A 230,730-nucleotide genomic window follows, 5' to 3' on the forward strand; every position below is an offset into this window, starting at 1 on the left:
CAGAGCTATTACGTCCTTCCTGTAATGTGGTGACCAGAACTGCACACAATATTTTGGCTCCAAAATGCTGTCCGTGGTGCATGCGCAGGATGTCATTTTGGTGAGGGTGTTAGTGTGTGTGTAGGGACCATCCATTGGAGGTGTGCAGAGTAAGCAGATCATGACATCAAATTTGATATCAGCGCTGCCATTTTGGAGCTCAATGCCCCAGGTAATGCCAACTCTTAAATACACACAGCTGCATATGTGTTCAACAGAATGAAAGACCCCCCCTGTGATAGTTTAAGGGATCATCAAGTACTTTCAGGTTAATGCTGACAGATTTCCACTGGCTGTTGCTATGATTGTAGAAGTATTTGGTGGTTTCTGGAGTTCATTAAAGTTTCTGAAGCCTATAAAGAGTGCTGTGGCAGGTATTGAAGGGCTTTGTCCTGGTTTCAAGGATTCCGCACAAACCACTCGCTCCCGGGCATTTTTTTCATTCTTTCACAGGATATGACCATCGCTGGCTAGGCCAGCATTTATTGCCTATCTCTAATTGCCTTTGAAAGCTAGTACTGAGCTGTATTTTTGAACTGTTGCAGTCCATGTGATGTAGGTACAGCAACAGTGTTGTTAGGAAGGGAGTTCCAGGATGTTGACCCAGTGACAGTGAAGGAATGGTGACATAGTTGCAAGTCAGGATGGCTTGAAGGGGAACTTGTAGGGAATTTGCAGGTGGTGGTGTTCCCATACATCTGCTGCCCTTATCCTTCCTGGTAGTAGAGGTGGTGAGTTTGGAAGGTGCTGCTGAAGGAGCCTTGGTGAGTTGCTGCATTGCATCTTGTAGATTGTACACACTGCTGCCTCTGTGCATCGGTGGCGGAGAGATTGAATGTTTAAGGTGGTAGATGGGATGGAAATCAAGCAGGCTGCTTTGTGCTGGATAGTGTCGAGCTTCTTGAGTGTTTTTGGAGCTGCACTCACCCAGGAAAGTGGAGTGTGTTCCATCACACTCCTGATTTGTGCCTTGTGCATGGTGGACAGGCTTTGGGGAGTCAGGAGGTGAGTTCCTCGTCACAGAATTCCCAGCCTATTACATGCTCTTGTAGCCACAGAATTTTTATGGCTGGCTCAGTTCAGTTTCTGGTCAATGGTCACCCCCAGGACGTTGATAGTGGGGGATTCAGCAATGTTAATGCCATTGAATGTAGAGGAGAGATGGTGGATTCTCTCTTATTGGAGATGGTCATTGCCTGGCACTTGTGTGGCGCAAAGGTAATTTGCCATTTATTAGTCCAAGTCTGAATGCCTTGCTGCATATGGATGTGGACTGTTTCATTATCTGAGGAGTTGTGAATGGTGCTGAACATTGTGCAATCATCAGCGAACATCCCCACTTCTGACCTTATGATGGATGGAAGGGTATTGATGAAGCAGCTGAAGATGGTTGGGCTGAGGATACTCCACTAATGAACTCCTGCAGTGATGTCCTGGGACTAAGATGGTTGACCTCTAACAACCACAACCATCTACCTTTGTGCTTGATATGACTCTTCAACCAATGGAGAGTTTTCCCCTGATTCCCATTGACTTCAGTTTTGCTGGGGCTCCTTGATGCCACACTTGGTGAAATGCTGCCTTAATATCAAGGGCAGTCACTCTCACCTCACCTCTGGAATTCAGCTCTTTTGTCCATGTTTGGACCAAGGCTTTCAAGGTCAGGAGTTGAGTGGCCCTGGTGAAACACAAACTGAGTGTCAGTGAGCAGGTTATTTCTGAGCTTGATAGTATTCTCGATGACCCCTTCCATCACTCTGCTGATGATCAAGAGTGGACTGATGGGGCAGTAATTGACTGGGTTGGATTTGTCCTGCTCTTTGTGTACAGGACATACCTGGACAATTTTCCATATTTTGGGGTATTTTCCAGTGTCGTAGCTGTACTAGAACAGCTTGACTAGGGGCACGGCTAGTTCTGGTGGCACAACACGATGGAGGGTGTCCTCAATGTGAAGATGGGACTTTGTCTCCAGAATGACTGTGCAGTGGTCAGTCCTATCGATACTGTCATGGACAGATACATCTGTGACAGATAGATTGGTGAGGACAAGGCAAAGTAGGTTTTTCCCTCTTGTTGGCTCCCTCACCATCTGCCATAGACTCAGTCTAGCAGCTATGCCCTTTAGGGCTTGGTCAGCTCAGCCAGTAGTGGTGCTACCGAGCCACTCTTGGTGATGGACATTAAAATCTCCCATCCAGACTACATTCTGTGCTCTTGCCACCCTCAGTACTTCTTCCAAGTGTTGTTCAACATGGAGGAGTACTAATTCATCAGCTGAGGGATGAGCAGTAGGTGGTAATCAGCAGGAGGTTTCCTTGCCCATGTTTGGCGTCTTGCCATGGGCAGTAATATGCAGTCCTCTTGGACAAAGGATGGCAGGGAAAATGAATAGAGTTGATACAGCAGGGCAAGCTGCTGGAAGAGGAACGAGGAGGTAGTGGAGAAGGGCCCTCAGCAAGAGGCCATGTCAACCGAAGTTGCTCAGGGAGCAATTTTCTTACCTGAACCTCAATGAGGAACATTTTGTAAGATGTCCACACTTCAGTAAGGATATTCTTAGTGATATCTGCCACCTGCTGCAACAGCAGCCTTAGAGCAGAGCAAGGAACAAAATTGACAGTAGCTGTGAAGTTCACACATTTTTATGAGCCGGGTTTCCTCTTGACTGGCACAAGCGATATTTGTAACAACTCCCAGTTTTCCATCCGCTGTTGCATATGGGAGGTCACTGAGGCTCTTGCATTCCAAGAGAGATGAATAAATTTCATTCTCTCTTGCCAGAGAGAAGCAAGCAAAACGCACACACTGTTTTTTGAGAATTGCAGGCTTCCCCATGGTGCAGTGCGCCATCAACTGAACGCATGTTGCTTTGCGAGCACTGCAGTCAACTCAGATGTTAAAAAGAATTCTACACCCTCAGTGTTTAGCTGGTATGCAACCGTATGCAGTATCATGTAGGTCAATGCTCAGTATCCTGGAAGTAGTCATTCTGCCTTCATTCTGCAGCAGTTTGCTGTGCCATTTGCATTTGAGCCATACGGCAAACCAGGGGGTGGTTACTGAGTGACAAGGGGTAACCTTTGAGGACATGGTTCACACCTTTTAATCTGATTACACAATCTATCTTATCCAACTTGCTCTCATACTTAGGTGTTTGGCTTTATTTAAGTTTAAGACTCTTGGTTCGAACTTAAGTATGTTAGCATCAAACTCAATGTGAAATTGTTGCATATTATGATCACTCTTCCCCACGGGGGTCCCTTAGTATGAAATTAACAACTAATCCTGTCTCCTTACAGAAGGCAAGAACAAAAATAGCCTGTTTTCTAGTTGATTCCAAGATGTATTGTTCTAGGAAACTGTCTCAAATGCATTCCATGCACTCTTCTTCCAAACTACTCTTGCCAATTTAATTTTTTCGGTCTGTACAAAGATTAAAGCTCCCCGATGATTATTGCATTACTTTTGTTACAAGCTCCTCTTATTTCTTTATTAATACTTTATCCAACAGTACAGTTACTGTTAGGACACCTACTAAATTACTCCTACCGGTGTTTTCTATCCTTTGATATTTCTTATCTCCATCCATACTGATTCTACTTTGTGATCTTCTGATCCAAGATCCTTCCTCACTATTGCCCTTCTGTCATCCTTTGTCATCAGTGCTACCCTTTACCACTCTTTTCCATTTTGTCTGTCTTTTCAAAATGTCAAGTACCATGGAATATTTGGTTCCCAACCTTGAACATTATGCAAGCATCTCTTTGTAATGGGAATTAAATCAAAAGCATTTGCCTCTATATGTGCTACCTTTTAATTCAGTTACCTTGTTATAAATGCTTTGTGCGTTCAGATAAAGCTCCTTTATTTTTAATTTTTTTACTATTTTTTCTTCTTTTGAACTTAGTCACTGATTACCATTAAATTCTGTCCCTTCCTGTCACATCCTGCTTAGCTTTACCCAAATCTCAAAAGTGCTCTTTTTCCTTGGTGATTCTCTTTTTTATATAAAAAGAAAAACTTAACACTTTACAGACAAAGAAATACTCTTGAATTGTAATCACTGTTGTAATGTAGGAAACACAGTAGCCAATTTGTGCACAGCAAGCTCTCACAAACAGCAATGTGATAATGACTAGATAATGTGTTTTTGTGATTTAGATTGAAGGATAAATAATGGCCAAGACACAAGGGATAACACCCCTTCTCTTTTGCAAAATAGCGTCATGGGATCTTTTACGTCCACCAGACAGGGTAAACAATGTAGCACTCCCTTAGTATTACATAGGTATGTCAGCTTTGATTTTTGTGCTCAAGTCGTGGAGTGGAACTTGAACCCAGAACCTTATGGAACCCAGCTCAAAGGAACCACTCCCTCTTTCCCCAGTACTGGTGCCAGTGTCCAAAAATTGAAACCTCTGTCTCCCACTCTATTTTCTGAGCTGTGCATCAAATCTTGGATCTGTGTGAGCCCAAGCCAATTTGCAAGTGGCTCAGGTAGTATTCCAGAAATTATTGACTTTGAGATTCTGCTGCTTAATTTGAACCCTAGCTCATCGAATTCCCTCAGCAGAACCTCATTCCTAGTTCTTCCCATGCCGTTGGTCACTATGTGCCATGACAACTGGATTCTCCCCCTCATGCTCCATGTTCATTTCCAGTTGTGAGTGGATATCCTTGACTCGAGCACTGGGCAGGCAAAACAGCCTTCAGGACTCCTGGGCGTGGTAGCATAGAACAGTATCAATTCTGCTGACTATACTGTCCTCTACCACTAAAACATTCCTTTTCTTATTCTGACTTGAATGATCTACTGTACCACAGTGCCATGGTCAAATTGCCCATCCTACTACAGTCGTTGCTTTCATCTGTTTAGGTAGCAAATACAATGTACCTGTTGGACAAGGTTAAAGACCGAGACTCCTTGATCACTGCATCCCGGGTCCCCATACTTGCCTGATCCATAGTCACATCCTCCCATCCCTGATCACTGACTAAATCCTAAGGAGTGAAACTGCCTCCTGGATCAAAGTGTCCAAATAACTCTTCCTCCCCTAACCTACCTCAATGTCTGCAGTTCAGACTCCAGCGCAACATCTCTGGACCGAAGATCCTCAAGCTGCAGACACTCACTGTAGATCTGGTTGCTCGGGATCTCACTAGTCTCCAACAACCCCCATATAGCACAGTTACGACACACCACTTGCCCTGCTATCTAACCTGCTTTTATATATTTAATTATGATTAATTAAGGTTTTTATTCACTCAATATTTTTAGTTTTATTAACTAATTACTGGTTTGTATTATTGATTTAATAAAGTATTAACTATAGTTCCCCAGCTCTCAGTTTAAACTGCTGCCCTAGCTTAAAGAGCAAAAAGACAGTATTACTCACCAACCATTCACCTACTTGCTGTCTTCTCCTGACACTCCTGATTATTTTTTTCTCTCTCCTGCTCTTTTCATCCAGTGTCACTCCTGCTGACATGGCTGACATCCTGCTGGATGTGCTACATGGGAGTTGTTGGAGACCAGTGAGATCCCGAGCAACCACATCTGCAGTGAGTGTCTGCAGCTCGAGGATCTTCGGTTCAGAGATGTTGAGCCGGAGTCTGAGCTGCAGACATTGAGGTAGATTAGGGGAAGAAGACCTGATGACAGGCCTTCCCCTTTATGTTTTCCTGTCCCCCTCCCCCTTTTCCCTGGTTCTTTACTTGCTTAAGAACCATTAATCTCTGGCATCTTCCAGTTCTGTTGAAAAGTCATTGGCCTGAAATGTTAACCGTCTTTCTCTCCACAGATGCTGTCTGACCTGCCGAGTGTTCTTCAGCATATTCTGTTTTATTTCAGATTTCTAGCTCCTGCAGTATTTCCCTTTCATTTTGGGAAAATGTATTCCTGTTCAACTGACACATATGGCAGCATTATGAACTGGTTAGAATATCTTCATTAAGTCTATATAGTTTAGTTAAGAATTTCACTTCATTATACTAGGATGTTTCTTACAGAGTTCTAAGAACAATCTTAGTTGTAAAACCTTAAAACCTATCACTCAATTTCCATAGTACAAAATTCACTTCATCGCACAACTCCAGTTGTCTGTTAAAATGTTCCTTTAACTTTACATTATGAATATTTTGAGATGAATCAGGCATTAGCATATTCTAGTGCCTCCAGCAGTACTGCCTTATTTTAGGTGAAGTGGCAATATTCTTTCCAGTGACTCAGATTACCTCTGAAAAAATTGGATGCAGAAATTTGTTTATACTTCAGTTTTTGCAAGTATGAACAAGTACAAGAACACATTACCATCCATATACTTCACTTGCCTCATACCTAGGGCTAGGAACTCTAGCTGACTGTGTTCCTTGAGATTTCATTACCTGAGCACTTGCTTCCAACTGCCCTGCCTGGCCAAAGAACATGTTTTACCATTGCCAATATTTTATAACCAATAAACAAAGGTTTTAAAGAAAATTTTAAAAAGCACACATTTTTAATGCCTCTATGATATTTCTCCTGAGTTGCTCACAGTATTATCCAGGAGATTATTCTATTTGCTGGAGATTCCAGGACAACCCTGTATAGTTGGCAACCCTGGTCATAACGGTAAGCAGATGACAACCTAGATAATCTGCACAAGACAGAACAGTTCCTATTGAGCCCAGGATTTTAAACAAGATGTTATGTTTCTTTAGAGAAACAAATTTTCTACATTATAGATATAGTAACTAAAAGGAGACTGTTCCCACTGGCAGGTAGGTCAGTAACCAGAGCACACAGGTTTAAGATAATAGGGGAAAGAGCCAGAGGAGATGATTAGAATTTCTTGTACACAGCAATTATTATGATCTGGGAAATGCTGTCTCATCATCATTGACATCAGTCCCTCGAAATGAGGATGGTGTCTTCCAGGCTTCATGATTTGTGTGTCCTCAGGTGACTCAGCAGGCCAATCCTGGAGCCACAGGTCTTTGGGCAGAGGGGACAAGAGTTGCTCTGAGGAAGGGGGCTTCTCGAGCTAGGGTTCTGCTCTCTCTGCTTCCACTTTCGTCGTTTCTCTACAAGAGAAGTTATGTGGTCAGTTTCCAACTGTGTTGCAGCTTATTGGATGAGGTGCTACCACGTGCCATGGTTTGTGGCAAGTTCCTCCCACACACCAATGTCAATTTGTCCCATGTTCGATGAGGCTGTCAAAGTGTCCTTGAAATATTTTTACTGTCCTCCTTTGAGATTGGATGCCATTCTTGTGGAAAGAGGATCTGCTTTGAAAGCTGATTATTTGGCATGTGGATGCAGTTCCAGAATAGCAGAGCTGATTTTGCATAATCGTGGTTGTGATGCTGGAGGAATTGACTTTGGTGAAGATGCTGGAGTTTATTCACCTGTCTTCCCACATGACTTTGAGTATTTTGCAGAGACACTACTGGTGGAAATTCTCCAGTGTCCAGAGGTGCTTTTAGTCGGTGACCCAAGTCTCATTGCCGTATAGAACAGTGGTGACAACAGCAGCGTTGTAGAATAAAGCCTTTGTCATGTTATGGAGATCTCTGTTATCGAAGGCCTGGTTGCACAATTTTGGATGGCTGTGCTTATACAGATGACTCTGTGTTGGGTCTCCCCTTCGATTGTGAACTTTTGAGAAAAGTAGTTGCTGAGATATGGGAAGTGTTTAATGGCTTCTAAAGTCTCCCATCAATAACAATAGCTGAAGGTGTAGGGGCTTGTTTGCCTGATGGCTGCTGCATGATTTTGGTCTTACTGATATTGAGTGAGAAACAAAACCTTTTGCAAGTGGAGTTAAAGAGGTTGAGGGTGGTCTGAATGTCACTTGCAGTGTGGGTCATAACTGCACAGTTGTCGACATAATTTAAGTCATGGATATGCTAGAAGGTCACCTTAGCCTTGGCTCCCAACTTGTTGAGGTCAAAAAGCTTCCTGTCAAGTCAAAACTCAATCATGACCCCTTGTTGAAGTTGGTCACGAGTGAGTTCCGCGACCAGGCTGAGGTAGATGGTGAAGAGAGTTGGCACAATCACACAGCCTTGCTTGACACCTGTCCAGATGCAAAATGGCTCAGCCTCCAATCCATTGCAAAGGACTGTTGCTGTCATACTGTCATGCAGGTGTCACAGGATAGTAACAAATTTTGCTAGACATCTAAGTTTCTGGAGCACTTTCTAAAGGGCTTCCTGGTTGATGGAATCATTGACAGATCAATAAAGGCTATGCAGAGCTCAGAGAATGATACACATTATCAAGAATTTTTGGTAGGTAAAGAAGGCCAATGACATCCAACGCTGGGCAGACCATGTGCAGCTTCTTCCAGGCTACCAAGATCATCTATGTACCAAAAACAAATAATCCCAACCCCCTCTGAGCTTAAGATGCAATACCCTTCTCAAAAACGATTCAGCCATTCAAGACCATTGGAAGGAGCATTACCGAAAGATTCTCACTGGGGAGTCAACACTATCGAACACAACCATCAAAATAATCCCTCAACAGCTTGAAAGATCAAATTCAGGTATGCCGCCAACACTTGCAGAGATAAAAAGAAGCTATCCAACAGATGAAGAGCAACAAGGTGTCTGGTCTGGACAACATTCCTGCAGAGATCTATAAAGCTGGTGGTCATGAACTCTTGCTCAAACTCTCAGACCTTTTTACAAAAATCTGGAAACAAGAGGTTCTACCTCCCAACCTCCACACTCCTCAAGAAGGGTGATAAATCAATTTGTGGGAACTAGAGAGGTATATCCCTTCTGTCCACTGTGAGGACATTTCTCACAAAATCTCCTGAACTGCCTCCTACTTGTCAGCAAAGACATCCTTCCAAAGGCCCAATGTGGTTTCTGGCAATCCACCAGAACCACAGACATGATCTTTGTTGCTCAACAAATCCAAGAAAAGTGTCTGAAACAATGCAAATACACTATCTATAAGGGTGATGGAAGCTGATTCATAAGTAACTTTCAAAAGGCAATTGTATATTTACTTGAAAAGGGAGAAGAATTGTAGGATTATGGGGAAAGATCAGGGGAGTGGAAATACTAAGTTCTCAAAAAGCTGGTAAAAATACAATAGATAAATGGCCTATCTATGTTCCTATAGCAAAATAGGTGATATTAAAATTTCCTTTTCAATTTGACTATAATTTTGAGATGCTAATCCAATTGTGTCTTCTGTACATTTTGCAGTACCTACCTAAATAAAAATTAACATATAATAAGGATAGCAGGGCAGATGATATGTTATGGCTTCAGTATGTGGGAGCTCGTGGACGCCAGTATGATCCATGGCAAGCACATCTGCAGTAAGTGTCTGCAACTTGAGGAACATCGGCTCAGAATTAATGAGCTGGACTCTGAGCTACGGACACTGCCATGCATCAGGGAGAGGGATACCTGGACATTTTGTTTCAGGAGGCACACTCCTTAGGATACAGTCATCTGATTGGTCAGTAGTAAGGCACAGGAGGGTGTGGCTGTGAGTGAGGCTGTGATGGGGATTGAGAAGGTAGAAGTAGAGGAGCCTCACCCCTTGCAATTGCCCAATAGGTTCAAGATTCTTACAGCTTGTATGGGTGACAGCGGGGCTGCCAGGTGGATGTGCAATCTTGCCATGGCACTATGGTACAGGAAGCCATTCAAGTGGGGGGAGTAAATAGGAATGTTGTGGTTGTAGGGGACAGTATAGTCAGGGGGATAGACACAAAAGCAAGAGTCCAGAAGGCTGTGTTGCCCAGTGCCAGGGTTTGGGATGTATGCTCGGAGCTGGAGAGGAATATGCATGGGATGGGGAGGATCCAGTTGCCATCGTTCACATAGGTACTAGCAACATAGATAGGGCTAGGAAAGAGGTCCTGCTCAGGGAATATAAGCTGCTATGGGCTAAATTAAAAAGCAGAACCTAAGAGGTAATAATAATCTCTGGATTATTACCTGCACCACAAGGGAATTGTCATAAAGTAAATAAGATTAGAGAGATGAATGTGTGGCTCAAAGGCTGGTGTGGGATAAATGAGTTTTAATTCATGGGGCACATGAATCCCACTGGGGAAAGTGGAAGCTGTAACATTAGGACGATCGTTACCTGTACTGTGCTGTGAGCAGTGGGCGGAATCGTCCCAGATTTGCATTGTGTAGTAGCGGGCAGGGAAAACAATGCTTTGCGCTTCTCACGCCATATCGTCCCAAACCCACCATACTAATTATGCATTCCCAGGAAACACGCCGTTTCAATGGTGGGCGGGCTCTCATTCGCCCACCACGCCATCACCTCATCACTTCATCATACCGGGCATCACATTTAAAGTCCAGCCGCGCGCACACCTCTCAGTGCTCCCGGCCCAGGGCTGCTGCATAGAAGATGGACCCGAAAGGCAAAAAGACTGCAGCCCCCCCCTGTTTAGTGATGCATTCCTCGTGCGTCTTTTGGATACCGTGGAGGCCCACCGTAATATTCTCGACTCCCACTCTGGCCACAGGAGGGGCAGTGGCATCACCAATCCAGCATGGGAGGTGGTGGCAGCGGTGGTCAGCACCAATGCACCTGCAAACGAGGACAGACACCCAGTGCCGCAAAGGATGAATGGTGTCATCCGTACCGCCAGGGTAAGTCACTCTTCTTATCACACTCAACTCACACACTCACAAACCCACTACACATCCACAGGGATCTTGCATCTCAAGGGGCAACACCACTAACTCTCACACACACCCTCACATCTCCATCAGACTCATATCCTCTGGAGCTCGTGTCCTCATTCTGTCCATGGCTCCGCTCACCACACAAACATTCCATTCCATGCAGTGCCATGTGTCCTGCTCACACTATCTGTTTTCATGCAGGAGAAGCCTGCTCACGTCAACAGGGAGAGGTCCCAGACCAGGGGCTGGAGTGGCCCACATTGGGCCCCTCACTTACTTTGAGGAGTGTGCCATTGCGCTTACTGGTGAGGACATGGACCGTGCCTGCGATGATGGTGAGGTCGGTGGCGAACACCCTCGTGAGGGTCCTGCACCACATCATCCCTCTCTCAACGCATATGTGAGTGCTCCCTCTCCTGCTTTTGACTGCTGCCATGCACTAATTATCTCTATTTTGGTTCATAGGAAACTCTGCCAAGCAACTGACACCCTTAGCCAGCCAGTCCCTCAACTTCATCCAGGTCCTCATCTTCAGCTAAGAGAACACCTCCTCCATTGAAGAGCTGGAAACAAGCAGCCTGGAAGACCCCTCAAAGTGCTTACCCACACCCTCCAACAGCGCAGAGACACACACCTCGGTGGGACCTAGATCTAGAGCAGGCTCGAGTTCACAATCTGGCGGTCACCGCACAGACATGTGTCTGCAGCAGGAGGAGGCAGGTTCAGCTGAGCTCTCTGGATGACAGCTGGGGAAGAGGCATCTGTGAGGTCGGAGTCAGTTGACGAACCTCTGGATTTGGCCCTCCAACTCATCCTTCAGAGTCAGCAGAAGACACGGGAACATCACGCAGAGCTGTTGGAAGCCCTTAAGTGTTGTTTGTGAGTTGGAGGAGTACATCTGCCTGCTCTCTCATGAAGTGGTGCCCAGATGTGCGCATATGGTGGTCTCCAAGCGGAGAATGGCGGATGCCATGGAGACCCTGGTCCAGCAGAACGAGGAGATGCACGCAGGTTTGCACTCCATCGCAGGAGCCATGGGTGAGTTCCCATTGGCAACGTGAGAGGGAAACAGGGCACCTTGACGTCCCTCCACATGCTCCTTCCCTTCAAGGATTCAGGCCGGAGCCTCCGGGCACGTGAAGGGAGGAGGTGCGACAGCTGGACATCCCTGGGTCATCCACTCAGGAATCTCAGAGGCTGTCCACTCCCTCCGAGTCCCATTTGCCTGTGAGCCCCTCAATCTCGTCCTCTGTCACCACAGAGGGAACAGCTGGCCAACGAGTGATTCTGGAGGGAAAAGTGTGTGTCTGGCAGGGCCTTTTGGAGTCTCGTGCAAGCGTTCTCCCATGCACGTGGATCCTTCCTATATCACATTCATCTCAATTTCTTGAGTATTTTGAATGCTGCCTACTGGGGTTTGCTTTCAGTTGCCCATCTGAACTGACTTGCATCTCTGCCCACCCACAGATCACACTCGCATGCAGCACCTGATCTTGCCCACCATGACTACGTTTCACTTTCGACTTAGACAGCATGGTGGTGATTGAGTTCTTCATTCACTCCGCCGTCCTTACCTCTCCCCCAGTCATCCGTTTCCTTTTCCCCATCACAGTTGACCCCCCAGCATCACCTTCCACCTCTCCTCCATGACCTACCAGGTGCAACCCTTTTCCTTTGGGATGTCCAGGTGAATGTGCACGTTCCCTTCATTTCTGAAAATCCCACCCCCATCCACATTAACCTCACCGACCTCCTCCTTCTCACCCCCAGAGTCCGTGTTTGCCTCCGAGCCCCCACCAACCACCCTCGCTATCCCTTCTACCGCTACTGTCGATCCCTCACCCTCCCACTCTACTGCCTCACTCTGCCCTTGTCATTCACACTATTCCCTTGTACCACGCCCACCCTCAGTTCGATTCCCAGGGGGCAGTCATGGACACATCAGAGCCCACCCTTGCACATTCACCTGGACACACCCCACCACCGCTCTGGACCCCTCCTCTTCCCTTCCTCCCTTAGTACCCCTTCCCATCCCCCATCCCCAGACTCCCTCTCCCTGCTTAGTCCTCACTCCCCCCTGGACTCCCGCCCCCTTAGTCCTCCTCTGCCCCTCGGACTCCACCCCTCCGCCTAGTCCTTCTCTCTTCCTGACTCCTTCAGGCACCCTTGGTCCATTCCCCCTCCCAACTCTTTCCTCCAGCCTTAATTCTTCCTCGACCTTTACTCCCACCCCTCTCCGCATTCCTTCCACCCCCCCAGACTCCCTCCCCTCTCTGCACTCCTTCTCCCTGGACTTCCTCCCCCTGGATTCCCTCCCCTCTCCACACTCATGCCCTTTCCAAGCTCCTTCCCTTACACCTTCCACCCCTCTTACACCTACCTCCCCAGTTGCCGTCTTCTACCCAATTACCCCTCCTCCCATACTCCCTCCTCACTCCTCCTTCCAACCTCCTGCGACACCTTTGTTCCCCCCTAGCCTTGCCCCCGTCACCTTTGTTCCCCCCACCCAACCTCACCCTCTCAATACCTTTGTTACCCACCTCCCAAACTCACCCCCCGACACCCTTCCCCACCTTCCAACCTCACCTGCCCTGACATCTCTTCCTCGCCCAGTTGATCCCAGATCTTCCTCTCCCAACCCCAGTACATCTTCCTCTCCCATACACAGCTGGACCTTCCTCTCCATCCCCCACCCGACCATCATCCATTGTGAGCAGACCCTCAATGGTGACTTTCCAACTTCCATGAGCTGCTTCGCGGCAGAGCCATGTCCATGAGAATGCACCCAGCATGCCATGGCTGTTCCTCCAGTGTGTTATTGCTGTAGGGCTCCAGCATGCTCCTTGGGTGTCTGCGATGTGAGCAAGCCCTGGCTGTAAGTCCCGACTTCTGCATGTTATATTTGTCAAGGCGTGTTCTGCACCAGCATGCAATCACGCCAACGTGGGCAGACGATCCAGCATGGGGTATGATTCTGGTGAGCTGGCCTTATGATGATATGCAGATGAAGGTTCCCAACGTCTGATGGCGGGAAACGCGGCTTGCCATCGATGGGCTGAGCGGACAATCGCAAACTGGTTTCACAACATTGTGAAACCGATTTCTGGCCTTCTTGCCATATTGCCCATTCATGCTGCCGAGCATGCCCGACGACAGTGGGCATGGAAAATTCCACCCAGTATAACTAGAGAGGTAGAGAGGGCTTTAAACTAAATAGTGGGAGAAGGGATCATGTGAGGGGAGATATGATAAATTAAAAGGAATCAATAAAGTAATAGAGTAGGGTAGCAATTTGGGGAAAGATTACCAGAGTGTGACTGGAAGTGTTAGAGCATAAAAACTTAAGAGTGCATCAGCAGATTAGGCCAGAGATTGCAAAAATGGTAAAAGACAGAGTTAAGGGCTCCGTATCTGAACGCAAGGAGTATTCATAACAAAATGAATTAATTTTTAGCACAGATAGAAATAAATATGTATGATCTGATCGCCATTGCAGAGACATGGCTGAAAGGTGGCCGTGGCTGGGACATGAATATTGAATGGTTTTTGACATGTTGGAATGACTGGAGGCTAGGAATAGGTGGTGAGGTAGCTTTGTTAATTAAGGGTGACATTAACACAGTAGTGAGAGATGACCTTGGCTCAAAAGAGCACAATGTAGAATCAACTTGGGTAGAGATACGAAATAAGAAAGGTAAAAAATCACTTGTGGGGATAATTTATAGGCACCCTAACAGTGGTCACATTGTAGGAGAGAGTATACAGGAAGAAATAAATGGGTCATGTAAGAAAGGTACTCCAGTAATCATGGGTGACTTTAATTTGCATGTAGATTGGGTAAGTCAGATTGTCAAAAATAGCCTGGAAAATGATTTGTAGAGTGTATTCGGGACAATGTCTTAGAGCACTATGATCTAGTGCCAGCCAGGGAGCAGGCTATACTGGACTTGGTAATGTGCAGTGAGACAGCATTAATCAATAACCTCACAGTAAAGGAGGCTCTAGGCGACAGCAATCATAACATGATGGAATTTCACATTCAGTTTGAAAGTGAGAAGTATGGGTCAAAGACTAGTGTTTTAAATCTGAAGAAATGTAATTATAAGGATATGAAGACAGAGTTGGCTAAAGTGAACTGGAAAACTAGATAAAATGTAGGACAGTAGACTTTTAAAGATATGGAATAACTCTCAGTAAAGATACCCCAGTGAGAAATAAAGGCTCTTTGGGACAGATGCATCATCCATGGCAAAATAAGGAAGTTAAGGATAGTATCAAATTGAAAGAAACATTGTAAAATTCTGTGAAGGTTTGTGGTAGGTCAGAAAATTGGACAGTTTTTAAGAACCAGCAAAGAAAGACTAAATAAATAATGGAAGGAAATTAGAGTATGAGAGAAAGCTAGCTAGAAATATAAAAACAGATAGTAAGAGTTTCTACAAGTATTTAAAAAGGAAAAGAGTAACTCTTTTGAGTGAGTGTTGGTCCTCTAAAGATTGAGTCTGGTGAATTGATTTTGGAAAACAAGAAAAGGTGGAAGCGTTGAACAAGTATTTTGTGTTTGTCTTCAATATAAAAGACTTCGAAAACTTCCCAAAAATACTTGAAAATCAAGAGGTGAAAGGGAGGAAGGAACTTAAAACAGTTACCATCACCAGGGAAAAGCTACTGGGAAAATTATTAGACCTAAAAGCTGACAAGTTCCCAGGACCTGATGGCCTGCATACTGGACTTGGTCTTAAAAGAAGCAGCTGCAAAGGTTGTAGAGGCATCTTCCAAAATTCCTTAGACTCTGGAAGGTTCCCAGCAAGATTGGAAAATAGCTTCTGTAACACATTTATTCAAAAAGGGAGGAATACAGGAAGCAGGATTTTGTGAAAGGGAAATCATGTTTAACTAATGTATTTGAGTTATTTGAGGAAGTAACAAGCAATGTGGATAAAGGGGAACCTGTAGATGTGATGCACTTGGATTTTCAAAAGGAATTTGATAAGGTGCCATATCAAAGGTGTAGGGGGTAACACCTTAACATGGATAGGAACTTGCTTAGCTAATAGGAAGCAGAGGGTAGGGATAAATGGGTCATTTTCGGGTTGGCAAGCTGTAATTAATGGAGTGCTACAGGGATCAGTGTTGGGGCCTGAACTATTTACAATTTATATCAATGACTTGGATGAGGAGACAAAATGTATGGTAGCTAAATTTGTTGATGAGACCAAAATAGGTAGGAAAGTATGTTGTTGAGAGAAGCAAAAGAGTCTACAAAGGAATATAGATAAGTTAAATAAGTGGACAAAAATTTGGCAGATGGAGTATAATGTGGGAAAATGTGAACTTGTCCACTTTGGCAGGAAGAACAGAAAAGCAGTATACTATTTAAATGGAGAGAGAATGCAGAACTTGGTGCTTCAGGGTGCCCTGGTACATGAATCACAAAAAGCTGGTATGCAGGTACAGCAAGTGATTAGGAAGGCAAATGCAAGGGGGATGGGATATAAAAGTAGGGAAGCTTTACTGCAGCTGTATAGGGCCTTGATGAGACCACATCTGGAGTACTGTGTACAGTTTTGGTCTCCTTATTTGAAAAAGGATATAATTACATTTGAAGTAGTTCAAAAAAGGTTCACTCAACTTATTCCTGGGATGAAGGGCTTATTTTATGAAAAAAGGTTGAATGGGTTGGGCCTATACAACATTGGAGCTTAGAAAAGTGAAAGGTGATCTTATTGAAATATTTAAGATACTGAAGAGACTTGATAGGGTGGATACCGGGAGGATGTTTTCTGTTGTGGGGGTGACTAGAATTAGGGACCACTGATTAAAAATAAGAGGTCTCCCTTTTAAGATGTAGTTGAGGAGAAATTTTTTCTCTGAGGGTCGTTAGTCTGTTGAATTCTCTTCCCCAGAAAGCAATGGAGGCTGGGTCATTAAATTTATTTAAGGCTGAGTTGGATGGATTTTTGATAGGCAAGAGAGTGAAGGGTTATGGGGTGCAGATAGGAGTGTGGAGTTGACACCACTAACAGAACAGCTATGATCTTATTGAATGGCAGAGTAGGCTCGAAGGGATGAATGGCTTACTACTGCTCCTAATTCCTATGTTCCATCCAGTAATATGATCTTTATCATTAAACAAATCAATAGTTTATGGTCACATTGTATAATGGCCCACATAATCATATCAATTGGTGTTTAGCTAGTTTAATATTAGACTGACATTTGTTCAGGTATAGCCATACCTCTTGTGATCATTGACCTGAACGACTAATTACGATACATTGATTTGGTATAAACTTTGCCTAATAATTCAATAATGCGAGGCACTATTTTAATATTTGACACATTCTTTTAGGCGCAGCAGCTTGCACATTCTTTCATATTTCAGCTCCTCAAAGGTAGCTTTGATAGTGACCCAATTAATCCACTTTATTCTGTTTTCTGCAATCTCACAATATGTTTTTGTAAGGGTCACATCACCCTTTCCAACACTTCCAGTTCTGATAACATCATCAAGGTTATAACTTGTCCTATCTTTAATCCCGTAGGAGTTCATCAATTTCCTTTTGGTAGATAATGGGGAGTCAATGGTAAGAGTAAATTCCTTTCCGTCTGTTAATAGTTAGATATTGTTTGGCACTGTCATCTAAAATAATCCGTTGATAAGCCTGTTAAAGAACACGCTCTGGGCTTTATTTGCTTCTTTTTCCTAATTTCCTTGCAATTTTGTTGCAAGCGAATTCATGCAATATGATCTGTTAATAAAAATGAAAGAAAAGCTGCCAATCACAGCACACCAATAATAATATTCCTTTCACACTTTTCAAACAGCTAAATTGCTACAACCTGCGCAAATAAAATATTTTATTCATTCAGCTGTGGAGCTTGCAAAGCTATTCAAAAATGGTACAACAAAACCTGAGGAAAGTATAGGTTTCATTGAAAAGGACAATGAAGGCCTAATAGCAATGTTTTAGAAGAACACATTTAAGGCATTGGACCAATGGGAGGCCCACAACTTGCACTGGAGTATCACTGACCTGCTCGACTCAGGGTGTGCCACAATAATGTTATTGAAAAACAGCACCAAGGTAAAGCTAGAAATTCACCTCGATTTTAATTTGAGGCATGAATTGGGCAGGCAGGCTGGAGGCCTGGAGGCCAGGAAAAGAGCCATGCCATCATGAGTGTTATGCCCAGGCTTTGTTACTTCCCAGAATACATTTTGATATGATTGACAGATTCTCAACCCAATCGCATTGACAATCAGGCAGCCCACTACAGTGGGCCTCCAGAAGCCTATTTAGAGCTGGGTTAAGCCCCATAAAACGAGGGCTGCATTTTCTGGAAACGAATTTTGTTCTCATACTGCTGCAAAGAAGGGAATTTCAGAAATAAGTCAGATGTTAACCCCAGGTTTTCTGGTACCCTCCTGGAGATTGTAGTGGGGGAAATGAAAGTGAGGAGGATGGGGTCACTGTTTCCCAACAGCAGCAGCAGCATCCCCAAGGCAATTATGAAGCAGGCTTGGATAGAGATCATTAACAGAGTCAGTGTAATCAGCTTCACTTCCAAGGCCTGCACTCAATGTAGAAAGAGGTCCAGTAACCTTACAAGAGTATAAAGAATGAGTACAGCTCTTTACCTCTCCAGCTCTCTCAACAGTACCTGTAACACTCTTTTCACCCTCTCCCTCACCACTCTTAACTCCCTCCCTCCATCTCATAAGGGCACATTCAGCATGTCTTTTGCATTCCAAGCACAATCACATCTTCCTTTGGTTTCCTTGCGTCAGCTGTGGCTCATTCGATAGTACACTGGCCTCTGAAGCATAAGATTCCTGGTTCAAGTCCCACTCCAAGGCTTGAGCACAAAAATCATAACAGACATTCCAGTGTAATACTGAGGGATAATTGCACTGTTGGAAGTGCTGTCTTTTGGATGAGATCTTCAACCAAGCTGCTTGAGTGGATGTAAAAGATCCTGTTGTACTATTTTGAAGAAGAACAAGGAAGTTATTCCTGGTGTGCTGAGCAATATTTATCCCTCAATCAACATCACAAAAAACAGATTGTCACATTGCTGTTTGTGGAGGTTTGCTGAGCACAAATTGGCTGCCTTGTTTCCTACTCTATAACAGTGACTATACTTCAAGGAGTACTTTAATGGCTGTAAAGTACTTTGAGACATCTCGTGGTCATGAAAAGTGCTATATAAATGCAAGTCATTCTTTAACACCAACTCATCTAGCATTTGTTCTTCACCACATTCCATACATTTGATGCTACTCATTGTCTTCCCATCCTTATTCCATATTGCTTCTTTCCCACCTCTCAGCTCTACTTTTAAATAGCTGTTCTTTCTGCAGAAAAATACAGTGCAAAATGTCAGGAAAAAGACTAAAATCAGAGGAGGAATACCCAATAACCCTTAACCAAGCAGAGACAGATGACCTGCAGATCCATTGTCCAGACAGAGCCATGAGCATCAGGGAAGGTGAAGCTGGCAGCTTAAGTGAGCAGAATGTCTGATGCTTCATTTCTCTCTGCAAATATTAAGCAAGTTTCACAAACTTCAAGCTGCACTTTCAAGACTGGTCACCTGCTACTGTCCAGCTTCCAAGTATCATCCTAACTCTCATCTCTTTTCTCTTTCCTTTAGGTCCTTTCAGCAGCAAGAGATTCCAGAAAAAGACACCTTGGAGGAGGACAATCTCCTGATTGCAAAACAAAAACAGAATTACCTGGAAAAACTCAGCAGGTCTGGCAGCATCGGTGGAGAAGAAAAGAGTCGACGTTTTGAGTCCTCATGACCCTTCAACAGAGGTGTAATGCCATGGAGTGCCACAGAGGGCAATCCTCCATGCAAGTGTCACATGTAGCACCACCATCGCTTTAGCAGTAGTCAGTGTCAGCTGCAGGGCTGTTCCATTATTTGCCTGTACACCTGCAGCTGCACCTGAGTTCTATTCACCTTCATTTTTGCTAGTCACCACTTGGTTCCATCACCACGTCAACCATTGCAAAATGTTGAGAGGTTCAGAATCTGCGTTCTCCTTCTCTGACTTAATTATCTTTTTCCTTTGAATTTCACGTGCATGCAATTTTCCATTCCTTGCTTAGTTTCCTTCCTGCACCAGAAACTATGCAAATGAGCTATCCCCAGATTTTGGGTACAACGTGCACACACCTACATTTGAGTCTGTTTAGAAACCATTCAGGCATAAGCTACAACGATGTTGGAAATTCTAAGGTTTGTATGTATGAAAGAAGGAAGAATTAACAATGACCTTACCTCATTACAAGTACACGTCCTTTCACCAATATGCAACAACAATGCTGCTTGCAGATAAACCTGTGCCCAGACTATCCTGCCTTCCATTTAAAAGTGAAAATAAATGGTTGCAACCGTAAAATAAAGTGAAAATAGTGTTAAAACACACACACACACACACACACATAAAATTAAAAAGGGGGAACTAACTGGCACATTATAGAGATAGCACATGGTCCTTCCATTTCTGAACCTTGATTTAAATCCAACTCAGATTAATGAGATTAAAATTAAAATTGACTTAAATATAAGTTTTCTTTCTTTGAATTCTGATGAAAAGTCATCAGCTCAAATGTTAACATTGTTTTTCTCTACACATGCTGCCTGACCTGCCAAGTGTTTCCAGCACTTTCTGTTTTTCTTTCTTTTAAGTACAGTTGGGGTTGCTATGTTAGACATGGAGTTCAGGCACATTCTAAGGACAGAGTGGGAGGGAGCTTTACTCTGCAGCTCATTTTGCTCACTGAACTAAAAGTGCTTGGTGCTAACATGTACCCAAAATGCAAACAGTGCCCATTTCCTTCATCATGAACAAACATTTCATCTACTCAAATTATAACATTACCTCAAACTAAAATTGAAAAAAATATTCTAAGTACAGTATGCTTCAGCTACAAGTAAAGCTTGCACTTAAACATAATTCTTGAAGGCTTTTTATAACCATCTGACTATGGTGCAAACTCAGCCCCATTCTTCCATGTTTTTACTGTCAAGATCTTTTATGTTGTGGTTTGTTCAGTTTGACATGTTACCATTTATGTCTTCATTACTATAAGATATTGATCCAGTAATGCATCTTGAAAATGGGAAATCTTCTCCCACCTGGACTTGCTATTCAAGGAAGCCCATTATGTTCTGCTTCCCTTCCCTTGAGGTATTTTCCCCTGGCAATATTCCAGTTATCATTGTAAATTGTATGAAATGCCAGCAGATCATACACACAAACTACTTATCCTCCTCATCAATAACCCTTAGTCTTACAGGATATAAATCACTTCTTTGTATTTGGTAGCTTGCATTTATCCATTATTGTAGCAGGTATTTGTTTGTGACTGAAAGCCATTAAGAAATCCACCTCAGCAAAGCAATCGCTTGATCCTATTATACAATATCTTCATAGGTTTCAAAGGCTTCAGGCCTTTATACTGATCATGCTTTCATGTTCCGAACATACGAAACAGGAGCAGAAGTAGGCCATTCGGCCCCTCGAGCCTGCTCTGCCATTGATAAGATCATGGCTGATCTGTTTGTGTTTCGAATTCCATATTCCCATCTACCCCCGATAACCTTTGATTCCCTTGCCTAACAGGAATCTATCTCCGCCTTAAAAATATTCAATGACTCCGCCGCTACCACCTTCTCTTTGGCAGAGAATTCCAAAGCTGCACAATCCTCTGAGAGAAAAAAATTCTCCTCATCTCTGTCCTAAAAAGGCAACACCTAATTTTAAAACAGTGTCCCCTAGTTCTGGACTCACCCATAAGAGAAAACATCCTTTCCATGTCCACCTTGTCAATACCTTTCAGGATCTTATTTATTTTAATCAAGTCACCCCTCACTCTTCTAAACTCCACTGGAAACAAGCCCAATCTGTCTCACCTTTTCTCATAAGACAACCCACTCATTCCAGGTATCAATCTAGTAAACCTCATCTGAATTGCCTCCAATGCATTTACATCCTTCCTTATATAAGGAGACCAAAACTGCACACAATATTCGATATGTGGTCTCACCAATGCCCTGTACAACTGAAGCATAACATTCTTACTTTTATGTTCAATTCCTCCCTTAATAAAGGATAGCATTCCATTAGCCTTCTTAATTACTTGCTGTACCTGCGTACTAACTTTTTGTGACTCATGCGCTAGAACACCTAGATCCGTCTGCAGCTCAGAATTCTGCAGCCATTGTTCGTTTAAGTAATACTCTGCTTTTTTATTCTTCCTGCCAAAATGAACAACTTCACATTTTCCCGCATTATACTCCATCTGCCATATTTTTGCCCACTCACTCAGCCTATCTGTAACCATCTGCAGCCTTCTTATGTCCTCTTCACAACATACTTTCCTACCTATCTTTGTCACCTGAAAATTTAGCTACCATTCTTTCATTCCCCTCATCTAAGTCATTCATATAAATTGTAAAAAGTTGAGGCCCCAGCACAGACCCCTATACGACACTACTCATCACATCTGCCAATCAGAAAAAGACCCATTTATGCATACACTGTTTTCTGCCAGCCAGCCAGCCAATCTTCTATCCATGCTAATACGTTATCCCTTACACAGTGAGCTTTTATTTTCCACAATAAGGTGGCACCTTTTGAGGTGGCACCTTATCGAATACCTTTTGGAAATCCAAGTACAGCACGTCTACAGGCTCCCCTTTATCCTCAGCGCATGTTATTCCTTCAAAGAACTCTAATAAATTGGTTAAACATGATTTCCCTTTCACAAAACCATGTCGACTGTTCCCAATTACCTTGAGTTTCTCTAAGTTCCCAACTATAAACTCCTTAATGGTTGATTCTAACACCTTCCCAACAACAGACATAAAGTTAGATGGCCTTTGGTTTCCTGTTTTCCTCCTCCCTCCCTTCTTGAATAGAGGGGTTATATTTGCTACTTTCCAGTCTGATGAAACCATTCCAGAATCTAGGGAATTTTGGGAAATTAACACCAACACATCTTATTAGCCACCTCTTTTAAGACCCAAGGATGAAGTCCAACAGGACCCAGAGACTTTTCAGCCCCTCTATCAGTTTGCTCAGTACTGCTTCGCTAGTGATTGTAATTTCACCAAGTTCCCCTCTCCCTTCCACCTCCTGATTTACAGCTATTACTGGAATGTTTTTTGTATTCTCTATTGTGAAGACAGAAGCAAAATAAAATATCGTTGCTCCCAATGCGGTCTCCTCTACATTGGAGAGACCAAACGCAAACTGGGCGACCGTTTTGCGGAACACCTGCGGTCTGTCCGCAAGAAAGACCCAAACCTCCCTGTCGCTTGCCATTTTAACACTCCACCCTGTTCTCTTGCCCACATGTCTGTCCTTGGCTTGCTGCATTGTTCCAGTGAAGCCCAACGCAAACTGGAGGAACAGCACCTCATCTTCCGACTAGGCACTTTACAGCCTTCCGGGCTGAATATTGAATTCAACAACTTTAGATCTTAAACTCCCCCTCCCCCCATCCCCACCCCGTCTCTCCGCCCCCACCCCCCCCTGGCTTTTTTTTTTCCAATAATTTATATAGATTCTTCTTTCCCCACCTATTTCCATTATTTTTAAATCTAAAACTAAAACCTTGTTAGTCTTTCCACCCCACCCCCACTAGAGCTGTACTTTGAATATCCTGTCTTCCATTCTTAATTAGCACTTTTCTTAGACAAATATCACTACCTTCAATACCTCTTTGACCCTTTTGTCTGTGACATCTTTTGATTATCTGCTCATCTCCACAATCACCACACCCTCAATGTCTCTCTCTCCCCCCCCCCTCCCCCCCCACCCCACCCACCTTAAACCAGTTTATATTTCTCCCTTCTTCTAACTATGCTTCAGTTGTGCCGAAGGGCCATGAAGGCTTGAAACGTTAACTGATTTCTTCTCCGCCGATGCTGCCAGACCTGCTGAGTTTTTCCAGATAATTCTGCTTTTGTGAAGCAAAATATTTGTTCATTTCATCCACCATTTCCTTATTATCTACTATTAACTCCACATTATCATTCCCTAGAGGACCAGCACTCACTTTACTTACTCTTTTCTTTTTTAAATACCTATAGAAACTCTTGCTGCTTGTTCTTACATTTCTAGCTAGCTTCCTCTCATACTCTAACTTCTTACTCCAGATTAAACTTTTGGTCATTTTCTGCCTTTTATATTCTGACCAATCATCTGACCTGCCACTCATCTTTGCACAGTTGCCCTTATTTAAGTTTAAAATATGAGGGCAGGGTTTTACATCCCACGGGCGGGCGCGTGCCCGACCCAATCAGGCGTAAAATAACGATTACATCGGGTGAGCGTCCTGATGTCCTCGCGCACTTGCATGATATTTCGGTTGGTGGGCATGTGCGAGAGTCGGCAGCGCTCCCGCCGACAATTAAGAGGCCGATTAAGGCCCTTAATCAAGTAATTAAACGCAATTGTTCACTGCCTGTCCCACGCTATGGTTGACGGGCGGGCGAATCAGACAGGCGGCCTTTTGATCTTTTTAGCAAACCTCATCCACGGGCAGGATGAGGTTTCCACAATTAAATTTAAAAAAATAAATTAATGGGCAGAATTGTTATTCTGTTAATGTTATTGTGAGTGAGTCCATGTCAGGACATTTTTTCAGCCCTTAATACTCTTTATTTTTGAATCTCAGGGAGCTTTCAATGCACGCTCCCCCACGCATGTGCAGACTTCTGCGATTGCATTCCTTTTGCCCCCACCCCAGCAGTGTTAAGGTTCTCAGCGCACGTTTCACGTTGGCTGGTTGTTAATTGGCCAGCCAATGTGAAATCGCGGTCGGGGCCAATCGCAGGCAGTGGACCGTTTCCCAGCCGCTCCCAGGCCCGCCCACCCGCTGCTCCCACCCAACTGCCGGAAAATCCTGCCCCTAATCTTACAACCTTTCTTCTCCCTTTCAAACTGGATGTAAAATTAAATCATATTGTACTCGCTGCTACCTAGGGGTGCCTTCACTCTGAGGTCATCAATTAATCCTGTCACATTACACAGTACCAAGTCTAATATAGCCTGCTCTCTGGTTGATTCCAGAATGTGCTGCTCTAAGAAACTCTCTCGAAAGCAGTCTATGAAATCCTCATCGAGACTACTATTGCCAATCTGACTTTTCCAGTTTATATGTAGATTAAAATCACCCATCATTATTGCCGTCCCTTTATCACAAACACTCAATATTTCTTCTTGTATACTTTGTCCTAAATTATGGTTATTGTTAGGGGGCCTGTAGACCACTTCCACTAGTGACTACTTTCCCCTACTATTCCTCATCTTCACCCAAACCAATTCTACATCCTGATCTCCGGAACCAAGGTCATCTCTAACAATTGCACCAATGCCATCCTTAATCAACAGTGCTACCCCTCCACCTTTACCTAGCTTCCTAATCTTCTTGGATGTCATTTCCCCCTCAATATTCAGGACCCAATCCATGTCATCCTGCAGCCATGTCTCTGTAATAGCCAGCAGGTCATATTTATTTACTTCAATGTGCACTATCAATTCATTTACTTTGTTATGAATGCTGTGTGCATTCAGATACAGAGCCTTTAGTTTTGTCTTTTTGTTATCTTTGTATCATTTAGTCTTGACTATTTGTGTATTGTTAGGTTTTATTTCTCTGCCCCTTTCTGCTGGCCTATGACTCTCATTTCCCATATTACAATTATGGTCTCCTGCCTTGAATCTACCCCTTGATTTGCCACATCTACCCAAGCTTGATCCTTCGCTCCCCCATCCCCCCTCCCACCCCCTGTTTAGTTTAAAATCCTCTCTACTTCCCTAGTTATGCGATTCGCAAGAACACCCATACCAGCACGGTTCAGGTGTAAATCGTCCCAACAACTGGATCCTTCCCCTCCCACTGCAAGTTCCTCTCCAGCCCTGAGCAGATGTGTCAAACCTTGGCACCGGACAGACAACACAGCCTTCTGGACTCTCGCTCTTTGCTGTAGAGAACAGTGTCAATCCCCCTCACTATACTGTCCCCTACAACCACTACTTTCCTGTATGCTCCCCTCACTTGAATAGCTTCCTGTACCATGGTGCCATGGCCAGCCTGCTCATCCACCTTGCAGACCTCGCTTTCGTCCACACAAGTTATGAGCATCTCAAACCGGTTTGACAATTGCAAAGTCTGAGGCTCCACCACTTCTGCCTGCTCGGTCCCACTACTTGCCTCACTCACAGTCACATCTTCCTGTCCTTCATTGCTGACCAAAACAGACGACCCTATTCTAAGAGGCGAGACCGTCTTCTCGAACAAAGCGTCCAGGTATTTCAACCCCTCTCTTCTGTTGTGCAATGTCTGCAGTTCAGCTTCCAGATCAATAATTCCGATCTGGAATTCCTCTAACTGCTTACACTTTCTGCAGATATGTTTGTCCTGGATCGCCTTGGCGTCCAAAAGTTTCCACCTTCACAGCTGCAACATAAACCCGTCCTGCCATTGTTACTTATGTTATTTTGTTAACTTAATTTAATTTCTCACTTAATTAACTTAGACTAATTCCTATGTACACCATGCCTCTTGACCCACGCACCATATTCCAACGTGAACCTAATTCGCTACTCACTCAGTCTCCATCTCACTTCGGCATAGTCACCTGTCTCCTCGCGTGCCCCTCATTGATCATGCAATTTGAAAAGTCTTTCTCTTTTATAGACCCTCTGTTGAGTCATCAGATAGTTTAGCTTCCTGCTACAGTAATTAACACCACTTGAGCCAACTGCTTTCAGGTGATTGACAGATAACTGCCACTCCAGACAGTTCTCTACTTAACAAGCTAACCTGACTTACTTGAAGATTAGCACCTGTGTCAGATCTTGATTCTTAATCTGTAGTTAAAACCTGAAAAGGCCTTACCAGAATTTACCACCTGAACCTAATTCACTACTCACTCAGTCTCCATCTCACTCCGGCATAGCCGCCTGTCTCTTCGTGCGTCCCTTACTGATCCAATGATGTGGGTCATCACTGGATTTCTTCCTGATGTAGCAAACCAACAGAGTGAAGTAACAGTTGAAATGCAGCCTGTCTCCTTTCTCCAGAGCTTCAGGTGCTCTACCACATAGTAATTGAAGTTTGGATTATGGTGTGTCATTGATCAATTGGATGTACATTAGTTAGAATTTTGAAATAGATATGTGCTTGACTAAATGGATGAGGTTTTCCTCTTCTGCACTCACCAGCCCACAATTTCAAAAATTTCCACTGCAGCAATCCTTTCCCGCAGCTTCCCTTTAAGAGGCAGCCAGCCTTTTAGAAAAAGCAGGCTGCTTCTACCACGTGGTCCGTAGCAACACTGTCATGGCCTCCTGCCATATGCAGAGTTCACCAGCAGCATTGAAAAGGAGAAAGCAGTGCTGGAAGCACAGGAACTAGCACTTAAATCATTTAGAAAAGTCGAGTAGATGAATTTTGTATCTTACCCACTTCAGTCTGAATGGTCACAGACAAGGCACGAATCATGTCTCCTACACACAGAAATTGGGACACATGAATTTCACGCACCAGATGCTTTGGGGATAAAAGCTACAGAGTGTATTAAAAGTTCCAAAAAGGAAAAATCATACTCTCAGAACATAAAGTATGGAGGATAAAAGGTAATTTGCTATGTCCAGCTATTCCTTCAACAGGTCACACATAATCCACTTAACCATTGTTTCTATTACACCAATTCAATTTCTTGAGACAAAATTTCTCCCTGCTCTCAAATAAATCAAGCACAATTTCAGAATATCTTTTCTGACACTTTCCTTTCTTGCTCTGCCATTTCAGTTCTCTCCTGATCAGTTCCATAAAAAGTCTCTTCCTTGCAGTCAAATACAGTTGGGGGAACTCTACTAAAGAAAAGGTCTTAAACTGCACAACTGAAGTCAGGGGCAGGACATTGCAGGCATTGAGCTGTCACTTGGAAAGATTGCCTCCTGTTTTCCTGTTACTTGTTATAACGCCCACTGACTCTAGCGGGCTAATCATTTTAACGCTAATGTATGTGCTAGAAATAATTTGGGGCTGTGATGACAAAAATAACTGCCAAACACAACATACCTGCAATTATGGGTGAATCTGTGTTATGTCCTGATTCACTGACTGAGACGTAACCATGTAGTCCATCCAGTTTTATTCCTGTTTTTCTTGACGAGTAAGGTGACACAACTGTGTGGTTTGCTGTGCTACTTCAGAGAGCAGTTAATTATCTACCACCTGTCTCAGGTGTGAGACTGGAGTCACTTATAGACGAGACCAGGCAAGGACGGCAGAGTTCCTTCTGTAAAGGAAGTGGATAGACTGTTTGGTTTTCACTACAATCTGACAACTTCATGGTCACTTTTACTGGTACCAGCTTTTTATTTCTAGATTCTTAAAACTGAGGTAAAATTCTCAAACTACCATGATGGGATTTGTGCCCGTGTTTGCTAGTTTATTAATCCCGACCTCTGGGTTACTAATCCAGTAACAACCAGTTCATTGCCATACCCAATGGTGATGTCAGAATACTGGAGTCTCAGTCTCATGGAGGCCCAAATGTTAAAGTGCTAAAGGCTTTAGAGGTTGCACTAGCCACTTCAGATTGCAAGATCTGAGAAAGGGATGTCAGTGAGCTCCCCGCACTGCCAAATTGTTACGTGCTTCCTTTTTTCAAGGCTATTGAGGAGGACCATTAGGGCTAGAGTTCTTCTGGCATTTTATGAATAGCAGCCAGAAGACCCTGAAGTTGGCACCCATTACCACTGCTGTGGTCTACTTTCTTTCCTTGATTTTTGATGCATGCCCGTTCTAAAGGCGTTATGCAATGGGGACATGTGAGGGCCATGCTAGTGACCTAAACTTAGAAATACAGATGAGTTCAGTACCTTTTGGGTGAAGCACGCTTGGGTGCGTCCTGCCCAATTTGTGCTGAGGTGGAGGGAACAAAGGGATGCTTTCCCTTTTTCTTTTTGACTGAAAAATGTTATTTTACCTGCATTATCACCAGAACTTTGTTTGCTAGTGTATATTCGATCCATCTACTGAAGATAAGGAGAAGTATATGGAGCACAGGATGCATTCAGGTAAGTCAATAAGACTTTGTTCCTGGATGTCATTCTCATTAAAAGTCTTTTTTCAATTTTCCAGAATATGATAATGCGTAAAAAGCCAATTTTTTATTGTCCCATCCCTAATTGACCTGAAAAGATGGCAGTGAACCTTCTCCTTGGCCTGCTACAGTCTTTGGGCAGAATTTTAATGCCCCGCAGGTTGGCACATGCCCGACCTAACTGGGCGTAAAATAGCATGCGATGACGTCAGGTGAGGGTCCTGACATCATCCCACACTTGCGCGATATTTCGGTTGGCGGGCACGCGCGAGAGTCGGCAGCGCACCCGCCGACAATTAAGAAGCCTATTAAGGCCATTAAAGTGGCAAATGACGGCGATTTTTCGCTGTCCGTTCAATGGTTGGTGGGCGGGCGAATTGGTCAGGCGGCCTTTGCATTTTTGCGGAAACCTCATCCAAAGGCGGGATGAGGTTTCGAAGATTAATTTAAAAGAAGATTAAAATGTTTGGACATAATTTTCAGCATCCATATGTCTCATTCTGAGAGGTGGACATTTTTTCAGGATTTTAAATTCTGCTTTTATTGATTTTAAATGCATCAGCTCCCTGAGGCAGCTATATACCTTCAGGGAGCTTTCCTTCCACGTTCCTTCACGCCCGCACTGACTTCAGCGCTCGCCATCCTCCCACCTCCACCCCAGCAGCGCTGAGCCTTTCAGCGTGCCTTTCACACTGGCTGGTTGTTAATGGGCCAGCCAACGTGAAATCGCGGTCGGGGGCTGATTGCGGTCAGTGGTCCGTTCCCTGGCTGCTCCCAAGCCTGCCAATCGTGTCTGCCCACCGACCCAAAAATTCTGCCCTTTGCATTGATAATATTGGGCAGGATCATAGGGGCTGTGAGCCCACTTACAGGATTGATGCTGAGCCTGAGTAGTATACCTAACATAAAAGACTAAACAACAGCAGCTATGAGGGAAAGTTCTGGGTAGTCTGTTGCCTCTTAGGTGCCATGGTAAGGATTAGTTTGCATGAAGACAAGACACATCGATATATAGCTTTACAGGGAATTGGAATGAGTTCTGAAGTGGAGACAAGCCCTGCAGATGGGATGGGCTTCATATTACCAAAGCAGTACAATGTCCTCACACAGAAGGGAAATAGATATTCATACACACAAGATTCAAAATAGACGCAGACCATTTGGCCAATGACTCCTTTTCAGTAATAAAAACAGAAAATGCTGGAAACGCTGAGCAAACCAAGCAGCTTCTGTGGAGAGAGAAATATAGGGAGGATGGATGGCCAGCCCGCCCACGGAAATCATGTGTCAGCTCCACGCCGACCACCCCTGTAGCCTTAAAGCACTCTGGGGATCATTAACGAGGGCTGAGTGGGACATACGCTTCCTGCCCTCTGCCCATGCCATCAGTCCCAGCAGCACCAGGAAGGCGTCAGTGGTAGCTGCCAGGACTGTTGGTAAAGACAGGACCCCAAGGCCTTGGATCCCCAGAGCAGGTAAGTCCGGAGTCTTGGATCGGGAGGATTTGGGTGGGTTAGGGAGAGGGGGAATGGTGGGGGGAGGGGATGAGTTTAAGGGAGGGAGCAGGTAGGAAGGAAGGAGGGTGGGGTTCAGTCTAAAGGGCCACCCTGCTATTGGTGAAGGGCAGCCCCCGAAGAGCAACCCTCCCCTCTTCCTTCTCGCCCTTTAAACATTTCAGTTGAAAAATTAGGCTTCTCACTACCGCCCTGTTCCCCATGCGAAACATTTTATGGCATGGGCGGCGTGCATTAAGGGTCAATAGGCTTGATAACCAACCTAATTGACCCTTAATTGTTGATTTAAATACAGTGGCAGGCTGCCGATTTTGGCGCCCACCCGCCTCCCCGTATTATGGGGTGAGCTTGGGGGTGGGCAGGAAGGTGGTGGGATGGGCGCCCAGTCCATTTTATGTCCCCTCAACTACCACCATGGGGGACACGTAAAATTCAGCCCAGAGTTAATGTTTCAGGTCAAGGACTTTTCTTCAGAACTATGAAGAAAGGTCCTTGACTTGAAACGTTAACTGTTTCTCTCTCCACAGATGATGCCAGACCTGCTGAGCATTTCCAGCACTCTGTTTTTATTTCAGATTTCCAGCATTTGCAGTATTTTGCTTTTGTGACTCCCAATCAGTATTTACTTTCTACGTGAACAAATAGTTCCAATCATATTTACTTACTCTTTTTCTTATCCCTTCAACCCTTTTCCTTTATCACCTATCTAATCCATTCTTGAATGTTGTCATAAGTTCTGCCTCAGCCACTAAGTCTTGAAGTGAATTCCACAGCCTCACAACTCTCTCTGTAAAGACATGTCTCCTGCCTTCTGTTCCAAATCTCTTCCATTTAAACTTGTATAAAGTAAAGCATTGCAGAAATATTTTAGTAAATTTAAAGCATGTGAGAGAGAGGCTAACAATAAGTGTGGTAAATAGTCTTAAATAGTAGATATGAAGAGCCACAAGTTAGGGGAGATAGGAAGGTTTGTGAAGAAAAGAATAAGGATATACCAAAGGAAACAAAATAAATAGGAGTATGAATGACTCATAGTATTCTTATGAAAATGTGTGAAGCATTAGAAATAAATTCAGGGAACTGGAACAATTAATTAGAATGGGGACATACAATGTAAGTTTTACAGAGGCTTTAATGGTATTAGATAAGCATTGTCCATCTTTTACAAATCTATGCTACCTGTTCCTGATAAACTCAGCTCTTTATAAGTGTTCAATATTTCAACATTAGTTATGGACATTAGTTGGCCAAGAATCCATGGCCCTTCCAACATTCTCATATCATAGATTCAAAGGAAATTTGGTGGGAGGGCCACAACTTAGATGGATATGGTAGGTCCCTACATTCCCGTCGGTTTCATTGGGGTTTTGTTTGAGGTAGAGTCTCTGCCTGCCCCAAACATGGCCCTTCATGTCAGATGGGGCATGTCCGGGAGAGGAGGCTGGCCCAACTCAGCAGCAGTGGGTTATAGGAGACCACTACTGGAGAAGTGGTTGTAGGCAGCTATGTCAAGTAGAAACCACATTTACCAGTCCACTATCTGCTGCACGAAGAGCCTATCTGAGGAGGCGTGCCTCATCCATGGCCTAGACTCAGAAGATTCAGGGAATTATAGGTGGCCAAGTACAACAATGATGTTTTCTTCGGGAACAAGCAATACCACACATATTATGGTAGGATGTGTGCCAGAGATCATAGGCACCTAATCCCCAATTAAGCATGATGGACATCTCATGCATTTTTGGTTCCTAAAAGCTTGCCTATAGCAATGGAATGGTAATTTATATTGATTGTGATGATCATACAGAATGGCCTTTATTCTTCTCCCATTGGCAGTATTCTGGTAGGGTGGGATCACATGCTTCTCTGATACCACAGCATCCCTGTCCCAATTTCCCAAATTCCCTCAATCATGCTTATGGCAGAATTCCTCCTGTCAAGAGAGGGCTCACCAGTGACTGACTCAAAAATCCAGATGGTGCTGCAGCAGAACTCCTGTGATGGCATTACAGGAAGTGGCCAGGCATAAAAAAAGGTAGAACAGCCTATTAGGAATCAGCATACCACTTGCTTGTTCATCCTTCAGGGCAAAAATGACCATGTTCATCATCTGGGGTGTTTAGTAGGGTTCTGGTGGGTATGTAGATGACTGCTAAAGTCGATCTGCGCCCAGAAGGTTCTACTGTAAATAGGACAGGATTTCACAGACAACTGAGTTTTGGATGAGTTGCTGGCTTGGGATTTCCTCTCCTTGCACTTTCTCTCTGGTTCTGATATGCGCTTGCTTTCGAAGGAGGCCACACTGTTTTTATTTGGTTGTGCCAGGTGCAGTAATTCTGGGTGAGTTTTTCCCAGGACTCAAAGTTGATATCGAAACTCCTTCGAAGTGTCCTGGTGGCGCTTCCTATGACCGCCATGAGAGCGTACTGCTCAAGCTCCCCATAGAAGATTTGTTTCGGTAAGAAAGCATCAGGCATTCTGGCTACATGACCACCTAATTCAGTTGTGACTGTCTTAATATGGCGTGGATGCTTGGCCCACCAGCTTAGGTGAGCACTTCAGTGTCAAAAAATGTGTCGTCCTGCCATCTGATCTTCAGAAGCTTCTGAAGGCAGCTCAAGTGAAAGCACTTGAGCGTTTTGGCATGACTCTGGTACACATTCCAAGTCTCACATGCATAGAGCAGAGTGGGCAGGACTATTGCTCTGTAGACTTTGTTTGGTAGGCAGACTTCTCTTCATTCCCAGACTGATGTTCGAAGTCTGCTGAAGGCTACACTTGCCTTGGCAATTCTTGCATGGGTCTTGTGGTCAATATAGACAGCTCGAGAGTGCGCTGTCGATAAAGATGAACTTATCCACTGCTGATAGGTTCAGGTCAGGGACTGAAACCTTGGGCTCAAGATAGGGCTTTCCTGGAACAGGCTGGTACATGACTTTTCCTTTGTGCTGATCGTAAGGCCAAAGTTGTTGCATGCATTGGAGAACAAGTCCATGCTACATTGCATGTCCAGCTCTGAACAGGCAGCTAGTCGTTGGCAAACAGGAAATTGCAAAGTATGTCCTTGGAGACCTTGATCTTTGCCTGGGGTTGCCTCAGATTGAGCAGCTTCCTGTCCAAGTGATATCTGATTTTGATGGCAATGTTATCGCACATCGGCTGGTAAATGCTGAGCTATTCAAATTCCAGAGGGAAACTTGAAAGAACTGCCACAACTATTTTACAATTTGTATTTATTTCGAGATGTGTGCCTTGAAATCAGTAATAATAAGACTACTGAGTTTTATAGGTTTCTTACAAATTAAATTAAAGCTTTATTAATAAAAAAAAATGATTTTAAGCACATATATAGGTTTACAAATTACTACTATGATAACCCCTAGCTCCCCTAGTTAATCTAACTCCCAGTTACACCTCTGTAAGGCAACAGTAAGGCACATTGATTTTAAAAGACCCAGGCAAAGTAACACGATACCCTGAACAGTCGAATTCAAAGTGAGTTTGCTTAACCTCTGTTCTTGTAGACAGCAGTTTGGGTACAGAGCTGGAGGCTTTTCACACTTGTTAGATCTTAGAATTCCTGTCCTTGCACACAGCCTTCTCTTCTTTATACATATTTTCCCCTTTGAATGCACTATGTCTTTGGACTTTACCTCTCTAATAATAAAAATCTATCATAGTACTAATTTTACCAGTAATCTTTGGGAAAAATAAATACACTGTTTCTTAACTACTTCTGGCTAGGTGTAACAGTTCACCCCCTCTTTTGAATTCAAGCTACTCTGGTTTATTTACAAATGTAAATGCCCCTTTTACACCTCACATTCTAAAACTTCACCCATGTTACCTATTTAACATTTCAAACCTAGTTTTTCTTCTTACATCAAAGCCTTCAGACCAGCTGTCTCTAATTCAATTAAGCCACACAAACACACACACACACACAAACTCACACACAGACCCCACTATTACTCTACTTTACAATAAATGCCAATAACATTATAAAATGTTGGCAAGACCACCATCACGGAAGGCATCGGAGACCATGGCATAGAAAAACACTGAAGAGGGTTGACGCTAGTGCACAGGCCTGTCTATCTCCACTAAAGACTGGGAATGTGTCAGAAGACTCACCATCATCCAGGACATGCGCGAGCATATCATCATGAAACTGACGAACCATTGTGATGAATTTGTGAGGGCAGCCAAATTTCTCCCTTACCTTCTGAAGGCCCTCATGGCTGACTGTGTCAAAGGCCTTGGACAAATCAACAAATGTGGTGTTCTGTTCTTGGCATTTCTCCTGGAGCTGTCTAACTGCAGTGGTTCCTTGACATTTTCTGAAACCGTACTGACTCTCTGGCAGCACGTAGGAACATAGGACTTAGAAGCAGGAATAGGCCATTCGGCCGTTTGAGCCTGCACCTCCTTTAGAGTTTCTCCCTTTATTTTAAACTGTCGTGCCACATTCTTCCTGCCAAAATGAATCACCTCACACTTTTCTGCATTGAACTTCATCTGCCATTTCTCTGCCCAATCCACCAATATGTCTATGTCCTTTTGAAGTTCAAGACTATCCTCATCACAGTTGACAACGCTTCCAACCTTCGTACAATCCGCAAATTTTGAAATCATGCCCTGCACACCACAGTCTCGGTCATTAATATATATCAAGAAGAGCAAGGGTCCTAACACTGACCCCTGGGGAACTCCACTACAGACCTTCCTCCAAACTGAAAAACAACCATTTATCACTAGGTTTCCTGTCACTTGGCCAAGTTCTTATCCGAGTGCCTACTTTCCCTTTTATCCCATGATCTAGAATTTTGCTCACAAGTCTATTGTGTGGCACTGTATCAAATACCTTTTGAAAATCCATATACACCACATCAACAGCATTGTCCTTATCAACCTTCTCTGTTACCGCCTCAAAAAACTCCAGCAAGTTAGTTAAACATAATTTTCCCTTAATGAATCCATGCTGGCATTCATTAATTATCCCGCACTTGTCTAAGTGACTATTGATTTTGTCCCAAACTATAGTTTCCAGAAGTTTCCCTACCACTGAATTCAAACTGACTGGTCTGTAGTTGCCAGCATTATCCTTGTACCCCTTTTTGAATGAGAGTGTAATATTTGCAATTCTCCAGTCCTCTAGCACCACCCTATGTCTAAGGAAGACTGGAAGATTACTACCAGTGCCTCTGAAATTTCCACTCTCACTTCCCTCAATATCCTCAGATGCATCCCATCTGGTTCTGGTACCTTATCAATTTTAAGTAAGGATAGCCTTTCCAATACCTCCTCTTTCTCAATTGTAAATTCCTCGAGTGTACTAGTTACCTCCTCTCTCACCTTGGCCCGGGTAACATCCTCTTCCTTTGTAAAAACAGATGCAAATAACTCATTTATTAACTCTGCTACTTCTCCTGCCTCCACATGCAAGTCTCCTCTTTTGTCCCTAATTGGACCTAACCTTTCCTTTACCACCCTTTTATTATCTATATGCTTATAGAAGACCTTGGGATTCCCTTTTATGTTAGCTGCACATCTCTTTTTATGCTCCCTCCTTGCTTTTCTAATTAGTTTTTTCACATCCCCTCTGGTCCTTCTATATTCAGCCTGATTCTCCATTGCATTTTCTACTTGACATCTGTCATATGCATACTTCTTCCTTTTCATCTTCACCTCTATTTCTCTCGTCATCTAGGGTGTTCTAGATTTATTTGTCCTACCTTTCCCCTTCAAAGGAATATACCTTGTCATTCTTAGTAATATATCTTTGATGGTAGCCCATTGTTCAGCCACCATCTTTTCCGCCATCATTTGATTCTAACTCATTCGACTCAGATGCATTCTCATCCCATTGGAGTATGGTCAATGGTCACTGTCTCCTAAATGCTCTCCCACTGTCATTTGATCCACTTGGGCCAACTCATTCCCCAGAACCAGGTCCAACAGTGCCTGCCCTCTTGGGCCAGAAACATACTACTGCAGAAAATTATCTTGAACATATTCCAGGAACTCTCACCCTTCTTGTCCCTTTATAGTCTATGTTTGGATAATTGAAGTCCCCCATTATAATTGTTCTATAATTCTTGCACCTCTCTGTAATTCCTTTGCAAATTTATTTCTCTATATCCCTTCCGTTAGTTTTGTGGTCTATATACTACACCAATCAATGTTATTGCACCTTTATCATTCCTTACCTCTAACCAGAGAGATTCCGTTCTAGACCCCTCTAAAGCATCCTCTCTCTCCAGAACTGTAATACCATCCTTAATCAATAATACCACTCCCCCCGTTTCTTCCTTTCCTGTCTCACCTAGGGAGGCAGCAAACCATCCTGGAGTCACGTCCAGGGCTGCAGAAATGCCTGTCTGCTCCTCTAGCTATGGAATCCCCTACCACTATAGCACTTCCACTCTTCCACCTCCTCTCCTGTGCAGCTGAGCCACTCGTGGTGCCACGAACTTGGCTCTTGCTAAAGTCCTCTGATGAACCATCTTGCTCACCAGAATGCAAAATGGAAAAGCAGTTACAGAGCAAGATCAACTCTCATTTGTCTAAACTCCAATGGGTATAGGCCATAAGATAAGCCCTTCATCTGAGGACTGAGTTGAGTGAACCTTCTCTGAACTGCTTCTAATGCAATTATATCTTTCTTCAAATAAGGAGACTAAAACTGTACACAATACTTCAGATGTGGTCTCACCAAGGCCCTGTACAACTGCAGTAAAACTTCCCCACTTTCCCTTGCCCTTCCATTCCCTTGCACTTTCCATTTCCCTTGCAATAAATGCCAACACTCCATTTGCCTTCCTAATCACTTGCTGTACCTGCATGCTAACTTTATATGATTCGTGGACCAGGACACCCAGATCCCTCTGTACCACCAAGTTCTACAATCTCTCCAACCACTAAATTTTTGCCCACTCACTTAAGCTGTCTATATCTCTTTACAGGCTCTCTGCCTCCTCTCTACAGCTTACTTTCCTACCTATCTTGATATCATCAGCAAATTTAGCTACTATACATTTGGTCCCTTCATCCAGTCATTGATATAGATTGTAAATAGTTGAGGACACAGCACTTATTCCTGTGACATTCCATTAGTTATAGTTTGCTAATCTGAAAAAATACCCATTTATCTGGACTCTCTACTTCCTAGTAGGTAAACAATCCTTTATCCATGCTAATATGTTATCCCCTACACCATGTGTTCTTATCTTTAATGTGGCACCTTATCAAATGTCTTTTGGAAATCCAAGTACACCACATCTACCGGTTTCCCTTTATCCACCCTGAATGTTACTTCGTCAAAAAACTCTAATAGATTAGTTAAAATTATTTCCCTTCACAAAGTCATGTTGGCTCTGCCTGATCACATTGTGATTTCCTAAGTATCCTGCTGTAACCTCCTTAATAATGGATTCCAGCACTTTCCCCATGATAGATGTTAGGCTAACTGGCCTATAGTTTCTTGCTTTTTTCCTTCCTCCTTTTTGAGTAAAGATGTTACATTAGCTATTTTCCAATCCACTGGGACCCTTCCAGAATCTAAGGAATTTTGGAAGATTATAACCAATGCATTTACTATCTGTGCCGCCACTTCTTTTAAGACCCTAGGATGCAGGCTATCTGCTCCTTGGGACTTGTCAGCCTTTAAGTCTAATGGTTTTCCTAGTGATGGCAATTGTTTTACGTTCCCTATCACCTCCTGATTTTCAATTATCTTTGGGCGGTTTTCTAAGTCTTCTGCCGTGAAGACTAACGCAAAATACCTGTTCAACGTCTCTGCCATTTCTTTGCTTTCCATTATCAATTCCCCAGACTCACTCTTTAAAGCTTTAGTTACTCTTTTCCTAATCAAATGCTTATAGAAACTCTTACTATCTGGTTTTATATTACTAGCTGGCTTTCTCTCATATGCTGCTTTCTGCCTCTATATCATCTTTTTAGTCAACATTTTGGTCAAGGTGTTGCACGAGACGGTTCAGGAGGATTCTGGCAAAGATTTTGCTGGTGATGGAGAGGAATGAGATTCCTCTATGATTATTGCAAGGTTGATGAGTCCCTTTCCACTTGTACAACGGTGGACAATGGAGGCATCTTTGTATTCTTGCGGAATCATTCCTTGCTCCCAGAAAGACTGAAAGAGTTCAGTGAGCTTTTTGACCAGACACTGACCTCCAGCTTTGTAGACCTCAGCTGGGATAGCACCAGATCCTGGAACTTTGTTGCTAGACAGGAGTTTGACTGTGGTCATCGTTTGTAACAGAATGAGAGCATGATCAAGAGAGCAGTTGATGGCAACCTGATTGCTTCTTCATTGATGGATGAAGGACAATTAAGGATGTGATTAAAATGCTTTGCAACCTTCTAGAATTTGGGAACGGTGTTGACCCGCCGGCACTGAGGATTGGTCTGTAGACTGAGGTCTGTAGACAGATTTCACAGCATCATAAAATCCCTTCCAGTCTTTATGGTCTGCATATGTCTGAAGTTCATCTGCTTTCTGATTCAGCCAAGTGTCTTGCATCTCTCTGAGCTTGCATTGGGCAGTCCTGCAGATATTTCAGTAGGCACCATGCTTGGATAGTGATGACTTGTCATTGAGGTAAACTCTGTGGAGTTGATGTTTCTCCTCAAGTAGTTTCTGGATTACTTCATTGTTTTCATTGAACTAATTTTGATGCTTACAAGAGGTAGGGCAAAGGGCTTCAAAAGCAGTGGAGTACATTATATCCCCGAAGGTCACCCAGTTATACTCAATGCAGTGTGTCTATTTTTGCTGTACATAGGCGGCTCTTGGGTCTCTCTGAGAGAGATTCCTTCATGACTGCCAGTTTGAGCCTTGAGACATTGAGACCCTTGTGGACCTTTATGCCCTAGTGGCATCTGGGGGTTTAGATCTTGATTCTTTGTTTTGAAATGACAAGATGGTGGTCAGTCCAGCAGTGACTGCCATGTATGGTTTTTGTTACATGCACAACCTGCCTGTCCCTCTGCCTGTTGATGACAGTGTCGATTAAATGCTAATGCATAAAATGGGGATGCATCCAAGACATCTTGTTGCAATTAGGGAGGTGGAAAATGGTTGGTGATTAAGGGCTCAAGCACAGCACAGATCTTCAACAAGAGGAGACCATTGCCGTTACAACCGCCAATCTTGTTTTTTCTGATGATCGCTTTCCATGCCTGGTGATCTGCACTAACTCTTGTGTTGAAGTTCAAAGTCACCAAGCTTGTCTGACTTTGGCACAGTGCAATCAAGGAATGGAGGTCATCATTTATCCTTGACTTCACCAGGGTTGGTGATGGTACGGGTGTACACACTGATGAGAGTTGCTTGACTGTTGCCATGCAGGGGACTTTAAGCACCATCATTAACACCCTAGGGAAGACAAGTCAACCTACTGCGAAATGGTTCATGACAGTAAAGCCCACGCCAGCTTCACACCATTCTTCTTTTCTTCGGCCACTCCAAAAGAATGTGTAACTTGCACTGATTTCCTTGAGCTGATCCTCCTCAAGTAGCTGAATCTCACTGAGTGCAGTGATCTGGATGTTGTAGCTCGCCAACTCTCTACCGACAAGAACAGTTCTTCTCTCAAGTTGGCTGTGGTGTTATCCATGGGGGTATGCACATTCCATGTGCCAATGGTGACCGATGTCACCTTTACAGTACTTTCTTTTTCGAGACTGACTTACAACTGCTTTGATGGATCCTCCCAGCTGCAGCCTTTTTTCTATTCGTTCATGGGATGTGGGTCACTGGCTAGACCAACATTTATTGCCCATCCCTAACTGCCCTTGAGAAGGTGGTGGTGAGCTGCCTTCTTGAACTGCTGCAGTCCATGTGGTGTAGGTACACCCACAGTGCTGTTAGCGAGGGAGTTCCAGGATTTTGACCCAGTGGCAGTGAAGGAACAGTGATATATTTGGGTGAGTGGCTTGCAGGGGAACTTCCAGGTCGTGGTGTTCCCATGTGTCTGCTGCCCTTGTCCTTTTAGATGGTAGTGGTCGTGGGTTTGGAAGGTGCTGTCTAAGGAGGGCAGGGAAGTGAAGCAGACAATGTTTAGGGCACCTTTTCTAGCCGCTTCCTTTACTAGGGAGGTGAGTAGTGTGGTCCTGAAAAGGGCTGCTTTGTTGCTCGGGGAGCTGCCGAGTTCTACTTCTTCCTTCCAGTGAAAAACAACCCTATAGCCTCAGCCACTTGTGTGCAGGTTTGCAGCTACAGCTCCCAATGAATCCACACCTGCTGACATGTCGCTCACCCATCGCCACAATACTTGTGAGAGATATATGGTGGATGACAGACGATAGAAAGATGATGAAAATGACTTGCGTGTGAACTGGATTATAGTGAGGGAGAGTTGCTTATCATCAGCCTCACTCTCCAGTCCTGACCTATCTTGATCCAGTGGCAAGAGGAGTCAAGAAGGCTGGAGATAGATCCAGATGCATTGGGTTACGAGGATATCTTCTGTGTCTTGTTGAGCTCTATGTGTACCAGGACACAGTTCTGACCCACCTTCAGGACTGTTGCACCTTAGATTGGTTTTATCTGCCCAGTCCGCTGTAATCAGCCTTCGCATTCCAGGGTAGACAAATCCCTAAGTTGCTGAGGGTAGGAGGCCTGACCGCTACCCCCCCCTGGTTTGACCTGGCCCGTCAAAGCGGTTTACCGGGGTGTGGCCGCTGTCACATACTAACAAATATTTGGAGCCGCAGGTGAGAGCTGGGTGAAGGTGGGGACCAATTCAGGATGAGCCACTTCAAAGAGTGCGGTGAGCTCAGCTGCGATTCTCCAGAAGAGACTGAGAATACATAGCTATATTAATAGAGGCCAGATTGGAGTTGTATCACAGTGAATGTCAGGAAAATCTACTGAGGCATGAGCTTCATGCCACAGCTGCCATTTACATATTGGGAGGAGGGCGGTGGAGGAGGGGCAACCAGTAGCAATCCCCACAGGGCAGGGGAGGGTAATTGGGGTTGGAATGGTGAGATGGGAGTAAGACCTCACCTCTGATTTTCCCTCCTTTTCCATCACTATCCTGTCTGATTTCCTGTGGGATAGCCGATTGAAATCCAGCTCAGTCAGTCTGAGTGCAGTTAATAAATGATAAGGGATCTGTAATTGCATTGGGAATACCTTATAAACGATTAGATGGTGAGAAAGAAATTGAGGATAGGACTGATGGGTAATTTAGAGAGATTTGCAATGGTAAAAGTTTTAATTATGGGGGAGCGTATCCTAAATGGATAGGATAAGATGAGTGTTTGTGGTCAAACTATGAAAGGGTTCTTAGAATAAATGCAGGACTATTCCCTTAATAAGAATGTTGCCCGTCCAATAATGAATGATACAGTGCTGCATCTAGTTCTGCTTAATGAAGCAGGGCAAATATGTGACCTGAAGATAGGAGAACTCATGGGAAACAGTCTAATTAGGTTCACATTGAAAATAGAAAAGAGGAGACCAAGATAAAGGTGTTCGAATGGAAATTAACTAATTTCAGTAACATGAAAGGGGAGCTATCCCAGATTAATTGGTTTGAAAAAAAAAATCGGCATATCAAACAGCAGACCACCAGGAAGTGTGAAATGGATGAGGTACAAGTTAAATACTCTCAGGTTAAAGGGAGTACATCAAAGATCGAGGCTCCATGGATAAATAGACGAGTTGGACTAAAATTAGATTTTGTAAAATAGGCATATGAGAAATGCAGGGAAACTAAGGCAGATGGCAACTGAAAATTATGAGAAGTGTAGAAAAGCAACAAAAATAGTGATTAACTGTGCTAAGAATCAGAACAGACAGTAACTACTTTACTCTAAGCCTTGGAAAATAGGAGTTATGCAAAAGGATCAAGAATAACAAATATTAACCTCATTCAAAAAAGAAAGAAACAAAAAACAAGGCAGGAAATTAGAAACCAGTCTTGTTTCACTGTGAATTAAACTTCTGAGAGTAAATGGGTGGAATCGTCCTAGATTGGCACTAAGTGCGGTAGCGGGTGTGGAAAAAGTTATTTTACCCACCAGCCGCAATGGCGGGTTTTCTCACTGTATTGTCCCATTCCCAGCGCATCCCGTCTCATTAAAATGCATTCGCAGGAAACAATCTGGATCACTGGCGGGCGACCTTGGATTTGTCTGCCACACCATGACCTCACCACTTCATCGCTCCGGGCGCCATATTTAAAGAACAGTAGAGCGCATATACTTCATATCTTCAGACCAGGACTGCTCCAGGCAACGGATGGCCCCCAAATTTAGTGATGCCTCTCTGGGGCGCCTGTTAGACGCAGTGGAAGGCCGCCATGATGTCCTCTACCCACTCGGGCCGCAGGAAGTCCACCAGAGTCACCAATCCGGCCTGGGAAGCAGTGGCAGTGGTAGTCAGTGCTACCGGAGCACAGAGGAGGTCAGCCATCCAGTGCGAGAAGAGAATGAATGCTCTCATCTGTTCTACCAGGTTAAGTCAACCACCTCATCACTCAACTCACACACTCACAAACCCATCACACAATCACAGGGATCTCACACCTCAAGGGCAGCACCACTAACTCACACACACCCTCACATCTCCATCAGGCTCATATCCTCTGGAACACGTGTCCTCGTCTCGTCCATGGCTCCACCCATTACACAAACATTCCACGCAGTGCCATGCATCCTGCTCACACTCTCTCCATCTGTTTTCATGAAGGAGGAGCTGGTTCACAACAGCAGGGAGAGGACCCAAACCAAGGGTGGAGTGGCCCACAGTAGGCCCCTCACTCATTTTCAGGAGCATGCCATCGCACTAACTGGTGAGGATTTGGACTGTGCCTGTGACGACGATGAGGTCGGCGGCGAACACCCACCTGAGGATCCTGCACCACATCATCCCTCTCTCAATGCAACTGTGAGTGCCCTTTCTCCAGCTTTTGACTCTGCTGCCATGCATTAATTATCTCTACTTTGGTTCACAGGGAGCTCTGCCAAGCAACTGACACCCTCAGCCAGTCGGTCCCTAAGCTCCATCCACATCCTCACCTCCAGTGAAGAGGACACCTCCTCCATGGAAAAGCTGGAAATAAGCAGCCTGAAAGACCCATCACAGCGCTTACCCACACTCTCCACCAGCACAGAGACACACCTCGGTGAGACCTAGATCTAGAGCAGGCTTGGGTTCACAATCTGGTGGTCACTGCACAGACATATGTCTGCAGCAGGAGGAGGCAGGTTCAGCTGAGCTCCCCAGCACTCGGAGATCAGCCACCTGTGAGGTCCGAGTCAGATGATAAGCCTCTGGATTCAGAGTCGAGAGTCAGCAGAAGGCGGAGGAATATCACACACAGCTGTTGGAAGCCCTTAATGGAGTGGCATGCGAGGGAGAGTGTGTCCACCTGCTCTCTGATGAAGGGGTGCCCATGGAAAGAATGGTAGACACCATGGAGCCCCTGGTCCAGCAAAATGTGGAGATGTGCAGAGACCTACACTCCATCACATTAGCCATGGGTGAGTTCCTGCAATGCCAATGTGAGAGGGAAATGGGCCACCTCAGGTGATCCTTCCCCTCAAGGAGCCAGGCCGGGCCCACAGGCACCCGAAGGGAGGAGCAGTGGCAGCTGGACATCCCTGGGTCACCCACTCAGGAATCTCAGAGGCTGTCTGCTCCCTCCAAGTCCCCTTTCCCCGTGACCCTCACAGCCTCATCCTCTGTCATCAAAGAGGGAGCAGCTGGCTCAGAGGAGGACAGCCAAAGCAAGCTGGAGCCCTCAAGGCCTCGGCTCTCCAGAAAACGCACACCGAATTTATCAGAGGCAACAGGGCCAACCACTGCACAGGCTGTCTCCACCCCTGCTGCAGATGTCAGGGCAGCACCTTGGAGAAGTGAAGCACCTAGAAAAGATAAGAAATTCTGATCACAAGTGGTTGCACAGGTGAAAACATTTTGTCACTTTATAATCTGAAAATATGTTCACTTTCACTGAATAATGTGTAATGTTGTCTTTCTGCTTCATTGACAGGCTTCACGAGCCCTCCCACTGCATCCCCCCACTACTAGCAGTTCAGCTGCATGCAGCTGGACCACACGTGATTCTGGAGGGACAAGTTTGTGCGTGGCATGGCACTCTCCCATGCACTTCATCCACCACACACATCTCAATGTCCTGAGCATTTTCAATGCTGCCTGCTGGGGTTCTGTTTCAATTGTCCATCTGAGCTGACCTGTATCTCTGCCCACCAACTGATTGCACTCCCATGCAGCACCTGTACCCGTCCAACATGAGGCTCCGCTCACTTTGGATTTTGACCAACCATGGTAGTAGTGAAGTATACTATTATCTCCCCTGTCCATTCCCCTCCCATAGTCACCTATGTCCTTTCCCTATCACTGTCGATCCCTCCCAGCATCACCTTCCACCTCCCCACCGTCACCTATTAACCCAAACCCTTGTCATTCCAGGATGTCCAGGTGAACCTGCATGTTCCCTACCTTCCCTACATTCCTGAGAATCCCACCCCATCCACATTGACCTCCCCGACCTCCTCCTTCCCAACCCAAGGGTCCGTGTCAGCCTCCAAGACTGCACCAAGCACCTTGGCCATCTCTTCTACCACTACCAGTGCACCCTCACCCTCCCACCCTACCGGCTCCCTCTGTCCCCTCTCGTATTCACTATTCACTCTTACCACGCCCACCCTCAGTTCGCTCCCCAGGAGGCAATCATTGACTCCACAGACCCCTCCCTTGCACGTTCATCTGGACATCCCCCCCACTTACTCCCTCCACCACCCTTACTCCTTCCTCACGCCAGACACCTTCTCCCTGAGCTTCCTCCTCCTCCTAGACTCCTTCCTCTGCCTGGACACCTTCCCCCTTCTGAACTCCTTACCCACTCTGAACTCCCTCCCTTACACCTTCCTCCCCCCTTATACCCACCTCCTCACTTGTTGCATTCCCCCCGTTACACCCTCCTCCCTCTGTACTCCCAGCACCCCCAACCTCAAACCCCCCACCCCCCCGACACCTTTGTCCCCCCATCAACCTCACCTCCCCTTGATACCGTCGTCTCCCCCTCCCAACCTCACCCCTGGTACACCTTCCTCTTCCAGTCAAACCTAGACCTTCCTCTTCCAATCCCCTGGTACACCTTACTCTCCCACGCTCAGCCATATCTTCCTCTCACCGCCCCCCGCCCCCCGACTCCGCCACTCACCAAGCATCCGTAGCAGCCAAGACCAGAATGTTCCAAAGCAGACCAAAGCATCAATGGAGACCTCCTGCCTTTATGGCGAAGCCATGCCCATGAGAATCCACCCAGCATGCGATGCACGTGTTCCTCCAGGGTCCGGTAGCTGTAGGGCTCCTGTATCATCTTCTCCTCAGATTTCCGCAACCTGAGCAAGGCTCTAACGCTAAGTCCCGACATCTGCACATCACACATGTCCACGTGTTCTGGGCCGGTGTGTTTTCCCGCCGTCATAATGGTAAATTGGGTGTGGGGGACAATTATGGTCGAGCCTTACTTTGCATCCCATCACCGGGATGCAAATTGGGTTCACACTGGCCTCCAGTGGGATTTGCATCAGTGGGACACCATCGGATGATCCTGCTGGGTGCTTTCACGCTGGCGGGAAACTGATTTCTGCCCCTCACGCCGAATTGTTCCCCCCTCACCCGCCATGACGCCCGACACCAAGCGACCAGAGGATTCCGCCCAAAGTTCCTCTTTTCAACTCTGAAGCTTTTCCAGAGTTAAGACTTTGAAGACTGAATAGAAAATGGCAATTTTGTTAGCGGAATGAAGGCTATGGGAACTTTTTAAAAATTCGTTCATGGGATGTGGACATTGCTGCCCAGGCCATCCCTAATTGCACTTGTTCAGAGGCCAGTTAAGAGTCAACCACATTGCTGTGGGTCTGCAGTCACATGCAAGCCAGACCAAGTAAGGACGGCCAATTTCCTTCCCTAAAGGACATTAGTGAACCAGATGGGTTTTTTACGACAATTGGCAATAATTTCATGGTCATCAACAGATGTTTAAGTACAGATTTTTACTGAATTCAAATGGTGGGATTCGAACCTGGGATCCCTGAGCATTACCCTGGTTCTCTAGAACTAGTCCAGTGACAATACTACCATGCTACAGCCTCCCCTAGCTCTAACAGCTTTTTAAAATTATGAACGGTTTTTAGAGTAAAGTGAAAGGTTTGCCCAGATTTTCCCATCTCTGAATGGTCGAGATATGCTGGAGATACCTCAGAAAGTTCACTTGATGGGGGTCCTCTTGAAAGTCCCAATACAACAACTCTGCGGGAATTGCCCAGGAAGTTTCAACTTTCATTGTACAATTTCCCCTACATCCGGAACCCTCTGAAAAGCCTCCAGCTCAGGGAGTTAGAGTTGGAGACTTCAGAGGGTTCCGACTCACTTACCCGGATAGTTATCCAGGAAATGTTACATGGGAAAAATCCGTATCTAACTCCTGGATAATGATACAACTGACCCCTCTGACTCCCCACTGGCCCCCTGTCTCCTCATCCTGATCCTCTGACACCTCTGACCCTCCAACTCCCCCCAGGCCTCCGACTCGCCCCCCCCCACCCCCCCGACCCTCTGACCCCACATGCCCCCTTGACTTTTTGACTACCTACAACCTTATGAAACCCCAACCCTCCAACCCTCTGACCCCCCTCCTGACCCTCCAACTTTCCCCAGCTTCTGACTCTGCCACCCCCCCCAGCCCTGACCCTCCAACATCCCCAGCCTCCTGAACGTCAGACTCACCCCCGGCCCTCAGACACCTCCCGACCCTCCGACCTCGCCAACTCCCCCCAGCTCTGATCCCATCAACCTTCCAACTCTCCGTGTCCCTCAAAATTCTGTCCTTCCCACCCCCCTTCCAATCCTCCAATTCTCCCCAACCCTCCAACTTCCCTGACCTCTGACTCCTTCCTCACCTGACCTCAATACCCTACCCGGCTGAACCTACCCACCCTGCCACTTACCCCCATGCCACCTACTCACTCTGCCACGTTATCCTGCTGGCATCCTATCCACCTGGCATGCTACCACCCTGTCACCCACCATACTGCCACCCTACCCACTTACCTCACACACTCATTCACTAACACAGTAAAAAGCTATTTAAATGTCCCAAAGCTTTTCACTGTGTCAGTGAATGAAGATTTAGCAAAATACGGCAGCTAGTGCCATAAAAAGGAGTGATTGCCACTCCTCGGAAGATTCAGCCCATTGTTTTGCTATTTGGTGAATTGGTAACATGTGGCCATAGGCACAACAGAAACCAAGGAACCTTCCCTGTAATGTCTATTTCACATAGGCACCGAGCCGATGGAGTGTTGCTCATGCTTTCCACTCACCTTAATGTAACAGCTTCTTATTCACACTGAAATGTTTCAAGCTCTGTTATTGAAAGATGTGTGTATCACCTGTTCTGTGATCCTTTGTGCTCCATAGTGCACATCAGCATTACGGGCAGCAAAGATTGCATTATCAATTCCCTATCGCGCTTCTCATATAATAACAGACAGGACTCAGAGGAAGAAAGAGAAAGAGAAATTAACACAAACCCTGCAGCAATATTCATTCAGTTTGCTAGGAACATTGATCTTAAGAATTCATTTTTAGCTTTCACTAATTCTGCAACAAGAACAGGATTGGGAACATTAGTAATGCATTTTTATGCAACATAAGTAGAACAATTTAAAAAATAACAATATTGTAGATATGACCGGATGTGAATTGTGCAACTGAACCAAGTGGTGAATGAACAGGCAAATTTATTCCTAGTTTCTTGAAGCCACTTTGCGGAACTTGCAATGTCTATGCCTTTTGGCTGACAAATGTCATGCTCTAGGATGTTGCCATACCACCATCTACCAACAGTGACAATGTGACACTGGAGGTTGTTGATAGCTTCACATATCTAAACTCCACAATCACCAGCAATCTGTCACTTGATGCAGAAATCAACACGCACATCACAAAAGCTTCAGCTGTTATGTCCAAAACAGAGACCAGCAAATCTTGCACCTCCTCAGAAAGTGGGGTCCTGAGCTACACCTATTATAATTCACTGCTCATTCACTGAGTAAAGGAAGAATCTGGAGCCAGTCTTTCCTTAATTTCAGAATTTAAGGTTGGGAGTCAGGCTTCTGTTTAATCACAAAACTCAGAACACAGGCACAGACTCCCTTTTCCTCTCTCCTACACAGGTGGAAACCGGTTCTTACATACTTAAGAATAATGCCCTAACCTTTCCCCAATTAGTAAAAGCTGCCCCCACTTACAACTAGAGAATGCACTTCATTGTAACAAGATTCCAACATTAACAGATTCCCTTCTTTCTTGGAGGTGTCAGCTGTGGCTCAGTTCATGGCACCCTCGCCTTTGAATCAGAGGGTTGTGGGTTCATGTCCCACTCCCGGAAACCAAGAACTGTGATTGTACTCGAAAGAGTTGCAATCTGTGACTGCTGATAACTCGAAAGAGTTTCCCTTCTTTCTTAAAAAAAAAAGTGCATTTTTACAGACAATTTTTTTTTAAACTGAAGAAAGAAATAAATCAGACATTTTTAAGACTCACATCATGAGTCGTCCTTCTTCTAATACTCCCTATAGCTTCTCACTGGAAGTGTTAGTTTTGGTAAAACAATCACACAATTGATGGCTTGTATCTACCCATTTTAGTCTGGAGATTTCATCTTTCTTCACCATTTATTTCAAACTTGCAATATCAGTTCTTAATCTCTTCTCATTCACACACTTTGTGGGGTGCACATTATCCCAAAGGGAACGATTGTCTATATAACATTTTATTGGTACGGTTTCTTTGGCATCTCCCTGATATAGAATTTATCCTAATATTTTTGATAAAAAGAATGCCATGTCAACTGCTTCGACAAGTGCAAGAATTTCAGCAGGGTACTCTTTACTATTCTCTTTATTTTCTTGGCTTCCCAAGCCAAGTGGCAACATTTCCCGCTTTCTCCCATAAGAAATATTATAAAACCGGCTGTGCTCGAAAAGCCATCACAAGGTTTGCATGAGAGACTAAAAACAATCAATTTTATATCCTTAGGGTCAACCAAAGATGGAAATTTCAACACACATTTCTCCATCTTTAATTTTTAAAATGTTTTGTATGCACATATAATGTCCTCGACCTTCGGATGTTTCATCACAGTACTCAATTCTAAAACATCAAAATTTGCATCCAGCCTTGTCTGTGTGCACAGCCAATTCAATTGTCCAATTAGACTTTGCAGTTGCTCCATTTTAGGTTTGGATGCAACTGCATCTTTTTGTGAGGAGCTGGTACAATTGACTGTGATAGAGTTACCATTTTTTAATTAAGATTGTTGATGTAAAGTAATATCAGACCCATATTGTCTTATTTCCAACCCTATATATTTAAAAGCCCCAGAAGCCTGACTCCCAACCTTAAATTCTGTTCTAATCCTGTCAATAACATTGTTTTGGAACTCGCTAGTACCGCCCCACAGAAATCATCAACATGCATCATAAAGATGCTCGACAGTTTCCTGCCATGGTACCAATAAAATACGGCAGGATCTGCCTTAGTTGGAGACAACCCAGCTTTAACGAAACTGATCTAACTGAAAAGAACCACACTCTGGAAGCGTCATTCAAATCATATACACACTTATTTAACTTTCAAAGTCTTCTTTCCACATCCTTAGGAGGAAATGCTTCCCTCTGGAGGTGCAGAAATGCAGCTAAGGGCCAAAAAAATTTTCTGAATTACCTTTCCCGCTATGGACGAGTCCACTCTGACCTCCTTATCTCCTAAGCATTTTTCAAAACCCTGGACCACTAGCTTAGCTTTGGCCTTATAAGTTCCATCTGATAGGACCTTTTCTGTGTAGATCCACCTATGCGATAATGGCACCTATCTGGGACCTCTGAATACACGCCAAACTCTCTCCAACTGTCTAACTCTTTTGTTTAGCTTCCCATATGGCCTTATCCCCTAATTTGTTGGAAGCTACAAAACCTCTTGGTCATGGGGACTTCTACTTCTACTATTTTGTCGGGATGGTTCTGCATTCTCCATTCTATTGTGTCGTCTAGTCAGACTGCACCCACTACGTGCCTGTTGAAGTCTTTCTGGGCTAATACTGCTAGATCCCCTCTATACCCTATCTGAGGCCATTTCCACTGTACATGAATGTTTCCTCAACTGGGATTCATCACCCCACTCATTACTGTAACTTGAGCTACACTCCCTTATTTTCCATTCCCGTATTCCATTCTCCCTGTCTTTGGTCTTCACTGCTTGTCCACCATCCTGGCCATTTAGCCAATTCTTATATTTTCCAATAGATTTCCCTGCCCATTCCACGATTGTTGCATCCCTCCAGTTATTTGATTCTTCTGGATGGTATGATACCCAGGAACCCACTTTGGGCAGTTGGCCTCTAGATGAAATAGCCCTTTCCTGCTCATCACAATAGGTTTCTCTACCGGCATCTAACCCCTGATCTATCATATCTTGTCCCTCTGGCTCTACCCCGCAAAATATATGAGTATGCAATGCACATGGTGCTTCATCATCCTCACTCATATTGTCAGTATCCAAACATTTATAATTCATTCCGAGGACCTGTGAGGAATTAGCTTTTATTGTTTGATTCCCATGTTAGATAATCACTGTTTTTCCCTCATGTTCTATAACTTTTCCTGGGCCTTTCCATTCTCTATGTCCCTCTCTCTCCTGTATTAAACCAGATCACTGGAAATAAAGTCTACCTCAGATGGTCTTATGCAATGGCGCAACACTCTCCAAATTCTTTCTGAAACTTCAGCCTTGATAAAAGCTTGTATTTAATGCATTCAAGTGGGCAGAGAAAATAGAACTAATGGTAATTCCTTCTAGGGCAGGGAGGGCATCAGACACTGCCGAAGGCAACTTACCAATTGGTACGGATTATATTCCCCAGCCACTTAAAAAGAATTTTTAACATGCACCACTCATGCCAGTGCAGTTTGCAACTTGCGAGTTGGTTGGTCGGCCAGTACCTTATACAACATATCATTAATTACTGCATGATTCTTCTCATATAAACCATTGCTGAACAGGCTCTCAGCAGCAGTAATCATGACGAGAATATTCAAATTCCCGCTCATGTCCCAAAATTCGTCATTTGCGAATTCTCCTCCATTATCTGTCAAAAATTTGGTTAGTGTTCCTAGTCCAGAACCAATCCATTTTTCCAATACCTTTACTATGTTGGTTTGTTTGTCCTTACCATTTATCACCATTGATAGACTGAACCTTATCGCATATCTGCAAAGTGTAACGAAAAAAACCTCAATCTTTGTCCCATATCTTTATGTCCATTGTCACTACATCATTAAATTCTCTGGCAAGTAGACAACTTAAGTGTTGGTGTCTTCGAGTATTTGAATGTCACATTGAGACATAACTCGCTCAATAAGAGTTTCATACTCCCTATGGACTACTCCAGTACCCCTTAGCAGAGCTTTTAATTTCTGTAATGAAGGATGTGCGAGTTGTCAATGCAATTTCCAAATAATTCTTTTTCTGTCAGCTAAATGCCAACTCCTGAAGTCAACAATACTGCCTGAACTTCTTGCCGAGAAATATCTGGTTTCCTCAATGGTATGCAGCAATGCCCCGATCAAGTGAAATGTAGATCCACAGCTTTCCCGAATACAAATGCCTTGTCATTTTCTATATCTGGTTTCATTTGTGCTTTATTCATTGAAGATTTTGTCAACAATGAAGGCATCTCATTGGAGACCACATCAGAACTATTGAAGAAACTTATCCCAACTATCTTGCATGGGATGACCACGCTTTTGAAAGACTTTAGCATATTATCGTCCCCAAAGAACTTTCATACTCTTTAACGTTATACTGAGCTTCCTTGTCAAGAGATTCTAAATAGCAATTGAGCCAGTCCGCCCCACACACTGTAGAGGTACAACCGCTATCCAACACCACACAGTTGAATGCTCACCACAGACTCAAGCTTCCAGTAACCAATACAATTGCTTCAGGCCAGTCATCCTTATCATTCTCAGCGTTGGGATTATCGGTTTCACGCGTTATCTCAAAGACTCGATTTTTGCGCTTCAGGCAATTCACTACATGATGTGTTATGACACAGCAGTTGGTAAAGGTTGAGTTGTTTAAATCCTAGTGGGAAACTTGAACAACTGTCATAACCTATATTTTCAATTGGTATGTTTGAGATGAATCAGGCCTCCAGAGCCTCCAGAGGATTTTTATATAAAATTAAATTAAACATTTTTTAGTTTAACAAGTTAAATACTTACACGTCTACAAATTACTACCATAATAACTTTTAACAAATCCCCAAATTAATCACTCCCAGGTAAATCTTCACAAAGGCAACAGTAACCCATAGACCTTAAACAGACACCAAGCAAAGCACAAATGACCTTATGAATTCAAAATGAGGTTCCTTTCAATTAGATAAAAGCAAAATACTGCGGATGCTGGAAATCTAGAACAAAAACAAAAATACCTGGAAAAACTTGGCAGGTCTGACAGCATCTGCGGAGAGGGACACAGTTGACGCATGAAGGGTCATACAGACTCGAAACGTCAACTGTATCCCTTTCCGCAGATGCTGTCAGACCTGCTGAGTTTTTCCAGGTACTTCTGTTTTTGTTCCTTTCAATTAGGTTCCTTTGCAGGCACAATTGTAGGCTTACAGGCTGGTTAGATCTTAAATGCCTCTGACCTATACATTCAGGAGCAGAAATATGGGAGTGAGTGCGGGCGGGTGGCCTTCTGGTCGGGGTGGGGGGGGGTCGCCGCCATTTTACGTGGGTGGGCCAATGAAGGCCCGCCCAGCATGACGTCCGCCAGGAAGAGCTATGCACTCCCTGTGCGGGTGGAGGGTGGGAATTCCCTCAGCCGGGAGTGTGCTCTTTCGCGCATATGCGCAAAAGAGCACACAGATCTCCCTGAGGCAAAGAGCTGTCTCAGGGAGATCGGCTCCAATTTAAAACTTTCAATAAAGGTTATCAAAAAATTTCCCTGCCATGTCCCCTCATATGACACTGTCACATGAGTTGGGACATGTCCATAACTTTGATTTAAACCTTTCATAAAAATTTAAATACAGTCATGAAACCTCATCTTAAGGTTGGGCGGGCAGGTCCATCAATCATGTTAATTTGTTTTTTAATGGCCTTAATAGGCTGTTGACAGTTCAGTGGGCGTGCTGCCAATTTGGCTGCGTGTCCGCTGAACTGAAAATCTAAATGACACGGGGTGACGTCGGGACGCACGCCCGACGTATCCCCGCGCCATTTTACGCGCCACCCCGCCCGCACTCGCCGACCGGAAGATGCTGCTCACAAACTCTGTTCTGTCTATACCTAACTTTTCCTTTAAATGTAAATTTTCCATTGTATTACTAGGTTTTTAATTTTACCTGTCCTAACAATAAACCCTTTCATTCCACCAGTTTTATTAGTAATGTAAACACATTGCTTGGTGTCTCCCAGCTCGGTACAATATTTTACCCATTCTTTTGAATGGTTTATTCAACAAATGCAAATTTACACTTTACCTTATCCTCCTTATGTTTATCTAATTAACATCTCAAAACTATTATACATCAAAGCACCCAGACTAGCTGGCTTTAATCCAATTAAGACACTACATAGACACACACATAGACACATTCATGGACACAGATCCTACTACAATTCCAATTTAACAATAATTTCCAATAACATTATAGACATTAATATCTCTTCACGACAGATGATATTTGGAATCACAACTAAAACGCCTGTTTAGTATTCCCCGTGTATTTCTAGAGTTCAAGCGCCTATGGTCACCATCCCAGATCCACTTTTTGTCTTGTTTCTCAAATTGGCCAAAAGCATAACCCTCTTCAGACCGCCGATCAGCAACTCCGTCTTTGTACTGACACCTGCATCTACTATTCAGGCGATTTTAAAACTCAGCATCACTGCACAGTTGCCTGTATTTGATCTGAAAGTTGCTGGAAATGACTGCTTTCTCAAAAACTTCTTTAGGGCAGCAGCCATTTGGTCTAAAAGAGAGTCTTTTCCATAAATGTGAACCCCCGTCAGTAGCAGTTGTCTATCTACATGCGAAATCTGCACAATCCAGTAACTTGAAAACAAGCACAGATTCAGGGATCTCTAAGTCAAACTTTGTCAATCTCTTCTATAACCTATCAGAGTCCATAATATACTCTTCCGTGAACTGATCGTCTGTTTTCTTAAATTTGTCAAAAGTTGACCACACATCTTAGGCTTTCAACAGAACATCTTTCTTGCAAATGCTATCCATAAACTGTAATAGATTAGTTAATCCCTCTTCGGTATTCAAGTCACCCACATTCAGCTCCAAAAATAATTTACTTCTAATCTTACTTTTTCCTGCTAATGACAAAGACATACCTTGCTTCCTCTTGGATAACGAGGTAGCCCAAGTCCACATTTCCACCTCATTTTTCCACTGCTCATATGGTTCAGACTCCCAAAAAACAATGGATAATCAAAGAATTTGCACCAATCCTCAGTCATTTTGCACCAGAGGTTGCCAGGAGTAGTACTTTTTTCAGAATATGGAGACAAAAGTTCCTTATTCTGCTTCCAACCACCAGAGCTCAATGTTCATTCTCTACTACCATGTTATAATTTGCTGTTCATTCACTGAATAAAGGGGGAATCTGGAGCTAATCTTTCCTTAACATCGGTGTAGTCACATAGCTCAGAGAACAAGGGCACAGACTCCCTTTTCCTCTCTCCTACATAGGTGGAAACCACTTCTTATATAAAGAGTAATGCCCTAACCTTTCCCCACTTAGTAACAGCTAGACCATGCAGTTCATTATAACAGGATTTCAACATTAACAATATCAGCAATGCTTAACACTGAGTTGACCACCACAGCACAAATTATGGTCTCAAGAGATGAAGGCTGCCAATTAGCTGACATATTTATTCATTACAAACCTGACTGACTTTGAAATTTCACCATCCTGCCAACTTGCTTTTTATCATGCACAGGGTTATACAATTTTCTTGATTGCAACATTTGGGAAATGCTCAGTTTCCAGGTGTTTCAGGCAGGGAAGGGGTAGGATAAGCCACTTGCTCAGGGCTTCACGCCCCCAAAATCTGTCTCAGTATTGTCTGAGCTTTTCCAAATGTTCAACCTTAGCCTGCACTTGAAATTGGTGCAATGTTTCTGTTGAAATGATGCAGAGGCAATCTCAGCCTTTCCACCTCAATTTTCTCTGCAACAATGAATGGGGTGCTCAAGAAACACAGGTAATGGGTCTTGTGCTAGGACCCTTCTCAGATTAGATTATCTGAGAGAAAGGGGCAGGAGCAAAAGGCAGGGTGACTTCTCTTTCTGCAGGATCTTCGGGCCTCAGAATATTTTGATTGATGGTCTTCAGCAGCATTCAGTAGACTAGGATAATCTTGGTGATCCCTGATCCTGCCTGGCCTGCTGTCTCTGTTTCCCAGATGGCCACATTATGAATGCTTGCCTGAACTCAAAGACTCTTGAATGGATTAGCTCAGTGTTATGATTTGGCAGGTGGTATTTGCCACGCTGACCAAATCCATATGGGAAACTTGGCCACAATAATACAACGATTTTGCAATTTGTATTTATTATGAGAAGGCTTGTGCACTGAAGTCAGAAGTAATGAGACCACTACCACCTTTAGAGATTTTAAAGATTAAATTAAAACATTTATTAACAAAAGAGGAAAAACTTAAACATACACACAAGATTAAAGTTACATAGTTATAACAGTTCCCAAAAATTATACTTAACCAGACTCCCAACTATACATCCCCTTTAAGGCAACAATCCAAATAGGTTCCAAATTTATAAAATTGTCCAGCAATATTACCACAAGCACTCAGTGGAAAATGGAATTCCAAAGGCATTTAACATGATTTTGGAACAGCAAACTTATTCAAGGTGGCTAGAGGCTTTTCCCCAACTCTGTTTCACACAGTACATCTTTCAAGATCTCACATGGCTACCCCTCACACAGCCTTCCATCCTTCTTTAAATATATTTCTCTTGCTTTGATCTGTAAATCCCATTGTTTCAACTTGTCTTTAGAAGTTACTTTTCCCAGAATATAACAATCTTTCATGTTATCATTAAGGCCAGTACTTTTGGGAAAAATCAAGGTAATACCCTTGCCTTATTTATCTTGCCAGTTGTAAACATTATCCATGTCCCTTTGAAAATCAAACACTTCTCCAATTATCTAAAAATGCAAATTCCATTCACACCGTATCTGCTGACCTCACCTTAGCTTACTCATCTCTATTTCAAATGACTGCTTTACACCTAAATCCTTTGATAATCTAAACCTTACAGTCTAATTGTCTCTAGTTTAATTAAATTAGCCACACACACAGAACCATAAACACACACACACACACACACACATAAGCCTGCTTTGAAATATCCCACAATAATATTAGGAAAGATATGATAGTTCCTTGACATCAGCAAGGGTTTGTTCAGCCATGTGGATGGGGAGTGTTTTTTCAATTGATTGACATCTCTATGAGGTTATAACAAGTCATTTTGCGGTTATTTCAATGTCTGTTCATTTGGACAAGATTAAGAGGTGTGAAGTGAAGTAAAGCTTCTGTTATTGGTACTATAATGGCTCTGTCTGACTGACACTTTTATAGGGTTGTAAGAGCAGCAGTTTTTTCAAAGCAGATTTCTGAATTTTTTTTCATGAGAATGTCAAGAATTGCTGTTGTTATTATATGGCTCATGGGTTCTGAACATTGTGCATACTGGTGACTGAGCATGGAGGGGACATGGGGATATGGAGGTGACACAGGTGGCATGGGGTATGGAATGGACTTGGAGAACATGGAGGGGCATAGAGGTGGAATGGGAACATGGGAGCATGGAGTTAGCATGGGGAGTGCATGGGGGTGAGGGCTAGAGGGCCTAACAGCCTCTAATACAACTCGGATAAAGTCAGGATCTTCATTGCCTGGATCTGGGTGCAGACTGCAATCTGGCCAACCAACCCAGAAAAGAGGTTGGAGGCAGCCATAGGGGCTGCTGGGTGCAGAGGCGGGCTGTTTAAAAGGCCTGCCTCAGTGCTCTGGGACTTTGTCCTAGTTAAAATAAAAAAAGAAAGGCCTTCCAGCCCTCACCCCTCCTCATACCCCACACACTCCCCATGCTACATCCATGTCTCCTCATGACCCCATGCCAAATTATGCCCCCCATGCACCACCCATGGCCCTTTATGCCCCCTAGCCAAGCTATGCCAACTTCCACATGGACCTCTTCACAAGTCCTATGTCAAGTTATGACCCCCACTAGCCCTACCCCCAGTCCCTCATACTCCCTGTGCTAAGCTATGATACTTCCATGCCCACTACACACTGGTTGGGATTTGCCGTGCTCACTGGCATCGGGCGTGTTTGGTGGCGTGAGTGGACAATATGCGATCGTCCGCTTAGCCCGTGACGGTGGGCCACGTTTCCCACCATCGGACGTCGGGAACCTCATTGTAATACATCTGCATATCATTATAAGGGAAGCCCGCTGGACTCCTCCCCCCTTGCTGGATTGTCCATCTACGTCAACGGGAAAACATGCTGACGTGTTTCAGAACAGCATATATAAAGTGTGCATTTAGTGGGCTGCACTTTGCTCAGGACTTCAAGGTTTCTTTGCCTACCTTGCTTTAGTCAGCACTCGCAGTCATCGGAGCCAAGCTTCACAGACAGCACCACATCACTTTTAGGGGGGTTCATGGATAAGTCTCTACCTACCAGATCAGCCGTATGTGGGTGGCTTTTCAATGACTGCAGAGCTAGGGCTTGCTTGGGGAAAGGGGAGAAGTGGCATCAGGCAAGGGAAGATGCTGCAGGACGGGGGTTGTACTGGGGAAGGAGGATATCTCAGGGTGTGTGTGAGGGGGGACATGTTGTTCTGTGCAAGTGGCCTCAAGATGGTGAGGGACAGGGAAGCAGTCTCCAGAGGAGATGAGGCCAGATGGACATGTGAGGGAATGTGTGTGAGAATGGGTGGTGATGTCCCTTGATCTGGCAGTGAGTGGGCTTGAGTGGCCTTCTCCTGCTCCTAAGTCCTATTTATTACCATGTGTATCTCTTTTTCTCATATTTTTCATTTCACTTCCTCTGCTTTATAACCCAAAATTGGTGCCCACAGTGACTGAAACATTTGCCCTATTGTGTTCCTCTCTTCAGGTAATTAATTACTATCACTGAATCCCTAATACCAAAATATTTTACATGTTTAAAATGTTTCCTTCTCCTCCAGCAGGGATTTAATTCCCACTCCCCTCCTCAGCCCCACCTGATGCAGCGGCAAGGCTAAAGAAGTTGATCAATTACCCCGCCTTCCTGCTGCAATACGATGACCCCAGGGTGGGAGAAAGGTGGTAATACTGAATGTGGTAGCAGCAAGAAATCTGCAAATGAGGAACGGGATCTGGCTATGGCCATGTCTCTCTCTCTCTCTCTCTCTTCTGCCCTCGTTCTGTCTTAATGCTGATTTTGACTCATTCCAAGTCTTTTGCCCAAGATTTGGTTACTTTCTTCAGGGGGCTTGTACCTACCTCCTTTAATGTTAGTTCCTCCCACTCCTGGTGCTGTGGCGATTGCCCTACTGTAAAACTTTATTTTGCTTCTCTCCAGTGGAAGGCTCCTCTTTAGAGTAGAGATAGTAATGGGAGCCTGCCTACCCATTAATTTTCATCAGGCCTGATCAAGGAAAATGAGCCAGGGTCGTGGTTGTGTTCAGCTGACAATGGAAGTGCTGCTCCAAATTATCTCTGGTGGCAAAATCACCACGGACAAAAATTCAACCTTTATAATATGACCTATTGTAAACTTGGGGTCACAAACATCTGATTATAGCAAAAACTATTTTTCTTTAATAGTGTCTTTTGTTTTCTTGTCGCTTTGGTCTTAAGAAAGGGGGAAGGTGGGGTATGAATTGGGAAGGTGCTTGGGTCAGCAGCTAGGTTGCAAAAGTGGTGGGTGGAGGTTGGGGGGGACTTCCTAGGTTTTAGCTGGTGGTAAAAGAAGGTTGGCGGTGGAACTTGGATTCAGCCTTAAAGTGAGTACGGAAGCTGGGGCTGGGGTGGGCTTGACCAGGGTAGATCTACTAGCATATATTAAAAAGTGGCATCTAGTGCATGCTTGTGTTCATCACATCTTAGGTGCTATACCTACTCATCATGTTTGATATGCAAAAGCTATTCTTGCACCTAATTTGCTCACATTTCACATTCATTCAATTACAACAAACTACAATTGAACAAGTAGTGAATGCATCAATCAAGAGTAAAGTTGCACATAAACTTCCAATGAAAAGCTGCTTACTCATAAACACTTCCATTTAACAATAAGCATTCAGCAAAAGACACCAACAATAAAAAGAAGCAACACCAAAGATCTTCCTCCAAATATTTTTCTTAGGACAACATTCATCTGATAAGTGGCAAATAACATTCTTGTCACACAAGTGCCAGGCAATGACCATCACCAACAAAAGAGAATCTAATCACCTCCTCTTGACATTCAACAGTATTATCATCACTGAACCATCACCATCAACATTTCCAAGGGGGGGGGGGGGGGGGTGGTCTCCATTGACCAGAAACTTACTGGACCAGACACAGAAATACTGTGGCTACGAGGCCAGGTCAGAGGCTGGGTATTCTGTGATGTGTAACTCATCCTCTGACTCCCCAAAGCCTGTCCACCATCAGCAAGGTACAAATCACGAATCTGATGGAATACTCTCCACTTCCTGGATGAGTCCAGATCCAACAGGGCTCAAGAAGCTCAACAGCATCCAAGTTAAAGCAGCCAGCATGATTGGCGCCCTATTCATTACATTTAACATTCACTTCATCCATTACGAGCACACAGTAGCAGCAGTGTGCATTGTCTATAAGATGCAATGAAACAACTTGCCAGGCTTCTTTGACAGTATCTTGCAAACTCATAGGTCAGGATTTTCTGCTCCCATTCGCATTGGGCATCATGGCAGTTCGAGCGGAAAATATCATGAGAAGGCCAAAAATTGATTTTAAGGCATTGTAAAACGAGTTTGCAATTGCGCTTTGCAGCCTTCAATGGCCGGCCACATTTCCCACCACGGCACGTCAGAAATGTAATTTCAATATATTTGCATCTCACTATAAGGAGTCCTTGCCGGAATCATCCCCGACGCTGGATCATCAGAGCACATCGGCGTGCAATGAGAACGACGTGTGTCACAATGGTATATGAGCGACAGTCCTGCCACATCCAGTCGTGAATGGTGGTGGACAATTAAACTATTCACTGGAGGAGGAGGCTCCACAAATATCATCCTCCTCAATGATGGGGGAGCCCAGCATATTAATACAAAAGATAAGGCTGAAACATTTGAAACAATATTCAGCCAGAAGTGCCGAGTGGATGATCCATCTCGGCCTCCTCTGGAGGTCCCCAGCATCACAGATGCCAGTCTTCAGCCAATTCGATTCACTCCATTTGGGCAATTACCGCCTCATCAGTCTACTCTAGATCATCATTAAAGTGAAGGAAGGGGTCATCAATAGTGCTATCAAGCAGCACTTGCTTAACAATAGCCTGCCTCACTGATGCTCAGTTTGGGTTCTCAGGGCAACTCTGCTCCTGACCTCATTACAGCCTTGGTTCAAACATGGACAAAAGAGCTGAGCTCAAGAGGTGAGGTGAGAGTGACTGCCCTTAACATCAAGGTAGCATTGGACCAAATATGGCATCAAGGAGCCTGAGAAAAACAGGAGTCAATGGGAATTAGAGGGACAGCTCTCTGCTCGTAGAGGTCATACCTAGCACAAAAGAAGATGGTTGTGGTTGTTGGAGATCAATCATCTCAGTTCCAGGACATCACTGCAGGAGTTCCTCAGGGTAGTGTTCCAGGTTCAATCATCTTCAGCTGCTTCATCAATGACCTTCCTTCAATCATAAGGTCGGAAGTGGGGATGTTCACTGATGATTGCAAAATATTCAGCACCATTCGCAGCTTCTCAGATACTGACACAGTCGATGCACAGTGGCGGCAGTGTGTACCGTCTACAAGATGCACTGCAGGAAGTCACCAAGCTCCTTAGACAGCACCTTCCAAACCCATGACCATTACCATCTAGAAGGACAAGGGCCACAGAAGCATGGAAACACCACCACCTGGAAGTTCCCCTCCAAGCCAATCACTATCCTGAGTTGGAAATATATTGTCGTTCCTTCACTGTCACTGGGTCAAAATCCTGGAACTCCCTCCCTAACAACATTGTGTGTGTACTTACACCACACGGATTGCAGCGGTTTAAGAAGCTGATCACCACCTTCTCAAAGGCAATTAGAGACGGGCAATAAATGCTGGCCTAGGCAGTGATACCCACATCCCATGAATGAAAAAAAAAAGATGGAACACTCGGTCAGGGGAGTCATCTGCAGCCTACAGATGGGGAATAAGTATTTTGGGAGTATCCGAGGGTTTTTAGGGAGGTGTATGTCTATCCGTGCAAGTGGCCTCAAGACAGGGAGGGGTGAGGTCCACACGTGGCATGTGCTTATCCAGTTCAAAATGTTCAAGGGCTAACAAACGGATATCACCACAATCACGATGTGATCAAGAAATTTGATCAAGAAATCAAGAAAAAGGAAGATTGAAAGGTCTTGGAGGGAGGGAAACCTGAATATTAAGCTCCTCTGGGACGATGGGAGGGCTTTCCATACTCACACGGGGAGGGTCTACGCTGGTCTGGTAGTGAGAGCTCAGCACCACCATCTTCCAACCTGCAGCAATGGCACAGTACAAAATTAAAATGAGAAGAATCTCTGCTGGTGCGGGCTCTACAGGTGGATTGGAGGGCAGGTCCATGTGCTCGGGGGATTAAAAGGTCACCCGACTGAACTGTGCATTCCCAAATGAGGAGAGAGTCACAGCTTAGTCGTGTTAGGAACCTTTCAATAACAATGCAGGGAATCAGGAAAGTGAAGCAATGAAGCACATTCACGCGAGACTAATCCCACAAAGTGGCACTATTAGATCTCCTTGTTTTAACCCCTTGTTTGCAGTGTGGAGATTCCCCAGAACCAGCATCTATTGCCCACCCCTAGCTGCCCTTGAGAAGGTGGTGATGAGCTGCCTTCTTGAATTGCTTCAGTCCATGTGGTGTAGGTACACCCACAGTGCTGTTAGGGAGGGAGTTCCAGGATATTGACCCAGCGACAGTTAAGGAACGGCGATATCTTTCCAAGTCAAGATAGTGAGTAGCTTGGAGGGGAACTTGCAGTTGGTGCTGTTCCCATGTGTCTGCTGCCCTTGCCCTTCTAGATGGTAGTGGCCATGGATTTGGAAGGTGCTGTCTAAGGAACATTGGTGAGTTGCTGCAATGCATCTTGTAGATGGTACACACTGTTGCCACTGTGCATCGGTGGTAAGGATAGGGTGCCAATCAAGTGGGCTGCTTTGTCCTGGACAGTGTCAAGCTTCCTGAGTGTTGTTGGAGCTGCAATCATCCAGGCAAGTGGAAAGTATTCCTGATTTGGGCCTTGTAGATGGCGGACAGGTTTTGGGGAGTCAGGAGGTAAATTACTAGCCTCTGACCTGCTCTTGTAGCCACAGTATTTATACGGCTAGTCCAATCAGTTTCTGGTCAATGGTGATCCCCAGGATGCTGATAATGGGGGATTTGGCAAAGGTAATGCCATTGAATGTCAAGGGGCGATGGTTAGATTCTCCCATGTTGGAGTTGGTCATTGCCTGGCATTTGTGTGGTGCGGATGTTACTTACCACTTGTCAGCCCAAGGTGCATATTGTCTAGATCTTGCTGCATTTGGAAATGGATTGCTTTAGTATCTTTTGAGTCATGAATGGTGCTGAATATTGTGCAGGCATCAGCAAACATCCCCACTTCTGACCTTATAATGGAATGTCATTGATAAAGCAGCTGAAGATGGTTGGGCCAACTGCTATGACAGTACTTTGGCCATGTGCATGGATGTGCTGCTTACAGCTTACAGCCCAGATGCTGGAATCCTCATTCACTGTGCTCTAATACTACACTCTTTGGAATAAACATGAGGGTACATGTTTAGTCAGGAAATGAGATTATCTGAGGGAGGCCCAATCTTCTCTTCTGTGAACCGTCCAGCGCCACAATTCTAACACTTCTCAAGCTTGTCCAGTGACTCAATTGCCCTGGAGTTGGTTATCGCTCTGGGAAATCTCCACACTGTGAACAAGGGGTTAAAACATCCTGGCTACCCAGGCAGTCCAATACATAAGCAAGAAAGGCTACCATTTGCTCAGTGTACAGTTGGTCTGCGACCATAAGAAATTTACCATGCAGGTTTGCACCTGATATCCAGGAAGTGTCCATGACTGATACAGCTTGAGTAGATCGCAGATCCCAGGCATCTTCAAGGGACCACACAGGATCTAGGACTGTCTCCGCAAATGACGTGGCTGATGATGCCCGTGCAGTGACCTCAAACTCCTGCAGAGAGAAGATACAACAAGGCTCATGCAGCTAGCCGAACACTAGTGGAGCACACCTTGGGCATCTTAAAGATGCAATTCCAATGCCTGGATTTGGTGGAGCACTCTAGTAGACTCCCCAGAGGGTCTCATGGATCATCGTGGCTTGCTGCACGCTGCACAACCTGGGACTGCAAAGAGGTGAGGACTTGCCAGATGAAAACTATTTTTAAACTGTGTCCCCTAGTTCTAGCCTCTCCCACAAGGGGAAATATCCTTTCACATCCACCCTGTTAAGTGGCCTCATGATCTTATATGTTTCAATGAGATTGCCTCTCATTCTTTTAAACCCTAATGGATACAGGCCCAATCCGTCCAACCTTTCCTCATAAAATAACCCCTTCATTCCAGGAATCAGTCAAAGGAACCTTCTCTGAACTGCTTCGAATGTAATTATATCCTTTCTTAAGTAAGGAGACCAAAACTGTACAGAGTATTCCAGATGTGGTCTCACCAACACCCTGTACAACTGTAGCAAAACTTCACTACTTTTATATTCCATTCTCCTTGCAATAAACAACAACATTCTATATGCCTTCCTAATCACTTGCTGTACCTACATTCTAACTTTTTGTGATTCATGTATCAGGACAACCAGATCCCTCTGTACCACAGAGTTCTGCAATCTCTTTAAATAGTATACAGCTTTTCTGTTCTCCCTGCCAAAGTGGACAAGTTCACATTTTCCTACGTTTTACTTCATCTGTCAAATTTTGCCCACTCACTTAACCTATCTATATCCGTTTACAGACTCCTTGACCCAGATTTTTATCCCCTAGTCGGTTTTGCAGAGGCGGGAGCTTTTCTGAAACAGGAGTTGGGGCAGGCAACCCTGGAATGAGTGCAGAGGCTGCCGGGTGCAGAGATGGGCTAGGCACAATGCCTTTCTCTATGCTCCAGCACTGTGTTTAAACAAATAAATAATAATAATTAAATAAAAACATTCTCCAGCCCTCACCCTCCCTCAACACCCCACACACTCCCTATGCCCCACCCATGCCAACCAATGGCCCCACCCTCTATCCATGACCCTTTTGCCCCCCATCAATTCTCCATGGCTCCCATACCCCTATGCCAACATAATGTATCTCTTCCCACCCCATTGCCTCAATATCCCTATGCCAACTTAGTGCCAACTCATGCCAGACCATACCTCCCACCCTTTTCCCTTACCATCCCACGCCAATTCACCTAGTGAATCTCTGAACATTTCTTTGATAGGTTTGACACTTCCTAGATAGCTTTAACAGGTTTGACACTTCCTGGGTAGCTTTGACAGATTTGACATCTTTGACACTTGTTGGATAGCCTTGACAGGTTTGATAGCTGGACAGCCTCTTAACAGTTCCTTGACAGCTGGACAGCTCCATGACAGCTGGACAACTCTTTAACAGTTACTTGATAGCTGGACAGCTCTTTTACAGAAAGAGCACAGACCCTGACTTAGGGAATTCCCCCCCACCCGCACAGGGAGCGCATGGCGCTTCCGGGTGTGTATCACGCTGGGCAGGCCTTAATTGGCCCACCCACATAAAATGGCAGCACACACCCGATAGGGGGTGCCGATCGTGTTTGCACTCACTCCTGCCCGCCCCCACACAACCCTCCCAATGGGGGAAATTCAGTCCATGGATGCTGGCTTAGCATGTCAGGTGTGAAGGGAATTTGCATTTGTAGATCAATGAAGAGATTTGGATTTCAAAGGGATCTTAATCTATTTACAACGAGCCAGATGAACAAGGCTAAGGAATGTGTTTATTTTTCCCAAAGGTTATTGACAACATGAAAGTTTTTATATTATGAGGAAGATATAGTTTCAAAGACATATGAAACAATAGCATTTTCATATTAAAAAGGGAGAAACATATATAAAGGAGAATGAAAGGCTATGTGTCAGAAGGCCATGTAAGATCTAACAGGAGTGTGTGAAATAGCCTTATTGATAGCTTCCAGCATTTTGTGCATAAATCTGCTATATAACAAAATTGAAGTTGCTGAAAAGCCATTTGGAATTCCACTGTCAAGTGGGTATTGTGTTAATTTGCTGGTTCAGTTTTAAATCTAAAATCTATTTTGGACCATTGCCTTAAAGGGAGCGTAAATGGGAGTCAGGTTAATTAGGAATTTTAGGAGTTATTATAGTACTAAGTAATTGTAGTCTTATGTATGTGCTTGAAATATTTTATATTTTGTTAATAAATATTTTAATTTAATTTTTAAAATCTCTAAAGGTCTTGGTGGACTTACTATTTCTGAATTCAATGCACAGATCTCATATTAAATACAAAGTGTAAAACCATTGTGATAATGTGACCAAGTTTCCCTTGTGGATTTGGTCTGCCTGGCACACATCATCGGCCACGTCATAATAGGAGAAAAGTTGCTGGAAAATTGCCGTTGAGAAATTACTACCATAATTTAACACCCTGAACTTGCATTGTGTGATACATGATTTATCACTCCAATTGTTATAACATTGTTACAAATTCCACAATTTCCACTGAAGAAATGGAAAATTTACACCGGAAGCAAGACTTCTAGAATATTGCTAGCAATTCTGAATGCCAGCAATAAGTCTTGAATATTGTGTACACTTCCTGCAAATGTCATACTTGCTTTCTAAAACCTAACCTATCATACTTTGTTGATTGTATCATTATTGTTATAAAACAATTGGAGATCAGTTTATAAGTTTATATTAAATTAGTATTCCATATAAATCATGTATGGCATATCCGTTATTGGGTGTATTGGTTTACCTGAATGGGGGAGGAGCTTGCACCTGTAAGGGCCCCAAGTATTCCTGTAATCAAATATAAATTTGTTACATATTAGAAAGAAAAGTGTAAGAGATTGTGCCACTGAGAGCTCTGGCCGTTATCTAAGAGCATAAGACATAAGAGCAGCAGTAGGCTCTGTATCTGAATGCATGTAGCATTCATAACAAAACGGATGAATGTCAGCTCAAATCGAAATAAATATGTATGACCGGATAGCCAATTCAGAGATGTGGTTGCAAAGTGACCTAGGCTGGCAGGTGAATATTCAAGGGTCTTTGACATTTCAGAAGGCCAGGAAGCTAGACAAAGGTAACATGGGTAGCTCTGTTAATTAAGGATGACATTAGCACTATAGTGAAAGATGACCTTAGTTCTAAAGATCAAGATATAGAATCAGTTTTGATAGAGATAAGAAACAGCAAAGGTAAGAAGTCACTTTTGGGAGTAGTTCACAGGTCCCCTAACATGAACTACACCGTAGAACAGATTATACAGAAAGAAATAATAGGGGCTTATAAGAAAGGTACTGCAATAATCATGGGTGATTTTAATCTACGTAGAGATTTGACAAATTATATATAAATCTACATATAGATTGGCAAAGTTAGCCTGGCAGATGAGTTCAGAGAGTGTTTTTGGGTAGGGCCAGGGAGAGAAATCATGGGCGCTGGTGCTCCTCCCATTTCCGGGCCCCATATCTCTACCCCCAACCACCTCCCCCCCCCACTGCCACTCAACCCTGTTAACTCTCCCACTCACATCCTTCAGGCATCCAGAATTGGGAACCATAGTCAAAATGGGGTGGAACTGTTTCATAAAGGTTTAGCAAAACTTCTTGGCTGTTGAACTCTATGCCTCTCTTTATAAAGCTCATCGAAAGCTCAGATTTCAGTATTTACAACCACAGCTTTGTCAGACAATTACAACACAACTTGGTCATTCATATTATGCAACCAGCTCCACTTCTTTGAACCTTGCCCAATGCAATATCCAGACAGCAACATCCACAAGCACTACAAAAAACAATCCCATGTATAGATGAGAATATCTTGAACTAACAATGACTTATTCTATTGGCTCTTGGTTTCACTTCCAAGTTTAAAAATGGCAAAACCTTCCAATAAATTTACATCACCGAATTCACCTGCAATAATGTACTATTTCTATCAACACAAGTGGGCTTTGTTAACAGAAAAAGTACATTTTGCTTTGAGTGGTAAATATTCTCTCATTTTAAATTTAAACTAATCCATGCCTAGCATGGAGCACATAACAGGAGAGTAAAGTACTGCAGACACTAGAAATCTGCAATGTAAACAGAAAATGCTGGAAATACTCAGCAGGCCAGGCAGCATCTGTGGAGAGAGAAAGAGAGTCAGTCTAGGCTTCAGGTTCACGATCTGCACTAGTTCTGTTTCTCTCTGCATAGATGCTGCCAGACGTGTTGAACATTTCCAACACTTCCCGTTTTTAATGGAGCAAATTTGCCAGCCCACCAAAAAGGAATCAGACTTCTCGTGAGCCTCTCATTGCCCTTCAGCAAGAAATCCAACAGCAGTTACCTGAGATCTGGTTTGGCACAACTTTAAACATGAATTTCAAAAAAAAAAGTTTAAGGTATGAAGAAAACATAAACAACTTGCTGAGCAAAACAATCAATGTCAAAGCAATGATCAAAATGCAAATTAATAAAAATGACCATTAAAAAAGTGGCAAGTGGCAGAGCTAACTGATTAAACTTTTTTTGCCTTTTCACTTAAGAAGTAGAGCTAGAGAAAGACAGACTTAGCCCCAAGTCTTGGTCACCAGGCAAAGGGATGGAGGCCAGGGCCAAGCCAAGGAGTTGGGTTCTACTAACACCGACCTTGCATTCACCTCTGGTGGTGCACGCTCCGAGCTGGCCTCAGCGGAATTCATATGAAAATGGGAGTCAGGAGCAAGTTGCCTTTCAGCCTGAGTTTTCCTGCTTGCCTGGCCTGGTGTGTGGATAGGTTTTGGGAAAGGGAGGAGGAGGGGGAGTATGTTTGTGTGTGTGTGTGTGATTCCACACCGAGCAGCCTCTCTGTATGTGTGTGTTTGTGTGTCCAGCTCACTCCCAGTCTCAGGGTTTTCTCTCTCTCTCTCTCACATACACATTGGCCAAAATCTTTGGGTTGGCATGTGGGGGCTGGCCCCACTTGCTGACGTGTAAAATGACGTGCGGTGACGTCAGGCATGTGTCCCAACGTCACCGCATGTCATTCTGAACCTCAGTTCGGCGGTCACGCACCAGAGTCAGCTGCGTGCCTGCCAAATTGTCAAAGGCCTATTAAGGCCATTTAAATAACAATTAAACTAATTAACGGAGCTGCCCGTCCAACCTTAAGGTTGGCGGGCAGGTGAAGAACCCAGGCGGCCTTCGCATTTATCATGAAACCTCATCCATGGGTGGGATGCGGTTTCATGAAGGTGTTTAAAGTTTAATTAAAATTTTTAATAAAAGTCATAGACATGTCCCAGCTTATGTGACACTGTCACATGAGGGGACATGTCTTAAATTTTTTTTTTCTTTATTTAAAATTTTCAAATTCAAACTAATCTCCCTAAGGCAGTCCTGTGCCTCAGGGAGATTTCTGCGATCTTTAAAGAGCGCAGGCCTCGACTCAACCTCCTCCCCTGGCCTGCACAGGGAGCGCACAGCTCTTCCGGGTGTACATCACACTGGGCGAGCCTTAATTGGGCCGCCCACATAAAATGGCGGTGCACAGCCAATCGCCAGTGGCAATCAGCTGCGCGCCCGCCCACGCCCGCTCCCGCCCAACCTCCCCGACAGGGAGAAAATTCTCCCTATTCACTCTCTCACACATTCATTCCCACATTCTCTCACACACTCAGTTCCACACTCACTCACTCTCACACACTCACCTTTTTCCAAACACTCACTTTTATGTCCTCTCTATTTGAGGGTGCTCAAAATTGCAGTAATCCCAAATGCAGTCTAATTATAGTCCTGTAAAATTCCAATATTACCTCCTTTCTTTTTGTATTCTGTACTTCCAGACACAAGGATCTGTTTATCTATTTTTATGGCCCTGTGTACTTGTGCTCCATCTTTTTAAGAAACGTAAGAAACCTGCACAATAAGATTCCTCTGCTCCATTTAACATCTTACGTTTTTGAGGTCTATATTTCCTTTTTCTAGTCTTACTTCCAAAATCTAATCATATTTTTCTACATTGAACTGTATCTGCCCACCTCTGACTCTTTCTATATCCTATTAGTCTATGTCCTGCTATGGTGTTTCACAACTAGCACTCATTCACTCACCCCCGGGCCCAGGAGGTTTGGAGATTAATATTGCTGAGGAGGAGTTCAGGGTCGCTGTGAAGATGATAAAATGCGCTTCCTCTCGGCCCTGTCTAACACTCCAGCTGCTAGAGCTTTCAGGGTTAAATGTCACTGGAAGTAAAAGTAGAGCTAAGTTATGTATTTGCAATGTAAATAAAGGCAAATGAACAGTGTCAAGTCACTGAAAAGATAGAGAAAGGGGGTACCATCTGGTTTTGGACAGACTGTTATTGCAGAGATTCATGGCCTAACAGGAATCCTGGAAACCCCTTAGCAAACACACAAGTAAAATCACATTTAAAAAAGAACTCATTGCTCATCAGGAATGGCATCACCCTTATGTTGCTACTGCCATTTAATCAGAAGCAACAGCAAATTTTCTGCTCACAGATGAGAGAACTCCCAGTCACAGTCATCTTGGATGCCAGCAGTTCACCAATGCTATTATAATTAGACTAAACTGAGAAATTATGTTTGGGTTAGCCTATCTATGCTTTGGTGTATACTGCTCATTTGGCAAGATAGGAACATTTATTTTCTGATTTGGTTCATTTAGATTACCTAATTAAGTACTCAACATGTGCAGGCAAGATCCACTTTTTCAATTTTAATGAAATATTGGCCAGAAATTTCCTTGGAGCTGCTCCTACTCTTGCACTGTAACTTCATCAAAAATGTGGCATGGGCTGTTATTTTCTCATTGAAATTGAGGATATTGCTCAGACAGGCTGCTCCTAAAGTTTGCTCCTGACAATTGATTCCATCATTTTACATTGAATCCAAGTAAGACTGATGGGACTTTAGTTTACTGCATAAGATTTTTCCACCTTTTTTGAATATGGGAATCATGTAAGTTTGTTCCCAATCTATTTGTGCCGCCCAAGTGTTCATTGACTGACTAACGATTATCAGTGCTTCACTTGAGTCTCTCAACACTTAGGCCAGGATTTTCCGGTCCCACTGCAGTGCGGAAAATTTGGCAACCCAGCAAAATATCTGTGGAATTTCAGCGGGAATTTGTGGACCCAAAAATCCCATCCTACATCTTTATTTTAAGCCATTTCAGCTTGTCGAAGACTTCCCTCTTATTAATATTGGAGTCTTGATTTATGCATTGTACTGGACATCCAGGTAACAACTCTGGACCCAGAGTCCACAAAAAATTTGTTTAAAACATATTGCAGTTCATCTACTTTTGCAAAACTAAGACCTGGCCCTCACTAAAGCTGTTGCAATCACGAATGTGCATAATGGAGGTGAAGATATTTGTGTTTTAATTTATAGGAAATATTGAATGCTATTGATGTGATAAATCCAGATTAGTATCTCAAAATCTACAAAAATATACAAAGAATTAGGACAAGAGGACATAACTAGAGTTCAGTGAAAAGCAAATTCATAACAGCTATTAAGAAAGTAATGTCCTCTCAAAGTTTAGCCTTTAAAGGTGCTGGAGCTGCATAAATCTCCTGCCATGCACACTTTATTCTTTCTGTATCACTTAGTCTCCTTCTCAAGGTACAGAAATGGAGTTATGAGTAGTGACTTTCAGTTGAAGACCTTTTTTGCAGGCACCACATTAAATTTCCAGCAATTGGCTGGAGGTGCTCCAGTGTTGTTACATCCATAATTAAGTAGTTACTTTACATCATCTTGACATCACCTCGTGACACCTACCTGGTTTGTGCCTTCATGTATAATATCGGAAAGCTTCCTAAGGTAAGTACATACATGCATGTATGTACATACATGAACTTTCAGTTCAGTTACATAGATAGATTGGAGGAGCTGGGGCTGTTCTCCTTGGGGAAGAGAAGGTTGAGAGGAGATTTGGTAGAGGTATTCAAAATGGTGAGGATCTGGAAGAGTAGATATGGAGAAACTGTTCCCATTGGGGGGGTTGTGTGGGAGTGGGCACGAGTGGGTGCTGCCATTTTACATAGGCGGGCCAATTAAGGCCCGCCCAGCATGACATCCACTTGGCAGTGCTATGCGCTCCCTGAGCCAGAAGTGCGCTCTTTCGCGCATGCGTGCGAAAGAGCGCACCGATCTCCCTGAGGCAAAGCGCTGCCTCAGAGAGACCAGTGTTACTTTTAAAATCCTAATTAAAGATGGAAAAAAAATTAAGGACAGGTGACCTCATGTGAAACTGTCACATGAGATGGGACATATCATTACTTTTATTTAAAAATTTTCGTGAAATTTTAAACCTTACATGGAACCTCATCCCACCCGTGGATGAGGTTTCATGCATTATCCGAAGGCCGCCTGGCCTCCTCGCTTGCCTGCCAACTTTAAGGTTGGACGGGCAGGCCTATTGAGTTCATTAATTAGTTTTTTAATGGCCATAACAGTTGACAGTTGGCTGTTAACAGTTCAGCAGGTGCGCAGCTGACTCGGCTGTGTGCCCGCTGAACTGAAAATCTAAATGATGTGGGGTGACGTTGGGACGCATGCCCGGTATCAGCCCACGTCATTTTACGTGTCGGCGAGCGGGCCCCACCCCTGCTCGCCGACCAGAAAATGCTGCCCAAGCTGATTTGCAAAAGAAGCATTAGCGACATGAGGAAAAACTTATTTACACAGTGAGTGGTTAAGGTTTGGAGTGTGGTAGGGGCATATTCAATCGTGGCTTTCAAAAGAGAATTGGATCATTATCTGAAGAGAAAAATATAGAAAATAGATGCTGGAGTAGGCCCCATTGGGCCCCTTTTGCCTCTCCATTCAATATGATTGTGGCTGATCTGATTATGGGTTTAATTCCACTTTCCTGTGTGTCCCTCATAACCCTTGACTCCATTGTAGAACAAAAATCTGTCTCAAATGGAAATGTCCTTTTTTATCATACATTCTAAACTTCCCCCACGTTTACATGAAAGCCTGCTCAACCTTTCCTCATAAGACAACCCCTTCGTCCCCAGAATCAGCCTAGTGAACATTTTGTGAACTGCCTCTAATGCAAATATATGTCTGCTTAAGTAAGGAGACCAAAACTCTATGTGGTACTCGAGATGCGGTCTCACCAATGCCCTATACAGTTGTAGAAAACGTCCTTACTTTTATACTCCAGCCCCTTGCAATAAAGGCTAACATTCCATTTGCCTTCCTTATTACTTGCTGTACCTGCATGCTAACTTTTTGTGTTTCTTGTACAAGAGCACCCAGATCCCTCTGTACTGCAGAATTCTGCAGTCTTTTTCCATTTAAATCATATTCTACTTTTCTATTCTTCGCATCAAAGTGGACAACCTCACATATTCCCACTTTATACTCCATCTATCAATTTTTTTGCCCACTTATTTAACCTATCTATATCTCTTTATAGACTCTTTTATACTACTGACAACTTGCTTTCCTACCTATCATTGTATTGTCAACAATACACTCTGTCCAGGTCATTATTATAAGTTGTAAATTGTCAAGGCCCAAGCACTGGTCCCTGTGGCACTCCCTGTAACAGTTCCCAATCTGAAAATGACTCATTATTCCTGACCCTGTTTCCTGTTAGTTAGTCAAACCTCTATCCATGCTAGTATACTGCCCAACACCACAAACTCTTACCTTGTGGCACCTTATCAAATGCCGTTTGGGAATACACATACACTACATCTACTGATTCCCCTTTATCCAACCTACTCGTTACATCCTCAAAGAACTCTAATAAGTTTGCTAAAAACTATTTCCCTTTCATAAAACTGTATTGACTCTGCTTGATCGTATTTTAATTTACTAAATGGCTGGCTACTACCTCCTTAATAATGGATTCCAGCATTTTCCCAATGACAGATGTTAGGCTACCGTGCTTTATTGTTTCCTGCTTCTGTCTCCCTCCTTTTTTCAATAGAGGTGACACATCTGCGGTTTTCCAATCTGCTGGGACATTTCCAGAATCTAGGAAATTTTGGAAGATCAAAACCAATGCATCCACTATCTTTGCAGTGACTTCTTTTAAGACCCTAGGATGCAGGTTATCAGGTCCATGGACTTGTCAACCGTTAGTCCTTTGGTTTTCCTAGTTTTCAGGGCTATAGGGAAAGGCAAGGGAGTGGCACTAGGTGATTGCTCTTGCAGAGAGTTAGCACAGACACAATGGGCTGAGTAGCCTCCTTCTGTGCACTAACCATTCTATGATTCCATACATTAAATATGTGCAGACCTGTCTTGAGTGTTACTCATTTATTCCTGTACTATCAAAAGCGATACATGCAAAATCTTACAGCAGGGGCAAAAAAGGAGTTATTCCAAATACAATTAGATACCATGATGTGGCCAAGCTAAATAACTAGTAAGAAAAAATCATTTCTGTGGACAGAATGAATGGTCATCTCTCAGCTTGACACATGAGAAGGGTTGGGTTTAGATGAACAGGCTTATATTGAGCATGTATGCTATCGTGGACAAGGACAAGGGCAGCAGATACATGGGAACACCACCGCCTGCAAGTTCTTCTCCAAGTCACACACTATCCTGACTTGAAAATATATCACCGTTCCTTCACTCACTGGATCAAAGTTCTGGAACTCCCTCCCTAACAGCAATGTGGGTGTACCTACAGCACATGGACTGCCATGGTTCAAGAAGGCAGCTCACCACCACCGTCTCGAGGGCAATTAGAGTTGGGCAATAAATGTTGGCCTAGCCAGTGACACCTGAATCCCATGAACAAATATTAAAAGATGGGCTAAATTGCTTTTATTTATATTAATTTACGGGATGTGGGTATCACTGGCAAGGCTTGTATTTAGCACCCGTGGAGAAGCTGGATAAACTGAGTGAGGCTTACTAGGCCAGTTAAGAGTCAACCCATTGCTGTGTGCCTGGAGTTACATATCGAATGGAAGATTTCCTTCCCTGAAGGACATTAGTAAAACAGATGGGTTTCATTGACAATTATTACAACCGGAATGGGAGAAGTGCATGAATTATCAAACCCCACTACTCTGCAGGCTGTACCATTAACTTAAAGTTTAATTTTCTCACCGAAATGGCCAATTGTGTACCTAAGCCTCTAGCACCCAGAACAAAAGAGACTCTGACCAGGCTTCTTTCAAAAACTCAGAATTATTAATTCATTTCAAAATAAACTTTTAACAAGTTGCAAGTACTGGTTATCACACAATTGTAATCAGGAAGTATAACTATCTACCTCTTCCTAAAGAATTCCCCCAGCACACACACAGACACACACACACAGACAAACAAAGGACAAGCTGATAAAGCCTCTCTGCAGAGACGGCTTTGGAGGACTATAAAATAAAGGATAAAGTCCACAGGGTCTCGACGCTATGAACCTGAAGTTCTCTCACGTTAAGACAGTGAATGCCTGGAAATTCTCACCAACTGGTTTAGCTTTGCAGGTATAAATGCAGACTAGTTACACTCAGATGAGGGTTCTCTGGCCACAGGTTGATAGCCACACACAATTTTAGGCAAGGTAGAGAGAGAGAACCAGTTAAGGTAGTCTTACTTTTTCAGCTTATTCTCCAATAAGACTGTCTTCAAAACAAACAGGTTCACAACTTAAGTTTTTTCTCTCTCTCTCATGTGATTGTCTTTTTGTCTCCCAGCTTTTCATTAATTAAAGTGTTTTGCAGCTCAACACAAACAGACAACTCCTTCTCAAGTACCATATAAGTCAGGTGATTTCTTGGAAAAGGTCTGCTTGTTTACAGTTCCAAGGTGAAATTATGAGCTTCTTAAAAAAAAACCCCATGTTAGCATCCAGACATCTAGATCATGCCAGGTCCTTCCATTTTGTAAAAGAAAACTTCAGTCTTAAGAGATATGATTCTAACATGCATCCGCATTAAGAGATGAAACACCATTTGTGTTTCATCACAAAGCATACAGAAAAAATATGTACAACATATAAACAAAATTCAAACAAAAAGCGGAACAAGCTCTCGCTCAGCCATTCACTCCTTATACAGAATCTGTTCAGTTTTCTGACTTTCTTGCTTTCCAAACAATTATAAAAAATTTACATTCTTGATAATGCATCAGCAATTATATTATTTTTTCCAGCAATATGAATAATCTTCAAGTTAAAAGGTTGTATTAGCAAACTCCATCAGAACAGTCTGTCATTCTGAGTCTTAAATTTTTCCTCAAAGGCCAAGGGTTATGGTCAATATATACTAATGTTTCTTTACAGCCATGGCGGATATATATCTCAAAATGCTTAAGAGCCAGTAACAATCCCAGGATTTCCTTTTCTACCGTAGAGTATCTCTTTTGAAGCTGATATAATTTTTTTAGAAAAGTACCCCACTTGCTTCTTTATGCCCGATTCATCTTCTTGCAATAAGACTGCACCCACCCTCAAGTCACTAGCATCGATTGTCAGCTTGAAGGGGTTAGTGAAATTAGGGGTGGCTAATACTGGCTCATTAGTTAGAATCACCTTCAGCTTCTCAAAAGCTATCTGGCACTCTCTTGACCATTCCACCTTTGCTTTCTTTTGCAATAAATCCATTAGTGGAGTCGCTATTGTTCTGAAGTTTGGCACAAATTTCCGATAGAAACTGCATATTCCTAAAAATCTCATGATTTCCCATTTAATTTTAGGGAGAGGGAATTCTGGCAAAGCCTGTGCCTTCGCTGTTCTTGGCAAGACTTGTCCCTGCCCTATGGTATGCCCTAAATAAGTTACTTGCGCTTTCGTGAACTCACTTTTTGCAAGGTTCATTACAAGATCTGCCGAGTGTAATCGTTTAAATAAGGCTTCCAGTTGTTTTAAATTGTCTTTCCATGTGTTGCTATAAACCAATACATTGTCCAAGTAAACCACACAGTTAGGAACATTAGTGATCACCTGATTCATTAGTCTTTGGAAAGTGGCTGGAGCATTTTTTAGTCCAAATGGCATTACTCGACATTGGTTTTGCCCATTTGGCGTGACAAAAGCCGATATCTCCTTAGCTTGCAATGTTAAAGGTTGCCAGTATCCTTTCAACGAATCTATCTTAGTAAGGAACATGGCACTGCCACCTCTGCCAATACGATCTTCTAGAGGAGGGATTGGGTAGGAATCCGTTTTTGTTACCACATTAACCTTTCTATCGTCTATGAGAATCTGGTTGACCTATCAGGTTTCGGCACTAACACTACAGGAGAACACCAATTGCTTCGACTAGGCCCAATTAGGTAATTTTCTAACATATACTGAGTTTCTGCTGTCATTTCTGCTTGTTTCTCTGGACTTAACCAATAAGGATGTTGCTTTATGGAAAACTTCCCCTATATCCACATCATGTGTGGCTAAAGTTGTAGACCCTGGGTTATCCCTACAAATCCCTTTAAATTCTGTAAGTAACTTTATTGGATCCTCTCGCTGTCCTAACTCTAAATATGAAAATAAAGTATCTAACTGTCCTAATTTCAGTGTTAGCTAACCGGATTGTAGGAGGTTCAATTTGTGAACTCTCTAATCTCCTTTTACCCCACTCTCATTGTCTCTTTTGTCCTCCACTATGCTTACAACCTGACATATCTGCTCTTTCCAATCTTCCTCCCTCCAATGGTATCGTTTAACATATTGATATGACAGCCAATTCTTATCCCTACGGTCTGGTGTATTTATTAAATAATTTACTTACTAACCCTCTTAGTTACCTTGTATGGACCATTATAGGTTCCCCCTCTAATGGCAATAATACTAACACTTCATCCCCTGCTTGTGAAGTTCAGGTCACAGCTTGCCCATTCTTTCACCTTTGTTTGAAAAACTTTTAAGATGTTCTTGAGACATTTTGCTGGCTCCCATGAGTTGTTCCTGGAACATAGACACACAATCTAACATAGAGGATTTATCTTTCTCTCCTAAACACTTTTCCTTGATTAATTTCAGAGGACCTCTTATCTCATGTCCATAAATTAATTCAATAGGGCTAAAACCAGTAGATTCATTTGGTGAATCTCGGGTAGCAAATAAAAGAAAATCCAGTCCTTTGTCCCAATCATGGGGATATTCATGACAATATGCTTTAATCATCATTTTGAGAGTTTGATGGTACTTCTCTAAAGCTCCCTGTGTTTGTGGACGATATGCTGTGGACTTTAACTGTTTTATACTCAAACTACTCATTATGTTCCGAAAAATTTTAGACATAAAATTGGAACCTTGATCCAATGGATCACTTCCAGTAATCCATAAAAATTGGGTTAACTTCTCTACCACTACTTTAGCTGTAATGATCCTTAAAAGGATGGCCTCTGGAAATTGAGTTGTCATATTCATAATAGTAAGGATATACTGGTGTCCAGTTTTTGTTTTTGGTAACGGTCCCAGAGAGTCCATTAACACCCTACTGAATGGTTCCTCAAAAACTGGTATAGGAATTATAGGTGCCAGTTTGATTGCATGTTGTGGTCGTTCCTACCATCTGGCACATTTTACAAAACTGCACAAGGTCCTTATGAAGACCTGGCCACAAAACTGCCGGTTTATCCGCGCTTGAGGTTTCTGTATCCCTACATGTCCTGCCATAGGAATTTTATGTGCTAGCCGTAATATCTCTTTACGATATTTGGGTGGTTCCACTACCTGATGAATAAGCATCCACTCCTCATCTGCAGGTCTGTGAAGAGGTCTCCATTTCTTCCACTTATAATTCCATTTCTAATATAATAACGTTCTGGAACTGGATTAGCCTCAGCTTCAGTTTGGGCTGATTGTGCTATCTTACTTAACTCTGGATCAGCTTGTTCAGCCTCAACCAAAGAAGATTTGTTAAACATCTCTTTCAGACTATCTAAGTCTTTAGAGAAAGTTTCAGCCAGCCAAATATCTGTCTGTGGTATCACTTTGACCTTTGGTGATGGACTTTGCTTAGCCATTGCTCGGGTCATCACACACAAAGGAAAAATTCCTGGAACCTTTTCCTGTCTCTTTAACCTCACTTGGGCTTTCTGTAATTATAGGGGAAGCTACTACCTTCGCTCCAGCTAGATCACTTCCCAGGAGTAAATCAATTTCATCTACAGGTAACTGCTGAACAACCCCTACTGTCACTGTCCCAGACAATTGGTCATACTCCAAGTGCATCCAGTACAAAGGTATGGGTATATACACCCTGCCAATACCACTGACTAAAACTTTGGCTTTCAATGTGCTCTCTGGTGGAAAAGTTATGCCTTTCCCCAGCAAAAGTGTTTGAGTGGCTCCTTTATCTCTAGGTATGATTATAGGTTTAGCTATCTCATTTGAGGGGTAAGGGGTTACTTTTCCCCTTGACAAGAATTCTTTATAACTCTCATGTATCTCATTCACCTCTCCTGAACTCACAATAGTGTCCACACTCGTTTTCACAGCTGCAGTTAACGCTACAACTTAATTTTTTGTACTTTCAGTCAGCGCTCTTTTTGCTGAATCACTCTTCATTACCACAATAAGTCCCATGGATTTCCCACGCAACTTCCAGCAATTGGCACAAACATGTTCCACCTTGTCACAATGGAAACACTTGGGCTTTCGAGCATCACTCCCACCCTCAGCACCTTCCTTTCTGGCCTGAGGTAGAGTTTCTGGGGTATTCCCAGCTGTCCCTTCTCTTCCCTGATTACTTGCCTTCCTTTCACCTTCTATTCTTCTCGGGTTTGTGAAGTTGACAGAAAAAGGATTTAGATTTACGGACAAGCTCATAATCCTCAGCCATCTCCATTGCCAGTCTAGCTGTTTTAACCCTCTGATCTTCAACATGAGTTATAACTACTGGATGAAGTGAATCTTTGAATTCTTCCAAAAGAATGATTTCTCTAAGAGCTTCATGTGTTGTCTCTACCCTTAATGCCCGTATCCAACAGTCAAAATTACTTTGCTTTACCCTCTCAAACTCAATATAGGTCTGCCCAGTTGTTTCATTATATTCCAAAATTTCTGCCTTTACGCCTCAGGGACTGACTCATGTGCGCTACAAATAGCCTTTTGTGCTGCATCATAATTCACAGAAACCTCTTCTGAAAGTGAAGCATAAACCTCATAAGTGCTACCCACCAACCTACTCTGTAAGAGCAATGTCCAGATTTCTTTTGGCCACATCATTTGCTTAGCCACCTTTTCAAATGAAATAAAGAATGTCTCAACATCCCTTTCCTCAAACTTTGGGGGAGCTTGCACAAACTTAAACATCTCCCCACTGGGCTTTGGATTGAGGTTTTTTCATCATCAGAACTTTCCTCAGCATCTGAGGCCTCTTTTTTTTTTAAGGTCCAGCCTTTTAAGTTGGTATTACCTTTCTTGTCCCTTCTCTCTTTCCTTTGCTTCTCTTTCTTTATGCTTCTCCCTTGCCTGAAATTCCAGTTCCAGCTTCCTAAATGCTCTTTCTCTTTCCTTTTCTTCTTCTTCTGCCACCAGCTTTTTCAATTCCAATTCTCTTTCTTTTTCTGCCCTTCCAATTTCAAATGCTGTGCTATTATCTCAAATATGTCTGCTTTTCTCACCCCTTGGGTAATTCTAACTCTAGCCTATTTACCAATTCTGTTAGCTTACTCTTGGTTAATTTCTGTAAAACAGTCATGGTTGCATTTTCCATCTGTAAAGAAGTCTGAGCAACTTCCAACGCTATTTTAGTTTACCAATATATAAGAAACCTGGTTTTCATCCTTTTATCCCTCACCAATTATTATTCTGTGTCCAATCACCCTGCTGTCCGCATTTTAAATCCCGCAAGAACTCCCAATTTATGTTATGACCATGATGGGAGGAGTGCGTGGATTATCATGCTCCACTACTCCGCAGGCTGTACCATTAAATTAAATGTTTAATTTTTCCAGTTGTGTACCTATACCTCTAGTACCTAGGAGAAGAGAGACTCTGACCAGGCTTCTTTCAAAAACTCAGAATGATTAATTTATTTCAAAACAAAACTTCTTTTTGCAAGTTGCAAGTGCTGATTATCACACAATTAAAGCCAGGAAGTATAACTATCTAGCTCTTCCTAAAAAAATTACCCAGCACACATACAGATGCACACAGACAAACAAAGGACAAACAGATAGAGGGTGGAATTGTCCCAGATTTGCACTAAGTGCAGTTGCGGCCGCAATGGCGATTTTTCACGCTGTTTCGTCCCAAACCGGCCGCATTAATTATGCATCCTCGGGAAACACACCATTCCGATGATGGGTGGGCTCTCATTTGCTTGCCATGCCATCACCTCGCTGCTTCATCATACCGGGCGCCATGTTTAAAGTCTAGCCGTGCGCACACCTCGCAGTGCTTCCAGCCCATGACTGCTGCACGGAAGACATGGCCCCGAAAGGCAAAAAGACTGTAGCACTCATGTTTATTGCCTTATGAATGCCATGGATGCCCACTGTGATGTCCTCTACCACTGCTGTGGCTGCAGGATGGATAGCTGCATCACCAATCCAGCATGGGAGACAGTGGTTAGCACCGAAGCACTGCAAATGAGGGCAGCCACCCAGTGCCACTAAAGGATGAATGGTCTCATCCATTCCGACAAGTTAACTCACTCTTCTCATCACACTCAACTCACACACTCACAAACCCATCACACATCCACAGGGATCTCACACCTCAAGGGACAACACCACTAACTCTCACATACGCCCTCACATTTCCATCAGGCTCATATCCTCTTGAGCTCGCGTCCTCATCCTGTCCATGGCTCCACTCACCACATAAACATTCCATGCAGTGTCATGCGGCCTGCTCATATCATCTCCATCTGTTTCCATGCAGGAGAAGCTGGTTGGCAACAGCAGGGAGAGGTGCCAGGCCGGGGTTGGAGAGGTCCACATTAGGCCCCTCACTCACTTTGAGGAGCGTGCCATCACGCTGACTGGTGAGGATGTGGAACCTGCCTGCGGCGACGAAGACCTACCTGAGGGTCCTGCACCACATCATCCCTCTCTGAACGCAACTGTGAGTGCTCTCTCTCCTGCTTTTGGCTCTGCTGCCATGCACTAATTATCTCTACTTAGGTTCACAGGGAGCTCTGCCAAGCGACCAACACCCTCAGCCAGCCAGTCCCTCAGCTCCATTTATGTCCTCACCTCCAGCCAAGAGGACACCTCCTCCATTGAGGAGCTGGAAATAAAAAGCCTGAAAGACACGTCACAGCGCTTACCCACACCCTCCACCAGCACAGAGACACCTCGGTAGGACCTAGGTCTAGAGCAGGCTCAGGTTCACAATTTGGTGGTCACCGCATGAACGCGCATCCGCAGCAGGAGGAGGCAGGTTCAGCCGAGCTCCCCAACACTCGGAGGACTGCTGAGGAGGAGATATCTGTGTGGTCTGAGTCAATGACCAACATCTGGATTAGGCCTTCCAACTCATCCTGGAGAGTCAGCGAAAGGCGGGCGAACATTATGTAGAGCTGACGGAAGCCTCAACAAAGTGGCTTGTGAGTTGGAGAATGCATCCACCTGCTCTCTGATGAAGTGGTGCCCACATGTGCGCATATGGAGGTCTGCATGGGAAGGATGGCGGATGCCATAGAGACCCTGGTCCAGCAGAACGGAGAGATGCACGCAGACCTGCACTTCATTGGGAGCCCAGGGTGAGTTCCTGCAGTGGCAATGTGAGAGGGAAACGGGGCACCTCGGCATTCCTCCAGGTGCTCCTTCCCTTCAACGAGTCATGCCGGGGCCCTTGGGCACCCACTGGAAGGAGGAGTGGCAGCTGGACACCCCTCAGTAATTCACTCAGGAATTCAGAGGCTGTCCACTCCATCCGAGTCCCTCAACCTCGTCCTCTGTCACCGCAGAGGGAGTAGCTGGCCCACGAGTGAATCTGGAGGGAGAAGTGTGTGTGTGGCAGGGCCTTTTGGAGCCTCGTGCAAGCACTCTCCCACGCACACAGATCCTTCCCATATGACACTCATCTCAATGTCCTGAGCTTTCTCAATGCTGCCGGCTGGGGTCCGCTTTCAGTTGTCCATCTGAGCTGACCTGCATCTCTGCCGACCCACTGATCACACTCCCATGCAGCACCCAATCTCGCCCCCGACAACTCTCATTTCACTTTTGATTTGGACAGCATTGTGCTAATTCAGTTTTACTTTCGCTCCCCCATCCTTTCCCCTCTCCCAGTCACCCATTTCCTTTCCCCCATCACAGTTGGCTCTCCTGGCATCACCTTCCACCTCCCCTCTGTGACTTACCAGCCACAACCCTTTTCCTGCAGGGATGTCCTGGTGAATGTGCACATTCCCTTCCTTCCTGAAAATCCCACCCCGATCCACATTAAGCTCCCCGACCATCTCCTTCCCACCCCAGGGTCTGTGTCTGCCTCCGAGTCCCCACCAACCACCCTCGCTGTCCCTTCTACCGCTACTGTCTCAGCCTCACCCTCCCACCCTATGGCCTCACTCTGCCCTTGGTCATTCTCACCATACCCTCATAACACGCCCACCCTCAGTTCGCTCCCCAGGAGGCAGTCATGGACCCATCAGACCCCTCCCTTGCATGTTCACCTGGACACCCCCCCTCTGGACCCCATCCCCCCTCTCCCCCCCACCCCTGGTACCCCTTCCCCCCTCCAAGGCTCCTTCCTCCCCTGGAACACTGCTACCCCATATGGACCCCTCTTCCCCGAAACGCCTTGCCACCTCAGGACGCTTTCCCTCTGGAGCCCCTTCCCCCACCCCTTAGTCCTCCCACCCCCCAAACTCCCGCTGCGCTTCATACCTCACCCTTCCTGACTCCCTCAGACACCCTTACTTCTTCTGCCACCTTTAGTCGTTCCCCACTCCTGACTCCCTCCTCCAGCCTCACCTCTTCCTCCAGCCTCGCTTCTTCCTCCAGTCTTACTCCTTCCCCCTTAATGACTCCCTCAGGCACCCTTACTTCTTCCTCCAGCTTTACTCCTTCCCTCTTCCCGACTCCTTCCTCCACCCTTGCTTCTTCATCCCCCCAGATTCCTTCCCCTCTCTGCATTCATTCTTCCCCCCGGACTCCCTCCCCTCTCCACATTCCTTCGTCCCCATGGACTCCCTCCCCTCTCTGCACTCCTTCCTCCCCCTGGACTCCCTCTCCTTTCTGCACTCGTTCCCCCCTCCAAACTCTTTCCCTTACATCTTCCACCCCCTTACACCTACCTCCCCAGTTTTCATCTTCTCCATTACCCCACTCCTCCCCCTCGTACTCCCTCCCCCCTCCCAACTTCCCCCCGACACCTTCATTCACCCCCCGCCAACCTCACCTCCCCAAAACTTTCATTCGCCCTCCCAACCTCCCCCCTCCCGCCGACAACTGCATTCTCCCCTCCCAACCTCACACTCCCCTGACACCTTCATTCATGCCCCAACCTCACCTACCTGACACCTTCATTCTGCCCTTCCAACCTCACCCCCCTGACACCTCTACCTCTCCCAGTTAACCCTAGGCCTTCCTCTCCCACCCACTGGACTGTCATCCATTGTGAGCATCAACAGTGACTTTCCAACTTCTGTGAACTGCTTTACAGCAGAGCCATGTCATAGAGTCATAGAGGTCTACAGCACAGAAAAAGGCCCTTTGGCCCATCGAGTCTGCGCTGGTCAAACAAGTACCTAACTATTCTAATCCCATTCCCCACAGCACTAGGCCCATAGTCTTGTATGCCATGGCATAGCAAGTGCACATCGAAATACTTCTTCATTACAATGTATTACAATGAGGTTTCCAATGTCTGATGGCAGGGAATGCGGCCCACCATCGATGGGCTGAGTGGACAATCGCAAATTGGTTTCACAATGTCCTGAAGCTGATTTTTGGCCTTCTTGCCATATTGTCACTGACACCACCGGGCACACCCAGCGGGCACAGATGATTCCACCCAGAGTCTCTCTGCAGAGATGCCTTTGGAGGATGGGTGTTATAAAATAAAAGATAAAGTCGGCAGGGTCTCGACACTGTCGACCTGGAGTTCTCTCGTGTGAAGAAACAACTCCTTCTCAAGTACCATATAGGTCAGGTGATTTCTTGGAAGAGGCCAGCTTGTTTACAGTTCCTAGGTGAACTTATGATCTTTTAAAAAAAATCCCAGGTTAGCATCCAAATCGTGCCAAGTTCTTCAATTTTGTAAAAGAAAACTTCAGTCTTGAGAGATACGACTCTAACACAATCTAGTAGTTATGTAGTCATCTTTGGTATTCCAGATTTATCTAATGATTTGAATTTAAACTCCCCAGCCGCCATGGTGGAATTTGAATGTATACCTCAGTATTACTAGTCTAATAGCATAACCACTGCACTACCATACCCACTCTTACCATTCTGTGCTGTGTAGACTCTGTGCAACAGGGTACTGAAAAGATTTATGAAAAAATTCCAGAAATAAGGCACTTTAGTTACATGAATAAATTGGTTGCTTTCCTTATATGAGAGAAGGTTGAGAGGAGATTTGATAGGCATGCTCAAATTCATAACGATCTTGAGAGAGTAGATAAAGCTGCATGTTGAAGAGATAACATTAGTTAAAAACAGGGTGGACCACATGAAAATTGTCACCTCCCTCCCAGGAACTCTGTGAATGCTTTGAAAACTGTAGGTTTTGACAAAAAGACAAATGGCACAACCGCTGAGCTGACACCAATGTTGGCATCAAAGATCTGGCGATTGATCTGACAGTAGAGCTACCGTGGTTCGAGCTCCTTTGAAAACATTGAACTACACTCAATAGGGTTTTCACTCTCCTTGCAAGAACATCCTCCTCCAGAAATGGAATTTCAAGGACAGCCCTAAATAACCCAGATCAGACTGATCACCACATTGCGAATTAATGTAACCTATGAAAATTTTGCACAGGATTCAAGGCAATCCACCTAACAAACACACAGTACGTGACTGAGGGAGGCAAAGGAGGAGATCGCAGGGGCTCTGACCCAAATTTTTAATTCCTCTCTGGCTATGGGGGAGGTGCCAGAGGACTGCAGAACAGCTAATGTGGTTCCACTATTTAAGAAGGGTTGTAGAGATAAGCCAGGGAACTACAGGCCAGTGAGTCTCACGTCAGTGGTAGGGAAACTATTGGAGAAATTTCTGAAGGAGAGTATCTATCTCCACTTGGAGAGGCAAGGTTTGATCAGGGATAGTCAGCATGGCTTTGTCAGAGGGAGGTCACGCCTAATAAATTTGATTGAACTTTTTGAAGTGACCAGGTGTGTAGATGAGGGTAGTGCAGTTGGTGTCGTTTATATGGATTTCAGCAAAGCCTTTGACAAGGTCCCACATGGGAGACTTATAAAGAAGGCAAAGGCACATGGGATACAGGGTAATTTGATAAGGTGGATTCAAAATTGGCTTAGTTGTAGGAGGCAGAGGGTGATGACAGAAGGATGCTTTAGTGACTGGAAGCCAGTGTCCAGTGGCGTACCACAGGGATCTGTGCTCGGTCCCCTATTATTCGTCATTTATATAAACGACATAGATGACTATGTGGGAGGTAGGATTAGTAAGTTTGCGGATGACACAAAGATTGGCCGGGTGGTTAACAGTGAGGTTGAGTGTCTTGGGCTACAGGAAGATATAGACGGGATGGTCAAATGGGCAGATAAGTGGCAGATGGAATTTAACCCTGAAAAGTGTGAGGTGGTACACTTTGGATGGAGTAATTTGACAAGGAAGTATTCAATGAACGGCATGGCACTAGGAAGTTCTGAGGAACAAAGGGACCTTGGTGTGTGTGTCCATAGATCTCTGAAGGCAGAGAGGCATGTTAGTGGGGTGGTGAAAAAGGCATATGGGACACTTGCCTTTATCAATCGAGGCATAGATTACAAAAGTAGGGAGGTCATGTTGGAGTTGTATAGAACCTTGGTGAGGCCACAACTGGAGTACTGTGTGCAGTTCTGGTCGCCACATTATGGGAAGGATGTGATTGCACTGGAGGGGGTGCAGAGGAGATTCACAGGATGTTGCCTGGGATGAAACATTTAAGTTATGAAGAGAGGTTGGATAGACTTGGGTTGTTTTCGTTGGAGCAGAGAAGACTGAGGGGCGACCTGATCGAGGTGTACAAGATTATGAGGGGCATGGACAGGGTGGATAGGGAGCAGCTGTTCCCCTTAGTTGAAGGGTCAGTCACAAGGGGGCATAAGTTCAAGGTGAGGGGCAGGAGGTTTAGGAGGGATGTGAGGAAAAACTTTTTTACCCAGAGGGTAAAGTGACGGTCTGGAATGCACTGCCTGGGAGGGTGGTGGAGGAGGGTTGCCTCACATCCTTTAAAAAGTACCTGGATGAGCACTTGGCACGTCATAACATTCAAGGCTATGGGCCAAGTGCTGGTAAATGGGATTAGGGAGTAGGTCAGGTGTTTCTCACGTGTCGGTGCAGACTTGATGGGCCAAAGGGCCTCTTCTACACTGTGATTCTGTGACTTGGTTGTCCAACTTGGACTTAGAATTGCAAAGCTGCGAGATGTCATATGCAACAAGATAAGAGAACATTGTGTAGGGGGTAACATATTAGCATGGATAAAGGATTGCTTTGTTAACACAAAGCAGACAGTAGGGATAAATGGGTCTTTTTTGGGTTGGCAAGCTGTAACTAGTAGCGTGCCACAGGGATCAATGCTGGGGCCCTCAACTATTTACAGTCTACATCAATAATTTGGATGAAGGGACTGAATTTATGGTAGCTACATTTGCCGATGACATCAAGATAGATAGGAAAGTAAGTTGTCAAGAAGTGATAAAGAGTCTGCAAAGGGATATGGACAGGCTAAGTGAGCGGGCAAAAATTTGGCAGATTGGGTTTAATGTGGGAAAATGTGAACTTGTCCACTTTGGCAGGAAGAACAGAAAAGCAGTATACTATTTAAATAGAGAGAGATTGCAGAGCACAGTGAAACGGGGAGAGCTGGGTGTGCTGGTACGTGAATCACAAAAAGTTAGTATGCAGGTACAGCAAGTGATTAGGAAGGCAAATGGAATGTTTTTATTTATTGCTAGGGGAATGCAATATAAAAGTAGGGAAGCTTAATCTGCAGCTGCACAGGGCATTGGTGAAACCACACCTGGAATACTGTGTACAGTTTTGGTCTCCTTATTTGAAAAATGTATAATTGCATTAGAAGCAGTACACAGAAGGTTCATGCGACTCATTCCTGCGATGGAGGGCTTATCTTATGAAGAAAGATTGAACATGTTAGGACTATATCCATTGGAGTTTAGAAGAATGAGAGGTGATCTTATTGAAACACATAAGACCCTGAGGGGACTTGATCGCCTCTTAGGGCATGGTCTTCAAAAGGGAATTGGATAATCATATGAAGTGGAAAGAAATTGCAGTGTTCTATTGGGGAGGAGTGGGACTAAATAATAATAATCTTTACAGGGAGGGAAAAACGTGGCACTCAAAATATTTCTCTTCCTTGTCTGAATGAAGCTTCGCATGCTTTAGCCAGCATATGCAGCACACTGACTGCACGCATTACTGTCTCTCTTTCTCTTCGGGTACCATGCCCTAAGAGAGCGTTGGCAACCATGGACATCCATGTTAATCTTGCTCTAGAGGTGTGGATCATCTTCATTGATGGTGTGTTCTTCCAGTTTGCAAGGATCTTTGAAAAGATTGTTCTTTGTCTACCTCGATATCTTTTACCTTCAACCTTTCCCATCAGCATCAGGCTTTCTAAATCATGATTTCTCGTTGCATACCCAATGCCCTACTGTATTAAAGGTAATTTTGCGATTGCCAGTATATTCAACATGTTTACTTTTTGATGAGTTTGATCTTAAAAAATGCACGCGGTTTATATTTTTGAAGGTTTGAATAGTTTAAAGGTTATCTAAAAAGGGAAAAGCTGATAAACTGGGATATTTGGACAACTTGAAGAAGGAAATTGTCGGGATACTGGGACGTTTAATGAAAGTCCAGGTCTGTCCCGGCGGAGTTGCTCAGACATCAGGGGCTAGGGTTGCCAACCATGATTGAATGAGTTCCTGGAGGTTTCATCACACGGTTCACCCCCACACTCCAGCCATTAGGCGGCCAACAGATCTACCTTTGTGGCATACTGCCTCCCTACACCAATTGGAAAGCAAGAAGACTCATTATCCATCTGGATGATGCTTGACATGACTATAGAGATGGTGGATGCATTAATGGTTATCTTTCAAAATGCTATAGATTCTGGAAAGGTTCCTGCAGGGTGGAAAGTAGCAAATGTAACACCACTATTTAAAAAGGGGGGAGAGAGAAAACTGAGAACTACATACATGTTAGTTTGGTGTCAGTAGCAGGGAAAATGTTAGAATCTATTAGAAAGGATGTGACAACTGGACACTTGAAAAATAATGATATAATTGGACAGAGTCAATGTGGATTTATGAAAGGGAAATCATATTTGACAAATCTGTTGGAGGTTTTTGAGGATGTTACTTGTAGCATAGATAAAGGAGAACCAGTGGATGTGGTGCATTTGGATTTTCAGAAGGCTTTGATAAGGTCCCACATAGGAGGTTAGTAAACAAAATTAGAACACATGGGATTGGGAGTAATATACTACTATGCATTGAGAATTGGTTAACAGACAGAAAACAAAGAGTAGGAATAAACGGGTCATTCTGAAGATGGCAGGCTGTTACTCGTGGGGTACTGCAAGGATCAGTGCTTAGGCCACAGCTGTCCACAATCTATATAAATGATTTGGATGCGGGGACCAAATGTAAAATTTGCTGATGAGACAAAACTAGGTGGGAATGTGAGTTGTGACGAGGATGAAAGGAGGCTTCAAGGGGATTTGGACAGGCTAAGTGAGTGAGCAAGAAGATGGCAGATGGAATATAATGTGAATAAGTGTGAAGTTATCCACTTTAGTAGACAAAACAGAAAGGCAGAGTATTTCTTAAATGGTGAGAGGCTGGGAAGTGTTGATGTCCAAAAGGACCTGGGTGTCCTTGTTCATGAGTCACTAAAAGCTAGCATGCAGGTGCAGCAAGCAATTAGGGAGGCAAATGGTACGTTGGCCTTCATCGCAAGGGGTTTTGAAGAAACGAGTAACAATGTCTTGCTGCAATTGTATAGAGCTTTGGTGGATTTTTGTGGTCTCCTTATTTAAGGAAGGATGTACTTGACGTAGAGGGAGTGCAATGGAGGTTCAGCTGACTAATCCCTGAGATGGTAGGATTGTTTTATGAGGAGAGATTGAGGAAACTGGGCCTGTATTCTCTACGAGTTTTGAAGAAAGAAAGATGGTTGCTGCGGAAGCTCGATCAATGAGCACGTTCAAGACAGAATCGGCAGATTTCTGGATACCAACAAGGGATATGGGCACAGTGGGGGAAAATGGCAGAAGAGTTTGATCATCAGCTCTGATCTGTTTGAATGGCTGGACAGGCTGAATGGCCTACTCCTGCTCCTGATTTCCTATGTTTGTCAACCAATCAGGTTTTTTTTCCCCCATTTTCAACACTTTTACATCTGGTAAAGAGAAATGTTCAAAGAAAATGAAAAAAAAAACACAATCTCGTATGATGTCCTGATGATTTTTCTCCAGGTTTGCACACAGCAGTGTCCCTGGAGATTGATCTTCAATTCCTGGAGACTGCAGGCCAGGCCAATCCTGGAGGGCTGGCAACCCTCGACCTAATGCGACCCCCTCCCGCGCTCCAACGGCTCACCTTACCTTTCAGGACGTCCAAATGAGTGATTGACAGCCGGAGAGGAGGTGGAGGAGGAGGGGGAGGGGGAAACGGGGGGGGGGGTGGGCGCTCGTACGCGTCGTCATGCGTCATGACGCAGAGGGGAGGGGCGGGGTAGGATGTGACGTCATGCCGTCCCCCCACCCCCATCCCCTCCACTCCCTCCAGTTGGGTTCGGTTTGCGAAGGAGCTTGAGTGCCGTGGAGAGAGGGAGCAAATACACAACAGGCAGGCAGGCAGGGAGGGAGGTGCTCGGTTCGGTACTTGCTGGTAAGCGGCACCTTTTATATCCCCCCCCCCCCTTATATATGTACACGAATTCAGGCACCATCAAAACCTTTCTCATTTCCATTTTGAGCCGAGATGTGCGTGAGTGCGTGTGATGGGGAGGAAGGGGAAAGGGAAGGGGAAAGGGACAGAAATAAAAGGGATTTTTCTCTTAAAATGGACGGGGTATTTTTTTTTGTGTGACTGCTGAGTGGAATCTGCGGCTTGGCTGCGGCAGGGCTGTTAGCTTCCCCTCCAACTTGAGCAATTAATTAATTGTGTATGTGTTTGGGGGGGGGCGGTGAAAAGGGCTGCGGAGATTTATTTGTTTGGAAAGGTGGTGGGGGGGAAGGAGGAGGAGGAGGAGGGGGGGGGGGTGGTGGCGAAGGAGGAGGAAAAATACTAATAAAAAAATGGAGGTTTGGCGTTTGCTGAGTTTTGTTGGCTGGCGCAGGAGCTGGACTTGGTCACTGACTCTCATTCCCAGAGAAGATGAAGAGCTTTTCTCTCTCACCTCAGGAATGTAGCGAGGCGCGGAGATAGTCGTAATTTAATTAAAACGAATTGATTTTATACTTTTTAAAATTTAACTCGTTTTTATTTTTTTTGTTAAAAAAAAAATGTTAACTTTTCTAAGAGAATTCAACTTCTAATTTTTTTTTATATACGTTTTGTCTTCCGCTCAGTTTAGGCAGCAGCAGCAGCAATTTTTTTTTTCTCTCTCTGCACTACAGTACATGTTCCCCCGCCCCCCTTCCTCTCCAATCCTTTTCTCTGGCAAGTCCAGCGAGAAGGGATAGTTGTACATTTTTTTTTTGTTTTATTTTAAAATGGACGTTGTTAGCTTACTTACAGACGCATGCTTGCATCTAATTAAAGTAGAAGCGATTCACCAGTCCGGTGGCGATGAATGAACGTTGGTGCATTCAGTCGGTCAGTTTGTTGGAATTGTTTTCTTTGTGATAGCGACAATATTTTCTTTTAGCCAACAGTCCCCCTCCAGAAAACTACAACTGTGAAAATGGTCGGGATCGTTCTGCTGAGACCGAACTGCAGATACATAACCAGATTTTTTTTTTCCAAAACAAGAGTATATCATGTTTTTAATATTCATTTTAATAAATATAACAAAACTGTGTGGATTGATTATGAAAAGGGTGCCAGCACTTTATAAATCCTCATTTCTGCTGTTTGGAAGCATGATACGAATGCTCAAAATGGACGGGTTATGGCTGCTGCTTGTAAGAATTGAAAGGCACTAAAATCTGATCGTTTTATGAACGATGTCAATTATATTTTTGTGCGTATGCCATTTGATGCATTAAGTTTCCCGCTAATTTGTCCCTTTTTTGAATATTGGAAAAAGCTTTCATAAGCTCAAGGGACGCTTTGCATTGATCTCTCGATTGTCTCTTGAGTCTAAAAATTCCTTCAGTTTTTTTCCCCCCCCTTTGATGCAACTGCGTTAACTCACACGTCAATCCGTTTTGTCTGTGTGTACACACATCCATGCATCGAAATTACAGAAGTTTACCCCTACTTTCTATTGTGTCGATGCTAACTCGTTTCAAAAGGAAGAAAATTGACTTGAAATTTTTTTTTTAGTCAGAGGTTACCGGAGGGGCTCTTTTCTCTGGTCTTGGTGTGCTGTATATCCAAGTAGAAAGCTATCACCAGCCCTTGGGTGTATACAATATCGCTGCCGGGCTTGGCACATTTATCATGCAAATTTTTTTGCTTGTGCTGTATTTTCCTACGCCATGGCTTTAATAAATGGGCTCACTTATTGATTCAGTATTTGGGTCGTATGCCAAAATGATATTTTACTGAACCTAAGTGAAACCGTTTGCTTCAATAAATAATTTTTTTGCTGCTGGTACTTGAATCAATTTGTAGATTTTTTTTTAGGTAGCATACAATCTGCTGAATCTCCCTTTGCTTTCAGCTAGTTTGTTTTGGTCAACTGGCCTAATTTTGTGTACATCTGATTAAATATAGAAATTACAGCATGAAAATGTAGGTTGCCAGTTCACAGTGGTTTGTCAGCTTTTTTAAGATGGGAAGATGAGGCATGCACTATGGAACAAACTGATGCATTCAGGTAGAATCTGCATATACAACCAGGATTCTGAGAGGTGTTCAGTGTTGCTCTAGTAAATGCTGTCCATATTCTCTACCCTTCACCTAATTGTTGCAATTGGTACGTGCATTAATCTGTAATTCGTCTAAATTTTGTTCAAGGTATGAGGTACATTTCATTTCCCTTAAAACATTGTACACCATGGGAGTTAGAAGAGAATGGTCAATGTTGCATGAACATACAGATTTAAATTTGTTTACAAGAATTTTTGAACTAAATAGACTTTTATTTTTACTGCAGGACAATCTGGGGCATGCTCTGGCTATCTGGGGCAGTTTAACATGTTGAAAACCTGACTTTTGAATCTAGCTCTTTAAGACAACAGGTCAGACAACAGTATGGTTGGTCTCTAATTAAAGGCCAATACAACAAAAAAATTGGGCTTAGCTGGACACTGCTGTAGCTCTGGGCTGGATCTTCCAACCTTGATGGTTGAGATTCCATATCAAGAATGGGGGTGTTAGGTTGAATCTCAAGTTTTTGACCTGGAATAGGACCTGAACTAGATTCATTGAGAACTCGTGCAATATTGTGAATGATTTGCTTTGAAATTGATAAAATGTAATAACGTACCTAGTTCTGTGAAGGAGTGCATCCCTTTCCAATATTTGTACACTCAATTATCTACATTATTTTAAAATTCAGATGCCACCCCCAAATGATCATAATATCTGAAGATAATTTAAGACCCATAAATCAACAGACCACTTTGAGGTTAGAGGAGAATTTAGCATTATTGACTTTATTTCATACTTCCATAAGTAATGCAGTGTAAGTGTAGATGGGTAGAGTTGAATGTGTGTGCTCTGCACCCAGTATTTTGTAATCATTATTAAAATTAGTTGGGTACCACTGCAGGTAACAGTAAAACCCATAACAAAATTAGTTGTTGAAATGGGAAATCATATTGTAATTCATGTTTATATATTTAAACATAAAATTTTAATTGCTTGATCAGATGTTATAAAATAAAAATACACTCGATTCAAATCCCACACTCCCATCAGATGTGCAGGCTAATTTGCATATTTTGACAGTGACACCTCAGTACTACTTGGTTTGGGCAGTGCAGCAGAGTTACTGGAGTGACCTTCATCCTAAATCAACATGTGTAAATGCATGAGAATTGGTGTGCTGACATGCTGCCTCATTAAATTTTATACAAAGAATTTCATAACTTAATACAATGTGGCATACTTTTTATATTTAGCTTTTAACTCCTAGAAACTTGTATTAAAGGGTCATAGTTTGAATGTAAAACTTGACCTCTAATTTGTTATCAAGACAGATGTGGTTGCTGAGATGTGTTCTCAACTGTGTGAATTATTATCTGGATATTTTGGGTCAGTTGCTGTCTGCTTTAATCCGGTATTCAAACTGAAGAAAAAAAAGTGACACTGATTTGAGAAAATAGTTGAATTCTATAGTTCAGGAGGTACTGAATCAATTGGATGAAATTAAACTTTATTGATGCGTTGGACTTCTTTTGTAATCACCTATCTGAGAAGTTATCCATATGGATCACAAAACCTGTGGCCCAACATTATTGTTGAAGCTACAGATGCTTAATGAATAAATCCGGCCAAGGATAGGGGTCATATTGCTTGGTGTGTGCTGAATTAGCTGCTGCCAGCTTGGAAAGCTATTGGAGCACAGCCTCCATGTCCATGGGCTAGGGAGCAAGGAAGGAAATACTTATTGGTTGTTCCCAATTCTGATTTGTTGGAAAGTTTATATGCATTGGTGTCCAGTGAGGAAAAGACGTGGTATATAGATGTGTATCTAAGTAAGATATTTACCCATTTTTAAAGTATTTTATGTATTATATACTTCAGCATAGACATGATGGGCCAAGTGACCCATTATAAGTATACCCAACTTTTAGTTAAAAGCTGAGAATATACCAGTGAAGTTAGAGCTTTGGTATTTAGAACTACTGGATAATGGGACATTTAATTTTGAAAGTAAACAAGACTTGTTATTCTCCTGATCATCTGTTCTTTTGATAAGTTATCTGTGGAAGACAAGTGAACTCTCAGGAACAAATCGCAAAGCACTATTTGCGTTTGAATTACAAAAAGGCACCTGGGATGACCCTGTCTGCATTTAATGTTATCAGGCCCATGTTGTCTCAATGGGCCAAACCTGTCACTCCAGTTTAATTCCGCTGAGTCTGAGGTTCACCCTTCACTGTGGAAACAGATGTTTCACAGCATTGTGAGGTGGTTTTTTTAAAAAATTATTAATTCACGGAATGTGAGCTTCACTGGCTGGGACAGCATTTATAGCCCATCCCTAGTTGCCCTTAAGAAGGTGGTGGTGAGCTGCCTTCTTGAACTGCTGCAGTCCATGTGGTGAAGGTATACCCACAGTGCTGTTAGGGAGTGAGTTCCAGGATTTTGACCCAGCAACAGTGCGGGAATAGCGATATAGTTCCAAGTCAGGATGGTGTGTGACTTGGAGGGGAACTTCCAGATGTGTGTTCCCATCTATCTGCTTCCTTTGTCTTCCTAGATGGTAGTGGTCATGGGTTTGGCAGGTGCTGCCTAAGAAGCCTTGGTGAATTCCTGCAGTGCATCTTGTAGACGGTACACACAGCTGCTATTGTGCGTCAGTTGTGGAGGGAGTGAATGTTTGTGGATGTGGTACCAACCAAGTGGGCTGCTTTGTCTTAGACGGTGTCAAGCTGCTTGTGTTGTGGGAGCTGCACTCATCCAGGCAAGTGGGGGAGTATTCCATCACACTCCTGACTTGTGCCTTGTAGATGGTGTGGAGTCAGGAGGTGAGTTACTCATTGCAGGATTCCTAGCCTCTGACCTTTTGTAGACACAGTATTTATATGGCTAGTCCAGTTCAGTTTTTGGTCAGTGGTAACCCCCAGGATGTTGATAGTGGGTATTCAGCGATGGTAATGCCATTGAACATCAAGTGGTGCCGATTAGATTCCCTCATGTTGGAGATGGTCATTGCCTGGCACTTGCGTGGCACGAATGTTACTTGCCACTTGTTAACCCAAGTCGGGATATTGTCCAGGGCTTGCTGCATCTGGACACTGACTGCTTCACTGAGGAGTTGCGAATGGTGCTGAACATTGTGTAATCATCAGCGAACATCCCCACTTCTGATCTTACGATGGAAAGAAGGTCATTGATGAAGCAGCTGAAGATGGTTGGGCTGAGGACACTACCCTGAGGAACTCTTTTAGTAGCTCCTGGAGCTGAGATGACTGACCTCCAACAACCACAGCCATCTTCCTTTGTGCTAGTGTGACTCCAACCAGCGGAGAGTTTTCCTCCTGATTCCTATTGACTCCAATTTTGCTCGGGCTCTTTGATGCCACACTTGGTCAAATGCAGCTTTGATGTCCAGGGCTGTCACACTTAACTCACCCTGGGAGTTCTGTCCTGTTTGAACCAAGGCTATAATGAGGTCAGAAGCTGAGTGGCCCTGGCGCAACCCAAACTGGGCGTTAGTGAGCAAGTTATTGCTAAGCAATCGCAGCTTGAAAGCACTGTTGATGACCCCTTCCATTACTTTACTACTGATGATGGAGAGTAGACTGATGGGGTGGTAATTAGCCGGGTTGGATTTGTCCTACTTTTTGTGTACAGGACATACCTGGGCAATCTTCCACATAGCCGGGCAGATGCCAGTGTTGTAGCTGTACTGGAACAGCTTGTCTAGGGGCGCGGCAAGTTCTGGAGCACAAGTCTTCAGTACTATTGCTGGAGTATTGTCAGTGCCTTCAGCCGTTTCTTGATATCACGTGGAGTCAATCGAATTGGCTGAGGACCCCTGGAGGAGGCTGAGATGGATCATCCACTCGGCACTTTTGCTGAAGATTAGCAAATGCTACACCTTCACATTTTATTTTGCACTGATGTGCAGGGCCCCCCCATTATCGGGGATGGGGATATTTATGGCGCCCCCTTCTCCAGTGAGTTGTTAAATTGTCCACCACCATTCACGACTGCATGTGGCAGGACTGATCCGGTGGTTATGAAATCACTTAGCTCTGTCTATCACTTGCTGCTTATGCTGTTTGACACGCACGTAGTCATGTATTATAGCTTCACCAGGTTGACACCTCATTTTTAGGTATGCCTGGTGCTACTCCTGGCATGCCCTCCTGCACTCTTCATTGAACCAGCGTTGATCCCTGGCTTGATGGTAGAATGGGGGATATCCCAGGCCATGAGGTTACAGATTGTCTTCAAGTACGCTGCTGATGGCCCATGGCGCCTCATGGGTGCTCAGTCTTGAATTGCTCGATCTGCTCGATTTGAGTTGCTCGATCGAGTTGCTAAATCTATCCCATTTAGCGTGGTGGTATGCCACACAACACGATGGAAGGTATCCTCAATCTGAAGGTGGGACTTAGTCTCCACAAGGACTGCGGAGTGGTCACTCCTACCGATACTGTCATGGACAGATGCATCTGCAGCAAGCAGGTCGTTGAAAATGAGGTCAAGTATGTTTTTTCCTCTTGGTTCCCTCACCGCCTGCTGCAGACCCTGTCTAGCAGCTATGTCCTTTAGGACTCAGCCAGCTCGGTCAGTAATGGTGCTTTTTTTTTTTGATGATGGACATTGAAGTCTCCTACGCAGAGTACATTCTGTGCCCTTGCCACCCTCATTGCTTCCTCCTAGTGGTGTTCAACATGGAGGAGCACAGATTCATCAGCTGAGGGAGGGTGGCACGTGCTAATCAGGAGGTTTCCTTGCCTATGTTTGCCTATGTGAAAAGACTTCATGGGGTCCAGAATTGATGTTGAGGACTCCCAGGGCAACTCCCTCCTGACTGTATACCCCTGTGCCACCACCTCTGCTCGAGGAACAGGACGTTAGTGAACCAGATGGGTTTTAACAGCAATCGACAATGGCTCCATGGTTATTATTAGACTTGAATTCAAATTCCACCATCTGCTGTGGCAAGATTCAAATCCAGGGCCCCTGAGCATTACCCTAGGCATCTGGATTACTGGCCTAGCGACAATACCACTATGCCATCCCCTCACATTCTCAAGGACCTGTAGCCCACTGGTACCAAAGCCCAGGATCACACTACTACTCTTAATATTTGGGTAAGTACCAAATGTTGAACCCGACTGTTATCTTTGCATATCAGCTTGGTCAGTGTATCTATAAATAGGTTTCTGCCCCATTTAACAACAAGAAACAAACCTAACTAAAGTTTCTCAGACATCCATATGACTTGGTGCATTATCCCTCCATCCTCCTCTTAATCTTCCTCCAGTCCTTTACAGGGTTGAACACATTATCCCCCTCCCAGCTTGGGACCTCCCCTTCTTACTTTCTTTCTTATCCATTTATAGCCACACTATTGTGAGCAAGGTTTTCTCTTCACAACCCTGCACTGTTCTCTGGTATTCCCCAATGATCTATTCTTTGCCCCCCCTTCCTTTTTCCTCATTTACATATTGCCCTTTGGCAAAATTACCCAAAGACATGAGTTTAGCTTTTGCATATGCTGGCACATCCTCCACCACTTCTCTTGATCACTTCACTGACTTTATGATGTCATATTGCCTGATATCCATTGGATGAGCTGCAGTTTCCTCTAGCTAAACATCGGGAAGACTGAAGCCATAAGTTTTGGCTCCTGTCACAAACTCTATCTTTGCCACGGAATCTATCTCCTTCCTTGCCACCATCAAGGATTCTACCGATATGTTTTCAACCTTGGTGTTGGTTAAACCTGAACCCAACTCCCATATACTTGCCATTCGAAAAGTCACCTACTAAAACCTCTAAACATTACTTGCCTCAGCCTAACTGTTGCTAAAACCCTTATCCAAGTCTTTGTCTACTCCAGACTGAACCATTCCAATGCTCCCCTGTGCAGCTTCCCCATCTTCACCCTTCATAAACTTGAGCTCTATCCTCCATATCCTGTGCCACACCAAGCAGTGCTTGCCCATCACGCCTGTCCTTGTTGGTCTACATTGGCGTGCTCCTGCCTATCCCTTAACATCCTCCAGTCCTGACCCAATCTCCCAAAAACTATTTCTGACCCCTTGGGCAGCCCTTCCCTTCACCCCACCACTGCAGGTTGTTCTGACAACCATGTAGGCCCCACATTCTAGAATTCTCCTAAATATTTTTTGTTTCTTCTCCATTATATCTGCTATATAAATGCAAGTTAAAACAATAGGTAAAAAGTTAGGAACATACATGTTTTCAGTTCACACGCAATAATGGACAGGCAGGGAATTTGATCCACAAAGCACCTGTAAAAGTAGAATTTGACTTAATAGGTCCATGAAATCAGTGGCCTTCATGATATCCTCCACACTGCCTGAATAATCCTATTATGAAATAAATGTGCTTGACGTGTGTAATAACAAATGCTGTGCCATGTTTTGTGCCCCCTTTCATACCCATTCCATATTAAAATCTCTAGACTGTTTGTGATTTCTAAACATTGCTCTAATATATTTCCAGAATAATTGTAAAATTGAAAACCATTTAAAAAAATATTAAGAATTTTTTTCTTGAAATAAACAGAATTTTACTTTTTTTATGGAAGTTAACTTTACTGGTCAAATGGTCAGTTTACTGTAGGCTGGTATTTTCGTAAGGTCTAATTTGATGCTATGTATTTTAATCAACTTTCTCAGTTGTGAATCCTTCCTGATCTACAGTCACTCTGGTACCTCGCCCAAGAGAGGCAATACTTGAGTGTGAGCTTTGATTGTGAGTGCTGGCAGGATGTTCAGCAGTGGGGAATGTAATAGCTGAGCTTGATCTTACCATCAACAAACAGCCAGCTACATTTCCAACAGGGCCATTGAATAATGATCAGGAAGTATTGAACTGTGACTGTTTTTCCTCCCTTCATTCGATTCAACTCTGGAACACTGAAGCCAGTTTTAACCTGCTACCTTGACTGAGCCAGTTAACTGGGGAGATTGAATATTAAATTAAGAGGCAAAGCACATAATGCAGAAGACCAAAGGATGCTGCAGATGACAAGAATCAACTAGCCCTGAAAATGGATGGAGCTGGGGGGACAGGTAGTATTGAGGAGGCGGGGAGGCTGCAGAAGGATTTGCGCAGGTTAGGAGAATGGGCAAAGAAGTGGCAGATGGAATACAACGTGGGCAAGTGTGAGGTCATGCACTTTGGTAGGAAGAATAGAGGTATAGACTATTTTCCAAATGGGGAGAGAATTCAGAAATCTGGAGTGTAAAGGGACTTGGGAGTCCTATTCCAGGATTCTCTTAAGGTTAACTTGCAGGTTGAGTCGGTAGTTAGGAAGGCACATGCAATGTTGGCATTTATTTCGAGAGGACTAGAATATAAAAGCAGGGATGTGCTGCTGAGGCTTTATAAGGCTCTGGTCAGACCACATTTAGAATATTGTGAGCAATTTTGGGCCTCGTATCTCAGGAAGGATGTGCTGGCCCTGGAGAGGGTCCAGAGGAGGTTCACGAGAATGATCCCAGGAATGAAAGGCTTAACATATGAGGAACGTTTGAGGACTCTGGGTCTATACTCAATGGAGATTAGAAGAATGAGGGGGGATCTGATTGAAACTTATAGAATACTGAAAGGCTTGGATAGAGTGGACGTGGGGAAGATGTTTCCATGAGTAGGAGAGACTAGGACCCGAGGGCACAGCCTCAGAGTAAAGGGAAGACCTTTTAGAACAGAGATGAGGAGAAACTTCTTTAGCTAGAGAGTGGTGAATCTACGGAATTCATTGCCACAGAAGGCTGAGGAGGCCAGGTAATTGAGTGTATTTAAGACGGAGATAGATAGGTTTTTGAATTGTAAGGGGATCAAAGGTTACGGGGAGAAGGCGGGAGAATGGGGTTGAGAAACTTATCAGCCATGATTGAATGGTGGAGCAGACTCGATGGGCCGAATGGCCTAATTTCTGCTCCTATGTCTTATGGTCAGGCCCATACCTGGCTGTCGCCGGCAATGGAGAACCTGCGGGGGCTAGGCTGTTGCAAGTAGGAGGAGCCACTGCGGTGAGCACGGGCCCGGGTGGAGCCCGCTGCAGGTGCAGATCTTGGCGGTAGTAGCAAACATTCTATTGTTGGTAGAATGCAAAACGTGGCAAAAGGAATTCAGTGGCAGTAAATGTGAAGTAGCACATTTTGGTTTTAAAATTTAGTAATTTGGTGAAGAGCAGAGTGTTTTGGGAGTTCAGATTCACAATATATTAAAAGCAGCATCTCCAAATGAATAAAGCCATTTTAAAACTAGGTTGGCAAGAGATACAGAATCCAAAAGTTGGGATGTAATAGTGAATCTATACAAAAGCTTAGTAAGACTACAATTGCAATACCGTGTACTCGTGCTGTGCACTCCATCATAAGTTGTTGACACACCAAGTTGTTGCCTGGTATGAAAAGACACAAGATTTGAAAAATAGGAATGTTTCTATTAAAACAGAAGAGATGAGAGATTTGATATGGGTTTCAAATTATGAAGAGATGGGATAAAGTAGATAGAAGCAGATTGTTTTCAGGAAATGAGGTTAGAAGGTGAGGGCATAGATATAAGATTTGGGTTAGACAGTAGGAGAAACTTTTAAACCATTGATAGTTATGCAATCGTAGAATCGGTGATCTCTGGTTCACATAAAATGGGGTAGCTACATTGTTAAAGAAAAGGAAATAAGGGGATATGACATGGGACAGACTTAATGAGTGGTCAAGAACATAACAGATGGATATATTGTGGAAAAATATGAGGCTATCCACTTTGGTAGGAAGAACGGATGTGCAAAGCATTCTTTAAATGGTAAGAGCAACTGTAGTTGTACAAAGGTGCCTGTGTCTCCTTGTCAGTAAGTACTGAAGGCTAACATGCAGGTGCAGCAAGCAATTAGGCTAATGGCATGTTAGCCTTTATTGCAAGAGGATTTGAGTACAGGAATAGTGAAGTCTTGCTTCAAATGTATAGAACCTTGGTTAGAGCACATTTGGAGTACTGTGTGCCATTTTGGTCCCCTTACCATAGGAAGGGTATCTTTGCCAGAGAGATGGTGCAACAAAGGTTCACCAGACTTGTCCCTGGGATGGTGGAACTTTCCTATGACACAAGATTGGGGAAACTGGGCCTGTATTCTCTAGAGTTTCAAGGAGTGATCTCACTGAAACCTACAAAACACGTAAAGGGATAGAGAAGGTAAATGCAGGTAAGATGTTTCCCCTCGTTGGGGAGTATAGAAACAGGGGACAAAATTCCAAAATAAGGGGGAAGCCACTTAAGACCGAGATGAGAAATTTTTTTACTCAGTGTTGTGAATCTTTGGAATTCTCGACCCAGAGGACTATGGAAGCTCAGTCATTGAGTATGTTTAAAGCAGAGATTGACAAATTTCTAAATACTAATGACATAAAGAGAGAAGGGAATAAAAGGCATTGAAGCGGATGATCAGCCATGATTGTATTGAATGGTGGCACAGGCTGGATGGGCTGAATGGCCTACCTCTCCAATGTTCCTAATTCTGCCACTGGAGAATAAACACCAACACACTAATTGGCCCTACTAGTTTGTGTTCTAATGTCTAAGTAATGCTCTATAAATCTGGAACCTCTAGCCATTATCAGTTAACTTGACTGGATAAAGTTTTTGAAGCGTCAGTTGACCAGTGCTGTTCTTAACAGACCACACCTGCCATTTTTGCCAGATGTAAGATCATTGCCACTTTAATCTGTGCATAGATTTGAACTCCATACAAAATGGAAACAATTTCACTGGTATTTTAACTGCCCATGTTATATAGTTCCATTGACAGGATATTGTAAAAATACTGTTATGTATTGGGGCTTGAGAAACTTGTTTTAATACCAAAGGTGTGACGTTCTCTGGTTAGGACTGGACTATATTTGCCCAGTGCACATGTTAAGTACGTGCCACCACTATAACGATGCACTCGTGTAATTTCTGTTTAATTCAAAAGAATTGAAATGCAAACAAAGATGTCTTATAGTTAATATTGACACAGGAAAAATGAGCGAGGGAAGATATATTTTGAAGGCAATTCAAGTAGGAAAAACTATTGAGTTTGTTAGAAGAACAATAATGTAAAAGTTATACTGAAACAAAACATGTCTACATTAAACTACAGTATTGGGAAATGTGCAGTATCATGAGTATTTTATGATCACAATGAAAACATAGATTCTAGAACAAAGCCAGGTTTCAAGCTTTAAAAAAATCATAGTTGTATTAGCTATTTGCTGTGTAGTCCTTGCCTTTCAGGGCAGTTGCAAATCAATTAGCCAAAATCTTCGCTTTATTCTGAAAATAATTGACAGTTTGCCTCATGTGGCTTTGTAACCACTGGTATGTCAGTATAAAAGTGTCAGCTGTGTGCATAATACTCTCATTTAACTTAAATGAATTAAAATCTGTTGAATTCCATATCCTAGCCCTAATACAATTTCTTACCCCTGAGCCCCAATAATGTACTTTGCCCTTAGGTCCTGGACAAATGACTGAGAAGAACACGTAAAAACTTATACCAATTCTGCAGTCTTGGAAAAATGTAGTTGCAAATGATTAATTATTGTTATTTGCAGAAAACTTCCTTTCTGCTTTTGGTTCTTACCCTAAGTACCGAAGCACCAGAAATTCTTTCTAACCTCACAACAAGCAAACAAATTAAAACTGTTGTCTTCGTATTCTTGCTCAATTGTTAATGCTGCTTGCTTTCAGTATTCTAATTCTTTTGCAGAAATGTGTAAAGTGCTTATATATAGTTTAGTTAAAAAGAATTAGAGTGCATAGAAAGACTGATTTTTTTTAAAGGAAAGAAACAGGCAAGCTTGTAACTGTTGGCTGTAGAATTTTTATATGTGTACTGTTTTGCTAAGTTTCAGTTTTTAATGAAACACAATGGAATGATCAGTTCTGTTCGATGAAATCTTGCTCATCCTGACAGGATTCTAATAAATATTTTCATATTGTTCATTGAGCAGTTCGCTCATGTAGTACTGTAGGAGTTGGTAGTTATGCATGGATTCTGGTTGTTTTCCGAGTTAGGTTGGCTTGATTTTGTTTAAGCTCAGGCAGATTATGATTTTAAACCATTAAGGCTGGCTGTAATTTGCTAATCACTTTGTGGTTTAATAGTGCTAACCATTGAAGAGGAATAATGGTACAGGTTAGAAATCTGAAGTGAAAATACAAAATGTTAAATGAATAAGTGCAGTAGGTCAGTCAGTGTCTATAGAGAAATGGTAGTTTATGTCATTTGGTGGAGGGTGTGTGTCCAAAATACCACTATTTAACTGTCCATAAAAAGAATGAGAATTTCCAGCATTTTCTGGGCTCTTGTCCCACGAGTGGTAGTTGTGCATTCAACTGTCTAGGTCCTAAACATGAATCTCCCTAAACCTTTACATCTCTCCATTTCCTACCTCTTTTAAGATCCTCCTTTAAAACCCATCTCATTGACCAAATCGTAGATTGCCCCTTCTGATATCTCCTGCTTTTGGTTAGTCAATTTTCACCTGATTATGCCAACGTGAGGCTTCTTGGGATGCTTTTCTACATGGAAGATGCTAGGTGAATGCTAGTTTTTATATTTTGTACTTTTAGAATGTTGAAGTAACCTGGAAGTAGGCATTTTGTTTAGAACAAGTTCTATGAAATAGTGAATCTAGTAGCTGGTGTAGCACTTCACAAATTTGTTGTCACTGTATAGAAATTCACAATGTCGCAGAAGGAAAGTTCTACCCGCCATGATTGCTCTTGGGCTGATCGTCAAAGCATAGAACAGCAGCAAGGTTGAGAAATGTTCATTTCAAATAGACTGTGGGATAGTTGAAAGACTATAGTGCTCTTAAACTTTTTAAAGGCATTAACCTCAGCTTCAATGGTAGGAATCCCACCTTGGAGGCAGATTGATTGAAGACTGTTTCTTACACTTAAGCAGGTAACCTAGAATGACACATCAGTGCAGTACTGATTACAGGACCAACATTTATCCCTCAGCCACACCACCAAAAACATTATTTGGTCATTCCTCACATTTCTTTTGGTGGGAGGTTGTGTGTAGATTGGTGTTGGTTAAGGGATAAATTTTGGATAGGTTATGGAGTTAACAGTTTGGGCCTTGATCTAATGTATTATTTAAACAATTAACTCTCTAAATACTATGCTGATGTATCAACCTATTATGGACTTGGGTCTGGAGTGGGGCTTGCCAATGCATGTAGACATATTGACACCGAAATGTGAATTTATTTTTTTAAAATATAAATTTTTTACCAGAAGGAGAGCTTGACTGAATTTGTTTTACAAGCTGTTTTCCAACTCGGTCAAAATAAGTTTCTTCAGAGTGTCTGGTTAATCTGATAATTTTTTGTCCATAAAATTGGGCATTTTAACAAAGTAGGCATGAATGGGGGATATGGTAGTATAGTCTTATTAGTCATACTATAATACTGGACTAGTAAAAAATGTGCCCTCTAATTTTCTTTTGGAGTGCAGGGGTAATTTATTTAGGCGTGTGACCACTTTTTAAAAAAAGATAAATAAGTTTTAATAACTGAATTGAGTCTCAGCTCCATTATACCTTGCAATTTAATCTGTACAAACAATTGTGTTAGGCATAAGAGCCTATTTTTTATGTCCTTATACTCTGAGGTCAACAAACATTGAGTAAAGTGGCAACCTGTTTTCATATTGTTACAAATTAGATGCACACAAAAATCAGACTGGCAATCCCTCTGATTTTCCCAACTCTGATAATCAGCCATGTAGTCAGGTGCAGGTATGACCCTGCTTCCCAACTGTTAAAAATGTTAAAATAATTGTTTTGCCATAGTACTCTATTTTCTCTTGAAGAATCAAGAACAAGGAAGCATAACCTTAACTGGAGCTAGGTCAACTATTCAAGAGCACAATCAGGAAGCAGTTTCTCCACACACTGGCTTGTAGAAATATGGAATTTGCACCCAAAAGACTGGATGTTAGGACAATTGGAGTTTTCAGGCAGAGATTTTAGGCAAGCATATGACGGTATATGGAACAATGGCAGTTGCGTAGAGTTGAGGTGCGAATCAGCCGTAATCTCACTGGCAGAGTCGACTCAAGAGACTGGCCTGCTCCTGTTCCTAAGTTATTGGCAATGTCACTCTGATCTACTGTGTATAAGATGTGATTGTAGTTTGAGTTAGATTATGAGAAATTAAAGAATAATAGAGGATCCGTGTTTGGGAAAGATTTAGGAAAGTAAGGTGGAGGGGCGAAATGAGAGGGTGTGTTGGTAGGTACAGTAACTGAGATGTGAATACATTTTGAAGGAGGAGTATGAGTATGGAAAATGATTGAGAATGCCCCTGCACTGCTGCAGCAATGGGGGGCTCGTGCTGGGGCATTGAGCAAGAAACCACTCTTTACATTGTGTTATAATTTATTTAGCTTTGTATAGCTCATACACATTTTTGCCACCATTTTAAAAGGTTACACAGTCTTAGGAGGTGAAATGAGAGAATGCACAGCTATAGGCCTTTGATATAAGCTTCACACAGAGCATGTCCAACATATCTGCCTTTATAAAGACTGAGCAGGATGACATTTGAGAACTAATTTATAATTCAACATTTCTTTTTGCTGTTTAATAGTTACCAAGGTGAATACAAAAAGGTTAAAAATCACTTTTGTGCATAAAGGATCATTTTTTCAAGTTTGTGGGTCAAGAGTTTGTAATGAATTATGGTAATTTGTACAGTGCCATTTTTAATTTTATTGTACTTTATACAGTTTAGAAACAATTCCAAAACAAAATTTGAGGATTGGCCATTTTGATTTGGGTGTGGGTGGAGTAGTTGCAGGGTGCAGTGGGAGATGGTGGTGAGGGTTTGAATGCAAGGATGAAAAGAAAAACTTGTATTTATATGGCCCCTTTCATGACCTCGTGATGTCCCAAAGCACTTTATGGCCAATTAAGTACTCCTGCACAAATAAGAATGAGAAAAACAACCAATAACCTGTTTTTAATGTTGGCTGAGGGATAAATATTTGCCATGCTATTGGGAGAATTTTCCAGTTCTTCAGATAATGCAATGGAATCTTTTACATTTGCTCAAGAGGGCAAACAGATTCTGGGTTTGCTGTTTCATCCACAAGTTGGCACCTCCAGCAGTGCAGCACTCGACAGTGATTTGGATAGCACCTTTAATGTAATAAAACATCTAAAGTACTTCACGGGGGCATTAAATGCAAAATATGACACCAAGTTACATAAGATATTAGGGCAGATGACTAAAAACATCAGAGTCAAAGAGCTAAATTTTAAGGAGTATCTTAAAGGACGAAAGAGAGACAGAGGTTTAGGGAGGGAATTCCGGTGTTTAGGACTTAGGCAGCTGAAGGCAAAGCTGCCAATGGTGGAGCGATTAAAGTCTGGGATGTTCGAGACAAGATTTTGAAGAGCACGTTTATACCTGAGGGTTGGAGGAGTTTAGAAATAGGGCAGGGTGAGGCCATGGAGGGATTTGAAAACCAAGGTGAGAATTATAAAAATGAAATAAAAGCAAAATACTGTGATGTTGGAAATCTGAAATAGAAACAGAAAATGCTGGAAAAACTCAGCCTGTCTGACAGCACCTGTGGAGAGAAACGTTTCAAGTCCATATGACTTCAGAGCTAAAGAGAAGGAGAAATGTGATGGAATTTATCGTTACTTTAATCAGAAGCCAGTGTAGGGCAGCTAGCACAAGGATGTCGGTGAATGGGATTTGGTGCAAGTTAGGACATGGGCAGTATAGTTTTGGATGACAAAGTTTACAGAGGGCAAAATGTGGGAGATTGTCCAGGAGTGCATTGGAATAGGCAAGTCTACCGGTAACAAAGGTATGGATGAGGGTTTCAGCAACAGATGAACTGAGGCACAGGGAGGAGTTGGGCAATGTTAAAGGTGGAAATAAGCAGTTTTGAACATGGCATGGATATATGGTTGAAAACTCATCTTGGGGATCATATGTGAAACCAAGGTTGGGACAGCCTGGTTCAGCCTCAGACAGTTGCCAGGTACAAGGATAGAGTCGGTGGCTATGAAGTGGAGTTTGTAATGGGGGCTGAAGGCAATGGCCTCAGTCTTCCCAGTATGATTGGAGGAAATTCCTCCTCATTCAGTACTGGATGGTGGGCAAGCAGCCAAACAATTTAGAGACAGGGAAGGGGGCCAAGAGAGGTGGTGAGGTAGAGCTAGGTGGTGTTGGCACAGGTGGAAACTAACATGTTACTGCAGTACTGCACTGGAGTGTCAACCTTTTTATGTGCTCAAGTCTCCAGACTGGAGCTTTGAGCTCATGACTTTCTGACTGCAGTGAGTGTGCTACTCCTGAGCCAAGGCTGACTGTCTAATCCATCGCATAACTGTGTAATACTTTGAGCAGGCTGCACTTTGAGTATTGCGTTCAGCTCTGGTCACCTTTGGTCACCAAAGCACAACAATAAGGGGTTGCCCATTTAAAACAAAGATGAGGAGAAATTTTTTCTGAGTAGTGAGATTTTGAAGCTCCCTTCCTCAAAAGACAGGGCCTATGAATATTTTTCAGGCAGAGGGAGAAAACCTTTGACTCGCTTATCTATCAGGAGAAGGCGGAATGTGAAGTTGAGGCCACAATCAAATCAGCCATGATCTTATTGAATGGCGGAGCACGCTCAAGGGGCCAAACTGGCCTCCTACTCCTAATCCGTATTTTCGTATGACTTAGAAATTGGATGGGCACTTCAGGGAAATAGATTGGCAGGGCTGTGAGGATAAAGTAAGGGAATGGGACTGACTGGATTGCTCTACAGAGAGCATCCACTCAATGGGCTGCATAGTCTCTTTCTGTGCTGTAATGACTGTAACTCTAATTGTGTCTCTGCCTTTCTTTCAAACTTATGGAAGAACCATAGTTATTACATGATATATATGGTGCCCAACAATTTCAAGTTAGGAAAGCAGGACCAGAGAACATGAAATAACATGTGAAAATTTGTTTTTAAAAATTTCATAGGTATACACTGTCAGGTGAAGGAGGAGAGACAAAAATATTAGGGGCGTTCAGACTCAGGCTGGAAAATGTAATGGGCAAAGTTTGGCTACTAAGGAGATGGTCTACAGTGGGTGGAATGGCCTTGTCCATCGTTTGTGTGAACACATGCTTTTGAAAAATGCTCATGATTACAAATATAGATATTTAAAAATGACTATGATATCAGATACCTACTTTGTATTAAATGCATCTTGAGCATGTCATGCATATATTAAAATTCCTTTTAGGCCAGACTGCAATTTTGTGCCATCTCTGGAGTTGTGAAAATGGGATCTTAACTGCACTTTCAAGCCTGTACTCCTGAAATCATGGCCTTTTTTAATTTTAGCTATAGTTTGAGTCTGGCACTTTGAGGCCAAGAGTTGTGCAAAACGTACAGAGCTGAACTTCTAATATAGATCATGGATCTTGATCTGTGCATTTACTTTGAGATTCAAGACGCTTACTGAGTGCATAAAGCCACAAGATTCCACAGGTTTTGAACAGCAAAAAACAGACTTTATTTTTCAAGTTCAGAAAGATAAAACAATTTACAATATCTGTCTTTACTCTAAAATTCAGGGTAAGTATGAGGTATATATGAATTAACAGGCAAACTGTGGTTGGAAACACACCACACGACACAATAGATGATCGATGCAACCAAACCAGATTGTGAATTTCTCAACACCCCACCAAGACACTTGTCACTTTGTGAGCCAACCAATCTCTCTGAAATTTTGTCTTTCGTATAAGGATTTCCAATCTCCACATTGGAAGACCCCGCCTTGGAATTCTCTCAAAGTCGCTCTCACTTAGATGGTTTCAACAATGGCTCACCTTACAGGGTTTCACTCTTGCCCTCCAAGATTCTATTGCCCTGGATCTCTGAGTACAATTAAGCGTCACCTTCCAAGCACAATTTCAGATCTTCGACTGCGCCAAGCAGAACACCACTGCTCTAAAGGGGTACATTTGCCCCAATGGCCTGCAGCATGGAGTAACCAACTTTCAGCTGCCTTTTCAGATCATCAGGTTTCTCTTGACCCCACTTTGCTCAAAGTCTGCTCCCTGGAGTTCTCTTTAATTCAGAGCCTATATCTCTGCTCTTTTAACTTGAGGCTGAGTGGCCTACTCCTAATTCGTATGTTCATAGAATGACTTGCATTTATGTTATCACATTTTGAAACGTTTTGCATATTGTAAACTAGAGGTGCAGTGACTGTTAGAGATAAACATTCAACCATTTTGCATATACTGAGATCCCCAATAGTAATGAACGACTTCAATATTTGCAGTGCTTTTTATGACCATAAGTGCTTTATAGTCAGTGAAATATTTTGGAAGTGCTGTCGTGGTTGTAATGAGGCATAGGAAATAAGGTAAATGATCAATTAATTTAGGCGAGTCTAAGACCAGGGAGCATAATATGAAAATTAAAACCATATCTTTCAGGAGTAAAATTAGAAAACACTTCTAAACACAGGGTGATGGAAGTCTTCTGCAACAGCAATTGATCCTAGATCAATATCAATACTAGATCAATTGTTAAATGTGAGATTGAGATCATAGATGAATTAAAAAGGTTAGCAACTGCCTGGTTAAATTCTTGGCAGCTTTGTGCATATGCGATGGAAATGCATTAGCTGTGACTCCTTAGTCTGTGGAAGGCTTATCTATGACTTTTGTAATGGCTTTCTGTATGTAGAACCGTGTCTCAGTTATCCTGGGGAAAGAAAACTTGAAAACTTCTGCCTGTTGTGCCAAATTAAATACTGTGGTGTCTAGGAAATTAATGCTTTCCTTGTGTCTTGTGGCTTTAAGTTGAATGGAAGAGTGATGATTATTGAAGATATTGATGAAATCTTCTAATTCCATTTGTGAGAGTCCAGACACCCAATATGCCAATGCACATACACATGCAGGTGACGCATACAGATGATAATATTACACATTCAGTTTGAAGGGGAGATGTGTGGGTCTAAGACTAGTGTTTTAAACCTAAAGAAACGTAATTATATGGTTATGATGGCAGAGCTAGCTATAGTGCACTGGGAAACGAGGTTAATAGGTAGGACAGTTGAGATGCAGTGGCAGACTTAAGGAGATACTTAACTCGGCAAAGGTTTATCCCGGTGTGAAAGAAAAACTCTTTGAGAAGGATGCATTGTCTGTGGCTAAATTAGGAAGATAAGGAGAGTATCAAATTGAAAGAAACACTACAAATCTGCAAAGATTAATGGTAGGTCAGAAGATTGGTTGGATTTTAAGAATCAGCAAAGAATGACTTTTTTTTAAAAAAGTGAGAAAGCTGGCAAGTAATACAAGAAGAGTTTCTACAAGTATTCAAATCGGAAAAGATTAATTAAAGCTAGTGTTGATCCTCAGTCTGCAAAACAGAGGTGTTGAACTGGTATTTTATCTGTCTTCTCCAGAAGACTGCGAAAACTTCCCAAAGGTACTTGAAAATCACAAGGTGGGAGGAACTTAAACCAGTTGCCAAAACTAGGGAAAAGGTGCTGGGAAAACCATTAGACCTAAAGGCTGACAAGTCCCTGGGACCAGATGGCCTGCATCCTAGAGTCTTAAAAGAAGTGGCTGCAGAGAGAGAAGATATGTTGCTTATAACCTTCCTAAATTCCAGAGATTCTGGAAGGGTCCCAGCGGATTGGGCAACAGCTAATATAACATCTTTATTCAAGAAAGGAGGGAGGCAGAAGGCAGGAAACTAGGCCATTTAGCCTAACATCTGTCAGAGAAATTGCTAGAACCCATTACTAAGGAGGTTTTAGCAAGATACTTAAAAAGAAAAATCATAATGTGATCAGGCAGAGTCAACATAGCTTTGTGAAAGGGAAATCGTGTTTAACTAATTTGAGCATTTTGAGGAACTAACAAGCATGGTGGATAAAGGGGAACCTGTAGATATAGTATACTTGGATTTCCAAAAGGCATTTGACAAGATGCCAAGTCAAAGGTTACCAAACAAGATAAGAACACATGGTGTAGGGAGTAAACTATTAGCATGGATAAAGGATTGGTTAGTTAACAGGAAGCAGAGAATAGAGATAAATGGGTCATTTTCAGGTTGGCAAGCTGTAACTGGTGGAGTGTCACAAGGATCAGTGCTGGGGCCTCAACTATTTATAACCTATATCAATTACTTGGATGAAAGGACTGAATGTATGGTAGCTAAATTTACTGATGACACCAAGATAGGTAGGAAAGTAAATTGTCAATAGGAGGGAGAGAGCTTGGAAAGAGGTATAGACAGGTTAAGTGAGTGGGCAAAAATTGGCAGATGGAATATAATGTGGGAAAATGTGAACTTATCCTCTTTGGCAGGAAGAATAGAAAAGCAGTATACTATTTAAATGGAGAGGGGTTGTAGAACTTGGTGGTACAGGGGGATCTGGGTGTGCTGGTACATGAATCACAAAGCTAGTATGCAGGCACAGCAAGTGATTAGGGAGACAAATGGAATACTGGTAGGAGAATGGAATATAAAAGTAGCAGAGTTTTACTGCAGCTTACAGGGCCTTGGTGAGACCACTTCTGGAATACTATGTACAGTTTTGGGTCGTCTTGTTTGAAAAATGATATAATGGTTAGAAGCCGTTCAGAGAAGGTTTGCTCGACTCATTCCCGGGATGAACAGCTTATTTTATTAGGAAAGGTTGGGTCAATACCCATTGGAGTTTAGAAGAATGAGAGGTGATCTTTCTGAAACGTAGAAGATGCTGAGGGGACTTCATAGGGTGAATACCGGGGGCATGTTCCCTCTTGCAGGGAAGACTAGAAGTAGGGGGCACAGGTTAAGATTAAAACTTCTCCCTTTTAAGACCGAAATGGGGAGATTTTTTTTCTGAGAGTCTTTAGTATGTGGTATTCTTTTCCCCAGAATTTATTCAAGGCAGAGTTGGGTAGATTTTTTGATAGACAAGGGAGTCAAGGGTTATGGGGGTCAGACAGGAAAGTGGAGTTGAGACCACAATCAATGAGACTGCCATGATCTTATTGAATGTTGCTGGAGCAGGCTTGAAGAGCCTAGTCCTGTTCCTAAATCCTATGTTCCTAATAAAGGGGTTAGTGAGAATGAAAAAGGAGCCCGTAAAATCAAAAAGTAGCCTTCAAGCAAGCCTCAAGCCCTCAAAAATATTTTGACCTCTACCAAACACGATGGTTCTTTGTATGCATTGGCCAACATTTATAATTGCTGCCAAATTGGTGGTAGAATGCAATTAGCATAATTGTTAAATGTGATTTGACTGAATCTGTTGTTTTTCTCTTGCATGACCTAATTTTATTAAAACCTACAGTGCATTAGACAATGTGTCAATAACTGAAATTAAACTGACATTTTTCATACAAGGACTTGTATTTATAAAGCACCTTTTAACAATGGACCTATAAAATACATTGGGGTATTTTACTGTAAGACAAACTTTGACCCTGAGTCATGAAAGGAGATATTAGAATTGGTGACCAAACATTTGGTTGAAGTGGTAGGCTTTCAGGAGCACTTTACTGGATCGTACAGGTTTAGGGTGGGAATTCCTTGCTTGGGGTCTAGGCAGCTGAAGGTGTGACCACCAATGGTGAGGCAAAGGAAATCTGGGTTGCACAAGAGGCCAGAATTGAAAATAAGAACTTCAGTTGTGTGAAGAGTCTGGATAAGCTGGGTCTGTTCTCCTTGGAGCAATGAAGGCCAAGAAAGGATTTAATAGATGTTCAAAATCATAAATGGTTTTGTTAAAGTAAATAGGGAGAAACAGTTTCCAGAGGCAGAGCGACCAGCAACCAGAGGCCATAGATTTAAAGTGATTGGCAAAAGATCCAGAGGTGATTTGAGCAGGAAAAAATTGTGCAGAGTGTTGTTGCTGTCTGCAGTGCACTGCCTGAAAAAGTGGCGGAAGCAGATTTGATAATTGTCTTTCAAAAGGAAATTGGATCGATACTCGAAGGGGAGATAGAATTGTGGGAAAAAGGGGAATGGAACTAATCTGATAGCTGCTCCAAAGTACTGGCACAGGCATGAGCCGAATGGCCGCCTCCTGTGCTATATAATTCTACGAAAATTTAGTAGTAATAGGATCGCTGCAGACAGATCTAGATGAAATTGGACATTATTCTTTTAAGATTAAAAGGCTAGGTGAATAATTTCGTTCAGAAAGACTAGAATGTTCATCTATTTCTAAAAGTTAGAAACGCCAATTATAACATTTTATTTTATTGAGTAATCACATCTGACCTAATCTTGAGCAGACAAGTGAAGAAAGTTGGGAATCTGAGCTTCATATATTCATGTTTTGTTAAATGATTTAATTATGAAGGCAGATTGCATAAACTTGGTTTGTGTTGAGGTTAGATCGTTGAGGGAATTCCTAATAGAGATCTTTAGTGCTGGCTCAGTACCAAAGATGTAATAATGAATAAGCCAGCCTAGATTTCAAAAGGACATGTCTTGCTTGACCAACTTTATGTAATCTTTTGAAGAGTTAACTGAAAGAATAAACAAAAGGTAATGCAATGGATATAATTTATCTAGATTTTCAAAAGACCTGTAATAACGCACCACATAATAGACTAATGCATAAGGTCAGAAAAATGTGGAGTCGGGGGACAAGTAGCAAAATGGATTGCTAGCTGACTTCAAAACAAACCAAGTATGGGTAAAGGGTAGTTTAGAATTACAAAAGGTAGGAAGTGATGCTCCACAAGGATCAGTGCTGGGAATACCATTACACACTATATATGTTAACGGTTTAGGCTTTGGAATCAAAAACACAATTTGTAAATTTGCAGGTGACCCCAAATTGGGGGTGGTGTTTGGGGTAGTCAACAGTGAGGAGGACTGCAACAAGTAGATATTAAACTTGCCAAATGGGCATATAATTGCAAATGAATCGCAACATAGAGAAATGTGAGATCCTACATTTTGGTAAGACAAATAAGGAGGTTGTATATCAGCTAGAAAGTGAGGATTTAACTAGGGTAGAGAAGCAAAGGGAATCTGGGAGCACGAAAATACAAATCACCAAAAGTAGCACAGGCTCTGAGTGAAATGATCACTTGCATTATTCTCATTCTATGATCAGTTCTGTCTTACATTCATTATTGTTTGAGCTGTTGAACCAATGGTTGTTGTCAGCCAGGCTGTTATGATGCAGCATTATTTTCATTAACTTATACCTAAATTCAGTGACTCTGTTAATAAAAGCACTACCTTGCATAGAGACACAGAATAGACACATTGAAACTAGGAGCAGGAGTAGGCCATTCGGCCCTTCGATTCTGCTCCACCATTCAGTATGATCATGGATGATCCCCTATCTCAGTGCCATATTCTCACTTTCTTTCCATATCCCCTTGATGCACCTAATATCCCAAAATTTAGCAACTTCTTTCTTGAATATACTCAGTGACCCAGCCTTCTCTGATAGAGAATTCCACAGGTTGACCACCCTCCGAGTGAAAACTTTTTTTCCTTATCTCAGTCCTAAATGGCCTGCCCCGTATCCTGAGACTGTAGCCCCTGGTTCTAGACTCCCCAATCAGGGGAAACATCCTCCCTGCACCCGATCTGTCTAGCCTTGTTAGAATTTTATGCGTTTCAGTCAGCTCCCCCCATATTCTTCTAAACTCAAATGAATACAAGCCCAGTCGAACCAATCTCTCCTCATATGACAGCGCTGCCATCCCAAGTATCAGCCTAATGAACTTTCGCTCCACTCCCTCCATGGCAAGTATATCCTTTCATAGGTAGGGAGACCAAAATTGCATACACTACCCCAGTTGTGGTCTCACCAAGGTCCTGTATAACTGCAGTAAGACATCCCTACTTCTGAACTCAAATCCTCTTGCAATGAAGGCCAACGTACCATTTGCCTTCCCAATTGCTTGCTGCACCTGCCTGTTTACTTTCATTGACTGGTGTACAAGGACACCTAAACCCCTTTGTACATCCACATTTCTCAATATATCACCATTTAAATAATACTCTGCCTTTCTGTTTTACACACCGAAGCGTATAACTTCACATTTATCCACGTTATACTGCATCTGCCACGTGTTTGCCTACACACACACAAATGGTCTAAATCGCCCTGAAGCCTCCTTGCATCCTCCTCACAACTCACAACCCTGCCCAGTTTTGTGTCGTCAGCAAGCTTGCGTGAAATTCAACTATATTGGTCAAGAAACTCTAATTTAATCCCTTGTTTGAGTGAACTGATTTAAGTGGGGTCACAGTTGGGGGTTTCTAGATTGGCCTCACTGCCCAGATTAGTGCAAGAAAAATCAACCTTGTTGTCCATTCCTAATCATGCCCAGTCACTTCACATTTGGACTGACTTAGCTACGATGCCCCCATCACCTAAGACCCTGATATTCATTTGAGATTGTACATATGAGGAATGCCAGCTTGAGTAAGTTCTTGCATTTATGGAACTATCCCAGCATTGGTGTCTTGAACAAAGAAAATTGGGTGGTGGGGGGAGTTATAAAATCTGTTGCTAGAATGAAAGTAACCAAAGTCCAAAATTTGTTTGAAGCAGGAAATATCTACCTTTCCTTTGTTCTGAAAACATTAATGTGCATTAAAGTTAGCAGTGCAGAGATATCATTTCTGCCTTGCTCACAAAGTTTAAATTTTAAGGGGCTTGTTTCGCACTATCAACACCATTGTATTACTGTTGAGCAGGACTTATCCTTGTTGCTTTTAAGCACTATTTGCATCCTGCAAGGAATGAAGTCTTATTCTATAGACTGCAATTCATAGCCTTTTTGGATTTCATTTCAAAATCTTCACTCCTTATTTTCTATCCTTAGAACACATCACACCATTAACCATGTTTCGTTTTGTTGTGGCTGTGTTTTTCATACTCCTGGTCCCTGTGTGCAACAATTTATCCTCGCCCTCGAAACAAATTTCTCATCCACTGCTGAGCAACAACTCCTGCCTGTTCCGGTCCCTTGCCCAGAAGAAACTCGACACCACCACCCATCTCAAATATACTTCTGCCACCTTCCAAAGAGATGAAATATGAGGCGAATTAATGCCATCTTAACTGTTTGCTCCCATACACAACCCTGTATATCTCCCCCCCCCACATACTTCATCCACCTTGGCTGCTTCCCTTCCCTTTCATAATGATAAACCTCTGGTGCAGTACCTTCTGTTGCTTCCTCTTCTGCCTGTCCCTCCCTTCTTCTCTGGACCCCTTTCTCTCTTCGGCGGCGGCTCCTTGCCTTTTGCTCCCCTCTTGCCCCATCTCATTCCCTTTTCCCACTTGATTCCAATTATCCCACCCGGAATATGGACTTGCAGGGTGATCGGCTATGATCTTGGAAAGCATGTTCTGTCCTGACTGTTTTTCAAGCAGATTCCAACAAAGGAGATGTTATCTCTAAGCAGCCTGGTTCAAAGCTGTGACATCCCTATTATAGCAGCACTGCTCTTTTAGCTGGAACAATTCAGCACTTCAGTGCATTTTGATTTCACTGGAATGTTACCACACGATGCCTACCAATAACTGCTCGACAGTTCTGGTGTAATACAGTTGTGAATTATTGTTCAATTTCTTGCAGTGAGCTTGGATGAATCATCTAAAGTGCTTTTATTTGCTTGTAATCTGAAGTGGTATACCAACTGTTCAGTGCTGTCAAACCTGGCAGTAGCATGGCAGATTGGATGATAAAACAAGTTTCTGGAGCTATTTCCTGTGGCCCAGGAAAATCATAGCCTTGCATTCAGATAATAAATGTCATCCTACAGCAAAAAGAACGATGACCTTAGCTTTGCAGCCTTAATTTTAAAGGAATATTTGCTACAAAATTGCCCAACCAGCTTGTCTTCAATAATATAAAAGCAAAAAACTGCAGGTGCTGGAAATCCGAAACAAAAACAAAAATACCTGGAAAAACTCAGCAGGTCTGACAGCATCTGCGGAGAGGAACACAGTTAACGTTTCAAGTCCGTATGACTCTTCACCAGAACTAAGGAAAAGTAGAAAAGAGGTGAAATATAAGCTGGTTTAAGGGGGGGTGGGACAAGTAGACTGGATAGAGGGCCAGTGATAGGTGGAGATTGCTAAAAGATGTCATAGACAAAAAGACAAAGAGGTGTTGACGGTGGTGATATTAGCTAAGAAATGTGCTAATGGTGACATTAAGGGTAGAAAACAGGACGAGCAAGGGACAGATAGCCCTAGTGGGATTTCAGTTTGTCTTCAATCTGGTTTCTCTCCCACCTACTGCACTCAGGATGCCTAGCCTACATTGTTGCTATTGACCTGGGTATTGTAGGATTGTGGTTATGTCACTGGACTAGTAATCCCAAGGCCTGGACTAATGACCTGAAGACATTAATTCAAATGCCACCGTGGCATATGGGGAATTTTAAGTCGGGTAAGTTTGGAATAACAAGCTCGTATCAGTTAATAGCGACCAGGAAACTACCCATTTGTTGTAAAAGCCCACCTGGTTTACTGACGTGCTTTAGAGAAGGAAATCTTATGTCCTTTCTTGGTCTGGCCTGTATGTGACAGGCCAGCAAAGTGGTTAACCCTTAACTGCCCTCTGAATGGCCTAGCAAGTCACTTGGTGGGAGGGGTGGGGCCACCATTGGCCATAAGCTTAACTGGATCAGCTGAACAAATACTGTGGCTAAAAGAGCAGGTCAGAATTCTGCAGCGTGTAACCTGCCTCCTAACTCCCCAGACTCTTTCCACCATCTGAGGCACAAGTCAGGATTGATGAAAGACTTCATACTTGCCTGGCATTTTAATCTCAGCTGAATACTGGACAAGTCAGATCCCAGGGCGAAATCTGGCTTGATAGAGTTCTCTGATGAACTTTTACCGTAAAGAAAAAAACATCAAACAAGGAAACATGAACTATATTACACCAGAAAAATGATTCAAACTCATGCTATTCTTTTTATCGCAGCAATACCCTTACACAAAAACCCAGTGAAGACTTTCACCATCTTAACACCAAGGCTTCTTGCTTGAGCTGGCCCAGTTGGAAAGTGTTTTCTTCGGTAGATTTCTGAGCATTCACTAGATGCTTTTCCCCAGCTGGTACTCTCCCTGAGACATTCAAAACCCCATTATAAACTCACTCACTTCAACTGCATAGTAAACACATGAATTCCCTAAGCTCGAGCCTTGCAGTATTTTTGAGAGCTTAGAATTCCTGTTTCTCCTCTCTGATATACACACTCTGAACATCTTTTCCATCTTCCCGTGTGTGTCTCTCACTGGACACCTATCGCTAGGCAACAGCACAGTTTTTTCTACTTCGTGTTACTACGACCACATTCAATGATATTTGCTGATCAAGCCAGATCCTAGAGGGAAACCTGTCTTACTGATCATAACCTATTTCTTTTGTATTTTGAAAATTAGGAGAAAAAGCTACTGACCCCAGAAGCATAAAACTCCAGTAACACCTTCAGGATTTAAAACATTAAAACATTTATTCACAAGAAGAAAAAACTGAAGCGCTTAAGATTTAAGTTACACAGTTGAAACAGTCTTACAAAATATCCCCCAAAAAACCCACTTAGTCAGAACACACAAGTAAACTTCTTGGCAACAACTCCTTTACAGATTTTTAACTATAAAAATCCAGTAATATTACCCTGAGACAAACTGCTGTTACTTTAGCAAAAGTATGCCCTATGACTCCTCAAACACTTGGACTCTGCTGTGGAAATCCAAGAATGTTCAGAAAACAAACTGCTTTCTGAAACAAAGACTTTTCTGGTTTGACTGGATGGCAGTTTCAGATTTTACACCTCTCAGCACAGCTGGTCTCAGGACATCTAACCCATATAGCCACCACAACTCGGCTCAACATCTTTCCATAAATATCCTTTTCCCCTTTCATTGCAGATTCCATTGCCCTCAGCGTCTCTTTGAATTCAACTTTTCCAAAATATAAAAATCTTTCATGTTTTCCTATTGCCTCCACTTTTGGGTCAAATAAAATTTAATATCCTTCCCTTGTTTACTTAATGAAACCTTTGTAAGTTGTAAAAAGTCCTTCAACTCCCATTTGAAATTTAATAGCTGAAAAGCCAAGTCCCTACCTATCTCTCAATGCAATTTTTAAAAACTCAACCTCTCTTATAACTTCAGCTGGACTATAGTGCCTCATTACAAATGCATGCATCTAGCACCTTTAACCTTTTATCTCTGAACTCTTACAGACAAGCTGACTTGATTAACCTTACCCCAGTTTAATTGATCATGGGCTTACAGACACATCCTTCTTTACAGAATGCCACCATATTCCCAAAATATTAAAAAAGCTCCACAGTGTGTTTTTCCCAAAATCACTTAACAACTAACCCCATTATAACCCATCTTTTCACTTCACAGGTTGTAAAACCTAATTAAAAATGCACGTATACAAACAAATCAGAAAACTTGACCTCTTTGCACAGAGGCCCTACAGACTTCCTGGCATCAAGCTTTCAAAAAAATTAAATGAAACTGAAACCATGTTCCACTTGAAACAAATTCAAATATAAATTAAACTTAGTTATACGTTGTTCCAAACAATGGATGAGAACAGCTTCAACAACACTGAAGCTCAACGTCCTGGACAATTAATCCTGCTTGATGGGCATTGCACCACCATCTTAAACATTCATTCCCTGTGTCACTGGTGCACCATGGCTGCAGTGTGTATCATCTTCTAAATACGCTGCAGCAACTCTCCATTGCTTCTTTGACAGCAAATCCTTGACCCATGACCTCTACCACCTAGAAGAACAAGGGCACCAGACACATAGGAACACCACTACCTGATTAGGAGTGTGGCAGAGGCAGATTCAATTGTAGCTTTCAAGAGAGAGTTTGATCATTATCTGAAGAGGAAAATGTTGCAGGGCTACAGGCAAAAGGCAGGAGAATAGCACTAGGTGAATTTCTCTTAGAGAGTCGGTACAAGCGTGACTGTCCATGTGCTGTAACCATTGGATGATTCTGTCATATATCATCTGGCTTAGAAATTTATTGCCATTCATCATCGAGTCAAAATCCTGGAACTCTCTACCTAAGAGCATTATGGGTATGTCTTCACCACATGGACTGCACAGTTCAAGAAGAGGGCTCACTATCACTTCTCTAGGACGGTTGGAAATGGCAATAAACGTTGGCCTTGCTAGTACTGTCCACTTCCCATGAGTGAATTAAGAAAATACCGCCTTCTGCATTTCACTGTCTATTCATGTTTCCACTCCAATCTACTGTAATGCAAGTAGTATGTCTCCTTGGCCCTACATGTTGCCCATCCATATTTTGCCCCTCAGCAACATCTGAAGACATAGGGTTAGATGTAGCATTTATGCTAATGGTGAACAACTTTTCCTCTCCACTATTGCCCTTGGCTGTAGTTGTCACTATCAAACATTTGTCTTGCACTCTCTCATTCCCCCTCTCTGTTTCTGGCTGCTGGAGTGAGACTTGCATAAACCCCACTCCAGATACTTGAGTGCATAATCTAAAGTGACATTAAATGTGCTAAGGTACTGTCCACACAACTCTTCCTGACTCCCATGTTAGCTGATTATTGTTAACTGATCTCTCCTCTCAGATACTGACCTCCTCCCTTTCAAATTCACTCCTCTCCATACAAAACTGTTGGCTCCTCCATTCTTGCAAACTACTGTCCATCTCCAATCTCATTTTCCTCTTATATCATTGACCCTCTAAAATCTGTGCCCCTCTTTCATGGAACCTAAGTTTGAATCCCAGTGATTAGGTTTCTGCCCTGCCACAGTACTGAAGTGATTCTTATCAGAGTCAAAGGTCAACTATCTCCTTATCTTTCTCAGCCTGACTGCAGCCTTTGACACAGTTGACCACACCACTCTCCTCCAATGCATCTCCAGTGTCATCCAATTGAGTGGTACTGCACTCACTTGGTTCAAAAGCCCATAGTAGCTTCTCCTGTTGCTCCCACACCATTACCTTTACCTCTGGACACTCCTAAGGATCTACCCTTGGCCTCTTCCTATTTTTTTATCTATATGCTGCCACTCAGCGGCGCCACCTTAAGAGTCAGTTTCGACATTTCATATTGATGACACTGTTCCTTACCAGCTCATTTCTCAACCCCTCCGCTGTCTCTATTACATGTCCAACATTCAATGATTAATGGACAGAGATTTCTTCGAACTAACTATTGGGAAGACTGAAGCCAGTACTTTCAGCCCCCGCCATAAAGTTAGTTCCCAAGTCATCAACTCGGTGCTCTCTCCAACGTTTTTGAATCCCTCCTTACCCCACCCTATCTCTGTAGTCTCTTTCAACACTAACTCACTTAGATGTGTGTGTTTCCCCAGTTCTGGTATTTTGAGCATCCCTGATTCTAATTTCTCCCCCATTGCCAGTTGTGCCTTCAGTTGCCTAGGCCCCTAATTCCTGGACAAAAAAGAATTACCTGGAAAAACTCAGCAGGTCTGGCAGCATCAGTGGAGAAGAAATCAGTTGACGTTTCGAGTCCTCACAACCTTTCGGCAGAACTGAAGTATAGTTAGGAGAGAGGTGAAATATAAGCTGGTCTAAGGTGGGGGGCGGGGGGAGAGAGAAGTTGAGGGTGGGGTGGTTGTGGGGATAAGCAAGCAGTGATAGGAGAAGATAATCAAAAGATGTCACAGACAAAAGGATCAAAGAGGTGTTGAAGGTGGTGATATTATCTAAGAAAAGTGCTAATTAAGAATGGAAGGCAGGATACTCAAGGTACAGCTCTAGTGGGGGTGGGGTGGAAAGACTAACAAAGTTTTAGTTTTAGATTTAAAAATAATGGAAATAGGTGGGAAAAGAAGAATCTATATAAATTACTGGAAAAAAAGGGGGAGGGGGGAGAAATGGGGTGGGGATGGGGGGAGGGGGAGTTTAAGATCTAAAGTTGTTGAATTCAATATTCAGCCTGGAAGGCTGTAAAGTGCCTAGTCGGAAGATGAGGTGCTGTTCCTGCATCTGCAGTAGCTTTTAGCTTTTTGTTTTTATCCCTAATTCCTGGAATTCTTTTCCCTAACATTTACTCTTTCTTTCAGATGCTCCTTAACTAAACCTTTGACCAAGCTTTTGTTCATCTGCCCTAATATCCTTTTATATGCTTTATGTGGCTCAATGTTATGATGGAATCTATGATTTCAAAGCTTATATTTTTTGAGACAGATCCTAATTAGAAAGGGAGCTGGCCCTTCCAGTTGCTAAGGAAACTACGACTGAAACTGAGGTTGGAAATCAAAACTTCTGAGGAGTCTTGAAATGGTTGAAACCACATAAAAGGACAGGGAGCCATCAGAGCTCAAATAATCCTGGTGGTCCAGTGCAGGCAGGTTGAAGAAGATGGAGGCTATTTCCAGAAACTGAGAATAGGCAAATATACATTTGCTGCTTCTGTTTCTGTCACTTGAAGATAACAATGGTGGATCTACGCCATTGTTGTAAGCAGAGTTGAGGAGGTTCTGCAGATGTGTGCCATTTTTGCTGAAGACCGTGCCTGTGGAACTTGGGATGGTTGTGTGCTGTTGTCTTTTGGGGATCGGGTTAAATCCTAGAAGAAGAGGACCTGAATTTTTTGAGAGGAAAACAGTTATGAAGGACTCTGAATGAGGTTGATGACACATATGCTGAGTGGATTGCCAAGCCATTTTGTAAGATCTGTCTTATTTGTATCTGCCATTTAATGTGTAATTTATAGTTTATAATCAATCGCAATTTGCCTGTTAATTCCGTTTTAAACTTACGTTGATTTTGAGTTTGAGTATTTAGTGTTTGTTTTGTTTGAGCCATGTAGTAAAAATTAATTTGCTTTAAACCGTGGAATCTTGCTGCTTCATCCTTTCAGTAAATAACTGGTATTTTGGATTTTTTAATGTAAAAATTATTGGCCTCAACTGAGATGAGTGTCAAATTTTGTTAATGCTTCTGTGAAGCGCTTTGGGATGTTTTACTATGTTGAATGTGCTATTGAAATACAAGTTGGTGTTGTGATGCTATGTAAAGCAAGGTTTCTCCTCTTTCCCCCGCCCCCCCTCTTTTGAGGCAACTGAACAATTGCAAATTCCATTCATATAGTACCCCTCAGACATCTCATACAGCATGTGGAAAGCAGCAGGTGGCAAACAAGAACAAAAACTAAAAGGGCTAGGGAGGCTTGAGAGGGGGTTTTTAAAGACTGCTTTTGAAAGGAGGGAGGGAAGTGGTAAGGGATGATTATTGGGTGGAAACATGCTGCTAGGTTGACCGCTCTGGTATCTTGAATATTTCAAAGGCCTTTTTCCTACAAAGCATTAATCAAATCAGTTTATAAAGTAGCATAACTATTGTCAGGGCAATAAATCTTTATCTTTGAAATCTGCCTTTGATCAAGTACGTGTGGAGAAAAAAGTAGTCTCCAGGGGAATACTTGGTAAAATAATCATGAATTCCTTTTGATAAACTTGAAAAGGTTGTTTTAATAAGGTCTATAGCACTTTTCTGTTGAACTGTTATAAATTCAGTAAGATTTGCAGTAAATTGTGCAGTGCAAAAGAACTTGTGATCACTGGTGTTTACAAGATTTAAAATAGCAAATGAATTTGCAGGTGAATGGTGTTGACTAATTGTACTGTTGTATTTGTCAAAGTAGCTTGACAAATTTAATGACTGGCATTCAAGAACCAAGAAGCACAATATCTTGCATTTGTATAGCTCCTTTAACATAGGAAGAGTTGCAGCAACTTGTGGTGCAAATTCAAGCTCGAGGCCTGGTGGCTGAAGACAGCTGTGCCAGAATTGTTGTGTAGACTTTCTGTAGCTGGTTCAGGGGTTGCTTCTATCAAGTTATTGCACAAATCCTGGCATTACCTGTGTGTATAGAAATGTTGGGCATTATACATATTACAATGTATAATTACGGTTACAGTTACGATTAAAGTTTCAGTTTGCTGTGATCAGCCTCAGTTTTCCATGCATTGCTGAGCTGTTTATATGAACGGCTGGCCCTTACCACACAGTCATCTGTGTCTTTTTTTTCTAGCTAATAGCGTTGACATCAAAAACATTTTATCTTTATATTGAACAGAGCATTGAAAGTAATATTTAAACTGATTTTTCCCCTTTCAGTTAGTACTTGTCTCCCAAAATATTTAAAGCTCTGGTGATGTCACTGTTTATTATTGACAGACACAATAACCAGCACTTTGCATTAAATTCTCAACATTCAGGATTAGATAGGATGAATGAAGAGGCGTTAAAGGGATACAGAAGCATTGTGGGTAACTGATTACAACCATTTGCTACATGTAGTGAGTGAAGTGTTGCAGGGACTGCACTAAAGCTTGGGACAGCCACCACGAAAGCTCATGGGAAAAGGACACTGCCGTAAGGTCCATCTGTCATAGTATACCAAGGGGCTGAAAACAGTAAACCCCTCAGGTTGTACGTTTGCCATGAAATGTATGTTGTAATATCACATGTAATTGCAATTGTATTGAGCCACCTCAGTGCCAGATGCTGTATGGAAAGAACTTGAGCTGTATTGCACTTTTGGTAATGTCCAATATAAACTGTTAGGAAATATAATTTTACAAATTTTTATGAATAAAATATATTTTTGGGGAAAAAAGTACTGGGCCAAATGGGCTTATTCTAATAAAGGCAAAATACTGCAGATGCTGAAGACCTGAAATGAAAAAAACAAAGTGCTGGAAAAACTGAGACCTGGCAGCATCTGTGGCGAGAAACAGTGAATGTTTAGAGTCCAATATGACTCGTCAGAACTAGAAACCTTATTCAGAACCTTATCCTGTGTTGTACCTTCATATATTTCTATTTATAAATAAGTTAGGTAAATTGTTCTAATTTAAAATATGAAAAAATAAATTTCGGAGCTGTTCACTATACTAAAAGATACAATTTATAAATGACAGCTGTTCAAACATTTAGATTAGACTCACTGCAATGGAGACAGACCGGCTAATTTGCGGCTTGATCCCTAATGCATTTCACACCTTGCAGACTTCAGCTGCTAGATCAACACAAAATTATCTAACCTCACTGATCTCAACCTCTCAGCCAACATTGCTGAAGGCTAGGGACCAAATAACTTCTGCAAAGCCACCTGATTAAGGAGCAATATAGAAAGAAATGACTCGATCTGAAATAAAAAGAATATTGTGAATGCACAATAGGATAGTCAACATCTGTAAGTGGAGGTAGATAGATTCTTTGCATTCTGGGGGTGTAAAATTTGCCTACATTACTGAGCGCAAGGGCCTTGTTTATAATGTGTAATTCCATTCCCTCTTAGATTGTAAAGGTGCTATTGAACACACCACTTCCTAAGATGAGAATCTGATTTGTATACCCTCCACTCTGGGGCAGATTGTTGGTTGCGGTGGGGGGGGGGGTGGCGAGAAAAAATTTATCAAAGTACTGAGACTGGTTAATTTCATGCTTAAGCCCTGCTTTCACACTAACAGACAAGTAGTCTGCCCGTATCTGTAAGCATCCTTCTCCATGTTTAAAATGTTGGACTTCATCCTTTTGAGACAATTGTCATATTTGTAGAAAACTTTAATTCTCCAAAAATAGATGGAAAATCGTGAGAAAGGGGAGGGTTTCTTGCAACCTATTCAAGACAGTTTTCTCAGTGCAGAGGATGGATTTTCAATTTATTGCTTAGGCATAACTGATTTAGTATGAGGGTAATGTATTCCTGCCTATGCTATAACTATTCAAATAAATTCAATTATATTTGCTCCATTATCAAATTAGTCTATATAGTAAGGTAGAACACATTACACTGTTGACCTGTGTCCTAATTAGGTTGTATGCATAGTGTGATTTTTAATTTGATAACACTAAAACTTGGCTTAATGCAGTTTTATAGTTGAATTAGAAAATGTGTGCCTACCTGCTTGATTTAAGTTGGGTTTTTGGCCCAGTCTTTCACAGGAAAATTTAACTGGGCGGCAGGCATCTTTCCTGCATGATTCAAAGAATAGCATTGGTAGTATGGAAAGGTGTTCAGGGTCATTCCTGCTGAGGATATTGGACTAATTGCATTGGCCAGGTGTGGAGAAATAAGGATCCAGGTTAACTTCTGTTCATTGTGCAAATGGGGCCTTTGCATCTGTTCTTGTAATTGAATTGCAATTCTGGAGATAACTGTAAAAGTAGGATACATACATATACGTTCTGTACTTCAAAAATGTATAGTTCATGTTTTTAATTGTTTGCCCACTTAATAGCCAGTGCTTTTATGGCCTTTTGAAAAAAAATCTGCTGTGTCCTGTTAATATGTAGCAGCTTACTCCATAAGTCAACATTTGGAAAACTATTTCTACAGCATTTAAATCATTGCATCAGATAAGTTAGTGTATGTAAAGTTTTCAGTTTACCTAAAGCTGTATTTTCTTTCCTCAGAGTTCCTAGTCTTCCATCATGAACCCTGTTTACAGCCCCGTTCAACCTGGAACTCCTTATGGAAATCCTAAGAACATGGCTTACACAGGTAAGTCTGCTTTATTTTATTTTAACTGCATCACGGTTCATGTATCCACTTGATTTAAGGAGGCATCAGTCTTGGGTGGTGTTCTGTTCTGGAAGAAAACTGTTTAAATGAAATAACTTTGCATGCATTAGCTTGTGATTCTACCCTTTGTAACAGTGGAAGTACATACCTTTTTCCGTAGATGAGTAATTATCCACAAGAGTTCTATTGTAATTCCAGTTTAAGACCACTTTAAGATGGCAGTTTGGCACAGTTCTAGAGGATCTACTTCATATGTGCCTTACCAAGTGTATGACATTGATTTTTTGATAAAGTAATACAATGAATGGATTGTTAACTTCGACATCATATTATAACTGCTTCCTCGGCCATGCAAATAAAAAATACTTTGCTAAAGGTATGCATTTTTGTCTACTCTTTGCAGGGCCAACCCATGTTTTTAGATTTTGTATTTGGCTATTGGATTCCTCTTGTTATGAGCAATTGCTATATGGGCCAAGATGGTCTTGAATTTTATTTAAGACTATAACATAAGAGTTAGGATCATTCGGCCCCTTGAGCCTGCTCCTCCATTCAATACATTGTTGATCGACCTCAACTGCACTTTTCTGCCTGATCCCCATATTCCTTGATTCTGAGAGATCAAAAAACTATCCATCTTAGTATTAATATATACAACGATGGAACATCCATAATCCTCTGGGGTAGATAATTCCAAAGATTCATAACCCTCTTAAATGAAGAAATTTGTCCTCATTTCAGCCCTAAATGCCCATCTGCTTATCCTGAGACTGAGCCCCTGTGCTCTAGATTCCTGAGTCAGGGAAAAATTACTGTGTCCACTCTGTCAAGCTCCTTCAGAATCTTCCAATGTTTCAATGAGATCACCTCTCTTTCTCCTAAACTCGAGGGAGCAAAGACCCAATTTATTCAGCGCCTCATCGTAGGACATCCTCTTACCCCAAGGACCAGTCTAATGAACCTTTACTTCACTGCCTCCTAGGCAGCTGTATCCTTCCAGAGGCTGAAACTGCACAAGGTGTTCAGATGTGGCCTGGCCAAAGCCCTGTACGATTGTAGCAAGACTTCCTTATTCTTGTACTCCAGTCCCCTTTGTAATAAGGTCAACATGCCGTTTGTCCTCCTAATTGTTTGTTGTATCTGCATGTTAATTTTCTGTCCTTTGTAGGAGTACATCCAAGTCCCTCTGAACATCAACATGTAAAAGTTTTAACACCTTTTGAAAAATATTCTGCTTTTCTGTTCTGTAAAGTGAATAACCTTGCGCTTCCCTACATTATACTCCATCTGCAACCTTCTTATCCACTGTCTTACCTCGCTGACCAAAATATAGATAAATTAATCTGGTATCCAAAGCCATCACCATGAATCTCAAACCACACAAATCAAAATCTTAACCAAGTCCAAAGAGCTCAAGTTCAGATTGACAGACCTAATATTTATAGACACTCTGCACCAGAGTATTGCCATGCAACTAATTTGTATCACCAATTGATTCTGGCCATTTGCAGATGAAGAAGGTTGAATTAAAAACAGAGTTGTTTGGCATTTTCCTCAATGAGTGACCTATCAGAAGAAAAATAAATTTTCTGAATTTAAGATGGGTGCTATAACTAGGATAATACACCAGTGGTCACTTTACCTTTCGGGTGGTAAAGGTAATGTTTGAGCGCACTCAATCAGGCGTGCTAATGTCAAAAAGCAAAAGGATATCGAACCATTCCCCATGTTCTGTTGAAGTAATAAAAGATCATAATGTTCTCCCTTTAGCTACTTCTAAAACATCCAGAAGACTTTCTGAATGTTTAGCATTCCGAATGTTCTCCTGCTACAGCAAATGCTTTGGATAATTCAGGATCTCACTTAGGTAATGTATAAAATGTGACCTGAATTTGAAATGAAATTACTCTGAAAGCATTGATTTAGATAAACTGAGGAATAGTTAATTGCAAAACCCCTGTTTAAATAAGCCGTTTCAATCAGCTACAATGGAAAAAGTGCCATCCAGAAATTTAGATTTGAACTTTTTGTGAAAGGATTGATGTAATGACCACAAATAATGTCAAATGATCACAGCAGAACAAGAAACTTCTTACATTCCTATGCCTAGTGTCTTTTAATGTACTAAAGATCTGGATTGGATCGTATTTACTTTATTCTCTAACAAGCAAGTTCACTTCTGTTGGTCCCTTCTCATAACCTCTAATCATAATCTTGAGTAAATGGTTGTGTAGATGTTCTTGACCTCAAGTAATTTCTTGATTGCAAAATTACAAAGTGAACAGTCTTTAAATTATTTATCAAAATCTTCGGTCCATGACTGCATGTGTTCACTAACCTTAACAGAAGCTCTAGTGGCTTGGAGGCAAATAAGGTTAAACATGCCCTACTACTTGTGTTGAGCAACAATTAAACCTTTTGGAAACGTTAGGTTTTTTTTAGATGGCACAAGGGGCAACACACAGTAGCAAATGCTGGCAAATTTGAAGTATATCTAGAAAATGGAGGATGGATTTTGAAAATCAGGGATGACTGGTGTCTCAGGTGGAGACTTGAACTTGGTATTTTGAAGGAATTTGTGCAACCTTCACAGGTTGAGAACAAGACTGAATTTTGCTAGACAACCACCATAAATTATTCGGTGTAGACATTGCTTGCCTGAAGCTGTGATAAAAGACCAGTGTGAGTACCATTTGATTTATACTGTGTGGTTTTTTATAAGCTCCTCCTTTCCCCAGCAGGACAAAGAACATACGCAATAAATAACCACTGAACAAGTCCTTCAGCCTGTCATTTCACATTGTCGATATGATCAGTGTATTTAAAGGAGTGTACTAAGTCTTCTGTTTTGCATAATCAGTCAGGCGGTTAGCAGCATAAGTCATTGGTATATGTGACACTTGAGTCGACCAGCCGAGCGAGCACACGTTTGTGCTTTCAGATAACACACCTGTTTAACTTGCCTCCAATTGCCTCTAATTCTGCCCTCTTGTGCATCCCCAATTTTAATTGGTGGCCCTGTCTTCAGTTGCTTACAGCCCAAGCTTCGGGATACCCTTCTTACACTTCTGCCCTTCTACTTTACTTTCCTCCTTTAAGGTACTTCATAAAACCTACCTTTTTTGTCCAAGCTCTTGGTCATTGGACTTAATATCTCCTTATAAGGCTCAGTGACATACTTTATTTTGTAATGCTCATGTGAAATATTGTGGGACATTTCATTATGCTAAATGCGCTATAACAATGTAAGTTGTTATTATCAAGTGACGTACAAAGTAGCAGAGCAGCTAGTGGACCAGCAATCCATGTAATTGATCAGAATTAGTCTTGGTAAATGAAGAGATGGTGACTTTTGTATATTGGCAGCCATCTGTCTCATAAGGTGATGGTTTGCATTGTGATGGTCAACTGTGTTATGCATCTCCTGGTTTGACTTGAGCCCCACTCTGGCATGGCAGTCTGCTGCATTTCCTGCAGAGAAAGACAGTGGACTGAGAAGGTGCAGGATTCACTGATATCTGGTTTCTCTGGGCCCTCTTCTCGGCCAGCTGAATTTTCTTTTGCTCGTCTCTTCCAAAGTCCTTCCAAACAGTCAGCCTCCAGGAGTCATGGCCATTGACTGCCTACCAGTTGTCAACGTCCGCCATCTTCATATCTTACTTGCAGGTGTCCTTTGAACAGAGGTATGGATGCCCAAGAGGCCATGACCCAGTGGTCAGTTCACTGTATAGAAGGTCTTTGGATGGATGACAGCCATATACCCATGAAAGTGGCCTAGCCAGTGCAGACATTATTGGTTTAGCAATGTGTGTATGCTGATGGAATTAGCAGTTTCCAGGACCTCTGAGTTAGCGACCCTGTCCTGCCAAGAGATGTCAAGGAAACATCTGAAGGTGGGAACTGTTCAGCTTTTTCTTCCTAACATTTGTTGTCCAGGTCTCTCTACTGTTGCGCTGAGGACACATCCTTGGATCGCAGTTTGATGTTCTCTACCAGCTTGGCTGTTGCTCCACACTCTCCTTTCTTAGCTTGGACATGACAGCTGAAGGTTTTATGATGCATGTGTTGATTTCAGTATCAAGTAACATATTGATGATTGTAGAGTCTAAATACGTGAAGCTGTTAACAACCTCCAGCATCACATTGTCAATTATAGATGGTGGTATTGCAACGACTTGGACCATGACATTTGTCTTCCTGAGCATGAGAGAGTCTGTGAATTTGCTGCTGAAGGTGTTCCTTGTAATGGATCATCATCATCAGTATAGAGTACTTGATGCACCTTTGTCTTGGCTTTCAGGCAGGCTTTCGAACAGTTCTGGTATGTAAGTAGACATCTTTCTGCAGATGAACTGAAGGCATATGACATCAGCAAAGACAAGAATATGCCAAAGAGTGTCAGTGCCAGAACACAACCTTGTTTGACCCCACTACAAACCTCAAAGGGTTCCAACATTGCAGCGTCATAGATGGTCTTGCCCATCGTGTCGTCATGGAAAGACGAGATCATACTGAGCAGTTTTGATGGGCAACTAGTTTTCTCCAGTAGTTTAAACAGCCTGCCTCTGCTCACATGGCCGAATGCTTTACTGAGATCGATGAAGGCAATATATAGTGGCCTCCTTTGTTCTCAGCATTTCTCTTGCAACTGCTGGATAGTATCAGTTGTGCATCTTCCAGTTCTGAAACCATACTGGGATTCAAGGTAGATGTGTTCAGTCAGGATTTGCAGTCTGACAAGTACAACAAGGGCAAATATTTTTCCCACAATGCTCAGCAGTGAGATGCCTCGATAGTTGTTGCGATTGCTGGAAGTTGCCTTTGTTCTTGTGCAGGGTTACAATCTTAACACATATTGGGGCACTGCCCCCTCCCTCCAGCAGAGAGACAGAAGTTCATGCAAATGCTGCAGGGGTACCAGTTGCTCTGAACTTGCTAAGTTCAGGCAGTACCACATCAGTACCTGGAGCTTTGCTAAGCACTTCCACTGTGTGTTTGATATCCAGTTCTGCCATGACAGGTGCACTTTCTGTGGTGTCTAGAGCTTCCTTGGTGACCGTGTTCTCTCTAAAGTACAACTTCAGGTAGTATTCTACCCATCTCTCCAACTTTTATTGCAGTCAGTGATGACCTACCTTGCCCTTGTTTCCAATGGAGCTGTTTTCTTTGCAGATGGACCTGTTGCCATTTTGATCCCTTCAAGCATGCCCTTTGCAATCTGTGTTGAAGGACATCTGGATATCCTGGCAAAGTTGTAGCAAGTTGTCATTGGTGCACTGCCTAGCAGTCTGTTGGACTTTACTTCAAGCGACTCTTTTGTGCATTCAGTGCCTTCTCGCTTGGATCTCTTATAATTAATGAGAGTGGACTGCTTGGCTTCAATGACAGCTTTCGTCATAGTAATGTTAGCCTTGAACCAGTCAGTGTTATGCCACTCATACTTCCTACATGTTGAGAGTGCAATATTGTAGATGTCTTGAAGTATGTTCCATTTCACATCTCTAACTTGGTGTGGGAATACTGGAGTGCGCCTGTTAAATTGAGTTGAGGAAGTGTTGGCTTTTATGCAAGCAGAATGGCTGTCATTGATACAAGGCAGCATTTCTGCTTTGAATGGAAGCTTCGGGGTTATATCCTAACCCTGGTGCATATCAGGGAGTGATCTGTATCACAGTTAGCACTTTAGTAGCTGCATGTTCACAGAGCCACGTCTGGTGCCAATGTCCTGATCTTGGATGTCTCCGGGGCACCTTGTAGCATGGTTTGTTCTGAAAGGTGTTACATAAAGCTCATAGCATCAAAGCTCGGTAGTCTGTTTGTTTTCATTTACCTTTGCCAGGCGGTGATGTAGGTCTCATTGTCCACATCCCCTTGTATTAAAATCCTCCAGTAGGTAAAGATGTTCTGACTTGGGGAATCTGCTGATAGCAATGTCAAGCTTCTCACAGAATTGGTTTTTTTGCCTCTGTTGTAGAGCAGTGTTAGAGTATAGATACTCATGAGGTTAACAGGCCCTCTTTGAGTTGAGAGGCAGATGGAGTATAGATACTCATGAGGTTAACAGGCCCTCTTTGAGTTGAGAGGCAGATGGAGGGAGCATGTCCTGAACCATTTGTAGCAGGTGTTCTATCATAGGGGGTAGCGAGTTCCTTACAGCAAATCCCTACACCTTGCTCCTGTTTCCTATGAACTCGTCCCCTGACAGATGAACGTGTAATGTTTTGCTTTCAGTGATCCATTCTCAGCGAGCCTCACCTCTTGTAAGGAAACCATGTCAATGTTCAGCCTATCAAGTTCCATCTCAATCAAAGACATCTTGCACATATTCTGGAGCAGCTGTAAGTCATCTGCATAGGGTGCTGATATTCCAGTTTGCCATTTGAAGAGCTGCCACCTTTCTTTTAATTTGCCTGGTGTGATGGATTCGGACCACTTGTTGAGCAAAGACTCTGAGCTCCAAGCACTCAGTGAAACAGATGGACTGTACTTCGGGGACTGCCCAAATTGAGGTGGGTGATCCCTCCCATTGGATATGGCTCACAGCATCTACACCAATCAAGTTGGGCTTAACACTTGTAATTGTTGTCTCCCGTGTTGTGTTAACACGCTTCAGTGAAATTAGTGTCCTCTCCAGGGTGCAAGCCTTGGCAAAAATTTATGGAGACCTAGGGCTGCCCAAATGTCAGCGTACCCCTCTCAACCACCTAATTGGGTCCAAAGGAATGCAGAGCACTTGTTTGGCACCACTTTGGCTGCAGGAATTGTCAGAAAAATGGCATATTTAGACATCGGTTTGTCTTTGGGTGCAACTGCAGATTTTTTTGCCAGGATTTACTCCCTTAAACTCTCCCAAGGTATCCAAAGGCATAGGACCTATTTGCCCATAACTGGGAGCTTGGTTCATGAGTGTCAGGATGTGCCCATGTGCTTGTAGGCCTGCCCATGTGCTTGTAGGCCTGCACATTGCCTGTCCAGGGATCAAACCTCCTCCGAGGGCCTCTGAAGCCTTAGGGGAGAATTATAGTCAAATGTTTAAGGAACTTTAAAGATGCTTCAGGCCTCATCCTTCTTTCAAATTGACATTTTGATGTAATGAGTGTTGACAAGTGAAGACAAAGACTTGTGCATTGAGGGGCAAAGATCTCATCCTGTATATTTTTTATAAAATATATATAAATACCCTCATAGCTATTTCTAAAATTTAAAAAACTGGACAAAGACCTTTTAAAATAGCTGAATCTATGTCTGTCTGACCCACAAGCAAATGAAGCTACTTGGCAGTATCGAAGAAACTTGCACCTCATTATCCCTGAAGAGACACCCTACGACCGCCCCCCACCCCCCCATGGCCTGCACAGACCAAATTCAAAGACAACTACACAAAGGCCATCTACGTTTCATAACCTAGGTGGGCCAACTGGAGTCTACTCGTCTGCTAGGACAAAGGGCCCCACAACCTTCCTTTCAAGTCTTAATGGTTGAGACATCTAACCATCTTGGGGACCCAGACAAGGGATGCAGATCTTGTCAAAGACCATATGGAGAGGTGGGAGTCATGTAACATGGACCTAGCTTGTGGAACCAGTTATATATTGCCTTGCTGTACTGCAAACTCAGTGTGCCATTTTACCATCTAACTAACAGCATTACAGAAAAGGAGCTATGCCCAGGTTGAATACCTGGCCCCGTCTACACTTCAGCTGGAACTTCTGTATCATCACCGACAAGACTGCTTCATCTCTGCAGGCCTATCTAGTCAGCTCCACTGTAGAAGTGAATTATACAGCATCGGTTTTCAGCCCGCTGATCTGAAGGAATACCTCATTGGATTTTGATCCTGGACTCTGAACCCACGTGAAGCAATATTTCTTTTCTCCGTGGTCTCTGCACTGTAAACCTTTCGTTTCTCCATCCCTCTTTTACTGAATGAATGCAAGGGAGGCAACGTTGCGACCCTCCTGAGTATGTGCAAATAAACTGACACTTGGAGTTTATCCTCTCTCGAGTTTGCAGTTGGATTATTAATAGAAAATTGGTTCACACCAAAGGGGAAAGCAAATCAAAATACCTTTCTGTTTACGGATGGGTGGTGAGAGGAGAAATTAGTGCTGTTTAAATTTAACCCTCTTCTGTCCATAACAGAGCATGTATAAAACATGCGGTGCTTTTGAGCACCTTTGGGACATCCCAAAGTGCTTTACAACCAATGAAATTATTTTGAAGTAGTTGCTATTGTAATATTAGGAAGCATGCAGCTAATTTATGCACAGCTAGATCCCATCCAAAGAAATGAGAATGACCAGACAATGTTTTTGAATGATTAAGGGTAAATATTGGCAAGGACATGAGGGAGAACTTCCTTGCTCTTCAAAATAGTGAGGCGGGATCTTTGACAACCACCTGAGAGAACAGGTGGAGCCTCAGCTTCATGTCTCACCCAAAAGTCTAATGATGGCCATGAAACCATTGTCGATTGTTGTAAAATCCCATCTGGTTCACTAATGTCCTTTAGGGAAGGAAATCTGCCGTCCTTACCTTGTCTGGCCTACATATGACTCCAGATCCACAGCAATGTGGTTGACTCTTAAATGCCTTCTGAACAAGGGCATTAGGGATGGGTAACAAATGCTGGCCTAGCTAGCAACGCCCACATTCCATGAATGAATTAAAAAAAAGGTACCTCCAACATTGCAGCACTGCACTGGGAATCAGCCTAGATTTTTGTTCAAGACCCTGAAGTTGACTTGAATCCACAATGTTCTGACTTGGTTGAGTGCTACCAACTGAGCGTGGCTGAAATAGTCATCAGCCATAGTCTTAAAAATTAGAGCCAGATCTTTCAGGAGTAAAATTAGAAAACACTTGTGCAGACAAAACAAAATAGAAGTTTGTAACTTTTTCCCTTCAAACAATCGTTAATTTTAAATCCGAGGTGCTAGATCCTTGTTAACAAAAGGTTTTAAGGGATAGGAGGAATGGCATGTATATTAGGTTGCAGATCAACCATGGCATGGCCTCAGAATGGCAAACCAGGCTCACGGGGCTAAATGGCCTACACCTGTTCCTGTAAATGACTGGTTAAATTGTTTTTGTAATGTTGCAAATTTTTTATTCATTCAGGACGGTACCTCCAACATTGCAGCACTGCACTGGAGTATCAGCCTAGATTTTGTATTCCAAGACCTTGAAGTTCCCTCAAGACCTTGAAGTTCCCTGAAGACCATGTGGGTGTCACTGGCTAGGCCAACATCTATTGCCCATCCCTAATTGCTCTTGAGAAGGTGGTATTGAGCTGCTTTCTCGAACTACTGCAGTCCATGTGGTATACGCATTCCTTACTCACTTTCTAGCAACTTGATACAACTGAGTAGCTTGCCAGGCCATTTCAGAGGGCACTTAAGAGTCAACCATGTTGCTGTGGATCTGGAGTCACACATGGACCTGGCCGGGTAAGGACGGCAGATTTCCTTCCCTAAAGGACTTCAGTGAACCAGATGATGAAATCTAGATTTTTAATTGGGGGGATTCGAACCTGGATCCCCAGTGCATTACCCTGGGTCTCTGGATCACTAGTTCAGTGACAATACCACTACATCACCCGCAGATATATAATCGTGATTATAATGGTGAACGCCACCCCGACAACTCTCCATAACACAAGTTTTGTAGAAATCAGAATATTTATTGAATTACTGAATTGGAATCAAATCAGTGATGGTATGATACTGGCATCGCTTGGTTCTATACATTTTTTTGTCCCTAGCTTAGGTAAAATCCTAGTCAATTAGTGGCATAAGAACACAAGTAATAAGAGCAAGATTAGACCGTATGACCTTTTGAGTACTGCTCACCACTTAATATAATCATGGATGCTTTTTGGCCTCAACTGCACTTTCCCGTTTGTCCCCATATTCCTTAGTTCCCTGAGCGACCAAGAATCAGACTATCTCAGCCTTAAATATATTCAACGATGGAGCATTCGCAAACCTCTGGGGTAGAGAATTCCAAATTCCAATTTCAAATATTCACAGCTCTTTGAGTGAAGGAATTTCTCCTTATCTCAGTCCTAAATGATTAACTCCTTATCCTGAGACTGTGCCCCTGTGTTCTCCATTCCCAGCCAGGGGAAAAAACCTCCTGCGTCCTGTTAAGCCCCTTCAGAATCTCCTATGTATCAATGAGGTCACCTCGTTATTCTAAACTCCAGAGAATCTAGGCCGTTTACTAAGCCTCTCATCATAGGATACTCGGGGACCAATCTAGTGAACATTCACTATGCCACCTCCAGTGGAAGCATATCCTTTCTTAAGTATGGAGACCAAAACTGCGCATGGCACTTCAGTTATGGTCTTGCCAAAGTCCTATACAATTGTAGCACGACTTCCTTTATTCTTGTACTCCAATCTCTTTGCAGTAAAGGCCAACATACCATTTGCCTTCCTTGTTTGCTATACCTGTGTGTTAACTTTGTGTTCCTTGTATTAGCATATCCAAGTCCTTCTGAACATGAACAATTATAAGTTTCATACCTTTTTAAAAACAAATTCTGCTTTTCTATTACTACTGAAATAAATAACCTCACACTTCCCAACGTTTTGCTCTATCTGCCAACTTGTTGCCAACTGTACATATTTCTTTGCATCCCCTGTGCCCTGCTCACACCTTACATTCCTAACTACCTTCCTGTTGTCAGAAAACTTAGATACATTATTCTCTCTCTCTTTCTGTCATTAATGCAGTGTTATGATCCCAGCTGAGACTACTCCTGGACCAGCCTGATCCCAGGGTGGAACCCAGCTTGATAGATCCTAACTTTTATTTGTTTGTTTAAATACATGGAGAGTAGCTACTGAATTGAGTCACAGGAGTCAGCTGATGAACTTTTAACAAAAGAATGAAACATTACTAAACAAGAAAAGACGTACTATGCTACAATACCCTTTCACCCAAACCTATACCTTTAGAGATCTATACAGATTTGTAAGGATAGCACAAGTTACAAAAACTGTCTTATACTTTTAATGTTCACAGTAAGTACACAGTCCATGTAAACCAATAGGCACCCTGTGGTCAGACACCCCAAGCTATGAAACCAAGTGACTGATGCCACCTCAACCAGATGCTATGGATCTCTCCGCAACTCTTTACCACCCTGATGCCTGTATCACCGTGAGCCAACCGGTCTCATTGCACTGTCTTTCCCGCGAGGGTTTCCAAACTCCACTCTCCAAAACCTCGCCTTGGGATCTTCTCCCAAATTGACGCTTTCCTTCAGACACCTTCCGCAAGGATTCACCTCCAGAGTTTTGAACACTCTTTCCAATGTTCCTCTTTCCTGGGTCACCACATGCATTCAAGCTGTCTTCCATGCACTCTCACCAATTCAGCCATCAACAGTACATCACCCTTTCACATGCCCATAGCAAAGAGTTACAGACCTTCATCCTTCTCTTTGGAGCTTCTTGCCCCTTGGAAGCTGTTCTCACTTCACATCTGCTTTCTGCAGCTTTTGTCTTTTTAAATCTGAAGCTTGGGGCCTTTCTCTCTGCCCCTCACTCTTAACTTCAATACTGGGACCTTTTCCAGGTACGTCCTGTCCTTCCTTTGACTAGAAGGCTTTCTGTGGACTTTCCCCTCTTTGACTCCCCTGGATTTTTGTGATCTTTCTTTAGCTTGGGATTTGTTATCTGTCCCTTCTAGGCTGCTTCTGCTTCACAGCTGTGTTCAAACCAACTGAACTCAAAACTGCTATTTCTTCAGTTTATCTGTGTCTCTCTGTAGGAGGGACTTGCCTCTCTGACCCCCTGTTGCTAGGCAAGAGCCCAATTCTTCCTCGCTTGTTTGTTTACCTTAGCTGCAACAGTCGTAAAAGCCTCATTAGAAATGCAAGAACCTTTTAAAAGTGAAATTAAAACTCAATTTGACCTTTTTCTTAACACACATACAGAAATACAAATGAAACGTAAACATTAAAGCTAAAACCCATTCCTAATACACACACACACAAATATAACTCAAACACACTATTTCCTTACTTACAGTTTGTTGATAGCCATGGCTCCACCACTGACCCTTGGGGGGGACTCCATTGGTTAGTCTGTTAGCCCATTCATGCCCACTGTTTGCTTCCTGAATATTAACCAATCCTCTATCCATGTTAATATATTACCCCCCAGCTCATTAACCCTTATCTTGTGTTTTAAATTTTGTTTGGCACCTTGCCCAAATGCCTTTTGGTAATCCAAGTATTACTAGTTCCCCTTTACCCTATTAGATATGTTCTCAAAAACCTAATAAATTTGTCAAACACAATTTCCCTTTCGTCCATATTATTCTTGGATAATTTGGGAAATGGAAGAGGTATTGTTTCTGTTGCTATCAATACATGAATTAATGTTTCTTATTTTTCGTGTTCTGACTTTGAGAACATAAGAAATAGTAGCTGGAGAAAACCATTTGGCTCATCAAGCCTGCTCTGCCATTCTCTATAATCTTAGCTGATCTTGGGCTTCAACTCCACTTTCCCACCCACTCCCCATATCCCTAGATTTCATGAGAGCAGAAATCTGTCCATCTCAGTCTTAAATATATTCCGTAGTGCATCACAACCTTGGGTAAGATTTCCAAAGATTCCCAATCCTTTGAGTGAAGAAATTTCTCCTTGTCTCGGTCCTAAATCAGTCCCTTATCTTGAAACTATGCCCCCTTGTTCTACAAAATGTCTCCGTATCTACCCTGTCAAGGCACTTCATAATCTTGAATGTTTCAAGGAGATCATCTCTCATTCTTCTAAACTTCAGAGAATATAGACCCGGTTTACTCAGCCATTCATCATAGGACAACCCCCTCATCCCAGGGACCAATCTAGTGAACCTTCACTCTAGTATAGTATGTGATGTATGTTCTGCCCACAGGTAGGTCCTTGGCTCATTGCCTGCTGTTGCTCATTCCCGAGCTGTTTTCTTGGCAGATGTTTTTTCAGTGATTTTTTTTTTGTCATTGCCTCCCGCTGTCAAGGACAAGGCAAGTAAGCAGATCCCAGGTTTACCTCAACTGGAGCAGGAATCATTATTCTGAACAACAGGCTAGCCATCTAGCCAGCTGAGCTAACTGATGCCTCATTGCAAGTATATCCTTCCTTAAATATGGTGACCAAAATTGCACTTGGTATTCCAGGTGCGGTCTCAGCAAAACTTCTTTGTTCTTGTACTCCAATCCCTGTGCAATAAAGGCCAACGTGCCATTTCCCTTCCTGTTTGCTTGCTAGCTTTTTGCATTCCTTGTGCAAGTACACCTAAGCCTCCAAGAACATCAATGTTTACAAGCTTTGTGCCTTTTGAAAAATATTATACTTTATTCATTTTGCTCACAAGAATATTAATCTCTCACTTCCCCGTGTTATACTGCACCTGCCACCTTGTTACCCATTCACTTAACCTGTATCTCTTTGCAGCCTCTTCATGTCTTCACATCTTGCATTCCCACCAATCTTTGTATTGTCAGCAAACTTAGTTACATTGCTATAATAAAAGCAAAATATTGCAGATGCTGGAGATCTGAAATAAAGAGTGCTGGAAAAACTCAGATTTGGAGCAGTTCGGAATAATTGGGAGGGGTAATGAACAGCGCTATCAAGTGGCACTTGCTTAGCCCAGTTTGGGTTCTGCCAGGGTCACTCAGCTTCTGACTTCATTACAGCCTTGGTTCAAACATGGACAAAAGAGCTGAACTCCCAAGGTGAGGTGAGAGTGACTGCCCTTGACATCAAGGCAGCATTTGACCGATTGTGGCATCAAGAAGCCCTAGCAAAACTGGAGTCATTGGGAATCAGGGGTAAGTCTCTGCCGATTGGAGTCATGCCAAGCACAAAGAAAGAGGGTTGTGGTTGTTGGTAGCCAGTCATCTCAACTCCAGGACATAACTGCATGAGTTCCTCAGGGTAGTGTCATCGACCCAACCATCTTCAACTGCTTCATCAATGACCTTCCTTCCATCATAAGGTCAGAAGTGGGGATTTTTGTTGATGATTGCGCAATGTTCAGCACCATTCGCGACGACTCAGATACTGAAGCAGTTCATGTCCAACTGCAGCAAGACCTGGACAATATCCAGGCTTGGGCTGACAAGTGGCAAGTACATTCATGCTACACAAGTGTGGCATGAATGACCATCTCCAACAAGAGACAGTCCAACTATCGCCCCTTGATGTTCAATGGCATTACCATCATTGAATCCCCCACTATTAACATCCTGGGGGCGTTACCATTGACCAGAAACTGAACTGGAATAGCCATATAAATACTGTGGCTACAATAGCAAGTCAGAGGCTAGGAATCGTGCTACGGGTCACTTGCCTCCTGACTCCCCAAAGCCTGTCCACCATCTACAAGGCACAAATCAGGATTGTGAAATAATGCTTCCCATTTGCCTGGATGAACGCAGCTCCCACTGAAGAAGCTTGACATCGTCCAGGACAAAGTCCGCTTGATTGGCACCATATCCACAAACATTCACTCACTCCACCATCAAAGCACAGTAGCAGCAGTGTGTACCATCTAAAAGTTGCACTGCAGGAATTCACCAAGGCTCCATAGACAGCACCTTCCAAACCCACGACTGCTATCATCTAGAAGCACAAGGGCAGCAGATGGGAACACCACCACCTGGAAGTTCCCCTCCAAGCCACTTCTGACTTGGAAATATATCGCCGTTCCTTCACTGTCGCTGGGTCAAAATTCTTGAACTCGCTAACAGCACAGTGGATGCACCTACACCATTGGACATAGGAACAGGAGTAGGCCATTCAGCCCATCGAGCCTGCTGCTCCAATCAGATCATAGCTGATCAACTACCTCAAAGCCACTTTCCCACACTACCTCCATATCCCTTGATGTCATTAGTCTCCAGAAATCTATCAATTTCTGTCTTGAACGTGTTCAACGATTGAGTTTCCACAGCACCCCGGGGTAGAGAATTCCAAAAATTCACCACCACCTGAGCGAAGAAATTCCTCCTCATCTCAGCCTTAAATGGCCTACCCCTTGTCCTGATGTTGTCCCCTGGCTTTAGACTCTCCAGCCAGAGAAAACGTCTTATCTATATCCAACCTGTCGTGCCCCATAAGAATTTTGTAAGTTTCAACGATGTCACCCCTTGTTGTTTGAAACTCTAGGGAATACAGACCCAGTCTCCTCAATCTCCTCATAAGATAAATCTGCCATCCCAGGAATAATCTGGTGAACCTCCGTTGCACTCCCTTTATGGCAACACTTTCATGTGGACTGCAGCGGTTCAAGAAGGCAGGTCACCGCCACCTTCTCAAGGGCAATTACGGATGGGCAGTAAATGCTGGCCTAGCCAGCGATACCCACATCCCATTAATGAATTTTAAAAAACTTAAATGTCCCATTTACCCATACTTCCAATCCATTAACCAGCCCTCTTGGTCATTCCTTGTTTTTACAATGCATAAGTGCGATGCCAAATCCTTGTTTTAGCTCATCTGAAGTTTATGCAGCTACCTAGAAAAATCAGAGACTAGCTGAAATGTTGGGACCATATCAGTGAAAATGTTTATTATTCTTGTGCTTTATGCTCATTATTACAAGTTCATTGGAAGGTGGTGAAAGCCATGTAGTTCTAAAAATTATCTTTAAACCATGGAAGCACAGCTAGGATTTCCTGTGACTTTCCAGTGCTTCCCTCCCTATATCACTGTTACAATACTCGAATAAAATTGATGGAAAAATATTGTAACTGCCTGTACAACTTTGTTCCTTTTACCCTTGAGTAAATGACCCTATTTTGGAGCAGGTTCTGTCTCTGTTTGTTGATGCTCAGCACCATTTCATCTGAAGCATGGGTTGGAATTTTAATGTTTCTAAGGCCAGCTATGATTTATCAGAACGCAGCCTTTGGTCCTGCACGGAAGAAAATATTGCTTCAGTGGGATTTTTGGCAGTGTTGGATTAAATTAATGCTGAAAGCGTACTTTGTTGATTCTCTTTCTCTTCTCCCTGTTTCACACTGAATTAAGTGTTTTTAAACTGGAATATAAATTGCTTGGTAATTTTTCTCTCTCAGGCTATTATGTTGATTAATCAATTGAATGAGGTTCACTAGATTGATTCTAGAGATGCGGGGCTCCTCTTATGAGGAGAGATTGAGCAGTTTAGGCCTACACTCGCTAGAGTTTAGAAGGATGAGAGGAGATCTGATTGAGGTATATAAGTTGCTAAAGGGGATAGACAAAGTAGACGTGGAGTGGATGCTTCCCCCTGTGGGGCATTCTAGAATGAGAGGCCATAGTTTTAGTTTAAGGGGTGGTAGATTTAAATCAGATGAGGAGGAATTACTTTTCTCAAAGGGTTGTGAATCTGTGGAATTCAGTAACTCAGTACAGTGGATGCCGGGGTGCTGAGTAAATTTGAGATAGAAAGATTTTTAATTAGTAATGGGGAGAGGGTGGGAAATTGGAGTTGAGGCCGAAATGAGATCAGCCATGATCAGGCTCGAGGGGCTGAATTGCCAACTCCTCCTAGTTATGTTATGAAACCATTGTCGATTGTTGTAAAAACCCATGTGGTTCACTAATGTCTTTTACGGAAGAAATCTGCCGTCCTTACCTGATATTAAATGGACTCTTAAATGCCCTATGAAAAGGCCTTGCAAGCCACTCAGTTGTATCAAACCGCTACAAAGTCTCTAAAAAGGAATGAAATAGGATGGGCCACCCTGCTAGACTTTTAATTCCAGAATTTTATTGGATTCAAACTCCACCATCTGCCGTGGTGGGATTTGAACCCAGATCCCCAGAGCATTACTTTGGCTCTCTGGATTACTAGTCCAGAGATAATACCACTACGCCATCGCCTCCCCCTAGAATGTTTGCGTTCAGAGGGACCTGGGTGTCCTTTTACATGAATCACAAAGTTAACATGTATATACAGCAAACAATTAAGGAGGCAAATGATATGTTAGCTTTTGTTACAAAGGGCTTTGAGTATATGAGTAATATTATAGTTGTGCAGGGCAATGGTGAGGCCACACTTGTGTACAGTTTTGGTCTCCTTATCTAAGGAAGAACATGTTTGCCCTAGGGGAGTGCACCGCAGATTCATTTGATTGGTTCCTAGGAGGTGGTGGTTGCTGAGATGAGGTGGTTGTCCTGTGAGGAGAGATTGAAGAGACTAGGCTTATTTCCTGGAGTCTAGAAGAATGAGAGGTGATCTAATGGAAACTTAAAATTCTTAAGGGATTTGACAGAGTAGATGCTGAGATGCTGCGGAATCTAGAACATGGGGCCACAGTCTCAAAATATGGGGGCAGGATAGAGATGGAGAAATTTCTTCACTTAATTGGTTGTGAATCTTTTGAATTCTCTGAATTGATAAATTGTAGAATCTGATCATTTTGTAATTTGACATTCTCAAAACAAACTGAACATTTTAAAATTTTAACTTTTATATTATGAATGTATTCAATGGGTTAAGTTGAATTTTTAACTTTCTGTTCCATTGCACAAAAGGGAGAAGAGTGTTCTGAATGTAGAACCTTCAGTTCAAGATAATTTTCTACGCTGATGAATTTAATTTATCTGATGGCATTCAGCTGTGGGCACTTGGAATGTGTGGCTGAAGCAGATCTGTTTCCAGTATCTCAAAAGTTATTTGTAGCTTGCTGTTAATGTGCTGAGAATGTAAAAACAGTTTATATAAAAAAAGAATTTATGTGGATCTAATTGACTTGTTCCTGGGGACCAAGTAATTAGCATTCCAGTGGAGAAGTGGTTACTATGACAGTAGGTATCAGAGCAATATAGTTGATGTAAGTAAGTCCATTTGAAGTTGCCTAAGGCAGGGGCAACATGTTTTGAACCTGTCTTGGTTGCATTGAATTTCGATCATCCCCACCTGAGCATAGTGTACTGGATTTTAATTTTACATATGAACATTGTGTGCATTATACACAAGCTGAATTTAACAAAAATCGCATTTATGTCTTAAATTATCATTGAGAGGGGAATGCAGAAATTTAAATGTTAGTTTAGTCTTCGATATCTAAAACTTCTATGCAATACAAATGAACTTCACAGTACAGAACCAACAACTTTTAACGACAGGAATCCATAGTCTCTGTGAATGCAAGGTCAGGCATAATAACTGATGATGTAACATGTAGCTGCAAACAATTTTGAAAGCTACCAGCATAACTCTATGCTTAAGGAATTCAGTATGAAAGTCAGGCTTCTATGCACGGGAGAGGGTCCTGCTTTGGATAAAGGTCTGGAGGAGGAACCCTGAATGAAGCAAGGATAAACTAAAACAATTCAGATTGGAAGATTTTGTATTTTAGCAAGCAGCAGATAGAAATGGGAATAGTGCCTTGAGTAGATTTTTTTTTAACTTTTTTGTGCCAGAATAAGAACTGGAGCAGTACAGATGATTAAAAAAGATCTAGAATAGGGTGGGTGTCAGCAGTCAGTGAGCGATGCAAGATTCTTTCACTTAGAGGAGCTCAAAGTTATTTAATGTGGCTTGAGAAAATGGAAGATGCACTTTTTTAAAAAAAAAAGCTTGCAGTTATTGATGCTGTCACATTCTCAGCAGTCTCACAATCAATTGGTTAATTTTGAAGTGCAGCCACTCTTAAATAAAGCAACCAATTGCACATATTATGGCCCCACAAACAACAATGAGACAGACTGGCTTTTTTTTGTGTTGATTGTGAAAGGAATGTTGACCAAAACGCTGAAAGGTCTCATCACTCTTGGAATAGTGCCATTGAATATTTTGATATCCATCTGAACAGAGAGATGGAGCCTTGTTGAAGGGCAATGACACCAATGGTACATTGCTCCCTTGGTACTAAACTGAGAATCAACTTAGCTTATGTTTTGAAAATTCGAAGGTGAGAGTGCTAAAAGCTAAGCCTAGATGACAAGCTTAAGGTGAATTCAGCCTATGGTGCTTGATAGCAGGAGGGTAGTTGGACATGATGTAGTCCTCCATGAATGAAGATGGAACCAGTTGATCTGAAAAATAATAGCCTAGGAAATCTAGAAGATTGGGTCAACCAAGGAAACAGACTAAATCAAACATATCAAAGGCACAGTAGGTGTTTGAAATAATCAGGTAATTTAGATAATATGATTACATAGGTGCACAACTCATTTCAATTGTTTCAGGGCAGTTTCCAGGTTTTTAAACATTTAATGCATTCAAACAGTAATTCAGTGAATTGCAGTCAACTATTTACTTGGTATTTTAACATCTTAAACTCGCTAGTAAGGTTCATTTTTAGGGACTAAAGTTTGAGATTTCAGTTGAGAGTCCTGTCCATGGGCAGTGAGCCAAACCTAAGCACATTTAAATTAATGTATAGTGCAGATTATACATTTACAAGGAGTTAAGTCTTGAGTTAAATTGGGCTTACTAAGCAAATGCACTAGTGAAGACGTGGTTAAACTGTTATAAGCACTGAAATAGAGGTAGTACACAGGCAGATTATGTATGGTAGGCTATATTCCTGGCATTTTTTTCATTTCACACAGCAAAATACACCAGCCTACAAAATTTTGTGATGTATAAATCAGGTGCAAATTGTACTTTTGTGTGAAATCCATTCCATTTAAAAGTAAAATTAGGAAGCACCTTTTTCACAAAGGGTACTAGAAATATGTTCCTCCTCCTCCCCCCCCCCCCCCACCACCACCACCACCACCACCACCACCACCACCAACCCTCATTCAACAGCAGGATCAATTGAAATTTTAATGAACGAGATGGATAGATGTTTGTAAGACAAGGATATGCACTGATCAACCATGATGCAGTAGAAAGGCAGAATAAGTTTAGAAGGCCTACTTGTTCCTGTGTTTTGAGAATTCTGTAATAGTCTTCAAGTTACTGATTAAATAGAATTAAATAGTTGAATTAGTCACTTGGTAGTACTGAAATTGCAAATTGCTAAAAAGAGAGACATGCTAAAGCTTTTCATCTAAAACTTATCAGGACAAACGCAAGAATGCCAAGTTTCAAACAATCGCAGCAATTTATATTGCATGAGCAAAAGGCGCTGATTGATTGGCAAGTTGACTCTGGCTGAGCTGTTGCGATGGAGAAAGCAACGATGAGCTTTAGGTTCCCCAAGGTCCTTGGTAATTCAGAAAAGGCGTAAGTGTTATGGTCAGGAGGGGGGTTAATTTAATCAGCCCTGATTTCTCCACTCGTTACTGTTCAGTAAACAAAGGTGCTTTTGATTTTTGATTTCCCCCTTTATAAGTGGTGGCGTATTTTCCCCAACCCTTTCGTTTTGGAGTGATCCAATCGTCTATTAATAACCCCACAGCAAACTCGAGGTAAGGTAAAATAGGAGGGGTAGTTTATTTTACACACAAAATACTGGAAGGGGTTTCGCAACATCTGCCCCTTTTTGCATTCATACAATAAAAGAGGGATAAAGGAAAGAAAGGGGTTCAGGGCAAAGATTACGATAAAAATAAGAATTATGGTTTTACATGAGACCAAAGTCCCAAATCAATATCGAAGGAAAGTTCTTTGAGGTAGCTTTGTCTGGCAGAATTCCTGGTCTATGTCCTTGGAACTCGGTTGCAGGTTCAGTCAATTGAAGGTGCAGCAAAGAATTCTTGTATCCTAGGTATTAGTTCACTCTATGGGTAAAATACAGGGTTCTTTCTGGAAATCAGACTTGGAGAGCGATGGAGGACAAAGGCAGGCTGCTAGCCCGGAGTCCGGTTCTCTTCGGAGGTTAAACCACAACTCGAAGATAAAAGGAATTTAGACAGCTCAAGTCTTGCTTATGTGACAGGGTGGCTTCAGGTTGAGCTATTCAGCTAATGAAGCCCCTGGTTGAAACCCCATTGTGTTTTGGAGCAGGTAACAGTGGGGCCATTAGCACAACCTTGAAGATTAGGAGTCATAAATAGCTTTACCTTTGTCCATAGCTGGCTGGTGCAGTCATAATGTCTACTATCCTTTGTGATGGCTTCGCTGGAATGGCTTATAAAATGCCAGGCGTGTTACATTCCAGGAGACTTGTTGTGTTAGCCTTTGTTCACTTTCCAACTGTTGAGAAACTTCCAGAAACCAGCATGTGATCAGCAGCAGACATTTTATCAGCCCAGCAGTTGTTCATTTTGAAAAATAGAAAAAAATAATTTTATGAAGTGTGTGTGTGTATATATATTTTTTTTTTGTCTCCTGTAAGGGACATAAGGCTTGAACATATTCCTTTTGTTTGCAGAGAATGGGTTTCTGTGTATGAATGTATGTCACTTCTGGCAAGTGTAAATGAGCCACGTTATGAGCTCGACTGATTATCTTAAATTGGTCACTCGTAAACCTATTAGCGCGCTCAGGATTGTTCAGTAAGCTCTGCCCAATCACAGAGTCGCATCTAATAGTAGATGTTTTGTTTTGAGTTTTGCAAGCGTGGGCTGATGGAGTATGGTCTGTACTTTGCCTAATAAGCTCAATCCTGAATGATGGGCCTCCTGTGCTATATCCATTTGATGATTCTAAAGCTGGATAAATATTTGATCTCTCGGAATTTGAGGGATATGGGGAGCAGGTGGAAAAATGGAGTAGAGACCTATGATCAACCATGATTGTATTGAATGGCAGTGTGGTCACAGGGCTCAAGCAAAGTTGTGACTTGCATGAGTCACTTCCACCATTTATCTTTTGCAGTTTGTCATTAGCCCTAATTTGGGCGAATAGCAGGAGGCATGCATTTGTACTTGCACCTCTGGCAAATTTGGGATCCAAGAAAGTTAATGCACTCTAAAAGGCATGGAATTTCCTCCCTTTTACAATGTGTGCTGCTAGCAGAAATACTACATGCATGTTGCCAATAAAACATGCACGTAAAACTGATGAAATAGAATGGGAGAACTCTGGAAATCTTTTTTTTTTCTGGTGGAGGGTAACTTAATGCATGCTTAGTGCTAGATAGTTCTTGATTTTAAAAGCTTTCCTCCTTGGTCATTTTGATTGAGTTCACTGTTGGTTGGCATTCATCTATTCTGTCTTTAATTCCTTTCCAGGTTATCCTGCAGGTTACCCGACAACTGCTCCTGCCTATACTGCTAACATGTATGCTAGTGGCAGTCCTGGATACCCTCCAGGTAAGGTTTTTATATTTTTAATCCACACTTGATGTATTTTAAATTAATCAAAATTGATCCTCTTGCATTGTCATCCAGGTAATAGATTACACAATTTCTTACTGCTTCTAGAATATGCAACTATTTTCTGTTGGACAGAAATTGGCGTTTTGATCTCTTTCTCTCTCCCCCCCCCCACCCCACCACACACACACACACACACTTTAATTGCAACCAGAAAGTTGAATTTATTGAATAGGAAACTGACCAAGATTCGGGGATGGTAGGGGATGAAGGAATCCCATAGTAAAATTGAGGGAAGAGGAACAAGCATTTGTTTCCCTGCAGAAATAAAATCCTTGTGGAATTACAGCAAACGTGGACTATATCAATCTTTCAGATTCATTTGAGTTTTTTGGTCCATTTAGAGAACACAGCAATAAAAACAGAAGATGCTCGAAATACTCAGCTCTGACAGCGCCTGTGGAGAGAGAAACAGATGCTGCTTTTCTTACATTCTGCTTTCTTACCTTTATGCCACTATCTATTAACACATTTTGCTTTCTTACTTTTATGCCACTATCAGTACCTTCTTTAGTCTTCACCGCTACCATTAACACTCCCTTTGTCTTGTGTCCGTGATACCTGTCAGTCACTCCTTAGACCCCACCTATCGCTGACCTTCTATCCTGCTCCACCCACCCCCCTTTAAACAGCATAAATTCCATCACATTTCTACTTCTCTTTAGTTCTGAAGAAGTCATATTGGACTCGAAACATTAACTCTGTTTCTCTCCACAGATGCTGTCAGGCCTGCTGAGTTTTTCCAGCATTTTCTGCTGTTATTTCAGATTCCCACCATCCACAGTATGTTGCTTTTATCTTAAGAGTACAGCAATCGTTTATTTAAAAAGACAAACTAATATTTCCATTCTGCAAACAATAAGATGATACCTGTAGTTGTTCAACCATAACATCATCTACTTTTTATAGTTTAGATGTGGAAAATACTTGGTAATGAAAGAACCCTTCTTCCATTACTGCATATAATTGAATGTCAAAGGAATTGCTCACTGCTTGTTTTGTAACCCTTAACCTCAGTCTCCCTTATTAGTTTTCGGGAGTTAAATCTCATTTCACCCAGTACCAATAGATACTGTATTTCTAGCAGAAAATGTTTGTTAATGGAAACCTAAGCTTCAGTCTCTAACATGTTCTTCTTGTGGTTTAATTTCCCCATCTGTTTGAAAACCATGGAAACTTCTGGGATTTGGGCGGAGTTCCCAGGGATTTCACAAAATCATAATGTGATATTGGTCAGACAGATTGTCACTGTAAACACATTGCCTTTGTTATTAATAAAGTGAGTGTCAGACATGGCTCTGTTGGCAGCGCTCTTGCCTCTGAGTCACAAAGTTCTGGCTTTAAGTCCAGCTGGTGGGCTTCAGCACAAAAATCAAGGCTGAAACTCCAGTGCAGTACTGAGGGAGCAATGGACTGAACTCTGGACGAGAGGTTAAACTGAGGCCCCATCTAACTGCATGGAAGGATGTAAAAGATCTCATGACACTATTTTGAAGAAGAGCAGGGGAGTTATCCCCGGTGTCTTGGCCAATATTTATTCCTGAACCAACATCACAAAAACACAGTAACTGGTCACTGTCACATTGCTGTTTGTGAGAGTTCGCTGTGTGTAGGTTCATTGCAGTGTTCCTTCCCTACATTACAGCAATGAATACACTTCAAAAGCACTTAATTGGTTCTGAAGTGCTTTGAGATGCCCAGTGGTTGTGAAAAGCGATGTATAAATACAAGCTTTTTCTTGCAAGCTATTTGCAATGCTAGCTCTTCCTTCATTTTGGGCTCCAAATACTGTCTGTGTATGTTTTAGGAAAAAGTGCCTTCGTGTGTCAATATTTGTAAGAGGCTCCCCATGGGAACATTTCAAAAATATATTTAATTTTGTTCATTTTAAAAAAGATCAAATATAAATACCAGGTGAGCTTTTACTAAGGAAGAATGATGAAAGCAAAATTTTAAAAATATTTCACCAGAATGGTTCATTTGTTACTTGGGGATATTTTTCAAACATTTTTTTCAAAAAGCTTCCATCATGGCAAACAGAGAATCCTAACCATAGTCCATGAAATTTCAACCTTGTTAACTCTGGATCTCCATACGGCACATAGTTTTGAGGGTACCTGGGAATCTGAGTTGGAATCTCCTGCATTAAATATAGATGTGTCTATAAGCTATCCGCCACCCAGGTTATGCCCAGATTTTTGAAGGATCTCCTAGTTTTGGGGGGCAAAGCTCATATTTATTAAGCATTTTGTTTAAAATTGATAGCAATATTCTGAACTAAAGATGCAGACAAATTAGGAGTAGGATTAGAACATTCAGCCCCTCGAGTCTGCTCTGCCATTTGATAAGATCATGGCTGACCTGATTCTGGCCTCAACTCTGCTTCCCTGTCTACCCCCTTTAATCTTTGACTTCCTTGTTTATCAAGAATCTATCTCACAGCTTTAAACATATTCAATTACCCTGCCTTCACTGCTCACTGGGGAAGAGCATTCTACAGACTAACGACCCTCAGAGAAAAGATTTCTCCTCATCTGTGCCTTAAATAGGAAACCCTTTATTTTAAAATATGTCCCCTAGTTCTAGTTTCTTCTACGAGGGAAAACATCCTCTCAATACCCATGATGATCGAGACAACTGGTTTATTCCCCACCCCTTACTGTATTGATTTCCATATGGAACTAAAAAGGCTTGTGTGTCAAGAGACAGAAAAAAATTGCATTTTGTGTTTCTCAAACGCCTCATAGTGCTTCATGTACAGCCACTTTTTGAAGTGCAGTGACTATTGCATGCAAGCGCAATCATCATTTTTTGTGCATTAAGGTTCCACATATATTGAGATGAATAACAGGTTGATCTTTATTGATACTGGTTGAGGAAGGAATATTGGCTAGGAAGCCAAGAGAGCGCACTTTTGAATAGTTCCATCCACTCTAACAAGATGGCCACTGTTTAATGACTTGTTTGCAGAAAGGTATTTGTGACAAGTACCACACCCCAATCTGTTGTTCTAACTAAGGTAAGAGGACTCTGTTATGAGCCATTTATTAATAGAGAATAACTGTTGCTTTAAATGGCATTCAGCATAAACTTCACTTTCAATCTCATGGTTTTATGATCAGTAAAGATATTGAAGGAAATTATCTGGAAGGTACAGATCTGGAAACCTGGACCAAAATTAGCAGTACAGCTACAACACACTCTCTGTTCATGCAATCCATAGCACCTAAACAGCTTGGCTATTATCTCCGTAGTTGGAGAAAGCTGTTTTTAAAATAGAGAATCATCAGTTAGTAATTAATCTGTCCCAAATAGGTAAGTTAAATGCAAATTTAAATGGTTTATAAATTCTGTTGGAACTTAAGCTCCATTTGTTCAACGTTAGAACCTATGGCTCTAACCTGTTGTTACTCAAAACCGCTGTACTAGTAGCTGACAGCAACTTGCAGGAAAAAAAAAGTCACAAAACAAAGGAAAAAGAACAAGAGAAATCTTAAGTGGGATGATTTCAGAGAATTTGAAACACTATTAAATGTAATTTGCTGTCAGGCTTGTGTGCATGCTGTGCTGTTCATTTTATCAAAATACTTGATGCTTTGGCTTTAGAAGTGCATCATTGTTCTTCGTTCTCATTTCTTGGTCTCTACCACAGTCCTGAATATTTAGGAAGCAAAACTTTTTTCCTCGCCTGACCTCAAATGCAACACAATGCTGCAATATCAACCCAGGTTGCATTATTGGATTTAAAACGTTAATGCATATCTGCCTCCTAACTTCATACTCTTAAATAGAGCCATTGATTATTGACTTTGTCAAACCCAGCAACTCTTAAGTGTTGATTTCCCCAGCATAATATGAAAATTCTTGATAGTACATAGATGCACAAAAGTATTTTCTATTTTATAGATATCTACCAATAATTTGAATGCTGTTTTTGAATGTTCTGGCCTCCTGCCCCCCCACAAGCTACTGTTTTCCTTTTCTATAGAAAGATCCTTTTGTGTAATTTTATGATGGTATTATAGGGTTACATCAGTGTTAGATGCCTTCCTGCCGTATAGATTTGTGGTAATTGGGCTTCATGTACAGGCATAGCATTGATGATGCATTGTGAGCTTCACAGCATGCTGTATGCATTTTCTTGTGGCTACTAAAGGTATATCTTGTTGCAGACTCGGTTGCACGATTTCTGGTGTTCTGAGAAGCCGCACTAAGTCCAAGCATATTCAGTGTCCTTGTGGACTTGATTCAGTTTCTTTAAATTGTTAATATTCTCTTATGTGCTTTTATAAACTGGACCATAGAGCCACAGTGTTGATTATGAAATTAAACTCAATTGCTGGGGGAAAGTATATGTAAGTAACTATCAGTGTCTGACTTTTTCATTTGGTAATGTACAAAGGTGTATTTATCTTGAGTTTCAGTAGAAGAAACAAACATGAAGAAGTGATGCTAATAAACTTAAATAATCAAAAGCCACATGACACAAAATCACTTCCAGGTCCATGAACGAGTTAGAGAGACAAAGGATTACATAATCAAAATTGTACTGGCATCCAACTAGTTTGTTTTTAAATATGATGCTTGAAGAAACCATTACTTTTGTTCTAATGGTGCAGTAAGTTTTGTCCTTTCACCTCTGTTGTGGGTTTGAATACAACCCAGATTAATAGGATAGAACCACCTCCAGCTGTGTGGCTATAAGAATTTGGGTAGTCATAACCAAGGAATGCTTCACTAATGCACTGCCTCTAATCAGTTGATACTTGACTCTTGGTGTTTGATACTGACATTGAGTGCCCAGCATTAATACTTTTTCTTGATTAGGTACATTCTTCAAAAGAAATCTTGTAGAAAAGTATTTTAATTTAAGCTTAATTGCGCATTGATATTTACTTTACCAGAGAGTGGTAGAGCTCCCATTCACCTTTGTGTGCATCCATATAATGAATTAGTAACCTCAGCTTTGACCATCTGCACCTCCCCTACAGTAGTATGGAGAAAGGGAAGGTATGAACCATGCTGTTATCACATTTATGTGCTTTTGGTAGGATTGGCACAAATCTGAAATGGATTGCCTAACCATGTTTAATTAAAAAGGAAAAACTTGTATTTATTCAAATTTTTAACCTTGGGACCAAAGCACTTTACAGCTATTGGAGTACTTTCAAAGTGAAATCACTGTTGTAATGTAGGAAACGTTAGTTGGAGAATAAAACATTCTATTGAAAAACCAGTTGCCTGTATGTCTTTAAAGTGTCGCACCCAAAGCATCCCTTGCAATAGCTTCTCTTCCTGCTGCTGCACCATTACCTCTGGTATCCCTATGGGGTCTATTGTCAGCCCCCTCCTATTTCTCGTGTATGTGCTGTCCTTGGTAACCTCATCCAAGAGCACAGTTAGTTTTCACATGTACACTCATGACACTCGAGCCCATCACCACCTCTCTGAACTCTTCCACTGTTGCTAAGTTATCAATTACTTATGACATCCACTATTAAATAATCAGAAATTCCTTCCAGTTAAATATTAGCAAAACCGAAGCCATTGCTTTCAGTCCCCACTCCAAACTCTGTTCCTTAAGTACTGAATCCATCTGTCTTCCTGGCAACAGTCTGAGATTAAACCAATCTGTTTGAAACCTTGGTGGCATTCTTGACCGTGCGATGAGCTTCCCACTGCACATTTGCATCACTATGAAGACCATCTATTTCTGGCTCCTTATCATTGCCCAAATTTGTTCCTGTCTCAATTCATCTGCTGCTGAAACCCTGATTCATGCCTTTGTTACCTCTCGACTGACTGGGGCCTCACACTCTGCACTCCATAAACGTAGTGATCCAAAGCTCTAATACCTATGTCTTAACTTGCACCAAGTCCCATTTACCTATCACCCCTATGCTCACTGGCCTACATTGGTTCCTGGTCAAGCAGGACATCTCTTTCAACAGCAGCAACTTATAAGTTACCAAAATATGACAGCTGGTGCTGTAAACGCTTTAACACAATGAAATGTGCCAAGATGCTCCACAGGCACATTATAAAATAAGGTATAACACCAAGCCGCATAAGGAGACATTAGGTGAGATGACCAAAAGCTTGGTCAAAGAGGCTAGCTTTAAGTGTATTAAAGGAGGGAGGTGAGTTGGAGAAGTTTAGGGAGGGAATTGGCCAAGGCAACTGAAAGCATAGCCATCAATTGTGGAGCAGTTATGGTTGGGAATGCACAAGAGGCCAGAATTAGAGAAGCGTAGATATCTTGGAGGGTTGTGGGGTTGGATGAAATTTAAGATGGGAAGGGGTGGCAATGCCATGGACAATGCTTTAACCTACCTCTGACCAAACTGCATCCCCATATAAATAAAAATATGTATTCATCAACTGATCATGGAAAAAATTCACAGGAAACTTACAGATGCTAAAAAAATTCAGGAGAAGGAAGAAATAAAGACCCAAATCTTCCAAGGAGCAGCAATCATCATCTGATTGCCATTCAGCTCTTATTTTTTTCTGCCATGACGGAGCTCCAATTTTCTGGCTGGGATTTCCTATCCTGGCTTCTCCAGAAATGTGGAGCACAGCCCCTCGAAGAGCTTCATCGTAGCACTGGAACATAAGCCATGCCCCCTTTTTTTACAGCACTAGCTGCCACGTTTTGGCAAGTTAGTTGAAATGTCCCAAGGCTGCTTTGAAAAGCTGTGGAGCGAAGGTAAGTGTGTAAGGGGGTAGGGTGGATAAGGTTAATAGGTGAGGGGATAGGGTGGAAGGTAGGTCGGGGTGTAGTCGGGTTGGGAGGGGTTGTCAGGTTGGAGGCTAGTAGGGTCAGGAGTGAGTCATGATGGGGTCAGGGAGGGTAATTGGCTGGTGGGGGTGGCTAGTCAGTTCGGGGGGGTGGAGTCGGGAGGGTCAGTAGGTAGTTGGATGGTTGGGGCTAGTCAGGTAAGGTTGGGGGGGGTGCGGAGTTGGGAGTGTCAGTGTGTGATTGGGGGGTCAGTTCTGTAGTTACCCAGGAGTTAGACTAGGATTTTTCTGTCTAACATTTCCTGGGTAACTATTCAGCTAAGAAAATTGGAACTGCCTGAAGTCTGTGACTCACAGTTGGAGACTTTCTCGGAGGGTCTGGGGCAGCAAGGGAATTGTCCACTGGAAGTTCAAACTTCCCAGATAATTCTCGCTGAGTCAGTGCGTTGGGATTTCCAAAGGGTCCCATAGTTCATCTCCCAAGGTATATCGGCCTCTGGCTAGATATTCAGGTTGCCAGACAATCCAGCTGACCCAGTGCTTCTGAATCCACGCGCAGAACTTGGTACAAAGCGATACTGCATCTCCAGGGGTATGTGCAGTCTCCCAACTATCTGGAAACCAGAAGATCTGGGACATAAAACCAGGAATGTGCAGGTGCCAACTAGCCAACCTAGTTGACCCAGTGCTTCTAAATCTATGTGCAGAACATGTTCGTTTTCCTTGGTACAAAGCCATTTTCTACTCAGTCAGCATTTTAAATATTACCTTAGTGAGTGCTTGAGGAAATTAAGACTGCTAACTGGTGATAACTGAAGCCTTTTTAGTCTTTACTAACATTTTGTGTAAATTTAAAAAAAGATTGAATGCAAATTTCTTGTAGCTATTGAACTTTATTTCCTCGCTTGATTGACTAATAAAACTGAGAAGTTGTTTCACTGAAAGCAGAGATAATTTGCATGCATTCAGATGTATGCTATGTTCTCATACTATTTAGGAGAAATATGGAAACTGCCATGCAAGTGCTCTTTTTTCTCCATAGTTGTATGTTTATACTGTACCTATTCAATGGGACTGTTTTCTTGAGAGCTTTTGGAAAATAGTAATAGAAATGACTTCATGACACAAGGCTGTAAGAAGAAAATAACAGCACTGATGAACTCTTACCAGAATTGATTGCGCGGGCCGGTAATCTAAGTCTTCAAAATGCTGAAGGGTCATGAATCGTTGCACTGTTAAAAATGTTGAGACCAATTTTGTTTTGTAACACCATTTTCTGTCTCTCTGCAAGCTTTATTCATGATGAGGCAGAGCTGGCCACAGACATCAACTTCTGGTGCCTCTGAGGGTACTTATGACCTCCCAGTCGATGCTGGCACTGAGAGCAGAACTTTCCAAGCTTCTTCTGCATCATTCAGTAAATAAAACTCATTTTTCCCTTTTTATACTTTAGAACTTGATAGAACTGATTTATTTTGTATTGTATAATGTGCAGAAGAGTCTTGGGGGATAATGGGCCAGTTACTTCAACGGAAAACTTGAGAAGTATCTTCTGAAACAACTTAAAGAATCTTAAATTTGGGTTGGGAAAAGCAAGTTGTGGATGTCTGCCTATTTTAAAGCAAAAAGCAGTTATCTGTGTATAGTAAGTATGACGTTAGGGTGCACAAGTAATAAATTGGATGCTGAAATAATAGATAATTGTCAAATTGATAGTAATTTGACCACTATTTTTTCTGTATTTCAAAATAAATTAAACTTGATCATTAGAGAATAGAGGCTAGAGCAAAATCCATTTTAGTTTGTGCAATACTTAAGGAGGTGTGAGAGCAGGCAACATTAAAAAAGGGACTAGTAAAAACCATAGGATAAATAATCCTGCCTCCCTACAAGCTCTCTAAAATTAAGGTGAAAATCTTGCCTAACCTTAGTTGGGCCATGTCTCTTCTGCACATCTTAGAGATGGTAATTTATCTAGTAGAAAACTTATGTATAAATACAAACTTGAGAACAGAAATGACTAAGAATCTCAAACTACTTTCTGTGCTGCTATGTGCCTAACTGCAAATACAGTCCTTGCTTTCTGAAGTAAACCTGGGGTAGAGCAAACTCAAAATCCATTGCATAAGTTATACTTTGCCAAACTTAGATTTTTGTATTTTGCATTAAAGCTTTGCATTTAGTTTACTGGAAATATATTAAACAAAATAAAATCACTTTAATATTACAGTATTAATTGTAGAGAAGTCTTATTTATATGGGGTTTTGAATTGAGATGTCTCCAGAAAAGTACTGCAGCTCTGGCAGAACATATAGCACCAAAGTCCACAATTGATTTTTAAAAAAAATCTCATGCTGTTCTATAGACTTGTAGACTGTTACCTGATTTGATGAAGAGCGTAACTTACAATGATTTACTCTGTTAACTTTCATAATCGTAACTTCCAGTCTTATCTGACCAAAAAAGCACCTTGTTCTATTTAAACTGGTACAGTATTTGTTTACTGTTGTGCTCCAATATGCTGGAGTCCACAGCCAAATTTGCCCTTCGAGCCTAATTTTCTATTTGCCCATGATCTCAGGATTTGTTCTTTTCACCAATGTATGAGAGAGAAGCGCCAGTAAGAAGAGGGAATTGTTGTGCAGTACCGACACAGTTGTGAATTTAAAATAAAATCACAAATCAGCTCACATTTTGAGTCCTTAATAAAGGGAAGAAGCTGCTGTCCAGTGCAATATTTGTAACTTTATACAATTATCACAAAAATGTGATTTTTGTTTTTAAACAACAATAAACCCCGAAGTAAAGTGCAAGAAATTGAACCTGATTTTATATTTGGGCAACATTAGTGACTGGAAATGGGACTGCATATCTTCCAAAGTAAAGATTATAGTAGTATTTTCATTATAATGTCTTTCCTCTACTTGGATATTAAATTATTGCTTGTTAGGAAATATTTGTATTCTTAATCTGCTTCTTCCCTGTATGTCTCCCCTTTCCCATCCCTGTCCACCCTACCTCAAAGACTGCTCCAAATTTCTCTCAAACTGTGTACTGATCCACTGAACTTAGTGGGTGAACAGTCCACAGGAACTCCTCAATGTCAGGACACATCGGAGCTGCCATTGGAGGAGTGCTCTCCCTATTATTTGTGGAGAGCCTTTACTTTTATTTTGGAAATATTCATAGCTTCCAGATTGAAGGATCTCTATTTTTCTAATTTCTTTCAGAATACCTAGCTGGAGAAAGCAATTTATATTGTGTTGACCTAAATTCCATTTTCCCTAATATAATGAAAATTGGGCAGGGCCAAATATTTTAAAATGATTGTAGATTATATTTGTGGACAGGTTGTACTGTACGCATGACTTTTTCCAAAAGGCTGGCCACGTCCAATTTCTCTACATGAAGCAGGTAAGTCCTTTTTAAGAGGCAAGGTGATTTGCATTACCTAGTTAGTTGGGGTGTGAATGTGTGTGTGCATGCGAGAGAGATTGGGTATTTTAAATGTAATTTAGCAGATAGACTAGTTGCTGAATTATATTCGGCCAGTGGAGTATAATCACATTGATCCCGGCATATAAATTATGTACTGGGTGCAATGCTCCTAAGTGTCACCCCAAGACAAAAAAGATTGTATTCCAGCAGATTTATTGTAGTATGAACTGAAACATTAAAATTATGTAGAACATAATTTAAGGTGTATAAATGGACATTGCAGGAACTTGTAAGTTCCAGTGCACTTAGGAAAAATTAAGATAAAGCTTGGACCTGGTAATTTTTAACTGGTAGAAATGAGGAAAGTTCCTGGTGTATCGATCTAGGGCTCTTAATTGCTGAGATGCAACAATAGGAGATAGCTTAAAACTGCAGTAACCTGGTTTCTGAGAATGGGATGAAAAAGAACCTGTCTCGTAAGAGTGAGTATAGTTTTCCCAGTCACCTGTAATGTCACAGTAATTTGTAATGCAGGATTTCACAGCCAGAGAAAATCATGCTCAGATAACTTGGGTCAGTTTGCCAGTCTTCAGATAATTGTTGGGTTGAATTGTAACTAACAACCTTCCTAGTTCTGGGTGCCAATCTTAGTTTTTCGAAGGACTTTGTTCGGCCTCACAGCACTGTGAAACTTTGGTCTAGGTGCCAAAATCACTTTCTGCAGCCAATGGGATCAACACTCATTTCAACATAACAGTAATTAACCAGAATTAGAGCTACTATACAAATCATTTTTGCGGGTTTTTATGGTTGAAAGACCCAACAGCGCATCTACATATAGGCAGTTTTTCCTCGGAAGGGTGTTATTTTGTTTCCCCCACCATTGCTTGGAGATGGGGCAAGGGCCTTGGATTCAAATTGCTACATCCTTAAAGTGATATTTCATTTAGAGATGTGCTTGTAACCAAGGGTCTCTGCCCCCGTTGTTGTTCTCCACTATTATTTTTCTCTCTTCAGGTTTCCTCAGGCCACAATCCCTAGCAGCGGTAGTCAGTTGGTCTGCTTTTCAGGCATCTACTAATACAGCTTTGTAATCAACCACTGATCAATGCAATTTTCCCTTTTTTCCTGGGGGGTTGGGGGGAGGAGAAATGTGAACTTTATTCATTGCCACCTATGACACATGCATTATTCACTTTGAGCCTGCATCCTGTTGCTTTTGAAATGTAGATGTTCTGTATACTTTTTGTGTAAACTTTTTTGAACATTATTTTGCAACACAGTAAGTAGTTTGAGATGTTTGTCATTAAAGAATATTGCAGACCTTTATCATGAAGATATAATATAGATTTAAAACTATGGCTATATAATTAAATGTAGAATTATCTTGTGTAAAGTACACATACAAGTTTATTCAACATGTAGGATTCATAGTAAAACACATGTATTAAACTGTAATGTAAAATATCCAGTGTTAAAATTATTCCAGCCATAAAATGCATAGAATAAAACTAGAATAAGTGTGGGATTAAGTAGTAATCCAAATTTACATTTTTTAAAAAAATCTACATTTTGAACTGAGTTTGCCATAGGGACAAATAGCTAGTTCTCATCTTATGACAAACTTTACTAAATTCTAGATTGTACTTTAAACAAGCAATTCTTGTAACAGCAATACCTATGAGCCATACCTCATTTGTATCTTGATTACGCAATCTAAGGTTCTGAACTTGGGTTACCATATTGGCCCAGAATTTGCTGGGATAATAAAGGCCAGTTTCATACACATGCGTTATTGGTATACAAATAACCCTGCAATTTATGGTGAGGAATAGATACCCTGTGAATTATAAATAGCCATAAATTACCGAACGATTTGTGCTACTCCACCATTAGTAAAAACGTAAAAACAAAACAGGTGTTTGTCATCAACTTGCCATGAGTTTCAAGAATTTACTGCATTTGCACTGTTAAAACAATCTGAACTGAGTGCAGAAAGTTAGGGCTGGTACTTGTGGCATGGGGACCCAATAAATCACAAGATTTATATATGTGCAATGCCACTCAACCTCTAACCCAGAATGCAAGCTATCGAAACAATAGAATCTAATTTCTGCAGGTAGTAAATTGCTCCTAGAGATTCTTAAAATATTAATTTTTTTTTCTTAATTTTCCCCTTGTCACTTTTTTTCTCTAAATCCAAACTTTATTTCTTCTCTATTTCTCTCTATCCAATTTGACTCTGATTCACTACTTTCCCCTTGTCATTCCTGTTTATCGTTAAATCTCATCGGCTAAGGCAAAACACTAGTGTGAAGTTTCACCAAGAACCCAGTTGCCCTGTTATCAACTTGCACTTTCAGTTATCTGCGGCACAGAAATTTTTCAAGCTGAGGCTGGGAGAGGGTGGGTGGTGAAAACCAAAACTGTTGGGCTGTGAGATGCACCCCACCAGCAAATTCTGGTCCATTATCTTTCCTAAGCAAATGATGCGTCAGCAGTTGCCTAAAGTATGCTAAAGTTGTGTGCGGCAGCATCCTCAGAATGAGTAGAAATTTTACTGCATGCTTTCCATAAGTTAATTATAAAAGCTATCTTTATTCCTGCCATGTTTGTTTTTATTTCAGTTTAGTGGGGTGTTGCTTTTTAAATATTGACTGTTTAGCTTTTGATTTCTGATTTCATGCAAATTGAGGTTCTGATGCTGCTATTTACTTGATTCTAATGATTTTTAACAGAGGAATCCTCTTACTTGAATGTGAACAGTGATAGTGGTAGTTGAGAAGATATGACCTGAGCTAATGCTTTGAAAGATGTCAAATTTAACTTCAAAACCATCCCAGTAAGAGTTTGTTACAAAAAATGCTTGTATTGATTGCTTTCTAGTCATTTTAATGATGTTTTTATCTTTTTAGGGTACACTGGAGGAACCCCTTACAAGGTAGCACCCACTCAGAGTAATGGTGCACCTCCCCCATATTCTCCATCTCCAAACCCTTACCAGACTGCCATGTATCCCATTAGAAGTGCCTATCCACAGCAGAATCTGTATGCCCAGGTAAATATTGTAACAAATAGTGAAAATGTTGCCGCATTTGATATAGATGTAGCAATGTATTGTGATAAGATTGCAAGTAATGTGCATATCCATTAAACTAATGGTTGGTACTAGGTGCTGTGCTGAAAGATGTGTATCTACATAATGGACTGGATTGTTGGGAGTTGTTAGCTGCTACTCCCTTTCGTTATCTCTATTCCATTGTTTTCTCTCCTTCAAACTCTTCGTTATCGCTTTTGTTCTCTACCTGTAGCCGCCTTCAACACAACAAGCCATTCCTTGAGCATTGTTTCTCGGAATCTGGCCTATTGTACACTCTAGTCTCCCTTTGTCCTGTGTTTTCTTGAACATCATCCTGGCATTCCCAGATCCACCCTATACAAAAACCATGATTGTAAATTTTCACTGTATAGCTTTTATTAATTTTGTCACTTGATTAATGGTCCATCTTGTGCTCAGTTTAGTTACAAATAAGTCATATCTATCACCAGCATTCTAGCACAGAACTCAATGTAGCACATGTGTTGAAGTAAATAACTTGGTTTCTGTAACTGCACTGTAATTGTAGTGTAGTATTTGTATAATTGTTGCAGTTCTGCTTTCAAGACTGTTTCAGAAATCGACTTGGATATAGCAGCTCAGAACCTTTTAATTTGTTTATTTCCACCTACCCTCCCACACCCGCCCTCAAATATGACAGACTTCTGATTAAGAACTAGAGATGTAACTAAAGCTGTGACAATTCAGTCACCAGGAACTTTTTTTTTGGATAGCAAGTGTTTATTAATAAAATCAAAATAATGTCATGGCATTAGTTTTGTATCAAGGGACATCTAATACTGAAGCAAGGAGGTAATGTTCAATTTGTAAAATTGCATTTATATAGCACCATTTATATAATTTACCCTGAAGTGTTTCACAAATAGTTGTAAGGAAAACTGACAACCTGGATGGACTGAAAATTTGTTCGAACGTGGAGGTATTGTGGCATGGAGAGCATTAGTGGTAGGACAAGAGGTGGGGTTAGGAAGAGGCTCAGAAGTTCAGCCAGAGGAGTGCTCAGGAGAGTAATAGTGGATGAGATTTCATAGATGATGGAAAGAGAGGTGAACTTTTCACGACCTCAGGATATTAAAAATGCTTTAAGCCAATTATGTGCTTTTGAAGTGTAGTCACTGTTCTCATGTAGGAATTGCAACAACCAACTTGTACCCAAGGCCTCTCAAGCAGCAATGTAATAATGACCAAATTATCTGTTTTAAGCTGTTGGTTGTGGGATAAGTATTGGCCTGGGAGCTAGGTGGTGGGGCGATGTCCCCTGCCCTTCGATATAGTGCCATGAAATCTTTTATGTTCGTGGGAAAGGTCAGGTAGGGCCTCGGTTTAATGCCTAATCCATAAGACAGTGCTTCTGTTAGTGCAGCACTCATTCAGTACTGCACTGGGGTGTCTCTAGATTTGTGCTTAAAAATCCTGGAATGGGACTTAAAGCCTACAATCTTCTGATTCAGTGGCAAAAGTGCTACCAACTGAGCCATAGCTGACAGACTGGGAAAAATTGTGGGCAATGGTTTATGGACTGGCACAAAGAGTTAAAAGCTAGAGGGCTGGATGCATATGTTACACTCTTATTCAAAAGAGAGCATAAGGTTAAGCCCAATAACTACAGGTCAGTCAGTCAACCTCAATGGTGGAAAAGCTTTTAGAACCAATAATATAATATGGGGCAAAATTAACTCACCTAGGCACACATGTGGATTAATTAAGGAAGGCCAGCACTGATTTGTTAAGGGCAAATTGTGTTTAACTCGATTGAGTTTTTTAGAGGTAACAGAAGTTCATGTGGTGCACATAGACTTCCAAAAGACATTTGCTGACAAGCCTGTTTAAGTGGCACTTTATCCAAGTTAAAGCCAATGGAATAAAGGACACAGTGGCAGCATGGATACAAAGTTGCCTGAGTGACAAGAAACAGAGTAGTGGTGAAAGGTTGTTTTTTGGACTGGAGGAAGTTAAACAGCGGGACTCCCCAGGAGTTGGTATTAGGACCACTTCTGTCATTTTATATTAGTAACCTAGACTTTGGCTTGCAAGACACAATTTCAAAATTTGCAAATGACACAAAACTTGGAAGTATTGTGAACTGTGAACAGGATAGTGTTAAACTTTAAGACTGGTGGAATGGGCGGACGTGTGTTAGGTGAAATTTAATATAAAGAAGTGTGAAGGGATTTATTTTGGAAGGAAGAATGAGAGGCAATATAAAATAAAGGGTACAATTCTATAATTCTATAGGGGTTGTAGGAGCAGAGGGGCCTGAAGGTATGTGTGCACAAATCATTGAATGTGGCAGGCTAAGCTGAGAAAGAAATTAATAAAGCATATGGGATCCTGGTCTTTATAAATGGGGGCATAGAGTACAAGAGCAAGGAAGTTATGATGAACCTTATTAAAACACTGGTTTGGCCTCAACAGGAGCATTGTGTCCAATTCTGAGCACCACACTTTAGAAAGGTTAGAGGGGATTGGAGATGGTGCAGAAAAGCTTTACAAGAATGGTTCCAGTGATGAGGAACTTCAGTCATGAGGATTGGTTGGAAAAGCTGGGACTGTTCTCCTTGGAGAAGAAGAGACAATTTGATAAAGATGTTTAAAATCCTGAGCGGTCTGGACAGAGTAGATAGGAAGAAACAGTTCCTGTTATGGCAGAAGGGTTGAGAACCAGACGGCATCAATTTTAGATGAATGGAAAAAGAAACAACGGTGACATGAAGAGAAGTTTTTAATGCAGCGAGTGGTTAGGCAGTTAGGTGAAGGCAGATTCAATTGGAGCTTTCAAATGGGAACAGAATTATCTGATGAGAAAAAGTTCAGGGCTACGGGGAAACAGCAGGACAGTGGGATTAGATGAATTACTTTTGCAGAGACTTGGACATAATGGACTGAATGACCTCCTGTTCTGAAATCACTCTATGATGCAATAAAAAGTAACGCACTAGGAAATTGGGAGCCAGTGTATATGCATTTGGGATGGGTCTGTTGGTATTTTGATTGTGAAGGATGGGAGGCAAGTAAGAACAACATTAGAACAGTCTAGACCACCGTGTAAGTTTTTTAGTGGGAGAGATGACAAATGGTCTTAATAATGGGTGGCATGAGTTCTAAATCTCAGGTCGGGTTGAACAAGATACCAATTGCATACACTAGTTTAGCCTGGGAGTAGGGTGAATTCAGTGCTAAGTTTTCTGTGGGGTAAAAATGACAAGTTCAGTATCTTCACCTGAAAGTAATTGTGACTCATTCACAGCAATGTTAGGCAATCTGACAGCATGGAGGCAATTGAGACAAGGGAAACTTCATCAACAACATAAATGTGGAAGAAGCTTCCATGCCTGGGGGAATGATGGTTTTGAATGGGAGTGGGGTTAATGTGAGAGCTATGGGCACACTGTATTGGCCAACATTGCAGCTAGCTGTTGCTGGAGTATTGTGTACCCCTTTAGGCACTCATTGTAGGAATGTTATAAAAAGCACTGGTTCATTAAGGTGTTACCCAGGACCAAAGGATTACAGCTGTGAAAAGAGATTAAAGAATTTTGGGCTTCTTTTCCCTCCATCAGAGCTGGGACAGTTAAGGAGTAATGGGTTATGATAGGTTAAACGATTGCCTTGCTGAACTGTGGAAGCAATAATGAAAGGTCATGAATTTAAGATGACCTCTCAGAACTTGAGGGAAGCTTAGAAAATAAAACTTTTGCACAGTGTATGGTTTGTGTCTGTGGTTCTCTTGATGAACAGTAAAGTTAATGTACAGTTACAATTCTTTTAAAATGGAATTATTTGCTTGGAAAAATAGGAATATTAAATGATATGGAGAGCAAGCATGACTGGGGTTAAACTATGTAGTTAAGGGGGTTAAAAAATGCCAACGCATGATTTGTTGGGCTAAATGTTTTTTTTTGTTCTACAGTTACCATTTTCAGGTCAGATTACAGACATTGACTGTTTTAGTGGAGACCAGACAGCTCCCCTCCATTTCTCTCCCTTCAGCAGGAAGGTGGTTCTATGGATGCCAGTAGATTTAGGATGTCTCCCAAAATGACCAGTTGTGATATTTTGGGAAGAATACTCCAGGAAGATATAAGCTGGATCTTGTGCTTGCCCACTGGCCACATAAATTGATCTTTTCATAAAAGCACAGAATGGGGAATGTGGCTGATTTTTTTTCTGAGTACAGTTGAAGTACTCCACTTGATGTCAGCCAATTTAGCACCAATGGATTCAAGGCCAAGATCTAAAAATAAGATAGGGTAGAAACTACGAAGCAGGTCACTCAGTATCTGTAAAGGGAAAAGACAGATAAGGACTCAGCTTGGTTTGTGTTGCCCAGATTCAAACGGGCTGTCTTGAGAAAATGTCCAACAAGGGAAGCAAGGGTGTAGAATTAATATAGAACAGCATAAGTGCAAAGGCCACTTTTTTTTTTTCTGATTCTCTTTCTATTCACTGCCACTAAAGATCTATATTTTTAGCATTCTTGTATTCTGGCCATCACTGCAAGGTCAGCATTTATTGCATATCACTAGTTTCCTCTCTAGATTTCCTCTGGGGATCTTCCCTCCACACCTTCCAACCTCATGGTCTCCCAACCGCGGACGGCCCACTTCTACCTCCTACCCAAAATCCACAAACAGAACTGTCCCGGCAGACCGATCATGTCAGCCTGTTCCTGCCCCACGGAACTCATTTCTTGCTATCTTGACTCCATTCTCTCTCCCCTTGTCCAGACGCTACCTACCTACATCTGCGATTCCTCTGATGCCCTACATCATATCAACAATTTCCAGTTCCCTGGCCCCAACCGCTGCCTCTTCACCATGGATGTCCAATCCCTCTACACCTCCATCCCGCACCGCGATGGTCTGAGGGCTCTCTGCTTCTTCCTCGAACAGAGGCCTGAACAATCCCCATCCACCACTACTCTCCTCCATCTGGCTGAACGTTCTCTCACTGAACAATTTCTCCTTAAACTCGTCTCACTTCCTCCAAATAAAAGGTGTGGCCATGGGTACCCGCATGTGCCCTAGTTATGCCTGTCTCTTTATGGGGTATATGGAACATTCCTTGTTCCAGTCTTACTCAGGCCCCTCCCGCAACTCTTTTTCTCTGGTACATTGATGACTGCTTCGGTGCCAGTTCATGCTCTCGCCTAGACCTGGAAAAATTTATTAATTTTGCTTCCAATTTCCACCCCTCCATCATTTTCACATGGTCCATCACTGACACTTCCATTCCCTTCCTTCACCTCTCTGTCTCAATTTCTGTTGATAGACTGTCCACCAATATTCATTACAAGCCTACTAACTCCCACAGCTACCTCGACTACAGCTCCTCACGCCCCACTTCCTGTAAGGACTCCATCCCATTCTCTCAGTTCCTTTGCCTCTGTCGCATCTGTTCTGATGATGCCACTTTCCAAAACGGTTCCTCTGACATGTTTTCCTCCTTCCTCAACTGAGGTTTTCCCCCCACAGTGGTTGACAGGGCCCTCAACCGTGTCCAGCCCATCTCACACGCATCCACCCTCACACCTCCCTCACAGAACCATAATAGGGTCCCCCTTGTCCTCACTTATCGCCCCACCAGCCTCCGCGTTCAAAGGATCATCCTCTGCCATTTCCGCCAACTCCAGCATGATGCCACCACCAAACACATCGTCTCTTCACCCCCTCGGCGGCATTCCGCAGGGATCGTTCCCTCCGGGACACCCTGGTCCACTCCTCTATCACCCCCTACACCTCAACCCCCTCCTACAGCACCTTCCTATGCAACTGCAGAAGGTGCAACACCTGCCCCTTTACTTCCCTCTTCCTCACCGTCCAAGGTCCCAAACACTCCTTTCAAGTGAAGCAGCATTTCACTTGCACTTCCCTCAATTTAGTCTACTGCGTTCGCTGCTCCCAATGCAGTCTCCTCTACATTGGAGACACCAAACGCAGACTGGGTGACCGCTTTGCGGAACACCTTCGGTCTGTCTGCAAGCATGACCCAAACCTCCCTGTCACTTACCATTTCAACACTCCACCCTGCTCTCATGCTCGCATGTCCGTCCTTGGCCTGCTGCAATGTTCCAGTAAAGCTCAACACAAACTGGAGGAACAGCACCTCGTCTTCTGAGTAGGCGCTTTACAGCCTGCCGGACTTAACATTGAGTTCAACAACTTTAGATCATGAACTCTCTCCTCCATCCCCACCCCCTTTCCGATCCCCCTTTTTCCAATATTTTATAATTTTTAAAAAATATATATTTTTCTTTTCCCACCTATTTCCATTATTTTTAAATGTGTTTCCATCCATTGTTTCACCTCCACCTTTTAGCCTATTTCAATCCCTTCCCCCCCACCCCACCCCCACTAGGGCTATCTGTCCCTTGCTCGCCTGCTTTCTATCCTTAATGTCACCATTAGCACATTCCTTAGCTAATATCACCACCATCAGCACCCCTTTGTCCTTTTGTCCATGACATCTTTGGCAATCTCTTCTTTGCCTCCACCTATCACCGGCCCTCTACCCAGCTCTACCTGTCCTGCCCCCCATAACCAGCTTATATTTCACCTCATTTCTATATTTCCTCAGTTCTGATGAAGAGTCATATGGACTCAACGTTAACTGTATTCCTCTCTGCAGATGCTGTCAGACCTGCTGAGTTTTTCCAGCTATTTTTATTTTTGTACTGTTTCCTCAAGGTGGTGGTGGACCACCTTCTTGAGCGCTGCAGTTTGTGTGGTGAAGGTGCTATTGTTGAATATTTGAAGCTTCTGTTTTAGGCCTGACATTGATTTCATGAAGTATAACATGCAAATATTGTCTAGGATTTTAGCTGATCTCTGATTTTTTTCTTTAAGCAGGGGGCCTATTATACACAGCCTGTGTATGCAGCACAGCCTCATGTAATCCACCATACCACAGTGGTGCAACCCAATAGCATTCAACCTGCTATTTACCCAACTTCTGTCCCTGCTCCACGGACCAATGGTATGGCTATGGGAATGGTTGCTGGGACTACCATGGCGATGACAGCAGGTAAGCTATTCTTATTAGCTGTTGTTGTGAATGTATGCATTGCTATTAACAATCACTCACCCAAGACACAGAAGTTACTCCATACCTCCTCACAGAAGATGTGAATACCACAAGGTGGACTGCAGTACTTGTTTGCCCGACTGAGAATTGAACCACTTGAGATGGGTCTAAAATAGAGTGTAAAAATAATGGCATGAGAGAGGCCTATTTCGCCCAAACATACTCTTCACAACTCTTCCATTCTGAAGAAAGGCCATCGACCTGAAATGTTAACACACTTTCTCTCGCCACAGATGCTGCTAGACCTGCTGAATAGTTTGAGTATTTTCTGTTTTTATTTCATACACTTCATGATGTAAACTCTTCCAGTATATTTAATCTCCTAAGGGAGTTAACTATGCCAAAAGCTGTTATCTTTAAATCTGCAAGATTTCAGGCACAATCTAAATTGCGTCAGCTAGTTGTACTGTATTTGTGATTCGTGTAGCAGAGGAGCTGTTGTTTTTGGGGTTTGTTTCTAAACTATTCAAAAATCATTGAACAGTAATTATAGAATGCTCACAGCACAGGAGGTGGCCATTTGGCCTGTCATGTTTCTGCTGGTCCTCTGAAGGAGCAATTCACCTATTGCTAAACCCTCTCCTTTTCCCTGTAGCCCTGCAAATTTTTCCTTTTCACATAGTGATCCAATTCCCTTCTGAAAGCCTCAATTGACCCTGCCTCCACCACATTCTTAGGCAACGCATTCTAGATCCTAACCAATTGCTGTGTGAAAACATGTTTCCTCAAGTTGCCAATGCTTCTTTTGCTAATTACCATAAATCTGTGCCCTCTGGTTTTCGAGCCTTCCACCAGTAGGAATAGTTTTCCCCCTCTAATCTGCTTAGACCCCCCTCATGATTTTGAATACTTCTATCAAATCTCCTTTCAACCTTCTCCAAAGAAAACAATCCCAACTTCTCCAATCTGTCTACTTAACTGAAGCTCCTCATCCCTGGAACCATTCTCATGAATCTTTTCTGCAATCCCTGTAATGTCCTTGCATCCTACGTAAAGTGTGGCACCCAGAATTGGATGTGGTAGTCAAGTTGAGGCCCAACCAGTGTTCTACACAAGTTTAACATAACTACCTTGCTCTTGTACTCAATACCTTTATTAATCAAACCTAGAATGCTGCATACTTTAACCTCACTCTCAATCTGTCCTACCACCTTCAGTAATTAATGCACATTTACACCCAGGTCCCTCTGCTCCTGGACCCCATTTAGAACTGTACCCTTTATTTTATATTGTGTCTCTGTATTCTTCCTACCAAAATGAATCACTTCACACTTCCCTGCATTAAATTTCATCTGTTGCCTGTCTGCTCATTCCACCAACCTGTCAATGCCCTTTTAAAGTTCTACACTATCCTCCTCATGGTTCACAATACTTCCAATTTTCATATCATCCTCTTGTTTTGAAATTGTAGGGTCTAAATCATTAATATATATCAGGAAGAGTAAGGATCCTAACACCAACACCTCGGGAACTAACTATAAACCTTTCCCCAATCCAAAAAAAAATGCTCACCACTACTCTTCCCTGCCACAACTATTTTTGTATCTGTGCCGCTACTGTTCCTTTTATTCCATGAGCTCTAACTTTGCTCAGAAGTCTGTTGTGGAACACTTTATCAAATGCCTTGAAGCCCATGTACAACACATCAACCACATTACCCTCATCGTCCCTGTTACCTTATCAAAAAACTGAAGCAAGTTAGTTAAGCACAATTTGCTCTTAAAAAATCCAGGCTGGCTTTCCTCAATTAACCCACATTTTCCAAGTGACTGTTAATTTTGTCCTGAATTATTTCTAGAAGCTTTCCCACCACTGTGGGGTTAAACGGACTAGCTTGTAGTTGCTGGGCTTACCTTTATACTTTTTTGAGCAAGGGTATACTGTTAGCAATTTTCCAATCCTCTGGCACCAACCTAGAGTTTAAGAAAATTTGGAAAATTTTGACTAGTGCATCCGCATTTCCCGCTCTCACTTCCCTCCATATCCTTGGATGCATCTCATCCAGTCCTGGTACCTTGTTAACTTGAAGTACAGGCAGCCTATCCAATACTGCCTCAAATTTAAACCTTTCAAATGTTCAGGACAAAGCAGCCCACCTGATTGGCACCACATCCACAAGTATTTACTCCCTCTACCATTGACGCTCAGTAGCAGCAGTATGTACCATCTACAAGATGCACTGCAGAAATTTACCAAGGCTCTTTTGACAGCATCGTCCAAACCCACGACCACTACCATCTAGAAGGACAAGGGCTGCAGATAGATGGGAACACCACCACCTGGAAGCTCTCTCCCCTCTCCACCCAAGCCACTTACTTTGGAAATATATTGTCATTCCTTCATGTAGCTGAGTCAAAATCCTGGAACTCCCTCCCTAACAGTACTGTGGGTGTACCTACACCATATGGACTGCAGCGGTTCAAGAAGGCAGCTCACCACCACCACCTCAAGGGCAACTAGGGTTGTGCAACAAATGCTGGCCTGTGAATGAATAATAATAAAAAAAAATTAATACCTCACCCTGGCCCTCCGCCCTCAGTCCTAAGTCCCCTTTTTGGTCCCGAATTAACCCCACTTCCTCCTCTTTCTGCCTTTTACTATATGTCTGTAGAAAATATTTAGATTGTTTTATGTGAGCTGTAACCCTGACGAATTATCTTGCTAACATGCTGCATCTAAGTTTGCACATGAATGGCCAGCCACTTGGTTGAGATACCACCAGTTATTAGTTGTAATGATTTAATCTTTTCCCATCATGTTCTTAAACACCACACATAATCGAGTCATTGCTGATCAGTAAATGAAAGAAAAAGGAAAGGTTTGCATTTATATGCTGTTTCATCACACCTAAATATCACAAATTGCTTCACATGCAATTCATTATTTTAAAATGCAGTGATTATGTAGTGAACCCAAGATGACTCTTCTAACTCAGGCAAGAGTGCAGCTAAGAGAGCCAACCTAACTTAGTCAAAGAAATGCAGTGGCATCTTAGCACAGTAGTAGGTACTTTAACCTTTCCAAAATGCTTGGATGGTGATATCTTGAGTTCCTTCCCTACACGTGGTTCAGTCCATTGTGGCAAAAGAATACAAACATGGCAACAAAATGGGAAGGCTAAGAATAAACTTAGATCTAAAAATGGCAAGTTGGATGCATCATAAAGCCGATTTTCTTTCCCTTAATCACTCTACAATTTAAAAAAAAATCCTAACACTAAATTTTGAAAGTCATTCGAGAAAATGCTCGAGGGAAATCATTTGAGACTTGACTATTCTGTGAAAATAACTTCTCATGTGGTCTACAATTTGAAATATAGAATTGCTGAATATCCCTATTACCTGCTCTGCTAATTCCATTGTGTACATATTAACGTAGTACAGCATCTTTATTACAAAGTTCACTATTATTTCTTTTCTGTACAGAAATGAGTTGCACAAATACCTGTACTAAGCTGAAGTTTTTATTTCTCCTGCCTCAAAAGGGACTCTGCTGACCACGCCACAACACACCCAACTAGGACCACATCCTGTTTCTGTGCCAACATACAGGACTCAAGGAACACCTGCGTATAGCTATGTACCTCCACATTGGTAAATTCACAAACCAATTCATGTAAGTTAATCCGCAATGTTAGTGAATATTTGATATATATTATAAATGTAATGTAACACCTTTTGAGAATTAATTTTTAATGTAGACTAATGTTTAGTAACATGACTTATTTAATATGGTTCCAAAATGTAATTTGTAAGACTTTTTTCGTCATGTATTGGAAATCTCTCAAAACACTTGGCTTCAAGTTTGAATGTAGAATCTTCAGCTACTCATCGCACTTCACACAATTGTGAGAATATAAAGAACAATTTCTACTGTCCCAATATTTTTGTTACATACCTGTATCGTATATTTTCCCATCTAATCAGTTTCAAATCTGGGAAACCAAAACGTAAGATGACTTTGTGACTTTTTTTACCAGTGCTGAACAATTTCAAGTTTGCTTCAACATCGAATATTTAGGAATAGGAAAAATTGCCTAATTTTTTAAGTCTTTGCCTATGTGAACAATTTGTACAGATTATCTTTATCAATCCATTTTGTGTAATGTCAAAAATTTCTTTTTGCAAATGAAACCCACCTTTCCAATGAGAACGTAAAAAATACATAGAAGTTGCAATACAAATGCCCAACAGTCTAGTCAACGTTTACCTTCCACATGGGCGAATATTTCTAATTGCAGAACAGATGGAGTTTCCTTTTTTCCTGTTTGGCTCTGAAATCATTCCTTGATGTACCGTTTAAAGGGATACAGTATTTTTTTCTGCTGTGGAGCAATGCTGTATACAGTATTAGAGATGGAAGTATAACCAGTGTCTTCTATGTGTCTCAATTTGTATTCTGCCCCTCTGCTGATGCATGACCCATTGTTTGCCCTTTATTTTGCAGCTTAGTATTGGGCTGATGGTTTAAATGATTTTCAACAACATCATCCAAGCCCTTGCCTGATCTATGCACTGCATAATTCCATTAAATCCATACACTGACTCCCTGCCCCCTTTTGCATGTGCCTACATTGAGCTGCATTTGCTACATAGTGGTCCAACCTTTTAAAAGATTCAAATCTTCCTAATCTGGATGCATCGTTTATTTGCTCTGTCTCCAACATAATACCTGCAAAGTTGGAGATGTATGCATACACTTGGAACCAAGGAGAAGCAGATTCCCAGTTTTAGTGAGTCGAAATATAAACCAATTCCTTTTCGTGAGTAATCTGAATATGCCGTTTTAATGATTGTGCTGCTTCTGATTCTTTGGTTTATCCCAATTTCTCCTCTTACCGCTCTAAATCGCTGTTCACACTGAATTTGAATTTAAATTCTAATTAATTACACTGACATTTTATATTTGAAGACTCAAGTAGAATAATGTTTCTCAATTACGATTTTACTCAGAGTAATGTAAAATGAGATTTCCTGTCATTCTGACTAGCTTTAGAAAGTTATAACCCTTTTTGTGAGTGAGTTGATAAATTTATTGATTATCACAATCTTAAAGGCACAGAAGGAGGCCATTTGGCCCATTGTGTCTGCACCACCCTCCAAATGAGCATTATGACCTAGTGCCATTGCCCTGCCTTTTCCCTGTACATTGTTTCTATTCAAATAATCACCTATTGCCCTCTTGAATGCCTCAATTGAACCTGCCTCCACCACACTTCCAGGCAGTGCATTCCAGACCCGAAACACTTGTTGCATGAAAAAGTTTTTTCTCACTTCATATTTGCTTTTTTTGCAAATCAGTTAACTAATCTAGTTAATTAAATACAATTTTAAAGACAGCTTCCATTTTGTTGATTAGTGTACCACCCATTTTCCCAGCAAAATATTAAGAGTAACTAATTTTTCAAGCAAGCCATTTTGAACGGTGAATTGATAGTCAATCTGAATATGTACTTAAGCTAAATTATGCTCTGCAAGTTGTAGCATATTCCCATTCCGTATTAAATGCATGATAAACTAATATATTCATTGGTATAGTGCTTTGAATGCAATAATCTTAAGACAGTAATGAAAGAAAGCAAAATTAAACCAACCGGTTCAAGATTAATAGTTATTTATAACACTGCCCCAAGGAAGAATTATACTTCTGTGCTGTTTCACCCTCTTGTTAACGATGAAAACTACCCATTATGAAAAAGTGGCCTTCCAAATCTGTGATCACTTCACTGCCCAAGTTCTATTAGTATTCAAGAAACGCTAGAGGTGTTATGTTTTGGAATCCATTAGTTTAAGTATTGGTGGCAGGTGGTGAATAGTAACTTTCAAAAGGGATTTGGGTTAATCCTTCAAAGGTAAAGAAAAAATGCAAGGGAGTGGGATGATTTGAATAGCTCTTCCATGCAGGTCAAAGGCTAGGAATTCTTTGGCGACTAACTCAACTCCTGACTCCATCTACAAGGCACAAGTCAGGACTGATGGCATACTCTCCACTTGCCTGGATGAGTGCAGCTCCAACAACACTGAAGAAGCTCGACACCATTCATGACAAAACAGCCTGCTTGAAAGGCATATCATCCATCACCTTCAACATTCACTCCCTTCCACCGATGCACAGTGGCAGCAGTGTGTACAATCTACAAGATGCACTGCAGCAACTTGCCAAGGCTCCTTCAACAGCACTTTACAAACCCGTTACCTCTGCCACCTAGAAGGACAAGGGCAGCAGATGCATGGGAACACTACCACTTGCAAATTTCCCTCCAAGCCATACACCATCCTGACTTGGAACTATATAACTGTTGCTGGATCAAAACCCTGGAACTCCCTCCCTAATAGCACCGTGGGTGTACTTGCACTATATGGGCTGCAGCTGTTCAGGAAGGCGGCTCACCATCATCCTCTCAAGGGCAATTAGTGATAGGCGATAAATGATCGCCTAGCCAGCAACGCCCACTTCCAGTGAGTGAATAAATAAAAAGAGCTGCACAGGCATGAAGAGCTGATTGTGCCCCTGCACTTTATCGTCCCATGAAATCATGTGTGGCAATAACGTGACAGTTATTGAAAGATGTGTAGCACATGAATTAACAGTTCTCAAACCATATCAAATAAAATAGCTATTCCAAGCTCTCAACAGATTGAAAGCATTTCTAAATGCAACATTCATGAAGTTCTTTCCTGCTTTACACTCATCCATGGTAATTGTTTACAGGGTTTTCCCTTGAGTCGAAGGACTTTTCATTTGCTTTTTTATTTTGGAACTCATTCCACATACAATTTGGCAAATGTGTAACCTACAGGAGTTGCGAATTTAATTTACTAGGAGCTGTGAGGAAGTTTCCTTCACATATGGTTGCATTTGAGGTGAACTAAAACATCTTTGGAGGAGCCTCTATGCAATGAGACTAAGGCTTTTCATTGTCATTAACTATTTGGTTTTTATAAAACATTTTGGAAATAAATATTCTTAGCTGGACTGGCATGTTCTAACCTTGGTTTGTTCTAATCCAATATGATGTCTTACTCTTTTCATAAGTGGGGATGCAAGATGGGCAACAACTGCATGCTTGAGGTTGTTCCAATTAATCTTAATACTGTTATCAAAAAAAGATGTATTTAAGATAATACAAGACTGTTCTCGATTAAATTTTGGCTAGATATGGTAACAACATTTTAAGCACATTTTGTTCATCAGTGGGATTAATTGAATGTAGGCGACTGGAAAATACTATGGTCCATTTGGTGAGTTCCAAAGTTCAAAAAAATGTTAGTATCTTTCTCGCATCTTGCCAAAAAAATCTCCCATTTTAAATTTGTCAACATTATTTGCTCCCACTGTCTTTTTGTACTGCCTATACTATGCATTCACCATCATCTCTGTAAAGTAGGTAAATACAAACTGTTTATCTTGCCCTTTTTATGTGCCCTAGTTAAAAAATTGTGTTTTTACCAAACGATTTTCCCATAAAATCTTAAACTTTGATCAGGGTCTCCAACTGGGCACCTTCTCTAAGGCATAAACATTCCCAATTTTCATTGCCTTGTGGCATAGCTGGCAAATCTACATTATAACTGCAGCTGCATGACAAAAGCACAATAAACCCTGCCGTTCCTTGATGACTGCCTCGGGCTGAAGCAGACTGTTCACAGCTTCGGTGTTCTACTTGACCCTGAACTAAACTTCTGATTCCCTATCGTCTCCATCACAAAGAGCGCCTATAGCCACCTCATTAACACCGCCAGACTCCACCTCGCCCCTGCTTATCTGCTGCTGAAGCCCGCATCCATGTTTATACCACCTCTAGACTTGACTACCCGATTACTGTCCTGGCTGGCCTCGCATCTTCCACCCTGCATAAACTGGAGCTCCTCAAATTCTGATGTCTGTATCCTAACCTGCACCAAATCCTGCTCACCCATTACCCCTGTGCTCACTAGCTTACATTGGTTGTCGTTCGACCAAAGCCATTGATTTTTAAAATTGTCATCCTGTTTTCCAATCCCTCCATGGCCGCATCCCTTCCTATCACTAACCACCTCCAGTCCTAAAACCCAAGAATTCTATTTCACCAACTCTGGGCTCTTATGCTTCTCCTCTTCCCCACCCTACCCCTTTCATGTCTCCATTGGTGGCATGCCTTCTGCTATATAGATCCCGGAATTTCCTCGCTAAACCTCTCCACTGCTATTAAGACCCTCTTTAAAACTGACCTCTTTAGTTACCCATCCTAATAACCTCTTTCTTTGGCTTGGTATCAGTTTTTGTTTGGCTAAGCTCCTGTGAAGTACCCTGAGATGATTTCTTTACAGATGCTGTATAAATGTAAAATGTTAATATTCCTACTGTATACTCTTTCCCAATCTCATCACATTGTATAGGTCTACGTTAAATGAAGGCTGGTGCTTTTTAGTCTAAATCCCCAATCTATGTCAGATCCCTCTGGTCTGTTCCTGTTTTTTTTTGTGGTCCTTGTTTCTTGTCAGCAATTTAGATACTTAATTCATTTTTTGATATTTCTGGTTAATGTTAACCAACTAACCTGACAATGATGTATTATTTTTAGCCTGTTCAGGGCTATGTTAGTTTGGTTTCATGGTATAAATATCCATGTTTCTTGATTGAGATCTTCAGCTTAGAATTTAAGAACAGGCTTTTGACATTTAAGTACTAAAATGCAAATAAAACTTTACAAAATCATAGTTCTGAAAATATATGCATAATCAACAAAATAAGTTACATGGATGGATAGTTTTTCTCAATTTGAATGGTGATTAATTGTATTCAAGTTAACAATTTTTCAGATACAATGTAGCATGGTTTACGGTTGTGGTTCATTTTTATCTTTCTGCAGATCTGGAGTCAGACATTGTATGCAACTACTCAAGTCTTACGTTGGTGCTTGTGCATTGAAGCCACATGGCACCGAATCTGTTTGCAAGAACAAAGTGCAAAGGTCACTTTATGCATCATTTAGTGTTTTTTTTGTAAAAGCTGCTTTTCTCCAAACTTCTGCCTCATTTAAGTTCTTTTCCATCATAGCTACTCAAAATTATTACAGACCAATGTTTGTTATCACTAGCGAGGCTTTGGCCAAAGAGGCCTATTCAATGGTGAGAATACATGTCATTCTTTTAAAAATTGGGTGTTTCACCATTTCTATTACTGAGATCCTATAAGGAGGCTTACTTATACTGAGATTTAAATAAATGAGCCCAACCTGAATATGATGCATCATCTCTAAGAAAGGCAAATACGTTCTTTCAGTTTAAAGAGAACAATGGCTGTGTCTCTTTAATCTGATCAGTTGGTGTTCTTATCTCTCACATTCTGATCTTACATATTAACAACCATAAAATCTTAGACGTCTAGTTTGGACATTAGCCTTTCTAGTTACATTTAAATTATCAAAATTAGCACTCACCACTGAAACGGCCTTTAATCTTTTTTTTTGTTTTTGACAGTAGAATTCAGGAAAGCTTTGAGGGTTTAAAGGGATATAGAATTAATGGAGCACTCCATTCATTGCTACAGCGCAGTGAATTCTTAGGATGACTTAAGTAATTCAGCATTATTTGTTTGAGTTGGTTGGCCGGACTCTTCGTTCAAGATAACGTGATTGGTTGAGCACCATTTCTCCCCGCCCACCAATCCATTACAGCTATTAAATCAGCATTGTGTTCTTTAAGTCCTAAATACAGGTTTCACTATCAGAAATTTCAATGGCATTGGCTTTCTTTAGCTATTTGTCAGAAATGTCACAATCTGGATTCACTGTACAAGCCAAGTACATTTCTTGAACCTGTAAAGTCCTACACATTGTGATACAATTGAGCTCCTTGTAATTTTATTTGGATTTTATTATGCAGTATCCCTCACCAAATTAATCTGGTTGTCAGTTTGTTAAAGTCATCAGCTGACGTTGGAATTTTTTGAAAGGAGGTGAAAGTACATTTAAATATTGTATAACTTTAAGTGAAGTGATAAAATTTCAAAAGTTCATGCAGAGGTTTATTATCCTTGTCTTAAAGAATGGACCTGGGTAGAAGAATGCTGCAGCTTAAAACTCTTGAAGGTCTTAGTTGACAGGAATTTGTGGGAGAGTACCATCCAATAGAATGGAAGCAGTGTGTTCAAATTCATGAAAGTGGGGTGAATATTCATGTCTAGCAAGTGAGTTCTTTCTGCCCTGTATGGTAAAATTTTTGGAAATGAATGTATATGACTGGAAAGCACTGACAAGGGTATGAGGTAAAGCAAATTGAGATTTAGGGAGCGTATATTTTCCTTCAACTTAGAACTGGCCACATATCAGAATTCTGTCAAAATACAGAAGCTAGGTTATGTTGCACAATACATATATAAAAATAATCTATGCTACTAAACAGGTACAAGACTTTATACATGAGTATATATATATATAAATATATGTAACACACCCATACTGTGTTTGTGGTTAGCTTAATAGACTGATTCCTGAAAAAACTGTATGAGACCTAGATTTTAAATAGAAAAGTAATCAAATATATTAAACTCAAACAATCTGCTGTTGCAGAAATTTTTACATTCAGATCACATAATTGAAAGAGGGACTTAAGTGGTTAATTTCCAAAAATACTTGTGGGTGCATTATATGCAACCCTGCAATCTCAGCCTAACAAATCTTAGTTGCATGGAGCAGCATTTTGCTAAATGTAACCTTGTTTAGTAAAAGTGGGAAAGAGGGTATGTTCTGCAATATCAAATGCCTTTCTAATGCTTAAGTTTTAAGATGGTCACATGCAGATATAATTGTTCAGATTTGTGGGCAGTCAGGAATATCTGTTGCATTCTGAAAAATGAGATATGCCTCTCCAAGATTGCTGCAGAAGATGTGATTTTAAAATCTTGTTGCTTCTATTTAGCAGTTTTAAAACTAGGCTAAGGTATGCACTTGCATCAAATCCATTTACTTTATATCTAATTGTGACATTTTTGAACAACATTCCATTTGAAAACTTGAGCTCACTAATCCTTTAAAAACTATGCTGGATTTTTATCCAGGTTATTTGCCAGAACAAATATTAGTCCACTATTTAAACTTGTTGGATCGCCTGAATTTTAGGAATGGATCTGTTAAAGTTATTATACCATAGATTTAGTCAAATAGCTAATTTCTCAGTGAATAGTTGGATTTTTTTTTTGATTAAGCTTTACTGAACTGTTCACCTGAGAAAATGCAGCTCGGGCTGAGTGTTTAGAATGCATTGGTTTTCCATTACAATATTGTTAGAAATTTCACCATTATTTAAACGGTGTCCTTCCCTTATTAAAAGATTGAAGTACAAATTAGTAGGGAGCTACTCATGAGTCCCAGCAAAATGGTGAGGGGGAAGTTGCATGATTCTTAATTTAAACTCTGTAGAACTGATTGTGAAACAGTCTAACTCAAAGATACAGATCACAAACATCAGGTATGCAGAAATTTTACATTATTACAGATTAATAGGAAATAGAAATATGCCTTAAATCATCTTAAATTGAAACAGGCGAGCTATAAAATGGAGAATTGGCAAGCACAGATTTCCAAACATTGCCATTATTCAAGCTGGAAACTAGAAGGAATATTACTGCAGAATACCAATGTTTCAGCGATTACTATGGGAGGAAAGTAATTCTGAACAAAGCCACTATTGATGCAAGTGATTATCTTAATTTTTTTCAGTGAAATTTTATTTCGTCTCACTGAAAAATCATGACCACATCATTGCAACCTAATAAGACTTCGATATAACTGCACTTATCAGCAGATCAGCTTTTTTTGCAGAGCATGAGTAATAGCGGAAAAACTTCGGCATCAGGTTTGGTACAAAGTACAGTGTGCAAAGAGGTAGTGGTATTGTAGTATTTGTCTTCAGGTTGAATCTCCCACTTAGTTTTGTATGAATTGAACTGGCAAATGGGAACTATTTAGTGTGACATTAGCTGGTTTAAGTCTTTTTGACTTAACTGGTTTTAAGGGTCTGTGAAGTTGTAGGTCTTCAAAGAAGTTCTGTTTGTGTCTAGAATCACGAAGTAAAATCTCCCAGCCGATTGCAATGGTCTGAGTTCTGACTGCCCTTTATGTTGCTGATGTCTTTGTAAATGAAGTTACTTTAATTAAACTGATCCATTAATTGGGGACAAATATTTCAGCCACATTTGATTAAGTCAGGTTCAGATTTAGCACAAATTTACTACACTAAAAATGTAAAGAAAATGAATACACAGGGGAACACTTGCAAAACATTGTTACAATTTGATTTGTACCTGATGGAAATTTATCCTGCAGACTTTTACTTAATATGTTTGTTAGATAGTTTAGTTGACTTTTGCCCTTGAGTACGTATGCATCACTGGATATTCAACTTGCACCATTTTCTCCTGTTTGTAAATCTCCTCTTGTTTGATTTCTTCATGTGTGAAGAGAGAGGTACAATTTTCTCTTGCACCAGAGTGCTTGTGTCGCTGAGTTAACATAAGGTGTGTTAATACTGGGGAAAATGAGGTTAAAATTTTGGAATACATTCAGTACAAAACTGTCTTAACTTTGGCACTAATTTGTACTGAATTAACGATTTATCTCTGGCCAAAATAGCTGTTATGTTAGTAGGGAGTGCTGCTCTAAATTTAGGACAAAGTTGAATGCTTTACGCTCCATCAAAACCATTTTTTTACCTGACCTGGTAATGCGTAATTCATTGACTAGATATTAGAATTGAAGTGTTGTCTATTTCCCCAGCACTATTGACCTTGATGGACAGAAAAATTCACATTTCTTATTTAAAAAATTGACTACTGGTGATATATTTTATATGGGCATTTTTGAAATTGATTAAATACCAGCCATTAACACTTGCTATACATAAATATAGCTGGTTGATTTTAGGCAAAATTATTGCTGATCACCAGAATAGTTCACTCAAAGGTTTGCCATTTGTCAGATCAGTATTTTATCAGCAGCTGTCAAGGATATCTTGACATCACCCACATTTGAGCTGATCACCTCACCACAAACCACAAAGACTTGGATTCCTATTTTGATAAAAAATCTGCGCGCACATTGCTATTTCCCCCTAACTTAAATCAAGCAAATGTAATTTTATTAAATATAAAAAGCTTATTTAGCTGTCACTAACATTTGTAAGGTAGCCACTATGGCCATAAAACTTTATATTGATATGTGCCGAGAAATATTGCAAACATTATGTTTGGCCTGTCAATGAAACACAATAACAGATAACTAATTATTTTCAAGCTGTTATAGGTAGTAGCAATGATCTGTCTTTATAACAGCTTTATCGCATCCTCATGGTTTATATTCTTTAAAAGTTTGGATTCCCTTTGATTTTGCAAAACCAGTAAAATATCCTGTTTGTCTGTTAAGTGGCAGAAACACAAAAATGTATTGGAAGTGTTCCCAACAGCTCTCCTGATAATCTGTTCTTAGTACAGGCTTGCTATACAAATACTTGATGTGCTGCATAGTACATTGACAGTAACTGAACCTGCACCAATGTTGCCATTCATGTATATTTGCCTTTTTTGTTCTGCTTACTAGCTTATGAGCTAAATCAGATTTCTAATTTTAACTTCTTGCTACATTTTTGAAAAGAAAAATCGTTGCCCAAATTTCAATATGTTTGCATTTTAATTGGACTGAGACTTTTCTTAATCAAGCAAATTTTTAAAATTCACATGATATTTCAAGATATTGCAGAATTAACATTGGAAATTTAATTTCAAATTGAACTGTGGAATTTATAAATTGTTCTTTTAATGTTGAATGGCTGATTGGATACTGCCAGATGACTAATATAGTTATGATAAACTATATTATTCTTGACTGTTTAGCTCATAACCAGTGTGTAACTGTATGCAACAAGAGAAAGCATACCAAGTAAAACAGGGCGCTCGTTCAACATAACCAGGTTTACCAGTTCAGTTGTGATTATACAGACCTTTTAACAGATTTTTTGTACATCTTTGCTAAATTAAAAAGTACTGTAATGCAAGACTTGAACAATGCATATTAATAGTTGTACTGGCCCAATTCAATGTCATAAGTACTTCAGAATATCAGATTTAAATAGGAGAGATTAAACGGTGTGTACGAGTGTTGCTCCTGTATTTTAAAGAAAGATAACCTAGGAAACCTTTGCAGTTCAGATATGTAATTTAAGCGCTTTTTACCATAAGTGTTATTTAAGTTGTTTAATGATTGATGTTTATTATTCTTAATAGAAAAAAACTTTATGGTTTAACTGAAGTTGGATGCTTCTTTGAGCTACAGGGAGCATTTCAGAACACAAGTCTGTGGGCTTTCCTTTTACTGTATTTCAATTGCAGTTTTGGACTTCCTTATTTTGAATTCTATTGGAACACTAATAAAGCAAGATGAGAATTATGGAAATGTCATTGTCTTCCAAGCGTAATTCATAGAACGCAAGTGTTTTAATAACGCAGATTAGAAGTTACTTATGGAACCTGAAAGACCCACAGTTTACACTTGTGACTATGAAGTGTAATTCTGTTTTTTTTTATTTTGTTTTTTGGAAAAGATCAGTTAGTGATCTAAGTGACAGAATTAAGCCAAGAGTTTGTAATTGTATATTTACTGTAAGATGTAGAACATTCAATAACAATTAAAATGTTTACAAAAAATAACACTTGTCAATTTTTTTTGTGTTTAATGATTTGGATGAAGTGGCAGAGAATTTGATATAATTTAAAACTAAAGATTTAAACTTTGAGGGCTACAGCATGAGTTTTTCTTGGAACCCTGACTTCAGTTTCAGATCTGCACAATAATTCAAAGAATTTTTAGAACAATGAGAATGGAATTTGTGTGAGAAAGCCTGTTGGAATGAATAACTCAGCTCCACAAACGTAATATGAAAATCAGGAAGCAAAGCCTAAAACCTTGCATTGGTATAAGGACGCCACTTAATTCCTTATGCAAAATAGCACTGGGAATGCAGTATTCACTTAACGCTTCCAGCAATAAGGTAACACTATCTATTTGAATGTTATAGTATTTTAATGCTTGCACCTCAAATTTTACCCAAATGAAATGTACAATACTCAATCTTACAATTGCTTTAAAACTGTTTGCCTGAGGGGACTGGAAATTCTCACTGCTTCTATGTACTCAAATTATAGAATGATACAACAGAGAAGGAGGGCCATCCGACATATTGTGAATTTTGTGGTGCTTCAGAAGAGCTATCCAATTAATCACACTCTCTTTCCCCAGAGCCCCTGTATGCATGTATTTATTCAATTCCTTTTTTCATTCATTCATGGGATGTGGGCTCCACTGGCTAGGCCAGCATTTATTGTCCTTGAGAAGGTGGTGATGAGATTCCTTCTTGAACCGCTGCAGTCCATGTGGTGTAGGTACACCCACAGTGCTGTTAGAGAGGGAGTTCCAGGATTTTGACCCAGCGACAATGAAGAAACAGTGATATATTTCCAAGTCAGGATGGTGAGTGGCTTGGAGGGGGACTTGCAGGTGGTAGTGTTCCCATGCGTCTGCTGCCCTTGTCCTTCTAGATGGTAGTGGTCGTGGGTTTGGAAGGCGCTGCTTAAGGAGCCTTGGTGAGTTTCTGCAGTGCATCTTATAGATGGTACATACTGCTGCTACCATGCTTCGGTGGGGGAGGGTGTGGATGTTTGTGGAAGGGGTGTTAATCAAGTGGGGTGCTTTGTCCTGGGTGGTGTCAAACTTTGAGTGTTGTTGGAGTTGCATGTTTATATCCCTGTTTCCTTATGTTGCCTTTCATAAATCACCTTAAATCTGTTTCATCTTGATCTTTCTGCCACTGGAAATAGGTTATTTTCTCTCAAAACAATTCATGTTTTGAGCATCTCTCTCAAATCTCCTGTTAACCTCTGCTCTAAAGCAAACAATCCCAGCCTCTTCACATAACTAAACACTCTCATCCCTGGTATCATTCTAGTAAATCTCTTCTGCATCCTCTGCAAGGTCTTGACTCCTAAATTGTGGTTCCTAGAATTGAAAACTAAACTCCAGCTGAGGCCTAAGCAGTGTTTCGTAAAGATTTACTATAACCTCTTTGCTCATGTACTCTATTCCTCTATTGATAAAGCCAAGGACCCCAATGCTTTAACAATCTTCTCAATTTGTCCTGCCACCTTCAAAGATTCTCTGTTTCTGTAAACGGATAAAATTATACCATTTAGTTCATATCGCCCCTCATTCTTCCTACCAAAATATATTACTTCCCATGTCTGTTACATGTGTCTGCCCATTTTATTAGTCTGTGTCCTTAAGTTTGTCACAATCCTCTTTTTAATTAATTCAAGGTATGTGGGTGTTGCTGGCATGCTTAGCGTTACCCATTCCTATTGACCTTTGAGCAGCTGCCTTGAACTGCTGCAGCCCTTGTGGCAAAGGTATTCCAACAGTGCTGTTAAGGAAAAGTTTCAGGATTCTTGACCCAGCGATGAAGGAGCAGTGATGGATTTCCATTTCATGATAGTGCGCGACCTTAGGCAACTTGCAGTCAGCAGTGTTCCAATGTGCCTGCTGACCCCCGCCCCCCCCAGTTCTAGGCTGTGGAGGTTGTAGGTTTGGGACATGCTGACCAAGAAGGCTTAGCGAATTACTGCAGTCCATCTTGTAGATGGTACACAAGTGGGCAAAAATTTGGTAGATGGAATTTAAATGGGAAAATGTGAGGCCCTCTTTGACAGGAAGAACAGAAAAGCAGAATATTTAAAAGGAGAGTGACTGCAGAATGTGGCATTACAGATGGACCTAGGTGTCCTTGTACATGAATCACAAAATGTTAACATGCAAATACAGCAAGTAATTAAGTAAATGGACTATTGATCTTTATTGCAAGAGGATGGAGTATAAAAATAGGGAAGTCTTGCTACAACTGTACAGGGCATTGGTGAGACTACACCCAGTGCTGTTTTGGACTCCTTAAGGAGGGATATATTTGCATTGGAAGCAGTTCAGAGAAGGTTCACCAGGCTGATTCCTGGGATGAAGGAGTCCCCTTATGTGTAAAGGTTGAGCAGTTTGGGCTGATGTTTGGTATTTAGAAAAATGAGTGGTGATTTTATTGAAAGATTCTGAGGAGATAGATGCTAAGAGGGTGTTTTCCCTCATAGAATAAGGGATTTCCCAGTTAAGAATGAGATGAATGTCTTCTGAGGGTGGTTAGTCTTTGCAATTTTTCTCCACAGAGAGTAGTGGAGGCTGGATCCTTGAATATATTAAAGGTCAAGTTAGACAGATTTTTGCTCTCCTAAAGAGTTGAGGATTTTGCGGGACAGGCAGACAAGTGGAGTTATAGCCACAATCAGATCAGCCATGACCTTAGTGGATGGCAGAGTGGACTCAATGAGTCAAATGGCCTACTTTTATGATGTTTTGATGCCCAGGTTATTGGTGGGAGATTCAACAGTGGTAACGCTATTGAATGTGATGATTGGACTATCTTGCTGGAGATGATCATTGTCTGGCATGAATGTTACCACTTAATAGCCCAAACTTGAAAATTGTCCAGGTCTAGCTGTATGCAGGCTCGGGCGTCTTCATTATCTAAGAATTTGCAAATGGAACTGAACATTGCAGTCCTCAGCAAAGATTCCCACTTCTGACCACCTGATGGTGGGAAGATCATTGATGAAGCAGCTAATGATTGCTGGGCCTAGTACACTACCCTGAGGAACTCCTGCAGCGATGTCCTGTGGCTGAGATGATTGACCTACACCAACCACTGCCGTTGCCCTTTGTTAGGTATAACTCCAGCCAGTGGAGTTTTCCCCCAGATTCCGGTTTTTCACATGACCTTTGGAATTCGGCTTTATTGTCCATGTTTGGACCTAGGGTATAATGAGGTTTGTACTTAGTGGGCCTTGCAGAACCCAAACAACATTGTTGGGCAGGTTATTCGAACAAATGCTACTTGATAGCACTGTCAATTATCTCTTGCATCGGAGTAGACTGGGGGTAATTGCTAGATTGGATTTATCCTTTTTTGTGGACACAACGTACTGTGGCAATTTTTCACTGGCAGATTCCAGTACATAGGAATTAGGAGCAGGAGTGGGCCACTCAGCCCTTCAGGCCTGCTCCGCCATTCAGTAAGATCATGGCTGGTGTGATTGTAACCTCCTGCCTACCCCCCATAACCTTTCACTCCCATGTTAATCAAAAATCTATCTTGCTGTGCCTTAAAATATTAAAAGACTCTGCTTCCACTGGCTTTTGAGGAAATGTTCTAAAGACTCATGACCCTCAAAAAAAAATTCTCCTCATTGCTGTCTTAAATGAGTGACCCCTTATTTTTAAACCGTGATCCCTAGTTCTAGATTCTCCCAAAAGAGGAAATACATCCTCTCCACATCACTGTCAAGACTCCTCAGGATCTTAAAAGTTTTCGATCATTCGATCAAGTCACCTCTTGCTCTTCTGAACTTCAGTGGACACAAGCTTAACCTGTCCTACCTTTTCTCACCTGTCCATTCCTGGTATTAGCCTAGTAAAACTTTAAACTGCTAATGCATTTACATCTTTCCTTTAAATAAGGGGATCAATACTGTGTACACTATTCCAGGTGTGGTCTCACCCGTGCCCTGTACAACTAAAGCATAACCTCCCTACGTTTGTATTCAATTTCTCTCGCAATAAATGATAACATTCTATTAGCTGTCCTAATTACTTGCTGTATCTGCATACTAGCCTTTTGTGAATCATGCACTAGGATACCCAGATCCCTCTGAATCTCATACCTATACTGGAGTTGCTTGGCTAGAGGCATGGCTAGTTCTGGAACACAGGAACTGGAATGTTGTCAGTGCCCAAAGACTTTGCCCGATCTAGTGGCCTCAGACATTTCTTAATATCACATGGAGTGAAGCAAATTGGCTAAAAACTAAATGAAAGGGGTTAAGTGCACTGTCACCGAGTGCAACTGGTGCAGAGTGGAATTACTGCGAGTTTGGTGAGGAGGGGAGGGAGATGCTCTTATGTTCCTCTTTCACTGTCTTTCTCAGCCTGCAGGAGACCAGGATCTGAAAAACTGCACGAGAGTACTGAGTTTTGAACACATCCCAGGGGTGCAATCATCGGCTGGTGAGAAACTGCTGTTAGGGAGGGTCTTCAAGTAGCTGAAAATTAGAAAAAAACATCCTTTTTAAAAGAAGGAGCTGCTTAGATTTCAGTAAGCGACACAAGCAATAAGGAAGTAACATTAAGTCAAGGCCAGGTAAAATAAAGTAGTATAGGTAAACCAAAGTAAAATAAAATTAACTTAAGCGAAGTAAATTGAAGCCATGGCATGCAGCTCGGTCATGTAGAATGCGTGTCTTGTATTACATGGAAAGTTGTGGACACTACCGGTGTCCTAGATGATCACGTGTCACAGCTGCAGAACCTTGAGCTCTGGGTTTCAGAGCTCGAGCAGCAGCTGGAGTCACTGGCGCCTCTGCAGGGTGCTGGGAACTGGAGAGAAAATTCAGAGCAAGGAATGGGAGATGGAGAATTAGTGACTGAAAAATAAACACAGGTTTAAAAAGTGTACAGCGCAGGAATTTGGCAGTGTAAAAAGGTGTATATGTAAATGCAAGTAGTATAGCAAATAAAGCCGATGAGCTGAGGGCACAGGATAGCATGATGATATTGCTATATTGGAAACTTGGCTTGAAGAGGGGCAAAAATGTGAGTTCAACATCCCTGGAGTGTGTGTTTTTGGGCAGGATAGAGTTGGGATAAAAAATGGCGGAGATGTTGCATTATTGGTTAAAGAGTCAATTACAACTGTGAGGAGGGGTGATACACTAAATGAAACAAAATGAGGCCATATGGGTTAAGCTCAAATAAAGATACAGCCACATTGCTAGGAGTGTACTTTTGACTCAAATAATGGAAGGGAGTTAGAAGAACAAATATGTGGGCAAATTTGAGTGCAAAAATGACAGGGCAGTAATAAATAGTTGCAAATTTGAGCAACAGGTATAACTAGCTGTTTCACGCTGCTACAGTGCAATAGCAACATGAGTAGTGTTCGCCATTTCACTGGTGGCCATAGGAGATAGAGCAGGAGGCCAGTATGAAGTTCAATCCCTTTGTAACATCTTCCCGGAGGAAGAACCGCAAGAGGCACTTCAATGCTCCATCTCACATCCGCGGGAAAATTATGTCCTCTCCACTCTTCAAGGAGCCGAGGCAGAAATACAATGTTCGCTCAATGCCCATATGCAAGGATGATGAGGTTCAGGTCGTCAGAGGGCATTACAAGGGTCAGCAGATCGGTAAAGTTGTTCAAGTGTACAGAAAAAAGTATGTAATCTATATTGAGTGTGTCCAGTGTGAAAAAGCCAATGGTACTACAGTTCATGTTGGCATTAACCCCAGCAAGGTGGTGATTACTAGGTTAAAGTTGGACAAGGATCGCAAGAAGATTCTGGAACGGAAGGCCAAATCTCGCCAAGTTGGCAAAGATGAGGGCAAATACAAGGAAGAATCCGTTGAAAAAATGCAGGAGTAATTGAATGCTTCAACTTTGCTACTTTAAATAAAGACTCAAAAACAAAAAAAAAAAATCAGCAGAATGCTGCTGTCAAGCCAATAAGATGTTTCGCTTATCTCACGAATGAGTAATGTGGCATATGAATTTCAATGCCAGTGTGACGCTAGGTATGTAGGCTGCACAGCCCAAAGACAAAGGGAGTGTCAATGGTAGTGGTGAAGACTAAAGATGTTGATCGTGGCTTAAAGGTAAGAAAGAATGTGTTAATAGCAGAACAAAGGCCAGCACTCTGTAAAAGAACAACACAGAACAAGTGACAGATGGCCCTTTTGGGGGTGGATGGGGATAAAAGATAAAGGGGGATTTTTAAAAAAGGGATAAAATGAAAATAAGTAAATAAAAAAAATAAATTTTTTAAAAGGGGTAAATATAGAGGAGAGAGTTCATGGTCTGAAGTTAAGTCCAGAAGGCTGTAAAGTGTCTAATCGGAAGATGAGGTGCTGTCCCTCCAGTTTGCGTTGGCCTTCAATGGAACATTGCAGCAGGCCAATGTGGGCATGAGAGCAGGATAGTGAGTTGAAATGGCAAGCGACAGGAAGGTCTGGATCATGATTGCAGACGGATCAAAGGTGTTCCTTGGTACCTAGTCTGCTTTTGGTTTCCAATGTAGAGGATGCATTGGGAGCAGCAAATACAGTCGACCAAATTAAAGGAGGTGCAAGTGAAGCGCTGCTTCACCTGAAAGGAGTGTTTAGGCCCTTGGACAGGGAGGAGGCAAAGGGGCAGGTGATGCACCTTCTGCGATAGAATGGGAAGGTGCTATGGGGGAGGGGATGAGGTGTTGGGGGTGATGGACGGGTGGACCAGGTTGGAACGGTCCCTATGGAATGCCAACGGGGTGAAGGGAAGATGTGTTTGGTGGTGGCATCATGCTGGAGATGGCGGAGGATGATCCTTTGAATGCGGAGGCTGGTGGGGGTGATAAGTGAGGACAATGCGGATCCTATCGTGGCCCTGGGAGGGAGGGGGAAGGGGTGAAGGCACAGGTGCGGGACATGGGTCGGACACGGTTGAAGGCCCTGTCAACCACAGTGGGTGGGAAACCCAGGTTAAGGTAGAAGGAAGACATAGAGGAGAGAGTTCATGGTCTGAAGTTAAGTCCAGAAGGCTGTAAAGTGTCTAATCGGAAGATGAGGTGCTGTCCCTCCAGTTTGCGTTGGCCTTCAATGGAACATTGCAGCAGGCCAAGGCGGACATGTGGGCATGAGAGCAGGATAGTGAGTTGAAATGGCAAGCGACAGGAAGGTCTGGATCATGATTGCAGACGGATCGAAGGTGTTCCTTGGTACCCAGTCTGCTTTTGGTTTCCAATGTAGAGGATGCATTGGGAGCAGCAAATACAGTCGACCAAATTAAAGGAGGTGCAAGTGAAGCGCTGCTTCACCTGAAAGGAGTGTTTAGGCCCTTGGACAGGGAGGAGGCAAAGGGGCAGGTGATGCACCTTCTGCGATAGAATGGGAAGGTGCTATGGGGGAGGGGATGAGGTGTTGGGGGTGATGGACGGGTGGACCAGGTTGGAACGGTCCCTATGGAATGCCAACGGGGTGAAGGGAAGATGTGTTTGGTGGTGGCATCATGCTGGAGATGGCGGAGGATGATCCTTTGAATGCGGAGGCTGGTGGGGGTGATAAGTGAGGACAATGCGGATCCTATCGTGGCCCTGGGAGGGAGGGGGAAGGGGTGAGGGCACAGGTGCGGGACATGGGTCGGACACGGTTGAAGGCCCTGTCAACCACAGTGGGTGGGAAACCCAGGTTAAGGTAGAAGGAAGACATGCCATTTTGGAAGGTGGCATCATCAGAACGGAGGCAAAGAAGCTGAGAGAATGGGATGGAGCCCTTACAGGAAGCAGGGTGTGAGAAGCTGTAGTCAAGGTAGCTGTGGGAGTAGATGGGCTTGTAATGAATATTGGTGGACAGTCTGCCACCAGAAATGGGGACGGAGAAGTCAAGGAAGGGAAGGGAATTGTTGGAGATACACCATGTGAAGGTGATAGAGGGGTGGAAATTGGAAGCAAAATGGTTACATTTTTCCAGGTCCGGATGAGAGCATGAAGTGGCACCAATATAATCATCGATGTATCGAGAAAAGAGTTGTGGGAGGTGGCCTGAGTAGGACTGGAACAAGGAATGTTTCACATACCCCATAAAGTGACAAGTATAACTGGGGCCTATGCAGGTACCCATGGCCACACCTTTTATTCCCCCAAATCCCCATTTTTCATCCTTTTTCCCCAAACACTGCCCCTTCTCCCCCCCACCCCCCCCCCCCCCCCGCCAAAGGCCATCTGCCACTTGTTCTATGTTCTTTGAATGCTAACCTTTATTCTGTTATCAACGCATTCTGCTTTCTTACCTTTATGCCACTATCAGCACCTTCTTTTGTCTTCACCATTACCATCGCCACTCCCTTTGCCTTGTGTCCATGACATCTTTGTCAGTCACTCATTAGCCTCCACCTATCGCTGACCTTCTATCCTGCTTTACCTGCTTCCCCCCCGCCACACACACACACCAAACAGTATAAATTCCATCACATTTCTACTTTTTAGCTCTGAAGAAGTCATAGACTCGAAACGTTAACTCTGTTGCCACTACCTGCTTTCTTTCCCTTACCCCATTTTGTACCCATGCTGTCCCTATAATCATACAGACTCTAATTTTGTTAACAAGTCTATTATGTGGTACTTTGTCAAATGCCTTTCAAGAGCCCAACACTTCAACCATAATACCCTCATCAATCCCCTGTTCCTTCATATACAATCATATAAACTTACAACGCAGAAGACGACAGTCTGGCCCATTGTGCCAGCGCTGATTCTTTGGGAGACTAATCGCACTAAGAACCACAGCCCTGCCTTTGGCAGCAATGCTGTAAGTTTCTCATTGATCTGGAACTTGCCCCAATCCCATCAACTCAGCAAAAAAGTTTCTTCTCTCTAGATCTTTGCCAATGATTTTAAACTTGAGGCGTAGTCACTGTCCCACTTGCCAGTGAGAATAATTTTTCTCTATCTACTTTATCAAACCTTGCATCATCTTGAAACCCTCAAGGTCATCTCTTCCTCCCTTGTTCCAAGGAAAACAGCCCTAATTTTACCAAACCTCTTCATAATTGAAATCCTTCATCTCTGGGGAAAACCATCTCTGTACTCTTTCTAATTGCATCTTTTTGAAGTGTGGTGTCCACAATATTCCAGTTGACACCTAACCAATGATTTAGTAAGTTCTAGCATGATCTCTATTTATAAATCCAAGGAATCCATATACTTTTTAACCACCTTATCAACTTGCCATATAAGCTTTAAGGATTTGTGTACATGGATGCCAAGGTATTTCTGCTCATCTACACTTTACAAAATGGTACCATTTAAAGTATACTTATTTTTTCCATATTAGTCCTCCCAAAATATATCACTTCACACCGCACATTGAACACCATCCGTCTACTCATTTCATCACTGTGTATAATTACAATGAAGCTAGCAGGAAATTACACTTTCCTAGCAGGAAAGACAGTGGAACAGCAATAGCAGGAGTTTCTGGGAGTAATTTGGGAGACACAGCAAAAATTCATCCCTAGGAAGAAGAAGCATACTAAAGGGAGGACGAGGCAACCATGGCTGACAAGGGAAGTCAGGGACAGCATAAAAGCTAAAGAGAAAGCATACAATGCGGCGAAGAGCAGTGGGAAACCAGGGGATTGGGAAGCCTACAAAGACCAACAGAGGACAACTAAAAAAGAAATGAGGGAAAAGATTAAATATGAGGGTAAACTAGCCAGTAATATAAAAGAAGATTGCAAGAGTTTTTTTTAGATATATAAATGGTAAAGGGAGAGGCAAAAGTGGACATTGGGCCACTGGAAAATGACGCTGGAGAAGTAGTAGTGGGGAACAAAGAAATGGCAGAGGAATTGAATAGGTACTTTGCGTCAGTCTTCACAGTGGAAGACACGAGTATGTCACTTTGGGCATGTCCCCCAAAGTTCCAGAGAGTCAGGGGGCAGAGGTGAGTTTGGTGGTCATTACCAAGGAGAAGGTGCTAGGAAAACTGAAAGGCCTGAAGGTGGACAAATCACCTGGACCAGATGGATTACACCCCAGAGTTCTGAAGGAGATAGCTGAAGCGATAGTGGAGGCGTTAGTGGTGATCTTTCAGGAATTACTGGAGTCAGGGAGGGTCCCAGAGGACTGGAAAATCGCTAATGTAACCCCCCTGTTTAAGAAGGGAGTGAGGCAAAAGACGGGAAATTACAGGCCGATTAGCCTGACCCCGGACGTTGGTAAGATTTTAGAGTCCATTATTAAGGATGAGATTTCAGAATACTTGGAAGTGCATGGTAAAATGGGGGAAAGTCAGTATGGTTTCATCAAGGGGAGGTCATGCCTGACAAATCTGTTAGAATTCTTTGAGGAGGTAACGAGTAGGTTAGACAAAGGAGAGCCAATGGATGTTATCTACTTGGACTTCCAGAAGGCCTTTGACAAGGTGCCGCACAGGAGGTTGCTCAGTAAGATAAGAGCCCATGGTGTTAGAGGCAAGGTACTAGCATGGATAGAAGATTGGCTGTCTGGCAGGAGGCAGAGAGTGGGGATAAGGGGGTCCTTCTCAGGATGGCGGCCAGTGATTAGTGGAGTTCCGCAGGGGTCAGTGTTGGGACCACAACTTTTCACTTTATACATTAATGATCTAGATGAAGGAACTGAGGGCATCCTGGCTAAGTTTGCAGATGATACAAAGATAGGTGGAGGGACAGGTAGTATTGAGGAGGTGGGGAGGCTGCAGAAGGATTTGGACCGGTTAGGAGAATGGGCAAAGAAGTGGCAGATGGAATACAACGTGGGCAAGTGTGAGGTCATGTACTTTGGTAGGAAGAATAGAGGCGTGGATTATTTTCTAAATTTGGGAGAGAATTCAGAAATCTGGAGTGCAAAGGGACTTGGGAGTCCTATTCCAGGATTTTCTTAAGGTTAACTTGCAGGTTGAGTCGTTAGTTAGGAAGGCAAATGCAATGTTGGCATTTATTTCGAGAGGACTAGAATATAAAAGCAGGGATGTGCTGCTGAAGCTTTATAAGGCTCTGGTCAGACCACATTTAGAATATTGAGAGCAATTTTGGGCCCCAAGTCTCTTTGCACTCCAGATTTCTGAATTCTCTACCCATTTAGAAAATAGTCTATGCCTCTTCTTCCTACCAAAGTGCATGACCTCACACTTGCCCATGTTGTATTCCATCTGCCACTTCAGGAAGGATGTGCTGGCCCTGGAGAGGGTCCAGAGGAGGTTCACAAGAATGATCCCAGGAATGAAAGGCTTAACATATGAGGAACGTTTGAGGACTCTGGGTCTATACTCGATGGAGTTTAGAAGGATGAGGGGGGATCTGATTGAAACTTACAGAATACTGAAAGGCCTGGATGGAGTGGACGTGAGGAAGATGTTTCCATTAGTTGGAGAGACTAGGACCCAAGGGCACAGCCTCAGAGTAAAGGGAAGACCTTTTAGAACAGAGATGAGGAGAAACTTCTTTATCCAGAGAGTGGTGAATCTATGGAATTCATTGCCACAGAAGGCTGTGGAGGCCAGGTCATTGAGTGTATTTAAGGCGGAGATAGATAGGTTCTTGATTGGTAAGGGGATCAAAGGTTATGGGGAGAAGGCGGGAGAATGGGGTTGAGAAACCTATCAGCCATGATTGAATGGCGGAGCAGACTTGATGGGCCGAATGGCCTAATTTCTGCTCCTATGTCTTATGAAGTCTACAATTATCCTCATCACTACTGTATTGCCAAATTTAATTTCATATATATCTGCAAACTTTATTATGCTCACTACAACTGAGCCTAGGACATTTATAATAAAAACGTCAAAAACTAGTTGCATTGCTCTTGCAGAGAGCTGACACAGGCATGATGGGCCAAATGGCCGCCTATGCTGTAAACATTCTATGATTATCTTCTCTAGTGAGGGCAGATGCAAAATGATCATGTACCTCTGCCATATCCTCCAACTCCAAAGAATATCCTTTCTTTCCTAATCCGCCCCACTCTATTTTGACTACCTTTTGCTATCTGTGTTTATCCTCACTTTTGAGTTCCCATTTACTTTAGCTGCTAACCTACTTTTCTACTTTCACTTTGGCCCTCTCATTCCCTTTACACCTCATTTCCAGCTAGATATCCTGATCTTTGATCTAACAAATTTAGCAGAGGAAAAGTTATTTGCCTCAGTATTAATAATTTTATGTGGGATAAATGGTATAAAATTTTGTATATTAAACTTACCGCATTTTTACAAGAACTCTTGTTGGTAGCTGCCTGAAGCTTGATTAGTTCATTGAGGATTGGACAGACCCAATCAGTTGCCTGAGCTGGAACCAAAGTCACGAGTTGTCTTAAATTTCAACTTTACCTATTAAACTCAAGAATTTTGCAAGGGTTACTTTAATACGCTGTTTAGGTTTGGGATGCTTGGTCGATAGAATGTTCTTGTTCTTATTCCAGCTAACTCATGATCACAGTTTAGAATTTAGAATCTTCTGAATCGGAACAAATTTTTAAAATGCTGTAGGTGCTTTCCCATAAATTACAAGGCTGAGGGCTGGTCAGCGGACATTATTACGAAGCTATGTGCAGTTATTGGTGTGTCAACTGTGGCTCATTGGGTAGCAATGAATGTGGTAGTGATGGGAGACAGTATCGTCAGGGAGATAGATACTGTTCTCTGCAGCCGTGACTTGGAGCTCTGAAGGTTGTGTTGCCTGCCACGGTGTCAGGGCTAAGGACATCTCCTCACGGCTGGAGAGGAACTTGGAGTGAGAGGGGAAGGGTCCAGTTGTTGTCCACGTGGAAACCAACGACATAGCAGGACTGTTACAATAAGAGGTTGTGGTGGAAGAATTAATCCAGGATGGCCTTTTGGTTCAAGCTGGTTTATTTTCAAGACAACTCTTCAGTGCTATTGACTTCCATGTAGCACACAGTGTTCTAGCTGTATCTTTTTATTCAATTTAGATGGGATAATCAATGCCCATCACCTGTTTAACTAACAATTGCCTTTAACTAGGTGATTGCCATGCAGTGTTATTATTTATACATTGACAAGGACATCATTCCTGGTTCTGCCTTAAAAAAAATGAGGAATTAGGGTCTAAATTAAAATGCAGAACATCAAAGGTTTAGATTGTTATCTGAGACACACGGCAATTGGCGTAGGGTCAAACAGAATTAAATGCATTGTTTGGAGTGGTGTAGGAAGGAGGGGTTTTAATTTATGGGGCACCGGCATCAATACTCAAGGAAGAGTGAGATATTCTGTTGTGGTGGGCTCCACTTGAACTGGGACCAGTGTTCTGGCCAATCATATAACTAGGGCTGTGGGAGGAGCTTTAAAGTAATACGAGCAGGTGGGGGCAGGGTGGTTCGGGTGAAGGGAGGTTTAGAAACCCTAAGGGAAAGGTCAGGGTATCTGAACAGTATAGCAAGATGGGTAAAGACAAGCAGAGCGAGACAGGAAATGACAGTTTAACAAATATTGTACCTGAGCAAGTAAGGCTATGGCAGGGAATAGAAGCAAAAAAATTTAATTAAAGGTTCTTTATCTGAATGCATGAAACATCTGCAATAAGATAAATGAACCACCGACAGAAATAGAGGTAAATGATTTAGATCTAATCGCCATTGCTGATACATGGTTACAAGGTGATCAAGGATGGGAAATAAATATTCCAGCTTATACAATATTTCAGAAAGACAGACAAAATGGCAAAGGACAGGGAGTAGTCCTGATAGTAAAAGATGACCTAAGAACATTAGTGAGAATGAATCTTGTCTAAGATGATCATGAAGTAGAATCAGTGTGGATGTAAATTAGGAACAGCAAGAGTCAAAAAACACTGGTGAGAGTAGTTTATAGGCCCCTAACAGTAGTTATACTGTTGGACAGAGCTTTAAACAAGAAATTGTTGGAACTTGTAACAAAGGCAAAATAATAATTGTGGGGGACTTTAATCTTATAGACTGGGATAATCAAATTGGCAAGAGTGGTCTAGAAGATGAGTTTGTAGAATGCTTTCGTCACAGTTTCTCAGAGCGATATGTTATGAAGCCAACTAGGGTTAAAGCTATCTTAGATCTAGTATTGTATAATGAAGCAGGGTTAATAATGGCATAGTAAGAGATCCACTGGGAAATAATGATAATACCTTTGAATTCCATATTAGGTTTGGAAGTGACATACTTCAATCACAAACAAAAAAATCTTAAACTTCGAGCCAATTACATAGGTATGAGAGGTAAGAACTAGCTAAGGTTAATTGGGTAAATAGGCTGAGGTAAGGAGGTAAACGAATAGTGGGAAATTTTTTAAGAAACAATTCAAAATGTTCAACAAAAATATATCCCATTAAAGTACAAAAACTTAGCAAGAAAGATCCATCAGTGGATCACTCAGGAAGTTAGGGATAGTATTAGATTAAAAGAAGAGGCTTACAATGTTGCAAAGAACAGTAGCAAGTCTGCGGATTGGAAGTGTTTGAGAAACCAGCAAAAGGGCCGGCAAAAGTTGATGAAAATGGAAAAAAAATAGAATGAGAGTAAGCCAGCCAGAAATATAAATAATTGTAAGAGCTTTTATAAGTATATTTTAAAAAGCAGCTAAAGTAAATGTTGGTCCCTTAGAAGCAGAGACAGGAGAAATTATCATGGGGAATGAGGAAATGGCAGAGACATTGAAGAAATATTTTCTGTCTTCATAGTAAAAGACACAAGTTTCATACCAGAAATAGATGATAACCTAGGGGCTAACAAAAATGAGGAAATTAATATTAGCAGAGAAAAAGTATTGGAGAAATTTAAGGGACTAAATTCCAACAAATCCCTGGGACCTGATGGCCTACATCCTCGGGTTCTAAAAGAGATAGCTGCAGAGTTAATAGATGCGCTAGCTATCATTTTCCAAAATTCCTTAGATTCAGGAAGGGTCCTATCAGATTGTAAGTTGGCAAATGTTATACCACTTTTCAAGAAAAGAGGGAGAGAGAAATCATTAAACTACAGGCCAGTTAGCCTAACAGTTGTTGGGAAAATGCTGGGATCTATTGTTAAGAAGTCTTAACAAGGCACGTAGAAAAGTGTATGATTAGAACAAGTCAACATGATTTTACTAAAGACAAATCCTGTTTGACAAATTTATTAGAGTTTTTTGAGGATGTATCTAGTAGGATAGATAATGGGGAACCACTGGATGTAGTATACCTGGATTTCCAAAAGGCACCATGCAAATCGGCAAGGTAAAGACTCAATAGAGTTGGGAGTAATATATTAGCATGGATAGAGGATTGAAAGCAGCGAGAGGGCATAAATGGGGCTTTTTCAAGTTGGCAGGCAGTGAATAGTGGAGTACCACAATGTTCAGTGCTGGGGCCTCAGCTATTTGCAATCTATATTAATGACTTAGATACATTACTTGCTGTCTCTGCATCGAGTTTGCTGATACCAAGCTAGGTGGAAAAGCAAGCTGTGGGGAGGGCACAGAGGCTGCAAAGAGATATAGACAGGTTAAGTGAGTGGACAACAAGATGGCAGATGGAGTATAATGTATGGTAGCATGAAGTTATTCACTTTGGCCATCAGAATAGAAAAGCAGAATATTTTTTTCATGTGTGAAACTTGTAAGTGTTGATGTTGGAAGAGACTTACACAAAGAATGCAGAAAGTTAATATGTAGATACAGCAAGCAATTAGAAAGGCAAATGGCATGTTTTTTATTGCAAGGGAATTGGAGTACAGGAATAAAGAAGTCTTGCTACAATTGTACAGGGTTTTGGTGAGACCAAATATGGAATACTCTGTGCAGTTTTGATTTCCACATTTAAGAAAGAACATATTGCATTGGAGGCTGTACAGCTATGGCTCACTAAATTGGGCCCTGGGATGAGGGGATGTCTTATGATGAGAGGCTGAGTAAATTGGGTTTATATTCTCTGTAGTTTAGTAGAATGAGAGATGTTCTCATTTAAACCTACAAAATTCTAAAGGGGCTTGATAGGGTGGAAGCTGAGAGATTGTTTTCACTGGCCAAGGAAACTAAAACTTTGGGGCACAGCCTCTGATAAGAGGAAGATCATTTCCGACTGAGATGAGGAGAAATTACTTTACTCAAAGGGTGGTGTAACTTTGGAATTCTCTATCCCATAGGGTTGTGGATGTTCCATCGTTGAATATATTTAAGACTGAGATAGACATATTTTGGTGTCTCAGGGAATCGAGGGATCTGGAAAGCAGATAGGAAAGTGGAGTTGAAGCCCAAGATCAGCCATGATCGTATTGAATGGTGAAGCAGGCTCGACAGGCCATATGTCCACTCCTGCTCCAATTTCTTGTGTTCACTTTTTCCTCTCGGTCAGAAGGTTGAAGTTCTAATCTAGGGACTTGTGCACAAAATTTAAGCTGGCACTCCAATGCAGTACTGAGGGAGTGCTGTACTGACAGAAGTGCTGCCTTGCAAATGAGATGTTAAACCAATGCCCCATCAGGTGGACAGTGCAGGTATCCCATGACACTCTTTGAAGAAGCGCAGGGAAGTTATCCCCAGTGTCCTGGCCAACATTTATCCTTCAACCAACATCATTTTAAAAAAAGATCTGGTCTTTATCGCTTTGATATTTATGGGAGCCTGCCACCACCTCTTCTACATTAAAGCAGTGATTACACTTCAGAAGTACTCATTTGCTGTTAAACTCTTTGGGACATCCTGAGCTTGTGATAGCAGGTGTTATATAAATGCAAGTCTTATTACAAGGTGCTCAGTGTTGAATTTTCCAAAGATTGTCTGACCTTTTTTGTATAACAGTTTGCACACCTGATATTTCACAATAAAAATGCCTTCAATATGAGTGAAGCAAACTTGAAAAACAGTTAAATGATGATGTATGTAGCCATCATCATTGACCTTGACTAACAGGAAATATTCCCCCCACAATTCCCAGTTGGTATAGTGTAATACCCAAGTAACATTAAAGGGTTCACTAAAGCAATAGCCATTTTGCTTACATTTTAGCTCAATGCATTTTTTCAACTTTCACTTTGTTTAGTTAATCTTCGAGCAATCATGAAGCTGCTATTTACAACTGCCTTGACTATTAAGGGCAATACAATACATTTATGATGAATAACTACACAATGTGACTGAAATAGAGCTGGTCAGCCAACTTGATCTAGTAGATCTCCATCTATTTGGTCACTTTGTTGTCACACCACACTTGCCACTTGCATTTGTGATATGCCTGTCATGTTGTAAAATGTTGCTAACAGCTTGTCATTTAATGAAAGCTATGTTAAAAAATTGGATCAGTTTGCACCTTGCGGAAAGCTGCTTGTTGACAGCATTGGGTTCTGTTTAACTGGCCACATTATATACTGCTGGGCAAAACTGTTTAAATCAAATTCTTGCACTGTACTATCTAACTAGCAGGTAAACATTACGTTGCACTGAAATGGCAAAACATTGAAGATGATTACACATGTAAAGTTCCTTTTGCGATTCCTTAGCTAATGACTATCAAGAGAGTCAAAGGTTATTGGGGGCAGGCAGAATGTGGAGTTGAGGCCACAGTCAGATCAGCCATGATCTGACTGAATGGCAGAACAGGCTTGAGGGGCCTAATTCGTAAGTTCATATGAATTTTCTTTTTTTTACTCATTCACAGGATGTGGGCTTCGCTGGTTGGGCCAGCATTTATTGCTTATCCCTAGTTTCCCTTGAGAAGGTGAGCTGCCTTCTTGAACCACTGCAGTCCATGTGCTTTAGGCACACCCACAGTGCTGTTAGGAAGGGAGTTCCAGGATTTTGACCCAGCGACAGTGAAGGAAAGGCGATATATTTCCAAGTCAGGATGGTGAGTGACTTGGAGGGAAACTTCCAGGCGGTAGTGTTCCCATCTATCTGCTGCTCTTGTCCTTCTAAGACCATAAGACAAAGGAACAGAAATTAGGCCATTCGGCCCATTGAGTCTGCTCCACCATTCAATCATGGCTGATAAGTTTCTCAACCCCATTCTCCCGCCTTCTCCCCGTAACCTTTGATCCCCTTACCAATCAAGAACCTATCTATCTCCGTCTTAAATACACTCAATGACCTGGCCTCCACAGCCTTCTGTGGCAATGAATTCCATAGATTCACCACTCTCCGGCTAAAGAAGTTTCGGTAGTAGTCGTAAGTTGAAGAAATAAGACATTTAACTATTTATGGCATAGCTGTTGATACAACATTGTGTACGGGTTAATACATTTTTTACAATGCATCTTAAACATCGTTTTTAAAAAAACGAAGCACTTGTTCTTGGGAACTAGGATTGCGTCTCTCACACTTTTTCAAGAACTCTTTCCATGTCCTCATGCTACAAACTCATCATTTGCTTGCTAAAATGGTGAATATAATACACACACTGGCTACTAGGCAATGCCCAAAATCTACCTGTAGTATTCCTATGTAGCATGATACATAGCCTCTGGTTTTACTGTACTGAAACTCTCCATGTGAGGAATTAGAGGCATGGACAAATCCTATTGTTTCTTGGGATGGCATGTTGCAGAAGTGGACTTCTTCCCTTTCTAGGCCGTTCTAAGCCGGCCTGAGAGTAGGTTGGACATTTGCCTTGATGGGTGCAGTTTGTCACGATGACTTTTCCCCCCTCGAGCTGGAATTTTCTGATTAAAATTCCTTTCTGTGACTTGAGGATTTTTTTTTAATTTCCACTATTTTCCGTACATATTTATGTTTAGAAACCAAGTTAGTGTGAGCCATCCGAATTTAATTTGAAACAAAACAATTAAATGTTGTCAAGGCTGCCAAGTTGGGAATATGGTTGTGGTCTCTTCTGGTTCAGATCTTTACAAAAACATGAAACGGTATTTTAACCAAGTGTAAAACTGCACTCACCTCTCAATGCTCAATACCATTTTCACACATTGTCAGATATAAGTCATCCAGTGGATAATGGTGATATTTTAACTTTTTTAAAGGAGTGTATAATAGCATTTCTAGAAATGTATATCTAGAACGCATTCACAGAACTGTTACAGCACAGGAGGAAGCCGTTTGGTCTAATGTGTTTGCACTGGCTCTCCAAATGAATAGCTCACTGAGTCCCATTCCCCTGCCTTCTCCCTGTAACCCTGCACATTCCTCCTTTTCAGATAACAGTCTAATTCCCTTTTGAATGCTTCAATTGAACCTGTCTCCACCACACTCTCAAGCAGTGCATTCAAACCCTAACCACTCATTGCGTAAAAAAGTTTCTCCTCGTATCACTTTGCTTCTTTTAGTAATTACTTTAAATCTGTGCCCTCTCATTCTCAATCCTTTCTCAATTGGGAACAGGTTCTCCCTATCTACTCTGTCCAGATTCCTCACAATTTTGAATACCTCTATCAAATCTCTTCTCAACCTTTTCTCTAAGGAAAACAGATCTAACTTCTCAAATCTATCTTCACGACTGAATTTCCTCATCCCTGGAACTGTTTTTGTGAATCTTTTCTGCACTCTCTCTATTGCCTTCACATCTTTGCTAAAGTGCGGTGCCCAGAACCGGAAGCAACTCTAGCTGAGGCCAAACTAGTGACTTATACAAATTCAACATAACCTCCTTGTTCTTGTACTCTACGCCCCTATTAATAATGCCCAGGATACTGTATGCTTTATGAACTGTGCTCTCAACCTGTCATGCCACCTTCAATGATTTATGCACATACACAACCAGGTCTCTCTGCTCCTGCACCCCTTTAGAGTTGTACATTTATTTTATCTTGTCTCTCCATGTTCTTTCTACAAAAATGAATCACTTCACATTCCAAGCATTGAACTTCATCTGCCACCTGTCTGCCCATCCCACCAACTTTTTTATGTCCCTTTGAAGTTCTACACTATCCTTCTCACAGTTCACAACACTTCCAAGTTTTGTATCATTTGGAAACTTTGAAATTGTGCCCTGTACACTAAGATCTAGATCAATAATTTTTTAAAAATTCATTCACGGGATGTGGGCTTCGCTGGCTGGGCCAGCATTTATTGCTTATCCCTAGTTGCCCTTGAGAAGATGGTGGTGAGCTACCTTATTGAATTGCTGCAGTCCCTGTTGTGTAGGTACACCCACAGTGCTGTTAGGAAGGGCATACCAGGATTTTGACCCAGCGACAGCGAAGGAACAGCGATATATTTCCATGTCAGGGTGGGGGATCTCTAGTTGGTGGTGTTCCCATCTACCTGCTGTCCTTGCCCTTCTAGATGGTAGCGGTCATAGGTTTCGAAGGTGCTGTCGAAGGAGCCTTGGTGAGTTCCTGCAGTGCACCTTGTGGATGGTACATACTGCTGCTACTGTGAGTCAGTGGTGGAGGGAGTGAATGTTTGTGGATGTGGTGCCAGTCAAGCAGGCTGCTTTGTCCTGGATGGTGTCAAGCTTCTTGAGTGTTATGGGAGCTGCACTTATCCAGACAAGTGGAGAATATTCCATCACACTCCTGACTTGTGCCTTGTAGATGGACAGGCTTTGGGGAGTCAGGAGGTGAGTTACTCGTCGCACAATTCCTAACCTCTGACCTGCCCTTGTAGCCACAATATTTATATGGCTAGTCCACTTCAGTTTCTGGCCAATGGTAACCCCCCAGGATGTTGATAGTGGGGGATTGAGTGGTGGTAATGCCATTGAACATCAAGGGGCGATGGTTAGATTCTCTCATGTTGGAGATGGTCATTGCCTGACACTTGTGTGGCACGAATGTTACTTGCCACTTGGCAGCTCAAGCCTGGATATTGTCTAGGTCTTGCTGCATTTGGACATGGACTGCTTCAGTATCTGAGGAGTTGTGAATGGTGCTGAACATTATGCAATCATCAGCAAATATCCCCACTCTGACCTTACGATGGAAGGATGCCCATTGATGAAGCAGCTGAAGATGGTTGGGCTGAGGACACGACCCTGAGGAACTCCTGCAGTGATGTCCTGGAGCTGTGATGACTGACCCCCAACTGTCTTCCTTTGTGCTAGGTATGACTCCAACCAATGAAGAGTTTTCCCCCTGATTCCCATTGACTCCAGTTTTGCTAGGGTTCCTTGTTTCCACATTCGGTCAAATGCTGCCTTGATGTCAAGGGCAGTCACTCTCACCTCATCTCGGGAGTTCAGCTCTTTTGTCCATGTTTGAACCAAGACTGTAATGAGGCCAGGAGCTGAGTGGCCCTGACGGAACCCAAACTGGGCGTCAGTGAGCAGGTTATTGTTAAGCAATTGCCACTTGATAGCACTGTTGATGACCCCTTTCATTACTTTACTGATGATTGAGAGCAGACTGATGGGGCAGTAATTGGTCGGGTCGGATTTGTCCTGCATTTTGTGTACAGGACATACCTGGGCAATTTTCCACATAGCCGGGTAGATACCAATGTTGTAGCTGTACTGGAGCAGCTTGGCTAATGGCGTGGCAAGTTCTGAAGCACAAGTCCTCAGTACTATTGCCGGAATATTGTCAGGGCCCATAGCTTATGCAGTATCCAGTGCGTTCAGCTGTTTCTTGATATCGATGGAGTGAATCGAATTGGCTGAAGACTGGCATCTGTGATGCTGGGGACCTCTGGAGGAGGTTGAGATAGATCATCATTCGGCCCTTCTGGCTGAAGATTGTAGCAAATGCTTCAGCCTTAACTTTTGCATTGATGTGCTGGGCTTCTCCAACATTGAGGATGGGGATATTTGTGGAGCCTCCTCCTCCAGTGAGTTGTTTAATTGTCCACCACCTTTCATGACTGGATGTGGCAGGACTGCAGAGCTTAGATCTGATCCGTTGGCTGTGGGATCACTTAGCCCTGTCTATCACTTGCTGCTTATGCTGTTTGGCATGCAAGTAGTCCTGTTTTATAGCTTCACCAGGTTGACACCTCATTTTTAGGTATGCCTGGTGCTGCCCCTGGCATGCCCTCCTGCACTCTTCATTGAACCAGTGTTGATCCCCTGGCTTGATGGTAATGGTAGAGTGGGGGACATGATGTTACAGATTGTGTTCGAGTACAATTCTGCTGCTGATGGCCCACAGCGTCTCATGGATGGATGCCTAGTCTTGAGTTGCTAGATGTGTTTGAAATCTATCCCATTTAGCATGGTGGTAATGCCACACAACACGATGCAGGGTATCCTCAATATGAAGGCGGGGCTTTGTCTCCATAAGGACTGTGTGGTTGTCACTCTTACTGGACAGATGCACCTGTGGCAGGTAGGTTGGTGAGGATGAGGCCAAGTATGTTTTTCCCTCTTGTTAGCTCCCTCACCACCTGCCACAGACTCAGTCTAGCAGCTATGTCCTTTAGGACTCCACCAGCTTGGTTAGTAGTGGTGCTACCGAGCCACTCTTGGTGATGGACATTGAAGTCCCCCACCCAGAGCACATTCTGCACCCTTGCCACCCTCAGTGTTCAACATGGAGGAGCACTGATTCATCAGCTGAGGGAGGGCGGTACGTGGTAATGTTTGACCTGATGCCATGAGATTTCAAGGAATCGATGTTGAGGCTAACTCCCTCCTGACTGTATACGACTGTGTCTCCACAGTGCCGGTGGGACTGGACATACCCAGGGATGGGGATGGTGGTGTCTGGGACATTAGCTGTCAGATGAGAGCTGTTGATTCTGTGATGAAGACCCTATCAGTCTGTTGCTTGACTAGTCTGTGAGACAGCTCTCCCAATTTTGGCACTAGCCCCAGATGTTAGTAAGGAGGACTTTGCAGGGTCAACGGGGCTGCGATTGCTGTTGTCATTTCCAGTGTCTAGGTCGATGCCGGATGGTCCATTCGGTTTCATTCCTTTTTTGTAACTTCGTAGCAGTTTGTTACAACTAGGCCATTTCAGAGGGCATTTAAGAGTCAGCCTTAAACATGGGCCTGCTGTCACACGTAGGCCAGACCAGGTAAGGATGACAGATTTCCTTCCCTAAAGGGCATTAGTGAACCAGATGGGTTTTTACAACAATCGACAATGGTTCCGTGGTCGTCATTAGACTTTTAATTCCAGATTTTATTGAATTCAAATTCCACCACCTGCTGTGGCAGGATTCGAACCCGGGAGCATTCAAACCCCAGAGCATTACCATGGATCTCTGGATTACTAGCCCAGTGACAATACCACTACACCATCACCTCCCCTATATATCAGGTAAAGCAAGGGGCCCAACACCAACCTCTAGGGAACTCCACTACAAACCTTTCTCCAGCACGAGAAACATCCATTAACTATTACTCTCTGGGCGGAACCGTCCCAGATTTGCACTAAGTGCAGCAGCAGGCGCGAGAGAGAACATTTTACCTGCCGGCCGCAATGGTGACTTTTCACGCCATACGGTCCCAATCCCACCTCATTAATCATGCATTCCCAGGAAACACTCCGTTTCGCTGGTGGGCAGCCTCCAATTCGCCCGCCACACCATCGCTGCTTCCGCATGCCGGGCACCATGTTTAAAGTGCAGCTGCGTTCGCACCTCCCGGTGCTTTCAGCCCAGGACTGCTGCACAGAAGACATGGCCCCAAAAAGCAAGAAGACTGCAGCCCCCCAATTCAGTGACATGTCCCTGAAGCGCCTTTTGGATGCCGTGAAGGCCCGCTGTGATGTCCTCTAGCTCTGCTATGGGTAAAGACCAGCAAGCAAGGTGACAAATCCAGTATGGGACATGATGGCAGCAGTGGTCAGCGTCAACACCCTGCAAAAGAGGGCAGCCACCCAGTGCCAAAAGAGGATCAATGGTCTCACCTTTTCTGCCAGGGTAAGTCAGTCTTCACAGCACTCTCAACTCACACACTCACAAAACCATTACATATCCACAGGGATCTCACATCTCAAGGGACAAAACCACTAATTCTCACACACACGATCACATTTCCATCAAGCTCATATCCTCTGGAGCTCGTGTCCTCACCCTGTCCATGGCACCACTCGCCACACAAGAATTCAATGCAGTGCCATGCATCCCACTCATACACTCTCCAACTGTTTTCATGCAGGAGGAGCTGGCTGACAACAGCAGGGAGAGGTCCCAGATCGAGGGTGGAGTGGCCCACATTAGGTCCCTCACTCATTTTGAGGAGTGTGCCATCGCGCAGACTGGCGAGGATGTGAACCAAGCCTGTGGCGATGTTGAGGTTGGTGGCAAACACCCATGTGAGGATCCTGCACCCCATCATCCCTCTCACGTTTAAGTATCTGAATGGAGGAGGCCACTCACTAAATCTGGAAAATTCAGATGCTAAATTAAAGATGTATACTGGTGAGGACATACAAGTAAGATGTATATGCAAGGTTCCAGTACAGTATGAAAATCAGTCTGTTAATTTACTCCTAATAGTGTTAGCAGGCAGAGGACCGAGTCTCCTCAGAAAGAACTGGTTAAGCGAGATTAACCTTGAGAGACTACTGAGATCTCAATCAGAAGCAGGAAATGTTACTATTTGGAAAAAGGCTCAACAAAATGAACTCATAGAGGTGATGCTTCAGGACAGAGTTCGAGTTGATGTCAGTAGCCTCCAAAAAGAAAAAGAAAACCTGCTGAAGTATATTGCAAGATTCCCTCAGATCCCAATTTGTACCACTAAAAAGGCATGAGGAAGAACAGAAAGAAAGAAAGAATTCAGCATATCTCTGGCCGAGATGAAGAATAAATTAGCCGAGAAAACACAGCAATACTTAATTCACCAGGAAACAATTAACAAATATAAAAAAGAACTGGAGGAGCTGAAGAATCAGCTACGTGAAAGCCAAGCAGTTTTAAAAATAGAGACCCCTGAGTTTTCAAAGGAGCTGACAGATGAGGAAGTGCTGGAAGACTCAACCACCGGGCTCACTCAAGTTGAACTTATACCTGAACCTAGTCTGGCCGTAGGGAAATTGAAACAAAGGCCGAGATTAAAGTCAGTGCTGCCAAGAAGAAAACCCATCGAAAGAAGATACGTAGGAAGAGAAAGCGGAATTACTAACAAGACCCCGGAATTTTTTTTATTTTTTATTTTCACACAACAGGAAGCTGATCATACTGTGTTGAACTTAGCCTTGCTCAACACCCTGCTTTTGAGTACCTGTAGGATCCATTGAGCCTGACCGAGTCGAAGAGACAAACCTACAGGTTCCTACTGGAGAGCTTAGTGGACAGATGACTCCTGAGAGGGAAGCCTCGGATAAACCATCTGAAGTCGTAGAACTATGGCGTTCAACATGTTTGAAGAAGCCTCCAGACAGACAGAATTTGTAAATAGTTTATTTATGTAAATAGTCGACATATTGTAAAGATTGTAAATTGTACTTTCAAAGAACAAAGAAAAGTACAGCACAGGAACAGGCCCTTCGGCCCTCCAAGCCTGCGCCAATCATATTGACCGTCAACTAAAACATTTTGCACTTCCAGGGTCCGTATCCCTCTATTCCCATCCTATTCATGTATTTGTCAAGCTGCCTCTTAAACACCACTATTGTACCTGCTTCCACCACCTCCTCTGGCAGCGAATTCCAGACACTCACTACCCTCTGCGTAAAAAACTTGCCCCGCACATCACCTTTATAGTTTTCTCCTCTCACCTTAAATCTATGTCCCCTAGTAATTGACCCTTCCACCCTGGGAAAAAGCTTCTGACTATCTACTCTGTCCATGCCATTCATAATTTTGTAAACTTCTATCAAGTCGCCCCTCAATCTCCGTCGCTCTAGTGAGAACAATCCGAGTTTCTCCAACCTCTCCTCATAGCTAATAACCTCCAGACCAGGCAGCATCCTGGTAAACCTCCTCTGCACCCTCTCCAACACCTCCATATCCTTCTGGTAATGTGGTGACCAGAATTGCACACAATATTCCAAGTGTGGCCTAAACAAGGTTCTATACAGCTGCAGCATGACTTCCCAGCTTTTATACTCAATACCCCTGCCAATGAAGGCAAGCATGCCATATGCCTTCCTGACTACCTTATCCACCTGCATTGCCACTTTCAGTGACCTGTGGACCTGTACACCCAGATCCCTCTGCCCATCGATGCACTTAAGGGTTCTGCCATTTACTGTATATTTCCTACCTGTATTAGACCTTCCAAAATGCATTACCTCGCATTTGTCCGGATTAAACTCCATCTGCCATTTCTCCGCCCAAGTCTCCAACCGATCTATATCCTGTTGTATCCTTTGACAATCCTCTTCACTATCTGCAACTCCTCCAACCTTAGTGTCGTCTGCAAACTTACTAATTAGGCCAGTTACATTTTCCTCCAAATCATTTATGTATACTACAAACAGCAAAGGTCCCAGCAATGATCCCTGCGGAACTCCACTAGTCACAGCTCTCCATTCAGAAAAGCACCCTTCCACTGCTATCCTCTGTCTTCTATGACCAAGCCAATTCTGTATCCATCCTGCCAGCTCACCTCTGATCCCGTGCGACTTTACCTTCTGTACCAGTCTGCTATGAGGGACCTTGTCAAAGGCCTTACTGAAATCCATGTATATAACATCCACTGCCCTTCCATCGTCGATCATCTTTGTCACTTCCTCAAAAAACTCGATCAAGTTAATGAGACACGACCTCCCCTTCACAAAACCATGCTGCCTCTCACTAATACACCCATTTGCTTCCAAATGGTAGTAAATCCTGTCACGAAGAATCTTCTCCAATAATTTCCCTACCGCTGACGTAAGGCTTACCGGCCTGTAATTTCCTGGATTATCCCTGCTACACTTCTTAAACAATGGAACAACATTGGCCATTCTCCAGTCCTCTGGGACCTCACCCATAGCCAGTGAGGATACAAAGATTTCTGTCAAAGCCCCAGCGATCTCCTCCCTTGCCTCCCTCAGTACTCTGGGGTAGATCCCATCTGGCCCTGGGGACTTATCCACCTTCATATTCTTCAAGACGCCTAACACCTCCTCTTTTTTGATCTCAACATGATCCAGACTATCTACACACTCTTCCCTAGACAAATCGACCGCTAAGTCCTTCTCTTTGGTGAATACTGATGAGAAGTATTCATTTAGTGGCTCCACACACAGATCCCCACCTCTGTCCCTGAGTGGGCCTACCCTTTCCCTGGCTATCCTCTTGCTTTTTACATATGTATAAAAGGCCTTGGGATTTTCCTTAATCCTGGTTGCCAGTGACTTTTCATGATCCCTTTTAGACCTCCTGACTCCTTGCTTAAGTTTCTACCTACTTTCTTTATATTCTCCACGGGCTTCATCTGTTCCCAGCCTTCTAGCCCTTACAAATGCTTCCCTTTTCTTTTTGACTAATCTCACAATATCCTTTGTTATCCAAGGTTCCTGAAACTTGCCATGCTTATCCTTCATCCTAGCAGGAACATGCCGGTCCTGAATTCTTATCAACTGACATTTGAAAGCCCCCCACATGTCAGTTGTTGATTTACCCTCAAACATCCGCCTCCAGTCTTGATTCCTCAGTTCCTGCCTAATATTGTTATAATTAGCCTTCCCCCAATTAAGCACCTTAGCCCAAGGACTCCTGTTATCCTTATCCACCAGTACCTTGAAACTTACTGAATTATGGTCACTTTTCTCGAAATGCTCTCCTACTGAAACTTCGACCACCTAGCCGGGTTCATTCCCTAATACCAGGTCCAGTATTGCCCCTTCCCTAATTGGACTATCTACATATTGTCTCAGGAAGCCCTCCTGGATGCACCTTACAAATTCTGCACCATCCAAACCCTTAGCACTAAGTGATTCCCAGTCAATATAGGGAAAGTTAAAATCACCCACCACAACAACCCTATTGCTTTTACATCTTTCCAAAATCTACCTACATAACTGTTCCTCAATCTCCCGCCAGCAATTGGGAGGCCTATAGAAAACCCCCAACATTGTGACTGCACCCTTCCTATTCCGGAGCTCTACCCATATTGCCTCGCTGCATGAGCCCACCGAGGTGTCCTCCTGTCGTACAGCTGTGATATTCCCCTTAACCAGCAGTGCAACTCCCCCACCTCTTCTACATCCCCCTCTATCCTGCCTGAAACATCTAAATCCTGGAACGTTTATCTGCCAATCCTGTCCATCCTTCAACCAAGTCTCTGTAATAGCAATAACATCATAGTCCCAAGTACTAATTCAAGCTCTAAGCTCATCTGCCTTGCCTGTTATTCTTCTCGCATTGAAACAAATGCATTTCAGACCCCCAGTCCCACTGTGATCAGTAATTTCTCCCTGCCTGCCCTTCCTCTTAGTCTTACTGGCCATATTCACTGGTTCCCAGTCATTTATTTCACCTGCTGACCTATTGCTCTGGTTCCCACCCCCCTGCCATACTAGTTTAAACCCTCCCGAGTGACACTAGCAAACCTCGCAGCCAGGATATTGGTGCCCCTCCAGTTTAGATGCAACCCGTCCTTCTTGTACAGGTCCCACTGATCCAGATATCGGAAACCCTCCCTCCTACACCATCTGTGCAGCCACGTGTTCAGCTGCACTATCTTCCTATTTCTAGCCTCACTGGCACGTGGCACAGGGAGTAATCCTGAGATTACAACCCTAGAGGTCCTGTTTTTTAACTTTCTGCCTAACTCCCTGAACTCTCGCTGCAGAACTTCGTCACTCTTCCTGCCTATGTCGTTAGTACCAATGTGTACCACGACCTCTGGCTGTTCTCCCTCCCCCTTCAGAATGTCCCGTACCCGATCAGAGACATCCTGGACCCTGGCACCAGGGAGGCAACATACCATCCTGGTGTCTCTTTCACGACCACAGAAGCGCCTATCTGAGCCCCTGACTATAGAGTTCCCTATGACAATTGCTCTTCTGTGCTTTGACCCCACTGCTGAACAACAGAGTAAAGAGGGAGGGATGTGGTAATCTGAGGTGCATAATACCTTTAAGAGAATGTAAGCAGATTGACCATGTGACTATTACCCAATGGCTGTGTAGCGTGGGCTACAATGTTAATCAATTTAGAATAGGGTCTGGTTTGAGAAGCATACATTGTGTTCATGCTCCGTTACTTGTGTAAATAAACAGTATGTGCTCCATGTTACATTTATCTCTGTGTCTGTAGTATATTGTTTGCCAACTTACCCACCGGTAGATAGGCGTGCAACCCTGTTTGTGAGCAAAGCTACCCGACAGAAGGAGCATAACATGCACATATGGAGGTCTCCATGGGAAGGATGGCGGACGCCATGGAGAACCTGGTCCAGCAGAACACATAGATGCACACAGATCTGGACATCCCTCCCCACCTTAATCTTTCTTCCCCCCCCCTCGACTTCTTCCTCCCCCCCACCCCGTACTCCTTTCCCCTTCCTTACTCCTTCCTCCACGCTTACTCTTTCCTCCCCTCTGGACTCCTTCACCACCACCCCTGGACTCCTTCCCTTTTCCCCCTTCCTCCAACCTTATTCCTTGGCCCCTCCCCCCTCAGCCCTTTCCCCTTCCTTAGTCCTTCCTTCACCCTTAGTCCTTCCTCTACCCTTACTCCTTCCACCTCCACGGAGTCCTTCCTCCTATCCCCCCAGACCTGTTCCTTCCCCCCTCCGAACTCCTTCCATTACACCTTCCTCCCCCTTTGCATCTACCTTCCCAGTTGCCGTATTCTTCCCCGTTACACCCTCCTCCTCATTCCCAACATCACCGACCCAACGCCTTTGTTACTCCCTTCCAACCTCACCCCCTCTAAAACCTTCATTACCCCCTTCCAACCTCAAAACCCCCCACCAAAGCCTTTGGTTTGGTTCCCACTGCGCCCTCCGCCCCCCCCACCCCCCCCGACACATCTTCCTCTACCAGTCAGACCTAGACCTTCCTCTCCACCCCCTGGATGATCATCCTTTGCAGACCATGGCCAAGACACTGAAGTCCCGAAGTAGACCCTCAACAGTGACTTTCCGCCTTCCGTGAGCTGCTTCAATGCCCATGAGAATCCACCCAGCATGCAATGCACATACCTCCAGGGCTCCACTGTTGTAGGGCTGCAGCACCTTCTGTTCCTCAGATGTCCGTGATGTGAACAAGACCCCGATTGTAAGTCCCAACATCTGCACGTCACACCTGTCGAGATGTGTTCTGCACCGGTGTGTTTTCCTGCCAATGTGGGCGGTAAATTTGACGTGGGGAATGATTCCAGCAAGCTGAGCTTATAATGATATGCAGATGTATTACAATAAAGTTCCTGATGTGCGGCGGCAGGAAACGTGGCCTGCCATTGATGGGCGGAGTGGACGATTGCAAACTGGTTTCATGACATCGTAAAACCGATTTTTGGGCTTCCCACCATGCTGTCATTTCGCACCTTGTAGGGGGCCAATAGTAGAGTTCAAGCTACAGAGGAGAGAACTCTGGGTCAGGGCTCTACTCAAGCAGTGTGACAGAGCAATATAATTCTGCCCTTATAACTATCTGAAGAGGGTATTCCCTCCAATCCTGCAACTACCACAAGCCAGTTGAGGAGAAATTACAATCCCCAACCAGAGAGACACAGGCTTCCTTTTACCGGTTTTATTCAAACATATGCAAGGGAGCCGCAATCATTGCGAAGAATGAAGACCCAGCTCCCAGGTTGGTTACATTTCATTACTTTTGTACTTTTTTTTATCACAATACATCTGAGTACATTTGAATATATCCAGTCGGTAACCTACACATAGGTACCATGTTAAAACTATCATATTGAGTACATAAACATGTGATTTTGCTAACCAATTATTCTAAAGGGTGTATACATAATTATATTATCCAATCAAAATTAAAACACGTACGCAAAGACCTTGGTTCTCACAACTCAAGACTGCTTGTGTTTCATCAAAGACCTCTCTTGTCTTTGTATGTCCTCCCATATCGAAGCTAAACCATCTGCCCTGTCCCTATCTGAGAGAGGAGTATACCTAAACTAACTTTGTTATGTTTTATCTTCAGTCCAGCTCTCAAGGCTTCAACACACCATTTTACCACTTGAATGGTTCTGTCTGTGCTTAGATATTAGCTCATCTCTTGAAACTTTGTAAATCACACAGAACTCAAAGCCCCTTTGTGTGCAATGTCCTTCTGCTTACCCTCAGCTGTCAATAGGCTTAGCATCCATGGCTGCTTGGAGATTTTAAGTATGTTTAGCAAATTCTTACTGTGTGCTTTTTTATTATATGTATATATTTAATTTCCCCCTAACACTATCGTTCAAACATTCTAATTGTTTAAATTTGTGTTTAGATGGATCACCTCAATGAAGAATCTTGTCACCATTCATAAGATGTCAGGGTCGCATTTATTATAACCTGCAGCCCTAAATCTCACAGCAGTTCCACAACGTTGATCCTGCTTCCATTCAGAAAAGAAAATTTTGAAAACTTGCAGCTGTATAGCGGCTTTCATGGCCACCAAATGTTCCAAGATGTTTTACAGTCAATAACTACATTTTGAAGTGTACGCTCTATTATAATATAGGAAATGCAACAGCCAATTTGCACACAGCGAGCTCCCACAAACAATGTGATAATAAGCAGATAATTGTTTTTTGTGATGTTAATTGAGGGGTACATATTGGCCAGGACAGAGTATAATTACTACTGTTACTTTTTTTTAACCAAAGCATGTCACCTCTCATATTCTGGAAGCAAGAACTTGTATTTAAATAGCACATTTCCTGGGCCAAAATTGTTTTGAAGCCAATTTAATCGTTTTTGAAGCATAGTCACTGTTTTAAGGAAATTTAACAGCCACTTGTTCACAGCAGGATCCCACAAACAAAATCTGAAATAAAAGCAAAATGCTGGAGAAGCTCAGCAGGTCTGGCAGCATCTGTGGAGAGAGAAACAGGGTTAATGTTTCAAGTTCAATATGAGTCTTCAGAGCTGGAGAGAGGTAGAATGTGATGGGTTTTATGCTGTTGAAAAAGTGGGAGGGGCAGGTGGAGCAAAATAGAAGGTCAGGGATAGGTTGGGGGTCAGGACAGTTAACAAACAAAGATGTCATAGAACACAAGACAAAGGGAGTGGCAATGATAGCATTAAAGACTATCATTGGTCCAGAATTGGTGTTAAAAGCCGAATAAAGGTCGGCACTGTCTGAAAGCAAAATAGCAGAATGTGCCAATAGCAAATTAAAGCGTCTGCACTGTCTGAAAACAAGATCATGAGAACAAGGTACAGACTGGCACTTAGGGGAAAACAATTCAAAATGGAGAACAGAGTTCATGGTCTGAACTTGTTGAACTCAATGTTGAGTCTAAAAGGCCGAATCGGAAGATGAAGCACAGTTCCTCTAACTTGCACTGGGTTTCACTGGAACATTGTAGCAGGCTGAGGACAGAAATGTGAGCATAAGAGCAAAGATGGCGAATTGAGATGGCAAGTGACTGGAAGGCCCAATTCATGCTTGCAGACTAAGCGAAGGTGTTTCGCAAAGAGGTCACCCAGTCTGTGTTTGGACTCTCCAACGTAGAGGAGACCACATTGTAAGCAGCGAATGCAGTAGACAAATCTGGAAGAAGTGCAAGTAAATTGCTGCTTCACCTCTCAGGGGTGTTTGGAGCCTTGGACGGTGAGGAAGTAAAGGGACAGGTTTTATACCTCTTGCATGGGAAGGTGCCATGAGAAGGGGAAGAGGTTTTGTGGGGTGATAGAGGAATGAACCAGGTGTCACGGAGGAAATGGTCCCTGCAGAATGCTGACAGGAGAGGTGAGGGCAGATGTGTTTGGTGGTGGCATCATGCTGGAATTTGCGGAAATGGTGGAGGATGACCCTTTGAATAGGGAGGCTGGTGGGGTGAAAAGTGAGGACAAGGGGAACCCTTTCATGGTTCTGGGAGGGGAAGGGCAGAAGTGCGGGAGATAGGTTGGACATGGTTGAGGGCTCTGTCAATCACAGTGGAGGGAATCCTTGGCTTAGGAAAAAGGAAGACATGTCAGAAGCACCGTTGTAGAAGGTGGCATCATCAGAACAGATATGATAGAGACAGAAAAACTGGGAGAATAGAATGGAGTTTGTACAGGAAGCGGGATTTGAGGATGTGTAGTCAAGGTAGCTGTCGGAGTTGATGGGCTTGTAATGAATAATGGTGGACAGAAATCACCAGAAATGGAGAGGGAGAAGTTAAGGAAGGGAAGAAAAGTGTCAGAGATGGACCATGTGAAGGTGATAGAGCGGTGGAAATTGGAAGCAAAATTGATGAATCTTTCCAGTTCCAGACAAGAGCATGAAGTGGCACCGATGCAGTCATTGCCGGAACAGTAGAAGAGTTGTGGGAGGGAGCCTGAGTAGGACTGGAACAAGGAATGTTCCACATAGCCCACAAAAAGACAAGCATAACTGGGGCCCATGCGGGTACCCATAGCCACACCTTTTATTTGAAGGAAGTGAAACAAGTTAAAGGATAAATTGTTCAATGAGAGAACAAGTTCAGCCAGATGGAGGAGAGTGGTGGTGGATGGGGATTGTTCGGGCCTATGTTCAAGGAAGAAGCGGAGAGTCCTCAGACCATCCTGGTGGGGGGGGATGGAGGTGTCGAGGAATTGGATGTCCATGGTGAAGAGGAGGTGGTTAGGACCAGGAAACTGGAAATTGTTGAAATGATGTAGGGTATCAGAAGAATCACGAATGTAGGTGGGGAGAGAAAATAGAGTCAAGATAGGAAGAAATAAGTTCAATGAGGTGGGAACAGGCTGAAACAATGAATCTACCAGGACAGTTCTGTTTGTGGATAATCTGTTTTAGTAATATTGTTTGAAGGATAAGTATTGGCCAGGACATAAGGAGCATTCTCCTGCTCTTCTTCAAGTAGTGCCACAGGATATTTTACAACCACCTGAGAGAGCAGGTGGGGCTTCTATTTGGTGTCTTCTAAAGATTTCAGCACTGCCTTAGTACAGCACCAAAATGGGGCATTCAAAACCTTGAGCGGGACTAAGGAACATAGGAGTAGGATTAGGCCATTCAGCCCATTGAACCTGCTCCGCTGTTCAATACGATCATGACTGATCATCTATTTCAATGCTTTTTTCCCACACTATTCCCATCTCCTTTTATGTCATTCGTATTTAGAAATCTGTCAATCTCTGCTTTAAACACACTCAATGACTGAATTTTCACAGCCCTCTGGGGTAGAGAATTCCAAAGATTCACAACATTGAGTAAAGAAATTCTCCTCATCTTGATCCTAAGTGGCTTCCCCCTTATTTTGGAAATTGCGTCCCCTCATTCTAGACTCCCCAATCAGGGGAAACATCTTACCTGCATCTACCGGGCTATCCCGTTAAGTATTTTGTAGGTTTCAATGAGATCACCTCTCATTCTTCGAAATTCCAGAGGATACAGGCCCAGTTTCCCCAATCTCTCTTCATAAGATGGTCCCGCCATCCCGGGAACAAGTCTGGTGAGCCTTTGTTGCATTTCGTCTATGGCGAAAATATCCCTTCTAAGGTAAGGAGACCAAAACAGCACACACGACACTAAGTGCGGCCTAGCCAAGGTTCTTTACAATTGGAGCAAGACTTCACTACTCATGTGCTCCAATCCTTGAACCCACAATCTTTTTTTTAATTCATTCATGACATGTGGGCTTTGCTGGCTAGCCAGCATTTATTGCCCATCTCTAACTGCCCTTCAGAAGGTGGTGGTGAGTAGCCTTCTTGAACCGCTGCAGTCCATGTGGTTTAGGTACACCCACAGTGCTGTTAGGGAGGGAGTTCCAGGACTTTGACCCAGCAACAGTGAAGGAACGGCAATATATTTTCAAGTCACGCTGGTGAGTGGCTTGGAGGGGAACTTCCAGGTGGTGGTGTTCCCATGTGTCCGCTGCCCTTGTCCTTCTAGATGGTCGCGGGTTTGGAAGGTGCTACCTATGGAGGCTTGGTGAGTTCCTGTAGTGCCTCTTCTGGACGGTACCGTGTATCGGTGACAGAGGGAGTGAATGTGTGTAAATGGGGTGCCAATCAAACAGGCTGCTTTGCCCTGGATAGTGTCAAACTTCTTAAGTGTTGTTGGAGCTGCACTCATCCAGGCAAGTGGAGAGTATTCCGTCACACTCCTGACTTGTGCCTTGTAGACGGTGGACAGGCTTTGGGGAATCGGGAGGTGAGCTAGTTCAGTTCAGTTTCTGGTCAATGGTAACCCCCAGGCTGTTGATAGTGGAAGATTCAGCGATGGTAATGCCATTGAATGTCGAGGGGCAATGGTTAGATTCTCTCTTGTAGGAGATGGCCATTGCCTGGCACTTGTGTGACGCAAATGTTACTTGCCTCTTGTCAGCCCAAGCCTGGATATTGTCCAGGTCTTGCTGCATTTGGACATGGACTGCTTCAGTATTTGAGGAGTTGCGAATGGTGCTGAACATTGTGCAATCACCAGCAAACATCCCCACTTCTGACCTTATGATGGAAGGAAAGTCATTGATGAAGCAGCTGAAGATGGTTGGGCCTAGGACACTACACTGATGAACTCCTGCAGTGATGTCCTGAAACTGAGATGATTGACCTCCAACAACCACAACCATCTTCCTTTGTGCTAGGCATGACTCCAAACAGCAGAGAGCTTTCCCCCCGATTTCCATTGACTCCAGTTTTGCTAGGGCTCTTTGATGCCACACTCGGTCAAATGTTGCCTTGATGTCAAGGGCAGTCACTCTCACCTCACCTCAGGAGTTCAGCTCTTTTGTCCATGTCTGAACCAAGGCTGTAATGAGGTCAGGAGCTGAGTGGCCCTGGCGGAACCCAAACTGAGCATCAGTGAGCAGGTTATTGCTGAGCAAGTGCCACTTGATAGCACTGTTGATGACCCCTTCAATCACTTAACTGCTGATCGAAAGTGGACTGTTGGGGTGGCACTTGATCTGGTTGGATTTGTCCTGCTTTTTTTCTACAGGACATACGTAGGTAACTTTCCACATTGCCAAGTAGATGCCAATGCTGTAAATGTACTAAAACAGCTTGGCTAGGGGCGCCGCAAGTTCTGGAGCACAAGTCTTCAGTACTATTGCCGGAATTTTGTCAGGGCCCATAGCCTTCACAGTATCCAGTGCCTTCAGCTGTTTCTTGATATCACATGGAATGGATCATATTGGCTGAAGACTGGCTGGGGACCTCCGGAGGAGGCCGAGATGGATCATCCACTCGTCACCTCCTCCGGCTGAAGATTGTAGCAAATGCTTCAGCCTTATCTTTGCACTGCTGTGCTGGGCTCCTCCGTCATTGAGGATGGGGATATTTGTGGAGCCGCCTCCTCCAGTGAGCCATTTAATTAGCCACCACCATTCACAACTGGATGTGGCAGGACTGCAGAGCTTAGACCTGATCCGTTGGTTGCGGAATCGCTTTGCTCTGTCTATCACTTGCTGCTTATGCTGTTTGGCATGTGAGTAGTCCAGTGATTTCGCTTTACCAGGTTGACACCTCATTTTTAGGAATGCCTGGTGCTGCTCCTGGTATGTCCTCCTGCACTCTTCTTTGAACCGGGGTTGATCCCCTGGCTTGGTGGTAAAAGTAGAGTGGGGGATATGCTGGGCCATGAGGTATAGATTATGTTTGAATACAATTCTGCTGCTGCTGATGGCTCACCGCGCCCCATGGATACCCAATCTTGAGTTGTTAAATCTGTTTGAAATCTATCCCATTTAGTGCAGTGGTAATGCCACCCAACACGATGGTGGATATCCTCAGTGTGAAGATGGGACTTTGTCTCCACAAAGACTGTGCGGTGGTCACTCCTACAGATACAGTCACGGACAGATGCACCTGCGGAAGGCGGGGTTGGGAGGATGAGGTCAAGTATGCTTTTCCCTCTTGTTGGTTCCCTCACCACCTGCCACAGATCCAGTCTAGCAGCTTTGTCCTTTAAGACTTGGCCAGCTAAGTCAGTGGTGGTGTTACTGAGCCACTCTTGGTGATGGACATTGAAGTCCCCCACCCAGAGTACATACTTCACCCTTGCCACCCTCATGCTTCCCCCAAGTGGTGTTCAACATAGAGGAGCACTGAATCATCAGCTGAGGGAGGGCAGTACATGGTAACCAGCAGGAGGTTTCCTTGCTCACGTTTGACCTGATGCAATGACATGGGGTCCGGAGTTGAGGACTCCCAGGGCAACTCCCTCCTGACTGTATTCTAGTGTGCCGCCACCTCTGCTGGGTCTGTCCTGCCGGTGGGCTGGTACTGACTTCAAAAACTTGCATTTATATAACAATTTTAATCTAGTAAAATATCCTAATATGCTTCACAAGAATGCTATCAAACAAAATTTGACACTGAGCCACACAAGGAAATGCTCTCTTTTGCAAATACCAAACTAAATGGTATTTTTCTCTTTTAGTTCAAATGTCCAACATTTTAATGTTTTTTTGATGTGAGCCCTGTTGCTCCTGCAGTACTGAAATTCTATCTATAGGTGTTGCTATTTGTCACTAATTTCATCAGCAAAAAATACAAGCAGTAATGTGACATTATGGATTTTATGTGCACAAGACATCTGTGGTGATGACAACGACGTTAGTCTAACTTCAGGATTCACAATATCAAGCAAGCAATGATGGGAATAAACTTTAACTCCTTTTGATGCTCCAGGTTATTTGTTTGAATTACAGCAGGACTTGATTTTTCATTTGCTGTTATGAACCCTCCCTCCTTGTCCACCATTGCTTTCAGTGAGGATATTTTTGTGGTCTCGGTGTTTACACGATTTCCTGAGAGTATGAATACTAAGGACACTCAACTTCCTATTTCCAACCTCAGGGCACAAGTTAGTTTTTGGACAAGTTTTTCTTAGTAATTGTGCTGCCAATTTAAACCTAGTTGAAAAATGGAAATTGTTTTTGGTTTTGTTACTTCTTTCCTTTGCATCCCTGTCAGAGATGCCCGTTGGCTGCTGTAAGCCACAGGTGAGTTGAGACTAGCAATGTTTGTGCCACCTTTTTCTAGACTTGTTTCCATTCAGAGCAGGCAGTGCTAAACTAAGAAAAGGCTAAAAGCAAGATACTGCGGATGCTGGAAATCTGAAATAAAAACAGAAAATGCATGAAAAACTCAGCAGGGCTGACATCATCTGTGGAAGAGAAACAGGGTTAACGTTTCGAGTTGGTATGACTCTTCTTCAAAGCTATAAGAGGCACTACGTCATATCAACAATTTCCAGTTTCGTCGCCTTAACCGCCACCTCTTCACCATGGACATCCAATTCCTCTACACCTCCATCCCCCACCAGGATGGTCTGAGGGCTCCCTGCTTCTTCCTTTAGCAGAGGCCCGAACAATTCCCATCCGCCAACACTCTCCTCTGTCTGGCTGAACTTGTTCTCTCACTGAACAGTTTCTCCTTAAACTTGTCTCACTCCCTCCAAATTAAAGATGTGGCTATGGGCACCCGCATGGGCCCCAGTTATGCCTGTCCCTTTATGGGGTATGTGGAATATTCCTTGTTCCAGTCCTACTCAGGCTCCCTCCCACAACTCTTCTTTTGGTAAATCGATGACTGTTTCGGTGCTGCTTCATGCTCTCGTCTGGACCTGGAAAAATGTATAAATTTTGCTTCCAGTTTCCACCCCTCTATCACCTTCACATGGTCCATCTCTGACACTTCCCTTCTCTTCCTTGACTTCCCTGTCTCCATTTCTGGTGATAGACTGTCCACCAATACTCATTACAAGCCTACCGACTCCCACAGCTACCTCGACTACAGATCCTCACACCCCGCTTCCTGTAAGGACTCTATCCTATTCTCTCAGTTCCTCCACCTCTGTCGCATCCGTTCTGATGATACCACCTTCCAAAGTAGCACTTCTGACATGTCCTCCTTCTCCCTTAACTAAGATTTCTCCCCCACAATGGTTGACAGGGCCCTCAATCGTGTCCGACCCATCTCCCGCACCTCTGCCCTAACTCCTTCCCCTCCCTCCCAGAACCACGATATGGTTTCCCTTGTCTCCACTTTTCACCCCACCAGCCTCTGCAGTCAAAGGATCATCCTCCATTTCCGCCAACTCCAGCATGATGCCACCACCAAACACATCTTCCCCTGTCGGCATTCCGTAGAGACCGTTACCTCCGGGACATCCTGGTCCACTCCTCCGTCACCCCCAACACCTCAACCCCTTCCCATGGCACCTTCCCATGCAATCGCAGAAGGTGCAACGCCTGCCCCTTTGCCTCCTCCCTCCTCACCGCCCAAGGCCCAAACACTTCTTTCAGGTGAAGCACCTCCTTCAATTTAGTCTAATGCATTCGCTGCTCCCAATGCGGTCTCCTCTACATTGGAGAGACCAAATGCAGACTGGGTGACCGCTTTGCGGAACACCCTAGGCCTGTCCGCAAGCATGACCCAGACCTCCCTGTGGCTTGCCATTTCAACGCACCACACTGCTCTCATGCCCACATGTCCATCCTTGGCCTGCTGCATTGTTCCAGTGAAGCTCAATGCAAACTGGAGGAACAGCACCCTGTCTTCCTTTTAGCCCTAGAGAAGGCTGCTAGGTCACTCAGAGTGCTGCTGGATGATGTTGTTGTCACAAGTCAACACTCAAACAACCCATAATACTGAACCCCTACATGCTGGATCAAAGCTGCAGCCGTCAGTGCCATCTTGCATGAGCTCTTTTCATTTCTCCTCCATCACTGTAGGATTTTTCTTCCTGCCTGCGCTAAATCTTTTAAAAGTGGAAATCAGCTGGTGCAGACTAATTCCACTCTTTCGACTAAGTGTTTTTTCACAGTGGCTCAGCAAGCTAAGACATCTGCAGCAACTGCAAAGCTTGTAGGTGTTATGTTGGAGTGTCCTTCTTCTAGCCTTTGGCTCAAGAGCCCACCCTCAGGGCAGAAGGTTTATTTACCCAGCTGTCCCTTCCCTTATGTTTGAGCCAACACCCTTGAGGTGTGAAAATTGAAGATAATTGAAGAACATCAATCAAGCTGACTCTTTCTGAATTTTGAAATTATTTATTTGGAATATTCTAACGAGGCTTTAATAACAGAGTCAAGCCAATTAATTTTAGCCATTTTAATTATTTAAGACCCTGTTTATGAGCCCCATTAGCACATTATCATTAATATAATTGAATAACATTTAATTTCCTGTATTTCATGGCCCAGTATGTGTCACAAGCTATTAGCATTGCTAATTTTTTTGAATAAATGATTTAAACAGTTTGCTGTTACAATATGTTTGTGGTTAGCTCCTCATGATTCAGGTGGTACAAGTAAGGCAATTTATACCTGAAGGCATTAATGACAGCAAAACTCAGCAACTTGTTGATTGTGTAGTGGGTAAAGTTGCCACACGTGTGTAATGCTGAGCCACAGCAATTGGGATGGATCCAATGTGATCTCTGGCCTGTGCTGTGCAAACTAATCTCAGCCAAATGACCCTGAACTAACTAGGAGTAAGTATCATCTAGGATACCTGTGCCTGACTGCTGCTCAGTGGCAGTCGTGTTTTAGGGACACCAGATAAGGCTGTATTTGGCTGTGGTTTTCCCCCCAGTGATAAATTAACTTGTCAAATCTCACTGTATAGGGTCTTAACAGCAACTTGAGGTAATTTTATCATTCAGAAATGGGTGGATTGGGAGTGGGCGATATGTAAATATTCCAAAACTCAAACTCAACCCCAATCCACCTCCAAAATGCCCACTACCGAGTTTACAGGAGGTGTATTGGCTATTAAATATTATAGTGAAGTTGGGAGCCTCATGTATAGCCTCTCTTACGGGTTTAATCCTGGCCGACCTGGTTTTCCAGGCCTCTGGAGACCATGCAGCTAAAGAAAGCTGAGGTCAGCGTTGGGGAAAAGCTAAGTGCTTTTTCAGCACAGCTTATGGGCCAAGAGGAGCACGAGTACATGGCCCCTAGTCCATCAAGCTTATCTTCCTTCCCCATCATCCAATTCCCTTCCCATCCAAAGATCCCCCACCCCGATTCAGGATCCAGAGACCATCCAATGACCCCACCACCCTCCAGGTTCTTTGCCTGCTCCTGCTCCTGTGACCTCCTTCAGCATGCTCCCTATCCAATTGGCAACCAAACCTGTCAATCAGTCTGACTTCCAGGTGAGGACCCTGTTTTTAAAAAAAGACACATCATGGAGAGAGAATACACTGCAGCATCTTCCAGGTTTCTGCCCGAAACTCCTCCTCTGGCTTATGCAGCCTGCTGCAGTAAATATTGGGCTCTTGCATTTATATAAGAACTTTAATGCTATCAAAACAAAATGACACTGAGCCATAGAGGAAGACTTTAAGACAGGTGACCAAAAGCTTGCTCACCAGATGGTAGCTTCTAAGGAGCATCTTGAAGGAGGACGGAGGTAAGGAGCTTAATTTTTGCACACCCACCCCCCTCCAACTACTGAAGTTGGGAATGGAGGTGGGTGGGGGTGGCACCCAAAAATACAGGTGCCAGGTGGCTTGTCAATTTCAAGACTCTGATCCCAGCGCCTGCAATAATCACCAGGAGCGGGGGAGGATGGGACAGGAATCCCTCTCTCCTCCCAATTGAAGCCAATTAAAAACGTTTAAAAGTTGGTTGAATACTTGTCAAACCTTTAACGGGCCTTCAAAAAACTGACCAGCTGAAGGGAGGCGGCTAAAGAGTTGGGAGCTAGCTATGGTTGCCACTGGGTATTACTCCAGCCCCTTAGAGGGGTCAGCAGGGCAAAAGGGGATCTGGAAACATGGTAAGGGGGTTCCTTTGGTGCTGCACAGGTGTCAGGGAGAGCAGGCAATAAGCGTCTGGGTTTTATGTGAGGTTGGCACGCCTTGGCATCAGAGGGCAGAAGAGAAGGCTGCAAAGCTGCAAAGGACAATTGGATGGCCACCAGCCCAGAAGGGCTCCAATTGGCAATGAGGGCACGATTGTTATGGAGGCACGGCTGTCTGATATTGGACCTCATGGAGATGGCAATATCCTCCACAGGAATGGTAGAATCCCAGGCATCAGGAAAGCACAGGAGAGGAAAGAGGGGCAGGAAGGACACAGAGGCCAATCGTCTGCACAGGATCTACTGCTACCTGGAGATGACCAGAACCAGTGCTGTAGAAACTCTGACTGTCCAGGCAGATGGCCAGATGTTTGTGCCCTTGTCACCAAATACCTCACACTTTGCAGCAGTGATCGCCCTGCCCTGCTGGGAGCTGTCAAAATCACTGTGGCCTTGGAGTTTTTTGCTTCTGGGTCCTTCCAAGGATCAGTTGTGGACCTTAGTGATCTCTCGCAAAAGGCTGCCCATCACTGCATCTTGCTGGTCACTGATGCCCTCTTTGCCAGAGCTGGATATTTAATGATGGACATGACCTTGCAAGACAGTGGGCTTTAGTTTTGTCACTATTGCTAGATTCTCCCAGGCGCAGGGCATCATCAATTTTCCCCATATGATCATCAAAGCATTAAGTAACCGGCCAGTGAGATCCATCATCAGGAAAGGCAGCCATGCCTCTCTCAACACCCGACTGCCTTGAGCGAGAACAGCACTGTGGGTGCATTTCCACCACATAGACTGCAGCGCTTCAAGAAGGCTGCTCATCACCACCTTCTCAAGGGCAATTAGGGATGGGCAATAAATGCTGACCTAGCCAGCAACGCCCAAGTCCCGTGAAAGAATTTTTAAAAAGAGCCTCCCCCATACACGAGCTCGCTTTCCTGGCAGCTGTCATGACTTCTTCATTCTCCACTAGTCCAGGCTGTCTCAGATCTTCACTCCAACCCGCAAAGGATCTGAGGGGTCAGGGGAACCCCTGAAAAGATGACTATTGACCCCTCTATGGGAGCCCCAGACAGAGGAACAGAGGTTCTACAACTAATACTACCTGCTAGCCAAACAACTGTTGGGACGGCCCTCAGGCTTCTGAAGGTGCAATTCCTGTGCCTGGACTGAATGAGTGGTGGCCTCCAATACTGTCCTGCAAGGGTCCTGCTCACTGGTGGTGGTGTGCTACATTCTCCATAATATGGCGCTTTGGAGAGTTGTGGAGCTTGAGGATGGTGAGGTCCTGAAGTGGACAACCCATCAGGGGAGGAATGGGAGGCAGGAGAAGGGGAGGCAAAGGGAGATGACGCTGAATAGAGAAGTGCCCCTGATGCATGTCGAAGGCCTCCCTCTTCTCCCTCACGCCTCAAACGTTAGATCCAGGTTGGCATCCGTGAAGCGTGGGTCTGCCCTGCCCCAGGTGCCAGGCCTCCAGCTTCCCTGTGATATCTCACTTCCCTCTGGTGAAGCGGAAGGCTTTGGCACAAACTGCAGATCATTTCCCTCAGGACAACCAGCAGTCCGAATGATGGCTGCCGTGGGGTGTCTAAATGAGTCCCACATTTCATCTGACTCACCTCCATTCCCATCCCCACTGGCTCTCTGGGCAGGAAACCCGTCTGGCTCCCCCCACCCATCCAAAAATCATAACTTTAATCGGTTTCCAACCGGAGGCAGGTTTCTGACCTGAAAACAAACCTGGCTCCTGTTTCCTGCCTCTATGGATAAAAATCAGCCCTGAGAGGTAGAATAGTTTTAGGAAGGACATCCCAGAGCTTAGAGCCTAAGCTGCTGAATGCATGGCTGCCAATGGTGGAGGAACAAAAAACAAGGATGTGTACTAGCAGAAAGCAGAGATTTCAGGTGGTCGTAGGCTGGAGGGGGGTCAATGAGAAATGGATGGGTGAGGCCATGGAGGGATTTTGAAAACGGGGATAAGAATTTTAATTTCGAGGCCTTGCTTCACCAGAATGTAGGTCAGTGAACACCGTGGTGATGGGTGAATGGGATTTGGAGCAGGTGAAGGATAGGATTGTTCTGCAGTGGGAATCACTGCCTTCAGGCTAAGAGGAATGAAGTGATAGATTTTTAAACTTTAAAATCAAAAAAAAGTTGGGCCAAGACAGGCAACAGCATCCTGGCATCCACATAGTTGCTTGGCAATCATCACTCTCATCTTCCCAATGGGAGGCTCAGGTTAACAGATTGAAATGAAGATCTTACTATGCATTGAGAGTAGATTGCAGAGCTCTTAGGACAGTAACACACTGCAAGGCCCATCACACATTTCTGCCGGGTGGCTGTTCCACCTTGTCAGCTTTATGCCCAGTCCACAAGATAAAAATCTACCCCTTCAGTTTTTCAGCCTGCAAAGGATATACCTGAGAGGCAATCTTACGGGTGTTCATTTTCTTGTTAATTGCCCCTAGACATTTATTTTGAATTTAATTGCAGGAGTAAACCTAAAGGATAATGGTTCAAGTCAGTACAAGGTAGTTTTAGAGCTGGTATCAGGAAATTCTATTTCACAAAGAGAGTGTTCAATGTGTTTTCCAGCCAGGACTGTGGAGGCACAATCCCAAAAATCATTTGATAGAACTGGGTGCAGTTAAGGGCTTGGAGAAGCATTAATATCTCTCTGGATAGATCAATTAAAATGGGCCAAATGGGCTCTCTTCATTCATAATTAGCAGGTGGCTTGTTATTGTTTTTTTTTCTTTAATAATGTTTTAATGTGGCATTCTATGACAAAATTGAAAGAATTGTTCACAATTCAGCCCCAATAGTATTGAGGTAGGTGTTTTAAGCTCATTTTACATACCAGCTTCTGGTGTCAAAAAGTTAAACCATCACTTGGTTTCTATTGTCCAACTTTTCTTGATGTCCATTTGCATGCAAGCGCTGAACTGGCTGTGAGGCACATTAATACCTGCTAAGAGGTGCCTAGAATGGTTGTCCGTACTAAATAATAACCTAAGAACTGCTTCAGATGGTGTTAGAAGGCTATAAAGAGCTCAGAAATGCACGAAAGGATGAAATAATGCTGTGAGAATTTCATTCCTGTGACAATTAAAGAGCCGACTTTTTGGGAAATGTGGAAGATTCGGTCAACGAGAGTAGCAGGGTGATCCACAAAGAATGAGTGGAGTGAGCAAGAAAAGGAAGAAGTGATTGATGTTTTTGGTTCTAAGGCTCAGAAATGGATGTCTTTCATCCAACAGAGTATTAGCCATAATGCGTTATTCTTGTTGATGCTGCTGCGAGGATACCTCACTAGCCACGGTGCCTGACCACCGCTGAGTAAGATAGCTAAGTCAGGAGGCACTTGTAAATTTACGTGGGAGAAAAAAAAGAGGAAACAAAACAATGACTCACTTGGAAAAGTATCAAAAGTTTGCAGTTCTGTCGGAATTCACAGCCAATTTTATCTTTACTGTTACACTATCTATAATTCAACTGTTGGCTTTACATCAATCAACCTTCCATATTTTGAAAAGGTGCAATGTGAAAGTATGTAACAGTCAAACATATAGCTCTAAAGAATATTTAATTAAAAACTATGAACAAAATCAAGGAAACATTACAGTTCCTCCTTCATCCTCTTCAGGATGATATGATATTACAGACGTCTTTTCAGTTCAACAGTAAAAGACTGTTCAGAATGGTATGGGGAGTGGCACCACGCCTTTAAAAATGTTTGTTTTTCCCAACCCTCAAGAGGTTATTCCAATTTTCTATTTTAAGTAAGGTACAAATAGTACAGGGTCAGCCAGGTTTCTTAGGCTTTCCCAAAGCAGCAAATTTACATCAGAACACATGGAACGTTAAGTTTGGTTGGGTAACCCTGTTGTTTGAAGCTTGTTCCGTGGGCACATCAGTTTGGTTTAATCCAATCACATCTCTCGGTACTACCAGTTTAAGCTTCCGCAAGTGCCAGGAATGTTTATGTTCCCAGCCATTCTGAGGGTAATTTTAAAACCTCTATAACTTCTCTGCAGTACAAATTGGAAAAAAATAAGTGATTGATGTATGACCAAACTCTTTGATGTCAGTTGTAACCAAATCATAAAGACGTAGGATTTGTAAGTTTTAAGCAGTGAACCAGTTCTAGTGCTGCATACTATCCCTGTTTAATATCTCAATCATTTT

General features: G+C 42.6%; 1 protein-coding gene, 1 long non-coding RNA gene and 1 pseudogene across 4 annotated transcripts; 2 read left to right on the plus strand and 1 right to left on the minus strand.

Annotated features, from left to right (window-relative positions):
* Positions 1–17,542: 17,542 nt before the first annotated feature.
* Positions 17,543–110,248, minus strand: LOC144682668 (uncharacterized). Its single transcript, XR_013577083.1, has 2 exons — positions 109,970–110,248; positions 17,543–19,054 (listed from the first exon to the last, which is right to left on the minus strand). It is a non-coding gene; the product is annotated as an uncharacterized LOC144682668 (long non-coding RNA).
* On the plus strand, positions 90,843–184,945 carry fam168a (family with sequence similarity 168 member A). 3 transcript variants are annotated; one of them, XM_078545233.1, is made up of 8 exons: positions 90,843–90,974; positions 127,564–127,651; positions 149,739–149,819; positions 157,915–158,040; positions 162,978–163,120; positions 170,026–170,203; positions 173,748–173,878; positions 179,115–184,945. In XM_078545233.1, the coding sequence occupies exons 2-7, from the start codon at positions 127,582–127,584 to the stop codon at positions 173,858–173,860; spliced, it is 711 nt and encodes a 236-aa protein (XP_078401359.1). In that variant the 5' UTR covers positions 90,843–90,974; positions 127,564–127,581; the 3' UTR covers positions 173,861–173,878; positions 179,115–184,945. The 3 variants fall into 3 exon arrangements, with proteins under 3 accessions (XP_078401359.1, XP_078401361.1, XP_078401360.1); XM_078545235.1 differs by having other exon boundaries at positions 170,029–170,203; XM_078545234.1 differs by lacking the exon at positions 90,843–90,974 and adding an exon at positions 91,791–91,904.
* A 5,376-nt stretch (positions 184,946–190,321) lies between these two features.
* Positions 190,322–190,861, plus strand: LOC144682437 (large ribosomal subunit protein uL24 pseudogene; annotated as a pseudogene).
* The last annotated feature ends 39,869 nt before the right edge of the window (positions 190,862–230,730 follow it).

This window comes from Cetorhinus maximus, chromosome 7 (genome assembly GCF_964194155.1).
Source record: "Cetorhinus maximus chromosome 7, sCetMax3.hap1.1, whole genome shotgun sequence".
Taxonomy (NCBI): domain Eukaryota; kingdom Metazoa; phylum Chordata; class Chondrichthyes; order Lamniformes; family Cetorhinidae; genus Cetorhinus; species Cetorhinus maximus.

What these genes read in the sequence shown, in the direction of transcription:
- fam168a (XM_078545233.1), top strand. Translation starts at nt 127,582, where the DNA reads ATGAACCCTGTTTACAGCCCCGTTCAACCTGGAACTCCTTATGGAAAT. An exon ending in CAGTCCTGGATACCCTCCAG is followed by an intron (nt 149,820 to 157,914) that starts GTAAGGTTTTTA and finishes TCTCTCTGCAAG; the next exon opens with CTTTATTCATGATGAGGCAG. An exon ending in AGCAGAATCTGTATGCCCAG is followed by an intron (nt 163,121 to 170,025) that starts GTAAATATTGTA and finishes TTTTTCTTTAAG; the next exon opens with CAGGGGGCCTATTATACACA.